The 248,670-nt window shown below is 29.7% G+C and overlaps 2 protein-coding genes and 2 long non-coding RNA genes across 4 annotated transcripts; 1 reads left to right on the plus strand and 3 right to left on the minus strand.

The window, feature by feature from the left end:
• The first annotated feature begins 8,605 nt into the window (after positions 1-8,605).
• LOC129915203 (vitelline membrane protein Vm26Aa-like) lies at positions 8,606-9,058 on the plus strand. The gene has a single exon (XM_055994682.1). The coding sequence runs from the start codon at positions 8,606-8,608 to the stop codon at positions 9,056-9,058; it is 453 nt and encodes a 150-aa protein (XP_055850657.1).
• A 9,246-nt stretch (positions 9,059-18,304) lies between these two features.
• Positions 18,305-23,267, minus strand: LOC129915596 (uncharacterized). Its single transcript, XR_008772330.1, has 2 exons — positions 19,587-23,267; positions 18,305-19,513 (listed from the first exon to the last, which is right to left on the minus strand). It is a non-coding gene; the product is annotated as an uncharacterized LOC129915596 (long non-coding RNA).
• On the minus strand, positions 23,267-155,885 carry LOC129915597 (uncharacterized). Its single transcript, XR_008772331.1, has 3 exons — positions 155,621-155,885; positions 124,994-125,062; positions 23,267-23,380 (listed from the first exon to the last, which is right to left on the minus strand). It is a non-coding gene; the product is annotated as an uncharacterized LOC129915597 (long non-coding RNA).
• Positions 155,886-175,317: 19,432 nt separating this feature from the next.
• Positions 175,318-213,983, minus strand: LOC129915595 (guanine nucleotide-binding protein subunit gamma-e). The gene is made up of 2 exons (XM_055995213.1): positions 213,328-213,983; positions 175,318-175,463 (listed from the first exon to the last, which is right to left on the minus strand). Exon 2 carries the CDS (start codon positions 175,432-175,434, stop codon positions 175,318-175,320), a length of 117 nt encoding a protein of 38 aa, XP_055851188.1. The 5' UTR covers positions 175,435-175,463; positions 213,328-213,983.
• Positions 213,984-248,670: the final 34,687 nt, after the last annotated feature.

A 248,670-nucleotide genomic window follows, 5' to 3' on the forward strand; every position in this document is an offset into this window, starting at 1 on the left:
ATTAGGTAATTGACAAGTACATAATTAATTAATTTATGTTACTTTAACCCATTTTTTCAAATAAAAATAACAAAAAGCCCAAAAAAAATGAAAGAAAAAACACTTCGAAATTATATTGAAGTCATGCTAAAATAATAAATTTTTTTTTTAAATTTATATGTCTCACTGTTTGCTTTTTAAAAAATCTATGTCTCACTGTTTGCTTTTACAAAATGTCTCACTGTTTACTTTTTGTCATTTTTCGGAAAAATATAAAATTAGAAAAAACGAGAAAGAATTCTAATTACATGATATTTTTTTATGAAAGAACATATAAATATAATACATATGTAAAAAAAGTTCTGTCCACTAACCAGATTTTTTTGTGTTATACACTCCTTTTATAACACTCCAAAAACTACTTTCACCTGATTTTGGTTGATATTTTACGGTGTAGGAAAATGGACAGCTTTAATTTAGTCGGGACAAAATTAAAAGACGCAGACGGGGAAATAAACGTTTTGACCCAAACTAGCGTTACTGTGCTTATTTTCAGAAAAGAGAAAAATGGATTGTCTCACTGTTTGCACTGTCTCACTGTTCGCACCTTTCCCCTACATAAATTTATTGCAAGTCTGACAATGATATCGAAAAAATTCTAAAAAAAATTCAAAACTGTGCGCATACATGTGCCAAAAATTGGTATTTCAAAATGGTTTTGGCCGAATAACGGGAAAAACAAGTTTTTTTGTCCCAAGTTTTTTGACCTTTTTTAACCGTTTTTTATTATTATTTTTTTTTCTTCAACAGATAGAACTATATCTGTGCAAAATTTCAATCAATTTTGTATTCACGATTTTGAGATAACGGTAAAATAAAGTTTTATTATTCAACAGGTTCTATCTTTTGATCGAAAGGAAATACAAATTTGATTTAACTTTATTAAGCATCTCGATGATGTTACCTTTCATTTGGTATATCACATATAACTGTACATTCACTACAAGCTACGCAATGTTAAATTAAAAACCTGGCGAAATACCTCAAAACACCTGTGGAGATATGTTGATCAAGAACAGCCACCAGTGTGGAAAGTACCATAATCTCAGTTTGGAATTTCGACATGGTTGGCTTTAAAAAATTCTTACTTTTTTTCTAGGCATCGCAGAAATAAGATTGAAACGTCATATGAAAGGTGAAATTATAAGCTTTTACATAATATAAAAAAGGTTGTCAAAAAAAAAAAATTGATTTAATAGCGTGAGAACATAAAATTATATGTGTTTTAGGCTTTTTTTTTATGAAAATTGATCGAGTTCAAAAAATTCTAGCTCTTTTTGTAGATGCCTAATAGACATGATCGATATATATATTTTGAGCTGAAGCAATAAGCTTTCCCGATCCGCTGGAGTCTGTGTTATAGATTGCAATTTTATCTAAACTGATTCTTTCATAAATTAACGTACAGCTGGAGCTACTAATGATACAACATTTTTCTAAATATAACACATTTGAATTTATATATTATTATTAAATAGGGTAAATGCGGGTAAAATGACATGGTAAAAATAAATTATTTTCTAAATATAAGTTTTAGAGAGTTGAATTTATTTTGTATTGATAGATAATTCGTAAGAAGGATATCAAAAGTGTTGAAAAAAAAAAAACATTTAATACTGAGTTTTGAAAGGTTTAAAAAAAAACAATGCAAGGAATAGACATTCGAAAAAGTGGTTATTATAGTAAGGGAAATTATTTTTATATAAATTTGAGTTATATGGAGAGATAATGAAAAAAAATAAAATAGAGTTCTGATACGGATTTTTCTCTAAGTTAATTCCAAAATATGTATAAATTTTGGAACACCTATTTTCTAAGGGTGGGGAGATCGATTGTTGAAAACTAACCAGTAGTGGTCATGGTTGGCTTTAAAAAAAAGCTTTTTAATGATATAAAATGCATAGTAAAAAAAATTAAAACATTTTAATTTAAGAAAAAAATTTTAGTTATGTTGTTTTTATTTTTTTTTTATGAACATTGATTACATTAAAAAAAAAACTCTACTTTATTTTGTAATTGGTATACAAACATGATTGTAGTGAATATTTTAAGCTGATATTATAAGCTATCAGACGGTATGTGTTAATATTTACAAAATTTGGTGCGAAGAAAAAACACTAAAATTTGTGTTCCCTTAATTTTGTTTGCAAAATATGATAGGCTTAAAAAATTATTCTTTTTTTTCTACAAAACGTACTGATATAAGTAACTCCTTAATCTTTAGTTTAAACATCGTACCATGACATTTTATAATCATTTTATACATTTTTCAAAAAAAATCAGTTATCAAAGAAAATTGTAATTTTCAATTAAATACTTTGCATTATACAAAATAATGATAATTCATTGATAATAATTCAATCAAATTAAATTCAATTAATTTATTAAAGTATGCAAATTTTTATCAATGTTTTCTAATGACGTTTATCACCCAAAATTATCGTCCGTAAACCTACTTTACAGACAACCATATTTTTCGATAGTGAAAGTGTTACACATACGCCACAGTGACCATCTAGTTTGCACAATAGATAAAATTCCAATTAAAAAATTATGTGATTTTTGAGCTTTAGTTCCTCCACCGTATATGGGTTTTAATTGGCCCACCTGAAGACAGTGTAAAACACTTTTTACTGTGCGGAAACAAAACGAATTATTATTTGCTTTGAGTTATTTATATACGAAAAGTTCTTAAAGGTTCAACGTAATTTCTAAAGATATTTATTATCTAGGACTTCTAAAAAGAATATCCCACTTAATTTGTAATTCTAAGAACCAAAAAAAAAAAAAAAAACTATTTCCGCTTGAGGTTTATATTCTTAGAAACAATTAACAAAAATAAATTCTAAAATCGAACACCACATCCTGTAAACCACAGCGCAGTAGTGGTCATACTTATTCCCATAAAAAAAAGGATACAATGTTATGAATTCTTAGAAGTAATTAGCGAACAAAATTTTCCTTGTGTGATTTGCACATAAACAGATCCCTTAAACTACTATTAAGATATTTGTGTTAATAGTAAAATAATAATTTAAAAAAATTATGAAAAATTTGTTAATGAAAAAAGTTAATATAATATCCAAACATGAGAATTCGAATGCCTTCCCTTGCGTCATTGTTCAAAATTAAAAAAAGAAAAAATGATGACGGACCTGAGAAAAAATTAAAATTATAGGAAATAGAACAATATAATCAGATTCAAGACCACCATAGACCACCATTATTTTTGTTTTTTTTTTTTTATTTTCCCATCGATCAGCTTTTTTATTAAACCTAAAAAAAAACTTCAATCTCAATTCTAAAATGTTAATTGGTTAACTTAACACAAAAAACATGTTCAACGGGTTCAACAAAAAAGTTTAAAAAATAAAATCATTGTTTGATTTACGGGTGTCATTATGGTGACAGGGGTAAAATAAACCCGGACACAGTTAGTCGTCCGGTTGTCGTAATTGATTTGGCCAAAGTGTATTTCAATACAACAAATTGCATCAGTTGACTGTACCAGTTTTGCGTCTCTAAGGACATATTGTATTTATATAACAAGCGAAAAAGCTTTATTCTGCTTGGTGGAGAAAATCCAGTTAGTTAATCAAAAAGGTTCCTATTTTAGACGGGGTTTAAAGCGAGTCAAGAGATTCGTAACAAAAGTGAGGTAGGTATTATCCCGCATCTACCAGCTCAAATATAGAAGCCATGCAGTAGAAACAGAGAAGCTAAAATGCCAACCACCCTCATTCGAAAACAACAAACATCAACTCTTCAGTGCCGTGTGCCATGAATAATCAAACGGAAAGGGATCAGAAATTACGCGAGATAGCAAAGGACGAAACGCTGTTAATTGCCTTTTGTCCTCTGGCTAATGGGTTTGGCCGTCAGCTTGTATAAAGTCCGTAAATGAATGCTTGAGGATAATCCGCTATATCCTCCCAAACTCTCTCCTCTGTATGAATCCTCAGCTTGTTGGTTTGGTTTGTTTCGCTGGTCTTTCCTCGGTTGCTCAGAGTTTGGTGTAGTTGTGATTTTTTTTTTTAATTTTTCGAATCAAATTTGAACTTCTGTGTGTGGAAAAGTGGTATACGGATCGAGGATGAGAGAGGCTTGGGAGCATTTGTTTGGTTTTCATGTGTGTGAAGAGTTTTGGAAATTATTAAATGCAATTTACCACCAGTCCACTATGCTACCACGGGCAGATACTTATCGTGTGACACCATTAAGAGAGACACAATGCAGTCATTTTCTCTCACACTTTACCCCACCCTTAACACTAACCATCCCCAATATAGGTATCCAGAGTCCAGACAATATCACCAGTTCGTTTATCGAAAATTGCAGAACAGTGTTGTGGTGGGTTTGGGGTAGTTCTTTAGTCTCCATTCTTAAATAAATAAAAAAAAAAAAAAACATATGTTACAGAAATGAGCTACCGGATGCTCTTCTATAGGTCCATTACTTGGACCTCTTCCTTTATACAGAGCTCTCTCTGTATTTCTCTCATATCTACAGCAATAACTGCTACTATTACGACGACGACGATGACGACGAAAATTGTTGACATTTTTGTAATTTTTCTGACATTTCATGTTATTTGAGGGAAAAAGGTGAAATCCTAGAGAGAAAAGGCATCGGAACATGAAGAAGAAAAAAAAACTCATACAAAATCATATAACATACATTTACTGTTGCCGGAAATATATATGTGCATTTGACACTTTGATTAAGCGGAAATGGGATTTTCGATATATAAAGGAGTTGAATATTGTGTGCATTGGCAAAGCAACAAAAAAAAAAATGAAGAAAACTATAAATACCATTTTTTTTTCTACGGACATGTTTTTTTTTTTTGAAAAAAAAAAAGATGAAGAGTTCGAAAATAATAGGTATGTACTGGCGACCTAGGAATGGACAAGTTTTGTAAGAATATGAACACAAATTGAGTGACTTTAATGTTAATGGTGATGTAGTGACAGATTTTTGTTGTCTTGAAGCATAAAGTCATAGCAGGTGGTTACTTACATTTTGATGGCTCTTTAAGATTATATATTTTAAGTTTTTGTTCAGTTATTCTCTTTATTCAACAACAATTAAAAACAAACTAAAAAATACTAAGCTAAAAAAAGAAAAATATGTTTGGCTAAATCAAAAAAATTTTGGGCGATAGAAATTGATAGGTACAAATTAACCCTCTGTCGGCACACCACGGGTGCGAATTTGGCAAGACAAAAATAAAAAATAAGGATTTTTCAAAAAAGTGGTCACAAAAAAGTCTCTTTATAACGGTGAAAATATATTTTTTTGGAATTGTAAATACAATATTCAAATTCCTCGGAAAATTCTACATCAATTTCATGTATGATTCTTTATAAAATATTGAGACTGAAAAAAGTTCTAGTGACGTGAAAAAGTACAAACCAAATTCGCACCCGTGTGCCTATCACCTAACAAAAAAGAGGTGTGCCTACAGAGGGTTAAAGCTGAACAAAATTAAAATTTAAGCTGACCAAATTAAAATTTGAATTCAGTTCAAAAATAACATCGAGTTCGAAGTAAAACATTACCTAGGTTCAGTCTAAAAATTTAAAATCATACAAAGTTTTACCCAATCTATCGAATGAGGCATCAAAAGTAAGGTCTCTTTAAGATCTATTCATAACTGAAAATCAAAAGTTTCTTGAAAGTCTGTTTGCAGAGTTATTTCCATCCAAACATATTTTTTCTTCTCGAAACAAGTTTTAGTTTACAGATATGTATGTATGAGTTCACAGTGAACAGGTCTATGCATTGAGGTCAAAAAATTACAAAGGACAATGGTATTTTGGCCCTATAAGACTCTTAAGATTAGGGGTTCAAATTTGTGTCAAATGAAAGATAAGTTGATAGAGAAAAGGAAAATTTTGAGTTATCACTTTTTAAAGGGGGAATTTTATGTGGCAACCCTATTTTGACACAAAAAATGGCATATAACATATCATTGTAGTATGATGTATGATCAAATAAGAAAATTTTTGAAATGCTAAACGAAAACCTAAATAGTGAAAAAATTAATAAAACAAAACTCATGTGTGTAATTCACACGTGGTAGAAGTGAAACCTAAAAAAAATCATTTTTCTTGAAAAAAAAAAATCGACAAAATCTACCTTTTTTTTATTCTATCACCTTTAAATTCATGTTTTTTATATGACAACCTTTAATAAATTTTATATCATCTAAGACTATTTCACCTTTTACATGACGTATCAATCATATTTCTACCATTCCTACAAAAAAATAAGAATTTTTTAAAGCCGACTATGTCGACATTTCAAACTAAGATTACGGTACTTCCTACATTGGTGGCTGGTCATCGGCAACAGATCTCCACAGGTGTTTTGAGGTATTTTTCAATTTTTTCAATTTAAGATTGTGTAACTTGTGGAGCATGTACCGTTATGTGTGATATATCAAATAAAAGGTTATGTTATCAGCATGCGTATTAAAGTTAAATCAAATTTGTATGTGCACTAGATCAAAAGATATAACGTGTATAGAAGAACACCTTTTTACCGTTATCTCAGAATTTTGAATATGAAATTAATTGAAATTTTGTACAATTATAGTTTATTTAATTACCAATCTACAATACAAATTTCATTCATCTATCTATTAAAACAAAAAAGTTATAACAAGTTGAATGTTCGTGTCGCGTTTTCGTTTCATCTTGTTTCAAATCACCACGATACTAAAGAAGTTTTCACTTCAATAATATATTATTTCTAGGCCTACAAATAAGGCAACCCTATTCAGATTAACAAAATAACGAAAAAAAAAAACCTATCAAAAATCTTACTTGAACAACAGAGTACAATTTTGTACGCACCAATCTTAAGCTGACAAAAATACGGGCAAGTAGGTACTCAGCAACCCTACACAAATGCTAAGAAACACTAAAAATATTATTTTTACAGCCAAAATGTATTATATAAGTTATCTTTTGGCATTCAACTCTATCAAATACCATACATTTTTGTTAAGAAAAAATTGTTTTTCTGTGTTTTTTTTTGCATTGGGCTGTCGCGTATTTACCCGTATTTATTCTTTTATATAAGGAACATTTTTTGAACACATTTGGTAACGGTTTCTATAAGAACTATTTTCCTACTTTCAAGACCTGTTTAAATCTTTCCGATATCTTTTTGATTGCCCAAGATATCTTAGGATGATGAATCGGATTCATATATATATCATAATAAAGGAGATAATGACGTTATAATTTCTGTGGTAGATATAATATGCCAAAAAAACTGAAAACATCTCAGGCAGTATAAAAGTTATCGGAAAGGTTTAAACCTTGAAAGAAGGAAACAGTTCTTATGGTTAGTAATTTTGTTCAAAATTTTCCTTATATAAAATAATAAGGTCCGAAGTAGTCAAGAAAACGTTTATTTGCATTTTCTAACGGTAATATTTCCAAAACATAAGTTGATTCATTTTTTCTGACCTTGGATTCGAATTCAACATACCGAAAACCTTCAAAAAAGTGTAGTTTAGTCTCAGCAACGAAAAAAGTTTAATTAAAAAAATACATCAAAAAATTTTCTTTGCACAAAAGAGTACAATTTTGTATGCACTTAAAGGTTATTTATCAATTTTTTTCCTTTGAAATAGGGTTGCCACGTAGAAGTTCCCATTTTAAAAGTGGCAACTCTATTTTTTTTTCATATTCACAATCAACTAATCTCTCATTTGACACCAATTTCAACCTCTTAACTTATGGACTTAGTAACTCGACGGTCGTCTCTCCGACTATTACCTATTTCTACCCTGTTCTACATATTTTTTACCAGAGCGAATTGAGTCTTGGCGCCATACAAACAAATGATCTACTCGAAAATACCTTTCCAATGACATTATGACTCATCGTTATTGGTTTCGGGGCCAAAATTACAATTGTTCTTTGTTGCTTTTAAACAAATCTTGAAAAAGGTCAACAAAACCAATTTCAGAGTTACTTTGCGTTGATTTCAAAGACCTTAAACTATAACACATAATAATATTAAGGTATGTGTACGGTTTTATTAACCATCAAATATTGCACAATTACTTGCACTTATTGTTTTGAAGAATAAAGTCAATACAAAAAACTGAAAACTGATATAAATGTCTCTACGCAAAGTGCGTTCAACTTTGAGAACAATTTTTTATAAACTTCGCCAATATAATTGACGTCAATGGGAAGGTAAAAAAAAAAAGACATGAGAGCATTTTTGAAGTAAATGTAAAATAAATAATTTGTCGTTTTACTGACAAGGTGTAAATTACTCATAACACATGTTCCAAATTAAATTGCAATTAAAATGTCGAGTCGTGTGCCTTTTTTTAATGGAAGTAGGCAAAATTAATTTAATTCGTTCAAAAGTATTAGTAGTCAGCATATTTTTGTTTCTTTTTTTTTTTTTATTAATTTACCTTTCTCAATAATTGATTTATAATGAAATTAAAAATTATGCGTACCTTCCTATAAATTGGCGTGTAAAAATTCAAATTATCATCAGTTATCATTTATCAGTTAACCATCTAACAAACATGCAGTTTTTGATTTGTTTAATTTCCATTGCTGGCTTAGTAGCAGTCAGTTCTTCGGCATCGGTTCCAGAAAACATTTTGGATTCATTGAGTGAAGCTAGTGAACTTAACTCTCCATCCGAATTGACTAGATTCAAGAAATCCGCCTATGGAGGTGGTTCGATTCCAGCACCACCCTGCCCAAAAAGTTACCTATTTAGCTGTCAATCCAATGTAGCACCAGTTCCGTGTGCTCCAGCACCATCTTATGCTCCAGCACCAGCGCCAGCGTATGCTCCAAAGCCAGCACCAGCTCCAGCATATGCACCAGCACCAGCACCAGCAAAACCTAGCTATGCCGGAGCTTACTCAGTACCAGTTCCAAGATATTCACTCCCTCAAGCAGCTTATCCAGGTATTCCACAAGAATTGCTGAGACCAGTGTATGGATACAACAACCAATATTTGTATTAAAAAAGGTGTTCCGTTTAGTTGTCATTTTTTACTTTTTAATAAAAATTAAAAAAAATCTGAAGTCAATTAAAATTGTGTTGATTTTTTTTAATGCGGTTTTGTTGAAAGAAATTCGTCATCAAAGGGTTCAAATTGCATTGCATTTTCTTCTCTCATTTATTTATATATTTTTTAGTTGGAGTCAGCTTTTTTCTTATTTTTGTTTTATAAACAACTTCAGTTTTTTTTTCTATGTTTTTTGGAGGCTTGATGTTTTTTTGTAGGTATTGTGATGAAATATATGAGAAAACAAGGTGAGTAAGTCAACATAGGTTCTTGAGAATTATCTTTGAATAGTTAAGGAAGTAAGGTTCTAAGAGTATGATATCAATTTTGTTTATAATCTTATACAATAAGGGAAAAAATAAATTGAAGTTGAAACGTCGTTGTTTCAAAGATGAATTACTTTGATTTATGTGACTTTAAGATGCGAAACCATAAAAAATTAACGTTTTTTTTTCCCCATTGATTTTAAAATGTTTATCTTCAACGCAAAATCATTCCGAATAATAGTTAGGATGTGGTTTTCATTGATTTCACGTTGTTTTATGGTGGCTTTTCCATCAGTGTAATTCAAAATTTGGAATCTGTAATCAAAATAGTTTTTTTTTTATATATTTGCTATAAAGTAATGTTTTGTTTATACACAAACTGAAGATGCAAAATTTCAATTTTCTCCGAACTACTTATTCGATTTCTACGAAACTTTTTGTAAAAAGCATTTAAATAATTTTAATATAAGCCAAAAATAGAACTTTGGATTTTTAAAAAAATTTGAAAATTTTTTTTTGAAAAATCAAATTTTCGGAAACGGGACATTGAATTTTTTTTTGAAATTTTGGTTTAAAATGGTGATTAGTGATTTCTACAAAATTGAGTACCTAGGTACCAATTTTATTTAAAAACTTTTTTTCCAAAAAATCATTTATAAAAATTAGTTTTTTTTTAAAAAACGTCTGAATTTTTTTTCTAAAAATGCATCTTAATAAAACAAATGAAATTATATACTTGTTTTGAAGGGAAATTTGATTTCAGATGTTGTTTTATTATTTTGAAAAACGATTTTTGTTTTTTGTTTTATAATTTTATTTGTTTTTATATACCTACAATAATTCCATTTACTTAATTTCTATATAAAAAGTCCTAAAAAGTCAAGGAACTTGAACCCTAAGAGCAAGTTCGTGTGACTTCATTAAAAAAAAATAGATAGTAATAGTGGTCTTTTTTTTAATTTTCGTCCGTTGGTACAGCGAACAGGAAGTGCACTTTTTAAACTTCAAATTGAAATAGAAAATGACTGAGAGGAGCTACAAAACTAATTTTTGAGCAACAAATTTTGTTACGCAAAGCTACAATTTCTAGAAAAGAAAAAAATTTGAAAATTCAACTATTTTGAAAATTTTGACCGTTACATATGAAATTGAGTCTTATTTTAGCGGAATATTGAATAACAAAAAAACTAAACGAGCTACAAAATCGAGGTTTCTGGATTTCGTCTTAGTCTCGGTAACTTCAAATTTGTGCAAAAAAAAATTTTGGAATTTCGCATTTTTTTTGGATTTTGGAAGGTCACTTTTGAGCTATCTTTTTAAAACAAAATCCTGAATATTTCAAAAACGGTTTGAGCTATTTGGGGTTTATACCAAAAATATTGTATTCAAAAGCAACAATTAATGGAAAAAGGAAAAACTTAAAAAAGTGAATTTTTAAAAAAGTCTCCACTGGCCTCATCAAACCGGAAGTGCACTTCTGAAACTTTAAGTTGAAATAAAAAATGACTGGGTGGAGCTACGGAGCGGAATTTTGAATAACAAAAAAACTGTTGAAGCTACAAAAACCAAGTTTATGTATTTGAAAAGCATTTAAAAAGCTACAAATTTGGAGGTCAACTAAACTCATTAATTTCAAATATTTCAGATTTTGTCCGCTAACTTCAGACTTATTTTATCGGAAAATTAAATAATTCAAAAACTATGCGAGCTACAAATTTTTGGTTTGCGCAACAAATTAGCATTTAATTAGCTACAATTAATGAGATAAATTTTGTTTGATTCCGCCACAAAGTGTCCGCCAAAGTAAGGGACGTCCACCACGTAAGGGACGTGGTGGTTTGAGTTTGTGAATTGTAAGAATAATAAGAAGAAGAAAATATCTTTCTAAATAATTGATCATTAACTCTTTCAAAACCACTTTCAAAAAATTAATACTCATGTTATTTTTCCTTTTCCTCGATATTTTTCAAAATTCTCTAAAATTAACCAACATTTTAATCCAATTTGCCCTATTTGCTGTATGAAATTTGATATCAAAATGCTTTAAATGCTTTTCAAAAACAGACGCGCGTCAGTTTTCAAAAAAAAAAAAGTTACGAGCGTCAGTTTGAAAACTGACTGATTATAATATGTTTATTGTTTATGTTAATGTTCATGAGACTAGCTACTAGTGGAATATTCTTCCTGGATAGTAAGATACTATCCAGGAAGAATATTCCAACCGTGATGGTAAATAAAACCCCGTGTAAATTTTTGTTAAAATCTTTTGTTATCAAGTTTATATTCACATTAAATCGAATAAAGATATAGGTATCGTCATTTGGACCAAAACTCTGAAACAAGATCACTATATGACGACGAATAAAAAGAAGAATTCAGCTGATCGATAAAATTTTACAGTCTTTATCGTTATGTCATTTTTTCTGAAATTTGAATCTATCCATTCAACATGATCGAGAAGAATTCTGAAATCAAGGGAAACCTAATCTAATTTAGAAGACCTGAAAAAGCTTTAGGATTTAAATTAGACATTTTTACTTGCGATATAGGTAGCTACTATACAGGGTGTCCCAAAAGTAATGGATCAAACGAAATATGCTGATTGGGGAACTTAAGGGCTCTCAGAATTTGGTAACTTGTTCATCCCAAATCCTTACGGTTTTCGATTTAATGCAATATTTGTGAAATTTCGAAAAATTCCTACTTGGCAACAGTATTTTGCTTCCTGCGCCCATTATTGATTTTTGTTTTTTTAAATTCTTTTACGAAAACACTGCCAAATAATTAGGAACAATAAATTAATCAATATATTTTTTATTCCATACGCCATTTCGCTGCAAATTAACTAACAGTTTCAAGTTTTATAAAAAATCTATTTCTAACTTTTATTTGAGAGCAACACCGCAAAAAAATTTCGTACGGTGTGACACTGGTTTATTATTTTAAAAACTTGTCCCAGTATTGCAGTTTTCAAAAAAGTATAAAAGTTTCCAAAGTTTAAGCTAGATCGCAAATTATTACAATTTTAATTCAACAAAACAGGGTTTTTCAGAGCAAAAAACAAACAAAAATAAACAAATTTTCTTGAACAGTTGTTTGTTTATTTCTCTTTGAACAAAAGCCTCTCTTTTTGTTTGAATTTTTTCTTTGAGAAACCTTGTTTTGTTGAATTCAAATTGCAATATTTTGCGATCTAACTTCAACTTTGGAAATATTTATACTTTTTTGAAAACTGCAATACTGGGACAAGTTTTTAAAATAATAAACCAGTGTCACACCGTACGAAATTTGTTTGCGGTGTTGCTCTCAAATAAAAGTTAGAAATAGATTTTTTATAAAACTTGAAACTGTTAGTTAATTTGCAGCGAAATGGCGTATGGAATAAAAAATATATTGATTAATTTATTGTTCCTAATTATTTTGCAATGTTTTCGTGAAAGAATTTAAAAAAACAAAAATCAATAATGGGCGCAGGAAGCAAAATACTGTTGCCAAGTAGGAATTTTTCGAAATTTCACAAATATTGCATTAAATCGAAAACCGTAAGGATTTGGGATGAACAAGTTACCAAATTCTGAGAGCCCTTAAGTTACCCAATCAGCATATTTCGTTTGATCCATTACTTTTGGGACACCCTGTATATCAAGTTATGCATTCGTACAAAAAAAAAGTTCAGATAACATTTTTCCATGACATTACGATGGTAGAGAATGCTAAAAAAAGTTTGTCCCGGAAGTCCGTCTGTCAGTCTGTCTGTCTGTATAAGGAGCTACAGCCTAAACGGATGAACCGATTAATGTCAAACTTGGTATGTAGCGTTATTTGGCGACTCTCCAGAGGGGTTTTTGGAATTAATATTTTTGGGCCAAAAATAACGGTAGGTACTTGTCATATACCGATTTTAGTAAAATTGAAATTGCTCAAAAATGGCTCCAACGATTTTGTTTAAAAAATTCAAATGTTAGTTTTAAGACAAGGTCTATCTTCTAATGAAAATTTTTTTTTGGAAAATCATTATTAACGGTACCTGCCATAGAACCGTTTTTTTTTTTTTTTTCAAATCCGATTATCTCCGAAACTGCTTATTCGATTTCAAGGAAACTTTTTCTGAGGAAGCATTTATACAATTTAAATATAAACCAAAAAAATAATTTTTGGATTTTTACAAAAAAATTTGAAAATTTTTTTTTGAAAAATCAAATTTTTGAAAAATGGACATTGAATTTTTTTGAAATTTTGTTTTTAGATGTTGATTAGTGATTTCTACAAAATGGCATACCAATTTTATTTTAAAACATTGTTTCCAAAAAAATATTTATAACAAATTATTTTTTAAAAAAACGGCTCTAACGATTTTGAAACATTTTTTTTTGTTAAATGCATCTTAATATATCAATCAAAACTGCATACTTGTTTTGGAGGGCAATTTGATTTCAATTTTTATTTTATTTTTTTAAAAAACTAATTTTATTTTTTTTTTTCCAAATTTCTATATAAAAAGTCTTAAAAATTTAAGCAACTTTAACTCTAAGAGCAAGTTCTTGCGACCCAGTCGTGCATTTTATTTCTAACAAGCTACGTATCAATATTCACTTTCTAACAGTACAGTGAAAGAAAATAATGAAATTTAACCAATTTATTTTATTGAAGTAACTTAACATATGACAGAAATCTCAAAATTCCATGTTATTCAACTTTAATGACATCCTAACCCGACACACGACTGGGGTATGACTTTAAAATTTGCAAAATTTCACATTTCTAACATAATTCGGTAATTTCTCCCAAAAGTATGCCTCCAAACTGTTCGTATATTATAAATAAAAAGACTGTTATCTCTCTTTCAAGTTAAAAGTCAACCATATTACGAGCATTATAACAACCGAAAAACGACACAAAGTTCAATTCCCTTAGATTTAGTTTAGTCAATTATGGGTTGGTTCGGTGGCAGGTTAGCTATGTTTGGATTATGCCGCTTGGTCAAATTTCTAGGATGACGCCCTTCCTGTTGGTTTTTTTGTTCCCTCAGGAGGTTCACACAGGATATATAAGTTGAAAAGAGGACACACATAGCGAGAGGATGGAAAAATATTTTTGTTATTATTTTTGTTTGTTGAAATAATGTGTGTGTGTGTTTGTGTGTGTGTGTGTGTAGATATTTTTGGATGTGGTTCGTTAGAGTTAAAACATGACTGGAATTTTATAACGTGCAATTATGTGTTTGGTTAGATCTGTTTTTGGTTGGTAAAACATTTTGTGTAGCTCATTGCTGCCGCACAGCAGCACCATCAGTGACTTTTCATTGAGAGTGTTTCTCTAATGGGTCCTATGAAAAAAAAAAAAATATATAGAAATTCGAAGGGTATTTGACTCTCTAAAAGAGCTGGTAGAGGAACTAAATAGGTCCCTACAAAATTCTCATATGAAAGGGAGTCGGAGTATATTGGTCAAGTCACCCACAGGATATAGGAGTCCTGATAGATAATGCAGCTAACGAAATTCTTTTTGGCAGACGAAAACATTTTTGAAATAACTACCATCTTCCTGTTTATATCCTTTTTCATACCCGCGATCCGTCTCGAAGGACTATAACGATGCAATATAGACAATTTTTTTGTTATATTGTTTTGGTTTAAAAATATAAAATTCTACTTGTCCTTTGAGTGGAACTAGGAACAGACATGTGTACCTACATAATGGGCAGTAAAATTGATTTTTGTGTTTAATTTTTTTGACTGAAAATGCTTTCGGGTGAATTTAAAAGAAGTGTTAAAAGGGAACACCGGAAATTCTTAGATGCAGTTAATAATTGGACATTAAGAAGTGAAAAACCAAATTTGGGTCGATTTTTGTCAAAATAATATCTGCATCCAACACTTAAGTTTATTAGTATTGACCAATTGAATTTGGGTGCGATTTTATAAAGGTACCGGAAGAACTTAGATGACTGAAATTTACATAAAAATTAAATTATTTGTTAATACACTGCCATCTGCTGGAAAATATAACAATGTCAACTCTCCAAAATTACATTACAAAACTTCCCTTCAAATTTAAAACAAGAACCACTCCGAATTTCCTTTTTCAAATAATTTTCTTTATAGCAAACAGGAATATTAGTAAAATATTTGAGCAATTCCTGTCGGATTCACTCTTGAATTCATAACATTCTTCACTAAATATAAACAAATTCTACATAGATGGCGATTGTATATTTCAAGTCAATCGGTAATGATAAGGCAGTGCGGAAATATTTGTACTTTGCATTCACTAAGTTCATACACAAACCAGATTAAAATCATTCTACATGGTTGTAGGATATCTTGTGGAGACTTTTTATTGAACGTGGTAGAGGATTTGCCAGATTGACTGACTCTTGATATAAAAATCACAAAAATGTTTAATAAAGAACAAGTATGAAATTTTTGTACGCGTTTTGGACGCGATTCGGACGAGTTTTGGAAGCGTTCTGGACTCGTTTTCGACGCGTTTTGGACGCGTTTCGGGCACGTGTTAGACGCGTTTTGGACGCGTTTCGGACACGTGTAAGACGCGTTTCGGACACGTTTTAGACGCGTTTCGGACGCGTTTTAGACGCGTTTCGGACGCGTTTTCGACGCGTTTTGGACGCGTTCTGGACGCGTTTCGGACGCGTTTTGGAAGCGTTTTTGACGCGTTTTGGACGCGTTTCGGACGCGTTTCGGACGCGTTTTGATGAAAATATTGCAAACTTACAAGAACCTCTTGGAACAGGTCTTATAAAAGCCTTCTGTCACTTGAAAATACAAGGCTTCTTTAGAACGGTTCAAACAGATCTTATAAAGGTCTCCTTTAACTTATATTTACAAGGCTTCTTCTAAACACTTATAGATAGCCTTAAGGAGACCTAATTTATTCCAAAATGGTTGACTTCCGTAAGTAAGCCTTAAACAAAACATATAAAAACTATAGCTTGTCGAATCGAACAAAATGTACCATATGCAAGCAAAATAGTTACTTGGGTTCTCATGATACATTTCCCATGAGACATTTCTCATAAGACATTTTCCATGAGACATTTCTCATGAGACATTTCTCATGAGACATTTGCCATGAGACATTTCTCATGAGACATTTCCCATGAGACATTTCTCATGAGACATTTCCCATGAGACATTTCTCCATGAGAAATGTCTCATGACAAATGTCTCATGAGAAATGTCTCATGGGAAATGTCTAATGGGAAATGTCATGAGGCAACTGTCTCATGAGAAATGTATAGAGTACCTATATCGCAAGTAAAAAATATTTCGATTGCTATATTCAGCAACCAGACTCCAAGAAACTTTTTGTTTTCAGTTATTAATAGAGCTCAAAGAGGCCTCTCATTTGATGCATCACTCGATGTATTAGAAAATTTTTTTGAAAATGCATTATTTTTAGACAAGGGGTTATGATTTTTTCCCGAAAATCTTAAAAAAAAAAAAAAATCTGTAATTTTTTTACTAGATGAATAGGCCTACTCATTGTGAGCTCATATCTGTGAACCAAATCTCATTTCGAGACCTTGATCCGAAGATATCTGCTTCCGAATGTAAACAAATATTATGTCGATTGCAAATAATTCAGCAACCAGACGTCCTAATTCTCCAATTCATCTACTCTGTTAGTTTCTGGAGCTATTTTTTTCCAAGTTCGCATATCAGCTCTTTCGTTTTAGATTACAAATATTTTGTTATTATTTTAAGCCTTAATCTTTCAGGCTGTTCATGAAAAAATTATTTAAGAAATAAGTGAACCGGATGAGTACCTCATAGTTAATAAAGGTATAGATTTTTAATATTCTGGGTAAATATACAAATTATAACGTAAAAACTAACAGAATGTTTTTTTTTTCTAATGAATTAGTTTTTGCTTTTTTTTTGATCGGTTGCGGTTTGTAGCCTAAAATTAAAAGCATGTTTAATACAAATCATATGAAAGAGTTTTAGAATTCTATATATCAACTGCTCCAAACTTACCTCTTTTCGAAACTTTCATTACAAAACACTAAAACACATTTTCTTTTCTCTCCGCTAGTTAGAGATTTAAGTAATGTTCTTTATTTTTATTTTGATAATTTCATCATTTTTTTGTATTTTTTTTTTGTTGTTTTATAATTTAAATACGAAATCATAGCATTTTTCTTTTGTTTAAAATACTATGCATCAAACTTGTTTTTTGTTGATTTTTGTCTGTTTTTAATAATTATGATGTTAATAATTATTACAATTTTCTTATTATAATATATTCTTAAGATTTTTTTTTTGTTTTTTGTTTGTTTCATTCATTTTGCCACTTCACTTAAAAATCATTTTTGCCAGGCTACTTTTAAAAATGTGTATTTATGTTTATGTATAGGTTTTTTTTTTTTTAATTATAAATGAATAATTATGTAATTCTTTTTAATAAGATTTATTTTAATTAAAACTTATTAATTTCAAAAAATTCCAACTTTTTTTGCTGGATAAATTTTTTTAATAATAATATATTTTGTTAATTTAAAGATTTCACGTGTTTTCGTCAGATAATACTTTCTTTTTTCTTCTAAAATTTTTGTTGGCTACAATATTTTTGATTTTTTACTTAAAATTTAATGTTGATTAAATATTTTTTTATATATATTTATATATGAAGAAGATTTAAAATCGTTGATAACACACAAGGGTTATATTGATTTTTTTGTTTTCTTATTTCTTAACATGATTTTTTGACTAATTCAATTTTTGTTTATATATCATTTATATAATTTTTTGTCACTTAATTTTATTAATTATAATTTGAATGAATTTATAATTAAAACTTCATTTTCTTCTTTTCTTCTTGTTCGGGCGATACTTTACTTTTGCTTAACTGATAACACTAATAAATTTATAATTAGCGGTCTTAAATCGCCGATGCAACTTTTTGTTGAATGCATTAGACCAAGATTATGTGGCAGCTTGTTGTTGAGATGTTGTTTAGCTACGCATTTAGACTCTTCCGGCCTTTTTTGATTGAGGGAAAGTTTTTTGTTTTTTTTTATTTTTTTTAATTGAATAGGCTTGATGTTGGTTTAGAAGACGCATCCAAATGCTCGAATGTCGATTTGACGCAATCAAAACAAATGACGACGTTGTTGACCGGTGAGACAAGACCGTTTTTTTTTTTTTTCATATATAATTAATTGTTTTATATATTTTTTATATATAATAAATATTTGATATATTTAACAAGAAAAAACATTTAATTTTAGCTAAACTACGATTCCTTCTTTAGTAATTACTCTTTTTTCTGAATTTCTGGTGTTTGTTTAGTTTAAATATTTAATAATTTTTTTTTGTAATGTTTATAACTTTGTTTAATTTGAATAAGATAAATATTGGTTAAATATATTTTTTTGAATATAATGAATTGATTTTTTGTTTTATAATTTTATAATCTTATCTCCTGATACCTTGAAGTATCTTAACCTAGATTTTTTTTTGTTTTGGATAGAAGGTAAGATTTTTTTTTGTTTATATTTTGTTTTGAAAAATTAACGAAACAACATCGATGCGGAAAGTGCATTGATGTTTTGTTATATTGAATATTTTTGTTTTTTTTTTTTTTTCTTTTGTTATATAGTTTTGAGAGACTTAAACAACTACAATTTGTTATTATTATTTTTTTTTTCTAATTTCTTTAATTTTCTACTTGGCATATAATTTGTATTGTTTTTTTTTTTTTTTTGTTTTCTTATAATTTTCTTTACTAAATTTTTATACCACTCAATAAAATCAAGTTAAATATATAATTATTTCAAGAGAGTATAATAATGAATTTGTTTATTTTTAATTTTCTGTTTTATTTTTTTTTTTTTTTTTTTGAGAATTATCGAGAATTTATATTTTTTTTTAATATTTCATAACTTATATCCAACCCATTTAAGATTTGTTTTTTTTTTTTTTGTTTATATTTGAGTAATGGACTGAAGACGCATCCGTAAAAGTAAGAGAGAGTAATAATTTTCATATTTGTTCGTCCATTGTTTTTCGTCTAGTTTGTTTTGTTTTTGTCGTGTACCAAATTTCCATGATGCATATCAATTTTTTTCCAGCGTTTTAAATCCACCGAGAAGATTTCCAGATCACTGCTACGATGATACCTAAATTGATAGTAACACAAATCAAAATTTAGTAAAATTGTTAGTACAAGAGAATAAAAGAATATTAACTTACCATTTCTGATCAAAAAGCACAAGTTAAATAGAAATTTTGACGCCTTCATCACTCATTAGACCCGAATGTTCTATGAGGTAATTAGAATCTGCCGCCGATAATCTCTTTTTGGGCTAATTAACAGTTTTTTTTTTTTTATTTGGATCATACATAAATTCGACAAAATTTTTTAACTATTTCCAACATAAAATAAAATACTTTGGTTTTAGGTATTGTAATAAATTTGACAGAATACAATTTATGGTTGACCTATTTTTGGATGGTACCAAATTTCTTAAGGGAGACATTTCCAACGATGCGTTATTAAGCAAATTTGATGAAGTTTAACCCACAGGTAAACTTCATATTAAATTATCATTTGTTTCCAATGATGATCTTAGATCTCTGGAATCCTTTTGACTTCTGGCAACATTCCATATTTTTAGAGATTTTTGACAAATTTGATTTAGTACCAAATCACCAACAAGTAGGTGTACTAAAATTCTTGAAAATCTTTAAATTCCATTGTATTTCTTGTGGTAAGTTTGTACAATGTAAAATGATTATCAGCACTTAAGTCCGAATTATTTTCGTTTTGTTCAAAATTTATTGAATATCTTCAAAAGAATTGTTTTCGTACTTAAATTTCTTTGAAGTACGCAGCACATTGATTGAAGATTTTGGTACGCATGTCCAAACTTGGATATATTTTTTTAAATAACATTAGAACATTGGACGTTGTATGACTTTTTGGTACCGCTTTCCAAATTTTGATTGTTTTTTTTTTTTTTTTTTTGTGATAGAAGCTTATTGAGGCAAATTCTACCAATAGCTAAATTCGAACTATTTGTTACTTTACTAGATCATTTTGGAACATTATTTTATGTTGGTTTTGGAACCAAATGCCAAATTTTAGTACAGCATCGGCTTGGAACAAATTTATAATTTTGTTTGTGTCGATGTGGTGCCATTAGGTCTTGACATTTTTTGTACCAAATTTCATTTATAAATCCTTTGTCATTTTTTTTAAGTAAATGATGTGACATCGGCTTCAGAAACTTTGTACAAAATTTGGTTTTGGTACTCCGCTTCTAAAATTTAGTACACATCTTATTTTAAGTACTTTGCTAGCTTGAACCATTGGAAGAAGCTGATATGCGGTCAACTTCTACATTTTGGTACAAATTTCACAAAAGTTGCATTTTAATTTGTGTAGTTCTTCTTAGTTTTAAAGTTCTGCCAGCAATCTCATTATCATCTACAAGGACATTTTTCGTTGTTCCATCTGATGTTTAGGCCTTGATTTCATCATCATTTTGTATTTGGTACTTAATTCGTCTTCAGGTAAATTTTCTTTATTTTGTTTTTATTTACTTTGAAAGTTGTAATTTTTCTTATATGGTTTGTATATTTTTTTCTTTTTCCGTTTTTTTTTTTTTTTTGTTATTTAATATTTAAAAATTGAAAGTAATATTGTAACTGTACTTAATATAATTATGTTCCTTTTTCATAATTAATTAATTGTTTTTTTTTTTTTTGTATTTTTCTTTTCAAACTGCTACTCTTACATAAGTTTATGTTTTCCATTTAAATTATATCTGAGTTTTAACCTCTACATTTCGACTCTTCTAATTTTGTTTTTGTATATATTTTAGTTGTTGTTATTTTTTTTTAAACTTAAATTTAAATTTTTTTCTTAACAAAAAAAATATTTTTTTGTTTTTTTCAATGATTTCATTTATATTGATTTTTTCAACGATGAATGACTGATGACTTAACCTCATTTTTGGGCATGTTGTCTTTTTTTTCTTAAATAAAATTCAATAATAATAAAAAAAAATACAAAATTTCAAAATAAAAAATATTTAAACTTAAGGTTATATTTGTTATATAATTTTTTTTTTTTTGCTTTGCTATATAGTTTTTTTTGTATAATATATTTCCCACTACCTGGAAAAAAAGTTGTATAAATACCATTTTTTTTAACTTTGCTGGTAGTAATATTTTGTTTTTTTTTTGCTTTAAATGATTTTTATTTTATGTTTTTAATGCTCAAAATCTACGCAAGTTGTTTTTATTTTTCTTTAAAATAATTTAATTATTTTTTTTTTCATTCTACTTTTGGTTTTTATTTCATCTAATTTTATATTTCAAGCAAAAACTAAAGGGTTTTCTTCTAATTAGCAAAGTTACTTTGGGGATTTAATGTTTTTTTTTTTTTTGTTTTTCTTTTGTTAAGGGTGAAATTGTTGTTGCGCATCTAAGCTTTGAACGCTTTTTATTTTAAGTGGGAAGTTTTTAAAGAAAAAGTTAAAATTACAAATAAAAAATTTAAATAAAAAATTAATTAATAAAAAATCATCTATAAGAAGGACACACTTTTTTCATTTTTATAAAAAGGCGGTGTTGGTGAAATAGCGTTTATTTTTGTATAAATATTTTGTTATATTTTTTTTTGTTTTTTTTCTTTTTATTTAAATATTTATCTAAGTAGTTGTTTTTTTTTTTATTTTCTTATCAAAAATTTGCTAAAAAATCATTGTATCTTGTTAGGAGAGCGTTTTTGTTTGTCTTTCTTCATTTTTTCTTCTCTTCAGGAAAATAATGGTTGCCAACTGAGATTTTCAATAATTTTTTTTTTTCGGTTTTTTTTTTGTGTGCTCTTTTTATTCATTGTTTAGTTTTTTTTTTTTTTGGAAAAAAGTTGTCTTTCTTGTAAAAATTCTTATATAGAGGTTAACAGGGTGGTATAAAGAGTGCGTTTTGGTTGAGTTGTTTTGTTTGTTTGTATTTTTTTTTTTATTATATTTTTTTTTTTTTGTCTAAAAGTAGCAGTCTACTTTAAAACTAAATACAAATTAAATAAGAAAAGGAAACCATGAAAGTGTTTTGTAGAGTTTTCTTGATTTCATATAAAACATCTACTTCATTTTTTTTTAGCTTTTGGGTTGGTTAAAACAAAAAATTAAATTAAAACAAAAAATAAATCAAAAATTCAAAATTATACAAAGAAGTTGTAGGAAAAGAACAACAACAAATGTTGTTGAAGAACAACAATAAAATTGCTGTTTAATTCAAAATAGAAATAAGAAAACATGTTTTTTGTGTAAAATGTTTTTTTTTGGATAGTATTTTTTTTTTATTTTTTGTTTTTATTTCTAATTCAATAGGATGTTCCAAATTTTATAGAATTTCATATCCAATTTTACAATAATATAGTATAGGGACATTATTTTTAAAGATATTTTGCTGTCCAATATTTTGTATTTTATTATTTTAAATTATATTTTTTTGAAGATGTTATTTATTTTGTAATATTTTTTTTTTTTTTTAAACTTTATTGCAACCGCCTTGGTATGGTATTATAGAGCATTGCACGAATTTTTGTGAATATCCATAAAATTAATGTGATGAATTGAATTAAAATTGGTCGATGATGGAGCTCATGAAATGTTCTACGTTTCACATTATGGAAAAATATGCTTTTACTTTTGTTGTAGTTGTAATAGCTGTTGTTATTGTTGTTGTTTGTATAGTAGTAGTATTGTGTTTTAGTATTTAAATTGTTGTTGTTTGTAGTACTGATCGAATTGTTGTTGTTGTTTAAGTTGAAATTTTGTATGTTATTGTTGTTATTGTTGTTAGTAGTACTATTGTTAATGTGTTGTTGTTGTTGATGTTGGCTGTTGCATTTTTTATTGGTGTAATATTACATGATTACACATTTTCCTTTTTCAGCCCATGGATTGTTTTTCTTATCCGGGGCATTAATAAGAGGATCATTTTTTTCGTTCTCCTCCATGAACGAGCGCATTCTGAAATGAGAAAAAAATTAAAATAATAATTAGTTAAATATTTTTTTTTTAATTTTAGTAAATAATTTCAACAAATCAAAATTCATTTCTTTTGCAGTTTTGTTTTCTTTTTTTTTTTCTTTTTTGTTTAACGACACTATTTTTAGGAACTGGGAATATCTACAAAACTAAGATTTTGAGTAACATGAACTACAAATAAAGTAAGATAGACTGCTTTTTGCAGATATCGCAGATAAACTACTGTGGTTCCAACAATGGCGCCCAACGTGAAACCATAGCTCACTTATCTAAGATTTGGAGTCTCATACTCCTTGTGCCATAATTTGTAATTAATAGTTTCCGTCTTCCGATGAGTGCCTTTGCTGATAGTTAAACTACGTGTTTAGACCCTAATTTAATGGATTTCTTTGGTCCCAAGAACTGATTATAATATTAACCTTTCCCAACTAATTCGAACCACTCTAACTAATTAAAGACTTCATTCTATTTTGCATGACATTTACATGAACTTAACCATAATTTCTGTTTTGGTATCAGAGTATTTTTTCCCATCATGATTTTGAATTGCTTTATCCTTCACCACATCTCTTTGAAAATTCAAAAACCTTTACGAAAAAATTAATATCCAGATCCAACATAACGAAGAAAAAAAAATCATTATTTTTTAGCATAAATAATGAAGAACGTACAAAAACATACAAAAAAATTATACCCAAATAGGTTCTTATTATATTTTTCATTGCAAAAAAAAACATATTTTTTGCACTGGAGACGTTGATGTTGTTGTTGTTGTTGTTGTACAAGGATATTACATTTTTCATCCAATTAGTATGCAACATTTCACTTTATGTTCCAATTATTTTTGGTGGTAATTGCCCGAAGGCTCATTCAGCAAATCCCTTGAATTATATATATAATTTTTTTTTATTTTGTACTTTTCGTCGCCAACATAAAAAAAATTGTAAATTTTTTTTTCTAAGTCTAAGCCATGTAAAAAAGGATATGATGAAGAAAAAGCATAAAATAAATTTGTGTATTCCCTGAGCTCATTTTGTCAGTCAGAATAGGTATATATTTTTTCTTTCAACAGCGGCAGCAGCCAAATCGTTTTTTTTTTTTTTTTTATTTTGGTTTTCAACCTGGCAATTTCACACTTGGATGATCACTATGAGAAAAAGCTAAATATAAACCAAAAAATGTCCAGAAAAATGACTCTCTGAAATATTCAGAAAAGGTGAAGAAAAAAACTACAGAAAAAAAAAATCAAAACCCTAACGACACAGGTGTCAAAATAAACGAATCCTTAAAGGATATCCTTCTTTAGCCCCAAAACTAACTTGCGTTAAAAACGAAGAAAGAAAAAATATACCAACAAATAGCCAATCACCTAAATCACAAGAGATTTTTTATCCTTATATCATCATTTTACCACTATAATATGGATTCTTAAAGGGTGATTGATGGAGTAGCAAAAAAAAAAAAAAACTAAAATATCGAAAATTAAGTAAAACTTGATACTTTAAGGGGTAATAACACCTTGTAAACCATGAAATCGAGCGTCATATTCATCACCGTATAAAACAAAGAAGAAATATTATTTTCTTTTGGTGTTTGTCTAGTTTGATTAAGTATATTAATAGGTAACAGAATGGGCTAATGTTAAATTTTTTAATGATGTGAAATTTTTTAAATGGCGGTGTAGTTCAGGATGATAGTAAAATCCTATGCTCCCATCGGGCGACCAACTAACTCCTACAGTTTTTAACCGATTGGGCTGAAATTTTGTGTGGAGCTTAAAAATACTATTCTCTAGTGAAGTACGTATGGTTTTTTTGAAATATTAAAATTTAACGATTTTATGGTCTTTTTTTCAACGAATTTTGTTTTTGGAATGAAATAATTTTTTCAAACTAATGCCATTTCTTTAAAAATTAATATTTCAAAAAAATCCTACGTACCTACTTCACTAGAGAATAGTATTTTTAAGCTCCACACAAAATTTCAGCCCAATCGGTTAAAAACTGTAGGAGTTAGTTGGTCGCCCGATGGGAGCATAGGATTTTACTATCATCCTGAACTACACCGCCATTTAAAAAATTTCACATCATTAAAAAATTTAACATTAGCCCATTCTGTTACCTATTAATATACTTAATCAAACTAGACAAACACCAAAAGAAAATAATATTTCTTCTTTGTTTTATAGGCTAATGAAAATGACGCTCGATTTCGTGGTTTACAAGGTGTTATTACCCCTTAATATAAAGAAGATACATTTTCAAACAATCCAATTCCAATTAAAAAAATAAATAAAAACACTTATAATGATAAAATATTTTTTTAACATTAAAAGAATAGAAGAAAATTGTAGTTCAAAATTCATTATAAAAGAATTTCGAAATTTTGACAACCTCATTTTTTTTTTCTGGTAAAACACAATATTGATTAATAATTTGGAACAATTTTGAAGATTCAGACACTTAAATTTATTAAATTTTTAATTTAGGATTTGTGAACTTATGAAAATCAGAATGCTGGAAAAAAACAATTTTTTTGAGCCAAAATATTTTTTTTTTTTTTGAAAATTCAATTTTTCGCAAACAGTTTTTGATTTTATTTTTAAGATTTTGTTTTTAGTAATGATAGGTATATAAAATTACTTGATTATAGCATAGATAGGTACTTACTTTGTTTTTATTATTATTATTTTTTTTTTCAAATAGATATTATAATGATTAAAAAATAATTTTAAGAAATAATAAAAAATCTATCTAATTTTTTAATGTTTTTCTTTTAAGGTTTAAAAAAATAATAATGAAATTTAATAAAGCATTTTTGCAAACATAATGTAGAAATCTATAACTGTATAAATAAGCTAAATATAATGCTTGATTTTTTTAATTGTTTAGTAGTTTTAAAAAAAAAAAACAGCAAAGTTCGTTTTAAAATAGATATTTTAAACACAATTTTATGAAAATAACCTAAAATTTCAAAAATACTTAATTTTGTTTACATAGCTAGTTATAAAATATAGAATGAAAAAAAAATACAGGCGAATTGAATGCCTCCTCCTTTTTGGAAGTCGGTAAAAAGTAACAAAAGTTGCTAAATTTGGAAAAAAAAAATTTATTGAAAGTCTGTTTTTTTTTTCAAGATTAATGTACTAAAATTCAGAACTAAAAGTTTTGTTCTCCATTTTTATACTTCAACTTGTGTAATGTATTTTCTGCATAAAAACAAGTTCAGAATTATTAATTCCAAAATTTTAAATATATAGAATTGAATCTTAAAAATTTTGGTCAGAAGTTATTCTTAGCAATGGGGAATGCAAACAAATTTGAATCGTTTATTTCAGAAACAGCATAAGTCCACTTTTTCCAAAAATTTTTTTTTTTGGAAATTTCTCATTTATGTATAGTTATTCATCTTCTGAAAAAAAATTAAGTATGTCAGACCCCCCAAAATACGAAAACTGAAAGAAAAGGGTTCAAAATATATGGAAAATTTTCACCCGGTGACAACATTTTTGACTGTTAAATACATGACTTTTTACCAGTTTTAAATTATTTTGGCAGCAATCTTGACACGCACCCCCTTTTGTTATATATCTATAAAAAGGTAAAGAATTACTCTATCTATATCTATTAAATTCATTAAAATTGTACTCAGGATTCAAAAGTTATAGCCAGATTTCTGGTGTTGGCAGCGTGTTTAACTCTTGAATAATATGACATTTTACCAGTTTTAAATTTTTTTGGCAAACATCATGACACGCAAGCCTTTAAGTGATACATCTATAAAAAGGTAAAGATTTACTCTATCTACTGCTATTTAATTTATTAAAATCGAAATTAGGGTTCAAAAACTATAGCTAAATAAAAACAAAAGTTTTACCACAAAAATTTCGTTTATTTCAGAAACGACATACCTAAAAAAAAGTTTATATTTTAAAGGTTTCTAAATGCATCTTAGGCTAGATTATAACTCGGCATACTCTAAATTAAGTGTTGTGGAATTTTAAGTAAAAAACAGTTTTTTGTTGCTGCTGAAAAGTTTATGCTCATGGACTTATGTCGTTTCTGAAATAAACGATTCATTTTTCACAAAATTTAAAAGAATCAACTTTTTTAAACAAAAAAATCAAACTAAAGATTTTCCAAGTTACAACAAGAAATTCAGATTTTGCCGACTTAATTCAGATTTTATTTAAAAATTTCCTACTCTGACTTATATACATCTGGAAGACTTTTGATTAATTTGAAAAACTTCAGATCTAAATTTTGATAAACAAAAAAGTTGGTAAGCAAAAATATTTTATATTTTTGATTTTTGAAGCAAATAAGTTAAATTACTTTCATGAAAAATGGAAAATATAAAGTTTCTAGAGTGAGATTATCAGGATGCCTTCCATAACACATTAAAAAAATATTAACATAGGTATACAAAAATTTGCAATGAAAATACAATTTTTATTGCAGATTTTTTATTCATTTGTTTGCCTTTGCATAGCAAAAATTTTATTAAAAAAAAAAAAATACAACACTGGATAACAAAATTAAACTTTTTTTATGTTGCCGAAACAAAAATATACTTTTTTGAATGTTTTCGGTGTGTTGAACTCGAATCCGAAGTCAAAAAAAATTAATCAGCTCCCGTACTTCGGGCCTTATTCTTTTATATAAGAAAAATTGTTTGAGCATATTTAGTAATGGTTTTTATAAGAACTATTTTCCACCTTTTTAAGTCTGTTTAAATATTTCCTATATCTTTTTTACTGCCTGAGATATCCTCAGTTGTTTGGCTAATTTTATAAATTTTATAACGTCAATTCGTGAATTCAAACCTACTTACTTCATTTTAAGATATCTCGGGCAATACAAACGATATTGAAAAGATTTAAACAGGTATCGAAAGATGGAAAATAGTTCTTATAGAAACCGTCACTAAAAATGCTCTAACAATTTGTCCTTACAAAAGAATAAGGTCCGAATAACTAAAAAAAAAACGTTTTTTTGCATTTTCTAACATTAATATCTCAAAAACGAGAGTTGATTAGTTGTTTCTGACTTCCGATTCGGTTAAGCACACCGAAAACCTTCAGAAAAGTATATTTTTGTTTCGGCAACAAAACCCTTGTAAACCAGTGCAATTAATTATTACTAGTATGCTCCCATTTTGGAATGAATTTTTTTTAAAGAAAAAAAAATTGTATTCGGAAAAACATTATAATAATTTATTTTTATGGGAACATTTTTCATTTGCAAAAAAAAATATTTTTATTTGCAATAAATATTTTTTTCTTATTCCAAATAATGCACTTTTCTAATTGATATTATCTATTAAGATCCTGAAAATTATTGATTTCTAAAAACACAGAATTTTGGGAATTTAAGTTTTTAAATCAAGTTTAAATTTGTCAAAATTTTGCTTTAATAAACAAATTAAAAACTCGAATTAATTTTCTTTTAGGTGTAGGCAATATTTCTTCCTTAAAGCTAAATGGCAAGCAAGTACTTGCGACATGATCTTGCTCTTAAGCTTTTGAAGTTTAATCTAGAGACATAAAATCTGAAAATGAGGAATATTGCTAGATAAGCCTCTTCCCGAAATTCGTTTATATCCTCAAACCAGACAGACAGACAGACAGAAAGAAAGACAGGCAAACCATACAGACAAACAGCAAGTAAAGAATAGAAGCATGTGGGTTGTGGGTGCATTATATAAGGGTACCAAAGGATGCCATATTCCCTTGTGGTTTTATCTATCTACCTGGTGTATGCAATATAGGGGGTAGACTAGAACACAAAATCGATTTTATTGTCTGGGGAAAACCAAAAAATAATCTTCAATTATCCTGATGGCAGGGTTATATGTTATAATACCGTACATTTTATACACCCAATACATACACAGATACTATCATTTAACGAGCTTTTGTATGAGTTTGTGAATAGAATAGCAATTTCATCGTTAGACGAGATGACCTGGCCATCAAGCGGTGTGTTGGGACGTTTTATACTAATTGGCTCCTTTTCTTTTATTTGTTGGTTTTGTTGCAAGTTTGAAACTTTTTGTTTGTTGTTTGCCCTCAAATTGTGCAAAAGTGCAAAAACTAAAAAATATAAAAAAAAAAAAATATTAAAATATTTCGCTGACCATATCAAATTGTTAAATTATCCGCTCAACCGTACATTTTGCTGGCCATCAACTAAACCAGTTTTAAATTTCGTTTTATTTATTTATTATTTTTTTTGTTAATTTTATATTCTCAAACCTAGGAAATAAAAAAAATTGTTTTCCAATATCCCGCAGGTAAAAAATATTGTTGCAAAAATGAAAAAAAAAAATTGAATAGTTATTCCAAAGCGATTTTAGGTATAAGCGGGTAAAGGAGCATACTTTTTTTTTTTTAATTGAATTGAAAAGCGTTTGCCAAAATCTGTTCAGACTTTGATTGGAATTCATCTCGTTTCTCAAATTCCCCTGAGAGTTTTTGGAAACAAATTTTTGTGATAGAAATTTAATTGATGCTACGTGAGATTTTTATTTTTTGCAGATGTAGAACGGAAGAATGGAGGAGAAAAGTTGTTAAATAAATGGGCGGGGAGGAGTTTAATTACGAAGAAGTTTGTTTGAAAATAATTGTTTTTTTTTTTTTTTTTTTTTGTCAAACTGCAGGACACAAATAAATTTTAAGGATAATGTCAAATCAATTTATTTATTTAATTTCGTTGGAAACGGTTTTTAATTAAGGAAGATAGTTGGTCACTTGAGTTTCAGCGACTTGGATTTTTTATTAAAAATTGTAATTCAATGAATATAATAAATTTGTAAATAGCAGCTGAAACTAGTGATTTCAGCTGATTAAGTATGTAAATCTCAGCTGAAACTGGTAAATATCGGTCGAAACTGGTAAAAAAGTGCTGCTAATGGTAAATTCAGCGGAATCTAATAAATTTCAACTGAAATCCTTAATTCTCGATCGAAACTGATAAGTCGCAGCTGAAACTGGTAAATTCAGCTGAATATAGTTAATCTCAACTGAAATTATTAACTGTCGTTTAAAACTGGTAAATCGTAGCTGAAACTGGTAAATTTAGCTGAATTTACTAATTCTTGGTCAAAACTGGTAAATCGTAGCTGAAGCTGGTGAATTCAGCTGAATCTATTAATTCTTAGTAAAAACGGGTAAATCGCAGCTGAATCTGGCAAATTCAGTTGAATCTTCTGATTCTCGATCGAAACTAAACTGGTTAATCTCAGCTGAAACTGGTAAATGTCGGTCGAAACTGGTAAAACACAGCTGAAACTGATAAATTCAGCTAAATCTAATAAATTTCAACTGAAATCCTTAATTCTCTATCGAAACTGATAAGTCGCAGTTGAAACTGGTGAATTCAGCTGAATATAGTTTATCTCAACTGAAATTGGAAACTGTCGTTTAAAACTGGTAAATCGTAGCTGAAACTGGTAAATTCAGCTGAATCTAAAAAATCTCAACTGAAATTCTAAATTCGCGATCGAAACTGATAAGTTGCAGCTGAAACTGGTGAACTAAGCTGAATATAGTTAATCTCAGCTGAAATTGGTAACCGACGGTTAAAACTGGTAAATCATAGCTAAAACTGGTAAATTCAGCGGAATTTACTAATTCTTGGTCGAAACTGGTAAATCGTAGCTGAAGCTGGTGAATTTAGCTGAATCTATTAATTCTTAGTGAAAACGGGTAAATCGCAGCTGAATCTGGCAAATTCAGTTGAATCTTCTAATTCTCGATCGAAACTAAACTGGTAAATCTCAGCTGAAACTGGTAAATTTAGCTGAATCTAATAAATCTCAACTGAAATTCTAAATTCTCGATCGAAACTGATAAGTCGCAGCTGAAACTGGTGAATTCAGCTGAATATAGTTAATCTCAGCTGAAATTGGTAACTGACGGTTAAAACTGGTAAATCGTAGCTAAAACTGGTAAATTCAGCGGAATTTACTAATTCTCCGTCGAAACTGTTAAATCTCAGCTGAAACTGGTGAAATCAGCTGAATATAGTAAATCTCAACTAAAATTGGCAAATCTCGGTTGAAATTGGTAAATCGCAGCTGAAACTGATAAATTCAGCTGAATCTAATAATTCTCGGTTGAAACTGGTAAAACGCAGATGAAACTGATAAATTCAGCTCAATCTATCAACTCTCGGTCAAAACTTGTTGATCGTAGCTGAAATTCTAGAATTCAGCTGAATCTAATAAATCTTAGCTGAATTGGTGAATTCAACTGAAATTACTAAATATCAGTTGAAACTTGTAAAATCTCTGAAACTGTTTATCTCCGTATTTTTTTTGATTTATCGATCTATATCTCTTTTAATAAATATTATCTTTACCTCGATAATTTGATTTTATTTCAATTAAAATTTTGCTGCTTATCTTTATAATTTCCTTTTCAAAAGAATTATTACTCCCCTACAATATATCTCACTCTGTCATTAGTCATTCTCATAACATTATAAGTTTTGTGTGTGTTTGTTTTTTTGCTGCAAATTGAAATAATATTCTAATGATCCAGTCATTATACAAAAGCACAAGGTTTAAATTATCATCAAATCAGACAGCAATTAGCAAAGAAACAAATTGAAATAAGCCGTAGAGCAAACTTCCTTCACTCGAATTGGTTGGTTGTTTGTGTGTGGTATATTCCCAAAGGACTATCATCGTAATATAATGATTATCCTAATTTTCCTGTATACCATCTACTATCTATCCCTCTGGTTGTGTTCGCCTATATCTTTGCTCCATTATCAGCTTCAGAGGAGAAAAAAAAAAAACTCAATCAAAAATAATCCACCTAGTAATCAACCAAATAAGCTCGACAACGAAAGCCTCTAATTTGGTATCGTTCTCTCTGTATTGAGTTGATTTGCATCTGAAGTAGCAAATAAAGATAAAAATAAAAATAATGTAATGCGTAGGAGCACAGGATGTAGCTATACCTGCCTAAATATTTCTTCCATTACGGTTGTGTACTTATCATTTGAAACAATTACCTTACAGTTGTGATGGTGGTGGTGTATACGCACCAAAAAAAAATAATCCTTAAAATAGGATGACGACTTGAAAAGGACCTCCGACTGTTGCCCTACGAGAAATGTGTGATTTAAAACTTCCCAAGTCAAACAAAAAAAAAAGACGAACAAAACTTGCAACTTGCAAAAAGTTGTCACATCACGAATCGTGAGCGGGTTAAAAGTTTCTCAACCACCACTATGAGTGTTTAGTTGTCAAAACGAATACGAATCTGAAACTAGAGGAATAGGTATAAATTTTCCAGGCAATTTACATGGAGTTGCCTTGTGGTCGTGATTGTGATCCTTGTTCCTGATGCAGTTTCGAAAAGTTTTCCTTTCGTTTTTTTTTTTTTTGTAGTTTTTGTTTCAATTTCCGCTACGTCCTCAGATTGGATGGAAATTCTGGAGCAGCAGTTTTAAAAGTTTCCAATGTTGGTGGTGAAGATATGCAGCAGTTTTGTGGAATAAAGACTTAAAAAGTCCTTCGGATTAACGTTAAATTAAGACGATGAAGGTTCTTAGTAGTTTTTTTTTTTTTTTTGCTAGTAAAATAACAATTTGAGATTTTGAATAAAGTTTAAAATTTAATGAACAAATTTATAGAAGGTTGTTGAAAGTGTGGCAACCGAAAAAGACAATCTGAGTTGTAATTTTACTTGCTATAGTCTTTTCCAGTCAAATTTACTTTGGCTTTGACTGCTAATATTGTTTTTGAAAGAATATTTTGACCAATAAAATCTCAACTATAGCAGAAGGCTATAGCCTCTAAAGTTGCTTGTCCATGTTGAATTTGAAGTAAACAAGTATCCTATTAAAAATTGTTGATTACGATACCCCATTTCCTATTGTTAGTTTAAATGTTCGTATAATATGGACAAAATGAACTAAATTTTGTAATTGCATTGTGTATGAAGAGCAAAGGTGTTTTCAAAACAGATCTAGAAATTTAATCAATCAAAAAGCATTGGAGTATTAAGGTATGTACATTGTACAAGCCTTTAATAATAATTAAATATGACTTCATTTCCTAGTTTAAAGCCTTGTTTTTTGGCCTTCTGAAATAACTATAAGCTTTATGTGTGTTTTTTAAGTTTTACCTCTTTTCCAAGTCTTGTAATGTGAAAATTTTCTTAAAAATCGGGGCTGAAGTTATACGAAGTAGCGTGACGGTAAAGTACTTGGTATTGAGACTCGACACTGCTAACAAATAAAGGCAGGAACGAAAAGAGCCAAAAAAACAATTGCATCACTGAGCGCTTAAAGAAGAGAAGTACCTGAAACAGATGGCGGTTTAGTGCAAAGATATGGAGCTCTACGTGAAACCAGTTCTTATTGAATTGTGTCGGAACCAGCAATTTCGCCTAGTGGAAGGGCCAGCACCCCTGTTACTCACCAGACACGGATACATCAACGCTTTTCCCCATAGTATCGGCAAAATGAGAAGTTCAGCCTGCCAGCATGGAGATTCTCAATAAGACGACGAGCAACAAACATTCTTCGTTTGCAGCAAATGGGAAACCGAAACCGATGCAGAAGAACTGGAGAGTAACATTAGCATAATCACTCCAGGCAACATTTTAACGATCACACGGTCATATCAAGTCATTATAAGGTTGAAATCACTTGGAGAGTCCGCCACACGGGGAGGTATGGATACTAGGGTGGGTCAAAAAAATTCTTTGTTCTTTGTTTTGATTTGGTACTCCGAAAAATCGATTGCTAGACCCTTCTAGAATATACATACCAAATATGAGCTCTTTATCTTAATATGAAGGTCCTCCGCTTTTCAATTTTCGATTTTTACATCAAGCTTCTACTAAAAAAAAATAATTTTTTTATAAATTGACTTTTTAGTAAATTTCTTTTCATATTCTTGTAGGAAATTGAACGTTCTACAAAAAAGGTCTTATACACTTTTTTCGTTTATAGATATTTGAATAGATATTTGAGGTCCAAAAATCGAGAAAATCTTTAAAAATTCGTTTTTTGTTCTTAATTTTGTAACAAATTGAAAAATTATAATAATCAAACGCGCAAGACATATTCTTGTAGGAAATAGATTGTTAAACAAAAAAGGTCTTAATAACTTTTTTTCATTAATCTAACCATTCTAAAGATATTCGAAGTCAAAGTTAAAAAAAATTATAAAAACATTTTTTACTTTTAAAAAATTTCCAATTTACTGAAACTTCATTATTTTCAAATAAGCAAGATATATTCTTGTAGGGGCTTAAACGTTCTACAAAAAATTCCTTGGAATCAAATTGATTGCTTTAACCGTTCAGAAGATATTCGTATCTTTTTTTGTAGGCATGGTAGAAATATGATTGAAGCGTCATATAAAAGGTTAAACAATTAGCTTTATAATGATATAAATTTTTTTATAGGTTGTGATATAAAAAAATGGATTTAAAGGTGATGGAATAAAAAAAGGTAAATTTTTTCGATTTTTTTTTTTTGGCAAGAAAAATTATATTTTAAGGTTTCACTTCTACCACGTGGGAATTACAGACAGGATCTTAACTTAGGTACAGCTCTTCTACGCTTCTGCTTCTACAAGCATATAAAAGTTTTCATGACTATGACAAGTACATACCTTCAAAATGGTTAAAAAAATATTTTATTTATTTAAAATTTAAGACCTCATTTGCCATATATCACAAATATTTTTAATCAAAATCGTTAGAGCCGTTTTTTGAGAAAAAAAAAAAACAACCTTTTCAATACTGGTTATTATGAAAGGTACCGTAAGTTTTGGTCCTAAAATTAAAATTTTAATTTCCGCTTTGGAGAATATTTTAAAACTCATTACTAGGTACAAATTTTAAAGCATTTCACTACAGTAGTGGTTTGAGCTATAGCTCTAAATAGAGATAGACAGACGAAAACGGAGCGGGTCAAAATTCTGAATATTGGCCCCGACCCTTGCAAGAGCTAAATTTCACCCACTCGTAAATAGTTTTCTTAAAGTTTTGCTAAAAGATTAAGAGTAAGAACCTCTACAGAAGATATATCTTTTTTTATTAACTAAGTTCTGATTCAACTTTATATTTTTTATATTTCTGAAAGTATAAATTTCTCTATTGACACATTCTGTACATTCTTTCTTTATTTCAATTCACAGCTCATCATAACACTTTTGACACCCGTCACTGAAATGTTCTTCTATTTATTTCATGTCACTATACTCGCAGTGTTTATTTATTTATTTTTTTATCAAGGTAAACAATAACACAGAACACAGCAAAAAAAAACAAAACAACAACAACACCATGTCAATTATTTCTAATAGGTATATAGTGCAATAATATTCGAAACATAAACATGCCAAAGCAGCAAAACAAAAATAAAAAAAAGTCCTCCGTGTACCATCATATCGCACCCACTCACACATACTATCTCACAATCATCATATAAAAATACACACATAGACACAAAGCAACACATAACCTATAAAATTCCATTAAAACGAAAGCATTTTGATAGTTTTTTTTGTTCTATTTTTTACTTTGCACTTAAATTTTTCAGAAAAGCTAGATTCTTGGTATTAAACGTTTGTTTTTAGTCTGTATAGACTTCTTTTTGCGGAAAGGGTAGGTATTTGATATTATTTCGAAATGTATAGAAGGTATAAAGGTGGTGTATGAATGTTTTAGTGTGTGTTATAATTGTATATTGGCAGTATGAGATGAGCAAGGACAACATAGCACAGAGCAACAGTATAGAAGGTAGCAGCCAGGACTTTAAACACAATAAAACTGAATGCAGACAAACACACATAAACCTATTGAGTTCTCATAGTCAAAGCACTGTTTTATCTAAAGTTGAAATAAATAGAACTTTTGACATAAATATATTATAGTTTAGGAAGTAATGTTACAATTTAAGAGTTCTTTAAAATTAAATTAATATAACAAAACTGTTTTTTTTTTTTTTGTAAAGCTCGCAGTTGCACCTTCGCGTCTCCATTGTCGTGCAATATAGCCTATAACTTACGGACAGGTAAGAAGCTTCTAAAGATACCTCATTTATCAAGATATGATAAGTAGTTCAGAAGTTATGAGGAAACATAGGTATAAAATCAAATAAAAACAAATTGGTTAGATACCTACTTCCTTGTACTACGCCACAGTCAAGAAAGAAACGAATAAGATACTGAATTATATTCTCTCTTTTCTCAATTTACTGTAGCGTAACAAAACAAATATTGAGTTTAAACCATGTTTATATGTATTTGAGTATGTTTGTTCCCCAATAACTTCTAAACTAATTATCATAATTTGATAAGTGACATATTGTTAGAAGCGTTATACTTGTGCGCTGGTTATAGGCTAAGAAGCATTTTCTAATATGACGCCCTCTGTCCGTAAAATTGTGAATTAAGAAAAATTTCGGATTTCATTAATGATTTTATTGTTGTTTAGTATTAAAGAGGTTTTTAATTTAAAATGATTCCAAAATTCTACCATTCAAGTTAAAAAATATTCGAAATAAGTTTCCAATTACAGTTTCAAACTAGTTTCAAATTGATTTAAATGGTGAATTTTCATATTGGCAAGAAAATCGCAACTCATAACTGACAGACTATAAGGGCAAATCAACCTGAATGAAAAGCAACAGCGCAGTGTGAATTTGTAAATTGAAGCAAAAGTAGATAGAGAGTCGTGGTGGCAAAATAATAATAATATGGCAACAGAAGCAGAGCATCAGTGCGGTATCGGTATGACTGGTGAACTGAACTAAGAGAGAAGTCTGATGAGCGCCATTCCGGTTATCAAAGATTCATTAAGCAATTGTTTTTGGATTCAATTTTTCGACAGAACAGTTGTTGCTGATGTGCTGAACAATGAAACAAGTATTGTCGGTACACAGACAATACAAACACACACAGACAAGTATTGTGTGTGTTCAAATATAACTGAAATAAATAATAAATATAATTTATCTTTTATTCTGAGCACGAGGATATGATTTGAATTCCTGATTACTCCCCTGAGGGTAATTGGCAGTATTTTTTTTTTTTGTTTTCTTGTTCATTTTTTGTTCTTTGTTTTTTTTTTTTTTTTTTGTGATGGAATGACGATGACGTATACATACATATATGAAGATTTTTATAGAGGATATAAGGACAAAAAATAAATTTTTGATGTATCCTTAAAATGGATGTTCGTTATCATCGTTATATGCTTTTAGCATATAATCAAATTATGACAATGAACAAAAAAAAAGAAGAAAAAAAATTAAAAGGAGAGACATTTTAATTTTTGATTGCCACAAGGTTGTGAAATTCGAAAATTTGATTATATTGAACGTGATTTGAGTTTTTTTTTATTTAATTAAAAAAAAAAAAAAAAACATAAGCGAAATGAAAATAATTTATTCCTGTGGTTTGAATTGGGTTTATTTAGAAGTTCAAAATTATCAAAATTAAAATAAACAATGACTTTATGCAAAACTTAGGCTTTAGCTTAAACATAGATAATACAATTTTAACAAAAAACAAGTGTTTTTTTTTTCAATTAAAGCAGGTTTGCGGAGTACTACCCAAATCTTTAAATTTTATAAATTTTTTTTTCAAGAACAGATTTGCATCTTTAATGAGAAAAAATGCATTTAAAAAAATTTCCTCTAAATCTATCGAATGAGACATCAAAGGAAAGGTCTTCTTATTCTCAATTCATTACTGAAAACCAAAAGTTTTTTGAAGGTCTGGCCGCTAAGTTATTTACATCCAAATATTTTAATTTTCTTAGTTTTGGGGGCAGATAACACATAAGACTAAGTAAAAATTTACTTTATCCAACATTTAATTCAAATTTTTAAACATAGTGGGGCTATGTTCAGAAGCAATACATTCTGTTTTTTTTTATTTTCAATGCGGCAGTTTTTAGGCAGCTATCATACAGAAAGATAGTAAAAACAATTAAATTGAAAAAAAACTTAATCTTACCCAAATTCCAACACTATCTTAATAGCATCACAAAAAAAATTGTAAAAACAGCAAACTAACACTAAAATATGAAATATATCTTTCGAATTTTTTTCTTCTATTTCCTATTGTTCTCATATAAAATGATTTGAAAAGTTTTTCCTTAGAAGTAAAAATAAAGTGAACAAAAAAAAAATAATAAAACTCTTTTATCCTTATATTCATATAGGGATGAAGATAGCAGATGAGAAAATCCAATTTAAGCCATAATTTTGCCGCCAAAATCCCATTTCACTAGACTATACGGTTTAAGAGGATATATGCGAGTTTAGTGATAAAAAAGAAAAATATATTTTAGTATGTAAGAGAGAGAGTAAAATAGAGTGTGGATAAAATGTAATAGAGAATGTGATAAAAAAAAAAGTTGAAATATAACCAAAGAGGAAACTATCTGTCTGAACATTAATAATAAAGTTATCTTTTTTTTTTTGCACACTCACACATTTCTAAATATGCAGTCATATGGTGTTATTTGAAATATTCTGACCAGAGTTGCCACTTTGAACTGTCAAGGAAAAATGGTTTTCTTTAAAATATAAATATTTACCGTGTTCTGTTGTATCAGTGTAGATTCCATTCAATTTCAATATAACTTAAAAGTCTCCATTTTGGAGAGAAATTTTTTTTTTTTTTTTGCAAATTTATTTCATACACAAACTTGTTAGTTGTTCAAAATCCCCCATGCCTTAAGCATAGTGAGAAACCAAAACGAGATAAACGTTTCCTATTGCATATTATTTTGAAAAAGTCTCCACAAATTTTTTACATTGAATTTATTACTTCTAATATTAACTTAAAGTTAAAACATGCCATTAAAGTTATATTCTTGTTCATTTTCGTAAAAACCATTATTGAAAACAGCATTTCATTCGTATTATGTAACTCTTTTTCTTTTTTACTAAATCTCTCCACAAACACTTGTTTGATGAGTTTTAAAAGGTATTTCGAAGTTAACTTTGAAACGAGCTATGGAATCGATACTCAATGCTCCAACAAATATAAGTAAGTACACATAAATCTAATGTTGGAGACTTTCGTCAAATTTTTTTGGAGATAATTTAAATGATAAAAATTTATAATAACTCCTAATATGTACACCGTTATAATATAAAATTCACAATTTTACTTAGAAAACGTAAAGTGGAGACTTTTGATCCCATATTCGGCAAAAGTATTTGTTTGTTTGTTTAAGTTTTTTTCCTGGTTAAATATCGTAATTAAAAATCAAATTGAGGACAAAGTTTTCTAGATTCATTAAATTTGTAACTTTTAAATGGTTTTTCTTCTTACTTCAAATCTGAAATCCTTGACAATTAAAAATACATGATTTTTATCATAATTCCTATGAATGTTTTTGTGAGTGTCTTTTTCGTTAAGTTTATAGCGATTGAACAAAGAGGGCAACCCAACTTTACCACTTCCTTACACGTTTTCAATTGTTCAAATTAAATCTTGCTAAGCTTGCAGGATAAGTTATATTTTAAAGTAAACCACAAGATTATTAAGAAATACTCTCTGAGTTCTTGACGAATTATATTTCGTTCAGGTGTTCCCATAACAAATTGGAATAATCTTTTTGGTTACGCGCCATTAAAATGACATTTAATCCCCCCAAACCCAAAATGTCATACTTTCTCCACCGAATTAACAGCCAGCTATTATGTCCTCAACTTCTCGTGAAAATAATAGAGGAGCTTAGTCAAAAATGTTATCATCAGTGTCAGCTGTTTTGTGTCATTCTCTTGTTTTTTGAGACATAATGAGGCATCTCATCATCATAATGCACTTGTTTCCTCGTTCTTTGAAAATTGTGTTTTATTTTTTTTTCTTAGGTATTTGTTATTGTATTGATGTGAACTTGTGTGTGTTGTAGAGAATATAGTGGGTTGGGTATATATGCACCAGATGGTAAAAAATGTTATGGGATATTGTTTTTATGAAGTCCCATGGGGGTCCTATGTTTCAGCTTTGAATTTAAGTATTTGTTTTTTATTTTTATGGAGAATGAGTTTTTCTGTTTTTATGTTTGAAACATGAGAAAGTTACAGAATCACTTCTTAAAGGCAACCCCAATTCATCATGTCTAAGCAATTTTATACTTTATTTATTGTCGAATTGATGAGGAGTTGTAAAAAGGATTTTTGCAACTCATTTTGAAAGGGTTACTGTGCAATGTATTTTTTTTTGTGCTAGAGGTTTTTGTCTAAAACACCAAAAACAAAGGGAAAATAGAGAAGTAGGGAAACAAATGATGGAAAAAGTTTGGCTTTCATTATTTAGGCTTTTACGCACATTTATCTGTACTGCAGGGAGAATTATTTAACACTTTATGTTCAAAAAGTTAAAAATCTTAAAACCTTAAAGTGCGTTTACTGGAATGAAAATTTTAAATTTAATCATATAGTACTGACCAATAGGCGAGTACGAAATGAAACTATGTGTACCGTTAAATGCCCATTGTCGAAATTGCAAGATAACGTAAGAAAAAGAGACCCTAGAGACGCACTTCCTCTGGAACGCCCCAGCATTATTCTAATCAAGACATTAAGGATTAAGGATAATGAATAAACTATGCACGCCTTTGAAAACCCCTTTTGGAGCTTGTGTGATTTAAAGTTTTAAAGTGACTTGTTGGAGAGATGATAGAGAATGCAAAAAAAAAGTGAGTCTCGAAAGTCCGTCTGTCTGTCATTATGTCAGGATTTAATGTCGGTCTTTATAAGGAGCTACAGAGTAAACGGTTGGACCGATCCACTTCAAACTTGGTAGCTGTTTTTAGGGACTCTCCAGAGGGTTTTTGAACCAAAAATAACGGTATCTGTCAAATACCGATTTTAGTAAAGTTCAATTTGCTCGAAAATGGCTCCAACGATTTTGTTGAAAAAATTCAAATGTTAGGTAGTTTGAATTGAAAATATTTCTTTTTTCGAAAAAACATTATTACCGGTAACTGCCATAGGACCTTTTTTTTAAATACAATTTTTCCCGAAACAATTAATAATTCGATTTCAACGAAATTTTTGAACAAAAGTATTTAAATAATTTTAACTAAGCCAAAAATAAAATTTTGAAAAAATTGATTTTTAGATTTAAAAAAAAAAATATTTTTTTTTTTTAATTTTGGTTTTAGGTGTTGATTAATAAAATAGCTACGAAATAGCATACCGATTTTATTTTAATTTTTGTTTCAATAAAATATTAAAATACATATTTAATATTTATACAAAATCATTTTTTTAAACGGCTCCAAGGATTTTGAAAATAATTTTTCTAAAAATTTATATTAATTATAGAAATTAAACTGCATAGGTACTTATTTTTGAGCTCAATTTGAATTATCATGTTGTAATTTCAATTTGAAAAACGAATTCTGAAATTTTTGTTATTTTTTGTTTTCTTTTTTTTCATACGGATTCACCAAACATCTTTGTAAAACGTCTTAAACATTTTAGTACCTTGAACTCTAAGAGAAAGTTCGTGCGACCATTATATTTTATTTATTTTCTGATTATCTCCCAAATATCCGGTTCCATATTAACGATCTTTCTTACGCAACAGCATTTGTATTGCCTGAATATAAATCAAAATAAAAATTTTAAAATATTAAATTGTTGGATTTAAAAAAAACTTTTTTTTTTTTAATCTAATTTTCGAAAATGGGACATTGATTTTTTTTTTAAATTTTGGTCTTAGGCGTTGATATGGCCTACCAACTTTATATGAAATTCTTTTTTTATTTATAAAAAATTTGATTTTTTTTGTTCTAAAATTGCATTAATTATATTTAAACGTGATAAGGATACAAGTAAATTAATTCTCACCCACTGAAATCCCTATATAAATAAGATTTTCTTATTTTTTGTCGATCCAATAATTTCAATGTGATAATTCGGCAACATATAAACGTGAGTATATTTGTTATCAACAACGGCGGAACAAAAATCAAGAAAAATATGAGTACATTAATAAAAAAAATGTCTCTAATAGGTGCCCAAGGAATACAAAAGTTAAATATTGTTGGCACTTTGAGCTCCTCTTTGCCTCAATAGAACATTGAACAAAATTTCTTAAAGAATCTTCTTCTTGATTAAAGAGATACTTGAAAAGATAATTCAAAAAATATTACAAGCTATCTGGCTTCTTTTATTACCAAAAGAAATTCGCTTGTCTATTACCATAACAAAAGGTTCCTATAAATCAAATTATTTTTTTAAGTATCTTACAGGAATAAGTAAGTACATAAAAAGTAACTTCTTCATCTATTACATGCAGATACATAAAACTCAAGAAGATTCAACGCCAATATTGAATTTTTTTTTGTTCTCATTTCATGTAAAATAGATTCATGAGAATTTATATTTTTTATTACAATTTATAGACATTGCAACAATATTTAAAGCAAATGTTTAATCTCCCTTTTACAACCTACCCCACCCACCCTCGATATCATTGCTTATTCCCAGCAGCAATTGAAGCTATCCATCCAAATCAACTCTCCTCGTGCCATATCATCAACAAAAAAAAATAAAGTAATTTCCCGACAAAATACACAAAACGTGTTGGGATATATTTATTTTGTTATATGTGCTCGCGTTCAAATCCTCCTTCTCTCTGTTCTACTTTTTTTTTATATATATGAAACCTCAAGGCTACAAAGAAATCGAAAAACAGCGCCATCTACTAAAGCCTCCCACATATAAGCTCCACTCGTGAGTTCTAGAAAGCGAATTGGCAATTTTATTTAGATTCGACTGTGTGATGAGTGAAAAATAGTGTAATGAAAAATTTTCAGTAAATACTAACACAATAGTGAAGAATTTCAGTTGTCCTCGTCCCTTTCGTCGTTACTAAAAAAAAACAGCAATATAGCTGACAGGTAAAAAGAAGGACATATGGAGATCCACCGATGGGTGTCCTTCTGCATGAACACCTGGCTTGGAATTCACTGGAGCTGAAAAAAAACACCATCATGACAATATAAACATTTTGGAACGTTTTTGTTTTTTTTCTATATGTTGTGAAAATAGATACATGGAATTTACGCCCCTCTCAACAAACTACACGAATACATTACAAAAAGTGAATATTGTTCGAAGCCCTAGGGTAAGCTTCCAGGATGCTTGAAACTTTATTTTTTCCACTAATTTTATTGATTCTGTTTTCCATACAAGTAGCCACAGCTCTTCAAAGGATACTAGACTTTTTTCTTTCAATTTTGGTTCTCTCAACTTTCAAGCAAGGACTAATTCTTTTTCATCGTCAGTGTTATGGTTTACGAGTGATGCAGAGGGCAATGAGTTTATTATTTTGGTATTTATTAAATAAAATTCTTTCTTTTGTTGGTTGTTGCTGTTGTATTTTCTCCTTATGCTGATTTATCTCCCACTTGTCTGATTATAATATCCTTCGAAAGGACACTCTTATGAAATTTCATTAAAACTTGCTGAGTAGGTATAGAGAACGAGAGAAGGATACAAAAAAAGTTGGCAAAAATTCCTAATGGGAGTTTTGTGAACAAGGAAAAAAATAAAAAACTTTGTATTCTTTCTGTGCATTGTGGATTATTTGAAAAAATCGTCCTGAGAAGAATGAATAACGAGACGAGAGATGAATACAAACAAACTTGAGTTAAACTTAAGTTTTTTTTTTTTTGAAGATACAATTTTCTGCGAAATCAACAAAAATTGCAAAACACAAATAAGAAAATAACTTAAAATAAAATTTTAGAGGCGAAATGTATAAAAGGTAAGGAGGAGTTATAGGTACCTAATACTTTTTGTATCTCGTGCATCTAAAGTGAGTTGTTGTGTTTCGGATTTTTTTTAACTTTTTTTTTCGTTTTTTTTTTGTGAAATCTCAGCAATCTTTTCGTGAATAAATGAATAAAGAAGAAACAAGTGATGCACTCAGGATGAAAAGAGATTTTTTTTATTTTATTTTGTTGGAAGAAGAGGTATAAACGTAGGTATATTGAGTCTATGTCTGCAGTTTTTTTATTTTCAAGTGAATTTTGTATTAAGAGAGTTTTTTTTTTTTGAAAAATCTGCACAGATTGTGCAGGAAAGTGGTGGTGTGGCTATATGATGTGTATAAGAATTCAATTACCAAAAACTATGAGGTATTTTGTGGATTTTTAGGATTTAGTTTGTTGAGTGGTATAAAAAAACTTGAAAGAATTTCTTCAAAATATTCAAAAAGGATCACTGAAATGTATAGGATATGCTTTTTAGATAGAACAGGGATTTATATTTTTCTTGAGCTTATGTTAATATTTTTGTTTCGAAACTTTCAAGGGGATTTTTTTACTATTATTTTTTTTAATTTTAGATTTCGGAGCAAAAATATTGAAAAGAATGGAGGAGATTGGTACCATTGAGTGAAAATATGGCATTTAATATACTTTCAGCAGTTCTTTTTCTTATAATTGAAACTTTAAAATAGAAAAATAAGTGCTTTTAAGCAAACATCATAATATGCTTCGTTGAAACAAAAGAGCTGAGCAGCGAACTTTATTTTCTTAATGCGCTTTATTCTTTACTTAAAAATGTTAATTGACTTAATAAAAAAATAGATTAGATTTTCTACATAAAAAAAGAGTGACATAAGGAAATATTGATCTTCGGCACAAAAAGATGCTTAATTGTATCAATTTTCAGGATTTTCTTTCTAAATAGCTGCTGACTTGTATCTTACCTCCTCAAATTGACTTCCATTTAATTTTTTTGATTAATTCCAATATCTTTTCACTAAGTTCGGCGTTTTTACTTTATCACTTCATATCTACGTTTTAGTCAATTCCCTCCAGAAAATTTAAATTAGAAATTCTTTTCAAATATTTCAAAACCATTAAACATAATACTTTTAAACCTAATACTGTACAATTACTGTACAATATGACTTTTAAATACAAAAAAAAAAAAAACAACAATAAGCTATACTTTCAAGAAATGAACATCAAAGATTCTTAACTTCTTCTTAACTTAAAAAAAAAAAAAGATTTAAAAAAAAAATAAAATAAAAATTTCTTAGAAAAACCCTATTCCCCATTTATAAATTTTCTATAGACTCTATTCTTAAAATATAATCCAATAACATTCCCATTCAGATAATGATATCAAATAAATAAATATAAACATCCCAAAAAAGGGACTTTTTTAAAAATGAAGAGAGACCTCTTTCGCACATGTGTATGTATGCCTTCATAAGAAGACCAACAAAAAAATCACATTATGAAGTAGCAAAAAAAAAAAAGGTTTTTGTTGTCCTTATTTAAGGTTTTATTTGGTTAAAATCTTATCCAATAACACGTAAGGTTTTTTCATTTTCAACATTTTCATTAAAATTTCGTTATCATCGTCATCAGAGGTTAAGACCTTTGACTTGGAGAATTAGAAATGGTTATGCGGGAAAAAGATATTGACATTTGTCTGATATCAGAAACCCATGTTAAAAAAGAATCAAATTTCAATATAAATGGTTTTCTAGATTACCACGCAATTCATCCGTCGAACAAAGCAAGAGGCGGAGCATCATTATACATAAAAGATTGTGTTAAACACTCGACAGGCCTTAAGCTTGAGCTTGAATCGATGCAACTTATAAGTGTGCAAGTTGAAACTAAGCATGATGTACTTAATATCTCATCTATATACTGCCCTCCGCGGTACAAAATTGATAAAAATGAATTTTCAAACTTGCTAAAATTACTTAGACCAACTTTAATTATCGGCGGCGACTTTAATGCAAAGCACACGTTTTGGGGTTCTAGATGTATATCTCAAAAAGGCCGAGCGTTATACGAAGCCGGTATGGAGAACAATTGTGACTTTCATTCTACTGGGAAACCAACTTATTGGCCGGCAGATACCTCCAAAATACCTGACCTGATTGATTACTTTATAGTCAGGGGAATACCGTCAAATCGAATTAAAATAACGGAATGCTTTGATCTTTTTTCAGACCACTCTCCCGTTATACTCACAATTAGCGAAAGTCTTGTTAAAGTTGAAATGCCACCTAGACTAACAAACGGTAAAACTAACTGGGAAGGCTTTAAGAAAGATATTGAGGATAATGTTGAATTAAGGGTATCACTACAGACACCTCTTGAGCTTGAGAAAGCGGTAGATAATTTTGTGCATGTTGTTCAAAAAGCCGCATGGAACAATACCCCTTGCCAAAGAGAAATTTCAGGGTACAAAGATGCTAAATATCCCCAAGAGATAAAAGACGTACTTAAAGAAAAGCGAAAAGCGCGTAAAAAATGGCAACAAACTCGTGCTCCTCAACACAAATCTAATTCAAATCGCTTAAGTAATTTGCTTAAAAAAATGATATCAGATTTCAAGAACCGCGAAGCTAAAAATTACCTTGAAAATTTGACGGCAGGTAAAGAATCTAACTACTCTCTATGGAAAGCTATAAAAGCCACGAAAAAACCTAAGCTTCCAGCACCTCCGATTATGAAAGACCAAAATGCATGGGCAAGAAGCGACAAAGAGAAAGCAAACGTTTTCGCTGATTACCTAGAGGACACATTCAAACCATTCAATGGGCAAGCATTGAATGATAGTATAAATATGAATTTAACGTCAAGTGAAAGCTTTATCACAAGAAATGTTACACTCGCCGAATTAAAAAAAGAAATTAAGAAGCTAAAGCCAAAAAAAGCACCCGGATACGACTTAATTACAGCGGAAATTCTTAAAATGCTCCCACGGAAAGGTTTAATAAATCTCCTCTATATAATGAATGCCACTTTAAGGTTAGAATACATTCCAAATCAATGGAAAGTCGCAGAAGTAATAATGGTCTTGAAACCTGGCAAACCATCACACGAAAAGAAATCATACAGACCCATTTCACTGCTTCCTGTAGTATCGAAGGTTTTCGAGAGAATATTTTTGCAGCGACTTCAGCCAATAATAGAAGAAAAAGGTCTTATACCTGAACACCAGTTCGGTTTTAGAAACAAGCACTCGACGATAGATCAAGTGCATAGAATCACCGATGTCATTGAGAGAGCTCTCGAAGAAAAGAAAATTTGTTCAGCGGTCTTTTTAGATGTATCTCAAGCTTTTGACAAAGTATGGCACGAGGGCCTCAAATTCAAGTTAAGACAAGTCCTACCTGAAGGACTCTTTACCATTCTTAGAGAATATCTAGAGAACAGAATTTTCCGCGTCAGACACGGAAATGATTACTCAGACTTTAGGGAAATAGTGGCTGGGGTACCACAAGGTAGTGTTTTAGGTCCTATTTTGTACCTTCTATTCACACGCGATATACCTCAAACAGAAAACACAATTGTAGCTACTTTTGCTGATGATACCGCAATACTTGCAGTAGGCAAAACAATCAACGAGTCGACAAGTAAATTGCAAAATGCCCTTAACAATGTCAATGAATGGACAAAAACGTGGCGAATAGCGCTTAACGAATTTAAGTCAGTCCACGTGGACTTTACATATAAGAAAATAAATAGACTACCTGTTTTTATTAATACTACTCAAGTCCCATTTGCAAATGAGGCAAAATATCTCGGGATGACTCTCGACGCGAAATTAAAATGGAAAGCGCATGTTAAAAATAAATGTGATCAATTAAATATGCAATTGAGAGAAATGTACTGGTTGCTAGGACAACATTCTAGACTAAGTATCGAAAACAAATTATTAGTTTACAAGCAGGTACTAAAGCCTGTCTGGACATACGGTATTCAACTCTGGGGTTGTACACGCGATACAAATTTAAATAGATTACAAACTTTTGAAAATAAATTATTAAGATCATTTGTAAATGCGCCGTGGTATATAAGAAACGAAGATCTTCACAGGGATCTTGGAATCCCCACGGTTCGCGAAGAAATAAAAACGTTTGCCCAAAAACATCGAAAACGGTTAGTCGAACATACTAATAGAACAATACTAGAAATTCTCGACGAGACAAACTTAGTACGACGTTTGCGAAGGACTAAACCTTCCGATTTGGTACAGTGAAATTTTTCAATTTAATTCCTTTATTTCGAAATATCGGCATTGATTAATATAAATTTAAATGTTTTAGAGATTTTATTTATTTAACTTCCTTTAAAATATTTTTTTGATAACAAAAATTTAAACCATTACTTAATGATTTCATTTAAAACAAAAGTTATTTATTTATTTTTAAATATCATCAGTAGGAACTTTCATCGGAAAGTTACCTACAACACGTAACTTAACTTCGAGAAAGATAAATTGCTAGATAAGTTCCATCTGAACTTAGTTGCAATCGGGAGGAGGAGGTGGTTTTAGTGGTTAAGAGTCCCACATATCTATGAGCACGCGTTTTCGGTCCTCATAGAATCTTTTGAAGATTTCAACACCTACCCACGGACAAAAAAAAAAAAAAAAAAAAAAAAAAAGAGGTTAAGACCTTTTTTCCTTTAAATATTGTCCTTATTTTTATTTTTTATTTAATTTCTTTCATGATAAGAAAAAACCACTCAGTGCACAAAATTTGAATCCCATTTAGTAACCTATTTAAATTTCTATCTAATACATTACTCATACACTCATGCACATTTGAATTTTATTGTGAAAAATTCGTTTTCTTCTTTTTTTTTCTCAGAAAATCAGAATTCATTTCTTTAAAACGATGACAAATATAATAAATAAAATGTTGAATGTCCTTTTTTTTTCATTGTTGTTGCTGATGGTCGAGAAGCAAGAGAGAGAAAGTTTCAACGAGTACCAACCAACAACGACAACAATAGACACAATCAGAATTGAAAATCCACCTCACATGATGTCTCGAGTTTTTTTTTTTTTTTAGATTTTCTTTTGCAGAGATTAGTTTCCTTATAGACAAAAATGTTAGTATGTGTGCGTCAGCAGCCTTAAATGTCCTGTGAAATACTCGCTTGAATGTTATGTCGGCCATTTTGGCGCCTTCCAGCTATGTTTTGACTTCTTTTTTTGTTTTTAATATCTACCACATGTTACCGCGCGCCAATTCAAGTGAGAATGATTCTGCACAGCTTTCTGCTGTTCGAAATATCTCTGAATTCATTGGGTTTTCTATCTTTCTTTTTTCAAACACCCCCCTCAGATGCTATTTTCTATTTGATAGAAAAAAATAGAAAAACACGATTGGAATACCAACACCAAACTATAATCCATTTGGTATGCATTTGCAGACGACGACGCACAGTGTGGGATTTCGCGAATTTAGCGGAATTTAATTCGAAAAATGACTTGTCTTGTTTGATGCCAAAACCGGTTTTTCCTAAAGCTAATAGATTGTAGAAAGTGATAACAAAAGCATTGATAGGTGGGAATCATGTAAACAAAAATAAATAGCTTCGAAGTTGCAGTTGGCGATTTTTTTTCTGTTTATTTGGTGAAAGAGATTACTTTGCTCTTAATTTTTTCTCGTGCGTTTGGTGTGCGTTTTAATAAAAGTTTTATTTTTTTTATATTTTCTAAATATCAAAGTATAATTATTTAAGTAATTTTTTATTTCACTGGGTGTTTTACATTTTTGTTTTGGTGATTGAAGTTAAAAAAATGTGTTTTTTTCGATTTTTGTACCTTTGTTAGAGCAGAACTTTAGTTATTCCGCGTTATTCCGCCTAGAGACAATATTCAATGCAAAGCTTGATTTATTATCTATCAAGAATCACTAAAATTTGACACCCCAATTTTGTTATGATATATTTTTTTTTTTTTTTTCTAAATGACCATCAAAAAAAAAAAATGATGGCATACCGTAAAAATTGCATAACTTTTTGGTATTTTGTTAGAAGAAGAATGTTATAGAATTAGAAACTTTTTTTATTTCACAGGGTGTTCAAAAAATTTGTAATTTGATTTTAAAATAGTTCCAATAAAAATACAGGGTGTTCAAATTCAAAGTTAACAGTAAGAAAAAAAAAAGAATTAAGTTATTATAAAAATTAAAAACGAAAACTATCAATAATAAAAAAAAAAGTATTACATCTGATAAAGGGTGTTCCAATTATAATAATAAAAATAAATTAATTAAAAAAAAAAACAATTAACGCGTATTTTTCACAAAATTTGATATTTGATACTTTGAAAATCGGTATTAAAATTAATTTTACTTGTTATAAGTGCTGTGTTTTGTTATTGTGTGTATATGTACTGTGGAGTATTAATTTTCGTCTTTTTATAATGTGGTATGTTATTTGAATAATAAGCAAACTATCCTTTTAATTTAACAAAATATTTCGGTATTATATAATTTAAAGAATGTCTTTCCAAATAACAAAGAAGGACATATTTGATGTTTGGGTCTCAAAAATAAAAATTAAGCGCTTTGAGGCAGTTATGTCATTTGTTTTAAATGTTTTTGGTAACATAACGTTTTCTGAAGAAGCAGTTAAATCATTAAAGGCGTCTGTGAGGACAACTTGTTTTAAGTTAGATCAGTTATGGTCAAAAAACAGGAACCGTGAAAGCTTTGAATGCAAAAATGCTTCCTGGCTCAGTGGCTAATTAGTAATACCACAGCAAATATTTTACGAAATTCCTTCCCCTTCGAATTCTGCAAGTGTGGGTAGATCTAGAAAATCATTTAATGAGTGCTGTGAAAAAATGAAGGAGAAGAAAGTACAAGACTCATTTAGCTTTGAAGAAATTTCAACTGCATATGAAATTAGTTTGCGGAAAAAGTGGAAAAAGGAATTAGTAAGGGTGAAATTGTTTACATTAAAAACAAAACATATAGTAAAAACAATTAAATAAATTCAAATTGGCTTTTTATTTTACAAGAATAACACGATTGGTAAAAACAAATTGTCTATTCCAGTTAAACTGATTTTTTTTCGACAGGAAGTTTACGGTTCTTTTAATTATTGATATCCTTGATGATGTATGGCAGAAAAATTTCGTGACAGAACACTTACCAATTTAAAAAAAAACATTGATTGTGCATAAATAAAGCTACATAATTTAAAACATCCTTTCAAATAGTATCTTGTACGTTTTAGTAGCCTTTTAGAGAATAGTTTCTTTAGTTCATAAACAACGTCATTGACATATCGGTTTGCAAAAAACCTAGTCAATTCTGACAATAATTAACTTTTTTCTTTATTTTATTCATATTTGTCATAAAATTCAACAATAAATCATTCCTCAAAAGTTTTTTTTGTAAATTATGATTTTCAAAAAAAAAGTACTTTTTGGTGAAAATAACCTGTCACTTCAAAGCTCATTTTACAAAAACTTAAATAAAATATCAGCAAAATGTGAATTACATTTGATTGTATACACATATTCAATGAACTAATCACAAAAAAAACTACAACAAAATTTAAAATGCAAGCGTTATTAATTTTATTCCGCTAAATTCGCGAATTCCCACACTGTGCGACGACGACGTCGACTACGATGGCAAAGCTAGGAACAATGCCTGGTACAACAAGGACGAAAAGGACGACATTGGACGTTGCACAGGAGGATACAATTTTTTTTTTTTTGCTGTTATGATTTTTTTTATTTTCAGGCTTAACAGAAGGTATAGTTTTTTTTATTCTTTGTTTTTATGTATGTGAAAGTTGTTGTTTTGGTTGAGACAGGTGACAGCAGCAGCAGCAGTAGAATCCTCGTCCTGTGAGGATAAAGAATTTCGGTGGAGAACATTAAGCAAATGTTGTTCGCTATTGTTTGTGACATTTATCCCTCGTGTGTGCTGCGCTTGGGACATTTATTTTCTTCTCCTTTCAATTTTTTTGTTTTGTTTTGTATATTTTCAAGGATTCAAAGGATGTGCATTGAATATAAATATTGTATTTGACATTCATTTGAAATTTTTTCATATAATTTCTCTTGACCTCCTGCTGATATGACCTAAAGGCTTTCATTGGCTTATGTCTGTCTGAAGTTGTTTTTTTTGTTTCTTTCTTTCTTTGTGTGTGTGTGTATGAGTACCTAAATGTGTGATTTTATTAAATTTTAGTTACGACCTTTGACCAGACTATAAGCAATCATCATTTTGTTTTATACACATGAACAGAAAACAAGGATTATGAAAGTTGCTTTTTTTAGATGTGTAAATGATGTTTCTTTAAAATTTATTCACAGTTATTTTATGTTTTTTTTTTTCATTTTCTACAGGATATATGCCAGCCCATTTTCTACCACCTATACTATGTGAACGTCAGTTTTGCATATTTGATGAAAAATTCCAATTAACTAATGGTTGACTAGAGAGCATCAAAAGGTCGTTACTGTTTCAAACTTGGCATCTAGTTGGGAAAAAGTCAGTGATGCAGAGTATATATGGAATTGCAGTTGGAAGCGGATGAATGGTTATGAAATTGTAAGAAATTACTTTTTCTTTTTTTTTTTGTGGGAATGCAAAAATAGAAAATAAAAAAAAAAAAAGAAACTTGATTTATGGAGATTATGGCAGGTACAATTTTAAATCATTCATGAAAATAGTGTTGATGATTACCCAAGACGGAAATTTAAAATAATTTTTCATTTTGTAATGATTTTATTTATGATTTACATTTCTAGAGAATTTTCATTGGATTCTCGGAATTGAGTTAAAGCAGAAAATTGTGTTGGTTGATGGATTAAATTGTTAATTAAATTATTGGGTATCTTTACCTATATGATTTTTTTTTTTTCTTTTTTTGAGCCAGAGTTGTTTATGATTTTAAAACTTTTACATACTTTTGTAAGTCAAATTCACAAACACTTGGCACTCCAAAGTATTAAAAATTGATTTTAAATTACGAAAACACCTTTTTAGATGGTTTAAATCTCTTATTTTTCAAAAAAAAAAAAAAAAAAACAAATCCCTAGGATATTTTTAATGGAGTTTTAAATTTAAATTTTCAATCAAAAGTAACGAAAAAAGCAGAGTGAATTAAATGAATTTTTAATGATGTATACTTAAAGGCATCAATAAATTGGCCCTTAATGAAGTATGAGTTCCATTTGATTTTTTAGGTATAAATATAACAACACATTTTTGTTTTATTGAAAATTGTTTTGTAAAAAAATATTTTTTTTGTTTATAAAATTTAAAAATTAAAAAAAAAAAAAAACTGATATGCCAAGAAGAAATTATTATTTTTACATATTCAAAAAAAATTCAAATAAATTCAGTGATCTATTTTGAAAAAAATAATTGCATTAAGAAAAATATATTGGTTACAACTAAAAATATTTTGAATTAAATACAAATTTATTGCAACTGAAAAATATTTATATTGAAAGTAATTTTTTGTTTACAATATCATTTTTTTAATGCAAAATATTGTTATTATTTGCAATAAAAATTTTATTTTCAATGAAAATATTTTTTAGTTTTAATAAATATTTTTTCTAATGCAATTTTTTTTTTTTTTTTTTTTATTTGCAATAAAAATTTTTTTTTAACATAAAGTGATTGAAATCTTGGATTAGTCTTTGATTTTGATTTGGATGTATACAATGTAAAATAAACTTTCGAATACCAAAAAAATCGAAGTATTCAAGTAAATCCCTAGAAAACGATAACTTGTCTATTTAGTTAAGAGAATAGAAAAGAAAAACATAGTCTCAAAGCAGGTTTAATACAACTCTGTTTTGTATTGATCCTTCTTCTTAATCACTTTTCAAAGTTTTGTACCAGATATATCCGAAACATAAAGAAACTCCATTCAATTCCATAATTAGTGTACCATAGAAAATAGAACTGACGAAGTATTAAAGTCATTTCTTTAGAAGAAACAACTTCCTACACAAAAATCAAACTCAACAGTTATCTCATTATGTACTTTAATATCTCCCTCTTGACTAAAAAAGGTAACTTTTGCAAAGTAAAACCGACATAGCCTGAAGCGCACAAAATATAACAACAACAATAACAAAATAAAAGGATAAAACATCCAAAAGTAAATACACGACAACAAAATGGAAAATCCTTCGACCTTATCAACTTTGAAATAGATTTAACAAGAGGACACTTCTACTACTTCTATTAGCCACCACCTATACAACTTGGAATGAGCTAATAAACATTGAAAGACAAAGACAACCATACCATCGCCATCATTGTCCGCATCCCCCCAAGTCATCAGGAAGGATTTTATATGTTATATGATACGGTCTAGAGGATAGAACTTTGAATTCTTGATGGTAAGGACAAAAGGTGGTGACTTTTTCAGCAGGCAGATGGAGAATAAAGTAAACAAAAAACTTAACATTAAAGTAAGAAAGAAAAATACGAACGAAAAAAAAATGACAAAGATAATGTTGTTGAGATGTTCCATTTTCTTCGTCTACGTTGTCGTTTCTTATCGAGGATTAATTTAAAGACGAAAAACAACAACAACAAAGAAAACAAAGTTCTTAATAGCTTTGAACAGGATAACCATTTAGTTTGGATTACATTTGTGATTGAAATTATCATCATTTCCTGGTTTTATGTTGTGTCACAATTTATTTTACGAAAATACGAAACTTTTTCTAATACTGGTAAATTGTTTAAGGACGAAGTTTTTTTTTCTCTCTCTTTCTCTGAAACGGGTGATGGTATCCATGTATTCATTATTGATGGGTATTAACATCAATTGGGACTTTTGTTTTCAGTTTAAGTCATGTAACTGTTAGTAAAGATATTTGCAACGACACAAGCATATCAAAATCATGGCTTTTAGCCCAGTAAGCAGAAGATGTCGGAACCATGGCTAGTAGATAGGTAAGTTGTTGGTAGAATAAGTAATAAAATAACCGGAAAACCAATTTAATCCCAAAAAATAGGATACAATATTACGAGAAATGAAATTTGGGCTGATTCTAGGGTGAACTTTTACCGAAAAATTACCCGGAGTTAAAAAATAACCAATTAATAGCCACTTTATGACTTTTATTCGATGAAAATTAATAACCAACATTATTAAGTGAAAGCTAGAATTAGTAATAAAATAACCAGAAAACCAGTTTAAATTCCAGAATAAAGGATACAAAATACCAGAAAATGACCTAGGGTTTGTTTTCACCGAAACAAATTCCCGAGTTATAAAATAACTAATTTGTATTAATTTTATGACCGAGCTGATTCCAAGTATAGTATTTTTACAATGGTAGTTTGGCTACTGAGGTTATTTGATAACCGAGACTGAAGCGACAAATTGCCAATTGCGTAAAAGTTTTGGCCTTTAAGTTTCGCTCTTAGTTTGTTTATCTTTTTTTCGGTGAAAATTAACAAACAAAATTTGCAATTGCAAGCTATAAATAGTAATAAAATAACCAGAAAACCAGTTTTTAAAAGGAAAAATGGATACAAAATTACCAAAAATGAACTTTTGTTTGATTCTAGGGTTTGGGTTTATCGAAAAATTTCACATAGTTATAAAATAACCAATTTGTATCAAGAATCACATTTTTAGTAAATTATGCAAACAAAACAAAGGAATTGTAAGCCTTAAATGACTAATAGATAATCCTTTTGTTGTTTACTCTTCATTGATTTCTTATATTGTCAGTTTAATCAAATCATCTAAATGCACATTTCGACAAATGATTCTTAGATAATCACAACTAAAGAATAAGGTAAACCCTCACAATAAATTTAAAGATATGCTTTTATCAGAAATCTCAATTCACCGCATTCATTTAAATCAACAATTTCGATTAATTTTGAGTGTCCTTTATTTTGGATCTTTTATCAAGAAACAGACTTCCCATCACCGGAAGCTTTACTGCCCACATACAAACAAACCAAAAACCAAACAAAAACACATACACACTTTCACACAATCAAGTTTATCCAGTCAATTAAATTATAACAATTGGTGACAACTCCTACTTCCAATCTATCAGCTACTCTTAGATAAATAGAATCTATATTCTCGGTATAACGGCAAAATAGAGAAAAGAAGAAAATCAAAATAATATAAAAATGAATTTGCACTTTATTCAGGCATGCGAGATGTTCTTCTTCTGTTCTGTGTGTTGTTGATGTCCCAGAGTCCAAAAACTCACACCCATCATATACCTCCTCTCTCTACTAACTCACACTCCAGGATAATTGTCGCCATCATCGTCATCATCATCGGAAGGATATTGGAATAACAATAGTCGCACAATGAAGCTAGGGTCCTTATAGAGATAGTATAGGTATAGAATATTGGAGCAGACGAGGACGCACGGGGAGAACCAATCCCCGTAGATTACACAGATTTATCTTTACGTTTGCATTGGTGACAATCTATTTCCTGGACAGATATAGCATGGCATAGAAAATGTGTTTTCCCTTTTGTCCCTGGGGCTATTGAAGTGCGGAACGCTCTCATTATTCCCATAATCGTACAAATACACATATATTTTTAGTGTATAAATGTATTCCCCTAGGCTTCCTCATGAATTGTTTTTTCTCTATTTTTTTAAGTGAAATCAATAGAAATGTCTGTCAATTTAATACCCGATATGGTTCTTTTGGTTCTTTCTAATAGTTGGGGATGGGAAGTAGTTTTCGATGACATTTTATTGATAAAAACCGAATCAGAGGTGGACAGGACATTGAGAAGACAAACGATTGACGATGGCTATGTGTTCTCATGTGTTTTGGGATAGGTACAATAGTTCTTCTTTAAAAACTGAATCTTTTTTCGTTTTTAAATTGGTAATTTATTTTTGTATGAAAAATCAAATTGATACTTAAATAAAAACTATACATTTAAATATGCCTGTGTTGTAAATATTAGAGTTTTAAAAAATTAATGAGTAATCTTTTAAAGATTTTATTAATAAATTTAAGAGTTGAAAGTCCAAAATTCCAAGAAAAGTAGAACAACATTTGGAAATAATTGGTTTAAAGGTCAAATTGAAATTTAATGGGTTGGAGTAGTTGACCAGATTTAAAAAATCCAATATAAATAAAATCCTTAGAATTGAAAATCGTAAAAAAAAAAACATAAGAACAGGGGAAGATTAACCTTCTTCTATTCAATTTTTTACTTGTACAATCTATAAGCACCAACGCATTTTTTTTTTTTGCAAAAAATAGAAATTAAAAAAAGGTAGTACGAAATTAACTCTTGCAGCTTGAGTACATCAAGGGCTTTCAAATTAAATGATACTTAAAAACTATCAGTATTTTTCAATAAAACGAGTCGAAAAAAAATTATGATCCTTAAACCTTTGTTTTTTTTTTTTTTAATTGTAGAAAAATCAATTTTCTCAAATTTTAAGTACAATAAAATTAGAAGAATATATTGGGGGTTATCCGAAAATATCACAATTTTTATTTTTAAATTAATTTCTTTGAATTTAATTGTTCCTTTTTGGAATATTTGTTTTTTTATAAATTTTTTTTTTTTAATTTTTCAAAGTCTCCAATTAATATAGTTAAATGGTATGATATTTGGATTTTTTTGTTGATGTTTTTCAAACGAGGACAAAAGAGGATACAAGTTTTTGGCATAAATCTTTAGTTCTTTGTTGTTTTAAGTGATTTTTTGGTTTGGTTCTAAGATTTTCAATCTTCCACTTGGAATATATTTTTTCGGCATATGGGAATTTTTGAAAGTAAATTTTCGAGTTGACACTCTTAATGTAAAACACATAATCTCACTCAAGATATGTGTATTATTTTATATCGTTAAAAACTTGAATTCAAAACATATTTTTAGAAAATGAAAAAAAAAAAAATCGAAAAGTTTTTTTCAGTTTATTTTATGAAATGTTTCGAAATCGATATTTTGAAAGATGCAAATTTTAGAACTTGCATTTTTTGGATTAAGGACAAGCAGAAACTTTAATAAAAATAAAAAAATATAAAAACATAAAAACATAAAGAAAAAGAAAAGAGAGGTTGTTTTTTTTTTCTATTATTTTGGCCCCTTACTTTTGAAATATTGAATTTCGTGGTCCAAAAATGTTGAATCTTAAACATATTTTAAAAATTTAATTTTTGAAAAATTTTTCACTTTTGTAATTTTGTTAGCAAACAAAAAATTGGGACAACCTGGAACAACTTTCCAAGCTCGACATTTTTTTTTTTTTCGAAACGAATGCTTCTCCTATAAAACCAATACAAATTGAGAGAATGAATAATTTTCAATTAATTTTTCAATTTAAATACCTATACTTTTTTTTAATTTCGATTGAATTTCGTTTCAAAAGACTGGATTTTTTAAATTGTGAGGATACAGAAATTATTTTCAAATTTTATAGAAATCAAAGCATTAAAAATAAACCACATAAACATTACTTCTGCGTAGGTTAAAAAAAAAGATATTAAAATTCTATTAATTTTTTAATACTAGGTATACAAATGAACAATTCATTATAATTCTCCTTCACATTTCCAATAATTGTATTTTTTTTTTATTTCCAACACAAAAAATATAACAAAAATAAACAGTTGAGTTGCTTGCTGTCAAAATCAGCAACAAAACTTATGTAAATGTCAACATTTTAATTTTACCCAAAACACAATTATACAAACAAAAATCAGTAAATTGTATGCAATACATGTTAAAAAAAAAATAATAATCCTTCCCTCTGACTGAATAATTATAAATTCACACTTTCAAGTTTTTTGTTTGCGAGAGTCTCTTAATCAAATGAAAAGCCTCACATTAATTATAAAATACATACACAAATGTTGTGTTGTTGTATATTATTCATGTGAGAGTCCTTATTGAATGTATGTTGTATATATATTTTAACTATAAATATTCACCATGACAAGCTGTAGGGAGGGTTTCCATATAAAATGTATCTCTAATTAATTGAAGTTCCACTTCAAAACCACAAAAACACCAATATAAAGAATATAAACAAATTAATGTTCAATGCGCAGCTATGATTTATATGTGTGTGTATAAAAAATATGTATGTCGATGATGGGTTTTCATCTAATTATCCTTAAAAAAGGACATTCTGTCATGTCAGGATGAATTTTATTATTTTTTTTTTTTTTATATTTTTTGTTAAACCGAAGTTTAAATGTAATTTATCATTCATGTGGATAGAGCGCACTAATTAACACAAATTAATGTCCTTTTTTTTGTTAAACCTTCGAAAAATTAATAAAAATGCACAAAAAATAAATCACTGTCATTTTTTGCAATTATTTTCCAACTCAGCTGATGTTGAAAGTTAAAAAAAAAAAAAAAAAACTTCTTGAACTTGTCCTTGTTGTGGGTGATGTCCTTATAGTCGGTTTAGTTAGAAGAAACAAAAAGGACTCTCATTCTGCCATGTATTTTGTTTTAAATTTCCCCCTTGTGTGAAACTTTGGAATAAAAACCGGAAATTATCATGCGAGTTCTCCTTCCACATGAAGACATGTCTTTGTGAAAAAACGTTTTTGACATCAAGTAGCACTACCATGTGTTACTAAACGCGCACCCAAAAGGGTTAAGCAAAAAAATATAAATAAAAAAAGACAGCTTCTTAGGGTGTATAATAAAAGGAACCTGAGATGGGAATTGAGAAAAGCAGGTGGTTGTGGAATACAAGAAGAGCAATTTTCTGTGATATTCCTATAGTCCCGCCAACCCGTCCCCATGCATGCGGAACCGGGGTAAAAAAAACCGCATGACACGTCAAACCTGCCACCATCACTGTGAGAAGAGCTGGTTAACTAGCGCTATAGCAACCATGTCAGTGTTAAAGTTCAAGTATTCCAAGCTCTGTTCCGTTTAGCACTCTTACACTTACGCAAAACTGTGTTGTTAAACATTCCAACTCTTGGGTCTTGGCAAGGGTTAAGTGAGTAGTGTACATGGCAGGAATGTTGTTGTAGTTTGCTTGTTCTCGTTGTTGGCGCCCACCGCATATAAAATGCTGTGCGGTTGTATTAAATAAGGACACCGCAAGGACCTTATAATTAACTTTTTCTCTCTGTTATGTGTGTGGGCTTGTTTTTTGTTTGGTATTCTTGTTTAGGACGCGTGTGTTAACGTGGGCGGCAGTGATATTATTTTCCCTGTTTTTTTTTTTTTTTTACAACACTATACCTATGCATAACTTTGAAAACAAGGATTTTCCAAGGATTACTTATTATTTATTTTGTTTTCTACTCTTTCTTCTATGTTAGTAAAAAAAAACTTGCAACACCGAGTGTTATGGCAGGTGTGTTAAATTCTTTCAAGAACCATGGTAGGAAGTTATGGTAAAGCAAGTTGCTAGAGCGTTAGCCTCTTTTTTGTTGTTGCTATTTTCCTTTTTTTCTTGTTAATAAATACGTTAACTGGAGCTGACATATTTGTGTTCGAGGTAAAGAGAATGTCATTAAATATATTTGAGAAGTTAAGAGTTTTATAGACTTACGATGACTGCAAAAAGAAATGTTTTTTTTTTTTCTATGTTTAACTTTTTGTTAAAGGAAGTAGGTACTCACCTGGAAAGAGAAAGAAACAAAATAGAAAGTTTATGATTACAGAAGTTTTTCTAAAATAGGTATTAGGAATTTATTTTTATTACATTATTTTTTTTTTATTTAATACAATTTTAGGATATTTTTGTTTGGCAAAAATAAGAAAAACAACCTTTAACAAATTAAAAGTTTGTACAGGTTTAAGTTCCTTATTATGCTTTATGTTTCTGTTTTAACTTTGTGACATTGTTGAAAAAAAAATCAAATTAAAATTTTATATATGTAGGTAAATATCTGAAATACCTACAATTTTCAAGAAAAAAAATCAAAACATTTTTTGAAAACCATTTAGGAATGTGTTTTCGTAATTTAATATCATTTTTTAATAATTTTTCTAAATTAAATTATTTCTTTATGAAATTTATAAAAAGTTTTAACATTCTACGCAAATTTTTACTTGCAATAATACATATATGTAGCCTAACATAATGTAGGTACTATAGGGCAAGCTTAGGATTGGGAAAAAAAACGAACTCGAGATAACAATTTTACATAACATTACGATGATGGAGAATGCCAAAAAAGTGGGTCCGGCAATTCTGTCTGTCTGTCCGTCTGTAAGTAATTGGATCTGCTAAACAAATAGAGCGATTTTCTTCAAGCTTGGTAGTTAACAGTTTTGGGTGATTCCCTAGAGGACAAGTTGAAATTTTTTTTAGGACCAAAACTAACGATAGGTCGTCGCCTGAGAATTGTTTTGTCGTATACGCCAATTTTGGAATTTTGGGAAATCGCATTTTAAGGTTTGAGCTTTTATAAAAAAAAAACTGGCCGATAGATTTTTTTCAATTTTTAATAGAATATTTTGTGCGATATTTTCTTCATATTTATGTTGTCAAAATTGTCACATCTATTTTAGTTTTCAAATTATCAAGGTTTTTATCCAAAATCAGTTTGTCGTAAACGCCACCAAAATCAACTTTTTTTCCATCCCATACACGTACGACAAAGTAGACGCACGTACGACATTCCAATATTAAAAAATAAATAAAAACATTTTCACAGTTCGTTTTTATTTATTAATTAAACAAATAGTTTCTTATTACATAGAAGTAGTATTGGTTTGACTTAGATGCTCAATTATTAAAATAAATAGATAAATAAAGAAAAACCAAAAAATATGACCATAAACATAAAAAAAAAATTGAAAAAATGTCAACAAAAAATAAAAGTCATCCTATGGCTATGAAATATGAAAGAAATAAAATAAAAATAAACCAAGTTTGGTTAAATTAATAAATTAATATATGGTCATAAATAAAAGTAAACTAAATAAATATCAAACTAAAGAATTTATTCCAATTTTTTGATTTGAATAACGCTTCATAATATTCTTGGTCTGATTTAGGCATTAATATGAAAAGGCTTTTAATATCAATAATCTTATCCTTAGTTATCGAGTTAGATTTTTTAGTAATTTGAAGACATTGGCTGAACAAATTTACAGGAGTTGCTATGGTAGACTTTTTATATGTTTTAAATATTGATGAGCTTTTATATTCCACTTTTCTACCGCTCGCTTTATAAAATAGTGTAAAAGTATCATCAGTATCATCAATTTGCAAAACAATAACGCAAATTTAGCGAAGAACAATGGCGCCTTAAAAAAATAATTTTCGACCAGCAGGTGTTTTTTGCGAGCGGGTGCAATAAAAAAACTCACAGCAACCCTTTTTCGCTTCGTTCACGATAACGCGCGTGAACGAAGAGGCGCCACGGGCTCAGCGCCCACGACTACAGTCGACTTGTTGATCTTGTGTGTTCGATACAAGATCAATAAGTATACAGCAATAAAACAGCAACCTTTTTTTCACTTTACTTCGTTGAAGACAGCGCGCGCGAACGAAGTGACAAGATCAATAAGTGTACAACAATAAAACAATAAAACTGCGACCTTTTTTCACTTCGCTCAAGACAACGAGCTTGAACGAAGCGGCGCCCGCGACCGACGGTCGACTTCTTGATCTTGTGTTCGATAGAAGATCAACAAGTGTACATATTTATAAGCGGTACTTGCGACCGAGGATGAGGTCAAGTATCTAGCGGCAGGAACAAACGACAAGAACCATGACAAAATATACAACATTTGAGATGTCTCTCAGATGCACTTATTTCTTCCTTGCACCACTAGGAATAGTGCAAAACCTTAAGTAGCGCAAAGCTTAATGCAGCCCTTAGTTTTTAAATTCGTTGTCCTTAAGCACATGAAGTCCTTATTTTCAATAAATATTATATTTATTATATTTGTTTATATTCTATTTGGGTCATATACCTACATACATGTAAGACAAAACAAGTTCGAAATTTTCTACCGTATCTGTTTTGTACGACGTACGACAAACCAATACTGAAGAAAAAAAAGCTGAAAAATACATAGAATTTTTGTCGTAAACGCCAAAAGTTGGCGCTTACGACAAACCAACGCTAATCCGATGCTTATTTTGTGGATATACGACAAAATGAACACTAATTATCTCAGTAACGGTAAACGATAGGACAAATCTGATAACAGAAATGAAAAGAGAACGTTCTAAAACCTATTACTACATATCCAGTTTAAAAAAGTGCATTTTGGCGTTTACGACAAAACAACTCTCGGGCGACGAGGTACCTACCTATCATATGACGGAAAAAGGAAAGTTAATTTTTTTTTTTCAAAAACCGCTCTAACGATTTTGATTAAAATATTTGTGTGTAATGTAACACATAAAAGCTTCCTTTGGAAATATTTTTTGTACCGTTATTAACGTTACCTGCCATAGAACGGTTTTTTTTTTGTTTATTAGATATGAATTTCTTGTTAACGACAAAGCAAATTCCGACCAAAATTTTAATACAGAAACGTTAAGACAATCATTATATAAAAAATTTTAAAAAAATTTGTATTTCAAAAAACACATTTTTGGATTTTTTAAAAATATTTCAATTTTTTTTTTTTTTTTTTTGAAAAATAAATTTTTTTTGAAAACGGGTTGATGAATTTTAACGAAATTTCTTTTTTATGTGTTGAATAATTTTTTCCTAAAAATTGCATAGGTAGGTACCAACATTTTTTAGGTAGCTATATGTACCTATATAAAAAATTAATCTTTTAAAAAACGGCTCTAACGATTTTCGAATTTTTTTTTTTAATTTCTTTTTAATGCAAGAAATCAAATGGCATTCTTTTTTTTGTGTAAAAGATCAATTAAAACGATAATGTTTACTTAATTATAAAAACAGATTTTATTTTTTTTTACACTACCTACTTATGAAAATATGCAATATAATAAAACTTAATTTAAATGACTAAGGCCCAATTTAATCATTCTCCTTTATATTTGAAGTCACCAATAAAAATTAAAAATCTGTCAAATCGCATACAAATCTCATAAAATTATGATTATAAATTTTTCTCTGTTTTAAATTTTTCTTATAATACTTTCCATGTTTTTGATTTTTAGGTTAAACATTTTTTTTTTTATTTTTTGTCATTAGGATTAACAGATTTTTTTTTTTTGGTTTTGTTTATTGTTTTTAATAGACAACTCCATTTCGCTATTTTCTCAACAATTGCATTAAAGTCATTGCGTAAAATTACCCAAGATGGGTTATTGTTTTATTTTTCATCCTGATTTTATGGTGGTAAATTCAACCATCTTTTTGATGAACAATGTATACATACACACATACAGAGTATAATGGATATTACTTTACTTTGTTGGTAGGCAGTAGCCAATGTTTCCCAATAAAATCGATATTGGGTGGCATAAACTAATTAAAAAAATGCTTCAATAAATATATTTTTTTTTCCATTTTGTTTGTTTAATATTCACAATTAATTGGGTTAATTGATTAAAGTATAAACAAAAAAAAAATGATGAAAATTAAAATCTACAAAGAAATTTTCATCGATATTGAACTTTTTTTTTTTACTTAAAAAAAAAAATAATGAGATTATTATTACAAACGATGTATGGGAGAAATGGAAAAGTTTTTTGGTTTTGTTTGTGGGTATTTTTTTTATGTAAAGGATTTTAATGAATAATTATAAAAATAGGAAATTAAATGAACGCTTTAGTAAATAATAAAATAAAAGTTATAACGTTGGTTTTATCTCTCTTTATCTCATTTTGTGTAAACAGTAAATTTTGTTGGATAGTGTTAAATTTGAAAAGTTTATGTATAAGTTCATAGTCCTTCTCTTTATTGCATGTGGTTAAAGTTAAAGTGTAATTAAATTTTGTGAAAGGAGGTTTTTAATGCGGGTTATGAATTGAATGGAAATTTTGTTTATCTTATGAAAATTTGATTTTTATATTTGATAGTCTTTCATTTTATTTCTTTATTTTTTTTTTATAAAAATGATGGTCGGTCACAAGAAAAAATATATCAAAAATATTTCAGAGTTTTAAAGATTTATTTTCTTTTAAATGCATTTGCTTTCCATTAAAAATTAAAAAAAAAATTATTGCAAATAGCAATATTTTGAATTTTTAAAAAATGTCATGGCAAATACAAAAATTTCTTCATTATAAAAAAATTCAATGCAAAATGTATGCATTTAATATTTTTTTTTTTCAAATTTCCCAATGTTAACCAACACTATTTCGATATCGGGTTAATACAAAAAAGTACTCATACACCCTGGGGACCCATTTTATTATTATTATATTATTTTTTTAGTAGTGAAAATATAGGTACCTGAATTTAAATTTCGATAATTCCAAAATTAAAATAAACACATATGATTTCTTTTAATGCATATAATAAATCTCATTAACAAACTTTACTTTCATTTTATTTCTCAATGAAAACAATTTTTTTTTTGTGTGTTTTTTTTTTTTTTTTAATTTAAAATCCTACCTTGAATTATTTACCATCTCTACTCCATTGAAGTTTCTGTCACCCCAAAAAACCAAATGTGTATCTTTATTTTCTGCATTCCATTCAAAACAAATGACTTTGCCTTCACCATTTTTAGAATATTTTCTCCTTGATTTATGAAAGCTTTTGCGGTACCTTTAAGATTTATATTGAAACAAATTATTCATGTGTTTGTAAAACTTCCCATAAATTTACCACCTCCCCCAACCATTTCAAAAAAAAAAAAAAAACCTAAAGAAAATCCATTTGTTTGTGGTCTTGTCTCTTCTTAAAGGTAGATGGGGTGTGTATATGTAAATCAAGAAATATAAAAAAAAAGAAGAGTAAGAGTAGTGAAAAAGAATCCAACACAAAAAAAAAGAGGTTGTTTGAAAAAGAAATATAAAGTGCACAGAGATACAAATTGCTACTTTGTGGCTATGATGTGAATTGAATGTCTGGATGGGAGAATGATGTGTTGTTGCGCGCTGTAAGCTGAGCTGAGCTAAACTGAACATCGTTCAAGTTATTCAATTTTATGCATGAATGATTGATTAGCGTGTTATAGTGAATATATGGAAATAAACAGAAAGACACCATACCACCACTCGTGCTGTTATGCATCTTTCCATAGTAAGTAACTTATATACAAGACAGATTTATCCGAGAGAAACTTCGAAAGTGTATTTTTCAAAGTGACTTGAGTTATTTTTGTACATTCATTTCGAACTCTTTCAACTGGTTTGTAAATTTTAAGGAGAAATGTTTCAAAAAAGTTTTGACTTACGATGATTTATTTTACATTGAAAGAGTTAAGTTTTTTTTTAACTTTTTTGCGTAAACTTTTTCAAAAGGATTCAACTTGTGTATTACCTCCAACTTTGTCTCAATTTGTTGTCTTGTTGATGACGACGATGAAAATAATTAATTAAGAAAACTTTTTTTTTTGAGTGGGCATACAAGATAACTCGTTGTCGCAACACCCTTGCGCTAATTTTAGGAATTCTTTGCGTGAAAGTTTATAGATAGATAGATAGATAATATTCTTTATTTTTTCATCATAAAATTTTACAATTTTTATAGTTAAGAATAAGGACATGGCAATACTGCCGTCTGCCTGATATGACATTTCATAATATGATTTAAAAAATAAAAGAAATAAAATGCAAAAATAAAATTAGAAAATTTGAATAAAAGATTTTTTTTACTTTTATATATAAAACTGCAAACAAATATTTTTAGTTTGGCAATGTTATCAATTTTGCCGTGATTTGAAACACAAAAAATATATTACACAATTTGCTTTAAATAAATAGGTATTTGTACAAATTTTTAACAATGTTATCAATTTTGCCGTGATTTGAAACACAAAATTTTACACATTTTCGTTTGTTTGATTAGGCATTATTAAAAAATTACTAACAATTTTATCGTGATTTGAAACACAAAAGAAAAAGTATTAAGTTTAATATCAGTTTAATATCAGCAACATATCAATCAAAAGTTAAAAGTAATTTGACAGAGTTTATTTACTTTAGAAACTGCAAGAAGTGGGTATAGGACTTCGTTTTAATATAAGAAACTATTACGGTACGAAAGAGCATGTTGGCAATAATTATAGAGGCTGACCCAGCCCCTTGCTCCATTTAAGATTTCGTAAAGTTTTTGTAAGGATAGAAAACTCTCCTGAAAATGTAGCCGACGGATTTCTTGCAAAATTGGGCAAGCCGCAACGAAATGGTAAATATCTTCGTTTACTCTTCCGTTACATAGATCGCAAAGTTGAGGCAGATCCGGACGGTGAGGTATGAAGTTTAAATTTAAAATTTCAACTCTAGTTCTAAAGATGATACCTATAACAGAGGCTGAATAACCGTTACGAAAGTATGTTACGTCCGACAGTAGTTGATGATTTAAATTACTGTAAATTGCTCTAGATCTTGTAGAAGATGCTTTGGAAAGATTATCCAGAAACATTTTGTGATCAACCTTAGCAATCACATGAAAGTTTATAATGAAAGTTTATAATTTATAATTTTCGTGAAAGTTTATAATTTCCCAAGACAAAACAAAAAAAAAAAAAAATACAACACAATTCCTAGAGACACACTTTTAGATCCCTTGTTGGTGAAAAAATGCGTGTTCACATTTTTTTTTTCTACTACAAATGCTGGCCTACAAACACCATCCCCACTTTTTTTTTGTCTTTTTTTTTTTTGTTTTGTTCTTACTTCTGGCACACACCATTTGTTGTATTGTATAAATCCTTCCTTTACTGACTATGACAAGAGAATATTATGATAAAACAAAAAAAAGAAGAAGTACTATGAAACTTCGTCAAAAATGGTAATTTATTCTTTGTTAAAGTTTTAGGCTTGTTTATTGTTTGGTGAAGTTGTCCCCTTGACAATTATTTTTGGTTGTTCTTTTGTTTTTATTAGTTTGTACATTTCTTTTGTTTTTATTAATATATAAAAGAGAAAAAAAAAATACTTATGAGTGTGCATAAGAAAATATAAAAACACTATACAAACGATACAACTGAGTTCACATTTGGGAATATTGAAACGGTAAGTAGAAAAAAAATAAGAGAAAACACAAATATTATCAAAATATAGACAAATATTTATTGGATGAAAGAAAAACAATAACAAATAAACATAAACATTTTCATTCTAATACTAACATCAGCAAGAAAAAAATAAATAAATAAAGATTTGTTTTTACGAGGATAGTGTTTACATGTTGAATAAGAATATTTCAATGTTTTGTTAAGTGGTACTTCAAGGGTTTTTCTTTTCTTTGGAAGGGCATCAGAGGGGGTTATATGGCAATATGTTGAACACAGCAAATATTTGATTAAAATATATTAATTAAATAGGTGGGGCAGATGGAGGGTCATAAGAGAAAACAAAAACCATAATTGGTCACTGGGGCGTATACGTACTTTTTATTTATACCTTTTTTGCATATTATAGTAAATATTTGTTGAATGGGTGGATTGAATGAGACAGTTTACAACATAACAAAAGAATATATTTAATTGAATTGAGTACTAAGATAGTTAAGCACCAAAAAAAATATAAATAAACGGAAATAAATTTCAAAAGACAGAGAACCAAAGAGAAATTTTGCTTAGAAAAAATTAAATGGTTTTAGTATTTTTATAATTTATTCACATTTCGTTGTTTCAAAGACGCATAATGTATTTTTATTCAACATTTTTTCTCAGTTTATTTTCAATAAAAATAACAACTATTTTACCCCTCTTTTGGAACGACTAGGAAGTGAGCGACCTGACCTAAAAAAAATTAAAAAAATAAATGAAAATTTATTGGAGTGACCTAGAACGCAGTAGTTAAAAATGAATGAGAAAACAAATGAAGACTCATATTTGCAAATATAAATGCTGGTCAAAAAAAATATTATTTATTTTTGGCTCGTTGTGGTCACAAAACAAATCACGAATGAGTACTAAAACAGTCAAATTAGGTTTTAACATTTCAAACTTTTTTTTGAATTTCATTGTTCCTTGTAGTTTTAGGTAAGAAAATATTATTAGAAACAAAATCAACGGTAATATTATTATAACTCAATGCAAAAAAGCTTACTTTTCTCAAAAACGGCTTTAACGATTTTGATTAAATTTTGTATGTGTTTTATGGCAGGTAAGTTCGAATTTTTTAAATAAAATAATATTTTTTGAACCGTTGCGTTGCTGTCATAGAAGTGTTTTTTTTTTTTTTTCATTTCTGACTAACTCGTTAGACATTGAATCCAATTAAACCATTTTTTTTAATCTAATTTAAAAACAGTGCACGTACGTGCGAACTGGTCGTGCTTTTTATTTTAGATTGATTGGGGAATACGGAAAAAGTGTGAGAGCAAAAATATTAACTTAAAAATTTAAAAAAAAAAATTATGTTTTAGGTTACAAGTTCTTTAGTTACTGATTAAAAAAAATCTACTGAAATACGGTTTTTCAGTTCTAAACATCAAAAATTTGATCACATCATTAAATTTTTAATGCAATCTTGTAAAAAAAAAAAAATTAATTATTTTTATTGGATTTTATTTAGAAATAAAGAAAATTGGCTAAAACATGACATCAAAAATAAAAGATATATATAAACTTAAATCTTTTGAACTTTTCCTATCAACCTTCACGTCACCATCACAAGTCTATATAGCTGCTTACGTAATTTAAAAAATCAAAACTTAAAAAAAAAAAAAAAATATTTCAATTTTGTATTTAAATTAAAAAGACAAACTTATTTCTTTTGCAGAAAAATCTTATTTCAGAGTTTTTTTATTTCAAGTTTATAAAAATAAATTACTTCTGTTTTTGTTTCTTTTTTTTTTTAATTTGTTTTTTTTTATTATTTTTTTGTGTGACAAATGTTAATGTAAAATGTCTAGATCTCTTCCCCATAACAAAACTCATTACCATCATCAATCCCCCGGCTAAACAAGCGATACACAAATAGTCTCCCTCTTAAGAAGCAACAAAAAAAAAAAAAAAAAAAAATACATTAAATCGTCTTTGACTTTATCACCCTGGGATGGAAATGAAAGTAATTTACTCTGAAATATTAACATTAAATCTACTTCAGCCGAAGCAAGCAGACTAATTTAATATGAGAACCCACTTAAAGAACTTCATCTTCTGGTTTTCATTAGATTTTGTTTTTTTTTTTTTATTTTTGAAGATTTACTGTTGCCCACCCAAAAATCGCAACCGCACAAAAACCAGCATGTTATGACTTTTTAAGTTTATTTTTATACTCTACCTCCTACCTACCATCACCATTACAAACCTATGGCTATGTCATTATATTTAAATAGCTGTAATAAGGTTTTTTTTTATAGCAGGACGAAGAAGAAGAAGAAGAAGAAGAAGAAGAAAAAAAAATAAACCACCTGCAGGTTTAACAACTTTTAAATTGCAAACATGATTATAAAAGATTCTATGTGTTAATAACGACAACGACGTTTAGTAAATTTAATAGAATCGCAGAGAAGAAGAAAAAAAACTCCTTATGAAAAGCCATAATCAAAGGATAAACTTGTTCCCTCTGGCAAAAGCGATAAAATTACATCAAAAATGCATTAAAAAAAATATAACCAAAAATCCTTTGAAATTAAAAGCGCAGAAAAAGTGAAAAAGAGAGAGAGAGAGAGAAAACATAAAACGAAACGGAGAAATTGCTCCACTTGAGGGCGATAAAAACGAATAATAATAAACCACACACAACGTCCTTTCAACAAAAATGAAGCCAAATTCAACCAACTTTTTGGTTTTTCACAAAAAAAAAAACATTTCTCTTTAATTTTTATGTAAGGCTAAGGATAAACAAAAGAACTCTGAATGACTTTTTTTTTTGTTCAATTCAAACAGAGAAAAAAAATATAGGTACATGCTACGCCGCACTCGTGAGTACTGAAATCCACAAAAGTCACAACAATGTAGCAAAAGTTAATGTTTGTGTTTTATTTTTTTTTTTTTTGTTTATTGGAATTGTATCCTGCGTAGCAGGATATGTATAAAAGTGTATCCTAGGATGTCATGTTAATTTTATTTTTGTACGCTTTTTTCTCGGTTTTGCCTGTGTGAATTATAATGAAATAAATTCACGTAAGCTTGGTTGAACTTTTATGTGATTCATGGAATGAGAAAAGGCAATGAAGGGGAGTGGAAAACCTCCATAGTTTTTTTTTTTTTTGTTAATTTTATATTGAATTATTGATATTCTTCTAAGAAATTAATTAAATACTCTACAATAATTATTATGATTTTCAAAAAAAAAGTACGTATACGCCATAGTGCACAATGCACATACGAAAAAACTCCATTAACAAAGATTCTGACTTTATCAAAACAACAGAAATCCCAAAATTCTTCAAACAATATCTCAGGCGATCTTAAAAAACAAAATGCACAACTGGGTCGCACGAACTTGCTCCTAGAACTAACAACTTTTTTAACACAAATTTGGTAAATGTCTAAAAAACACTTAAAATTCGTTCTTAAAATATAAAAAAAAAAACTCTTTAAATGAAAAAAAAAGTATGCAGTTTAATTTCTTTTATAAATATACATTTTTGAAAAAAAAATTTCAAAATCGTTAGAGCCCTTTTTTTAAAAAAGTAGTATTTTATAAATAATTTTTTGAAAAAAATTTAAAAACGAATTTGGTATGCCATTTTGTAGAATCTTTTAATCAACACGTAAAACCAAAATTTCCAAAAAAAATCAATGTCACGTTTGCGAAAATTTGATGTTTCATAAAAAAATTCATTTTTTTTTTTAAAATCCAAAAATTATTTTTTTTTTTCAAAATTTTGGTTTTGATTTATATTTGAGCAATATAAATGTTTAAGCATAAAAAAAATCGTTAAAATTGAACTAGTAATTTGAAAGATAATTTGAAATTTAAAAAACGGTTCTATGGGAGGTACCGTTAGTAAGGATTTTTGAAAAAAAAAACTTTCTTCATTAAAAGATAGATCTTATTTAAAAACTTAAAGCTACTGAATTTTTTTTTTTAATAAAAATCGTAGGAGCCGTTTTTTGAGAAAAATTTTTCCAAAATTGGTATATGACAATTTTTCAAAAAAAGGACGTAGTGTCCATACGAAAAATCTATACATTTGTTCCAATTTAGAAAAAATCAAAAGCAAATGGTAAAAAAAAGAGTTATAATAGAGTTAAAAAGCTTATTAAGATTTGGAACTAACTGGAAATAAATTTTCAAACTAAAAACATATTGGATAGCAGACTGGTCACATTAATCATTCAATATTTTTATTTAATATTAAAATTTTTTTTGTACTTAATATTTAATTATATAAAATTTTAAAGATACCAACTATAATCTATAATTTTCCATCCCTCAGTTTGCTTATCAATGTTAATTTAAAGATTCTTCCTTGCTCCTTTTTGTGCCATTTATCTCCCCCAGACACAAAATCAACCATGATTTGCTTTATCAAACAAAATTCAAGGTTTCAATTTCCAATAATCACCATGTTTCTGCAAATCAGTAGCACAATTTTCTGTTGTTTGGTTGTTGTTTTTTGTATTATTTTTATTGTGTTGTCCTTAATAAAGTTTATCCTTGGGCACACACACACACACAAACCGATTTAAAGTTTTTGCCTCGTCTTGTTGTCTGGCCATTAACAACACCAGATTTCTTCATACTCTCTTTACACATCAATTCACACATACACACAACATGAAAATAGAAATAAAACTACAAACTAAAAACCTTACACATTGTACTTTTTTGAAGAAAATGAAAACACAAAGATTTAAGTACTATATAATGGGCTGGTCCTGCAGCTGGACGATTAGACAGACAGACTAACAGGCAGACAAATGGTCGTCGACAGACGATGCGGGAAGTCCTGAATTTGTGTTGGTTGTTGCTGTTGTTGGTGGAAATTTAAGTTTTCGATTCTATACAAGAAGACCACAAAATAAGACGATTACTTTCAAAATGGATACTTCATCCTCTTTTGTGCGGTTGTTTTGTTTTTAGTGTAAGTCGTTATTTTTCGTCTGAAGGTTTTACTTAACAATCCTTTTTAGGTACTACAACTGTCTCTCTCAATATTGGTAGAATGTATAAAAGTCAGATAAAGCTTTGGTCTTATTGCCATGAGTGAATATACAAATTGCTCGAAAGAAATGTTCTAATCTTCTTCTGAATTAAAGATACGTTGATATTTTGAGGAAATCGAAATATCTATTTTTGCAAATTCTCGTATAAACATATTCTGCTGGTTGTCCAATTAGAGTGCTTTGCAATAAAATTCTCTTAATTATTTTGGATAATGAATTTCTAAGTAAGAATTCGTAACGAGGCGTAAGATTAGAAGGACTCATCTTTGCACAAAAGGATTTTATGGCAAAGGATTAGAATTTGGTTTTGGATTGGTAGCAATCAAAAGTAAGCAATATTAGAAACACACATAATGGCATATAATTTCGTTTATAGTTCAACTGGTTGAAAGGTTTAAATACATTAAAAGTAACGTTCTGTATTTTAGAACCTTAGTTCGCTTATCGATAAATCCTATTATTTTTGAAAAATAAACAACAAGTTTTTTAACAACAAAACAAAAATTTAAAAAAATGAAGGATACACAGCAGAACCCTGAGGCACATCAGATTTTAAATGTGATATAAGTATAGATACTTTTGTGCAAGTTGAAAAATGTACTCTTCTTCGCAAACATGAAGAACACTTTATCTTTAATTAATGATTTTGTTTTCAAAAACGAATAAAAAATAGTAAAAATTATTTTTGACGTGATAACGTCTTATAAATAGCATCCACAAAAAAGTGAAACCATTTTTTTCGGTTTCACCTGAAATTTTCAGCAGTGCGTGAAAAATTAAAAAAAAGCTATTAATATACAAAAATTTTCTATAGTTTATTTGAAAGATAATAACCTAAAATTAAATATTAACGAAGGATTTTTAAAAATTCCATCATTTAATAGGGTAAACAGGGGTAAAACTAAATTGCAAAAAAACTGACTATTTTCTAAACGCATGGAATCATTTTTTTTTTTTTTTGACAACCTATAAAAAATATATACCATGCGAAAGCTTATTATTTCAAAATTTCCCCGTTATCTCAAAATTTTATTTACGAAAATTATTGAAACTTCGCACACATATAGTCGTAGTCATTGTCTATCATTACTCCACATATTATATTCCTGTATCTATTAAAGAAAAAAAGATAAAAATAAAAAACGATGAAAATCGGTTAAAAACGGTCAAAAAACGTGTTTTTTAAAAACTTGTTTTTTCCGTTATTCAGTCAAAACTCACTAAACAATTTAAAGTTTTTGCACATGTATGCATAATACCATTGAATGCTCCAAAAAAAAGCTAAAAATCAAAAATTACCCAAAAATACCCCTAAAAAAGAAGGTGTTTTTCAAAAACTCATATTTCGAAAAAAATCCGTATGAGACGCTTAATTTTGTTTCCCTCATCTGTCACCTGGTATCTTTAGAATTGTCAAAAAAAATGTCCTTTACCCAAAATCATCATTTTGTCATAGCCCCAACACGTGTACAACGCTCAAACAAAACGTTATAGCTTTGTTTCAAATTTTTTTAGAATTTTTTCTTAAATGCAGTTATTCTTAAATTAATCTCATCTATCTATAGCAAGAAAAATCAATTCTCTACAACTTCGCGTTTAGATTTTAGCCCAAATTTCATCTTTCTGTTTTACCCCTGGTTACCCTATTAAATAACGGAATTTTTAAAAATCCTTCTTTAGTATTTAATTTTAGGTTATTATCTTTTAAATAAGCTATAGAAGATTTTTGTATCTCTAATAGTTTATTTTTAATTTTGAATTGAAATTTTTTGCCGCACTGCGAAAGTGCGAGAGTAACGTTAAAAAATGGCGTCACTTTTTTGTGGTGGCTGCCATGGTTCATCAATTTATAAGACGTTATCACGTCAAAAATGGATTCATTGGTGTTAGAGGAAAAAAAATTAATTTTGTTACTTTTTTTCATTAAAAATGATTGTTTTCAATAAATTATTTTTTTTTTTTAACTTTTTACACATTGTAAAAATTTAAATATGACTTTATTCTTTAAAAAAAATATTAAACTTTTTAATGGTGTAATTTTTTTGTAAGCTTTTCATATAAAAAATTGATATTATGAGAAAAAAAAGGTATTTTTTTCAGCTTTTTCTTGTAAATTATGATAGGATTCAAAAAGCTATTCCGTTTTTCTACAAAAACATATAGATATAAATATGTAAGGTCTTAATCTTTAGCTTAAGTACTTTACTATAAGATTATACATTTTTTTTACAAAAAAGCTTACAAAAATAATTTTTAGAAATTTTTTTTTAACAAAAGCACACGACCTGTTTTCTTATGATTTTATCACGTAAAATCATTGTCATTAAACCGTCTTTACAGACAACCATTTCTTATTTTAAGTGGAGCGATTTTGTTTTCTTCGTAGTTACGTTTTAAATATAACTGAACCTATGGCAACGGCTTAAAATTGCCATCCTATATAAAATTATCTATAATCTGACTTTTGCAGTGTTTTAAGAATTCATTATTCAGATATCAACTTCTCAAGAAATATAGACATAATCTTCATAGTGCGTTGGTTGCAATAAGTTAATTAGATTGTGTATTGTGTTAATAAACGAACATAATATTCTAAAGAAAGAACCTTGTGCCACATCATCCACTTTACATAGATAAACCTTTAACTTTTATCACAATCTAATTAGTGGCCCTCTCTCTACACTTACCGCATATAATATTGCTACTCTTCTGTTGTGTGTGTGTGCTATTGTTTTCCTGACATAAATCCACTTAACATAAATTAATACAAATTGTTCTCTCTTAACGTATACCTACGCCACCGTCGTTTATCTACATCACGTATATCTAAACAATAATGAGTTGATTTTGAGCTTGAAATCCATTAAGAAATTTTAATTAAGATACAAGAGTTTAATTTTTTTCGTTCATTCTTGCAACAATTAATTATTACCATTCTGAGTCGAATTCTGAGTCTTGAATTCCAAGAGAAACACTTTTATTTCCTTTACCTATTTTCAAGGGCACGAATACACGAATGCGTTATCCTTTCGCGTGAAAACAATTAAATTCTATATTTTTATTTGAATTTACATAATATTATTATTCATCTTAATTAAAATTCATGGTTAATAAATTTTAATAATAATAATTCTGGATGTACGTTGTAGTGCTTAAAAATGTCCTGAAATAAGCCATATAACATAACAACTACAGAATTTTATCCTTTTTTGTTAGTTTGAATTTTGTTGGCCCACAAAAATTATTTGTGTGTCCCTGAATTTTTCATACGTAAAATCAAATGTTTATATTTATTTTTTCGGCATTTTTGAGATATACAAATTTTTAAGGATATCATAAATTCATCCTTGAATTTTTGTTTTTTGTTTTTATTACCTAGACAATTTAAAATTCAAATGAATTAAATTTTTTAAGCGGAAAACATAACGTTATCGAATTTTAAAAATCATATATAATTATAATAAATGAACCAACGTTATCGGAAATATAGAATGAAGGAAGTTCAAACGGATGTAAGAGTTCACCCAGTTTTCTTCAGTCTCCTTCGTTAGTTTGTGCGGGAAATTTGTTTTTTATTTAAAATGCAAGCCTTGACCTAGACGGATTTTGTTTTGTTTTGCTTAGCATTCATTTATTCATTATAAAATTGTGAACATTCAACTTGGAAAGACTGTAATGAGAGATGGAAAATTTTTTCAACTTTGACATTGGTAGTAGAAGGTTATTAAAAATAATAGGGAAGAATTTTTTCCTCTACTTTTAAAAATAGAAGAATTGTGAGAAAAGTTGTATGAACACTATTTGTTGTTATTAAAAATTAATTTATACGTATAATGATTTAAAGCATGAAAAAGCAAGAATATTTCCGTTAAATATCATTGGTCATGCTGGACTTTATTTCAAATTGTTCTATTAAAACCCCAAAATTTAAGGTAGGTCACAGGTTATGCTGGTATTTATTATAGCAGAAAATTTTGGTATCACAGATTTCTTCAGTAAATTTCAAGGATTTTTTTAGTATACCTATAGATATCACAGATTGATTTATTAAAAATACACGTTAGCCAGTCAATTATCACAGATTTTTGGCATTACAACTATCTCCGGAAAGTGTTACTGGTCCCTTTGATAAATATCATAAATGGGCAAGTGTATTATTCCAGTTTCTGTGGCCAATATCACAGAATTAGGCAGTAGATATTAAATATTATCACGGTTTACTCTAATTAGTGTAAATGATTTATACTTTAAATTGCTGTAATGAATGTCAAGGATTACTTCAGTAGGTATCACGGATTGATCCATTGAAAAAAAAAAAAAACAGGTTACCCACACAAATATCACAAATTGTTGGAATTTCAGATTTATCTCGAAATTATCACTGGTAACCCCGCAAGTTATCACAAAATATTAAAGTTACTACCCTGTATCTTTGGCTAATATCACAGGTTTCTTCAGTAAAAAAAAATAATGCAACTTAAGTAAGTACATATTAACACTTGCACTTAGTAAGTATTCTTCTCGGGTAAGTGTTAAGGATTACTTCACTACACGGAGAAAATAATTTCATCTTAAAATAAGATGATGAGAACATTAAATTTTAAGGTGATATCCACTCAAAATAAGGTGATTCCACTTAAACTCAGTTAAATTCTATGTGGTCTGTTTTCTCCGTGTACGTATCACGGATTAATTTATTAGAAAACAGGTTTCCCAGGCAGTTATCACAGATTGTTGGCATTGTACATTTCTCCGGTAAGTATAACTAGTGACCAGGCAAGTTATTTCAAATTTTTATAGCTAGTATCCTCCTTTTCTTCGACCAATATCACAGGTTTTGAAAATATATTTATTCATAAAAATCTTTGGTAGGTATTATTTCGCAGTGCTACAATTGCAATAAATTAGTTCACAGTGAAAGTATAAATAATACAGAATGCTTCACTAAGTGTCAACAAAATTATGAATTTATTCATTAAAATTGCAATATCACAGATTGTTTGCTTAACAGTTTTTAGCGTTTTTATCACAAATTCACCTGCTTCACCTGAATATATGTATAACATAACTCTTGTGTAAGTAAAATCATGAAAAATTATATTCGTTCACTGTTGAATTTAAAGTTATTAAGCATCACGAATTGCACGAATTGACTCACTAAAAATAGGTATCACACTGTTGTCTGTATTGTGCTGAGATGATAAGTAAATAAACATACATTATATCACGAATTGCTTTGGGCTTTCGGTTTACTCCGATTTTATTATCGAAAATTACTTCGAAAAGCATAAGCCAAAAAGCATCACATCTGCATCACAGATCTTTTCCAATAAATATAGGTTTCAAGCTTCAACTGCAGAAATTATCATGAAATGATAAAGTGACAGATCACATTAAAGAAAGCTTTCAATAGTTCTACAAACTGCTAAGATTAGTATCACGGTTTCACTTTGAGTACACTACACGTTGCTCCGGTTAGTATCAATGAATGCTTCAGTAGGTAACACAGATTACTGAGATCATCAAAAATGTGACCACGGAGTTATCACGAATTTGCTAGCACTGATTTTATCAACAAATTTATCATTTACTTCTCAGTTAGAATTATCGCAGTTACTCATGAATATTGAATGTATTACGGATTGCTTTGATAACTGTTACTGATTTCTCCGACAACTTTAATTGTTTGAAAAAATATCACAAGATTTTTACAGGTTAACTGTTGTAAGGGTGATCTAATATTTCGATTCTATCACAAACTGCTCAAGTTAATATCATCATATTATCACGAATCGTTATAATAATTATTACGTTTATCTTGATTATATATCAGTGGTTTTTCCAATTTATCAGGATTTACTTAGGGTTTCTCAAAAAGGTATCACAGGTTTCATGGGGAAATATCACAGGTTACCTAGGCATATATCACGGATTATTTTGTTTCTTTTCAAAGATTGCTCAGGTTAGTACTAAATAATTATCATGAATAACTACTTAAAGACGATTTTATATAAACCAGTAAATATCACAAGTAACCCAGCCATATTAGACTAAATTATTACTAAAAAAAAAATCCTCCAAAAATAACTGATTCAACCCTTAATGTATTTGATTCCCCATAATTGATTGAACCCTCATTAAACTTTAAATCCTAAATCCTTTCCCCAGACCTTAAAACATTAATTACAACATTTCCCAGAAATATTTTAATTGCCATTTCAAATTGAGTTATTATAATAATCGAATTCCGCATAGAAGCCTAACAAAACGAAATATCTCATTTGCCAAAACATACCAGCACAGTATAGCTTCCATAAACTCCTTTAACAATAATCGAATTGTAGCACTTGAATTGTTCAAGAATTTAATCATGGAAAATTGAAAATTAAATTAAAATTCAAATTGAAAATCAAATCTGATTTATTTATGAATGTAAATGATTGCCCAGACAGGTTATAATATAGCTTCTGTTATATCATCACTATTAGAAAATCAATTTTCCCAACAATCACCATTTCACTCCTTTGCTTCACAGTTTAAATTGGTTACAATTATTGAGACTTTGATTTTAAGTGAAAAAAAAAAATAGATGTCTTACGTAACGTAACGTACAATGTGTCACTTTAGATCTGTTTGCTTAAAACGTATGTGCCAATGCTTCTATAAAATGTGTGACTTACTGTTAATATTAATATCCTTTAAAATACTCTCACGTGACTTTATAGAATCAATTCATTATTTAAAATAAAAATATCTGACATTTGAATACGTTACGTATATTCAAAATTAAGTGTATCTCTCTCTATGTTATATGTCACTCTTGCGTCAAATTAACTGTCACTGCGTGTAAGCCCCCAAAATAGCATCCTCATACGTATGAACATTCCCATTTTTTTTTTTTTTTTGTTCTCTTCGCCTTGTCACCTTCAATTAATGTTGTCGTCCTTTAATACAATTTTGTACATATTAAATAAACATCTCTTTGGTGTGTCAAAGTCTGTATATGCAGCATGTGTGTTAGTTGTTGATATACGGTGTATGTGGTGTTTGCATGCGATTACGTGCCTTGTGACAAATAAACCAGAGGATGCTATTAATAACACATTCTCTGGGCAAAGTGTATATATCTAAAAACCAGCTCTTGCCTATCTCATAGCTTGAGAGGATTAAGTGCAGACCAATACTATAACAATGTGCATGTTTGTATGTATAATACATAGAAAAGGTTGTATAAAATGCGAGAATAATGATGACCAGATGCGGATGTGAAAAGGAATCTAGTTAACCATATAGCCACCTATAAGCTGTAATCTAACCTATAAGGACACTAGAAGCAATTTTGTTACTTTAACCACAAATTCATAATAAGTACATGGCTGAGAAAAAAAAATATATTTTGTATTGTGTTTTATAGTCTAGTCAAAATAGACATTCAACCCAGAAATAATTTGCATAGAGCTGAAAATTGGTACAGAGCATTTAAATGTCGATCAAAGTAAAATGTCAAAAGTCCCATTCACGTTTTAATGTCGAAAATTTAGGTTTATCATATATAAATTTAAAACGGTAGAAGCTATAAAAAAAAGTATAGGTATGGATGACTTGTAGGTTTTGTAATTCCCTAAAAAAAATGTTATGACACGTTTTTCTCTACGAGATATCGTTTGGAAAATATCGTGGTTTTAAAACGTGTCAAATGTTGAAAATATCGGTTTTTTGCCTATTACTCTTAAACGGTGAGTCCTATCGCAAAGTTGTCTTTGGAAAACTGGTAGATAATCTGCTCTTCTATATATGTAACTAAGTTTTTTGTTTCTTGTTAAGTAGTCTTTCAAAAAGAAAAAAAAAATTGTTTTAGTCAAAATTCAAAAATTGCGAATTTTTGTACCTAGCTTCTAAAAAATGAGTATTTAGTGTGGGATTTAAAAAATACATTTCAAAGAGTCATTGTACCGCGTAAAATGCTGTGTTCAAAAACTCGGTTCAACATCGATATTGCTGAGAAAACCATTGGATTTAATTTAACTTGTTAATTTAACCAGAGCACGTCTTTAATTTCAAGGTTAACTTTATGTTATTGTCATTTCTACATTAAAAATTGTTTTCTATTAGAATTGCAGCACTTCATCCGTAAGACCCTATACCAATATTTTTCAACCTTTTTATTTGATACATCGTTGACACAACGCCAAAACCGCGAATCTGCATTTTTGGACATTTTCACTTTAATGTGTCATTTTACTTGTTATCGGTCCGTCTATTCACTGCGTCGATCCCAATCCTCCATCTGTTTCCTAGAAGCCTAAAATATTAATTTTTGTTGCACGAGCTTCCATGTGTTTCCAAAACTTTGAGGCGGTTTTTCTCAAAACTACAATAAATCATAACGGTTTCTATAAGAACTATTTTCCTTCTTAAATCTGTTCCTACAAGAATATATCTTGCTAATTTGAAAATAATAAATTTTCAGTGAATTGGAAAATTTTTAAAAGTAAAAAATGTTTTTATAATTTTTTTTAACTTTGACCTCGAATATCTTTAGAATGGTTAGATTAATAAAAAAAGTTATTAAGACCTTTTTTATTTAACAATCTATTTCCTACAAGAATATGTCTTGCGCGTTTGATTATTATAATTTTTCAATTTGTTCCAAAATTAAGAACAAAAAACGAATTTTTAAAGATTTTCTCGATTTTTGACCTCAAATATCTATTAAACGGTTAGATAAAGGAAAAAAGTGCACAAGGCCTTTTTTGTAGAGCGTTCAATTTCCTACAAGAATATGTAAAGAAATTTGCTAAAAAGTCGATTTTAAAAAAAAATTATTTGTTTTTAGTAAAAGCTTGATGTAAAAATGGAAAATTGCAAAGCGGAGGACCTTCCCATTAATATTAAGAGCTCATATTTGGTGTGTATATTCTAGAGGTGTCTAGCAATCGATTTTTCGGAGTACCAAATAAAAAAAAAAAAAGAATTTCGATTTTTTTTGACCCACCCTAATTTACAAACATCAATTTTTTTAGTAGGCAACAACAGAAATGTAAAAAAAGGTAGACGACCTTAGTATACACTACACATGTATGAATATTCATCTGTTCCTTCGTAACGTCTAAACAAGCGAGCACAGAATTTTCAGTCTCTTCGAAAAAAAAAAACCACCCTTTTACACAAAATTATTTTATGAGAACTATTATATTCTTGCTTTCTATCCCAAATGCAACAAATTTCATTGGGGTGGCCAGTCAATTTTATTTTTTTTTTTTTTAATAAAAAAAGACCCTATTAACCAAGATATTCTTAAAGAGACTTTCAATTATTGCTCCAAATCTCAAAGGTAATATAATTTCTAGATTTTAATAGGGATCCAGTATTATTACTTAAATATTCCAATAAACCCACATTTGATCTTAACCTAAAAAATACATGAAAAAATATTATAAACCTATTTTATTCGTTATTCCCATGACAACAACAGCATTTTTAATAAATTTCCTAAAGGTTACTTTTATACCATTGATTTTATCAGACTTATCGAGGATTTTCCTTGTTTCCCAACAAAAAAAAAACCCTTTTCACCTAAAATATTTGTATAGACTCTTTAGATTCCTGGCTTCTGTTTTCAAAAAAATATTTTTACAATTTTTCATTCTGGTAAAATTTGTATATTGTATTTTGTAGTACTAATCCTGTATCTCATCATTTCTTTAAAAAAAAACACCCTTTTACTCAAGATAATTTTGTCGACTTTTTAGATTCTTAGTAAAACAAAAGAAACGTTTTCACCAAGTTTAAAAAATTAGCAACATTTGTGTCAGCTTTTATAAAACCTTTATCGCACACAAGTCAACCCTTAAAAAAAAACACCCTTTCGCTATTTTTCTTTTTTTTTTACGAACTTTATGGATTCATACATCATCAGTGTATCATATTTTTCACATGGTTTTCGGTTAAATTTTACATGTTGAAGTAAAAAAAAAGCACACTTGCGCCAGTTAACATTTTTGCTTCTAAAAAGCCTTACAGATGATAAAGTAGCTTGTGTAACACAATTCAATTACCATCAAAACTATTTCTACATCAATTTCGTATGCACAGTACTGTTATATCTACTGAATCGAATCTAATTAACTTCTCCCTGTATTCCTACGTGTGAATATGTCTAATATAAGTCATTAGGCCTTTCGTCACGAAAGTGTTATTATTGAGATTTCATTTCACAGATACAATAGCTATAGAGAAAGACTACCGTAAGCTAGCACGTTATGTTATCAGCTTTTATATAATGTGTATTTATGTGTGTTCTCGTGTGTAAGGTTGTATAACTTATGAGAGCAGCTCATTATGATTTTGAAAAGGATTATAGCGTATATCGAGATACAATCCGCTTACTATCATTATAAAATATAATGTTAAAAAAAAAATAATGTAGAACAAAAAAGATTGAATAAGTAGATGAGACAGAGAGAGTGTAGCAATCCTGGTAGATTTTAATTGATTATACAACCATGATCTCTTTCGTTTCGAGACAATAGAAAAAAGGGTTGTGTTGAAGCTTTATGGTAAACTTAAGGATGGTATTGAAGAATGAAGATATACTCGCGAGCTCTTAAATTTTTATATAATGTGGTGATGGTATCTTTCAGTTTGAAAATATTCTATGAAGCCAAACAACAAAATCGATGGCATAAGCAGTTATTATTTGTATACTTGAGGATTTTCTTGTGTTTTTTTGATTTTTTTTTTCTATGATGGAATCCTTGTATCTCAGATATTTAGATAATCCCATGAGAATATCTTTCTCTATCTCTCTCTATTTTTTTTTTTTTTTTTTTTTGAAATCGAAGGATATTGATTGTTTATCGAAAAAAAGCGATTATATTATTTTGTTAAGAAAAATCATGTTGAGGATTTTTTTTTTTTTGTTTCTTGTTGGAAGATAAAGAAATTGGTGTCAATCTTAAGATGTCCATCAAGGCTGATCTTCTTAGAAATTCATATCATTTATCATTTTCGAATGCATTGTGTTGATGTTTTTAGGTTTGTTTCATGTCAAGGCTGACGAATTTTATCTGAATTAATGACTTGTCTTTGGGGAAATTGTAAGTAAGAAAAAAAGATACAATTTTCCTAGTAGGCGAAGTTTGTTCTCAGTAAAAGTACCCCAGAGGTTAAATTACGAAACTATTTTGAGGTTAATTTTGCTGATGTTGTTGTAGAAGTTGACGATTTGTTAAACTTTACAAATATGTCAACACATTTCGCTTAGTATAGTTCTCATTTTGACCTTTTGAACTTTTTAGATACTTTGACTTGTTCAAATCACGAAACCAAGTTGAATTAAATTCTTCCAAATTTTATATTCAAGGACTATTCGAACACAAAAAAGGAGTCTATTCCTTTGCTAAAGAAATAGACAAGTTTAACGAAAATCATTTTTTTTCTTGAATTTCAAGTTGAATCTCTATAAAGATAACTTTCTCATTAATTTTAATTAAAAAAAAAACATAAAAAAGATACATTTCCCAGAGTGTCTTACTGCCATCAGTAAGAGCGTTAACATCTCATTCACTTAAGCTTAGAGCGAGAGATATGACAATGAGATATGCATACTATTAATGTAATATGCAAAAGGTACTAACACACACACTCACACACTCAATTCGAGGATATATCAAACTGAAAAATTGATGTGTTTTTTTTTTTCTACCCTCAATTTGCATATAAACTCGTATTTTTCCTCAGGTGTAAAATACATTTATGTGTTAAAATTTTAATTTAAGTTCGAAATCATTCTGTTGTCAGGTGTTAAAGCGGATTTTAAATTTGTTTTTTTTTTTTTTATTTGTGTGTGTTTTTTTTATGTTTTTAATTTTAGTTTAGAAAAGGATATATATTTTTTATTGAAGTAGGATTAAGATGAATAACCATAGGCAATCATTTATTTTGTATGAGATCGTTAGAATTCGTATGAACAATTTGGCAAAATGAATTCGATGTTTTTCGAAAGTCCCCCAAGGGAAATAAAAGCGAAAATTTGTTTTTAAGTAAAATGTACAGCTGGGTTTCGCACGTATCTACTTGCTCTTATGATAGGCATAGGCTTAAGGATTTTATCTGTTTTTTTTTTTTTTTTTTTTGGAAAAATAAATAACATCTTAATTTTAAGGAATTTCATTAAAAAATGAAACAAAATATAAAATTTGTATTCAAAATGACTTAAAAATCTTCTTAAATGATTCTAACCTATAAGCGAAAAATTCTATTTGAGCCGTTTAAAAAAAAAGTAATTTTTTTACTATAAATTTTTTTAAATTCATTGACTGTTTTTCGAAAACTTGATTTTTCAAAAAAAAAAAAAAAATGAAGTTTAAAAACAATAAATATACCTAGTGTTTTTTGAAAATTTTGCCAAATTTTTATATTAAGATTATTTAAAAGTTTCTGTACTAAAATCTTCATTGAATTCTACGGATTCATTAACAAGAACTTACACTGTTCAAATAATAAACAATTAAGGTACCGATATTTGCAGCTGAATGAATAGAAAAATCATTCCAAAGTTCACAGTGAGCAGGCTTACGTAGTTACAAATTTATTTTTTTTTTTCAAATTTTCGAAAAAAAATTCAAGAGGAAGTATCATCTACCGCAAACAAAATACATTTAAAAAATTTTCCTTCAATTTCACCTTGTGAGATATACAAAAAAAGATGTCTTCATTAATGAAACCCAAGAGCATCTTCGAAATCCCCCCTGTAACCAGAGTTAAATAGAACGTTCTTTTACTTTTCTTTCAAATCACTGCATGCAACTCATGATTTATCTATTATAGTCTTCTGAAATTATTCGGATAGTAAAAATCAGGGAGCCACTGAAGAGTGCACGTTTTACACGAAAATCGTGCAATCGCTTGAATTGACTAATTCATTTCACGGAATCGAAAAGCCTTACGACAAATAAAAAATAATTCCAATTCGGACAGTTTAGATGGACGAAAAATCAAATAGAAGTGACTACAAAAGAAATAAAATTAAGCAAAAGAGCTGCTCGAAATTTAGCCAGCGTGATACAAAAAAAGATATTTCTGTGCAAATGAAAGCATTTCAAATGAGCTCTTAAAGCTTCTTACCTAAAGAAAAATGAAGATAATAGCAAAAATTTCATCCACATCTACTTCTAAACAAGCTAAAAATGGTAACCCTAATTTTGTTAAAAGATTCAAACTGATTGGTACCTGTCACAGTGAGCTGGGACTGATCCGTGATTTGCCTTAGTAAGCTTTCATTTCTTAGTTGAAATTTTTCTAACTATACACTCCCACTCCACTCATGCTCAAAAAAAAAAAAAAAAACCTTTGTACTTTGACCTAATATTTCAGAAATAAGTTTTTGTATCAAAATGAGACAAAAATTTTCTTAAATTCAAGGACGGAATGAAATGTACGAAACATAGTTATACGAATCCATGAGAATCAACTAGAACGAACATTTGTATTAAAGAAGTGGCTTTATTTTCGTTGATCGAGGGTTTTGTAGGGGGTTTTCAAAAACACTTAAGTACTTGCTTCGATTTATCAAAAAAACCGTTTAAGTGTTTTTGCAGCCCCCAATAATTTTAACTTTTTTTTATTGAAGTTATACTTCTTATGGGAGGGTGAGTATGAAAATTTACTTTTTGACAAGAATGTCAAAGGGATTATGACGCGATCACCCTGGGTAGCAGGGCTGTCGTTTCACCTTTATAGTAGGCAGTACTTTAGTATTTAAAAATGCAGTACGCCGCAGTACGGCAAACATAAAACACACAACACGTTGCAAGTTACATGGGTAATGTGGCAAGTTGCATGTGGCAAGTTGCATGTTGTAATTTCCATGTGGCAAGTTGCCAGGGTTGCAAAAAGCTCACATTTTAGCTCAGCTCCCTAGGTACCATAGCTTAGCTCATTTGAGCTGAGCTGAAAGTGAGCGCCCCAACTTCCAACGCCTATATCTCGGAATTTTGAAGAAAATAGAAAAAAAATTTTTTGATGCCAAAAGGTAGCGGGGACTCTAACCTACATTTAAGTACAACTCTCATGCCTGTAGGCCCACGCGTTCTCAAACCGGGAGAACTTAAAAGTAAAAAAAAAAAATAGGCACGATTCTGAAAAAATAGGCATGATGTGGCGGTTTAACATGGAAGGCGATTTTTTAAAAATCTGACAATGTGCAAAGCGTAGGCCCATGACACAAGCTATCATTTGGCATCACTCCCAAAAATTGCTCTCAAGCGGTTTAGCTTCCAGGAGCGTTCAAAGATTCGGGGATTTTTCGAAAAAAAATTTTACCCCAACTTTCAAACACGATTTTCTCGGAATTTTGAAAAAAATCGAAAAACCGGATTATACCACTATCGGGTAGCTGAGAATATAAGCTTTCATATGGCACCACTCCCCTGTCTCTAGATCAAAGCGTTTCAACTCCTATATCTCGGAATTTTGAAGAAAATGAAAAAAAATTTTTTGATGCCAAAAGGTAGCGGGGACTCTAACCTACATTTGAGTACAACTCTCATGCCTGTAGATCCACGCGTTCTCAAACCGGGAGAACTTAAAAGTAAAAAAAAAATAGGCACGATTCTGAAAAAATAGGCATGATGTGGCGGTTTAACATGGAAGGCGATTGTTTTAAAATCTGACAATGTGCAAAGCGTAGGCCCATGACACAAGCTATCATTTGGCATCACTCCCAAAAATTGCTCTCAAGCGGCTTAGCTTCCAGGAGCGTTCAAAGATTGGGGGATTTTTCGAAAAAAAAAATTTGCCCCAACTTTCAAACGCGATTTTCTCGGAATTTTGAAAAAAGTCAAAAACCGGATTTTTTTTGTATGATAAAAAATTAAACATTTTACTAAAAAAATAGAAATATATTAACTACACTGAGCCAAAAAACAACGTAAAATCAATCTAAACCACTTTGAATCAATGGAAAATCACTACATTTTTAGCCTAAAGTGGAAAATGATTGAATCAAAGTAGCACACTTTAAATCAAAGTTGTTCACACATTAAATCAAAGTTGTTCACACATTAAATCAAAGTTGTTCACACATTAAAAAAATAAAAAAAGTAAAACTGGCATCCGCTGGGGATCGAACCTTCTATACCTGGGTTGACAAGCTTGTGCTTTACCACTGTGCCATCTCGCTTATAAAAATTGATGTGACAAACTGTAAGTTAAGCATAGGACGACTTTTTAGAAAATTAATGAATATATTTTTCACCATTGATTCAATGTAGAACGGATTAAAAATTACTATGCGTTTTTTCTCTGGGTGTATTAAAAAAACCAAGAGAAAAGATCATGAAAAATTATCTGTTTTATTTATAAAAATATCCATGTGTTAAAATAATTCCATTAATAACTAGAACCAAACATCTTAAGCTATGGTGTTTTATAAAAGTTTAAAATATCTTCATATTTCATTATACTTTCCAAATAAAAATCAATGTATCCTCTCACCCATCACAGCTCAGCTCAGCTCACTTTACCTTAGCTCACCCAACAGCTCAGCTCACCCAACAGCTCAGCTCAACCTTCAGCTCAGCTCACTTTCAGCTCAGCTCAAATGAGCTGAGCTATGGTACATAGCTCAAAATTTGAGCTGAGCTGTGAGCTGAGCTCAGCTAACTTTTGAGCTTTGTAGCAACCCTGCAAGTTCCATTTTGCTACTACTAGTGCTGAAGCACACACAATTCTCATAAAATGACCATATCGCACATTTTATGCGCAATTCATTTACTTTCGTTAACCATATACCGTACGTTTTGAACCCAGTGGCGTATTGAGGGGGGGGGCTCAGGGGGCTCAAGCCCCCCCCAAGCCTTCAAGATCATGTTATTATTTAGCTGATTTCATCATAATGTACATGATTAACTGAAACTTATTAGAAAATCTAAGAGATTTAGAGACAGCTCAGATGCTCGAGCCCCCTCCATATTCTGAATAGGCTACTTGTGTTTGTTTGAGTAAGAGTCTTAGCTGACGTTGACAGTTGGAGTATTTTTTTTTTTTCTGATTTTAGCCCAATTCAGAATTCTTCAGATCAATTTTTTAGTATTTTGTTGGCGAATTACATCAAACTTAAACTTTGCAAAACTTCTTATGCAATCGTCTTAAGAAGTTATATTTCCTTTTTTTTTTAAACAATATTTTTCTCAAAGATATTGGAATAAAAAATTTGTATATCTCAAAATCTTAGTGGTTAACATAACTAATGGTTTCTTTAAGTAAATTCCAGATTGCGCTTCTGATTTGGATTTAAAAAACCAACATATTACGAAAAAATATATATTTCGGATTAAACATCAAGAAGAATTTTATTGAAAATTAGTTTTTGAGACTTTCACGTTCTGCATTTGGGTAATTCCATGAAAAAGTGGACACGAATTTTGAACAAATTATGCAGTTTTTTTTACTTTTTGTAATAGCAAATTACTATTTACAAACGGTAACACTTTATGCAAGTTGCAAGAAAAGATTCTTTGTTGTATTCCCTTATGGATAGAAATTAAATTCAAGGAGAATAAATAATCTTAAAGCATTTTTAAAGCATAAGCTGCCAACTACAGAAAAATTTTACATGAAAATGACGGAAAAACAAGCCCACAGAAAATTGGATGAATCTAATAGTGACCATGACAATATGCCCTCGTGATTGCTAAAATAAATTAACATTTAAGCAAGCTTCGTTACACAATATTCGATTTAAAAAAAACTTGAGTGAAAATGCATCTTTTCTTTACTTTTGGAACCACAAATCGCAGGTAACATGAGTTACCAAAATAATGTAGCGTGAGTTACCTAAACATTTTAAAATTTTTCCTCGAAATATCGAATAAATGTTTGGTTTTGTCACTAATATTAAAAGTTTATAATTTTTTATGTATAGAATCTTCATTTAAAACAAATTAAGATTCTTAATTTCGCAGAAAAACTTCATACTGTGGGACTCTTAAATCTCGTGTCCGATTTTTGTAACGTGAGTTACCATCATACTTTTATTTATCCCAAGCAAATACTAAAATTAAAGAAAAATTTTTTTGTTAATAATGAAAGTAATGGTTATGCTCCGTTCATGGATAGTAAATTCGTATCAATTTATGTTAAAATTAACAAAAAAAAAAAATTATTTATGTATCGCAAATTTTTGTGAATGTAACGTGAGTTACCATGGAATTGCCCATTTGACTTTTTGCTCATTTAATTTCACCATTCAGATTTTCTGATCGAATTCAAATCACTTTGTTTCTGTTCGTGAATTTCCTTTTTCAATGAATATGCAATTTTTGGACAAAATATTATCAAAACTTATATTTTTGTTGGTTTGTAATGTTTATTTGTTGTTAATTTAATACAAAAAAACATAAAACACATGAGGCATGAGTCATGAAATATAATAATTCATCACTGCCTATGTTTTTGCAACCTCATTCGCTTTACCTGAAACATTTTTCTTTAAAAATTTGCAAAATGTATCTTCTTATTTTTTCTTTTAAATACTGCTTTTTTCCATTAAAACTGCCTATAAAATTGATAAGAATAAATCTTTAAACAGTTTTGAATTCAGCACAAAGACATTCAGACAAAGTTCGAACGAAAAAAATTTTTTTTTAAGGATGGCTCAACATCTTGCTGTGTGTGTAAAATGTTTGGGATACAAGAACTTTGAAAAAACACTACTTAGAACGTGAAAAGAGGAGACAGTAGTACGAAGCTGTATATAATACATACCACTTTCAGTACCGCATCACAGCGCTTCACTCTCGATCAAAGATGAATAAAAAGGAGAGAAAATTTTTTCGTACATTTACCCTCTAAAAAATTTTTGAAAAATTTTCCAGCCCCCTCCAAATTATTTCCTGGATACGCCACTGTTTGAACCGCACAACATGAGTAAATTTCACAGAATAAATTGAAAACTACATGGACGCAAGGAGGATGAAAGAATTAATTTATTGTTCACTTGATAAAAATGTAAAAAAACGAAGTGTGGATTAATTAATTTAATAATAGAAATTAAAAATGTCAAATGAAATTCATTTACATTTACTGAATGAGAAGTATAACTTCAGTCGCGTGTACAATGTACACACACTATTTTTTGTGTGAGAGGTAGCAATGTTAAAACAAAATTGTTTAGTTAAGCTGAAAACAAAATTGCACCATTTTAAAATCTTTACCTCTTTAAAAATGACTAAAACGTGAATCACTGCATTTTCACAGAGACAAGAATTTGTGTGTCCTCTTCAGGCATAGAATGACACACATTTCCGAGAAGATTTTTTCATTTTATTTTTTTTTTGAGGTCAAAATAATTTTTCAAAACAATTATTATCGAAGAATCGCTCATTTGAAAGAAATAAAAAAAAAAACTTCCAGTCTACCAACTGCATACTCATACATGTATGACGATGACGACGTCCTTCAAAATTATCACCCTCCATATCAAAAATCACCTTACCTCTAGCCACAACGACATCATTATTAGTTGTACAATATCGAATCAACTCGTTGACCTCATTTTCATATAGCAAATAATAATAATAATCTGTGTATGTATGTTCTTTTCATACAATCGACCGTTTTTTTTTATGATTCTATATGCATTGCATATATTATAGAGTATAGCGGTTTTAGTCGACGACTACTTTATAATAATTATAACATCCTGCTACTTGTATAATAACATCCCGACTCGCTATACAAGGACTCGTCTCGCATTCAAAGCTTATAGTACACAAATGATGAAATGAAAAGAAGAAGAAGAGTGTAGTAAGAGGCTTTATAAACGCCCACTTTTCGTAAAGCGTTTTGTCCTTATTATTATGTGTTATGTGATGTGTGTGCCTTAGCGTTAACATCGAAGGAGCACCTCTAAAACCAAAGAACAATACATTTATGCTGTTATGGTGGCAAAAGCCCTAAACACACACACATAGACACATGTCCTATTCTTCACTTCATAAAGGATCAATTATAATACATTATTTATTTTTTTTTTTTTGTTCCCCTTTAGTCACCCAACACAGCACAACATATTAACCTAATGTGTACTCTCCTTATTTTCAATTTTCCAAATCCTCTCTCTATACCCGCATATAAAACAGCTCTCATCGTTCAGCAAAAAAAAATTATTCAATAAAGAATATGAGAGTGTAAATCACTCTCTTAGAGGTACCCCTCATTTCCATAACCTGAAATATCCTTGATGTTCCGATTTTTCTTCTTTTTTTTGTAACAACTTGAACCTTTAGCATTAAAAACCTGAGCTAGCAAAGACGAGAAGATGAGAGTATTTATGTCTTGAAAATTAGGTAAATATTTTACTTTAATTATGTACTCAGGAATAAAGTTAAGAAAAGCTGTTGTAACCCAGAGAAGGGTGACAATTATTTGTCGCAACCAATTATGGTAACTTTTTCGGTTAGGAAAAAAAATGTGAATATTGGCCAGTTTGTATTTTTTAGAATCTTACAACTGGTGTATTAATGTTTGATAGTTACGAGCAAATTTTTAAAGTGGTACACGGAGAAAAATGGGGACAATTTCACCTCTGGTATATTTAATCATAATAATAGTTAAATTTACCAGAAATTTGTTGAATATACCAGATATGTTGTTAAACTAACCAGACGTTCATTTTAATTTGTGTTATTCTCACTCAATGTAAGCTAATATTTTTTCAAATCTTATATTAAAACTGGAAGATGCATTTGCAATTTTAGATTTTTTTTTTAACTGAACGCGAAATTTTTTCTATTAAAAGTCACTGTCTATTTCAGACCTTTTAAATTGAGATGCAAAATATAACGATGCAATTCTATTAATACGTTCCAGATCCAGTAGTTGAAGACACTTAAAATCTTCATAATTTTATTAATTGTTTCCATATCGGTTTAAAGTTTCTTCTGCATATAGGAAAAATGATGTTTATTCTGCTTTTATAATTTATTTGCACCTTCGACATCGATACTCATTTAAATAATTATATTCTGTCACTCATGAAAAAAAAATTATATTTTCTGTCTGCAAAGTGCGTTTTCATTAATTTTCCTCCTTCAATTGGGTCTTCTTGATTCACATGAGATTGAAAAAAAAAAATGTTTTTTAATTTTTAATGAAATTCCATCAATAAATTGGTTTATCGGAAGCGCGACAAAATTTTTTTTAAAGTGACAATTCATGTAAACGAATATGCAGTGTGTATGATGATGACCCAAAGGAAGTTCATTGAGATTCATTTCGTTGATGAATGTTTAATTAAGGCAAATTTATTTATGTATAACATTTGCCTGAAGGGAATATTATATGTTTTATTAAATATATCCAGGATGTAAAGGAAACCAGAGCAAAAAGGACAATATAATAATTGTTTAACATTCATTTTAAAATATTAAACATTTAATATGAAGATAAGGTATATGAATTTAAAATTTAAGTTCAATAAAACAACATTATTGCAATATAACCGATGGGAAACTGATTCTTTCGAGTGTAAGAATTTTTAAACCATTAAGTGGATTATTATAATAAATATTAAGATTGTTTTTCTTACTTGCCAGTTTATAAATATGAATACAATGTTATGATGGCTTCATTACTTACCTAAAAAGAGAAGAAAAAAAAAACAATTAGATTTGTTATAATTTAATAAATATATACAGGGTGTCCCACAGTCACCGCCCCAAATGAAAACCATGGATTACTGAGGTCATTTTAAGTCGAAAAACTTAAGAGGTAATTTTCTCGTTTTCATCCCGTTTTCGAGTTACCACGGTTTTTATGATTTTTTCTCTTTTGTCCTTTAACTGGCCTTATCTTTGTCAAACTACGTTTTAATCGAAAGATTTTTGTTGCAACCAATCAAGAATTTATTGCAGTTTAAGTTTGTCTCAAAACTTTTATTTCTGTGGACTACCGTTTCTCCACAATTCTGCATCAAACACAATTTTCTTCGTTTTTTAAGTTGTTTTTTACACTTTCATATCATTTAAGTCAAAAAACACGTTAATGAGTATAAATTTTTTGTGCTTTTTATTAAAGCCCAGTTTATTTTCATAAAAAAATAAGTTTTATTTCATAAAAAAGGCTACTGAAAGTAATTAAAAAAAAAATAAACAAACTGAGTGAATGAAAAAAAAAATAATTTTTAAAATAAAAAATTAATTTAAATGAATTAAAAACTTTTTCTGAGCAATTGTGGTTAAGAAAAGAACAAATAGATAAAGCTCAGAAAAAGTTTTAATTCATTTAAATTAATTTTGTATTGAAAAATTATTTTTTTTTTTTTAATTCACTCAGTTTGTTTATTTTTTTTAATTACTTTCAGTAGCCTTTTTTATGAAATAAAACCTATTTTTTTTATGAAAATAACCTGGGGTTTAATAAAAAGCACAAAAAATTAACACACATTAACGTGCTTTTTTGACTTAAATGATATGAAAGTGTAAAAAACAACTTAAAAACCGAAGAAAATTGTGTTTGATGCAAAATTGTGGAGAAACGGTTGTCCGCAGAAATAAAAGTTTTGAGACAAACTTAAATTGCAATAAATTCTTGATTGGTTGCAAAAAAAATCTTTCAAATCAAACGTAGTTTGGCAAAGATAAGGCCAGTTAAAGGACAAGAGAGCAAAAATCATAAAAACCGTGGTAACTCGAAAACGGGACGAAAACGAGAAAATTACCTCTTAAGTTTTTCGACTTAAAATGACCTCAGTAATCCATGGTTTTCATTTGGGGCGGTGACTGTGGGACACCCTGTATATTTTTTTATATTTATATTTTCAAACATTAAAAAAAAAATTTGGGATATCATTTTTGAAAATTGTAAATTCAAATTTTGTAACTGTAATAAAAACAAATTGAACATTGTCAAAAAATTGATTTTTCAAAAATAAAATTTTAATAGTTTTTTTGAATATAACATTTTTAATACTAAAACCTTATTTTCCAAAGTCTACATTTTTTTTAATCAAATCCGTTGGAGCGATTTTTGGGAAAAACAAGCCTTTTCTATTTTGATTGAATTCAAGCTCCGTGAAGCCAGAACTGCGACCTTAAAGTTTTTGAACCAAACTAGTCTAATTCGTTTGTACAATTTTTGCCCATGATCCACCTTTCAAAAAAAATTTATAGCATATTCTTTTTTTTTTTCATAGAAAGTCCGAAAAATGAAAAAAATAAAACGCTCAAATTTCGAGGTAGACGTATAAAACTAATTGCAATTGTTTGTCCACTTAAGTTTTTGGATACGATCCAAAAATCATCGTTTGTCTACCTTACGTTTAGGAGATATTCAAAAAACTAATTTTGTACTAAAAAATTCAAAGTCCCCTAATATGCCCAAAATTTACTTGTTTTCAATAATTCAAATTTAAGTCGTTTCTTTCAAAATTAATTCTTTACATATACCAAAAACTTGCGTCTTTTCAACTTACGTTTAAGAGATATTCAAAAAACAAAATTTGCACTGAAAAATTCAAAAATTCTCAAAATTCCCCAAATTTTTTTTTATGTTTTATCAAAAGAATAAAAACTCTAGATTTCATAGGCAGAATTACATCATTCACTCTAATTTATTGTGTTTTAAATTTTTGTGATTTAAGATTTTTTTTTTGCAAGCTCAAAAAGAAAACAAATTTATGCAGCCCGGTAACCTTAAAGCAAATATTTTTAGTTTTTAGGCTACATACAAAAAAATTACGCATACACCACCGTGACTTTATTAATTTTCTCGAATTTAATCACTGATTGAATAGTAAAACCATCTGACTTTAATATTTTTTTTTTTTGGGCTTTTCAATGATGTAATCTGTTTAAAAAAAAAACATAATTTCACAGAAATTACTTTTACAGATTGCAAAAAGCAAATTTTTTGTCAAGTTTCATGAGGATAAAAACTTTTAGATACAAATTTTACCTGTTCTAAATAAGCTTTCGAGTTTATTTTTTTTGAGCTGATAGATATTTTCAAATTTTTTAATAATCATTTTTATCAAAAAACAAAACCGACTTCCACACGGAGAAAAAAGTGTCACCAATTTCATAGGAACGCTCACGTGTGCCCAAAAAAAAAATGTATGGATTCACTTCACGACTTGCTTCACCAAGTATGTACTAGGCTTTATGTTGAGATTTTAGGAATTTCAAGTTGAATGTGACATATCAAATCAAGCCCAATTATGTACTCCAGTTAACAGAAAGTTTAGAGACATTTTTCGAAAATAGTTTTTTTTTAATTTTTTTATTCAAATTTTTTAAATTTTTTAAATTGAAAGAAATAACTTTCTTTCAATTTAAACAATTTTGATAAGAATAACACTCGCCGTACTTTGGGCAAAGTATATTAGAATGAACAAAAAGAAATACCACAGAGACATCAACAAAAAAAAATAGAAACGACAATACTCCAATCAACACTAACTTGCTATAATCTCTTAAGGACGATAAAAAAAAAAACCAACTAACAAACAAATAGAAAAATCCAATAAATGCTATATACTTTGCTGCAAAATTCAGGTCAAATAGAAACACTTTTATGTATGTCTCAAAGCACTGAACGAAAGCAAATTGAGAATACCCTTGTCCAATTTACATACCTCCACTTAAGAGTTTCTCTTGAGAGAAATTTCGTGCCAGAACCATATACATTTTCAAAGTGGTCATAAAGTTTTTCAATAATTTTTGTATGAAATATACATTTCCCAGACATCCAAAAGATATCCTTTTTATAACAATCAACTGGCAAACATCCACCCCGTCTACTTTTGTGAAACTTGAAAGAATAATTTTTATTAAAAGATTACAATCAAACTTATAAGTTGGCAAAAGGCAAATAATAAGAACCCCAAAGTTGTGCACTTTATACCTTAAAACTCAAACCCAAAAGATTCACTTGGTTATTTGGTTTTTCCAAAAAACTTATTCTCCTCCATGATAATAATATGCGAGTCCTTTTCTTTGTGAAATATACACACTTTTCTTTGGAGAAAGGACGAAATATACAAATCTAAAGAGACTTGGCGGAGTAACTATGAATCCGAAAACCGAAAATTGAAAATTATTCAAAACTTTTCAAATAATAACCTTCTTGTCTTTTGAGTTTTTTTCGTCAAACAAAGTCAAGGAGAGTACAGAGCAAAAGGAGACAAAGAAATACAAAAAAAAAAAAAACTCTTATCCTTAGCAAAATTGCACGAAATGGACTTTAATCTGGAACTGGTCTGACTCTGATATCATAGATATGGAGGTATGAAGATAGGGGTAGAGCCAGATGAAGTTATAGATACCCCAATGTAAATGGAAACTTTTTGGTCAAAAGTTCATGTGGACTTATCCTTCCTCCACTCTTTCACTTCTCATTCTTCCAAAAACCCAAAACCAAAAGCCATAAGGAAATTGAATAGAATAAATGTTAAAATTTTTGTGTGAACGAGAGTGCATGAAAAGTGAGAGGGGACACTTTGGGGGTGTCCTGAGAATAACATCAAGGTGGCTTATTGTCATAGAAGGCCAAGACAAACTCACCTGAGGGTAGTTTATAACCTTTGCAAGGAAGGACCAATAGAAGAAAAAAAAAAAAAAACTATATTTTCCCAACACACAATGCCAATTGAAAAACACATTCAAACGTAGGTACGAGTATATATATTTTTGTTGTTATGATGAAGAATCCTTTGACTTGAATTTTGAAAAGTATACATATTTTTTTTTTAGAAACAAATGGAGACTGCATTGCACACACATTGAATGTGAACCATATGTTGTGTTATAAGGACTAGAGAGAGGGAGCCATTGCCCTTTGTGTAACTATTTTTGTGTGTTTTGTTAGCCATAAAGGAGAGTGGTAAAAAAAAAAAACAGGACGAAAAATGTTGAAAAAAAATGTGGTCCGGACCACAATGAATTTTTAAAGTTATATAAATGTATTTTTTTTTTATTATTCTTTGCATTTATCATAGAAAGATAATAATGAAAAACTATTCCAAGCAGGAAGAGATGAATGAAATGTGGTTTTAATTCGGTCTTTGTGTGTGGCGGATATATGATATGAGAGTATAGTCTGCTTTTAGGAGGAAAGTATTTTTTTTTTAGGTCGTTAAAAGGGATTTTTGTTTTGTCTTATATACCTACTGTTGTTTCAATTTTAACTTAAAATTTATAAGCTTGCAAAAAAATTTATACGAAATAGAAAATTTATTCAAGGATTAAATTTTTTAGTTTATAAATATTTTTAAATAAAGGGTAAAGGATTTTTAGTTATAATCATTATTCTGTTTCTTTGTGAAATCGGTCGGTAGAATTATGTATTTTTCTTTGAAATGAAATTTCAGTGGAATATTGAATTAATTTAATAAATAAAAAATTCTATTTAAAAACATAATATATTACTATTTCGGGGCTTTTCTTTAACTTTTAATCTTGTTTAAGGTAAATGTTGTGATACAAGCCACAATATTTTGAAAATAAAAATCCAATTTTCAAGAATTTTTGGAATGGCTGTTCAAAAATGGTCGTTTTGGATTGCTTGAAAAAAATACAATTTAAGGTTACATACATAAATGTCCATTATTAAAAGGCTTCAAGACGCAACATTTTCCAAGTCGATGTACATCATCCAATATTATAAATAGCTTTACAAATTTGTTTCGTTTTTTCGAAAAAACTTTTTTTTTAATTTCAGAAAAGTAGCGAATGTCGAAAACTAAGAAGGGTTTAAAAAATAATCAAAATCGGTTCATATCTTCTTGTCGCACATCGACTTTTTTGACGTTTGAAAAAAGTTTTAAAAAATACTATTTTTACAACAAAAATTTGACCACCCTAACGTCTCATTTTTTTTTTTTAATTAAAAGTTTTAGAAAAATCTTCTATGAGTTAAATATTAAGTAGAAATAAAAATTGGTTCAAATTGGTTAGGGTTTAGGGACTTCCGGTTGCGCACGCGTTTCGAAATTTGTTGAAATATAGCAAAACCATATTTTAAAGATATTTTTTCTTTGGTAAATTATTATTCTTACCAAATAAGAAGAAAAAATTAATAAAGTTGACACAATCAGTGAAAGTCATGAACTCGCTAAAGATTTAAAAATCTTTCGGTCAAGAACGCTTTGACTATTAATCATTCTTCTCGCAGCACAGTGGTGCCTTTTGTGTTTTTGGCGTCAAAAATCGTTTGCATATTAGTATGATAAATATGAAAAAACTACCAGTTTTTTTTTTATTCAAAATGGTGATTCGAAAATGGCGGACAGAATAAGCGTTTACAGAAACTTCTTTCTCGAAACTGTATATAGGTATGAGTAAGCTAGAAATTTAGCTAAATTGATGTTAAAAGGTGTTCGATCTTCGATTAAGGATAAACTGTTCATAGGTATTCAATGAAAAAAATTGAAAAATAAGTCCAAAAGTGACAAAGTATAGTAAACCGCACTTTTAGACCTATAATTATGCTAGTTTTGAATTTTTTTTTTTTTTGGTTTTTGACATCTTTTCAATTTATTTTCATAAAAAATTTACTATTTTGGCGTTATATAGTTCCCAACTATGCTTTAAAGTAGAGATTAAGAAAGATAAAGAGATGAAAAAAATTGTGTGAAAAGAATAGGACTAAGAACGTAACCTTGTGGAACCCCACAAAAAAAATTAACATCCAGCTCTCTTTCTATAATTCTGTAGTTACTCATATTTCCAAAGGCATTGAGATCCAGCTCAATAGCTTCCAATTATTTCTATAACCTTATATTTCAAAGGATTTTGGAGCAGTCACATTTTTTGTTGTTTAAGTGATAAAAGTTCGAAATTACCTAAAAGATCAACCAAAAACCGTAGGTATTACCACATATTTATACCAACATAAAAGTAAACAAACCAAAGCAAAAACCTCAAGTGATTTATATCGATTAATGAACCCTTAACTTTTACTCTTGTAAATTTATAAATCCTCTCTAAATCCCATTAAATACTTATAAAATAAGTAAATTAGTTTAACTCTCAAAAATTATCCTCCTCTACTAGCATTTGAAATAGCTACTTAGAAAATAATATCCTTCCACGCTTAATTTTAATAAACTACAAGCACCTTCCTCTCATAAAGTAATTCCAAACCAACCAAAAAAGCCTTCACTATATTTTGATAGGCTCTAATTAATTAATAGCAAATCCGTTCTCAACATTAAACCGCATACTCAACTGATACCAAAGTACCCACCTCTAATACTTTATGTAACTTTCAGACCAAATATGACGCCTTCAAGATGGCACAGAGCATGGCCTCTATTCTCTGTCCTAAAATTATAACCAAGGACCTTTTTATCTGTGACTGCGAAATAGAAAATCTTCCACACTACATTTCACACGAAAAGACTAGGACTATATTTTTGTCCTTTGACTATGACTGAACTTAATTTTTTATTGTAGCATAACTAACGAAAGAGCCATTATAGCATACTTATAGGAGTGAATCTGTGTATAAAATATGTATTTGTAGGTTTTTCTTTTGTATTTGTTTGTACGGTGCGATGGGGATGCTCTTAATATTTAGAACACTAAGGAATAGTGTTCTGTGATGGTGGAAGGCCAAACTTAGAAACGAAGTCATTAATCATCACTATAACATTGTGGAGAAGGTGCGGTAGAGTTTCTTCTTTTGGTTAAATAAGAACCATCTTGACTTGGTTGGTTGGATGGTCATTGTATTGTATGTAGACCATCATATAGCCTTTAAATGGATGGTCTTTTGTCAGAGGTAAGTCTTGTGTAAATAATACAAAAAGACACATTCACATTAAAATGGAAGATAGAATAGGTATAGTTTCCAGGAGGAGAGAACTATATCTACTTGTTCTAATGTCACATTTTATTCCCAGGAATGAATAGAAAATTCACATCATATAGAAAAGCCTAATGGGGGTTCTTTGGTATTATATTTGTTAGTTTTGTAGACTTTTCAAAATTCATTAGAATTTTGTAGCTTTTTTTTTTTTGTTCTTAAAACCTTGAGAAAATAAATAATGAAGATTCATGCAAATGATACTTTTACTTAAATATTGAATTAATTTTGGTTAACAACTAAACCACATTAATCAAGCTGGGAAGTTGTGGTTTTGACAGAGTAGAAATACTTTTGGGAGACATTTTGTTTTAACTTAATAGTTTATTATGTGATTGGTATAATTTATCTATTCTGTTTCGAGACTTTGGTTCGCAGATATCTGTTTCCGAATTTTATACAAAAAATGTTTGTTTTGATACAAATAACTCAGCAACCAGACCTCCAAGAAAATTTTGGTTTTCAGTTTTGAATAGAGCTTGTAAAGACCTTGCTTTTGATATCTCACTCGATGAATTTAGAGGAAATTTAAAAAAATGCATTTTTTGATTTTTTGTCGAAAATCCAAAAAAAATAAATGTGTAATTTTTTGAAAGACACCTTTTTTTTAATGTTTCACTGGATGGATTTGGAGGAATTTTGTTAAATTGCCTTTTTTCAGGATTTTTTTTACGAAAATCTGAAAAATTTTTTTTTAATTGAATGCAAATAACTAAACAACCAGGCCTCTTAGAAACTTTTGGTTTTCAGTTGTGAATAGAACTTTAATAAACCTTTCCTTTGATATCTCACTCGATGAATTTGGAAGAAATTTTTTAAAATGCCCTTTTTTAGGCAAGGGTTGACTTTTTCTCGATAATCGAAAAAATATGTAAATGTGAAATTTTTCACACACATAGACAGGCCTGTTCTTTGTGAACTCTTATCTGTTAACCAAAACTTGTTTCGAGACTTTGATCCGAAAAAAGTATGTTTGGATGCAAATAACTCAGCAGCCAGAACTCCAAAAAAAATTTTGGTTTTCAGTTTTAATAAGAGCTTTTAAAGACCTTTCTTTTGATATCTCACTTAATGAATTTTAAAGAAGTTTTTTAAAATGCACTTTTCAGATTTTTTTTTCGAAAATCCAAAACAAAATGAATATGTATTATTTTTGAACAAAATGCATAAGACTGTTCTCTATGATTTCATATCTGTAAACCGAAAATTGTTTCGAGATTTTCGTCCACAGATATTTGCTTCCGAATGTAATAAAAAAAACATGTTTAGATGCAAATAACTCAGCAACCAGACCTCCGAGAAACTTTTGCTTTCCAGTTATAAATAAAGCTTACAGAGAACTTTCTTTTGATATCTCACTCAACGTGTTTGATGGAAATTTTTAAAAGATTTTTTTTTTTTTTCGAAAATCTTAAAAAACAAAATTTTAGTTTTTTTACCCAAATTGATAAGCTTGCTCAGTGTTAACTTATATCTGTAAACTAAAACTTGTTTTGAGAATTCGATCAAAAGATATCGGTTTTGGAATGTAAATTAAAAGGAAGAAAAAAATACGTTTGGTTGGAAATATCTCAGAAACCAGGTTATCAAGAAATTTTTGGTTTTCAGTTAGGAATACAGATTAAAGAGACCATTCTTTTGATGTTTTAGTCGATGGTGAGAAAAAATTGGTTTTGCTCCAGGGCCCTGGCAGCTCAACGTACGTCTTTGTTTTTTTCTGTTTTACCAAAATTAATCCTCCACATAAATATTTCCAAAACATAAAATGTCAACAATTCTTCCACAACTTCCAACTCTTTTCCTATACATTATAGCAGCTCTTTTAAATTATTCAACCATTTTGAAACCAAAAATTCTCCCCAAAAAAAAACCTGTTCAACTAGCTATACTTAATTAAATCACATAAACTAAATTGAAACTTAAATTTAAACTTAAACGTTACATAACTATATACATTCTCGCTAATTAATTACATGTAACGAACCCTGAAAGTTTCAACTTTTCAACCTTAATTAGTAATATAATGAAAAAAAAAACTAAAAAAAAAAAACAAAAATTGAAAGAGAAGTTTTCATTTTATGTTCTTTTGTCTCTGTTTTCGTGCGACTGTTTTTTTGTTTCTTTCTTCTTCAAAAACTTTCAATTGCATGCTTAGAATAAGAAACTATAAATATACAAAAACTTGAATAATAAAACGTTGTACCTAGACCCAACCTACCTTTTATATGTATTTATACAAAGTCTAAGTACACTTTCTATACAACAACTTACCATAGTAACGAGAAAACGAACGTTTACAAAAAAAAAAAAGAAAATAAGCAAGAAAACAGGAAGAAATTTTCAAGAAAAATTACTTTTAATTACCAAGTTTTTGCTATACTACCTCTTTGACTCATTCATCTCATCTTGGATTTGGAGTTTTTTTTTTAGTTTGGGTTGTGTTGATTGGTTGTGAATATTTTACAAAAAAAAAACAAAAAACAAAAACTGATATCCTTTACCTGAAGGATAAACAATTTTATAGAGCAGCGTGGAAGAGAAGATATTTTGATTACAAGCTGCGTTAAATTAATTTTCCTCATATAGCTACCAAACGCAACGCAACCAACCATTCAACTCATCCATCCTTTCTGTAAGGATATGGGATCAGTTTTGGAGGAGGGTTTAGGTTTGGGTATCAGCACCATCCTTTTTAAAGCAAACCAAAGACAAAAACATGACATCAATCTCAAAGGGATACCTATACCTACTCTACTCTGTGAATAATGAGCTTTCACCTCTTTTTCGTGGTGCGAAAAAGGATTTAACTGGGAAAACTTCATCATTTTCTTGTGTTTAGTTTTTAGTCTTTAAAATTTTAATTGGATAGTTGGACTTTGGAGAGTTTCAGCTTAAAATAGGGTAAATGTCCACATTGTTGGCGTGTTCAAATTGAAAAATTAGTTTTTTTTGTTATTAAGTTTGTTGTCAAGGTAAGCAGGTGTGTCGATCTTATTGTTGTGACTGGATGTGAACTATGAAACCTCAAAGAGTAAATACTTGGGTTACCTTTTTCTACATGTTGCTAATGCTGTTCAAGTTAATTGGATGGGATCGGGTCAAAATTCTGGCTTCAAAATTCTGCTTTTCAAAATTCTGCTTTTTTAACGAAAATTCTGTTTTTCAAAATTCTGCTTTTTTTGTATTCTGCTTTTCAAAATTCTGCTTTTTAAAATTCTGCTTTTCAAAATTCTGCCAGCATTATAATTAAACAAAAAAATTCTGCCAATTCTGTTTTTTTTTTTTTATAGCATATGCGCTGACTAAAGAAAAATACACCTCATGTAATTCAACATTGGTACTTTCCTAAATTTTTTTGTTTAAGTGTCGCAAATATTTTTTAAAATGCATAGACTGACTTTCTTTCAAATAAAATCTATGTTTAACTTATTGGAACCGATGTTGTTTGATACAAAATATTCCTTTTTTTATTCAAATTTTTGAATATTCATCTTTATTTGATAAATTAAAAAAATTTTAATTATTTTCGGAAATGTATTAAAAACCTTTTCTTAATATTTTCAAATTTATTTATTTATAAAACAAAAATGAATTTGCTTTCAAAGAATGACAAATTATAAAGGTAAGTAATCAAATAAGCAGAAAATTTTTCAAGAAGATGATTTTACAAATTTTTGCAAAAAATTAAAAAAGGGTTTGGAAAATGTTAAAAAGCGCGCGCTTTTTAACATTTTCCAAACCCTTTTTTAATTTTTTTGCAGAATTTTGAAAAACAGAATTTTGAAAAGCAGAATTTTGAAAAACAGAATTTTGAAAAACAGAATTTTGAAAAGCAGAATTTTGAAAGCAGAATTTTGTAAAGCAGAATTTTGAAAGCAGAATTTTGACAACAGAATTTTGACCCCGGCAGAATTTTGACCCCAACCCTAATTTAATGCTAGTCCGATTGGATGAAGTACATTAACTTTCCGACAAACTGGATGTGAACTATTAAAATCCAAAGAAAAACGTTTTTATGGGTATTTCTGAGGTTTTTTTTTATAACCAAAATTCCTTTTGACGGAAATTGGCTCAGTATTACACCGAGCAATGGCAGAATTCCAAAGTTACACACTCCAGACGACAGATTTTAGGGCCATTTCTGGCTCTTTTGGCCGAAAATCTGGTATAACATTCAACAAGAAAAAAAAAAAATAAGAAATGGTGAACTGAGACTTTGTTACGAAAAAGCCTAATCCATAATGTTTTTGGAAAAAAAGTACCATAAGACGACAGTTTTCTAAAGACATTTTTGACTCTTTTGGCCGAATAAAAACAGTTGGTTAGTTTACCCTATTTCCATAAGGTGTTAACAGACAGGAAGTTGATGGCTTAATTTTAAAGTTAGTTTCCCAAAGGTTGGTTTTGGTTGGCGAGGTGATAGGTTTATAAATTTTACCTTCGTATAGGTGTGTATATTTTATTATATCCTTTCTAAATCCTTTTTCGAATAAAATAAAGTTTTTCCCCCTTTCCACTTTCTTTTACGAGAGTAGTTTATGGCATATGGTTCAGTATCGTTGAGGTACATAAAGATAAATCCTCTGTGAAAGTATCATAAAATTGAACGAATGAACTATGCGAACATTGCAACGATGTAAGACTTTTCAAAATTTTTGATAATCGAAAAAGTCTCGACAGGAAATGATGCACTGTGGACGTAATGGTTCTCTTTATAGGTTAGGTAGATATGTGCAATATACAAAAAGTTAAAAGTAATCGATACTTAAGACATGAGATAGAAAGTGTATATCATTTTGATTTAAAAACGAAATAGTATTTAAGAATGGGAAACAAAAGTCACAACGGAGTCGTTTGGTAATCCTTATTTTAAAGAGGTATGTTATAAAGTCTTTTTCTGTTTTAACTCAAGTTAAAGATAAATGTCGTTTGAACAAAAAAAATGGGCCTTTTGGGAAATTATGGATCGATTTTTTTTTTTTTTTTTTTTTTTAAGTGAAAACTTCTTTAGTATCGTAGTGATTTGAAACAAGATGAAACGAAAAAGCGACAGGAAAAAAACAATTGATTATAACTTTTTTGTTTTAACAGATAGATAAATGAAATTTATACTGTAGGTAGGTAATAAAATAAACAATTATTGTACATAATTTCATTTAGTTTCATATTCAAAATCCTGAGATAACGATGAAAAGATGTTCTTTTTCAAAACACGTTATATCTTTTGATCTAGAAATTATACAAATTTGCAAATAATATGAAGGGTTGGGTTCCACGAAATTGTTTAATTTGCTTAATTTTGTATATTAAAATTTGGTCAGTGTATATTAAAAAAAAAAACACATATTTTGGGCTCCAAAAATGTACGCAGCTTGATTCCTTTTATCGATTCCAAAATCGATATCTTTTGACCACAGTCTCGAAATTGGTTTTGATATAAGGATATGAGTTCACATTAAGGTAGAAAAAATACAAATCTATTTTTTTTTTAATTTTCGAAAAAAAAATACAAAGGGCCTAAAAAATTTTTTTTTTAATTTCCTCCAAATCCATCGACAGAAAACTTAAAGTTTCTTATCGTTCTGGTTCCTGAGTTATTTCCTATCAAACATATTTTTTTCTCTTTTTCTTTCATTCTGAAACCGATATCTTTTGACCAAAGTCTCGAAAATAGTTTTTGAATTAAAGATATGAGTTCATATTGGGCGGGCCTATGTGATCAGGTAAAACATTACAAATCTATTTTTTTTTTTTTATCTTATAAAAAAACAAGTAAGGAGTAGGTACCCCTGGCCAAAAAAAAAAAACATTTTTAAAAATTTCCACTAAATCCATCGAGTGAAACATCAAAAGAACTGATGTTAGTTACTTGAATTCCCTTTTTATCAATGTTGGAATTCCTTTAGGTTCAGTTCTAGGTCCATTACTGTTATTATTTTTTATTAATGACCTTGCAGATTTTGTCTACAACCAGTGGCGTATTGAGGGGGGGCTCAGGGGGCTCAAGCCCCCCCAAGCCTTCCAGATCATGTTATTTTTTACCTAATTTCATTGTAATATATAATGCTTGACTGAAACTTGTTCGTAAATCTTATAGATTTAGAGGCAGCTCAGATGCTCGAGCCCCCTCCAAATTCTGAAACGGCTATTTGTGTTTGTTTGAGTAAGAGCCTTAGCTGTAGCTGGGGGTTGGGTGGTTTTTTTCGGGTTTAAGTCCTATTCGAAATTCTTCAGATCACTTTTTAGTATAATACGTACGTCGAATAACATCACCGTTTAATTTTGCAAAAGTTCTTATACAATCTCAATAAACACTTTTTTCAAAAATTATAGACTTATCTAAGCTATTGGAAATAGAAATATTTGATATCTCAAAATCTTAGTGGTCATCATATGTAACTAATGGTTTCTTTCAGCAAATGCCAGTTTGGACTTCGAATTCGGATTAAAAAAGCAACATATTACGAAAAAATATATATTTCGAATTAAACATCAAAAATAACACTGGTCAACAAAATTTGACTTTTTTTTTGCCACAAGAACGAAAATATACTTTTCTAGTATTTTTCGGGGTGCTGAATCCGAATCTGAAGTCAGAAAAATTTGATTGGCCTCCGTTTTTGAAATATTACCGTTATAAAATGCTAAAAAACGTCATTTTGGCTGTTTTCGAGGTTCTGTTTTTATGTGGGGTCATTCATTAGAAACAAATTATTAACGGTTATTATAAGAACTGATATTCTACTTTCAAAAACTGTTTAAATTTTCCCGATATCTCTTTTATTGCTCGAGATATCTTAAATTTCAGTTAATAAGCCAAAGAGAAACTAAACTTAATTAAAAGATTAAGTCTCTGATCACAGAATTTTTGCCACAAGAACCAAAATATACTTTTCTGAAGGTTTTTGGGTTGCTGAGCACGAATCCGCAATCAGAAAAATTCTATTAGCCTCCGTTCTTGAAATATAACCGTTATAAAAAAAAACCTTTTTTTTGCACTTTATAACGGTAATATTTCAAGAACTAAGGCTAATAAAATTTTTCTAATTGCGGATTCGAGCTCAGCTACCCAAAAACCTGCAGAAAAGTATATTTTGGTTCTTGTGGCAAAAAAAGTTTAATTTGGTTGGCCAGTGTTGTTTCTGATTCAAAGACCGCTGCTTAAATTTTAAATATCTCGGGCAGTAAAACAGATATCGGAAAGATTTAAACATTTTTTGAAAGAATAAAATCAGTTCTTATAGCCACCGTTACAAATTTACTCACAATGTATTAACCCACAAAAAAACATAACCTCGAAAGCAGCCAAAATTACGTTTTTTTACATTTTCTAACGGTAATATTTAAAAAACCGAGGCCAATAACAATTTTCTGACTTCAGATTCGAGTTCAGCACATCAAAAACTACTGGAAAAGTATATTTTGGTTGTTGTGGCAAAAACCTTGTTGACCAGTGTAATTTAATGGAAAATTAGTTTCTAGACTTTCACTTTCTGCATTTTTCACTCATATAAATTTTCTGATCGAATTAAATTCACATTATTTCGGTTGGTAAATTTGGTGCCTTTTTCAATGAATCTATAATTTTTGGACAAAATATTATCATAACTTATTTGTGTCTCCTTATTTTTTCTTTTGAATTCTTCTTTTTTTCCATTAAAATTGCCGATAAAATGGCAGCAGTAATAATTTAACTTCAGAAACAAAATTAAAAAGGATGATCCTTCAGCTATGACAGTTCGAAGCAATTTCGAAGTTTTTGAAATTGATCCAAATGAAGAATATGATATTTTATTTCACGTGAAATTTAAAAGTGATTTCAATTCACTTTCGGTCGAATTGCGGAACATGAACGTTTATATCGAAAATGGTGTTTGTCACACAAGAACTTTGAAAACAGGAGACAGTAGTACGAAGCTGTCGACGTCGAGAGCAGTTAAATGCTACTATACCACTTTCAATACCGCAGCACAGAGCTTCACTCTCGATCAAAGGTGAATATATTAGAGAGAAAAATTTTTCGTACCCCTCTAAAAAATGTTTGAAAAATTTTCTAGCCCCCTTCAAATTTTTTTCTGGATACGCCACTGTCTGCAACGATATTTTGATTTAACTAGTAAAATTTGTATCTTATCAACAGAAGATAAAAATATAAAGGTACCCTGCTATTATACCTATGTACATTTCTGAACAACGAGGTTAGAATTAAGGATGCTGCCAAATAAAACTTTTAACCATCAAAACTTTAAATGTTGAACTACAAAAGCTTTTAACTTTTTTTTTAATCCCATCATAGGATACTGAAATAGATTAAAATATCTGCAACACACTACATTAAACAAAGCTAAAAGAAAATTCTGTTAAAACAAATAAAAATGAAAAACTTCTTGAGAAACATTAAAATTTCAAAACCAATAAAAAATGAAATCGAAAATGAAAAACTCTAGAGAATTTTATTCGAATGTTGTATCTTTCTTCTACATCTTTTTTTTTTTTTGGTTGAAGAGAATCTATCTTATGGTTCTTTGGACTTTTTTAATCCTTGGGCAAAGAAAATTGTTAATATTTGATAGAATTGGTCTTTGGACAGTTGTTGGGAAATGAGATTGCAAGTTTTTTTTTTTTTTTGTGATGAGTCAATTTTGAAAAGTGCTTGTGTCCTTTAGTATACCATTCATTCATTCGAATGTTGTGATGTGAGATTAACTACCACTTGGGGATAGATTAACCCAAGACAAAATGCCATTTGGGAATTTTATTTAAAAAAAAAAATTTGTCTTTGAAAATATTTATGTAGGTTTTATCTCTAAGGCAAAAGTTCAAGTTTTTGCGTATGTTGATAAAGTAGGTATAGGTACCTATATAAAGATGAAAGGATATAAAATTGAGATAAGAAGAAAATCTAAATTTATTGAAAAGTCAAATGGGATTGTGGAGCGATTTTGTGGTTAGAGATGAAATATTTGTATAGATATGAATTTAGAATTTTAAAATGGAAACTGAAAAAAGAAATATATTCTATAAAAAGCACTCAAATGCTGGTATCTTTTTCTTAGTAAAACAAGGTTGTTATTTATGTTCAAAACCTATTTTCCTTTTTAATAACATAAATTTTTATGTTTCAATTTGACAAATAGATCAAAAAGACAACACCAAGATTTAATTCTAGAAGAAAAAAAAAGAGTGTGTGTACACATGTACACGCGACTGAAGTTATACTTCTCATTCAGTATATGTAAATGAATTTCATTTGATATTTTTAATTTCTATTATTTAATTAATTAATCCCAACTTCGTTTTTTTTACATTTTTATCAAGTGAACAATAAATTAATAATTATTTCATCCTCCTTGCGTCCATGTAGTTTTCAATTTATTCTGTGAAATTTACTCATGTTGTGCGGTTCAGAACGTACGGTATATGCTTAACGAAAGTAAATGAATTGCGCATAAAATGTGCGATATGGTAATTTTATGAGAATTGTGTGTGCTTCAGCACTAGTAGTAGCAATATGGAACTTGCAGGGTTGCTACAAAGCTCAAAAGTTAGCTGAGCTCAGTTCACAGCCCAGCTCAAATTTTGAGCTAGCTCACTTTTGAGCTATGTACCATAGGTCAGCTCATTTGAGCTGAGCTGAAAGTGAGCTGAGCTGATGGTTGAGCTGAGCTGTTGGGTGAGCTAAGCTGTCGGTGAGCTGAGCTGTTGGGTGAGCTAAGGTAAAGTGAGCTGAGCTGTGATGGGTGAGAGGATACATTGATTTTTATTTGCAAAGTATAATGAAATTTGAAGATATTTTAAACTTTTATAAAACACCATAGCTTAAGATGTTTGGTTCTAGTTATTAATGGAATTATTTTAACACATGGATATTTTTATAAATAAAAAAGATAATTTTTCGTGATCTTTTTTCTTGGTTTTTTTAATAGTAAATATATTTCTATTTTTTTAGTAAAATATTTCTTTTTTTATCATAAAAAAAAAATTCCGGTACAATCCGGTTTTTCGACTTTTTTCAAAATTCCGAGAAAATCGCGTTTGAAAGTTAGGGTAAAATTTTTTTTCGAAAAATCCCCGAATCTTTGAACGCTCCTAGAAGCTAAACCACTTGAGAGCAATTTTTGGGAGTGATGCCAAATGATAGCTTGTGTCATGGGCCTATGCTTTGCAAATTATCAGATTTTTAAAAAATCGCCTTCCATCTTAAACCGCCACATCATGCCTATTTTATCAGAATCGTGCCTAATTTTTTTTTGCTTTTAAGTTCTCCTGGTTTGAGAACGCGTGGACCTACAGGGATGGGAGTTGTACCCAAATGTAGGTTAGAGTCCCCGCTACCTTTTGGCATAAAAACATTTTTTTTTTTCATTTTCTTCAAAATTCCGCGATATAGGCGTTCGAACGCTTTGATCTAGAGACAGGGGAGTGGTGCCATATGAAAGCTTATATTCTCAGCTACCCTACCCGATAGTGGTATAATCCGGTTTTTCGATTTTTTTCAAAAATCCGAGAAAATCGCGTTTGAAAGTTGGGGTAAAATTTTTTTTCGAAAAATCCCCGAATCTTTGAACGCTCCTAGAAGCTAAACCGCTTGAGAGCAATTTTTGGGAGTGATGCCAAATGATAGCTTGTATCATGGGCCTACGCTTTGCACATTGTCAGATTTTTAAAAAATCGCCTTCCATGTTAAACCGCCACATCATGCCTATTTTTTCAGAATCGTGCCTATTTTTTTTTTTTACTTTAAAGTTCTCCCGGTTTGAGAACCCGTGGACCTACAGGGATGAGAGTTGTACCCAAATGTAGGTTAGAGTCCCCGCTACCTTTTGGCATCAAACATTTTTTTTTCATTTTCATCAAAATTCCGAGATATATTCGTTGGAAGTTGGGGGCGCTCACTTTCAGCTCAGATAAAATGAGCTGAGCTATGGTACCTAGCTCAAAAGTGAGCTAGCTCAAAATTTGAGTTAGCTCAAATTAGAGCTGAGCTGTGAGCTGAGCTGAAATTACCACATGCAACTTGCCACATGTAGGTAACTTGCCACATGCAACTTGCCACACGCAACTTGCCACATGCAACTTGCCACACGCAACTTGCCACATACAACTTGCCACATGGAACTTGCCACATGCAACTTGCCACATACAACTTGCCACATGCAACTTGCCACATGAAACATGTAACTTGCAACGTGTTGTGTGTTTTATGTTTGCCGTACTGCGGCGTACTGCATTTTTAAATACTAAAGTACTGCCTACTCTAAAGGTGAAACGACAGCCCTGCTACCCAGGGTGATCGCGTCATAATCCCTTTGACATTCTTGTCAAAAAGTAAATTTTCATACCCACCCTCCCATAAGAAGTATAACTTCAAAAATTTGAAGAAAATTTAAAAAACACTGCTTTCTATAAAGTCTAAGCTTCTTCTAAACAGACGATTTTATGATTATGAGTATGTTTGTTTCGTCATAACTTTTCAACTACTTATCATAATTTGACAAATGAGATATTGTTAAATGCGTCTTATTTGTCTGCTAGTTATAGGATAAGTTACACTATCTAATATGAAGTCCTCTAGATTCAAAAATCATGAACAAGACTGTTGTTCGTTTTTGAAGTTATTTTTTTGTTTAATCTAATTATTTTTAGTTTATATTTTGGTATAGTTTCAAGAAAGTCATTGTACACTGAAAAAAATATTTTCTTTAGTTCACGAATGTTGCCTTTAGGAATAGATAGAAGACTTTTTGACCTGCGGGCAAGAAAAACGGTTTCAACGTTACCTTTTTTGTCGAACTATAACACGTAGTTTAGAAAATATAGGGGAACATACATGCTCACATACTCACATTACCTCAAATTGCAGAAAATAAAAAAAAGCTAGAGATGGTTGTGATAAAATGAAAAACTGTTTAAATTTACTAGGTACCTATTAAAATTAATTACATAATTCATAATTTTTTACCAGAACTTATTTAAACCCCTCCCCTACCCCCCAAAGCCATTCATAAAAATGCCACTAAATAGATTTTTAATTGCTCCACCAAATGTCAACATTTATCTTCATTAGCCACATTCATATTTATACCACTCACCATTATTCACCATAATTGTGGTCGGGCCTATTTGTTTGAATGGTTTAATAGTTTATTCCATCCAATACCTACCTGCCTTTCTCTACCCAAAGTGCAAATGTACCTACTTTTAAGTTTAATGTAAACAATTTAAGTATAATTGAAAAAATCCCTATAAAAAATGAACTTTTTGTTGAAAGAAAAAGAGAAAAAAGGTGGAGAGAAAATGAAAACATTCACCGTAAATACTTTATCTTTTATAATTTCTTAACATTAACCCAAAACAGCAAAAAAAAAAAAACAAACAAACAAACGCACTCAAACAAACACACAGAGAATTCAAGTCTCGCACATTTTAGGTATATTTTTCTTCCTCTTTTTAACCGAAAAAGAAGTAATAAATATACATTTACCTTAATCCTTAGAGAAATCCCCTTCAAGGAATAAACACAATCAGAATAAAACAAAAAAATAAAAAAAAAAACAGGCAACAAAATACCTGGCTTACTTTTCAAATCCCAAGCACCAACACACGCTTCCTCTCTTTTTCACCCCCTCTCAATTCTGAACTTGGCTGTAGGAGTTTATGATGGGGTCCTTTTGTGGTAATTTTCACAATCCCACACACAAATAGAAAAAAAGGACGACAAACAAAACAAAAAAAAAAAAAGAAAACTCGACAAATAAACGAAAGACAAAAAAAAACAGAAAAGTTACTGAATAAATAATTTAAAGGTAAAACAAGAAGTGAAAATCCTTAACCATGTCCTTCGAGTTGTCGTCCACTAAACCGCACAAAAGTCGGTGAATGTTTAGTGTGTGTGTTGGTCTTGGTTGGTATTGGGGCTTTTGGCTTTGGCTTTAGAACAGCGAGAGCTAAGAGACGACAGAGAGAAATTCATTTCAATTTCAATGCTTGTTTCCGTCTAACCAACCACCCATTCAACAGCATTAAAACAGGACACACACAAACCAACCATCAGACCAAAAACTCAGCCAGCCAGGATGCAGAGAGTGAATAATTATGAATTTTGCATGATATTATTATTTTCTGCGTGAGTATAAGAATGAATCCTTGTGTTATGCTGGGCGAGAGCCAAAGTAAACAGGGCATCATCAACGACACCAGCCATAAAGAGATTATACGAAAACCAACTACTGACAGACGAACTGACGACCGACATCACTGACGCCAACCAAAGTTCGTACCACCAAAAAGGATACTTGAGTCCTGCATTTCAAATTAGTAGATATATGGTAAATGAACTATACATGGCAATGTAAATTGCGTTACGTGATGATATAAGAGAGAACATAAAATGCAAATGTCGTTACATTAGGAAAAAGGATATATCACAAAATATGGAATTTATATGTATAAATGTGTGTGTGTGTAAGGACTTTTGTCGAATGGTTGACATTTAATTATGCCCAACATTTTGGCAGGAAGTGACACCGTACTTTTGTATTTCATGTGTTACCATTTATACACCAACTCGGATGCTTTATCTTCTCCACCACCAGTCTACCATGTGTGTCCTGATTAATTCAAGATCGCAGTTGACATGAATTATTTCTAACGGACTTTTAGTGATTGACTTTGAATTTGCTTCCTCTTCTGCGAAAAAGTTTTTGGTGATTTATACAACGATTTTCATTTTCATACAATGGCGGAGTATAGGGTTCATTTGAAATTACGAAAACGTGACTCTTCATTTATTATGACTTTGATGGTGTCCACACTTACACATACATAAATACATACATTATTATCAAAACTGTTATGATATGACTTTAAAAGGGTAAAAGGTAGAGAAAGGAGTTTTTAGAAATTCATGAAAAGGATTGAATGCTGAGTTATTTCACACGAAGTACTAACTCATCGCAAAAAGTAGAAAGTTGTGATTTTGTCATTAGTTTGAAAATTACCTCTTGGAAATTTCATTAAAATTCACTTTAAAGTAATCCTGCTGCATATTTGAAATCCACCAAATGTACATTATTAGTTTTTGAAAGAAATGGCGCCCAATGTGAAATTTGTCATGTTTGTCTGTTAAAAAATATTTTCATGTAAAATTATTAATTTTTTTGATAAAATAGGTAATATGACGAACATACATAACATAAAACTGCAGCAATTAGTAAACCAACAATCTGATAAAATAGTTTTGTTGTGTTGAATGTGGCGCCCAACAAATCAAATGAGCTCGGAACTCAAAAAAATACTTCATTAAAATACATAATTTAATAAAAACTTTCTTGAAAGTCTGTTTTCTTACTTTCCGAAGCCGATATCTTTTCACCCAAAGTCTCCAAACAAGTTTTGGTTTACAGCTATGTTAATTCAAATCTCAAGAATCAGTTCACAGTATACAGGCCTATCTAATTGGTTGAAGAAATTACAAATTTGTTTTTTAAGATTTTCGAAAAAAACCAAATTGTTACCCGTTGCCTTAAAAAAATATTTTTTTTTAAATTTACTCCAAATTCACAGAGTGAGATATCAAAAGAAAGGTCTCTTTAAGGTCTCTGCATAACTGCAAACCAAAAGCTTCTTGTAATTCTGGTTCTTGAGATATTTCCAACCAAACATATTTTTTTTTACGTTTTAATTACATTCCAAGGCCGATATCTTTTGATCCAAAGTCTCAAAACAACAACAACAAATATGAGTTAACAGTCAGAAAACTTATCCATTTGGGTGAAAACTACAATTTTTTCTAGAAATTTAAAAAAAAAAATCCCCCTTGTCTAAAAAAATTATTTTTTTTTTTTAATTTTCTCCAAATTAATCGAGTGAGGTATCAAAAGAAAGGTTTCTTAAAGCTCTATTCATAACTGAAAACCTTAATTTTCTTGAAGGTCTGGTTCCTGAGATATTTCCAACCAAACATACTTTTTCTTACTTTTACTTGCATTTCAAGGCCGATATCTTTTGACCAAAGTCTGAAAACAAGTTTTGGTTTACAGATTTGAGTTTAAAGTGAACAGGCCTATGTATTTACGTAAAAAAATCAAGGTTAGCCCCTTGCCTTGAAAAAAAAAATGCCAAAACGGCTAAAATGAGGATTTTTATGTCTGATCAGGAGCCGTGTATGTTTATTTGTTACGTCATTACTTCTAAAATTTTTACCATAATTTGACAAATGAGATAACGTTCGAATCCTCTCGTTTGTCCCCTGGTTATAAGCTATAGTTAAATTGAATAGAGGAAACATCAATATATTTTTATAAATACAAAAATAAGTTCGGTCAAAAATGTATAGGTAAGGAAATAATAGAAAAATGTTTAAAAATTCAATTCGTCACAAAATGTTCTTTATTAAATTGCCTTAAATGTAAATAAGTACCTACATTCAAAAAAAAAAATCCTTTTTCCTCCCTAAATAATGTAAAAAAAAATCCATGCCTTTGATTTTATTTTATTGATTGATTTGAACAAATCAAGTTCGTTTCTAATACTCTTATCAAATAAAGAAATGTGTCGCTATATGTGTTTTAGATATTGGTATAGGTATAGTTTATTGAGAGGAATAAATTTTTTTGTCAAACATTGACAATTGAAAATCCTTTAAGGTTTTTTTTTATGACAGAAGTTTGTTCTTTTTTTTTCTCTTATTCCACTTTCTATCTACTCAAACAATCAATTTTGACATAAAACAAACTGTCATTGGCAATTTGATCTCCTGGCCCGCTAAAATATATATATCCTTTTTTTTTTTCTTTCTCTTTACCCGTAAAGGACAGCCGTTACATCTAGATATAAATTTTTTTTTTAAACTCCTCTTTTTTTTAGTGTTTTTTTTGTGATTCCTAAATAATCCTACATCCTTCCAATCCGAACCAACCATAATTCACATTGATCTATGTGCTACGTTAGCTTTATTCCAATTCCTGATTCCTATCCATGGTAGGTATGCCTTTTTTTGTACGGGAACAAAAAAAAAAAAAAAAAAAACGAAAAAAAGTGAAGAAATAAGAAGACAAAGTTTCTTTCCCGTCTATCGATGATGCAGTCATTTCTTGTGTTCGAAGGAGGTTTGATGAAGATGTTCTGGGGTCGGTGGAAAGGAAGAATTTTCCGCCTATTCCTTCGAAACAACAGAAGCAATTTCTGGAATAATTCACTGAATGGCATGGTTCACGTTCAAATAATATCCTTGTGTCAAAAAGTCATTTTCTATTCTGATTCACTCTCTCGTACACACACACACACTGACACAACCAAACACACACAAAAAAAAGCCACCACAATTGCTTTAAACTACACCAACCGAGATATACCATGAACTTTATAAAAAAAAAAATCAAAAAAAAAAAAAGAAAAGAAAAACAAGGACGAACAGGACCACCACGATAGAGGAGAATTGAAGGAAATAACAATAAATGAAGACAAACGGAATGAAATTTACGCTTCAATCGGAATCGTTCATACAAACACGTGAAGTTTACAAAAATAAAAAAAAATTAGAAAAAAAAATAGAGAGTCCTTTGGAAATCCCTGCGTTTTATTCCTCTTTTCGTGTCCTGAATATGGATTTCTAGTTTCTGCAGTGACTTTTTAAATAAATGCAACGAAGCAAGGATTGAAGAAGGAATTTTGTTCTATTTTTTTTTTTTTTTTTGTATTTCCTTTAGATCCTCCTTCAAATGCTGTTTCTCTTAACAACATGTCCTGTGCATAGTTTTAGTGCAAGAATCAATATTTTATACACGACCAAACTTCTTCCTCCTTCCCCATCGTTTAACATCGTAAAAAAAATAAAACAGAAAAAAAGGCAACAAGTTCAGTTGAATTCCATTCGTGTCCTTACACACAAAACAAAAAGTCAGTCCTTTCTAGTTATATAGTCCCATATCCTACGTGCCTGGTTAAATGTTTCATCGAATTCCAATCTACATAGACTCACATATCTACACACATATGTGAGCTGTGCGCTGAATTATTATGGATGCCATTCAGCAAGGTCTTTAGAAAAGAGCACACAAAACACACACACAGTTTGGGGGGTGGGGATATATAGGAAGATAGATATCCTGCAAATGACAGGCATAAAGATTGAAAAAGAAACAAAATGGGCACATTTCGCATTCCTCGTGGAAAATTCAAGTGGCGCGTTTTGCTATTAAGTTGTTATTTAGGCATCATTAACTTTGAATGACTCCAGGCGGCGCTGGCTTTCATTCCAACAATCAACACACACACTAACACACACACGGAGTGAAGTTAGGATACCTTAGATCCTTTTTTAGGTTTTTTTTTTTTTTGAAAAGAGGTGATCCCTACTTAGAATTCAGGTCAGGACGAAGCAGAAGAGTTCTGTTTTCTTTCTCCATTTTTGCTTTTTTGTCACTTCAGTGGAGTGAGAGGGAGGGAAAAAGAGTGAGAGAGAGAGAGAGGAATATTTTATAAATACAACGGAAATTCACACCGTTAATCACATGATAACGGCGGCGTAGGAGGTCCTTACAAAAGTAGCTCTACATCTTACCAGTACCACAGTGTGTAGGGTTTATGAAGAGTTGACTTCATCAAAGATTATATAAAAGGCACTCTCGCAATTTATCATGAACCCTCTAAAAGCCTTTCTTAAGGAAGACAAGACAGGTACCCATATCATTATCGTTCAGAGCTTCAAAGAAAGCCGAGAAGATGACTTTACGGATGGAGGGAAAATACCTATATAATGAAAATTTGATCTAAAACAACTTTTTTTGTCTTTGAAAATGCTTCATCATGTCAAAGGAATAAATTAAATTTCAAGAAAAAAACAAAAAAAAAAAATAAAGGATTTAATATTTCGCGCTCTTCTCATAACTTTGAAATTTAATTTTTCTTTATCCTTTTTAACCTACACACACACATTTTGAAATAATAATTTAATTTTTTCCCAAAATGAATTTAAAGTTAAATATAGTCCGCACATTAACCGTCTACTATTTTTGGGGGGAGAGAAGAGTGAGCGAAAAGGTGTGGTTTCGTCCTTGATATTTTTGTTGAATATAAATAAATCTCACTTTGGGGCTTTTTAAATGGAGATTTTTGAGCGAAGGACCAGCAACACAGAAATAGAAATTGAGTCGATTTGAATAGACGAGTTTGATGTATTTAAGGATTCGTGGCAATTTAATTCGATAAAGTTTTCAAGTTTGAAAGAGATGTCTTTTGTAATTGGTTTGTTTAATTAAATATGCATTAAGGAAAGGATGTCGAAGGAGAGGTTGAATTTTACTTTAGATACCTAAAAATAAAATTTTATGACATGGAATTGAAGATATTGAAATCATAATTTCATTTTAAGTAGAAGTAAATGAAAGAGGAGATTTCACTTAATTACATTCTGAGAGATCAAACTATCTTAGTTCTATTCTTAGATTGGCAATGTCACTAAAATTGTTGTATATGTCCGCCCCAGATTTAAGGAAAGCAAACGCCAGTGAATATCATTTTTAGAAAGGAATTGCAACTAAATTATATTTTAGGGAAGTAGACCTTACTTGATGGCATTTTAATACCAAACTTTACTTGAGATTTGTATAACTTCAATGTCAACTTTGCAAGAGCAACGTAAGTTTGCTAAGAGATGAAGATTTTGCAACTACTGTTTTTGACGTGATAACGTCTTATAAATCAATGAACCATGGCAGCCACCACAAAAAAGTGACGCCATTTTCTCCCGTTCCACTCTCGCACTTTCGCAGTGCGGCAAAAATTTCAATTAAAAATTAAAAATAAACTATTAGAAATACAAAAATCTTCATAGCTCATTTGAAAGATAATAACCTAAAGTTGAATACATTTGAAGGATTTTAAAAAATTCCATCTTTTAATAGGGTAAATAGGGGTAAAACGAAATTTCAAAAAATTGGCTATTTGCTAAACGTGACAATGTAAAGAGTTCATTTTTTTTTCAATCTATAGATAAATTTAATACAAGACTGACAATGGTATTGAAAAAAATTCTAAAAAAATCAAAAATAAGCTATTAATAGTTTTCTAAAACTAAAACATGAGGTAGACCTTTGACAAAGTAGTGATTATAGGTAGGGGAATTTTTTTTTGACAATTTGAAAAACGTCATTCGAAAGATAATAAAAAAAAAGTTAGGGGTCTGATACGGATTTTTTTTTAAGTCTGTGCGTTTTGAAAGATGAATTTTTGAAAAACACCTACTTATTTTGGGGTATTTTTTGGTGAGTTTTTATTTTTTTAAATTTTTCGCAGCGTTAAAAAAATCTCAAGCTTATAGAAGTCTATGAGTCTATGACTGTGCGCATACAAGTGCAAAAAATTGGTATTTTAAAATCATTTTTTACCGAATAACGGGAAAAACAAGTTTTTTTGTCCCAAGTTTTTTGGCCGTTTTTAACCGTTTTTTATTTATTTCTTTTTTTCTTCAACAGATAAATAAATGAAATTTATATTGTAAATAGATAATAGGCAGGACTATATCTGTGCAAAATTTCAATTAATTCTGTAGTCACAATTTTGAGATAACGGTAACACGTTCTACCTTTTGATCTAAAGCAAATACAAATTTGATTTAACTTTATTGAGCATCCTGATGATTTTACCTTTTATTTGGTATATCACACATAACTTTACATTCACTACAAGCTACACAATGTTAAATTAAAAAACTTGCGAAATACCTCAAAACACCTGTGGAGATCTGTTGATCCTGAACAGCCACCAGTGTGGGAAGTACAGTAATCTCAGTTTGGAATTTCGACATGGTTGGCTTTAAAAAAATTCTAACTTTTTTTCTATGCATCGCAGAAATAAGATTGAAAAGTCATATGAAAGGTGAAATTATAAGCTTTTACATGATATGAAATTTTTATAGGTTGTCAAACAAAAAAATTGATTCAATAGCGTGAGAACATAAAATTATATGTTTTTTTTTTTTGGTTTTTTTTATGAAAATTGATCGAGCTCAAAAAATTCTAGCTCTTTTTGTATATGCCTAATAGACATGATCGATATATATATATATTGAGCTGAAGCAATGAGCTTTCAGGTCGTATAAAATTTATTATAGTTTGTTATATCAAAAAAAATGAATTTTTGGGTAATGGAAATGGGTTTTTCACTTTTTTCATAAGAAATGATTGTTTTTAATCATTTATTTTAATACTTTTTGCTCATTGTAAAGATTTAAAAATGGTTTTATTATTTAGAAGAAATATTTGGCTTTTTAATAGTATAATTATTTTTGGTCAGCTTTTAAAATAAAAAAAAATTAATATAATGAGAAAAGAAAAAAGGTAATTATTTTTAGCTTTTTCTTGTAAATTATGATTGTTTGACATAAATAAACGCTTCAATTGACTCATTTTAAAATCACACAACCTGTTTTCTTACAACGTTATCACGTAAAACCATCGCCCGTAAACCGACTTTACAGACAACCTCTTTTTTTTTTACCTTCACATCGCCAGGGGGGAAAGAATTTATTTTGTAAACCCTTCAAAGATTTGTTGTTGGCCAATTTTGGCATCTTAATGTGAATAGAAAAATTACAGAACTTCGTAAACCAGAATAATGAATTTACAGAATTTCGAAATCAGAATTTTGGATTTTCAGAATTTTAAAATACAGAATAATAAAAAAGCATTATAATGAAATACAGAGTTAATGTTAATGTAGAATTATTTATTCAGATAAAGAATTTAGTTCCTAAAAAAATTTTGGAATATATAGATTTTATTTGAACTGTTTGAAATGTAGCTTTTTTCAGGGGTAATCAATATGAAATGCATGCATTTTCGATAAAACAGTTTGATGCTAAACTTTATCAAATGGCTTCGAGATAGCAAGTGCAATAGTTTCATATTTTTGAAGTTATACTTCTTATGGGAGGGTGAGTATGAAAATTTACTTTTTGACAAGAATGTCAAAGGGATTATGACGCGATCACCCTGGATAGCAGGGCTGTCGTTTCACCTTTAGAGTAGGCAGTACTTTAGTATTTAAAAATGCAGTACGCAGCAGTACGGCAAACATAAAACACACAACACGTTGCAAGTTACATGTTTCATGTGGCAAGTTGCATGTGGCAAGTTGTATGTGGCAAGTTGTATGTGGCAAGTTGCATGTGGCAAGTTGCGTGTGGTAAGTTGCATGTGGCAAGCTGCATGTGGCAAGTTGCATGTGGGAAGTTGCATGTGACAAGTTGCATGTGGTAATTTCCATGTGGCAAGTTGCCAGGGTTGCAAAAAGCTCACATTTCAGCTCAGCTCACAGCTCAGCTCAAATTTGAACTAGCTCACTTTTGAGCTAGGTACCATAGCTCAGCTCATTTGAGCTGAGCTGAAAGTGAGCTGAGCTGAAAGTGAGCGCCCCCGACTTCCAACGCCTATATCTCGGAATTTTGAAGGAAATGAAAAAAAAATTTGATGCCAAAAGGTAGCGGGGACTCTAACCTACATTTGGGTACAACTCTCATCCCTGTAGGTCCACGCGTTCTCAAACCGGGAGAACTTAAAAGTAAAAAAAAAATTGGCACGATTCTGAAAAAATAGGCATGATGTGGCGGTTTAACATGGAAGGCGATTTTTTAAAAATCTGATAATGTGCAAAGCGTAGGCCCATGACACAAGCTATCATTTGGCATCACTCCCGAAAATTGCTCTCAAGCGGTTTAGCTTCTAGGAGCCTAAAAAGATTCGGGGATTTTTCGAAAAAAAAATTTACCCCAACTTTCAAAGGCGATTTTCTCGGAATTTTGAAAAATATCGAAAAGCCGGATTATACCACTATCGGGTAGCTGAGAATATAAGCTTTCATATGGCACCACTCCCCTGTCTCTAGATCAAAGCGTTCGAACGTCTATATCGCGGAAATTTGAAGAAAATGAAAACAATTTTTTTGATGCCAAAGGTAGCGGGGACTCTAACCTACATTTATAGCGAAAACTATAACCTACATTTGGGTACAACTCCCATCCCTGAAGGTCCACGCGTTCTCCAACCGGGAGAACTTAAAAGTAAAAAAAAATTAGGCACGATTCTGATAAAATAGGCATGATGTGGCGGTTTAACATGGAAGGCGATTTTTTAAAAATCTGATAATGTGCAAAGCGTAGGCCCATGACACAAGCTATCATTGGCATCACTCCCAAAAATTGCTCTCAAGCGGTTTAGCTTCTAGGAGCCTTCAAAGATTCGGGGATTTTTCGAAAAAAAATTTTACCCCAACTTTCAAAGGCGATTTTCTCGGAATTTTGAAAAAAATCGAAAAGCCGGATTATACCACTATCGGTTAGCTGAGAATATAAGCTTTCATATGGCACCACTTCCCTGTCTCTAGTTCAAAGCGTTCCAACGCCTATATCGCGGAATTTTGAAGAAAATGAAGAAAATGTTTTTGATGCCAAAAGGTAGAGGGGACTCTAACCTACATTTGGGTACAACTCCCATCCCTGTAGGTCCACGCGTTCTCCAACCGGGAGAACTTAAAAGTAAAAAAAAATTAGGCACGATTCTGATAAAATAGGAATGATGTGGCGGTTTAACATGGAAGGCGATTTTTTAAAAATCTGACAATGTGCAAAGCGTAGGCCCATGACACAAGCTATCATTTGGCATCACTCCCAAAAATTGCTCTCAAGCGGTTTAGCTTCCAGGAGCGTTCAAAGATTCGGGGATTTTTCGAAAAAAAAATTTACCCCAACTTTCAAACGCGATTTTCTCGGAATTTTGAAAAAAGTCGAAAAACCGGATTGTACCGGAATTTTTTTATATGATAAAAAAAGAAATATTTTACTAAAAAAATAGAAATATATTTACTATTAAAAAAAACTAAGAAAAAAGATCACGAAAAATTATTATCTGTTATATTCGCACATATCGCACATTTTATGCGCAATTCATTTACTTTCGTTAACCATATATCGTACGTTCTGAACCGCACAACATGAGTAAATTTCACAGAATAAATTGAAAACTACATGGACGCAAGGAGGATGAAAGAATTAATTTATTGTTCACTTGATAAAAATGTAAAAAAACTAAGTGTGGATTAATTACTTCATAATAGAAATTAAAAATATCAAATTAAATTAATTTACATATAATGAGAAGTATAACTTCAGTCGCGTGTACATGTGTACACACACTCTTTTTTTTTCAAACGATGTAAAAATTTCCATTGTTTGGTGGTATACAATCTAATCACCAATGCACTACGAAAGCCATACTGCCAGTCAGTAAAAAGCTTACGGTCTTCAAAGATGATGTTTATTTGAGTGATAATTATTTATCAACGTTTTTATGACAGTGGAATAAAAAGTCGTATGTGCAATCTGTGGATATTTAAAAAGTGAAGAAGATTCGTCTTTTTTAGGAACATGTTGGATAAATGCTGTTATTCATCCACGGGAAGAAACCTTAGATAAGGACAGATGATATATTTTGTAACATTATGTGTTATCAAATCTATGTCACCTTTGGAGAACCCCATGGCAGTCACCTAAGGTCCCCTATTATTTTAACTTCTTATAAAAGATTATTCCTTATTGCTAAGAAGTTACACATATCTTATATATGCTGATCATCTTAAGCTATTTCAGAACTATCGTGTGTCACTGACATTTAAGCTTATAAGTCTGAACTTGACAGTAAGGTATCTTAATTCTAATAGAGTATAAGGTATAGGTACGGCATCTCAAAACTACTCTCAGCACCTAGCTCATTGTATATTCATTAAAACGTACCTCCACGCCCAAAAATGAAAAAAAAAATCACTTAAATACTCACGTTAAATCGTATCCTTAAAATTCCAAATGAAAAAAAAAAAATAAAATCCTTTTAAGATAGGATACTCACCTAAAAAGAGATAAAAAGAAAGAAACACAGATTAGCAATAAACCTTTTAAGAAAGTGTAACAAAAAATTCAATTTTTGATAAGAATCAAGGAAATCAACGACAACTGAAAGAAAAAGTTGTCGAAAAACTTCCAATTCCATCCCATCTAACAACCCCCTATCTATTGTAGTATATTTTTTATTGACAATTTAAAGAATATTACAAAAAAAAAAAAAACGAAATAAGGAAGAGGAAAACCATAAGATAGCAAAAGCCATCAGCTACCAAATTTTTGTTGATAACCAAAGTAAATATAAAATCCAATCGAATAAAAAATCAATTTCGATGTGAATAGAAGAATGTTTCGTGTGTTTTTTACCCCAACAAGAATAGAAAAAGAGCACCGAAATAAGGTATATAAAGGTGAATTCGAGACGATAAGAGAGAGTAAAAAAAAGGACACAAATAAAATCTACACACATGAGTCTGTTTACACTGCCGATTTGTTTGATTTGCCTTGACAAACTTTTGGGTCTTTTTTTTTTTTTTTTGTTCAAGTCAAGAGACCCCCTATTGCTTCTGAGGTTTATTCAATAGCAGGCGTCAAAATCACATAAAATTTTCATATCATCGACAAAAAAAAAATATAATAATAGGAGAGCTATAAAAATATGCAAATTAAATGTAATATCACGCTGTCAGAAGATTAAAATAAAATGACAGATTTAAATATGTAAATGTACCTATATTTTTTTTCCTTATTTTGTTTGACAAGGTTACACGCAAATGCTTTCATGATGAATGGAATGCGATAAGAATGTTGTTTTGTGTCAAATGAGTTAAAATATTGATGATTAGCTTTGTTGTTTATTAAGTTAACTAAGAAATGCTATTCAATCGATGTATGTTCCTTCATAACTTCCAAGCAACTTATCATAATTTATTAAATGAGGCATTGTTAGAAGCGTCTTATTTGTCGGTTGATTTTAGGATATGAAGCGATCTCTAATATGACGATCTTTCATAATCAACAAACTATGAACTAAGAATTAAACAACCTTCAGCTGGAATACAATTTTGGTAGGTCAGGGCCCTATTTCACCAACTACAAGTTACAAGCACAAATTTGTAACTTGTAGATTACAAGTACAAGTTTGTACAATGGAATTCTGTTTCACAAAGTACAAATAAGTAATTCACAAATTTGTGATTATCAAAAAAAAATTACAACTAACTTTTGAAAACCACAAGTTTGTAGAATTACCGTTTCACCAAATATATTTTTTTCTTGTAAGCAACAAGTTTATCTCACAAACTTGTAAAGCTCGTTTTATTCTTAGCGGTGACCGTTGAGTTACTTTACTCATAACGACTGAGGTTAAAATTGGTTTCAAATGAAAATTAAGTTCATATTGAATATGAAAAAAATAGGATTGCCATTTTTAAAACTTGAGCTCTTATTTGGCAACCCTATTTAAAAAGGAAAATTGTTAAATAACTAATACTTTCATATCTTAGTAGTTTGATCAAATAAGAAAAATTTTTAAATGCCAAACAAAATTGTAAATATATATTAAGATTTTTGTATTGCTGGATTATTTTTATATTTATTATTTTATAATGACATCCATGGATTTATAGAAGTAAAACAAAAGGTAAAATAATAATATTGTAAATAGTGAATAAAATTAATATAATTTTAATTTAATTTTATAATAATTTAAGGAATGATCAAAGCAGAATGAATTTTTACATACTTAAGAGGCAGGTTATAGCGATCAGGGAATTTTTTAAACAGATATTTAGTGATGTTTTCATTCGATTTGAAACACAAATGCTATTTAAAGCATTTGTTTTCCATTACAAATTCAAAAAAAATATTTATTACAAATAAAAAAAATATTGCATTAAAAAAAAACATTGATTGCAACTGAAAAAAATTGCATTAAAAAAAAATATTGCAACTGAAAAATATTTGCCTTAAAAAAATATTTATTGCAAAAAAAAAAAATTTGCATTAAAAAAAATGTAATTGCAACTGAAAAATATTTGCATTTAAAATACAAATTGTATAGCAAATTAAAATATACTATAAACAAATTTTATCGCAAATAAAAATTTTTCTAATTAGAAAAAAAATCAAGGCAAAATGTGTGTGCATTAAATATTTTTTCTTAATATTCGTCGAATTTCTTACAATTGTGGGTATCTGACCATACCTACATTAGTTATTTCAACTACCTTACTATTGAACCTTATCTAAGGCCAAAAAGTCAAAACTGTAAGGGATTCGCAAATTTTTAAAAAATATTTAATACACACATTTTGCATTAATTTTTTTTTTAATGCAGAAAATGTTTTATTTGTAATATAATTTTTTTGTAATGCAAAATATATTTGTTTGCAATAAAAATATTATTTTCAATGCAAATATTTTTCCGTTGCAATAACATTTTTTTAAAGCAAATTTTTTATTTGCAATAAATATTTTTTTTAATGCAAATATTTTTCAGTTGCAACAAAAATGTAATGCAATTTTTTTCATCATGAATTTTTTTTACTTGCAAAATGATTTTTTTTTTAATTTAAATGCATTTTTACAACCCTGAATAATAATAACATTGCTTTTCTAAAAATAATAATAATTGCCTTCGGCGTAAGGCCATTTTAAACACTTTAATCACTCTGAATACCGTTTTTACAAACTTGTATCAAAAATGACATACGTCTTGACTCTTGTAGAAAATTTTCACAAATAAATAGAAACTTGTAACTTTTTTTTTTTTGGTGAAACAGAAACCCACAAGAAACTTGAAAGCTCACAAATTTGTTACTTGTAAAATACAAGTTTTGGTGAAACAGAAAATGGATTTTTTCACAAATTTAAAATTGTAGATTACAAGTACAATTTTGTGATCACAAGAAACTGGTGAAACAAAATTAATCGATTTTTTCACAAATATTGTGAAAATTACTTGTAATTACAAATTTGTAAGTTGGTGAAATAGGGCCCAGAAATTCGCATTCAGTTATACCACATTTGTTTGAAGTATTCTGACTTCAAATGGTGTTAGGGCGAATAAAATTGAACTGAAAATCGTCTCTTTTTTGAAAATTTTAAAATATGAGAAGTTTTCAAAAAAGTGGTTGACTTTTATTAAAATAAAGTTTTATTCTTATTTGGAGAGTCAAAATTGTAGAATTATATTTAGAAATAAGTACTTCGCTAATTAATTAAAAATAAAATATAAAAATGGATTTTTAACTTATTTTTTTTTGGAAAGAGATGATTTTAATGCACTTTTATTTGATTTTGAACTAAAAACACTATTAAGTATCAAAATAAAATATATTTCCAATTCGACGAGCCATAAAACGTTAAACTCTATTGAAAAATGAGTACGTCGCTAGTGAATTAAAAAAAGCTCGAAAAGCTGGTTTTTAACAAATTTTTTTGGAAAAAGATAATTTTAATAAGTTTTAATTAGATTTCGAACTAAAACATTATTTAGCATAAAAATACAGTCAATAGCTAATTCAATGAGTTATAAATTGTAAAAATTCATTGAGAAATGAGTACGTCGCTAATGAATAAAAAAGAAAAACACTGTTTTTTTCCAATTTGTTTCATTTGAACTTCTAAGATGCCTCAAATATTATTGTCTAATATCCCCTCAAAAATTTCAGCTAGAAAAAAGTTCCCAACTAACATAACATCTTCGTTTACAGTAAAAAAAAATATAAAAAACTACAAGAACGAATTTTGGTGTCGAACGAAGAACTACATACTTGGTAATGTTCTTCTCAGATATATATTCTCATACAAAAAGCTTAAAAATTCTAAGTAGTTTGAACTATTAGTACAAGTTCCTGCAACCTATTCATCACATTTAAAAAGTTCCCTATTGCGTTCATTCCAAACCAACCTTTTCTTCTTATTTTAAAGAAAAAAAAAAAACCCACATCTATCATATTTTTATCTCAAAATTCTTCTTCATATACCTTCTTCTGAGTTGAGAAAATTTATTCTGCAAGTGAAGTGCAAGATTTACAAGGTTTTCATCTTCATGGCAGACGCATTCAGGAATCTTTTTTTTTCAAACCAAAAAAAAAAAAAAATAGAAAAAAATCCCCTGACAAAACCCTTCAAAAACTACATATTCCTCTACGTCAAAACCATCCTAGAACCACACACACCGAAACTCATTTGAAAAACTAAATTTATTCAAAACTTTATCATTTCGTTTTAATTCCCGCATTTCCATATATCAGTTTCAGGGTGAAATAGAAAATAAAATTACAAAAAAAAAAAAAAAAAACAGAAAACTACCTACCCTACATACACTGCACATTTCCATTTCAAAAACTCTAAATATCTGTCGGCAAAAGGGGATCAAAATCCATCTTCCTTTCACCCGCAACCGTAACCACACCGAGTGCAAAAAAAAAATATGGAAAAAGAAACCACTGATATGATAGTTCAAGTGCCTTAGAGCGAAGCATAATATGCAAATTGAAGAGTGAAACCAACGATGACGGCAACGCTGCAAAAAAAAATACAAATTTTTCATCGTTCAAAAGGAATACACTCACACACTCATATTCCACCTAAAAGTATAACAAAAAAGTAAAAAAAAAAAAAAACACCCACGTGGCCACATTAAAGTTTTTTTTTTTGGAGGAACTTTTGGGAGGTTTTTGAATATTTTTTTTGTTGTTGTTGCAAAATTTATTTGAATTTCTTAAACTCCACGCCATAGATAGGATTTTATATTTTTTTTTTGTCAGTCATTGCCTTTTATGCTTCTCTGGAACGGAACCAATTTGTAGGATGGTTATCATCATTTTTTATTTTTATGTTCCATTCGTGGTGGTAGAGTGGTAACTAGGTAGCCTGCAACCAACCTGTCTGTATGTTACATTGTCGCGAAAATGGAAGGAACAAAAATGTCCTTTCCTTTAAGATTCTCTTTTATTTTTTTTTTTATATGCAATGATGATGATGATGATGACTGTCATGGTGGCAATACTATCTGTGGCAGGTTGTTTAAAAATGGGGTTCACTGATCCTTTCCACCCTTTCAATTAGTCGTCCTTGTGAAAAAGTGAAAAATTGTCCCATTCTTTTCCTTGGCGTGTTGGTTCATAGGCATATTTTTTTTTTTTTTTTAAACATGTGTGGGTATTTAAAATCCCACAGGAATTTCTATGCTTGCAATGGCTTATTCGAATTAAGTCGTGTGTATATTCGCGTTGTTGGCTTTTAAGCTGAATAGAGTATGAAAAATTCATGCAATTTATACCAGCAAACATAGAAAACCAAGCGAATTAATCCCTGAAAAAGTGAGGTTAGATGTTATTTGCTCCCTTAACGAGGGTTAAAATTAGTTGGTATGGTCTAAAGGGGAAGACTGTAAAAAACAAAAAAAAAAAAAACAGAAACAAAAAAAAAATCCATTTAAGCCAAAGTCAAATAAACAACCACACATTTAGAGAGCCCTCTCTTCTTTTCGGTCTCTCAATCTCTCTCTATGGAATGGTTAACTTATTTTACTGCAATAAAAGCGTCTAATTCACGCTTTCACGGGAATAAGATAGGGAACCAGGCGGTGGCGGTGTAGAGAGAAGTGGAGAGTTTTGTTTTTCTTTGTGCGGTTTGTTGTATAGTTTTAAGAGCTTTAGGTTGAATGCACAAAAATATCATTGGGGTTAAGGACTCTCTGTTATCAAATAACCAGTGTTGTGGTTTAGTTTAGGTTTTTTTTTATTTCGTTTTTTTTTTTAGTTTGACCTAAGTTTTTAGTCCTAGATAAAAATTTGTACATCAATGGACTTTTGGGTTTTAATACAAAAAAAAAAAAAAATCAAAGAAATAAATAGAATTATATCATCCTGTTTTCACTCAGTTTTGTTAAGCTTTAAAGAGGTTCGCAAAAGAGGATTGGCGATGAATTCAGCCAATTATATTTTAAACCTTAGTGGTTTAAAAAGTCTCCATGTAAACTGTTGACCCAAATTTATTATGTAAGAGCTGATTTTTAGTTTTATTAATTAATTTGTAATACTTTGTGAAAATTGTTTCCCAGTAATAGTTTACCTTCAAGTAAATAAAATAAATTTGTTGAATTTGTTCGAGTAAATTTTGACTCCAATTTGCCTCGGAAACAGTTTCAAAGCATTTTTATGAAATTTTGCACTTAAAACACTATTAAGCATCAAAATTTAGTTTGTTTCTGATTCGCGGAATCATAAATTGTAATTTTCTGTTGAGAAATAAATACGTCGCTAAAGAATTAAAAATACTTTTTAAATTGATTTTTAACTAAAGTTTTTTTTAAATAGATGATTTTATTGCATTTTAATAAGATTTGGAACCAAAAAATACTATTAAGGATAAAAGCGTCAATAATTTTCATTTTCTATGCAGAAATAGGTACGACGACGCTAACGATAAAAAAAAATAAAATATTACATAAAATATTGTGAAAAAAGTTTATTTTTATGCATTTTAATGACATTTTGAACTAAAAACACTATTAAACATTTAAATATAGTTTGTTGTCACTTTGGGGAGACATAAATTGTCAAATTCTATTGACAAATAAGTATGACACTAATGATTTAAAATAATCATTTTTATCAAAAAAAAAAAAAAACAAAACAAAACCGACTTCTATGGATCGAAACTTGGAATTATGGTTTTCTTCTGGATTCTATAGTCAAAACTGATCAAAAATGGCACCACATTGTAGACACTAGCTTTCGAATACAAAAAGAATTATCAAAATTAGTTCACCCAGTCCAAAGTTTAGAGGTAACTAACAATCATAAAAAAAAAATACAGACGGATTATAAAAATTGATAACCCTCTCCTTTTTGAAAGTCGGTTGAAAAAATTTACTTAAGTCCAATAATTTGGAAAGATACAATTTTAATAAATTTCAATGAGATTTGGAAGTTGAAACTAAACATTATGACCCTTTAACAACCACATAATGTTGCTGTGTACTTTTTGAACAATAAAAATAATTTTTTGAACTTTCATCATTATTTGTTCACTTGTTTTTCAGTAAAAAAAAATTCCATTACAAAGCTCGCAACTAAGAACACTTAATCCAAGGTATGTTTGTTCTTTTTTGGAATCAGTTCTTGGCTCAAAAGACAGTTCCTAAAATTGTTGAGCTTTTCGAATTTGTTTAGTAGGAATTAAATTTAAAAAAAATAGAGTCCATTTTAACAAGAACAAGTAAACAGAAGTCCATTAGACCCTGAGCTCACACGTGTAAGCGATATTGAAATTCTTCTAAGCTCCCAATTTTTCAATTTTGTTTTTCCAATCCAATACATGACCTAAAAAAGAAATAACCGATTAAAAACAAAACATAAAAACAAAAACCCCATCCACAAGTGATGTGTGGCGACACAAATAAAAACTTCCCTTAAATAAGACTTTTATTTTTTTATTGCTATCAATTTCATTTATTTTTTTGTTTGTAATTTTTTTTTTTCTTACAATCATTTGGCTTAATTTTCCCATTCACATTATATGTTGGTGGTTGTGCTACTGGCTGCTCCCCTTTGTTGTAGTAGGGAACAATAAATAAAATCATTTCAACAGCAAAATAAAAAAAAAAATACGAATAGAAAATATTTTCAACTCATAAATTGTCTTTTATATTCAATAATTCAATCGATTTTTTTTATAATTTTTGCTTTTTTCTGCTAGAAGGTGGCAGTTTTTTTCATATAATCAACAAAGGGAGAGTGTAAATGTGTTTTACTACTTTTGTGATAAAAGAGATAAAAAAGACATGGTAGGTTCACATACATAAGCTTCTGTTGGAAATGAAAATCAGAAAGGATATAAATACGAAAAAAAAAAAAAAAATTGAAAGGAAAATTAAGTTGAAATTGTAAATTGTTTTCTGTTCGAATAATTGTAAAAAGTTCAAATTTTGTTTAAAACTTAAATTTTCCACCTACAACCTTCTTCATGCAACATTCTATGTTTTACATTTTCAAGTAGATATTTCCTTTCTTAGTACTTCTATAATGTTTAATCTTTTCAACTCTCTACCATCTAAATTCTACTTAGACATTCTTTATTAATTCTATGTTTTACCATTATTCTTTCTATGTTTTATATTCTTTGATTTACTTTCTACCTTTTCCTTTCTACTTCCACCTTATATATCTTGCATTTAACATTCTATGTTCTACATTTTACATTCAGCAGTAGTTTTTAAACCTTCTGTACCAATGCTTCTACTTTTTTCCTTCCACTTTCTATGTTCTACGTTATACCTGTTTGTCTAACAGGCTCTTAAGCTAATAGAAATCCATTTCACCTTAATATTTATGTTATTCAACACAGCCCATTAATCAATTATCGTTAATTCGACATGAAATTCTTGGTTCTTCGAACTCATTAGTAAAATAACATCGATTTCTCGTGAAACCATCAATAAAAATAAATCTGACATAATGGTAATCCCCATATGAATCCCATGAAAAGCCTTCGTCCATTTTCATTAAACTCTTGAGAGATAAACATTGACCCGAAATAATAATAAAAGAAAAAAAACAAAATCTGTTTTATGACGAAAAAAATAAAGCTTGAAATCCTGCCAAAGATTGCATATTTTTTTTTTTTTTTGATTTTGGGAGAACTTCTTCATCAGACATTTTGGGGGTGGTGTGGATTTAATACCTTTAATAATATTAGCCAAAAGCATATTACAATCAGCTGCCATATCTTATATGAATCGTGTCAACAAACAAGAAAAGCAAACACAACGTTTTTTTTTTCATACCCCAGTCAATGTGTCTAATTCTAGGGTCTCCTTCCCGAAGGCATAAGACCCATCATTGCATATCTTTGACTTTTACACAAAAAATAATACTCTTGAATCGATTGCCAAAAATGATTATCGAGGAGGTGTTGTTTTAGAAAATATAGGTTTGCCGCAATGCGGCTTAAAATATGTGTCTGAAGGGGATATCCAGATATAGATAACCGTTGTCGTACATCATATGTGCGAATAAAGTTTTTTTTATCTTAAAGGATATATGGATAGAAGAAATCGTCATTTTTTGGCAAAGAGTATAAAGTCAAGTTAAGGTACCCAGCCAGATGATACCAAAGTTCAATGAATCGTTGACTATAAAACTGATAAAAAGGCAAGTTCAATGGTGTCACATGATATATTCGTGTTCGAGTATGTTGTCATTATTGTTATTTCTTTTGGCGGAGTTTTTTTTCTTTTTTCTTGGAAGAAATATTCCTTAATCCTTGAATTAGCCAATATGATACTTTATATGAGTTATTTATCGGATTGACATTTTTCATACGTTTTATTTTTGTGTATTGACATAATTCTGTCAAATAAGAAAAATAAATAAAATCAAATTGCACTAATGAAACTTGTGCCAAAAATAAATAATCATAACCAGAACATCGGTGTTACGAAAAACTAAGAGAAAAAATCATTTATCTTCTTAAAAATGGCACAACCGAAAAAAAAATTAAAACACATTAAGTTCACATTTTTAAGTTTTTTAATTCAGTGCATTCGTACCCATTTCTACATAAATAAAATTTGACAATTTATGACTCACCGAATTGGATAATAAAAACTATATTTTGATGCCGAATAGTATTTTTATTTCCAAATTTAATTAAAATGCATTGAAATCATATCTTTCAGAAAAATTAGTAAAAAAAAAATAGATTTTTAATGTTGTTTATTTCATCAGCGACGTACTTATTTGTGAATACTATTTGACAGTTTATGACTCTCTAAATTGAAAAAAATCTATATTTTGATGTCTAATAGTGTTTTCAATTCCAAAACTTATGAGAAAGCATAAAATTCTTCTCTTTCCAAAACATTCGTTAAAAATCAAATTTAAAGCATTTTTTAATTCGTTAGCGACGTTCTTATTTTCCAATGAAGTTTTACAATTCATACCCCACCGAATTGGAAATAAAATATATTTGGATGTTTAATAGTGTTTTTAGTTTTAAATCTGAGTTTTAAATCATCGTATATAATTGTCATATGTCTAAAACTTTTTTTAAAGCGCATTTTCTATAGATCCGGGAAGTTTTTTTTGGAAGGTTTCAAAAAAGTTTCATCCATCTGCCGAAAATACCTTTTCGTTCTGATCTAAAAATCCGCTAATGTCACTTTTTTTTTAATTTCTATTGCCAAGATGGTATCAGAACCATTCTTTATAATAGATATGAATGAGAAATCTGATTTGGGCATATATTTATGCATGGAACAATAACATTCAAAAATTTAAAATTTTCATACGTTTTTAAACTTTATCTCTCGTAATTCACATTCATTTTATTTTTCATATTATAACTTGAATTGGAGGTAAAAGTATTTTGAGAAATCAGGGTTTCTCCACCTTGGATTCTTAACAACTTTTTTTCAAAGTTCTACTTGTAACTTTGGGCAGAATCTGTTCCAGGATATATGAAATAAATAAAATTCAATTTGATTATCCCACTTCTGAAATTCCGTAATTTTCCTTAAAACTTGAAGGATTTTCGTTATAATCATTTTCTTATCAGAATCACAACATTCATTTGTATACTAAACATAACAAATAAGAGTATTTCCTCCTCTAGCCGTTCCTACTAAATTAATAGTCCTTCATCAGAAATTTCTTTGAAAATAGAGCAATCACACTTAAACCTTACAACACTCAGTTTTTATCACATTTAAGATAATATCTACGAAAAACTAAAACAAAAGAATGAGTAAGAACAACTTGAATTATTGAAAATAAAAAAAAATGTCTCCTTTGTTTCATTAGAATTCCTGATTAAACACAATTCAAATTTCTATAAAACTTAACGAACACATATTGTGAAATTCTAAGTTCTTTTTTTTTATATAGCACTTGAATATAAATTGAAAACTCCTGGAGCCATATTGTAAACTAAAAAGCCAAATTGGTGCATCCTATGTTATACTCTTTCTCTCTACTTGAATACTACATATGGAGTCGTGTCTAGTCGTTATCCTTTTTTTTCTTTTTCACTCCCCGAACGAGGTGAATAAAAAAAAAAAAAAAATATTCTGTAAGGATATTTGAATTGAATCATCGTGTTTTTTCATTCCAGAAATATAAAACGGAGTTTTTCAACACCGTTTTTTATTTCTTCTTCCTCATAGAAAAAAATTTTTTTCTTCCTTTTAACGATTTGACGAACACAAAAGAAACCAAAATGTACAAGATGAGGAATAAAAGATGCAATCTTTTCAAAAACAGAAAAATGTCCTAGATAACCTTCATTCAAAAAAAAAAAAAAACCATAACTAAAACCCAACCCGTGCAAAGTGCACCAAACAAAAAGCCCAGAAGACTAAATTTTGCAAGTAAGTTAAAGAAAAAAAAAAAAAAAGTTATTTAGATTTCCGAAATGGATGGAAGGAGCAAAATTACATATATACATACATCAGGAGGAACACAGAACTGTTCACTTTATAAATCCAGTTAAAAGTCCTTGTAGCCCAGGAGAATTAAACATTTCAAATTAAAAAAATTAGATCGTTCAATTTTTTTTCATAGGACGGTAGAGGGGGTCACTGAGAGCTTAAAACCAGTTTTTCGGGAAAATCGACCTTGTGCTTAAACTGCCATCTTGGATTAAAGGTAAAACACGTTTTAGTGAATAACTCGGCCATTTTTGATTTTTGACAAAAATTATATATATAAAACTTGTAGAAAATTTTATTTTCTATAACTTTTGTCTTACTAAATTTTTCTATATGACCCATATTTTTCGAGTTAATTTGAAAAAACTATACCCCTACTCAGCTTAAACTTTATTCCCGCTTTGATTATAGATTTTAAGATCAACGCAATATGGGAGTGTTTTTATATGTTTTTGGGGATGATAAATCTAGCTGCAATATTAGTTTTTGCAAATTCATGAAATTTTATAAACAAAAGGAACTATCTCAAAATCGGTAAGTGTCGTTTTAAACAAAATTAGTAAATATTATAATTGATGTCTAGCAAGACAAGCAAGTCTTTGAATTTTTCAAATCGGTTCATTAATGCCTGAGATATGACCAATTGTTTATAACTCACTCTCTCTTTTAAGCTTTTATTATAAACAATTGGTCATATCTCAGGCATTAATGAACCGATTTGAAAAATTCAAAGACTTGCTTGTCTTGCTAGACATCAATTATAATATTTACTAATTTTGTTTAAAACGACACTTACCGATTTTGAGATAGTTCCTTTTGTTTATAAAATTTCATGAATTTGCAAAAACTAATATTGCAGCTAGATTTATCATCCCCAAAAACATATAAAAACACTCCCATATTGCGTTGATCTTAAAATCTATAATCAAAGCGGGAATAAAGTTTAAGCTGAGTAGGGGTATAGTTTTTTCAAATTAACTCGAAAAATATGGGTCATATAGAAAAATTTAGTAAGACAAAAGTTATAGAAAATAAAATTTTCTAAAAGTTTTATATATATAATTTTTGTCAAAAATCAAAAATGGCCGAGTTATTCACTGAAACGTGTTTTACCTTTAATCCAAGATGGCGGCTTAAGCACAAGTTCGATTTTCCCGAAAAACTGGTTTTAAGCTCTCAGTGACCCCCTCTACCGTCCTATGAAAAAAAATTGCACGATCTAATTATTTCCATTTCAGCTTAATTTTTTGTACATCCCGACTGGGCTATTGTTGTGCATCAGTACCTTCCACACACACATATAAATATAGACACAACAACTTGCTTTTGCTGAGATAAACAGAAGAAAACAGAAGAAAGGCGGAGGATATCCTAGTTCTTGTTTTATGACCTCTACGGGCCAGAAATCTGCTTCTTCCTACTTTTTCTTTTTCTTCTTGAGCATCTTTTGTTGCTCCTGCTCTGCTGCAACTGCAACTGCAGATTATGTTGTAACTTAAGTGCATTTTAATGTTTTTTGTGTGTTAGTGCTTATATCCTTTATATATATTATATTGGCTCTGTATCATTGTGTGACTGTGAATTGTTTCTTTTCAAAAAAAAAAAAAATACGATACCGCATTTAAGAAAAAGAATAAAGGACAAGATAGTCCACTTCAGATTAAAAGTGCTTGTATCCTGCTAAACTGTTGGCGGGTGACTGGTGGTGATGGCGTGGTAAGGCAGTGCGGTGCGGTGGTATAGTGGCATTAGTGGGTGTATCCTTTTTCTTTGGCTTTTTCACCGTGTCTTGAATTTTTTTTTTTATTTTTATTATTCTTTCTTTTTTTTTGAGGAAGTGGAAGTGTGCACACTTAAGCGATTGTTTTTTAGCTTTCATGCATCTTGTATTTTTTTTTTTTTCATTCTCGCCTTCTCCATCAAGCCTTTTTTTTAAATGTGGCAGTGGCAGTGTCAGTTTCAAGCCTAAGAAAAAAGGTGCCACAAAAGGGGTGGTGAAATGAGAAAGAGAGAGGGAAAGTTGTTTTTATTATTTTTATTTGGCGCCTTCATGAAACTAGAGATGACATTGTATTAAGAGCTTAGAGCATGTACAACTTACCCCCTTCCCTCTCAACGCCCGACCGCTTTCCACAAATCCCTCCGAACGTTCCTCATTCTATCAATTTGAAAAAAACAAAATATATACAAAAAAGCAGATAGCTATACCTTTAGACTTCATATACTTATCTGAGCGCTTCTGTTGCAAGTTGTCATGGCTATGTTGCAATTGAAAGGAGGGTGTAAATTATGTGGGGGACCTCTCCAATGAGTGAGAGAGAAAGAACGATAGCTTTCTGCTTATAGCCCAGAAGCGTTTTCAATTCGAAATGAAACAAGTCGACATAGATAATTATTTCCATAGAAGTTGGAAGGTGGGGGTTTTACACTATGGTGATGGGTTAAGCTGGATTTGGGTTAATGTATTCAAGTGCGAAGGGAATGTTGTTTTTTTGTTCTCTCTTCTTCTATATTTTTTTGTCATTTTTTTTAGATTTTTTTTTTTTTTTTGCTAAGCAGAAACGAACGAAGTGAGATCTAACAGTTTTGTTTGGACAGTGAAAAGTAATGAAGTAAATAAAGAGATAGATGATGAGGGTGATATATAAAGAGGATAACCCAGAGGCAGAGTGTTAAGAACTGGAAAGCTTTAAGGGATTTTTTTTTTCATATTAAAGCAATGAAAAATGTCAGGAAAAATTGTATGACTTTTGGTTTAAGCTTAAGTTAAGGTTAAACTTGCATTTTTTTTTTTATGAAGGACTAAAGAGGACATTAATAAGAGCCTGCACTTAAGGCGAATTTTGATTTTAAAACATAACCAAGGAGTCTTTTATAAAATTGCTTTAGTTTTTTACCTTTATTGCAATGCAGTTTGTTGCTAACTTTTTAGCAGTCCAGGTCATCTTAAATACTTAAGGGCTTAACAGGATTCCAATTGCTTCGTAAGCAATTGGAAAAAGTGAAACTCCACAGGTTATTACATCTATAAGGCTTCTTTAATACTTATATCACTTCGCTAAGGATTCGTTTAGTGAGCATAAACAAGTAGTGAGTTGGGAAACACTTTCGCAAGAGCTTAATAGAAGATGTTTTTATTGTTTCCAGAAGTCCTATCGAACTTCGGTAAGAATTCAGTAAGTCAGCTTAAAGAAGTTCAGTGTAGAAAAGACTTTGGAAGCATTTAGACCTTGCGAGTAGCTTAATAGAATAAGCAGCTTAAAAGCAGTTCAAGAAGTTTTATCGAAATTCACTAAGAACTCGGTAAGTGAGTTCAAAGAGGCAGCAGCTTTCTAGCAGCTAATAGAAGAAATTGAGTAGAGATTGTTGTTTATTTGCTTATAATTGATTCAAGTAGTTTTATTGAACTTCGTTAAGAATTCGGTATGCAAGCTTTAGGAAGTACAATAAAGCAAGAAGTTTGAAAATACTTCTTTAACAGATTTCTAGCAGCTTAATTGAACAAGTAGCAAAAAAGTAGTTAAGAAGTGATTCAAGAAGTCTTACAAAAGCTTGGCAAGCGTTCGATTTGTAGGCTTAAGGAAGTTCAATGAAGAAAACTGTTTGGAAATCCTTTTTTAAAAGGTTTCTAGCAGCGGAATAGAAGAAATTGTTTAGAAATTATTTAGAAGTGATTCAAGAAGTCTTATCGAAGATCGGTATGAATTCGATGAGTGAGATTTGATGAAAAAAGGACTTTTAAAACACTTCATAAATAGCTCTCTAACAGCTTAATTGCTTAATTAAAGGAGCTGTTTAGAAGTTGTTTAAAAGTGATTCAAGAAGTCCTATCGAACTTCGATAAGAATTCGGTAAGTAAGTTTATAGAAGTTCAATGAAAGGAGAACTTATAAAACAATTCCTGAACAGCTTTGAAGCAGCTTGTTAAAAGAAGATTTTAGAATGAATTTTAAACAAGCCTTACAAGATTGCAATCTTGATAAGACGTACTTTAAAAAAATGTTAATGACTCCTTAAAAATTTTTTCCTGAATATTCGGTCCGAAGAAAAATATTCATGAAACATAGCTTTTTTGTAGGTTTAAAGACCTTGAATGACGGAAAATTTCTTCTATTAATTTTCTCCTCAAAGTCTTTTTTAATTGAACAATCTTCAACTGGACTTTAAACATTATAAGTAGCCAAGTTGTATGATAGATAACTATTTAAACGAATTCTCTTTTAGCTTAAATGGCATTCGCGGTTAATTACCCGGTTTAAATATTATGTACAAAATGTGCGTGTCAAAATGTTTAACTTATATTTATTAGCTCTCTTTCCCTGGCTATAAGCAGTTTTGCAAGGATAATTTTATACCCTTTAAATTATCCCATCCCATAAATCTTCCAACGATGTTAAAACTCTTCTTCATTTTAAACAATTTGTAATAAAGGGGAAACATCACATCTTTGCAAAGAGTTAAATTATTATTATTCTTATTTCGGACCCATTTTCGTGTCGCACAATTTTACTCCAAATTCTGTGAATAAAATTTATATTCAAGTTGTAACATGCAATTATCTTTGAGATAAATAACTCTCATTTTAATTTTTTGTACGAAAAAAAATTATTATATCCGCATGGAAATATGGACATCATTTATGGGTTATTTTTTCTTTCTTTCTTTGAATTATGTTTGTTTTTCTTCTATATGGGGAAAAAAGATGGAAATTTTCTTTTTCAGATGGTTATCGTTTGGAAGAAATAAGCGTTCAAAGTTACAAAAAAAAAAACATTTTTTATTGCTTAGAGAGTTTGAAAAAAAGAAGGAGTTCTTTGAGATAAGAATGCTAATAAACCTGAAAACTTGTAGTATCCTTTTTGTAAGACAAGATGTAATTTTTTTGGGAGGGTTGTATTTTTTTTTAGATAAATGTGAAAGGAACCTTTTGTAAATTTATGACTTGGAAATAAAATTCCTACGAGTATATCACCCATATTAAAAACAAAAAAAAAAAACTTTCTCAATTTTAAAGTTTAAAGAAAATGACCATTTATCTAAAAAAAAAAAAAAATGCTGAATTTTATCAAAACCATTTTTAAACACAAGACTTTAATCCTTTATACAAAACATTAGTGCAGTTTTTCAGTATAATTCAATATAAGTTCAAGTGACCTCAACTCACTTGAACTTATATTGAATTATATTCAATCACTCCGCACTTAAAATAAAAATAATTTTAATAATTTTTTATTATTTTTGTTATATTTTTTTCTTCGTTTTTCAGTATATGCAACTAATGCTTACCGGAGTGTATAATAGATGCAGAAATGCACAGAATAGGGTTCTGGAGACGGTCTTATGGAGAAGTAAACAAAAAACCTTTTAAAGCCTTCAGAAAATATGGTTGTATTCATGATAACATCTTCTACAGTTTTAAGAGATGTTGTTCGAACGAAGATCTTCTGAGTTCATTTATGGTGAAATTCGAAGAAATATATCAGAGCTAAACGTTGAACTGCCGCTGCCGGGACCCCTGGGCAAAACAGTTTTCCAAAAAAAATTAAGGCTAACCCCTTGCCTAAAAAATACATTTTAAAAAATTTCTTCCAAATTTATCAAATGAGACATCAAAAGAAATTTCTCTTTGAGACTTATTCATAACTGAAAACCAAAAGTTTTTTGGAGGTCTGGTTCATGAGATATTTTCAACCAAACATTTTTTTCTATCATTTCGAATCCAATATTTTTTTACCAAAGTCTCGAAATCAATTTTGAATTCAAGAAATGAATTCATATAAAATCACAAAAAAAATCGACTTTAAGCAGGTATTTTTCGACTTTCGAAAACCTCAAAGTATTTGGAATCACAACAAAAAATTTGCTGAATAGCTGAGTTTTTCTCGAATAAAATGTAAGCAAACATTCCGATTATGGTTTCTATAGAGTCAACTATGTAAAATCGCTAGTTAAACCAGTTAAATAATGGATTTTCCAAGAAAAATGAAGGATCATTTAGAAAAAATAACGGTTTGTAACAATAAAATCATAGACCGTTCCGGTAAATCGCGGGTTTCTCCTCAACTTGAACTAAACCCATGAAACGATGATTTTCCCGTCGGTATTGAGTTAACTACTTTTCTCTTTAGAAACGTGAATGTGGGAGAGTAACAAAGTTAAAAAATGGTTTGTTACTGGAAATTATTTGATGGAATTTGAAAAAATTTAAATTTTTATGTATTTTTGAAAATCTGATGAAAAATAGAAATGAGCTCGTTCGTAAATTCTCAATCACAGGTATAACTTAGACTGTGATTTTTAGCCGTGATCAAAAAAAATGTTTCCGAGACTCCAAACATTATACAGAAACGAAATTATATTTTTGGAACTTCAGCAAATTTTTCAAATCACGGCTCAAAATCATAGTCTAAGTTATACCTGTGATTAAAAAATCATTTATTTTCAACGAAAAAAATACACAGTTTCTAATAAAAATTAATTTTTTTTAAAGCTCCGTTTCCTAAAACCCAAAAAAAATTCTGAGAATGTTTTCAATGTACATGGAAAATTTTTGGAATCTTTCCATGCAAATTGGTAAACATTTGAAACCACAAAAATACAAATCTTACTCTAGGAAATTAGTGATAATTACAAGGATATCTCTGCTTAGAAGTTGAAAAACTTTTATAAGCTTTTATCCATCGACAAACTTTCTATTCCACTAATAAAGCCACTTATAACCAAAAAATATTCACTTTAAATTCTCAAGAGATCACGTAAAAGTGTACACAGTGTTAAACCTCAAAAAGGTTAGCTTCATTTGCACAACTCTTATAAAATTTTCTAAAAAGCTGTTAAAATGCTAGTGATTTTTCATCTAACCTTTTATATAGCTTTCAATTAAAATCTCTTTCCTTTTAAGATATCCCTTTTTTGTGAGAGATGTTTGGTTTTAAATCCAAATATATGAACATTTACACAAAACTAAAAACCATGAATATATGTAAACAATATTATATCTCAACTTATACATTTCAATAATAAAATCCAAACAACTTTCATCAAAGTAAATATTGAAACTTTTGAAAACTAGTAGTAAAATCATCCTTAAATCAATATATCCGAAGAGAGATAGAAACAGAAGAAAGAGCATTAAATTTAAATTGAATTAAATTACCAAAAACCTCTCCGCAGCCACATGCAAAAAGAGGTAGGATATAATTTAGGATTAAATCCTTATAAAACAGTTGAATCTATATCAAAAACTTTAAGAATTTCTCACTTTAAGGATCAATAAGCCTTTAAACACTTTAACTCTGCCATTTATACACTCGTACTCGTTTGCAGATTAAATACGCACCACAATTTTCATGCCTTTACACAATCAGAAGTGGGATATCTTCCATAACTCAAGAACATTGTAAACATTTGTATCATTTTGGAATATACGTTTTCGTTTCAGTGGTGAGGATTTTGTATGTAGATATGTGACGGTATAAAACTGGCAAAAATATCCTTATCGACGCTTGTTTGATAAGATATTCAAATATTATGCACGTATCTTATTCTGTTTTGTACTTCCCCCCACCTTAAATTTTTCTCTCACGTATCTACTTTATCTTGACACCTCATTGTCATCATCTTTCATCTCGAAAATATTGTGAACAGCATGAGGCTTGTTTTGGTGAAAATAATATATAATAAATTCCCTTCACGCTATAGTAATAAATAAATCATTATCATATATATCTTGCTGTCTCTTTCACACACACTTTTCTGTTATAACGTAATTTATAGCCCTTAAAATAGAAACCACCATTTGTGACAAATAGCGCAAAATATTACTTCAGGCGCGTAGATGACGAAATAAAAACAAAACCATTACAAAACAAAAACAAAACAGAAAAAAAAAATCACCACTCTAAGTACAGAGAAAAACAATCTCAGATTGACTTTTAGGGCGACAAGTTTGTTCGTTCATTCGTTGATTACATATAGCCAGCAGGCACTTTGCCGTTTCTCTTCTGTGTTTTATTTATTTTTTTTTTTTTTTTCAACTTTTATAACAAGGAAAACATTTCTGCTCCAAATTACATATTTATTCCGCCATCAATAATGATTAGACGCTCCAAATAATAAACGCTATACTACTACCTAACAAAATTTATGAATGGCGCCCAACAAAATAATCGACAAAGAAAAAAGAATGGCGCCCAACGCGTAACTTCATAATGAGCTTATTTAACGAACACAACGAAAGCAAAAGGGAAAATAAGAAAATAACAACGGAAGCCATACAGAAATTTTGTGCCATGCTTTGTTGGTTGTGTTTTTTGTGTAATTAACCTTTATAAAGAATAATAAGCAGATGAAGATTCTATTCAACGTTATAATATAAATGCCTTAAAGGAGCTTGTGTTTTTTTTTTTTTTTGTAATTTTTGCAGTTAATCAAATTAATTTTTCATTTATTTTAAACACACCCACACAGAGTTTTTCTATATACAAATACCAGAGGCAGCCATTTTACTACCATTATCAGCACCTAGATAAGGTATAAGGGCTTCTATATAACCTAACCAAGAGTGAAGAATGCACCTTTCATTCTAATTATCACCTATACGAACAGAGAGGGGTTAAGGTAGGTAGATTGATGGAGGTAAAATGAGCAAGCAATGTATTAGGAGATAGAGTCTTTAAATAATGAGGTAGGTTGGGTAGGGTTCTTCTCAAGGGATGGGATTTTTCATTGCATACTTATCGTAATTATGGGAAGATTATAATTGACTGATTTATAGATTTGTTTTTTTCTCTCCTTTTTCATTTTGTTCGTTGATAAAGTGGGGGCATTAATTTTAAGAGGAAATCTCTTTTTTAAACAGAAGTAAAGTAGACCAATTATCTCTGGAGAATTTAGATTTGAAAATTTGAATGAAAATTGAAATAAATAAATCGTTGGAAACAATTGATTGCCTGAGGGGAAAAATATTGAAATAAAAGATGGATGGTTTTTAAATTTTAGGAATTTGTCATTGTAATCAAATATATTTATATGAATGAGTCATGAATTGAAATAAAATAGATTGAAAATGGAAGTCTTGAAACAATCTTTAGTTTACAGATACACCACAGTGAATATATGCATTTAGGAAAAAAAATTTTTTTTTGGATTTTCGAAAAAAAAAATGGATTTTAAAAAATTTCCTCCAAATTCATCGAGTGAGATATTAAAAGAAAGGTCTTTTCAAGTTCTTTTCAGTACTTAAAACCAAAAGTTTCTTGAAGGTCTGGTTGCAAAGTTATTTGCTTTCAAACATAGATTTTCCTACACTCAGATATGCAAATGCAGTTGTCTGCGGACCAAAGTCTCGAAACAAATTCTGGTTTACAGATTTGAGTTCACATTTAAACAGGCCAATGCATTTAGGTAAAAAAATTACCGCAATTTTATTTTTTAGATTTTCGAAAAAAATTCAAAGGGTAACCCTTGGCAAAAAAATGCATTTTTAAAAATTTTCTCATTGAGATCTTAGTTATTTTTTAATTATATAAACAGGTTTCTTAATTAAACATAATTTTTTGAAGGTTCCTGGCATCTGTTGGTAGCCCCGGGGTAGTGTCACTGGTCATAGCAATAACTTGCTTGGCTTATGCAAAATTCGCGGATTTCAGTTACGAGCCCAAATTAGTTCCCAGCTTTCTATCGAAAACTTTCTTTGCATTCCGTAAATATAATGCTCCATCACCTCAGTTAAATGTATTGTGTATTGTCTGTATTGGCATTAGAAGTAGAAGTGGATCTAAAAAAAACGAAAGCAGCAGAAGACGTGATTAAATAGCGGAAGGCTCGGAACCTCCCTTGCTAGTATTAGTTTCAAGGCTGTTGGTCATTTCAGACCTCCCAAGAACAAAAAATCGTACTTCTAGAAAAATCTACTTAAAGAAAAATACATAGATTGAGACTATTTCAAAAGGTATCAAAGAACCTAAACAAAAATTTATCGTTTTTATATATGTATGTAAGTTGAGTAAGAATATGTATGTTCACTAATAGCTTTTTAACCACAGACCACAAATTGACAAATGAGGCATTGTTAGAAGCGTCTTCCTTGGCCACTGATTATAGGCTTTGTTAAGTTCTCCATTAAACACAAAAAAATTAAAACATACAAAATAAAACATTAAAACTCCGATGGTCTCTAAAAAACACAATATATGAGAATTTTTCACAATCTATAATCAGTGGCCAAGCAAGATGCTTCTAACGAAACATCATTTTTCGAGCTGTGACAAGTAGTTTAGAAGTTATGCTGGAACATACAAAGGAAAATATTTAAAAAATTATATTTGTCATTCAGAAGGCATGATAATTTCCGCTGAATTAATACCAAAAATTATGATATATTTTGGATTATCGTAGTCTGGAAACCGTTTTCTAGATGACGATGACGTCATTTATGATAAAAATCCTTATACAAAGTCAAAATTAATTCTCAGTTAAAAAAGAAAATTCTTTTAACCTTTATCAAACCTTGCTTTAGTATTCACATCAAAATGCCCTTCACAATCTAGTAAATTATTTACTATAAGGCCATAAGTTTTTCTTGTAATTGCAATAACATCGATCCTTTGCGTAAAATAATTGATGTATTTTTCAATTATAGGTAATTGATGTTATATATACTAATTCGCAATATAAATTGCAACAAACTTTTTCTTATAAAAAATACAAAACAAACTTTTTTTGCTAAATTAACCCACAATTTCTCATAGTTCTTTTATAAATAATTATCTTACTCGAACGTAAAACAAAAAACACAAAAGAAAAAAAAACACACAAAACAAAGATACAAACCGACCATAATTAACCTTTCGATAGAATGATAAATAGGAACGTTATTCAACAGTAATGGCGGCGTAACTAACGAGAAGGCCAGGCCACATTGTTAGCATGTGGTTTGGAGTCTTGGGGTTGTGTAAAGTTCACTGTCGGCGGGCGGTAACGGTCGATGGTCATGATGATGGAGTGGTATACCAACAGAGCAAGGATAATAGAAGAACCAATTCTTTCAACACGCGATATTTTGCTCTCCCATCAATCCAACCAAGTTCCTCCTTCATTATAACAACACAGAAAACAGGAAATAGGAAATAAACAAACAACAGAAAAAAAAACACAAAAATCATATAAGCGCTATCCTTCATCCTTTTTGAAAAGTCGGAGAAGGCGAAGCTGCTTTTGTTTTAATGCGTTCGCGTTCTCGAAACGTTTTGTATGTACAAAATACAAATACTCTTTACTCGGACAACAATTTGCGTGGCATTGGACTATGAGCTTGTTAAATTGAAGCACGAAGGTCAGTATTCCAGGAGTCAGAGGATATGTACCTACACCAACCATCATCTATTTGTATGTGTATATGGGGGCTTCTAGTATTTCTATTTTGAATTTTTGATGAAGCTTTGATTACATGGCTTTGGTTGGTAGTGCAAAAAGGGGGGAAGCATGTTTCGAATATAGAAATAGCCGAGGCAACTAGTTATCATCATTATCAGTATTTTCGTTGGTAAGCGAAAATAATTATATTTTTTGTGGGAGGATTATTTTTATTTTTGTTAGTTTTTTTTTTTTTTTTTTTGACGAAAACAAAAAGGATTCGGTTTCATTTGTAATTGATTCAAGTTGTTAGGGTTTTTTTTTTTTGTCTTAATTAAATCCGATATTTTGGAAACAGCTTGATGGGTTAGTATTTTTTTTTCGGCATTTCCTTTTTACTTGTCAGGAGAAGAAATGGATTATATCATTACCGAGGTATTGGTTAGTTTTGGCATTTTTGTGTAAGCTCCGTTGATTTTTGCAATGGTTTAATAACCTTGCCATTTGAAAAGAAAAGGAGGGAAACTTTGAACAGAGTCAGTAACTCTAATTTTTTCGCAAACTTTTCAAGCTATAGTTTGTATAAATTTATTTGAAGGCGTACTTATGTATATCAACCATTTTGGAAGAAAGAACGTCTCCTTAAGTTTTAAGAGGAAGAAGTTAAAGAAGGCTTTTTTAAGATTTGTTTGAACCGTTTTAAGGAAGCCTGGTATTTTTTATATACAAGTATAATATAACATAAGTATACAATGTTTTTCATTATGCAATTAACTTCAGCTTTCTGTAAATTGAAAATACAAATCTCTTTAGGTATGCAATGTTTTTTTTTTCTAATGCATTAAAAATAAATATTGCATACTTAGAAGAAACCTCTTGGAACAGGCTTTAACGATGACTTGTGTTATTTGAAAGTACAAGGCAAATGCATTAGAAAAAACATTGCATACTTACAAGTAGGATTGTAAAAATATCATTTAAAAAAAAATGCATTTTAAATCAAGAAAAAAAATATTTATTGCAAATAAAAAAAAAATTGCCTTAAAAATAAAAAATATTTATTGCAATTAAAAATATTTTGCATTAAAAAAAATGTTATATCAAATGAAAAAAATGGCATTGAAAATAACATTTTTAATGTAAAGAAAAATATTTTGCATCAAAAAAAAAATAATTTATTGCAAATACAAAATTTTCTGCATTGAAAAAAAAAAAATTCAATGCAAAAGTTTTTATTAAATATTTTTTTTTTTAATACTCGTTGAATTTCTTACAAATTTGATTTTTTAACCTTATATTATCTTCAATATTATAGTTCAACAAGTTTATGTAGGTAATGGCCAAATAGCCAAAATTGTAAGAAATTTGACTAGTATTTAAAAAAATTATTTAGTGCACACATTATGCATTGATTTTTTTTTTTTTTTCAATGTAATAAATATTATTTTTTCAATACAAGTATTTTTCAGTTGCAATAATTTTTTTTAATGCAAATATTATTCAGTTGCAATATATTTTTTTTTTTTTTCAATGCCAATTTTTTTATTTTCAATAAGTATTTTTTTTTCATTTGTAATGGAGAGCAAATGCTTACAAGGTAGACTTTTCTATGTGTGGTACCAAGAAGCTCACTATTTTCTACTTTTATGTTGGATAATTTTTTTTTTTATCTTAATGGAGGTTTTAAGAAATTTAATTTTGAAATTCGAAAACCAAAACTCCAAAAAATAAGAAAAAAAAAACTGACTCTTCTTCAATTCAAAGTATGGCAAAGTTAACTTTTAAAAAAAGTACCACAAAATCTAAAAAAGCGGATATTCTCAATATTTAGATAATTATAATTTCCCAGCTTACTTCCATTTTCAATTAATTACATTCGTAATTAAAATATTTTAAGTTTACATTTATTTTACTTGCCAATTTTTGTAGAAATTAAAAACCAGTATAAGTAGACTTCGTTACTTACCTAAAAAGAAAAGAAAGGAAAATATCATTAGTTTTGAAATTATTGAAAAAATATTAATAAAATGCAAATTGATAACACTGTGGAAGCTTTTCTTGTATTAGATGAAAAAGACTTTGAACTTATATTCTGTTTCATATTTTGAATATCTCATTAATAAACATTAACTGAGATTTCTTCTTAAACCGAACAACACGAATGTGATCTTTTTTCCTTTTCCATGATTTTTCTCTCTCATTTTGACACTTATTTTTGTCTGATTCCCTTAGAAAACAAAAAAATTCAACAAAAGTTCATATCTCATCTGTTAACCTTTTACAAAAAATGACCAACAAACTTAATCATCTCAAGCCCCATATACAACCATTTATGACGAGTACAATTTCAATTCAATTTAATCTATTGCTCTTTAATAACTCACCCATTCAACTAAAAATGACATTTCTGCTCCATTTCCTTTTCTCTCTCTCTCTCTCTCTTTTTCTCTATCCGAGTTTCTGTATCAAAACTAATCTTCCATCCATCTTTCATTTTTTTTTTTTTTCTCTTTTTCTGACTCCAAACATCATATTAATGTGTTCCCTTTTATTTCGCGGTGAAAATGCTGGACATAGTAAATATATCGATTTTTTTCTTGATTAAATAACTCTCAAGTCCTTTTTTTTTTTGGGGTGAAGTGTACTCAAATATGTCCTTAACCCCCAACAGAATTGTATATATGTGGAAAAAAATACAACAAAATTGCTTCCAGTTCCGATCGATTATAAATTTAGCTTATTTTTGTTTTTATTTTTAACCCCAGCTATTTGTGGATGAACAAAAAAAATGTGAAGAGGGAGTAAAAGGACGTAAAAAGTTATAGCCATTGGTCAATATTTTGAAAGGACACGAAATATTGACAGATTTTATTTTTTACTCTTTTTTGTACCTGGTTTATGGACTAGGTATTGGTTTTCTCAAATTAAATGAAATATGAGAAAGTTTTCGTTTGAGAGAGAGAGAGAGTAGCATCACGGGGCGGTGAATGTTCGAACATGCTTTCTCGCTAGTTTGAAGATGTAACGGTTCCACAATGTAGTAACGAGTGAGTGTGAATTATAAAAGGTAAACAAAAACCACTCTGACATTCAATGCAACAATAGCTAGAAACTTAGTGACAAGTTTTATCTTAACGAACTAGTAGCTAAGGGACCCATTAAATAAAAAGACTAGGGACCTTAGACCTAGATCTAGTGATTAGGACCTAGCGGATAGACCTAGGGACATAGGAAACTAGTGGCTTAACGACCTTGTGACCTAAGAACTTAGTGATCTCTAGACCTAGTGACCAAGAAACCTTATAACTTAGGACCCTAGAAATCTAGGGACTCGTGAATCTAGGAATCTAGTCACTTGGGAGACCTGAACACATAGTGACCAAGAAAGCTTGCGACCTTGGACCATAGAGACGAAAAGATCCGGGGGCCTTGGGATATATTGGCCTAGTGACCTAAGGAAGTAGGAATCTAGTGACCTGGTAACTTTGTGATCTGTGGACCTAGAGGCCTAAGGTCCTAGTGACCTAGGGAGCTATGAACAAGGAGTATATAAAAAATTCAAAGATTTGTTACACATTAAAAATTAATACTCAATGTTGTCAATACCTCTCAATTGAATCAAATTTCTGAAGGCTACCTATAAATATCTAGAATTCTAGGAAAATGACACAAAAAATGATGTCTTCAAAAAATTATATAAAAAAAAAAAATAAAAAAAAAATTTATTCTAAAAATCAAGATGCATATCCAATGTGCACTCATTCGTGTCAGTGCATTTCATATTGACAACGAGCACGAAGTAAAATGTTCATTTTCCGAAATCAATTCTATTAAAAAAAAAAAATAAAACATTCAAACCTGATAGTCCTTACCCACCCAACAAGAACTTCCCCATTGACAACCTCAATATCAAATGAACTAGAAAATCATTTCAATTTTCCAAAAATTCTGAATTAAATTGATTGACATTTTGATAGATATTTTTTAGTTAGCAGAGAGTAAAAGAGTGAAATGAAGGCATCTCTTGTGTCCTGTCAAATACAAAATGCACATTTATATTAAATCGAAATTAATTTAACACTTTCGACAAATTTATTTCTCTGATATTTGGGAGAACATGATATTTTAAGCAGAAAATTTAATTTAGGAATTTTTGATTAAATATGTATGTGTAGAGGGCGCTCTAGGTTGCATTCCCTTTCGGATCATTTGAGAAGCATTATATTCATATCTAAAAGGGTATAATATTCATGACACCTCAGTGGGTTATTATTTCTATATCCTATCTACGCAAAACTGATGGTCGTCTACATAGCTTGGAGAACAATTAAGAAAATGCAAGACGCAGACTATCCATATCCACATCCACATATGATTTATAAATCTTAATTCTCCCTAAAGGATATTTTCTCTTCTATATAGATTATGCTAGAGGAACATATGAACATGGCAGACTATGTTAAAGCTGTCAGGATTCTTCTGTTTTTCTTTTTTTTGGCAAGATATTTATGTAGATGGAATGCATGCGATTAGGAGATGCAGGAGATGTGTGGTGTATCAAAATGTATATAAGGGACCATTATGGAGCCAATGGTATATTATAATTCCATTATTTTCCAAAGTTCTTGAGTAATCGTGCTACAAGCATGTATACAACACACGATGAACCAAAAATGGAAGGGATACTCGTAGCATGCACAGCATACCTACAGAACAAAATTGACGGACGAGAAAAGACTATAGAAGTTTCACCAGCTTTTTATCCAGGCCGCTGACCGACTAACAAGCTTTAAGGATTCACAAGTCGTGCCAACGATTACTGTACGATGAAAGTGACCTCGGCTTACAGTGGTACAGATTGCTTCAAGTATCGAAGCTAATTTCAAAAATTTAAGCAAATATTGTTTATTCGTAACTTAATTCGTATTTTTGTATGTTGTAAATTGATTTTTTTTATTGCTGAATAGCCAAATACTTGCTGAATATTGTAAGCAATTTGTTTTAAATGTTTATTTTGGCCAATATATTTAAAAGGTACAATATTTTTGTTTAATCTTCAGAATTAAGTTAAAATTAGTATACCGCTGAATGTTTCTTTTGTTTTGATACTTGTTGTTTAATTTTGTAAGCCAATTTGATTTCGAAACCTAATGATCTTAACGGAAATTCGAGCATTCGTTATTATGCTGAATAGATTTTATTGGTTCATTAATACTCCCAAACCCTGTCAAAAAGTTTATAAGCAATCATTTTTTACAAAATATATTATTATTTCAAACTTCTAAATAAAATATTATAAATATGATTGAGTGATTTTTTTTAATTTTTGGTGCAGCTGAATATAAAAATGTGGCTTTAAGACTTGAAAGCACTTCAAATTTTGGAACAATTGTTGTTTTTCAGCAATTTACATAATATTTTGTAAATTTTTGCACTTACTTTAAAGTATTTTTATCAATATAAAGCTTGTAAGCACTTCTATTTTTGAACATTTGTTCATCAAATACTCTCAATTTTGAAAAGCAATCAAATTTTTATTAAATTTGTCATTATTAGCTCAAAGTTTTTTTTTTTTTAATCAAAATTTCCATCTTCTTAAAGGAACTAAAAAAGAATAACAATGTTTAAAAATTCGACTGAGTTTTTTCTTAGTACATTTAAACTTGCAAGCACTTCAACTTTAAAATAAAATGTTCTCCTGATAAAAAACTTGTTAGCACACATATGTATCTATCACATTGGTGTTAGGAATCTAATGAGCATATCCATGAATTTGAAGTATAAAATCTTTTTTAATAAGAAATTTGATTTGATAAAACTTGTAATAAACAAGATTCAACGTAATTTTTTTTTGCAGCTGAATACATTATGTACGATTTAAAAGTTGTAAGCACTTTGGTTATAAAACAGTTAATGTACAGTTCTTACAGAATTTACCAAGAATAATATAAAAACAACACAAAAAGCATTTTTTACAACAGCTGAATTAAAAATTGCAAATTGAAACTTGTAAGCACTTAAATTTCTGAAGAGAAATTTAAATTGGTTTCAATGTATAGAATTTATGCATCAATTTACTACACTTTCATAGTCAAGTCAAAAGCTAACATTTATGATCGAAATTTCATATTCAGTACACTAAATATGTGCTGAATAACACCTTAACTCCTTAAACTCCCTTCATTCATTTTTTAAACTTTTTTTTAAATTGTGCTCAACTTTTTTAACAATCTACCCCACTATTCAATGAAAGTCGCGTCCTTTCTCCATTAGTCTTGTCACTTTAAATTTATGTCAATGGAGTTCGATTCTAATATTTTTCCGTGTCGAATCTCTTTGAGAGTGAAAAAGAGAATCGACAAAGTGTTAACTGCATACTGTTATACCAATATCCATTTGATTTATTTTTGTGTTTGGGTCCGGGTGGGGGAGGAAGGGGGAAGCTGTGTAGTGTGATGAAAAAAAAAAGAAGAACATCAGACAGATGGCGCGCATTGGCACCATCAATAAATTTGTCTTTCATTTGTGCACAAAACACGCTCTGTCTCTTCACACTTTGTGTGAATTATTTTCAGTTCAATGAATATTTTCCGAACGTGTCAACTTTTCTGCAGCCAGAGTTTCACTTCATCCAACGCCCCCTCGTATATTTTGTGTTCGACATCGACATCATGACTAGATTCTGGGTTCGTTTGGTGTTGCCTCCTCTTTTTTTTTTTTTTTTGAAAAGTCCTTCCAAAGGACATCAACCAAACAAGAAGGATTTATCGCAGTTTGAACAAAAACAAATAATTTATCTTAGAGAAAATGAGTTTAAATTCAAAACAAAAACCTTCTTTTGGCATTTTTGTGCCTTGTAAGCTGTCATTGTCAGTATAAGGAGGACATCGCACCATCCGTGAAAAAGGATATTTTATCAAAAAAAAAAAAAAAAGGTGCTAGTTTATTTGCATAAAACAACAAGGAATTTAATCATCTTCATCATTCTCGGTCTTTAAACAAAAACAAGTTTGCAAATTTATTGTTCTTCTTTTTTTTTGTTTAAAGAAGAAACCATTTTCATAGATGTAACTTTAAGGTAGGGACCGACCAGCCTCATCATCAATCAAACGAGTGAGAGCTAGTTGACTCAAAAAGGGCACAAACTACGCCTGGAAGTGATTGAGGATGTGAATAAGGAACGTGTTCAATACAACGAACCCAAAATATAAAGAGGCAGTAGATTTAGAGTAATACAACAACCAAAACCGCACAAAAAGCCTCCTGGGCTATTGTTCTTTTTTAACAAAAATGAAGAAGAAAAAAAAACAAAACCAAAACGTTTTTAAAAGTCCTTGAGGGCGATTTTCTTATTTTTATTTAAGCAAATCACGTCATCAGCAGAATTTGCCAGGCCAAAGCGTTTCCTTCCAGGCAAAATGAGGACGAGGAGACGAGAGCTATTTGATTGCTTTTTTTTTTTGTGTTGTCTTCAGAAAAAAAAACATGATTCAATGGACATTTGAAGAGGGTGAGAAAGATATGAGGCTCTGTGAGTGAAGTATGATTTTACAAATGGGTGTTGTATAGGTAGAAGGAGGCTGTGGGGCTTTTTGTGAATATTTTAAATTTTATTTAAATTTCTTTCAGCTAAATAAAGTATACCAATTTAATGATGTGAACTAGTGAAGATGTTTCTTAAGAACTTCTAAGTACAAGAAGTGTCTTCGTGTGTAGATATGATTAAGTTTCAGCAGGTATTTGGGTAAAATGCATATAAAAACTTACAAAGTGATTTTTTTTTGTCGCAGCTGAATGCAATGTTTTCGACTTAAAAGTTGTAAGCACTTTAAATTTGTATTTACAAATGTAGAATGTGATAAGTCTAGAAAAAAAAAACATGCCAAATATTTTATTTTACCGCTGATGAATACAAGTTGGATTAAAACTTATAAGCACTTGTGAATTTTAAATTTTCCTTGAAAAAAACTTGAAAATTATAAGTAAACAACTCAACTGAATGGCTTTCAACGTAGCTGAATACAATATTTTCGATTTAAAAGTTGTAAGCACTTTCAATATGTGAACAATTTTTATCTAAATCAATATGATAAGCATAGCAAAAAAACAAATGTAAATATTTTGTTTTACCGCTGTTAAATATAAATTTCAAAACTTGTTAGCATGGTTTAAGAACTCTTAAGTCTTCAATATTCACTCAAATAACTTGAAAATTATGAATAAACAATTGACTGAATGGTTTTTACTGCAGCTGAATACAATATTTTTGTCTCAAAAGTTGTAAGCACTATTATTTTAAAACAATTGTTGCTCATTTGAGTATTTTCCGTTTCAAATTTCATCAAAATTTTAAGGATTCCTCTTTTTCAAATATTTTATAGCCCAAAGTTATGCAAAAAAAATATTAATTTTTTGATTCTTTGAATTAAAAATTTCTGGTCAGAAAAATAATATTAAATTTTATTCAATTATGGTTTTCTGTTTAAAACTAATTGTTTTTTAAGAAATTTACCACAATACGATTAAAAGCTTTTCATAAAAAGAAGTGCTTACAAGTTTCAATTCGAAATAAAGCTATTCAGCTAGAATTTTTGTTCATAATTGTCAAATTTCATTCATTAAAAGTATGAAGAAAACTAACAAATGCAAATAAATTTCTTAGAAATAATAACTAGAATGTGCTTATAAGTTTTTAGAAATTTTATTTTGTATTCAGTCTAGCTATAAACCTCTTCTTTTTGTATAGTAGAGTATAGAGGTATCCCGTGCCAATGGTTTTAAAAGACAATGTAAGAGTTAATAAAAAATTACCCTTTTTATTTTTCCAAACTGATTCTTGCTAATAAAAAATCTAAATTCCTAAATTATTTCTTCTATTTTAACCTGAAATTTGATCCTAAAATACCAAAACCTTTTTTGTTCCAGTTTATAGTTATTCACAAAAATAAAGACACAAAAGAGAATCGCTATTTAAATTTCCCTAAAGATTCCGAAAATTCCCAAAATAAATTCCTTAGTTATTTTTTTTTTCTATTTCTAGACATTCCCACTCGCACCCTTTAACAAAAACAAACAACCTAAAAGAAAAAAAAAAAAGCTTATCCTTTATACACATACATATAAATGTATGTAAAATATTGTTTTCATTTCTTTTTAGTCATCACCTTTGGGAAGCAGCTACAAAAATTTACCATCCAATTTGAAAAAAAAAAAAAATTGGGTTCGTATATAAATGATGAAAGGGTTGACAAAGGATAAATAAATACATTCATAATCAATGGTGTATGACAACCGCGTTGATATCCTTAATAAACAACCTAAAATATTGACACAATCATTTTTCAATCCGGATTTTTGTTGTTGTTGTAACTTCCGATTTGTATGCGAGACAATATTATTGATTTGGAGGACAGGGAAAATCGAGTTTTGAAAATTATATTTCAACTTTTTTACCTTTTTTGTCTATATTTGAGCATTTTTCAAGACCATCGAAGGGTTAGGTAAAGGATATTTGTCTTTTCATTTTTAATCCGTCCCATATGTGACTTGATATCCAATTACAAATTTTTTTTCTTTGTGACGTTCAGGATTGTATCAGATTAGCTGGGAGAATATTTATGATGATGGTTTAGGTCCTTTTGATCAGAAAGTATGTTCAACATGCTTTTCATATTGCAAGGACGACCACAGTTTGGAATACTGATGAGCTGAAGTACTTTTAATATTTTGATTTATTTATTTTTTTTTTTTTTTTTTTGTACATACATAAATCAAGTTTTGATAAATCAAAATCCTTAGTTTTTTTTGGTTGCGAAGTTCAATTTTAGCCGCCTTCTTGGATTTTAATTTTTTCCACATATCTGGGTTTCTTTTTATCCCAAAAAATGTTTTATTTTATAAAATGGTTAAACTTTTTTTGCAGCCATTAAGCAAACAAAATCAACTTTTTTAAATCCAAAAATTTGTTTATGTAGGTACTAAGAATTTAATTTTAAGTTTTATTTTTATTTTGAAGTAAATCGCCTGACATTGAAAAAATTATTGATTGGGGGAAAAAAAAAATAGTACGTATACGCCCTAGTGAATGTATATTATAAATGTTCTATGACCATTTCTATTATTTTAGAGGGCACCAGTAATTTTTTACTTGCTCTATAGAGCAAGTATTGGTTTCGTGTCAAAAAAAAGTTCGAGGTTTTAATCAAAACTAACATTACGATGATGGAGAAGTCCAAAAAAGTGGGTTTCGTCATGACGTCCGTCAGTCTGTGCGTCCGTGCGTCCATCTGTACAAGTAGCTACAGCCTAAACGGGTGGACGGATTTTGTTGAAAGTTGGTATGGATGTTTTTTTCGTAATTTCCAAGGTTGGTTTTTTTTTTGTTTTTTAATATCTCGCTTAGAACTTATACCTACCTCCCATACAAAATTTTCGAGTTATTGAAATTTTCTTGAAAACGGCTCTAACGATTTTGATTAAATTTAACACACGTAATGCTGTACATAGTTCTAACATAACTGCTTTTTTAGTTTTTTTTTTTTTTAAATACGGATAGTGGAAATACGGTCTTTACATATTTTTTAAATCTTCCCGTACATCATTATGGAGTTATTGCAATTTTCTCAAAAATGGCTCTAATGATTTTGATAAAATTTTGCATACGTAATATTCAAAGTAATTGCAGTATAACTGCATTTTTAGTTTTTCTCAAAAAAATCAAATAAAATAAAATAAAATTGTATTTAACGAACATTTGGCCTCCATGCCGGCTCTTCCCCTACATCAACCAAATTTCTTAAAAATGTATATAGAGGCAGCTCTTATAATCTACAAGTAAGCTAACATAAAAGTGCTTTGAACTGCAAGAGCACGTACGTGCGGCCCCAGTCGTGCATTTTATTTTAATTTCCTGCTGGACTAAGACGTCAAACTCATTGTAAAAGTCACAAGGTCAGGTGGGTAGAACTGTAATTTTCCTCCTTCACAGGAATAAAAAAAATAATTAATTTTGAAACATTTGGTCTATTATAAATAAGAAATTGCTTACTGATATAATAAAACAAACTTATAAATTAAGTATCTGGGCCATTTTCAAAAAAAAAAAAAAAATATTTTTCAAAAATTAATCTAAACTTTTTTTAAAAAATCCAAAAAATTTCTTTTTTCTGTTGGTTTTTGAAATTTGTTTTTAATATTTTCTTTTATTTTTTTGCAAGATATTTATAAATACTAGTTTTACACATTAATTCGCTTTTTAATATAAAAACTGCGAGTAATTGTAATAGATTTGTGAACATTCTGTAAGAAAATAACATAGGTATTTCCATATCAATCAGTTCTTCTTTTGTCCCACCCGTGACAGTAGAAAAAACCTCCGGTGTATTTTCAAAAATAATCTTTGCCCAGTTTAATACTTAAATCTATTTATAAATAGAAAAAACATGATACACTGATGATATTCACGATGGAGAATAAAACAGGAAGAAATATTCCATTCATTTCATTAAAATACTTTTGGTTAAAGGGTGTTTTTTTTTTTAGTTGACTTATGTCTGAAAAAGATTTTGCAACAGTTGACATTAATTTTGTTTAATTTTTAAAGCTGGTGAACAAGTTAAGATTGTTATAAACGCCAAGAATCTTAAGAGTCTGTAAAATTATCTTAAGTCAAAGGGTGTTTCTTTTAACGGAAAGATAAATTTCGGAATTACTAACACAAAAATTATGACAAAATGATACCCTCACGAATTTTATCAATAATAGTGCCTTATATATGTATAGGAATTACAAAGAAAATTAGTCTACAAATAATGTAGGTATACATATTTCAGGAGAAAGGATGTTTTTTTAGGCGAAGAGAAAATGCTACTCTATTGAAATCTTGTAAGTTTGAGATTGAAAACAATAACTTTGAAGTTGCTATTAAAATATGATGGATAAAAGGGTGTTTTTTTTTATTGAAAAAAAAAAAAAAAAACTATCAAAGCTCTTCACCTTCATGCTATTTTTCGCTATGGCCATAAGTTAACTGAAATAGTTAACAACTGAAGAAATAAAACATCAATTTCAACAATTTGATTAAATTCTATTCCAAGAATTGAAGTACCTACTCTTTTGAATAACTTTAAAAAAAGGATTTTCCCTGCATTTTCACAGGTGATGACTATTATTATTGAGAAAATTAACACTTCTCCTCTGGTATCCGGATGGTGTTCAATTTAATTTAACAAAAAATCACAAACAAAATGACAGCGGAAAATCCAATTTACATTGGATCAGACCATCCTCTTTTGACCGAAAACGAAAATTCTGCCAAATAATTTAAAAATACAGATATAATCTAGAATAGTTCTATTGGGAATGACAGAGAAAGAAATACTCAAAAAGAGAAAAAGAGACACAATGCAAACAGGGGTGCCTGCAGGAAAGGGAATAAAGAAATTTGCATATAAATTGAATGACGAATAATTATTTAATCTCGAATGCGTTCCTCGTTCTACTCTTTACTCATCGGTCGGTTTCGTTGCTATGGTTGGTTGATTTTATATCCTGATTCGATACCATAATGTCCTTCTGTTTGACAAGGAGTCGTCTTTCTTTTATTTTCTCAAAAAAAAAAAAAAAACAACAAAAAAACTTATCAAATTGGCTTCCACAACATGTAAATTGTAATAAGTCTGTGATTACCAAGTTCCAGTTGACTTTTCTTCTTCGTTCTCTCTCTTCATTCTCAGAATAAATACCAGGGAAAAGATTTTTCTCTATTTTTTTTTTTTTGACAGAATTCCATCCCACAGTGATGGCATGGAGGTATTTACATTCGTGAAAAAAAAGTGAATACGCAGTGTGGAGACAAATGGGTTGATAAAAGCTCCATGATGTTAAATGTTTCCAAAACCTCGTCTATCTCTGTCATTGCCAATAACTCTCAACTTTACTTTATGTTCACTTGACTCCATGCTTTCTTCCTTTCGTGTTGTAGAAGGGATTTTTATGTCATCGACCAACCTTTTTACCTTTCGAACCAACATCACCACCATCAACCAAACAACCTGGGCCAGAATGGTTAATCGAAATAGATACCACACCGCTTGAGACTGAAACGAAGGGATGCTGATTGAAAAAGGGAAAAAATCCTTAAAAAAACATAGACAAGAAAAAGAGAGTGAGGAAGAGGGAGACAAATAAATCGGAAGAAAAATGAATGGTAGTAGCAGTGTAGTAAGTTACGAAAAAAAAATCCCAACAACAACGTAAGTACTACGACTTCTTGTTTGATTACCATAACGTGTAAAATCGGTTCCACCTTGTATCTCTTTTTTTTCCAATGCATACAAAGAATGAAAAAGCACAAACAGACAACATGACAGCAATGCAAAAAAAAAACAGAACGGTACAAAAAAAAATTGAAGAAAAACGATTGGAAAAAGCAGAAACAAGGACTTGAAGAGGGTTGAGTTATCGTCTGTTTGTCATCAGTAGTCTATACTTTCCACAAACTATTTCAACACAGACACAAGGATGCAATTTAATGCTCTATATCATTGGAGAGAAGAGAGTTTTATAAATATAATGATGATTTGTTGCCATTATAGCACCACAAGCTGGGAAAAAATGAATTATTGAAACTTATGTGGTTTTATTCTATTTTTTTTTCCTTCATTTTAAATTCTCTTCCGAATGACGAATGTTCTTCTTTTCACGTCATTTCAGTTTGTCTGATGACCTGTCAAACCACATAAATAATAATCTCAACTTCAGAATTCAACATTATACACTCCAAACTAACATATTCGATAAATAGTTTTTCTTAAATGGCGCCCAACGTAGAAAGATTTTCATATTATTCAAAAACTAACGAACATTTTCAGATCCCACGAAAACTAACTATACATCATCTATTTATGTAGAGATGAACACGCTGATGACAAGGACGATAAGGACGTAGACGAGGACGAATAACATGTACATGATAAAATTGTGTTGTTAAAAGTGAGTGACGTTTTAAGTGGTTACGCTAAACTTTGATGAAGTTTGATCGTGCATTGCATACCCAACATAATTAAGTTTTACCCGAAAAAGCAGCAGCAGTGCACTCTCTTTTATGTGTATGGGTTTTTTGCGTTTTATTGAATGGCAAAATGTGGGTGAAGTTTTTTTTTTTTATAGGGTGAAGTGAAAATGCAATCACTTTATGTATATGTGTAAATTCTATGTCCCTATATTTAGGCAAAAGTATCTTTCAAGATGCCATCACAACATAAGAACCTCTCAATTTAGCCTTTGGAGGAGTATGACTTTAGGGAAAATTGTTGAAATTTAGTTTGCATAACTAACTAAATGAAGTTGTTTTTTTTCTGTTTTTTTTTTTTTTTTTTTTTTTTTTGTAAGGAAAGAAAAGTGGTAAACTTATTTAAGGAAGGTTAGAAAAAAATTTTGTAAAAAAAAAGAATTTCTACTTCATTTAATGAAATTAGAAAGGTTTTTAGTGTTAACTTTTCGTAACTTAAACGGTGCTTGTTTTATCGTTCCAGTGTCCAGTAACTTTTGATTTTAAAACTTTTCGTTTTTTTCATCATCACCCTTAAATAGTTCGATGTCTTTCTGATTTTTTAAGAGGTTATATCCTTAAATAGTTTTTGAAGATGTTTATATTTAATGGTTGAATAGTCCTGATTCCACATGGAACACCGTCAAATAGGAAATATGATACAACCTTCAAATACTACCGCTAATAAACTATGTATCTGATTACGTTATTAGGGTTTTTGTAACTTTATTTTTAGGCGCCATTTTGCAGTTTTCTAAAAGTCTACAACAAACAAGACAAATTATAGAAATAGAAAGAATATTTAGCTTTCAAAAGGTATCCTTATATTTTGTTTGTGACTACCATATCTCACACTATAAAGCGAGTATCGTTTTGACTGAAAACGAGTCTCGTTTGTGTGCAAAGTTTGTGTTTTATTGTTTTTGGAATTAAAAAAAATTCAAGGGGTACCCCTTGCCAAAAATTAAGTAAGACTTTGAGGTTTTTTTTAAGCTATTTTCATAACAGAAAACTACAAGTTTCTTGAAGGTCTTGTTGCTGAGTTATTTGCATCCAAATTTGTTTTTTCGTAGTTTTCGAGGCAGATAGTTGGAACCAAAGTCTCGAAACAAGTTTTGGTTTACTGGTATGAGTTCACAGTGAATAGGCCAATGCATTTAGGTAAAAAAAATTACAAATTCATTTTTTTCAGATTTTCGAAAAAAAATTGCCCATCGAGTGTGACATCAAATGAAAGGTCTCTTTAAGCTTTATTCACTACTAAAAACCAAAAGATTCTTCGAGGCCTGGTTGCTGAATTATTTGCAATCCAAACATTTCGAAATTTTTCGCGAAATTTTTCGAAGTATTTTTTTTTTCACATTCGGAAGCAGATATTTTCGAATCAAAGTCTCGAAACAAGTTTTGGTTTACAGATTCGAGTTCACAATGAACAGGCTTATCTATTAATGCAAAAAAATTAAAAAATTATTACGGATTTTTGAGAAAAAATCAGGTTCCCTTGCCTAAAAATAAATGGATTTTCAAAAAAGTCTTCCAAAACCATCGAGTGAGACATCAAAATAAAGGTATCCTTAAGCTCTATTCACAACTGAAAATCAAAAGTTTCTTGGAGGTCTCGTTGACGAGTTATTTGCATCCAAACTTGTTTTTTCTTAGTTTCGAAGCCAGATAACTTGGAACCAAAGTTCCAATATGAGTTCACATTAAATGCATAGGCATTTCGATAGAAAAAATTAAATTTTATTTTTTTTTTTTTCGAACTTTCGAGAAAAAATCAATGTTAACCCCTTGCCAAAAAAAAATACATTTCCAAATCCATTGAGTGAGACATCAAAAGAAAGGTATTTTTAAGCTCTATTCTCTACTAAAAACCAAAAGTTTCTTGTAGGTCTGGTTGCTGAGTTATTTGCATCCAAATATGTATGTTATTTTTCAAAAATCAGGTAGTTTTTAGAAAACAAAACTAAAACAAATCAAACATTTCCTAAAGCAAATTCCCCAAAATTATCAAAAATAAACACTTCTATTGAACATTTCTCCTGAGATTTTTCATTGTAAGAAATGTTAACTTTGTCCAAAAAATACCAATCTGTCATCTACCAACAACTACAATAGAATTTACGTCCGACTACTGACAGTTTTTCGACTTTATTAGCCCTCCCTTTTTGTCACCCTTAAAAAAAAGAGATACATAATAAGAACACGCAACACGGACAACACTCGTATAAAAGTCCAATAATTTCATTTTTGTTATCATTCAGATACAACACACTCTCCACTTAAGTACCAACCGCATGATACTTCCTGATTCTATCCACCTTCTCTCAACAAAAACAAAATACATTTTCATTTATGTCATGTAGGTATCCCCCATCAATTGTCATTTTGACACTAATGGCTATTGTTTACTGACATTTAGTTGAATGTTGATAGAGTTGATGTCTAAAACAACCAAACCAACTACTAGAGAGAGATTAATTTCTGACACATAAATACGAGTAGAGCTTGAGTTAAGCAAGGCTAATAAATCTATTTTCGCTACAGAAAATTTAAGCAAATTGTCAAATCTTTTTGACAGTTCTCTCTCAATCTATCTCTCTCTTGAGAGGTGTCATTATTTGTCATAAGAAGAAGAACAAAACACTGCACTTAATTACTTCAATTATTTTGCCACAAACTATGCAGACCAAAGAAATGGGCTTTTCTAATATAATGTGTGCTTAAGTCCCCAGGTGAATTGGATATAAAAATAAATTATTTGTCATAATTTAAGGGTAGATGGGCTCTGTATTCCTTTCAGTCATAACATGGGTCAGAGAAGATTTAGATAATAACTTTTCATATAAGCCGAGTGTTAGACCAGGCCATAGGGGCTGAAATTACGCATTATTTCAGAGGGAAAAAGAGAGAAGGATATAAATTGTCAATGTGAACCTGGCAAAAGGAAGATAAACTATTGTCAAAGAGTCAGAAGCAGATTGAGCCAATTTAATGACAATATAAGAGTTTATTGTTATTTTATTTGAAAAGCTCACTAATTGAAGGTCAAACTATTTTCTATGTGTTTTTTTTTTCAGTTGCAGTTTTTTTTTTAGGGTGAAAACACATAACTGACAGCAACATCTGAGGGGTTTCACATGGTCACGTCAATATGTTTTAAGTTTTTTTTTTTAGTTCTTTTTTTGTATTTTATATTTCTTTTGTGTTTCAAAAACTCTATCCAAGTATTGATCGATAAGTGCGATTCTTTGTTGTTTTATATTGAACAACATGTATGAACGCTGCCCAGGGAGGTGTAGGTACAGTACCAGGAAACGTTCGTTCGTTCACACAGGCTATTGCGTCTCTAAACTCTGTCCATCGGTTTTGTAGAAGAAAAAAGTAGAAAAAAAAAAGTTTTGTTCTTTGTTCTGCATCAGCTGGTGTACCTCTATATTCCTTTTGTTTGCAATTGTTTTTTCAACAATATCACAGTCAGGATAGAAAATAAAAACTAAACTAGAGAAAAAGAAAACGAGCAAAGTGTTTAAAAGAGTAGCCAATAGTTGAAAAAATAATAGAAAGAAAAAAGAATAAAGTTGTCTTTTAAAAGTTAGCTGCACACAGTACTGCACATATTGGAAAAGAATTTAAAGAAGTTTTATTAAGTTATAAACTTTGAATAGGGATTAGGGTTGTTCAACTGGAACCGACTGTTTTACTGTTTTTGTTATGGGTTTTTTATATTTAAAAGGTCTCTCAATCAGCATTGATTTTAAAACATATTATTAGTTAGCAAACCAATTTAACAGTTTAGAATTATTTTACCATATTTACTGATGATTCAATATTCAATTTCGTCGAAGGTGAAAATACTGAAATTTCATTTTCGTAACATTAATACAAAACATTAAAAATTCCTACGACTATGTGATAAAAATTTCGATTTTAGAAGAAAAGAGTAATTGATGTTCACTGCGGTGTATACGTAACTTTTTTTCTCGGTTGCTTAAATGTTGAAATTAAAATCATATTTAACAATTTTTTAATTTAATGTCAAGTCAAGTCAAGATAGTAAATATTTTCAACGATTTAACATAAATATCCCAAGTCGAAGCAAATAAGTTCAATAATATTGTACATATGTAATTGCTTGTTATGAATTGGGTCAAAATCAAGTACAGCTTAACAAAGCTAGATACAAATGGCAAATTCAAAAGTTTCGATTGAAATTAACTAGTTTCGTCCAATTTTAATTTATAAATTTCTGTTGAAATGTGTCAATTTCTTCGAAAAAAAAGATTAACCGATTGCGGTAAATGTTGAAGATTTAACAAATTCGGCTGAAAATCAACAATTTTGGCTGAGGTTTACCTGTTTCGGTTAAGATTTATTAATTTCTTCGAAAATTTATTAATTGCGTTGATTAATTAATAGTTTCAGCTGAGATTTATTTGTTTTGACAGGAATGTACTAACTTCTTTAGAAAAATATCAAATTCATCAAGAAAAAATATCCAGTTAGGTACAGTTGAAATTTTCCCTATCCGGCTGATTTTTATCATTTTTGAAGATACTGGTATAAATTTACTAGTTTCAGCGGAAATTTATGAGTTTCAGAAGAATTTTACCAGTTTCTTTTGGCCTCCACAATTTTGGTGGAAAACGAATTTTTTTTAAAGATTTACCAGGGTTCGGAATTTCCAATTTAAGCTGAGATTGAAAGAAATGTTACAATTTTGTTAAAGATTTACGAGTTTCGGTTGAAAAATTTCAGGCTAAATAATAATCTAATAATAATCTTAACTATATGCCTGTAAGACCTAAGGTCTTACAGGGGATAAAGAAAAGAATGCTGACTGAGGTGGGGCTCGAACGTCGAACCCACACCTCCAAGTTAGCAGTCAAGCACTACATTCACTGCACCAATTGCCACCCGCAAAATGTACCGAAATGTACCATTTTCGTAGAAATTTATTAGCTTCGCTTGAGTATTAACATTTTTAAGTCCGATTTATATGTTTTGGCAGAAATGAACTCATTTCTTCAGAATCTTATTGATTTTGTCAAAAAATGAGAATTTAATCGGAAAATCATCCATTTAAGTAAATATTTATAAATTTAAGCAAAAATTTTACAGTCAAAACAACTATTGGTTTCGGTTGAGAGTTACCAATTTTGGTTGAGACAAATATTTTTAAGAAGAGATTTACTAACTTTTTCGGAGACTTATCAATTTTGGTGAAGAATAATCAATTTAACAATAACATGAGATTGACCTGATTTGGCTGATATTTACCAATTTTGGTGGAAGTTTTTTTAGTCTTACGAATAGTTATTATTATTAATGATTTACGAATGTCAGTGGAAATCTACAAATTTCGTTGAAGGTTCCAAAACTAATAAATCTCATTTTACTAGCAAGCATTTTTTGTTGTTTTTTTTTTTTTTTTTCGTGAATTGTGAGGCCATGTATGAGTTTCTGATGGCTAGATTCTTAAAATATGCTGTGATGTAAGAGTTGAGTTGAACCATTCATACCTATTATATATAGAAGTGACACCGGGAAAAAGTCCGCTATGAATGAGTCGCCTTATGAGATTGTCCTGAAAAGGACTTTTTGGTTACTAGGTAGTATTTATATAATTTAAAAATAAGTTGAATTTACGAGGCAGAAAAACTATTTAAAAATTTTCTATTCTTATTTGAATAAATTTTGTTTTTCTCTTTATTTATTAAGACTGACATGACGACGAGAAGATGAATAATTTGATGAATTATTGAGGGCAAGTGTTTTTTTCACTCGATAAGAGTGTGTTAGCAGTTAGGACAAAGTTGTAATTCACATTACTTGTACTTGTACCTTGTGCACAGATTTTTTAATGGTTTTTTGAACCGCATATGCGTGAGTACATGGAGAACAAAGGGTACCTTAAAATGAGAAGATGCCCACCTTAAAACAATACGATGTCTGCAAAATAAATGGAATCTACTTAAATTCTGTTAAATTTAAGTTGTACTTTCGTTTTAATGTGAAATTTCAAGCTAAAAAACCGCACAAGTATAGGTTCGATCCTCAGTGGCGGCTATTTTTTTTTTTTTTTAATTAAAATGTTTCCACATAAAAATAAGATGATTTAACGCTTAAATTCAGTAGATATCTTTTGAATTTGCGCATACAAAAAATTAAGAAGATTTTTTCGCTAAATTTAAAACGAAATTCGTCTTAGCAAAAAACCATATAGAAATCCGCTTAATTTAATGTGGAATCCGCTTGTTTTTAGGTGGCCTTTTTTTTGTTGTGTATAAATTCTATGAGAAAATGATTTATTATTTTTCTTATCAAGATTTTTCTATCTATGTAGCAAGAAGTTCTCGAGGTATTGATAGCTTAACGGTTTTCAAAAAAACGATTTTAAATATATTTATTTTTTAAGACCAAAGTTATTTACATATAACATTTTTTGCTTGAAAATATATTCTATTTGTTGGAGTTTTTTTTTACAAAGGCATTAACAAAAATACTTCAAGATGGTAAGTAATAAAATTTTAAATTGTTTTCCAAACTCAAGTTTAAAAAATTTTATCTAACAATTAATTCCTGCATACAACTTTTATCTCAATCAAAAAAAATCCTTAAGGGCTTTTTCTCTGAAACAAAAATTTATTCGAAAATAATTAAATCTTAAACATCAAAGGATGAGTTGAAGTCGATGTAAAAATTGTTTTTTTTTTCCCCCTTTCCGAATAGGTTAAGGAAAAAATCTTAACTCAAAATGTTCAACATCAAAGCCAAATTAAAAAGCCTTTTAAGAGTTAGTAGATACTGCCTTCCTACTTCATTAAATGGTATATGTTCGATCAGAAATACATATATTTTTCATCTGGTATTCCAAACAAAAAAAAAAGAAAATACTCGCATTCATGTTATTTATTTTGATCTTCTAAGACATAATTGATTTGGTATAAGGATATTAATAGCTTTGAACTTATTGAATTGTGTGTTCTAAAGACGGAAGAGTGTGAGTAACATACATAAAACATTTTTAATTCATTAAACGGAATACAAAATTACATATGTCGCAAATAGGGTGGACTTACTCATACCTAAAAGAAATGAACTTACAAAAAAATCAATCAGTAAAAGAAGCTTTAAGTAACTTTTCATGATGTTATTTTCTATTTAATTTCACAACATTTACAACTTACATATGTGATAAAACTGACTTTTAGTTACCGGTTTCTACTTCAAATTGAATGAAAATTTAAGAAGCTTATTTAAAGGTTTTACGACCTCATTAATTTGTCAAGTTTGTTGTTGATGAGTTTGATTTTTTTCTTTTGTAGAACGATAAATTTAAACACGAAAACACGTATTTTCGAAAGAAAGGGAAGATATAATACCTTCCATTAAAAATATAAAATGTAAAGCCTTACATTAAATATTGATAAGAACAAAAAGTAGGTTCAAAAAAGCACATACATTTTTCTAATCCGGAAGAGTTTCCGATATTTTTAAACCACAAACACACTTAAAGTGATTTATTGGCGTCAAGTGGAGCTTAGCAATAGATTTTGTTAAAAGCCAAATACAACAACAACAACAAAAAAAAATACACACAGAAATGAGAAAAGACACTTAAATTTTACAACACCCATAACTGATAGCCATTAATCTTATCTCTTTTATCGGAAACATGTTGTGTGTTGCGGTATCTTCACAAATCGTTGAAATGCCGCGTTTTAAATAATTATTATGGCAGAGCGATACAATTCTGTGTCAAATCAATTGATAGATGGGCAATATGCTCTCTGGGATTAGTGTTAAGCCTACGAGACGAGAGGGTGTGAAGTTTATGGCAGAAGTAATAGATAATAATTGATCTATGAGCTATGACATAGTAATTTATTGCAAGTTAAGTGTTGCCTATTAGAGTTTGTTTTTTATTTTTTTTGAAAAGTTGTGTAATTCCACTTTTTTAACTTTCCTTACAGTATGAAAAGATTTTATTTTCCTTATAATATTCCTACTGCAAAATTTTGAAAAGTTGAAGGTAAAAAAATAAAATATTAAATTTTTATTTTCTCATCAATTGAGTTTTTTTCTAAATTTAAATGTAATTTTAGTTGCCGAAAGCATCAAAGCTTATCAAGTTTACTGAACCTTCACCTACAAAGGGGTAGGTACACTTAACCTTTTTTTATTTGTATAAATTTAAAAGGTCCTTATAGCCCAGGGTCGATAATTTTTGAAACCAAAAAAAATCATAGTAGAATGAAACCCATTGGAAAAGGAGGTGAACATGAAGGAACAATAAATTACGGGCGAGCCGAGTTCGGGAAGTGGGTGGGTTGAGTTTGAAATGGTAAAAAATGGTATATGTCGATTTTCGGTATATGAAAAAAAGTTGTATGGAAAAGTTGTATGTTATAAAAAGATCTACAACTTATGTATGAACAATTTTTTCACATAAACTCAAAATTAAGGTGAAAATTTCAAAAAACTAAGTTTTTAGTTTTTTATTTTTATTTGAAAATTCACGTGTCAAAATGTCAGCTTTCTTCAAAAAATCGGTGGGTACTTTGTTCGTTAAAATCTCTACTTTCTGATGGTGTAAACAAAAATTTACATTAGTATACCATAGTTACGAAATGTCCCGTATTTCTACAGCTTGTCCCGGGTTTTTATTTAAGAAACCCATGACGTATAAGTGTCCCGTATTTTGTAATTTGTCCCGTGATTGTCCCGTATTTGGACATTCTCTGATTTTTGTATTCAATATTTAAACTTTCGGATAAATCATTAAGCCTAGTACGCTGCTGAAGCAAAACGAAATTTTTTCTAAGTCTCCAAAGTCTAAAAACTTTTGCTGAAAGAAAAATTGCCTGGACAAATAAATGGGAGTGACAAACGATTGAAAAATCTCCATATATTCTATCACAGGTAAGAATTTCGTTACATAAGTTGCGTATTGTGCAACGAAAAGAAAAATTTTGTGCTGGTTTTGTATGAAAATTTTCGTTTCGCATCTAGACTAGGCTATAGTTTTTTTTTGTAATGTTCGTCAATTATTTAGTTCCAGCTTTTGTTTGTCAGGTTGCTACACCAGGTAAAATGTTTTCGACAACATATGGAAGAGTAAAGAACCCAGATAATTTTCAAAACTTTTAAGGAAATGTTGAAAATTGTGTTAAAGATCATACAATTTCAAAATCATTTAAAATAAAATTAAAATGTTAATAAACAGCTCTCCCAATTTTGATTAAAAAATATTTTTTTAGAAGTTATTAACAGACATTATTATAAAACCATTTTCTTGATTTCTGATTTCGTAAACGACTTAAATGATTTCAACAAAAACGCTCCCATAAAATCGTTTAGGAAATCTTGATATCAAAATAAGGAAAAATTATGAAAACTCATTTAAAAAAATGTAACTTTTTTTTTGGAAAAATCTATATTTTCAAAACGAACCAACGAATTTTTGATCTGTCCCTGGTTTCGCTTTCAGAAATATGGTCACCGTAACCATAGTACATGTTCTCGGAAAATGTAAAAAATTAAAAAAGCTTAAATTCGAATTTTGTTTTATCATTATTCACAATTTTGGCCTATTTAATTTACACTTTAATTACTCAAAAACCATAAGATTTTATGTTACATTGATAAATGCTACAGTTTTTGAGTAATTTAAGTGTTAATTTTAAAATTGTGAATAAGGATAAAAAAAATTCGAGTTTAAGCTTTTTTCATTTTGAAAAAGGGCAGCACAAAAGTCACAAATTCAAACAAAAAAAAATAGAAATGGGTGAGTGCCAATGTCAAAGAAGATTGAAATTTGGGTTGTCCCAGTATATGAGTAGAGTAAAATTTCTTTGATTTTAGAAAACAGTAGTATTCTGTGATATCTATCGTTACAATAACCTTAAAAGAAAAAGAAAATACTTAATTGATGGATTTTGATCATTTGATTGAAAGCAATTAATTTGTGCGAAAACTTAGAAGACAGATCAAAAATCTTCAAAAGAGATGCCGCAAAGTGATGCCTTTAGTGCTTTTTGGCGTCAAAAATCATTTTTATGGCCATTTCTTGACAAAAAGTCATGAAAGTTTGTACATTGAAGTATATTAGAATGGAGCATACGAAGAAGTTGCCACAAAACTGAATGTTTCGTTTTTTTGTTGAACCAAAATATACTTTTTTAAAATAGATTTCAGTATTCTATATTCTTATCCGAAGAAATAAAAAAAAACATGGTAACACGTATAAACGAAAAAAAGCATTTCAAAGACAATAGTAGCATAATAAAACCATTTCACATCGCGATACACATAATTCAAAAGGAAGCAAATTTTCCGAAAACTTTTGATTGGGAGCAAACTCACATTAAAAAAAAAAAATACATGAAAATGTCCAGCCGTGAGCTAGATTCTGGGTTTCATGAAATAAGCTTAAAAAGACTTTTCTTTTCATATCTCACTCAAGAATTTCGTAGAAATTTTTTAAAATTCATTTTTTTTTCGGGAAAGGGTAGGTAAGCCTTGGATTTTTTTTTTTTTTTCAAAAATATGAAAAAAAAAGAAATTTGTAATTTTTTGACCTTTTCATAGGCCTGTTCACTTTGAACTTACAATATCTGTACCTAAACCAAAATTTGTTTCGAGATATTGGCTCGAAGTTATCTGCCTTCAAAACAAAAACTTTCTTTTGAAGTCTCACTCGGTGAATTTGGAGGATGTTTTTAACATGTATTTTTTTTGGCATTTTTTTTTGAAAATTATAAAAAAAATTTAATTTTTTTTTATTTGAATGCATAGGCCTGCTGATTATAAACGCATATTTTACATTCAAATTCGAAACTTAGGTGAAAAGAATTCGGCTTCGGAATGTAAGAAAAAAAAATGTTTGATCGGAAATACTTCCGCTACCAGACCCCCAAAATTTTTCAGTTATGAATAGAGCTTAAGAAAATCTGTCTTTTGATGTCGCACTTGATTAAGAGAAAAAGAATATTTTTTCCTGGGGCTGATTGAAACATAATTCCGAAAGAATTATTTATTCGAATGGAGTAGATTCGGAGAGCGTTGCGTAAACGCAAGTTTTCTGGCAAAACTTCAAAACTTTCCAATTTTTTTTCTTTTTTAGATTTCTTCTAACTGGGCTAATTGTTAGATAGCGTGTGGAGTTTTATATCAACTGGATCTGGTAGTTGCTGGAAATAAGTTTTAAAAGTACCTACATTTCAAGGTGCATTTTGGTCTAGAGAGCATCTAAAAAAACAGTTTGCACATGGATTGACTGGCGATATCGATTTTTGTTTTATTTTGCTATCCGGTCCAGCTTATGTGACAAGGGCTCACCATTAAAATCCTCTAAAAATTTCAATTAAAAATAATCAACAAGATATGAGGTTGAATTTTTTTATCCCATTTCTATACTGCCAGCAATTTAAAAAATCGTTATTAATTTGGTGGCAAATTTAAGTTTACTGTAAGATAAAAAAAAGCAAAAATGCTGCCTTATTTGGACATTTATCTTAAAATAAAATGCTTGATATGTTTGACGATTCATTTTATGCAGTGTTTTCACAAAAATCATAGATAGTTAAGAGGGTGTTATTTATTTTGAAAATTTTCAAAATTTGCAAATTTTCTAAGTACTAAAAGGAGTGGACGAAAAAATTATTATTAATTTTATTTTTTAAACAATGTTTAGCCATTAAAAAATAACCGTCAATATCATGAAAACATGACAAGTTTTCCTTAAGTTTTGGTTCTAAAACCAATTTTTTTTTTTTTGCATTGTTAATTTGTATATCACAAGCTAAGACGACGGGAGTCGACTAAAAAAAAAACAAGTAGGTATGTACAACCGACGGAATTTCGGTGTGCTCTAATAAAACTTATTTTTTAATTTTTATCCTACATTTTCAGCAAAAAAAATTCTTCAATTGTTTTTTTTTTTCAAACATCGAGTAAAGTTTAAAAAAAATATTTATAAAAGCAAACAATACATTTCTGTTATGTGTGTATTTATATTAATCCAAAAACTATTCCACTGTCACTCTTTTTTTTCGCATAAAATCGCTAATAAACAAGACAAAAAAAAATCAACACCAACCATCTTATGAAAAATAAAAAATAAATATCAAAATCACAGAAATCAAATCGCCCAATGTGTATACAATGTCAATCAATCTCACTTCTGATTATAAAAAATACATTGTTGGCGCCGTAAACCGTAAATATATTAGGTACCTATTTTGAATGAATCAAATTTCACAAACAGACAAACACCCAAACATAAACGAAAACAAAATTTTAATTATAAAATAATTAAACCAAAGAAAAAAAAAATTAAAATCGACTTGATGTGTGAAAAAAGTAAAAAAAAAAAAAAAACATAATTGGCAATTTGTGCCAAAATTTGGCCTCAAAAATAATAATTTTTCCCACCGTGTCGTCGTTCGTCGTCGCTCATCGTTTTTGCCGTCGCCACACCGTTGCATTGCGCGCACCCACAAGAAAATTTTTTTTTTTTTATATGTCACTGCTGGATGCAATTAAAACAGAAATGTCTTCCCAATCAACAACAACAAAAAAATTATTTTCATATTTTCCTCTAATTTTTCTCGACACAAAACAAATCAGAAAAAAAATACAAATTTGGGTGGAAAATGTTTGCGTCGGTCGTCGACAGGGGGGAAATATAGGTATGTCGGGTTCAACACCCCATGTTTTGGAAAAAAAAACAGAAAAATCATTAGAAATTTTTTGACATTTTCCCGGGCACCGGAAGTGCAGACCACCCCTCACCATCACACAACCACGGTATATCATTATCCCCGGGGCAAGAAGGGGTAGGTTTTTGGTAGCAAGGCAAACACTTTCTCTGCGTGTATACATCGATTTTTACACAAAGGGAGTAACTAGAGCCGTGTACCAGCCGTAGACAGTTTTTTTTTTTTTTTGTATATAAAAAGAAGAGATGGATAGTTTTTTTTTGTACATTTTTTTGGTTTAACAATAAATTTTCCCGGGTTCATAGAACAAAAAGGACTAAAAAATTCCTTTTTTTATCAATAAAACAAGGACACTGACACTTTGATGATGAAAAAACTTCAAGTTTACACATAAAAACTATATAAATTGTGAAGCAGACTGAAAAAAAAAAAAGCTTAAAATAAATAAACAAAAGAATTTTGGTATCTTTTTTTTTGACAAGTCTTTTCGTAGTTTTGCATATAATCAATGACAGGGAGGGGTTTCCTTTTTTTTTTTGTAATTCACAGGATTTGGGTAAACAGATGAGTTATTCACTTTTTTTAAAGGCTTTTCCTACACATTTTTAACACTTTTTCACTTAAATTTATTTAATTTTTTGTTTTTTTATTTATAAATTTAAAAATATTAAAGTTTTTGTTTTTTTTACTTACTCTGCAATACTCTTAGATAGTGGCCATCTCTCCATAGATGCCTGATACTTCATATTCTCGATTTGCTTCTTTAATGCGTCCCGGTCCATATTTGCTAGAGCACTGGGATCCATGGCGGTTAAACTTTATCCACATACCACCCCTAGTTGAAATATGGAGAGAAAATATTTATGTTAGTATTGGTTTGTCTATTTGGTATATTTGAGATTTGAGAGAGAGAAATCTCTCTCGCCTATATTATTTTTGGAGGTTTTTCATAATGGTGGATTGGGATATTGGGATCCGGATCTGGGGGAGGTTAAGGCTTTATGTTAAAATTTGTTTGTGTGTGTGTGCTTAAAACGCGGTGAATTTTATGGACATGGATTGTTAGGCATAGAGGCACGTGGATAATAGTGTTATGCGGGGGTGGTTGGTATTTATGTTGTTATGGTTTCCATAGATTGTAGATGTGAGGTGAGTTGGTATTATAGTATTGGTTTTGGTTTTTTGGAACAATTTTTTTTTTTGTTGGTGGTAGATTTTGAGAGAAAGAAAATTTGGTTGGAATTTTTTTTTTTTTTTATTTCGAAGTAAATTTTTTTGTATGTTTTATAGGATGTGTCAGGGTGATGGAGATGTTGTGAGGATATTTTATTTATCAAACAGGGTGATTTAAAATTAGAAAGAGAAATCAAACAAGGTTTTGTTTTAAGTTTAGGAATTTTTGGAAAATAACACCTTAAAAAGATAATTAAAAACTTTTGGAGTGAAATTTGGTAAAAAAAAAACATTCCGAATCGATAATTCAAAACAGCTTAAAAATTGACTTTTGAATGATCTTCTTAAAGCAATGATAACCGTTCAAGTAGGTAACGGTGATCCCTCGAACTGATGGAACTTTACGTATATTTTTTTGTAGGTGTTTAAATTACTGACAAATTAATCACTGCATAACACACAAAAATTTTCCAGACCGTTGTTTATCAATTCTTACTAAATTTTACGAAAAAAGCATTAGTTTTTTTTTCTAGCAGCTCTAGTTTCTAAATTATTCATACATGAAAAGGCATAGAAATTCATACAATTTTTTTTTTTGTTAAATTTTTTTATTAAAAAAAAAATATTTTGTATTTTTATTTTTAGGTGAGTATAATTAAGCATAAAATTGGTAAAATCTCGGAATCCAGGGAAAGTCAATGAATCTGTAAAACGATTAGGCGTGCATTATTAAAAGATCAAATAAGAAAGTTAAAAAAAAATTCACCGCTCTCGATTACAACAATTTTTAAGGACCGTTTACTGTCATTCCGTATGAAAGCGTTCAATCGGAATTGCTGTCTCATTTTAGATTTTGCTAAAACTTTGTAGGGATGTTCTCTAGGACTGTGAGGAAGCAGATCCATGATGATTTAATATTAAGTTGAGTGGTTTCCCACGCTATAGTTCCAAAGTAGGTATAAATCGAATTTTACTCCACTATTTACTTACTGAACCGAAATACATTACATTCGAAATAAATATTTCCAGCTAAACTTTAAAAACGCTTGTAATAATAACATCTAAAAAAATAGTATGAAATTACCCCCAAAATGTGAAAAATAAAAATATCTAAAAAAAAAAAAATAGAGCTCCTAAAAACCAGTGTGATTTTTAGGCTTAGTGAACCCAAATGCATTAGGTTTGATAAAAAAAAATTTCTGGAATATGTTAACAAACAGTTAAATTAAGCATTACTTTAAAATTAGTACGAAATTACCCCTAAAATGTGGAAAGCTAAAATATTTAAAAAAATAGAGCTCCTAGAAATAAATGAATATGATTTTTAAGTTAACTGACCCCAAATACATTACTTTTAGGTAATATAATTTTTTTTTTTTTTTTTTAATTTTAATAAACGCTCAAAATAAGGAAAACTTAAAAATAAGTATGTATGAATATTCCACCGAATATGAAAAGTTAAATATTTCAAAAACTAGAGCTGGTAGAAAAAAACTTGGCTTACTTAACCGAAATCTATAAAATTTGATATAAATCTTTCTAGAAAATTTTAAAAGGTTGAAAATTGTTGGCCAGTGATATTTTTACTAATTTTCAACTCATTATTATATTATACATTTTTTTTTTTTGTATTACTTTCAACTACAACCTTCGTCCGTCCCTCTCAAACCCTTTAAGTGCTCTTAAACCTTTTTTCGCCATCATATGCTCATAGATTATGAATTCATGAATATTTTTCAGTCATATTCAGGGTATAAGGGTTTTCGTTTTTAACATATTTTGATCTTTTTTTTTTGTTTAAATTATTTCGAGGTAATAATTTGGTATTTGCAGACCACTGTTTTTTTAAATAAAATTTTTAGTTCATGAGTTTTGCCTCAAGATGGCGCCACATGAAAATATTTTCTCACGCATTATAAGACAGGCTCTTATCTAAAACTCTTTTCTTCCGAACAGAAAAATTTATTGCGATAATAATTTGAATAATTAATTCTAGGTTATGAAGCACATTGTCTGAAATGTGCTTCTTCCTATAAATTGAACTATTTAAAGATAAATTCATTCAAGATTCTTTCCTAGGCCTGTTAAATTTCCCTCTTAATAATAAAAAAAAAAAAGAAAATCATTTTTCTTACGAGCGGGTCAAAACTCATAGATACGACTCATTGAATAGCAAACTACTTAAAAAAAAAAATATATAAACTCATCACATAACTCTACAACACTCATCGTGTAGTAAATTAATTAGTATTCAATTAGTATGAGTATGATCGTAGTCTTAATATTTCAAATAATATTTTTTCCTATCTAAAGATGTCTAATGTTTGTCATATTCAGTTACATAGATAGAGTCAAGTGCATGCGGGCGGTATGGTAGGTTTATAAATATTCATTTAACGTCAAAGCGTTAATTATTTTCGTGTCTTTAATTAACACTTTTGATATAATTTTCCCATAGATGATTCTCATATTAGATTTTATGGACACAACAAGTGTATATACAAAGAAAGAAAGATTCAATCTATAATAGAAAAACACTACTTTGTGCGACAAGAAAAATAATTAGAGCATGACTTGAGGAGGTCGTTTATCTTTTTTTACGTAATCGATTGGCGGAACTAGGTGACAACTTTGTTAAAGTTTTCTAATGTTTTTTTTTTTTTTAAATGTTCAAAACACTACAAGTCACTTAATTAAGTATTGAAAATTTAAAAAGAACGAGTTGCAATTAATTTTAATAGAATGAAGCGATGTAATTATTGTCACCCTTTTTCAAAAGCTCGAAAACCAAAATTTTATTAAATAGGTACCAAAGTTCTTTAATATTCAAAAGTTCGATATACTCAAAATTTTAAAGCTTCCAAACAAAATCAAAAATACTAGATCCCAAAAAAATTTAAGAAACTGGAAAGAAAAAAAATCGAAGTTTTGAAACAAAAAATCAAAAGGGGTAAATCATAAATTTAAATAAAAGCAATTTTTTACTAAAAAAAATACCGAAAACTGAAAATCTCGAAAAAAAAAACAAAAAATAAATCTCGGTAGGTAACTCAAAACTTTGAAAGCTCAAAATCACAAGCCAATAACTTTAGAATCTGGAAACGGAAAATTCAAATGTCTGAAATAAAAAATCAATAAAAAAAAAAACTGAAGATGCATACATTTTTTTCAGAAACTCAAAATTACGAAAACTAAAAATCTCCAAAAATGAAAAATCGCAAAATAAAAACTTTATACCGAAAACTCGATATTTCCATATGAAACGTAAAATTTCATAATAAAAATTAAGATAATGTAAACCAAAAATTCTTAAAACTCAAAATCTCCAAGACCAAGTTGTTATTCCCATAACGACAAATCCAAAAAGAATAACCCAAAAACACAAAATTCCAAAAATTCAAGATCCTTGAAACAGAAAATTCAAAATCCTGAAACTTAAAATTCAAAAAACTTAAATCTCGAAAACCCGAAGTTTCGAAAATTCAAAAAAAAATTAAAATCAAAAAATCTCGCAAACAAAAAAATTAAAATGAGACAAAAACTAGGCATTTGTAGCCCCAAAAGAATTGAAACCCAAAAAAATAAAAAAAAAACATATAGGTAAGATCCTGGACTGAAAATTCCAAAAACTCCAAATTTCGTTACTCAAAACGCAAAAAATTAATGTAACCCAAAATTTTGAAAACCCAGCTTGTTTTCCAAAAATGGAAAATAGTTTAAACAAAACAAAAATCAGAACTCAAAATCTAAAAACAAAAATCCAAAACACAAATTTCTGAAAACCTAAAATTATAAAATCCCTTCTCGAAGCATTAGAAATTTGGCATCACTTTTCCCCATAAATACCCAAACATCCATTTCAAAATTTGTGTTCTATGTCCTTTACCCTGCATATTTACCATAAAATCAAAAAAAAACTCGCATGCGCTCTCTTAATCGATCAATATTTCCCTTCACACAAATAGAACATGTTTTTTCTCCTTCAACAAAATAGACTTGCTCTTCACCATCACAAAAAAACTATGCCGTAGTCTAGTTCGAATACAAGCACATACATACAACAATAACAAAAAATATCCTGGACATTTTTTGGGGGACAGCACACATCTGAGGTAGGTAAAACAAAAAACCACCACGCTTTAATCTGGAATAGGACACCAAGCGAGAGAAAGTGCGAATGCCGGGCCTTCTTTTATTATTTCCTATATAGATTGAATGGACATGATGGAAGAGCATAGAGAATAAACTAATACTCACGCACATAGGATTGAAAAAAGGACTTCTTTTAGTCATTGAGAAACAGAAAGAGGGTGAAATTTGGGTTGTGACTTGCAACGTATGTTTTCTCGCATGAAAGAAGAGAAAAGGTGCTTTGAATAGTATCTAATCTATTTTCAACGTTTTGAGAGTCATTTTTTCATCCTGAAGGTGATATATTAAAACTTTATAAAAAATCGCATGAGAGAAAAATAACATCTTGCATGCGATAATTTTGGCTTAAATATGTCTTTAAGACATATATAAGTACCTAGACACGAAAAAAAAAACAACCTATGACAGCAAATAAAAAATCTGGATGTCCTTTCAATCAAAGGGGTTAGAAATTGGCTTTCACCTCCTACTCTCATGCGATAATTTTTCAAACTACTTACTTTGGATATTAAATGTTTGTGTTTTCGCTTAAAAAATTTCCACCAACAAAGTGTGTCTCAAAAAAATTACCAACTAAATTGACTAATGATGTGGAAGTGGTGCTATTTTCTAATCATTATTGCCAACAAAAAAGGATACAAATGTCCTTTTTTTAAGCTTGAATAGATTTTTGGCATTCTTAACTAAAAACGAACGAATTTTGTTTTTTTTTTTTACACAAGAGCAAGACTAATCGAATTATGATTACTTGGAAAATTGTGATACATTTTATCATTCATTATTGTATTGGTGGAGAGAGGATAAAAATTAAAGCAGAAAAGTAGGGGTCATTGTCGGGACATTAATAAGATGTGATCTGATACTGACGTCAATAAAATGTGATTTTCTTGACTGAGCCGTTTCCTTTTCTTCTTCAATTTTTTTGCAAATTGATTTAACGAATGAGATTAATGGTTTGCCACTGTGTGTTGTGTTGTTCGTTTGTTGAGGTTTTCTATTTTTGGGTTTTGAATGAGGGGTTTCTATTTTTTTTTTTTTTTGCTAGCGGAAATGAGGTCTGATGTATTTAATACGTTTTTTGTGAGGGGTTTTGAGTGGGAGTTCTTTTTTTTATTTGATGGGGAATATTAAAATATGAATAAAGTCAAAACATGGGTCGCAGGAATTGGTATTAGTAAAATGTAAAGCATTTTTGTATTTGGGGAAATATTATTTTTATTTAAGTGTAGGTAAGTAGGTAAGAATTCTGAAAAATTATAAAAACGGAAAAAGATATATATAAATTTTGTTTTAAATTGTTTTAATCTCTTAACGAAGTAGGTATGTCATTAGATTCCTTAAATCTATGAATTTTTTTTATTTTTTTTTTTTAATTATGGTTTTTTATTTTTTTATAAAAATAATTCAAACATTAAAAAAAATTGGTATGTCGTTCTTAAAAAAGTATTATTCAACACATAAAAATGAAGTTTCAAAAAAATTCATAAACTCCTTTTGAAAATATTAATTTTTCAAAAAAAAAAAAACAAAAAATTAAAATTATTTTCAAAAATTAAAAAAATTATTTTTCTAATTAGGGATACTTTGTACAAATTTTTTTTTTGTTGAAATCGATTTAATATTTTTAATCAAAAGTGATAAATCAAGAAAACGGTAATGGTTCAAAAAATAATTTTAACAAAGACTCCAAATCTCTATTGCCCAAAAATGTGAAACCCAAAAAAAATTGTTAAAAATTTAAGAAAAAATAAAATTTTCAAATCTACAGTCAAGTTCATATCCAAAAACGAAAAATTAAAAATATTAAATCCCAAAACCTTTTGATTTTGGACACAGAAAATTCAAAATATATATTGTTACAAAAAAATTTTTAAAATCATAGAATTTTTGTACCCTCTCGGAAACTGAAAATAACGAAAAAATCTCCAGAATGAAAAATCGGAAACAAAAGTTTAGTATTCTCAGAAAATCGATATTTTCATTATTATAAATAAATAAATGGAAAGCAAGAATTCTAAAAACACAAAATCTCGAAAACCAAAACAAAAAATTCATGAAAAAAATCAAAAACACAAAATTTCAAAAATTCAAGATCCTAGAAACGGAAAATTCTTAATCCTGAAACTAAAAATCTTAAAAACTGAAATCCCGGTAACCTGAAGTTTCGAAAATCGAAAAATTAAAAAATCAGCTTTATAAAACAAAAACCAAAAATGGCGAAGGCAAAAAAAAAAATAAAACCCAAGAGACAAAAAGTAGACATTTTTATGTTAGCCCCAAAACCTAAATCTTAAAACCCAAGAAATTAACGAATGTAAATATTTAAGATCTCCTGGACAAAAAATTCCATAAACTCCAAATCTCGATATCTAAAATACAATTTATAAAAAATTAAATCCCGGTAAAACAAAATTTTGAAAACCCAAAATTCTTATATCCTGTTTTCCAAAAATAAGAAACCGTACAATAAAACTAAAACTAGAACTAAAATACCTATTTAAAATCCCAAAATCTAAATAATTTTGTAATTTAAAATTAAAAAATAACTTATCTAAGAAAAAAAAAAAAACATTTTTAACGATTCACGACTGAAATGTTTGAAAATCCTGTTCCATTTGATAAATTTTTTATTTTGAAAACTTGTAGTACCTACTTAAGCATAAATTGAAACCAACCATTGCATTGTGAGATTGAGCTCTTATTGGCCTTTTTTTTTTAATAAAAAATAAACCATCAATTCAATCTTGGAGAAGAAGAAAATCATTTTTCCAAAGTGACACTATGAACAGTGAAGGATTTCAATAAAAATTGCAGTTCAATAAAAAATTCATTAATCTAATAATGGATAGGATAGAAGATATATACTTTATTTCTTCGAATACCTTTTGTACCGCTACATCTCCTGACACCACAGAAAGTCTATTCAATAGCTATAAGTCTCCACATCACGAACACACTTTATGTGTTGTATATAGTTGGTATGTAGGTACTTTACCCCTTTGACATTATAGAAATTCTCATACTCGTATAACAAAATATACGTAAGATAACATTTTGTCCAGTGACCGCACGTACAGCTTGTATCTTTCTCTCAAGACTTCTCTGTATAAATTTACGTTTATAGTTTCAAAAAACCTCTATAAGCTTAAGCACAAATTGTTCCCCTTTAAGCATCACGTACACAAGATATCTATCGTCTTATATAGATTGGACTTTGTGGCAGGTCCAAATGCTCAATCACTCAAACAGAGAGATAGACAAAGACACACATCTATACAATCCAAATGACAATAATACAAAATTGACATACACAACAACATTTTTGTCTATATTCTTTCATAGAAACAACGTAGATACACCACGGGAAGACCACAAAATGTTTACCTTCGATTGGAATTTCCAAAATGATTGTAAGGGTAACCTCTTTTCGTTACACTTTTAAAAATGGAGAGTTCCGGGCTAAAAGAGTTAAAATAGATACAAAATCCTTTTAAAGTAAAAAATGTGTTAATATTCAACTCAACGCATCAAAGGGTTATACTTTGTCCTTTTTTTTTTAATCCGGATATTTAACTTCAACCCCAAAGTGACACAAAATACGCTAAGGGTATACCAGGTCGTTTAAATGACCACCAACTGGGGTTCCATATTTACACTAACGATATAAAAAAAACATTGTGTTAAGGACAACTTATCGTTTTGAAAAAAAAAAAAAATCAAGATGTACCTTAGAATTTTTTAAAATTAGCACAAAAAATAAATTCTTTATACATAATAGTTAAGACTTCAACAAGAGAAATTAATTAAATATAAAAAAATATTAGTACTGAATTTTTTGTTTTCAATATCCGTTCTGGGATATTTGGGAAATCTTGGATGGCAAATGCGATGAACCTAATGAAATGCGGTTACTCCAATATTTTTTATTTTTGAATGACCGATATTCTAGAACTAATAAAAAAAAAATTTAATCCTTGAAATCAAAATAAATCTTTCTTTCAGTATTTTTTGCTTTAGTTTATTCGATAAATAGATTCTCAATTTCTCATTAACATTCCACCGTGTTGATCATAAAGATGATAGGTAACATTTCAGATTGAAAAATTAAATGAAACTTCCGGATATGCTACAAATCTAACGGTTCGATTAAGTCATGATCGTAATTTACTAATTATAAGAAATTTTTTTTTATAGGAAATGATTTTTTGATTAAAAACAAGATGTTAGGATTACAAGGATATTTTCATTGCACTTATAGAAAATGAAATGAATGTCAATGTAATTATACTGATGATGACTAAAGCAAATTTCCGTGTTTAGAATAATTAATAGCTAATGATTAATTGAGAAATAAACATAGAACTGAGTCGCCTTGTCGCCATGTCGCACAGTGGTGCCATTCTTCGTTTTTGGCGTCAAAATTCATTTGCACGGCCATTTCTAGACGAAAAGTCATGAAATTTGGTACACATTTGGTAAAAGTGAGAATTTATTTTTTCCGTAAACCAAAATATACTTTTCTAATAGATTTTAACGTTCTTAATTCAAATCCGAAGTCGGAAAAAAATCTATGACATCACGTTTCGTAGATAAAAATTAATTTTGATCTGCTTATATCTCAAAAACGTGACGTCATAGATTTTTTTCGACTTCGGATTTGAATTAAGAACGTTAAAATCTATTAGAAAAGTATATTTTGGTTTACGGAAAAAATAAATTCTCAGTTTTATTGAACATTGTAACTTTTCATTATTTCATGTTTTCTTATATTTACTTAAAAACATAGTTGGCAACCATACAACCCCAATATTTTCAATTTTCTTATGAAACATAAATAGAAGAGATCTCAAAATCGTGTTAAGTGAAAAAAAAAATACATGAAATAGCGTATTTAGAGGTCTTAAAGTGTGTTTTACTAAATTGGCACTTTTTGGACTTTGTTTTCAAATTTTTTGTTTTTTTTTTTTGTAAAGAATATGAATCTATGAATCCTAAATCTTAAATTTAACACCTTTTTGACATGAATTTAGCCCAATTTCTAGCTTATATACTGTTTTGAAAATGAAAATTCTATTTTAAAGCTCATTCTTTTCGCCATTTTGGATCCGCCATTTTGAATAAAAGAAAGTTGGCAGCCTTTTTGTATTTTCCATACTATTATCATTCAGTGTACCAAATTTCATGACTTTTTGTTCAGAAATGGCCGTGCAAATGAATTTTGACGCCAGAAACGAAGAATGGCACCACTGTGTGTCGCCTTGTAGCCTTGTCGCGATGTCGCCTTGTCACCTTGTCGTCATGTCGCCTTGTCGCCATGTCGCCTTGTCGTCATGTCGCCTTGTCACCATGTCACCATGTCGCCATGTCACTATGTCGCCTTGTCGCCATGTCGCCATGTCACTTTGTCGCCATGTCATCTTGTCGCCATGTCGCCTTGTCAACTTGTCGCCATGTCGCTTTGTCGCCATGTCATCTTGTCGCCATGTCGCCTTGTCAACTTGTCGCCATGTCGCCTTGTCAACTTGTCGCCTTGTCGCCATGCCACTCTGTCGCTTTGTCGTTCATAAGAACAAGAATATGGTTAAATAGATGTTGTCAGTTCTAAATATTTGAAAGAACACTTTTCCAAACTAATAAACGTGAAGACAGAAAAAAGAATTTGTTTTCAAGTTTGACATTTCACAGATGAGTACACTCTTGTTCTTCACAGAATATATTTGACTAAAAATTCATCCTCATTGTTCCTTAATTAAACTCAAATCTATACCTACCCGACTTCAATTTAAATGCACAAAGCTATGTTAATGAGTTTATAAAATAATAATTAAATTCACTCGAATAAATCAAAACAAAAATATCAAATATTTGAATCACAAAAACATACACGTATCATTAAATTTCAGCATACACACAATACTACACAACAGGCTTGCAGGTCAGATAGGTTCAGAACATATTGCACACATGTTGAATATTTCCCAAAAATTAATTAATAAATTCAATTGAAAATGCATAAATTTATTATATTTCCTAGCACCAAAATTCCGAATTGGAAAATTTGAATTTATTTTTATTTATGTATTTCGAGTCTCTGTGTGTGTGTGTGTGTTTGTTTCTAAATAAAACCTGCCATGCCTGTATGTCAGGAAAGGCAACATACAAACATATAGACATTTTGATGGAAATAACCAAAGTAATATGTCAAATGTTATGCATGACCAAGTCCAAACGCACAACCATCCTCCAATATTTTTAGCATAAAATAAAATCAGCTGCCAGAGTTGTATACAGGTCACATCTCGTAGACAGATTTGAGTTCGAGCGGCAGATAGGATGATTCAATTTGGCCCATCAGGACATGTTGCATATATTGGGCCAATACTCGTAAATTTTGATGGCAATAACTGAATTATAATGAATTTATCGATTGAATTTGATTTGATCTTCTCATACTTTTCCTCCTACCTTCAACCAACTCATACATAAAAGAACACGAATGTATTTATACACTCTACTACTCGTATAAATATTAGCAATATTCTGCCAAAAGGTAACAAGTATAACAACATCCCTCGATCAAATTAAATTGTTGGCAATATTTTGATTAATCCTATTCAATTGGAAATCCAACATCCCTCTATTACTTTTGTGGGTGGCGGGCGGTCGGTGGCGGTGTTTACATCCACATCAAAAGTCTAAAGGCTGGAGCTCTGAACAAACGGTTTGAGAAGGTGGGTTTTAGTTAACGACATTCAATATGGCTTTTGAGTAAACATCATCATGTAACTTACCTTCTAGAGTAATATCATGCCTTCAGGAGTGGATTTAAAACTAAAAGAGGCTTTCAATAAACATTGTTTTGAATAAAACTTCGTGAAGATTTAAATTTTTATCTAAGGATCAACATAGGTTACTTTTTGACGTGATAATGTCTTATAAATCGATGAACCATGGCAGCATCCAAAAAAAAAAGTGACGCCATTTTCTTCCGTTCCGCCTTAAATTTTTATCAGTGTGGTATAAATTGCAATTACAATTTTAAAATAAACTATTAGCGACCCAAAAATCTACTATAACTCATTTTAAAGGTTATAAACCTAAATTTTTAAAAATTCAATCATAAAATAGGGTAAATCGGGGTAAAAGGAGATGGTAAAATAAAATTATTTTCTAAACGGTAAACTTTATTGAAAAAATTTCCGCAAAAATTTCAAAACCAAGTTATGAACGATTTTCAAAAACCAAAAAGACCTTCGATATAATTTATATAATTGGTAGAGATCATTTTGTTTAACAATTTCATAGATTTTTTTCCAATACCCTAAATTTCGAAGTATGATTTTTTTTTAGAACACCTACTTTTATAGGGGTATTTTTGGTAGGTTTTTTTATTTTTATGAATTTTTCCAAGCATTTGAAATTTATAATTATATTTTGACCGAATAATGGGAAAAACTACATTTTTACTACATTTTTGACCGTTTTCAACTGTTTTTTACTAATTACATTTTTATTTTGTGAGATAGATAGATTAAATTTATACAATAGATAGAATAGACAGGACTAGATTGTATTGTATTATTTCAAACATTTTCGTATACGTAATTCGGAGATAGACGTAAAAGGATAATAATTTTTTTGTAACGTGATAACTTTTTACCTACCTATAGCAAATAGAAGTTTAATTTACATTATTTAGCATGCTAATATTACCTTTTATTTGATATATCACGCATAACGGTACATGCACTACAAACTACACAATCTTAAATTGAAACACTTTAAAATTACCACAAAACACCAAACGAAGTACCTACCTTAATCTCATTTATAATTTAGACATGCTTGTCTTTAAAAACTTGTAACTTTTTTTGTAGGCGCCGTACAGATATGGCTGAAGCATATTTTAAAAGGTGAAATAATAAGCTTTCCAATAATTAATAGTTTTTCATATACAAAATTGGACCAAATCGAGATGAGAGAAACAAAAGTTTGTAATCTTTTTATTTTTTTGTATTTATTTATTTTTTTTTTATGAAAATTGATTGCCTTGATGGATGTCGTATAGCCATGATTGAGGTGAAAAAAATAAGCTTTCAGATGATATAAAGTTTTTTACTAAAACTAAAAATAAAAAAAGTTAATTTTGTTCGCTTTTTTTTATGAAAAATGTGTGATTTCAAGAAATCATTTTTATACTTTTTACAAAATATAAAGACTTAAGCTATGGTTTAATTCTTTAGAAAAAATATAAGGGTTTCGAAAATTATAAATTATTATTTATTTTAACATGTAACATACATTTTTTTGTACACTGAGGGAAAAAAACAACTTAAAATCAACGAAAACCACGTTGATTTAACTATTTTTCGGAATGATTTTGCGTTGAAGACGAAAATTTTAAAATCAAAGTAGAACATCGTTAGTTTAAAGTGGTTTACCGTTATAAAACATCTTTAAATCAAAGTTGTTTCAACTTTAAAAAAAAAAGCATCAATTTACTGAGACCACTGATCTGCAGGTACTTGTGAGGCCCTTGGTAACGATTCCAATCGGCAACTATAAGTAATGCCTATTAAAGAACTACTCAGTGAGAAACACTTCCAATTGGCAGATAAATTAAGACTCATAATGGAACTAATGATAAGCAGGAACTAGTAAGACTACTGCTGAGAGACCTCTGGTTACTCTTTCAATCGAAAGGTATTAATAATATCCCAAAATGAAACTACTAACAACTGATTGATAGGAACATGTTAGCCCTTAGTTAGTACTTATTTTATCAAGTATAAAACTACTCATTGCAAGGTACTAATGAGAAAATGAGCTATAAGTATACTAAAAACCCCTAGAGAATAATACCGAAAGACCTTTAACTAAAGTTAACGTGCTTCTTTTTGTAACACTTGGATAAATCGCAAAGCTGTAGCCTTATCCAATTTTTGTGTTTTATTTATTTTTTTTTTTTTTCTGAATCCGCTCCCGTATAATGTATTTTAACTTTGTTTACTCTTTGAAGGTGGGAATTGAGAGAATAGATTAAATGATGCGCGTTGCACCGGAAATTACACAGTAATCCACATTTTCAGTATAGTGCTTGTTTCTACACCAAAGACCACAACCCTTTATACTCAAAGAGGTTCCATCTATACATACACTAACATTCAATATTATGGTTTTCGCCAAAACATGCAAGCTCGAAATGAATAATGAAGTATTTCAGGCTTAATTATTCAAGTTAATAGCACAAAATAAGGTTTTAGCATGATGTTGGTGTTTTGTGGCTGCATGTTAGGCCAAAAGCTTTTAGAAATGAGGAAAACGAAATAAAAAATAACACATCTAAAATTAAAAATAACATCCCATTTTTTAATTGGTTTCTAAATTAAGAGAACACGACAAAAAGAGAGACCAAAGAGAGGTCAATTTGGTCAAAAATATAAAAAAAAAAAATAACAAGTCCGAAATAGGTTTACCTTTTTTGGTCATTTCAATTTCAAATAAGTTATACGATCTCTCTGCAGGGGTTTTTGAGTTTAATCTCTGAAAATTTGCATTTCAATTTTATTGAATTTAATTGGGACACACAGTGTCTAATGAGCTTCATAATATAGAAACGAATGTGCAATTTCGAGAAACAAAATTGGTTAAATACAAATGAAGGCAAATAGTTTGTTCGTTTTAATGTTAATTTGTTGTGAAATGTCCAAATGATTTGTACACAAATAGGTACAAAAGCTTTAATTTCAATAGTGTTTCTATATAGCTCTTTATTATATGTATAGAGGATGCAATGGCTTTGTTTCGTTCATTAAAACTGTTTACCTAAAACTTAATGATTTTAAGCCCAATTGACATTTGAATTAGTTGTTGATTAGCAGTTATTGGTTTGATGTTTCAATTCTCGTCGAAATAATATGAACAATTGACTGCTTTCGATGTTCAAGGAAGAGTATTTATATGAAAATAGAAGTTTTTAGGCGAATTTAAGCGATAGGAGGAACAAGATAAGGAAATCGATTGGAGCTTTCTTTATTATTAATCTAACTAACTCGTAAACGATTCAACCAATGTTAACATTTTAGTAACCTTTAAAATAAAAACAAATAAAATTTTCGAAAAACGCAGAAAATATCAATTTTTATTTTTTTTTTTTGAAAAATCTCTTCTTTGAAAACAAGTCAATGCATTTTTTTGAACCTTTGTTTTTAAGTATCAAGGATTATATTTTATAATACTAAATTTTTCTATTTGAAAAAAATTGCTTACATAAAAAAATATTTCTTTAAATAAAATCTCCCACAGTAAAAATTTTATTTTTCTATAATAATAATTTGTTTTTGCGTAATAAATATAATGGCAAGCTTTGTTTAAAGTTAAAACCATTTAAGTAGATGTTTTTTTATTTATTTAAATCAATTTTTTTTACATTTTAAAAACATAACATGAAAAGCTTGAACATACTAAGCAATTTACCATATTTCTAGAGGAAAAATTTAAATTTTATTTTTGTGACTAAAATTAACCATATGACCAAAATGAAAAAAGATTGTTTTTCTCAAAAAGGGCTCAAACGATTTTGATTTCAAAAAATACGTGGCATATAAGGCTCTATTTTTTTTTTTTTTTACCGTTAATTGACCGTTTTCATGATTTTTGACTTCCTTGTAAGCCACTTAACTGATTTCAACGACAATTTTTGTGAAAAAAAAAATTTTTGAGTATCCTCAATTTAAAAATTAAATAAAAAATTCGAAAAAGTCAATTTTGGATTTTTAAAAAATATTTCAAAAATATTTCTTGAAAAATCTATTTTTTCAAAATGGATAAATAAATTCACTTAAAATTTTGTTTGAATATGTGGAAAAAAAAATTCTTAAAAATGGCATAGGTACCAAATTATTATTTTGAAAAATTTTCGAAAATAATTTATATAAAAAAAGATATTTTTTTTAAATGCCTCCAACAATTATCAAAAACAATTCCAAAAATTCTTTGTTATATAAGAATATAAGAAATTAAATTACATGCTTCATTTTGAGATAAAAACCATTTCAAATGCTGTTACTATTTTTATAATAAAAACAGAATTAAAAGATTTATTTTATAATTTCGAAAAAAGAAGTAATAAAATTTAAGTAAAATGGTTCTTTTATGAAGTTTATAAAAGGCTTTAAAATTCTAAGCCACTTTAATCATAAGAACAAGTCGTGCATTTTTTTTTTTTTAACTTTGTTACTGCATAACTTTAGACCAAGTGAACCAATTTTGATAATTCTTTTTGTATTAGAAAGCTGGCGCCTGCCAGCAATTTCGTTCAGTTATTGTTATAGAATCTATGAGAAAGACCATAAAACCCAGTTTTGATCCATGGAAGTCGGATTTGTTTTTTTGATAAAAATGAAGTCGGTTTTGTTTTTTTTTTGACAAAAATGATTATTTAGTGTTATATAATATATAATTAATATAATAATTATATAATATAATAGATAATATATAATAATAACTTCCATGGATCAAAACTGGGTTTTATGGTTTTTCTAATAGTTCCTATGGCCAAAACTGAACGAAATTGTAGCCACCAGCTTTCCAATACAAACAGAATTATTAAAATTGGTTCACTTAGTCCAAAGTTATGAGGTAACAACCACACAAAAAAAAGAGGTTGTCTGTAAAGCCGGTTTACGGACGATGAAACAGGTTGTGTGCTTTTGTTTAAAATGAGTCAATTGAAGCGTTTACTTATTTCAAACAATCATAATTTACAAGAAAAAGCTAAAAAAAAAAATACCTTTTTTATTTTCTCATTACATTAATTTTTTTATTTTAAAAGCTTACAAAAAAAAATTATGCCAAGTATTTCTTCTTAAGAATAAAACTATTTTAAAATTTTTACAATGCGCAAAAAGTATAAAAATAATTTATTGAAAAAAATCATTTTCATCAAAAAAAAGCAAAAATAACATGAATTTTTATCTTTTATCTTAATTCTATTTTTTTCCCTAACAACCTATAAAAAATTTTATACCATCTGAAAGCTTAATGTCTTAGCTCAAAAGCTCGATCAGGTCTTTGAGACATCTACAAAAAGAGCTAGAATATTTTGAACTCGATCAAATTTCATTAAAAAAAGCAAAAAAAAAAACATTTATTTTTATGTTATCAGGCTATGGAATCAATTTTTTTGTTTGACAATCTATTAACAAATTTACCATGTGAAAGCTTATTATTTCACCTTTCAAATGACGTATCAATCTCATTTCAAAGATGACTACAAGAGAAGTTAGGATTTTTTCGTTCGGGGTGTTTTGAGATTTTTCGCAAGTTTCTTGATTTAACATTGTGTAGCTTGTAGTTAGTCTACCGTTGTGTGTAATATACCAAATGAAAGGTAATTGTATCAGGATGCTCAGAAAAGTTTAATAACTCTTTGTCAAAAGTTATAACCTGTTGAATTCTAAAATTTTATTTTACCGTTATCTCAAAATTGTGTTTACGAAAATGATTTAAACTTCGCACACATATAGTCGTAGTCATTGTCTATCATTACTCCATATACTTTATTTCTGTATGTATTAAAGAAAAAAAGATAAAAATAAAAACGATGAAAATCGGTTAAAAAACGGTCTTTTGTTATTCGATCAAAACTCACTAAACGTTTTCAAGTTTTTGCACATAAATGCATAAGGCCAAAACGTAGATGTCCTATAAGTTTGAGATTTTTTGAACGCTCCAAAAAAAAGCTAAAAATCAAAAATTACCCAAAAATACCCCTAAAAACAAGGTGTTTTTCAAAAATTTCGAAACGCCGAGTGTTGGAAAAAAATCCGTATCAGACCCCTAATTTTTTTTCCTCATCTTTCACCTGGCATCTTTAGAATTGTCGAAAAAAAATTCCTTTACCCAAAATCATCATTTTGTCATAGCCCCAACACGTGTACAACATTCAAATAAAACTTTATAGCTTAGTTTAAAAATGTTTTGGAATTTTTTCTTAAATGCTGTTAATTCTTAAATTAGTCTCATCTATCTATAGCAAAAAAAATCAATTCTCTACGACTTTGCATTTAGATTTTAGCCCAAATTTCATCTTTCCGTTTTACGCCTGTTTACCCTATTAAATGAAGGAATTTTTAAAAATTTCATTTTGATTAAGCTTTAAGTTATTGTCTTTCAAATAAGCTTTAGAAGAGTTTTGTATCTCTAATAGTTTATTTTTAATTTTGAATTGAAATTTTTTGCCGCACTGCGAAAGTGCGAGAGTGTAACGTTAGAAAATGGCTTCACGTTTTTTGTGGTGGCTGCCATGGTTTATCGATTTATAAGACGTTATCACGTCAAAAATAATAAAAAAAAAAAAAATACAGACGAATCGAATAAAAAATTAGAATGAAATAGGTCTGGTAGCCCCAAAGTTAAAAAAGGCAATAGAAGAACTAATTCACAAAATTGTATGATTAAAGATACTAATTTTCAGAATATTTTGTTTATTCTTTCTAATTTCTGATTTTCTGTAACTTATTTTACTCACCAAAAACACTTCAAATTTGTTATTTTTTGTCAAAATATGTTTTAATTTTTAATTTTGTATCTTAAAAGAATTATATAATAATTTCTTATTTCTTTTTTTAATTTTCAGGTTTATGACTTAAGCAACCCTATGAATTTACCTTCAATATGTAAATACCTAAGGCCTATTACTGTGCCAAATTTAAGCCTACTCTCTTATCAACTTCCATTTAGTCATACATTATGAATAAACCACAGGTCCTTAATGTTTCCTGTGGTCCTTTTAAATAGTTTCGTCCTCCCACTAAAGTTAAAATTTAAGCCACATCGTTAGTTGAATTTTCAATCTCAATAACTCAAATTAAAAAGAATAAATTTTTATCACATTTACACTTTAAACAAGAGATTAAGCTCTTGGATTCAAAAAACGTTAAATCCTAATTTGAAAGAGTTTTCAGTTCATGCTTAAATCCATCCTGCACTCAGAAAGTCCAGTTTATTCCTCTTTTTTGTGTTCCGTTTTATCAGGTGTAGATGTCCTGTATATCTGGGAAAACAAACAAACAAATAAAAAAAAAGAAATCACCTCCCATTTTCAATCGATTTGCCATGCAACATTTTTCAATTAAGTCCTGACAGGATATTAATGATATAGGCTTCGAGAGAGTTCTGGTCTTCTTTGTTTTCATATACTACACCTACGCAGAATACACATTGTGTTATATTGATGCATCCATAGTTGTACCTGGTAGAAAGATAACACATGATTATAGATACCCCCCAAAATAAATATAATAAAATGGCGCCCAACGCGCTACCGCATCCCATCACCATAGCACACATAATAATCATTAATTTATCTGGTTAATTAAATTCCTATAATGAAACCACGCAACCATGTACAACCGCACACCGCTTTATTTCACATCATTATAAATCCTATATCATCCATAAGGATATTTCTATATAAAGAGAATAATTTACAAAAAAAAAAGGATTTTAAACATTTTAACCAAAAATTAGTCAAAATAAAAAAACCCTTTAAGTCATCTGTCGTTCTCGTACTTATAAAGAACGAAAAAACTTGTAATCCTTCTTTAATTGCGATCCTCGAGCAATAAAGTATGAAGTTGCCGATACCTATACATTTCATCTTGAAATAAAGGACGAGGACATGCTATTAACAGTAACTATTACTCACTGTCCAATAAATAATGGCCATTGGTGTGAGTTTCAAAAAAAAAAAAAAAATGTTCATAAGTAGCTATCTATTCCACTTAAATTTTTTTCAAAGGTATTTTTTGCACCTTGTCTTCGTCGATACAGGATATACCAGGAAAGGATGTGCACCACATGAAGATGAAATAAATAAATAAACTTGAAAAGACTTCTTTTACAACACAGAATACAACAGAAAAGTCGTTCTTTTCTATATAAAGGACCTTTTCTTGTTTCCCATTTTTCTAGGAATATACATCTAAAAAAGGCGACAATATTTTCAACAGTTTTTCCTCGACAAGAATTTGCCAACAACATATTTTGTTCTCTTTCTTTTTGTGAACTGAGGTTGGATCCTTTTTTTTTCTGTGGGAGATTTAAAAAAAAAAAAATCCGACAAGTTTTATGTCCCACCAGTTGGAGGTGGCCCCCATCCGCCCCAAAACAACAACATGACTCCCGGATAACTACAAAAGAGGTGGCACAAAAATTTGCTTGTTCAGAAATTAATTGGGAAAAAGTTCGACGTCTAGTATTTTCAAAAAAAAAAAAAAAAAACAAACATAAAAAAAAGACGACGAGGACAAAGTCCTGGGTACTTACAGCTCCTGGACCTGGAACGACACGACTCTTTGATTTCTGTTTTCTTTTTTTTTTTCATTTTGTTGGTCTCATATAAATTTCAATGCTAATTGTGCCTGATGAACAAAAGGGATTTTCTAGAATGTATAAGGGTTTTTAATTCTTTTGAGCTTGAGTGTAAAAACTGGATTTTTTTTTGTGTGTTAGTTAAATTAAATTGAAATAAAAAAAATAAAAAAAATTTAAAAGAAAATGTCATAACGGTTAGTGGTTTCAAATAAATAGAAAATGGTTGAACTGGAAAATATTGTTGAAGTTAATTTTAATGCTTATCAAGTAAATAAATTTGTTTTAACTTTGTTAAAGGTTTTATTTTTCGAAACGATGGAGGAGGAGCTTTACTGTTGAATATAGTATTTTATTTGCAGTTTTTAATGGTTCTTCTTCGTGGACCATTTAAAGCTTGTGAGTTTATGATTATTGAGTAAAATCACTTTGAAAAATCCTTGAAACAGATGTGATAACATTTCTATTCTCTCATTTATATATGCAAAGTCCCATCTGTTCATTAGGGAAATGGCTTTAATATTTTCAAAGTTTTAAGGAAAGATTTGACCTCAGTGTAGCTTTTTTAAGAAACCATTTTGTTTGATGATAATTGCGCTCAGCTCCTTAAAGAATAAGGATGAAAAAATTTTATAGCTACCTACATATAATAATGTCTACAACTTTTGAGTCTGATTATAACCACATAATGACCACAGAATCGATTTTTTTGAAATAAGGACGCGTTGTGTCGTGTCACGTCGCACAGTGGGGAACCTTGTATGGGAGAGTGGAAAAAACTCCGTAAAATCTAAACTACTGGACCGTTTTTAATGAAATTTTCAGGAATAATAGCAAATAAGAAGATAAATCAACACCAGCAATTTCCGCCCACTGCCCTGCCTACTAAAATGAAAAATGGCTATTTAAGTTGAAAAAAGTCGAAAACTAGTACTTTTGTATGAAATTTAACGAAGACAACTTGACTTGCAGTAACCAAAATATGCTTTTCTGAAGGTTTTCGATGTTTTGAACTCGAATCCGAAGTCATAAAAAATTAATCATTTTGAAATATTACCGTTAGAAAATGCAAAAAAAGTTTTTTCTTGACTATTACTTACCTTGTTCTTTATATAAGTAAAATTATCTGAACATATTTAGTAACGGTTTATATAATAACTGATTTTCTTCTTTCAAGACCTGTTTAAACCTTTTCGATATCTTTTTTACTGCCTGAGATATCTTGAGTTGTTTGGCATGGTATATCTACCATATAAATTATACCGTCATTATCTCCTTTATAATATATGAAGACGAACCCACTTACTACATTTTAAGATATCTCGGGAAATAAAAAAGATAACGAAAAGATTTAAACAGGTCTTGAAAGAAGGAAAATAGTTCTAATAGTTCAAGTTGTATGGGGAACTGGAAAAAACTCAGTTAAACCTTGACCACTGAACGGATTTTAATGAAATTTTCAGACAAAATTATTAAAAGCAAGGCAACCAAAATAAGATTTTCTTGCAAGCTTAATTATTGTTTAAGACTTTTTGTTTTCAGAGAAGAAATTTAAGAAACAATTTGTATAGGTTTTAATTTTAGTCATATCTTTATTTTAGTTTTATTGTGCTCTGAGGGCCATTTGCTGAAACGAAACTTAAATAATTTAAGTTGAACATAAGCTCCTATTTATTTAGAATATAAATGCTTAAGTTTCGATTCAGCAAACGGCTGTGAATCTAATATTCGTAAACCCCAGAAAATTTTAAATAAATTGCACAAAACGTTAAAAACCGTCCATTTTGTATGTATTTTTCGATTTACCTATTTACTAACGTCAGATTTGAATTCATCGGATCAAAATACATATTAAAACATATGATTTAAAAAAAAAATATTTCAATTTTTTATTATAATCTGCTTTTTTAGAAAATACGTTTTTCACATTTGCTTAGCTTCAAATTGCTCTAAAAAGTTTATTAGGACGAACTAGGACGAGATTTTTGATGTTGCTGAGACTCAACACTATCATATGATATGAGTCCGCCCACAGAGGCAAACAGAGGAAGTAGTTAAAACAATTTTTGAACTCAAAATTCCGGAAAATTATAAGTATTCTTAAAATGAAAAATCGAAAATTTTTTTTCCGCAAAACTTGTAACTGATATTGTTAAACTGTTTATTTTAAATATATTTACAAAAAAAAATTTTTTGAAAAGTCAAAATTTAACTGACTTTATACCATTTGAAAAATACTCGTATTTACATCAGTTTTCATAATTTTTCAACTTTGAATACAAATTTCTTAATCTAGAAATTTTTTTTGAAAGAAATGCTTTCACATCCTGATTCTACAACATAATTACTGTAAGAAAAACTTCCAACACCTTAAAAAAATCCAGCTTTCACACGAATGAGTTTTTTCCACTTTTTTCCCACTGTGCGTTGTGTCACGTTGTGTCGCGTCGTTTCGCGTTGTGTCGCGTTGTGTCGCGATGTATCGCGTTGTATCGCTATGTGTAGCATTGTGTCGCGTTGTGTCGCGTCGTGTCGCCATGTGTCGCATTGTGTCGCGTTGTGTTGCGTCGTGTAGCGTCGTGTCGCGTTGTGTCATGTCGTGTCGCGTCATAACATATTTAGTTATCTTTGATACATATATCGAAAATTACTGCTATCTTACAAAAAGATCATGTTAGTCTAAGTTTATTTTTTTAATTACCTAAGAAATCTCACAAAATAATGATTTTCTGGATTCGGTTTTTCTTAATTTATCACAAAACCTTAATCCTTATCTTAACGAATCAAATCCAATCATCATAATGGTTACCAAGAGTGACATTATTATTATTCTGCAAGTCCTTAAAATTTCTCACATTGAAAATACAAATTTTTCAAAACATCACAACACAATTCCACATAACTTTTGAACTTCACTCTCTATATATATCAAAACAGCAGCGCGATAGTGTCTTATTAATCCAGTCAAATAAGGGTTTAACCTCGGAATGAATGTTAGTAGAAATTTTTTTTGCTCAATATCTTCCTTTTGCCATTCTATAACATATCTCAAAAGTCTAGAAAAATCTCATGTCCGCTTGTCGCGATTTCAAGGTCAAATCGCGAAATGGAGGTTTTCAAAATTAGCAAAAATAGGCTATGGTATTATATACACATATGATACATGATTTCAAGGTATTTTTTAATGCTGATTCCAAAAAATCTAAAATCAAGGCAATCTGACGTCTCTGAAAAAAGTTATACCTGTTTTTCATCTGTCAACCTATATTATTATAACAGTTGCTAACTTACTACCGAAAAACCCTTAAAAGTTATGGTAGCGGAACCAAATTTTACATGAAGGTTTTAAGATACATTATCATTCAGAATCAAAACAATGCAATGCAAAAAACATTCATATCTATGACAAAATGGTATTTTTTGAGAAAAGGGGAAATTTTGGGATGTGCACTAAAAAACATCCAGGTACAATCTTGGAATTAGTGCTCATAGGCTAATTTTTTGGTTTCTATGTTTGTTTGGATATTCTATAATTTATGTCAAAAATCTAAAAAAATCTCATGTTCGCAAGTTCTAATTTTCCAGGTTAAACACATTAGGTGCAGATTTAAAAAAAATAATAAGAAAACTTTAGATTCTTATATGTATACAAACATAACCCATATCATTTCAAGGCATTTTTTAACGCTGATTCCAACAAAACCCACAAACAAATCAAAATGACCATCCCTGAAAAGTAATGTACCTTATTCATGTTGATCTGACACAAATATCTGAAGAGTAGTTTTTCAATTTTTTCAAACCTGCACCTTATCTTCAAACCAAGAAAATTAGTACTCGCGGACATGAAATTTTTTTAGATTTTTGAGGGTAGTTAAAGAATATCCAAACAAAGATTAAAATGAAAAAATTAGCCTATTAGCACTAATTCCTAAGATGAACAAGAATCTTCTTTAGTGCATATCCTAAAATTTGCCCCTCCATAAAAAAATACCATTATTTCGTAGGTATATATATTTTTTGTAATGGATTGTTTTGATTTTTAATAATGATGGATTCTAAAATCTTCATGCAAAATTTGGTTCATCTACCATAACTTTTAAGGGTTTTTCGGCAGTAAGTTTGCAACTGTTATAATAATATGAGTTTACAGATGAAAAACAGGTATAACTTTTTCCAGAGACGTCAGATTGTCTTGATTTTAGATTTTGGAATCAGTATTAAAAAATACCTTGAAATCATGTATCATACGTGTATATAATACCAAAGCCTATTTTTGCTAATTTTGAAAATCTCCATTTCGCGATTTGACCTTGAAATCGCGACAAGCGGCCATGAGATTTTTCTAGACTTTTGAGATATGTTATAGAATGGCAAAAGGAAGATATTTAGCAAATAAAATTTCTACTAACATTCATTCCGAGATTTACCCCTTTTTTCTCCTTATTTGACTGTATTATATGTAATCTTCTAATCTCATGACAAGCATAAAAGTCCTATAGTTTGTAAGGATTAAGACCATCAAGAGAACTCTTTTCCAAAAAACCCAACTCTTCATCAGAAAAACAAAAATAATAATAATAAGTAAAAATCACTGCGGATTTTTGAGGAAAATGTTCTTTATTCCTTGAATATAGAAGATTGGAGAGAACAGCGCGGGTGATGTGTAAAATGCAGCTAAAATTATATAATTTTGTTGCATAAGTGATGGGGGAAATGTTTGTTGCGGATACTACATTTTGCATTTAGAAGATTACTTTTTGGACTGGCATTTTATCTAGAACGAAACAGTCTGAGATGGTATCATCGTTATATGATGCAACTGTGTCTGTCGTTCTTTGTGGAGTTAAATGGAAGTTGTGGAGAGATTAAATTTGTCAAAAGGTTGCTGTTAGACATTTTTGTTTAGGGCAGTCTGTGTTTTGATTCAGAAACTATATCTAACAATGGTGTCTTGGTTCTATTAACATAGTATGTTAAAAACATGTGCAGAAAATAAAGAAACAAATTTTATCATGATGTCACGATTGTTTATCACATTGGTCATTGATATTGCTGATTTACTTTTAATTAAACTTTTTTCTCCTTAAAGAAAGTCCAATTTTATTTACATGGAATTAGTTTGATACAACCTTTTTTCTTCCTTAATCATGTGTGTATTTGGGTAAACATAGGCGGATCCAGGGGGGGGGGGGGGCACGTGCCCCCCCTAGAACTTAAAGTTCATACTTAAAGGAAATCAAACTATGAGTTTTAAAAATATATGAATAATAACAGAAAGAACTTGAGTGAAATTCTTCTCTATTTCTGGCTGAAAATGCGAATTTTGTTGATTGTTTCATCCCTTTCCCATGAAAAGCTCCACCTCACAAATAAATAAAATATTTTTCGATTTAAAAAAAAGTGAATTTTCAAAGTGATTTTGGTGAAAAATTTTGATATGGACATCGAATGACATTGAATGATATAAAAAAAATAATTGTATATGCAACTCTGTTTTTTCATACAGAGGGGTTAAAAAATTTGCACTTTTTTCGTTGTTTTTTTCAACATTAGTGTTTTTAAAATAGCGGAACACGTCACAAAATTGCATAAACTATACATTATAGAACTGCTATATATGTAGAACAAACTTGCATTTCAGAAGTTTGCCCAAGTTTGCACCCCGAAAATAAAGACCCCTTGAAAAAAAACTCCTCAAAAGCGACCCTTACTTATAGATTTTTATAAATATTAGTGATGGGTACCTCATACATGAGGCAATACAAATGTCCCATACACCACTCTGAAATGTCCCATCACATCAAAGCAAAAAAATGTATTACCTCACACCTCACCACAAAAACAAAAAAATATCTCTTTACTCTTTCGTCTCCAGAAAAAAACTTATTCGTATTTCTCTCTGTCTCTTCTCATGATGATGAGCAGATGAGGAATGAAATTGAGTGTATGAGGAAAAGGAAAATCATGAATGTACCGCGCCACGAAATGTGTGTGCATAATGTATGTGTATGAAGAAATGCATGAAGAGTAAAGAGTACCAATGTTTTAAAATGAAAAATAAATAAATGTATGAGGTTTTGTGTTATGGGACATTTGAAGTAGGTACGTATTTTGAGGGGAGAAAATTAGAAGTAATGAGGAGGAGGACGTGACGTTTGTTTTATTTTTTAAAAGAAAACGAGGAGGACATACGACAATGTACTAAAATGAAACCAATAATAAAAATATGAAAAAGAGAAGAATGAAAAGAAAGTAAGGAAAGAAAAGAAAGAAAAAAAAAGATAAGAAAGAAAAGAAAGAAAAAAAAGAAGAATAAGAAAGAGTTGTAAAGTGAATGAGGTTTGTTATTGTTATTTTTAATTTTTTTTTTTTTTTGTAATCGAAATTGTCCACTAAAATTGGTTTGTCCCATGGGACATTTGAGGTGGGACAAAGTACCACCTCATTTCGAAAAATGAGTACCTCATACAAACTCATTTTAAATTCGTGTCCTACCCATCACTAATAAATATTATTTTATTGAGAAAATTTCTCCAGGGATACCTCTAAAAATATGTAAATATAATAGTGTTCCAAATTTCAAAAGAATCGGTGCAGTAGTTTTGAAGTTATGAGGAGCACCGGCGTTGAAAACATTAGTTGTGGGGATAACGATTTAAAGTTTTGAACTCTGGACTAAAAGACTAAAACGTTCCTAAGGGTAGTATTAAAATACTTATAACTTGGTCAATTTGGCTCCAAGAGACCTACGATTTGAACACAATATTCTTGAGGTATAAAACAATTTAACCGCTTGTAGCCCCATGTGACATTTCTGTAACAAACCGAAAAAGATTGCATAAAAGCTCTACAAACTATTTTTTTTTTTCTTTTGAAGCTTCTAATATTATAATCTTTAAGTATTGCTTTATCGAAATAGTACTTCAAATTTCTAATAAATAGCACCAATAATTTTTAATTGACAGTTAATGTTGAAAGTTGGGCTTTTTTTGAAAATAAGCAAATTTGTATAAAAACTACGAAATTCAGAAAAAAAATAGTTTTTGTTAGTAAACCCCACGGGGTTTTATTTTTGGATTTTAGGAAAGTGCCTAAAAATTAATACTTTTTTTTACTCCCAAAATATCGAAATAACTAAGTAAATAATGACTTTATTGAATTTTTAAAAAATACGTGTTTTATTAAAGATAAAGGCCAATCGATTGACTTATTAATTTTTAAATTTACGACCTTGGGTTACAAAAGGTTAATGCAAATAAAAAAAAAAAACTGGGTTTCCCGGCAAAAAAGTAGGATTCAGTTTTTTTGTTATTCTTAGGAACTTTAATATTTATTAGAATGAAGTCTTTAGTATTTGACTAAAAACTACTAGGTCATTAACTAATGGTATAATTATGTCCATAATATTGCAAAATTTTATACAAAATCAATTAAAAAACGTAAACATTTTTTTTTTCAAAATTTCATCTTTAAAACTTAATTTCTCAAAATCTATTTGGTGAAACAACTTAAGTCAAAAAATTAAACAAAGAATAGATTACTAACTTTAATATAGCACAGAATTGTACGTGCATTTTCTGATTTTTTATATTTTTTCTTCCGGCTAATCCAGGAGTAAGAGGGTTAGCACTTAAGTGGCTTTTACTGTAACAAGAAAATGAAAATTTTTCCTTCCGAATAACTTTTTGGTCATTTGGTACCTATTTGATGTGGGAAATGTACCTAAATATTTTTGGCCAGGTTTTAGACCACTGTGGGTCGTTAAAATTTTCTGCTTGTTAGTCAGTCGTATGGTACTTCACTTTATTTCTAACTGTTATTGCTGTTTTTTTTTTTGCCAATCCGTCCCTTGTGCCCCCCCCCCCCCCCAGAAAAAAATCCTGGATCCGCCCCTGTGGGTAAAACTGATAAGTTTTTTTCTTGGAAAAACTTGATGTGTTTGCTTTTAAACCATACGAAATCAAATGTGAAAGTTTTTTGATTCACTTTTAATTAATTTTCAAATCAACTTTAACTCTTATTTATGTATGTATGACTTTGCTGTAAAACAAAAAATCCTTGGAAAAATACTCTTTGCTTTTGGAAACTGGTTATCTATGGTTTGGGATCGATTGAAGAAAAAAATTTTAGGACTTAAGGTAGAATCCAATGTCGAATAATTGGTAAGAAATTAAAATATCAGATGTTTTACGATGGGACAGATTCAATAGGCTGCATTTTTAAACTTGCAAAAACAGTTTTTAATTTTTTTTATTTTAAACCTAATAAAGCTTCAAAATGAAGAACTGATTAGACATGTCTAGAAGCATTAAAATCCTTCTTAAGCGCTGCTGTCATTTATGATAAATATGATTAATCCTGAAAATTTGTGCTGGCAGGTATTACTAGTGACAATTTCAAACAATGTGCTAGTCACTGTGGTGTATGCGTAACTTTATTTCTTTAGAAAAATTTATTTGATTGCAAATAATTCAGCAACCAGACTTCCAAGAAATTTTTGGTTTTCAGCTATGCATAGAGCTTAAAGAAACTATCTTCTTGATGTCTAACTCAATGGATTTGAAGGAAATTTTTGAAAATGTATTTTTTCTCGGAAATCCGAAAAAAAAACTTTTTTTGCATAATAGCTGTTTCAATCGTTCATTTGAAAAGATTCAATCGTTCATATATGTCGTTCAGTTTAATGATTCCTTGTTTTCAATCTTTCATTTTTTCAATCCTTTCGGTTTCTTGTCTTTTGGTTTCAAATAAATTAATTTTTTTTTTTATTTTATTTATATATTTATTTATTTCAAAGTAGGACATGAGTCTTATGAAGTGTTGCAAGTCCTTAAATCGATTTAGAGGTTTGAATTTAAATTAACTAAAAAATCAATTCAATGATTCTTTAGATTTTTTTCTTTTTGGTTTCAAATAAAATAATTTTTTTAATTTCTATTTCAATATTTTTTGTTGATATTCTGATTTCTGAAACATTACGTTCCCTTTCTTTCACTCTGATCTTTTTCTGGAATTTGAACGAGATTCAAAAATGATTGTATCTCTAATAATCTGGTGATCAATCTTTTTTGTGAACTATTCAAAAAGAACGAATCAATCGCGATTGACACAGTAAACCAAAAATTTTCCTGAGACTTTGATTCGAAAACATCTACTTCCAATTATTGTAAGAAAAATGATTTCGAAATATTTCCACTGCAAATAATTCAGCAACCAAACTTCGAAGAAACTTTTGGTTTTCAGCTATGGATAGGGCTTAAAGAGACCTTTCTTATGATGTCTCACTCGACGGATCTGGACGACTTTTTCGAAAATTTCTTTTTTTTTTTCGAAAATCCGAAAAAAAAATAAAATTGTATTTTTTTTCCATGAATAGATAATCCTGTTCGTTATGAACTCGTATCCGTTTACCAAAACTTGTTCCGAGACTTTGATCCGAAAATATCCGTTTGCGAAAGTAAGAAAAAATATATTTGGATACAAATAATTCAGCAACCGGATCTACAAGAAACTTTTGGTTTTTAGTTCTGAATAGAGCTTAAAGAGACCTTTCATTTGATGTATCACTCGATGAATTTTGAAGACTTTTTTGAAAATGTCTTTTTTTTTAGGCAAGGAGTTAACCTTGATTTTTTTTCGAAAATCCAAAATAAATAAAATTGTAATGTTCTTCCATAAATAGAAAGGTCTATTCATAGTGACCTCGTGTCTGTGAACCAAAACTTGTTTCGAGACTTTTGATTCGAAAATATCTGCTTCCGAATGTAAAAAAATATATAGGGGAGAGTGGGGCTAAAAGTAACAGGGGTAAGAATTAACAGTTAAAAAAATCGATGTTCCTTTCAATATTAAGAAACGCGTAAAGGAGAAAAATGCTCAATTTTTCCATATCTATCGGCACATTTTCTTCAGTTGAAGATTAGACGACAGGATGAGAAGTTATACTAGTGATGCCCAAAAAAAGCATGTTTGTAACTTTTTTTTTAATTTTATTTTTGGTCTACCTATTTACCCGAAAAAGATAGAGTGCTAAGTGTTTTTTTGTTATATGCAATTGTGTTTTGGCTCAAATTGCGTGTATATGTTGTGTCTATATCAGTTTCGCTTTTTTTTTAATTGATTTTGTTTTAAAAATTACATGCTGGGGCTAGTTGTAACATTTTTCCGGAAACATTTTTGAAAAATTGTTTACCTAATATAATAAACAACCCTGGATATGAATGCTTGTAATTGAATTTGTATTTATTTTCAAATTGGAAACACTTTTTGAACCACCACTTGAATTCATAAAGCTTATAAAACAATTTATGAATTCAAATAACTTTAATTTAAGACTACTGTTAAATTTTCTCTGGAAATCTTGGATTTGCTCCACTTTTTTTTTGAAATTTGCACCAAAATTTCATGACTGAGGTTTGTTTTTATTGTTATTAACTAAAAATAAATAAATACAAACATAAATAAAGGTATTTTTCTCTTATTTTTAGTTCTTGGTACAACCTACCCAGGTATGTGTTACACTTTGCCCCGTATGTGGGGTAAATTGAAACAACACGATTTTTTTTGGAAGCTTTATTTTTCAACATTACCGTTATGTTTTGCTGAATTTTTGTGATGGATCTTGCAGATAAAACATGGGTCTTTAATTTAAAAAAGGTCTGGTTGACCCATTTTCAAATTTGTAGGAGAACCATCGGTTTTAGAAAAAAGTGTTACATTTGGCCCCACTCTCCCCTACATATTTCGAAATATTTTGAAAGGAACTTTTGGTTTTCAACTCTCACTTGATTGATTTTGAGTAATTTTTTCCGAAAATCACAAAAAAAAAAAAAATTCGTAACAAAAAAAATCGTTTTTTTCGAATTCTTTCCCTAGTTTATTTAGTTTTAACCTTCCCACAATGTCCATTAGATTCCTTGTTTCTTAATAAAAGTTCATTTCTTTTTACTTTTACTTTTCATTTCCACAACCACATACCTTCCAAGCATATCATAAACAACAAATTAAAGAAAAATTAAAATAAAATTAAAAAGTTCCCCTCTCAATTTTCCCTATATAAATTTCTCGATTTGCATATACCTAAAGAAGTTTCACCAACAGCACACACAAAATGCGCCTTGTCCATGTCCTTCGTGTTCCATTAATTAAACGTTCAACTTCACTCTCGTATATTTCCTGATGTTACACCACCACCCTCTCCCTCAACTCAAAACACTATATAAGTTATCCAATCCAACACACAACACCCCGCAATTCACCATTAGTAATTAAAATAACGATTCGCTCCTACCAAATGCTATCTCATCTCATCAAGTGAATGTGCATCCTGAATTAAGTATCCACAAACAGCAATATCTCTTCGCACTCGTTTGCCTCTAAAGTGGATAACAACTTTTCACCATAGATAAAGTTATCCGCACTTCTTGCTTCACCCGCATCCAGCTATCTATAAAAGCCCTATAACAGTCCTATAACATCCCCTTCATTCTGCCTTCCACCTACAACATCTCTCATGTCAGTCTCTCTAAACTGACTGTTTCAAAAGTATATGTGACATTGCAACTGGCAAATCCAACAGATACAGGAGGATACGCAGTAGAGAATATAAAAGCAAAAAACTGTCAATGAGAGGAGCTTGAAATTCAAAGAAAATAAATAAAATACAAAAAAAATATACTGTAAACTACAGATCCAATTAGGAGAGGCAGAGTTCTCGCTCTAAATGAGAATACTAGTTACATGACAGGCAGCTACCAACTGCGTGTGATCCTTCAACGTTATTCCCAATCCCAATCCCCATTGCATGCCTCGTTGGACCTTTAGAATTTTTGTTAAAAAATGAAAAAAAAAGAAGAGAATCTCATTTTATTGTGAAATGTGAGTCCTGATGAAAAAATGAAAAAAAAAAAAACGAAAAAAAAAAACAATCGTCATCCACAGACGGAATAGACTAATTCAATTGGATTAGTGGTTACGATATTTTCTAGGACATATACACACCAGCTGAGCATTATGTTCATATATACTATTACAGTCATATTAAAACTAGATGTACACATGCGGGTAAGGTACATAAAACCAAAACCAATAGATTTGTTTCGAGGGCAGAGAAAAATAGTTGGCTTCTAAATGCAAGCAGAATGTAATTTAATTAGTCTGCAGGTAAATACTCATGGCCGGTTCGAATGGAGAACGTTTAGTGTGGTCATCAAGGGCGATAAATTTATAAGGGCGCTAGTTTTTCTAATCTACTATTTTTATTGAAATATAGGAAATTCGAATGAGTTGGAAAATTTCGAAATTATTTTCGAAGTTTGAAAAATAAAGAGCGTTGTTTATTATTTCAATACACTGATTGATGGTCTTTCAATCAGTTATGGATTTATTACAGCTTCGCTACTTTGAATCTTAGTTCTCAAACAAAAATATTTCAAACTTCATAAAACCACCAAAGTTTCTTTTTCAAACTTTTTTTTAAGTATTATAAAATGGGCGCCTTTTTTTAGTTGATAGAACATAATTTGTACATAATGCGGCACTGTTTTATTTTTCTATTTAGTGAAAGAAAAAAAATATTTGAACGTTCAACCACCCAATTGATACCTATATTTTTTTTTTAAATTACACGGGTCGAGGTCGAATTTTTCAAATCTAAAAGCACACACACTTTAGAAAATCAATAGAACCACAAAGAGGCTTCTTTAATCAATGGATGACTTGTCAATAGAATTGGTGAAGGTGTATTATGATAAGTGGCAAAATCTTTTGTATAAACCAACAAAATCAAAGATGCATTTTGAAAATACGACCAAATTATATATCTACGGTTTTTTCATTCGAGTTTTTACAGAGATTTTCTTCAAGTCATATTTATTTGTACAAATTTGGTAAGTTTTGATAATTCGATAGTTCGATAAATTATCTTTAAGATACTTAAACAATCTTAACAGTTTACTTACTTTTCCGTTTTCCATTTTCCTCAGACGTGTTTTATTGGGAGTGTTACCAATATTACGATCTTTTCAGAAAATAGCAGATTCTTGATTAGAATTTTCATTTTCTATAAATATTCCAAAAAGTAGTGGCATAAGTATACATCCCAGTAGTACTCCATAGTTTAAAGGAAGCCCGTTTAACATTTTTCCAGTTTTTCATACTCCTTTTTTTGTAAGCGTTATACAAGTTTTTGATGAAATAACCTTAAGAAAACAGCTATTTAGTTCATAAATCAACAAACTGGGCATTGAATTTCATTGTCACGATACTGACAAATAGGACAAAAACTTTGCCCATAATATTTGCGCCTATTGAAGAAACCCTCGTGAAAACCGCTGTCACACCAATACAAATTTCTTTGGCAGAGTACTGATATTTCTACAGCATCGTGTCTAGTTAATAGTTTGATTAATTTATCGGTTGTTTCAATTTACTTTCTTTACGTTTATATTTTGTTCGACTTCTACGTCAAAACCAAATTTGTGATTTTTTGAAAACAGTTAATGGATTTTATTTAAATTTTTAGTTTTCTTTGGCCCAATTTATCCAAGCTCAGTTTTATTTTTGAAGTCGCCTTTAAAAATGAGAAAACTGCCAATTCGCATACAAATTTTAAAATCTCCCGTCCAAATGGAGACTTTTAATCTAATGGTTTGTGAATAAATTGGGAGTAAGTTGATAAAAAATATTGTTTCTATAAAATTACGATTACGAATTATTACGATTTAGAATTTGTTTTGCAGTCAATAAAACTCCTTTATAGACCAGGGTCGATAATTTTTGAAACCAAAAAAAATCATAGTAGAATGAAACCCATTGGAAAATTAGGTGAATATGATGAAAATTAAAGGAAACATAAATTAAAGGAAAAATTCAAAAAACCGAGTTTTTGGTTTTTATTTTTATCTTTTTCAAAAACAAAAATTTTTCTACGAAATTTGGTGAAAACTTACCTTATTATATCCCAAATACACTTTAATTTATTTGATTTAAAATATTTATTTTGTAACCTTTTTTTTTGACTTACTACCACAAAAACACCCTAATTTTCAATCGAAAATTCACGTGTCAAAATATCAGCTTTTTTCAAAAAATTGGTGGGCATTTTGTTCGTTAAAATCTCTACTTTCCAATAGTGTAAACAAAAATTTACATTAGTATACCATAGTACATGTTCTCGGTAAAAGCAAAAAGCTTGAATTCGAAAATTATTTAATCATTATTTAAAATTTTAGACTATTTATTAAAATTTACTCTTAAATTACTCAAAAACCGTAACATTAATCAATATTACATGAAATCCTACGTTTTTTGAGTAATTAAAGTGTAAATTTGAATAAATAGGCCAAAATTGTAAACAATGATAAAAAATTTTTTTCGAATTCCAGCTTTTTTCATTTTTTGCATTTTACTAAAACATGTTCTATAGTATACTAATGTAATTTTTTTTACACCATCAGAAAATAGACATTTTAACAAACGAAAAATTGTTGATACAAAAGTTGTAGATCTTTTTATTACCTACATACAACTTTTTTCTATAGGACTTGTAGTTTTGCCGGAAATCGAGATATACCATTTTTTACCATTAAAAACTCAACCCACCCACTTCCCGAACTCGGCTCGCCCGTAATTTATTTTTAATTTAATTTTCATCATATTCACCTCCTTTTCCAATGGGTTTCATCCTACTATGATTTTTTTGTACTACACAGAGAAAAATATGACCCGCTAAAAACTAACAGATTGCCATATTGTTTTACCGCCCATACATTTCATAAGGAAATCTTATTAAAATCAACGATTAATAAGGTTTTTTTAAGGAGATTTCTTATTATTTTTATAGAGAAAATCTTATTAAAATTTGACTGAAAAGTTGATTTTTTTTTGCAACTTAGCACTAGAACAAAAATCGCGATCAATATTTTCATGGCAGGTTGGTTCAGGTGGTAAGGTGGGTGATTAATGATTTGAATTCTCCAGTTCGATTCCCAGCCTGGTCATCGTTTTTTTTATTTTTTTGCAGATTTTAAAACAATAAGGAAAACCCGATTGTTTTAATAAGGTTTCCTTATTGGATGAAAACCATAGAGAAATCTTATTGTTTTTGTTCTAATTTATGTGGTCTATTTTTCTCTGTGTATTAGAAGTTTTATTGACTTCAAACTCCTAAAACACTTTTTAGAAGATACCAAGTGTAACAAGGTTAGAAATAAACTTTAAAAGTACTTTTTTCCCTTTAAAGAACAAATTTTATGTTCACATTCAAATATTCAAAACACAAAGTTTTAGAACTATTGAACTTGAACGATTCGAGTTCAACAAGTTTAATTAGCTTTCCATTAAATTTAAAATCGTCGTCGAAACAATTTTTTAAAATTAAAAACAAAATTTTACTATTCAGTCTATTTTAAGGATTTTTTTGAAGTTTGAATTCATTAACTGATTGAGCATTTAATTTAAAAGACCTTTTAGTTAAAACGCCAAATTCGACTTTACTTAAAAAGAAATATAGAAATTTTGTATAAAAAGAAATTTAAAGAAAAAATATGTTCGTTTATTAAAAAAATTTAAAAAAAATTTTTTTGCATATTTCCAAAAAAAAACTTCATATGCCATTTTTAAGAAAATATTTATCCACACTTGAGAAAGAGGTTTCGAAAAATTTATATAGAATTCAGAAAATTCAAATATTTTCTTAAATCAAAAAATGTGTTTTTCGATTTTTGTTTGTATTATTGTTACTCTAACGCATCTGTATAAATTTTTTTTTTGTTTAAATCGGCTACTTCGTTTACCAGAAATAACGATATTAAAAAAAAACTGTCCAAAAAATATTTATTTCATTTGGTAGCATTTCATACAAAAATTTTAATCAAAATCGTTAGATTCCTTTTTGAAAACAATTATTTTTTTTCTTATTGTTATTTAATGGCAGGTACCGTTAGTTTTGCTCCTTAAATTAAAAAAAAATTCTTGAAATACATTGATCAAAATAAATGTTGAAGGAAGGAAAAAGATTATGAAAACAAAAATGTTAAAAAATTATAACAAAAAACATTTTACAAAATAGTTTTCGGTCATGTCATGATGCTAACATGTTAAGGATAAAAAATTGTAAGATCATGTTTAGGTTTTTATCGAAAAATCATTCTTTTGAGTTGATAACGTTTTGAAGCCGATGAACGCCGACTATTGGCTAGGAAAATTATTTCTAGGTTAGGTTCACATAAAAGAAACAATATCAAATGATAATTTTTATACCAACAACAAAATGTTATTAATAAACCGTTACAAATTTGCAAATTTCACTATTTTTTTCCTAACTCTAAATAAATTAATATTAAATACCCAATGGTTTTCAAACATTTTAAATATACAATTATTTCATTTACTAAAGATGTGTTAATTTATCCCCCTCAAAAACCAAATAATATCAATCTATTAATAACAACGAATTAACAACAGTGTAAAATAAAACAACAAAATAATGATTTATAAACTTTGTTGTTTTTTTTTTTTTTTGTTAACAGGATAAAAATCTATCAAAAAATAACTCCAACACAAAACCTCATCAATTTAATTCCATTTATCTGAATTAAAACAACAACAAAAAAATTAAAAATTCAATTTCAAATTCAAAAACAATAAAACCCACAACTTTATCTCATCCAATCCATGCGAGTAGTGAAATAATACTAAACCTCAAACCATAACGAATACTATCACTAGTATCACAGCGCAATTTATTATAAGCCTCTCCCCAAACAACATCAACAACAAAAATAACCCATTTCAAATTTGTATATGACAAAAAAAATTAATAATTCTATACAAACTATATACAAGGATAAAAGGCTAGAAAAATTAAACAAAAATACCAACACACTAATAAAAACCATCATCTACCAGCAACCATTCCAACTATACTTTGCATATCCAAAAGTAGTCCTCCACCACGACCGCCTCTCTGTTGAATAAATTTTCCCATCACATTCACAAAAGCAAACAAAAAGAAAAAAAAATAATTTATTTATTTAATTTAAATATCAACTCGCTGCAAAAATCCCTATTTATCCCTTTTAACATCGCAATGAAGGCTACAGCAATAACAAAAAACAAAAAAAGGACCTTTTATACCAAAAAGTGTGTCCTTAACTTTATACCCATTTCACTCTACCATCAAAAATAAAGAGAAAATCAGAAAAAAAAGAATTAAATAAAACAGAAGTTACCCAAACCAACAACCGGCGAAAAACTTCCATCCATCCATTAAAATTCCATGCATTTCCGTCGTCATCGTAGAGTCCTTTCGTTTCTGCCGTACCCATCCCAGCACCATCACTTTTCGAACGGTAGATTTTTCCAAAAACGAAAACCAAAAGATCCATTTATCCATCGCATCAACATCACATCATCTCATCATCACACACCCAACATAACCTGCCTCAATTCCTTTGTGCTATAAAAACGAACATTCACCCAGCAAAAAAGGACATCTTTTTCGTCTCTTGTGAATCTGAATAACTGAATATATTCTGTGCTACCACGAGACGCCCGCCAAGAGATAAAGTCACCAGGGAAACACACCGAACTGAAACCGGAGACCAGTCGTCAGTAGCGGCGATATGATGACGACGAGATGAGGCAGAACAAAAAAGGACGAAAAGGGATGTTAATGAATACTTTACAGGATAAGCCGAAGCCCCCCGTTCGAAATGACATTTGCACAAGAAAAGGATGTTTTAAAATGAAAGATTAATTTGGTAAAATATCCAAATGATATCAACTCTATACCCCAAAGGATCATAATTCTCAAAAAAAAAGGATATGGCCAATGATGAAACGAAACTCAAAAACCCATCAAAGTGTAAAGGTAACCTTTTTTCTCAAAATGTGTGCAAACACTTTTCTCGGCTCCTTGAAATTAATTAAAAAACTAAAAAAGGATATCCCACCAAAAATCAAGAAATACAAAAAAAGGACACTCTCTCACTCACCTCAACAAGCAATTTTAATATTTTCCTCTCCTTCGAGTCTCAATTTCACGATGAGTTTCGTCCTTTTTTTTTTTTGTTTGATTTTTTTTTGTTAAATCCCGATTTCCAGGATCAAACAGGAAATTAAAATTTACTCACTGGAAAGTCACACTGGAAACTTTATTATTATGTTTCCGATCGGTTGTGTTGTTTTTTTTATAGAATTTTTACTCTCTGTAATTTTCCGGGAGAAAAAGTTTTTTTTTTTAATATCGACGCACCACGACGACGAAACCGTCTAACGACCTAGCGAAGACTGCGAACCGTTTGGTAACATGATGGGCAAAGGTTTTTTTTCCCGTTATATTTATTTTTGAACAGCAAAAAAATATATTCGTTAAAAAAAAATAATGTTGGGGAGCAAGTTGTTGCTGGGCCACAGCTTATAAACTTATTGAGCCGACTCAATCGTCAGATCCATTTGAATACCCAACAGAGACTCCAAACGGCACGTTGACGGAAGCACACACAGAGCACACACCAACCATCGAGTTCGGCTTCGGCAACGACGACGACGGCATCGCATCGCACCAACCATCAACAACCCCCAAATGCACACACTTTATATTGTACAGCGGCGGTGGCGGTGGCGGTAGGAGGATGACACAACTGTTTGAAGCAGGGAAAGGGAGGGCTGTCGTCTATACCTCTATACTGACTTCAGAAGTGGAATTCTCAACTATTGCCACATGCAGCAAGCACCTCTTGGTTTCGTTTTGGGTTTCGGAATTGGATTCATCGTGTCGTCTCGGTCCTCCTGTGTGTCGTCGCACTTACTAAACGTAACACGTCGTCATCCTATACACCTTGGTATAGGTTTTGCTTTTAGTTTTTGGTATATATACAGAAGAGAATCCCTCCAACGACGACGACGATGACTACGTAGAAAGGTAACCCGCAATAACTGGTGTACAGCAATAAACAGAGCAACACAAAATAAATACCTACAACGACGGCATGAACAACAACAACAACAACAAATGGAAATGGATGGATGCAAAAAAAAAAACTTTATAAAACGGAACCAAAACTGAAAACTACCCTCTCGATGTAGTTACAACATACACCCGGCTTTGGCTATGCTACCGGCAGCGCGCTGGCTCTCCCTTAATCAGAGAAACGGGTGGCATTGTCCAATACCATCTTTTTTATAGTCCCCCCCTTACTATCCACCCCCTCAAGGCTCGATGACGATAATGATGATGATGTTGTAAAACAAGAGTGGTGTTTCCGCCACCTACTGACACATGAGGTTTTTCGGACCAAATCTATCCCTCTTGGTATTCCCATTTTGGCCATCCGATTCCTGCTGTTCCAACAATACCTCTAACACACACTTTTACCACACACACACATACACATTCACTCCCTATCATCCTGTTCGGTGGTTCCTGGTGCCTAGGTTAACGGTAAAGTTAACATAAATGAACACACAATAGGGATGCAACTATAACACAGGAGAGATGGGGGTAGAGAGAGAGATATAGCTGAAAGGCATTAGCATTTTGTTATAGTTTGGTACAGTGGCTCCCTCTGACGATGGTTAAAGTGCTACTACTACTATTACGATTACCTGTATCATCATCATCATCATTCCCATCAGTATCACAACTCTGTAGAGAGAGGAGAATATTATAGCCACCCTCTGCTCTGTTGTAAGCAGGATGCGTGAAAAGTGGGGTTATTTGGGGGGTGTGTTTGTTCATTTTGGCCATTTGTTAGATGGATTTTCGGACAAAGTGGTTTTTGTTGCGTTTTAAATTTTTTTTTTGCAAATTTTATTAAAAGTGTGGACTAGATTCAGTTTTGAGTGTTTTTTTTTCTTTTTTTGTAAATCCTCACTAAAATGAAACATTTTATATTTAAACGAGAGGGATGAGAGGAGGGAAAAGGATAGCAATTTGTTTTTCGGTGTTGAACAATTTTTCAATAAAATATAGGTAGATACGAGTATATGCAGTTTTTTGCTGGCTGTCAACTTGATGAAATATACCAGACCTCAAGCCGAAAAGGTCTATATTATATTAGTGAACGGAGGAGGTAGGAAGTAAACTTACTGCTATCAAAGGTAATGGAAATGTGCAACAGACTGGACAGCATTTATAAGTTGTGAGAGAGAGATTTAAAGTGGAACAGTTTGAGTTGTATAAAAGTTTCAAAGCTGCTATGAACTGATGCGGCTAGAGGTAACCATCAGAGTAACAATTTTGATTCTTTAAAGTACCTGTAAAGCTTTATAGGAGTAAAATTGTTAGTTAGGACCTAGGTGACAAGTTAGGAAATGGATCCAACTCTTTTACTCACATACAATTACGAACTTACATCTATTGGTTAATATTATGGGGGTTAGTATTAAGTGTGGCTGATGATTCCGTAAGTACCACGAATTGTGCCACTAAAATGTATACCTTTCTTCAGAAAAAATTCTGCTATCTTTCGCAGACTAATTGATTGCTCCAGATTGTTCTTCTTATCAAAATAAATATCACTCCTTAATGTCTGATGGTGAATGTGTCAGTTGGGTGTTTTTTCTTATATGCAATTTCATTTAATCCAAGAGTATACTCAGCAGAGGACGCCGCACAGTGTGACAAATCGCTCATCTAGCTGAATTTAATTAAAAAAATCATTTGCAAGAATCTATCCAAAAACCGGTTTTATGTGAAGCTAATAACTTGTACTAAGTAAGTGTGATTAAATTTTTGTGTGGAGATAATGCAAAAGTTGGAATTTGTAATTTTTTTAGGTAAAATTTAGGTTTAAAGGTGCTTTGGTTAATATGGTTTTATAAGTGTTTTTTTTTTAATTTGTTATTGAAAATTTTTTATGATTTTTATTAAATATAATAAAGGAGCATATAAATTTAGGTAAAATCTCATTTCATATGATGTTCAATATTTTGTTATTGTGCTTAAAAGTTTAAAAATCGTTTTTTTTGTGTTTATATTTACATTAAGTGGAGAAAATTTTAAATTATTCCGCATTATTTCATTCAGAATCTATATGTATTTTAAAGCTTGATATATAAGCTTTCATTTTGCGTTTTAAGTTGCTGCGCATAACTGCGACACCCATACATCTTTTTTCCATTTTCGATCTAGCCTTCCAGAAAAATAACTACTATGGAAATAATCAAAAACAAAATTATATGGATTGTAATGTTAATTTGAAGCGTCTTTTGTGTGCATGTTTTTTGCCATTAACACGTGTATTAAATGGTCTTTATTCTTGTTTTTTTTTAAATAATTTTCGAAATTTTAAGAAACAAATTGATATTTGGGTGTCTATTAAGTGCTAACTTAATACTTACAGGGGCATCTAATTTTTGTTTTCAGACACCTTAAGCTTTCCAACTAAGTCTATGTGATAAATTTCAAAAACCGTTTATGTTAATGGCACTGTTAATGATAAAGTTATCGATAATACCCTAAAAATAAAAATGTGATACAAAAAAGTTGTTTCCTTATGTTTGGATTTTTTCAAAAACTAGAAGGCATAGGAACATATGATTTTTAGTGTTTGGTAAAGAATCAATTGAGACAGTTGGATTTATCAATCAATTTTGTATTGACATAAACAGTCTTTAAAAAAATAGTATTCTATATGTTTTTAACTTTTTTTTCCAAATTTTTACTTTGAAATCGATTATTTCAAAAACTATTCATTAAAATAACTTGATTTAAAAATAAGAATTCAGTATAAAATGTTAGCTTTTGAAAAAGGTATCATTCATAGCTGTGAGTGTTGCCGTCGTTTTTAAATATTTTTTTCTTTATTTTAAGTAATTTTTTGAAAATTGCCCCTCCCTCTTAAACGGGGGGAGATTGACCCCCTCTCACGTGACAAAAAATGCTGGTATTTAACTCCTCTACAAGAACAAGAACTCTACGAGCTTTTGCCCAAAAATGACCCCCATTAAACCTCTCCATTTTTGGTTAAAAATATGAAAAACTATTAACAAAATTGTTATTTAATTTCATTCTGTATATCGTCGGCCTCATAAGGAAACCTCGTAACTCCCAAAATCAAAATCTTACAGCAGAGATGAAAGAGTACAGAGACTGCAGAGTAGCTGCTAAGTAAAGTGCTGTGCAAAATTTGAGTTTAAGTCTATCAATACTACAGATGTTAAAAACATCAGCGAAAAAGGAACCAAGATCAATGAAGAGATCGACATCACAGATCAACAGAGTTCCATCGAAGAAAAAGAGAAAGACCAATCAAAAAACTACTATGATGAATGGCAAATTGAAATAGCGGCAAGAAAACAACTTGAAGTTCTAGTTCAAAGTCTTCAGCTGCAAGTGAAAAAACTCGAAGAGAAAGTTTCCTTGATTAGCAAGAAAGATGCAGAGTCCACGCTTCAGTTAAGTCCAAGATATATGGAACCTGAATATCAAACTGATGAAGAAGAACTCTTGTTCGAAACTGAGAAAAAGAAAAATAAGCGTATCACAAAGAAACGTAAAGCAACAGGTAGTCCCGAGATTTGTTTAAGAAATCAGAAAAGCTCTGAAGCTGTAAATAATAAAGAGTTGATTACAGAAACTAAAAAAGTGAATAATGCGGTAGCTGATGCTAAATCAAAATCTCACGCTAAAGGCAGCAAAAAAATTACACCACCACCAATTATGATCTCAGGATTTCCAATTTTTGGAGATCTCAAGAAAATAATAGAAAAATGTACTAAAAAAGCTTGCAAATACACATCGTACAACAAAGACAACTGGAAAGTCATAGTCGAAGAAGCCGACGAGTATAGATCTGTCACTGAAGAACTGAGCAAACACAAAATTCAATGGCACTCATACGAGAACAAAGCTACAAGGCCAACAAAAGTAGTAGCCAGAGGTCTTCATTCATCGTGCTCTCCCGAGGAAGTAGTGGATGATCTTGTAGAAAAAGGCTTTCAAGCCCTTGATGCAGTCAATCTATTTAAGAACGAGACAATTAAAAACTCCTCTGGAGAATCGACGACAAGTAAGAGGTTACTACCTTTATTCATGCTAACTTTTGACAGTAAACAAAGTATCGAGGAGATTTATAAAGTAAGATCAATCTTGGGCATAGCTGTTAAAATTGAACCGCTCCGAAAATCTAAAGTTGTTCCGCAGTGCAAACGTTGCCAAGCTTTTGGTCATACCCAAAAATACTGCAACCGCGAGTTTGCTTGTGTAAAGTGCGAAGGAAAACATGCAACTAAAAATTGTCCGATGAGCAAAGATCAGAAAGCAAAATGTGTGAACTGCCAGGGTAATCACCCGGCAAGCTATAGAGGCTGCCCAGTTGCCAAAAAATTCCAAGAGTTCAGAAGCAAAAATACATCTGCTAGAGACAAACCCAGAAACGTAGTAAATACCGATTTAACTGCTGAAAACAATACTAAGAATGAACCGCCTAAAAAAGCTGTTCAAAGTAAAAGCGATGAAAACAAAGCCTATTCTCAGATTCTAAAAAATGTGCGGAAGAATGAAGAGACTTCCATAAAAGAAATGCTACACCTCATTCTTCAAAGAATTGATAAACAGGATTTGAATATCAAACAGTTAAGCGAAAAAGTCGCTCTTAAAAAACAATGATGGACAGAACACTTAAAATCGCTACATGGAATGCAAACGGTCTTTTACAACACTTATCCGAATTAAAAATCTTTTTAGATCTAGAACATATAGATATTTGCCTGGTGTCCGAAACTCACTTCTCCAATGGGCAAAGTCTAGATAATGTAATAGAAAACTATTCATGTTACCACGCTCCACATCCAGCTGACAAGGCAAGAGGTGGATCGGCGATTCTTATAAAAGAAAGCTTAAAACATTATGAAGAAACCAAGCTTACTAATGAAAATATGCAAGTAACAACTATTAGTATTGGTATGAAAAAGAAAGAGTTTAAGATAGCAGCTATATACTGCCCACCAAGGCGCTCCCCGACAGAAGATGACTATACAGATCTATTAAATCTTCTTGGGCATAACTTTCTTGTTGGTGGAGACTTCAATGCGAAACACACCCATTGGGGTTCAAGACTTATATCAACTAAAGGCAAAAGACTTTTCCAAGCAGGCCGTAAATACAATTGCGAATTCTATTCCTCCAGGTCGCCTACTTACTGGCCTTCCGATACTAACAAAATACCAGACCTTATTGACTTTTTCGTAGCTAAAGGAATCAAACGAAATCACATTAGTGTCGAAGGTAATTATGACTTGTCATCAGATCATACTCCAGTGATTCTATCACTAAGTGAATCGGAAGTAATAGAAAAAAGTAATCCAAAGCTTGTAAATAAGAAAACAAACTGGAGTGATTTTAGAGAAAGGCTTTTAAGTTTTATAAATTTAAGATCTCCCATGGATACAATCGAGCAAATTGACCATGAAGTGGAACAATTTATTGCTGATGTGCAACAGGCCGCTGAAGAAAGTACTCCAACATTTTCTAATGGAAGACAAAGTGAAATAAAATATCCTTTAGAGATAAGAGAGTTGATAATAGAGAAAAGAAGAGCTCGAAGAAAATGGCAAAATACTAGATTTCCAGATGATAAAACAACGTTTAACCGTATAAGCAACAATCTTAAAAAACAAATTTATAAATTCAAAAATGATTCACTCAGTACATTCCTAAAGAATTTAACGACTGATGCTTCAACCGATTTTTCGCTATGGAAAGCAGCCAAGCGCCTGAAAAGACCGCAGTTACTAAACTCTCCCTTGAAATCTCAAGATGGGAAATGGATCGGTAACCCAAAAGAAAAAGCTAACCTTTTCGCGGAGCATCTTGCGAATGTTTTTAAGCCATACCCAACAAACGCGGCTGAAAATAGCTTACAGCTTGTTGATAAGATAGATGAAAGTGAAATACCAATTGTAAGATTAAAAGAAGTAAAAAGTATGTGTTTACATCAACTATCAAATAAAAAATCACCAGGTTACGATCTTATTACTGCTCAGGTTATGAAAGAAATGCCTTTGAAAGCCTTCATAAAACTCCAATATATAATAAATGCATGCCTTAAGCAACGGTATGTCCCACACCATTGGAAAATTGCTGAAGTTATTGTCATACCCAAGCAAGGTAAGCCACCTACAGAAGTGACGTCTTACAGACCAATATCGCTTATACCAATTATGGCAAAAGTTTTTGAAAAACTGCTTCTGAAGAGACTTAGCAAAATTATAGAAGAAAGAAGGTTAATCCCAAATCATCAGTTTGGCTTTAGAAATAAACATTCCACGATAGACCAAGTTCATAGAATAACGGATGTAATAGAAAAAGCATTAGAAGAAAAACAAGTCTGTTCAGCTATTTTCTTAGATGTTGCTCAAGCCTTTTACAAGGTTTGGCATGAGGGACTTGAGTACAAACTGCAAAGGGATCTTCCCAGACAGTACTATGAAATATTAAAATCGTACATCTCAGACCGATTGTTTAGAGTAAGGTACGATCAAGAATATTCGGAATTGAAGAAAATAAAAGCCGGTGTACCACAAGGAAGTGTCCTAGGTCCTACCCTGTATTTACTATACACAAGGGATATCCCAGTTGGGAATCACACCATAATGGCTACTTTTGCAGATGATACCGCAATTTTGGTACCCGACAAATGTGTCTCTAGGGGAGCAGTAAAGCTGCAATATGCCGTCGACACAGTCAGAGATTGGACCGAAAAATGGCGTATCAAACTCAATGAAACAAAATCTTCACATATAAACTTTACAAATAAAAAGATAAACAATATTCCAATATTCATTAATAATCAAGCTGTACCTTACGCCAATACGGCCAAATACCTTGGAATGACTTTGGATGCAAAGCTAAAGTGGAAAGAGCACATCAAAAAGAAAAGAGAAGAACTAAACTTGAAATATAGAAAAATGTACTGGTTACTTGGTAACAACTCTGATTTATCAACCCAAAACAAAATAATGCTGTATAATCAAGTACTAAAGCCTGTTTGGACCTATGGTATCCAATTATGGGGCTGTACAAAGAAAACAAATACCGAAATCATCCAAAAATTCCAAAACAAAGTCCTTCGTGGAATAGTTAATGCACCCTGGTACATAAGAAATAGCGATCTACATCGTGACTTACAAATAGAAACGGTTACAGAAGTTGTTAAAAAATACGCTGTATCCCATAATCAGAGACTGCAATGTCATACCAATTCTGAAATGGTGTCCGTCTTGAATACAAGAAACCATGTTCGGAGATTAAGAAGAACCAAGCCTCATGAGCTAATGGTCTAAAAAAACATGGGAAAGTATTAAAAGTTTAAACTTCCCCCAAAGTGATTTTACAAAGTTAAGAAAGAAAAATCTGATGTCGATCTCTCAAGATTGGTCCTGATAAAGAGGTGGTTTTAGTGGTTAAGAGTCCCACACTACTTGGTGTCGAATACTGCCAAGTGTCTTTTGAAGATTTCCTCCCGTCAAAAAAAAAAAAAAAAAAAAAAAAAAAGTCTATTTAGAGTTTTCGGAATGACTTCAAATTTTCTGGGTGGCTTGGCTGACATATTTTCTAAAAAATGGTTCAAAAGTCATTCTCGAAAAAAAGTGGAGTTACGAGGTTTCCTTATGAGACCGTCGATATTATTTGTTATAAAGTCAACAAAAAAAAATCCTCGAACAGTTATAATCTGTGAGCGCTATTAATTTAATTCCGCTAGATGAGCGAATTGTCACACTGTGTGCCGCGCCGGACCTGTAGGTAGGTTAAATTGTAGGTAAAATTGATTTCAGTCAATTTTGATGACTTTTTTTTATGTTTGTAGAGCAAGTTATAACCCAAGTTATAATATAACCCTTAAATAATAATTAAATCAAAAAACAAATAGGTTCAACAACTAAAACTCGAATTTTGTATGATTTTTTAAATAATATCATAAGAAAGAACGTTACATAACCTATAGCCAAAGGATATGCAAAACACTTCTAATGAAGTGTCAAATTATGATAAGCAATTTAAAAGTTATGCGGGATCATACATACTGACATGCATACAATACGCTTAAATAAATAAAAAAAAAAAAATAGAAAAAAAATTGCTCACAAACTTAACCTTAGAATTTTGAAAGGAAAAATCGAACATGTAGCCGAAATATTGAGAAAAGAAGTCTATTTCAACCGAAAAACTGCTTCCAAAACCGCAGTGTTAAACTGTTGCCTGATTTCGAACACTTCATAGTGACAAAAAAAAAAAACTTCGCTATTACCCAAAATAAAAAAAGTATCTGTCCTATCCTAAGATTAATAGAAAACAAAAATTGAAAGTCACTAAAAGAAAAATAGAAAGTTGAATGGCAAAATTACTTGATTGTATATGATAAATCTTGCTAAAAGCCCTTTTATTCTTTTATAATAATAATAACTCCAAAATATGTATGTAGGTAAGGAAAGGTACTAAAAGGATTTCTTTGAAAATCTTCTATTGAATTTATTGTAGAATATAATTTAATGTTTTCGTAGGTACATGTATACAAATACTACTACACCGGAAAGTAAAATCCCATCCCAAATGACTATTGGAACTTTTATAATATCTTAAACATTCCTTTATAAAATCTTCCTTTAAATGGACATTGTGGATTGTGATATACCTTTAATATACGCATCTAAGATTTGTATTTATATCTATGGTAATGGGCCTACGGCAAGGTAAGACCTTTTTCTTAAAGAGATACTGATAGACCTTTTTTTGGAGAGAGAGATAGGTATAGGTACAAAAATATATTTGCAATCAATATGAGTAGGTACATGAAGATTAGTTTAAGATAAGCTATTATATATCCGGTATCCCTTTAATTCATAACGTTACTAGGTATATGTTTGATCATCATTGAGATTGGTTCTTCAATAAGAAAACAACAGAATAGAAATTAATGTACCTACAATTGGTTCAAATATAAAAAAAAAAATTTTTTTATTTATTTTCAGTTTTATGCATTTTAAATGATAAAAATGTTTGAGTTTGTGGGAAATAAAATACAAAGTTTAAAAAACTAAAAATACGCTTTTATCACGCACTAAAAACATTAAAATAATTTAATTGGCTTATAGGAAATGGTTCGATTAAAAAGCGTAGAGCGCTTTGTTCAAAACTTTATGAAAGTACAAGCAACAAAAATGCGCTCTACGCTTTTTGATCTTACCATTTCCTATAAGTCTATTAAATTATTTTATAGTTTTTAGTGCGTGATAAAAGCGTATTTTTAGTTTTTTAAACTATATGTATTTTATTTTTTACTTTTTAGTCTTATTATGATTGAAAGTAGGTTCAATTCGACTTGGGTTGTATTAGCCTCCAAAGTCCCTCTCTTTCGCTCGTACCAGCAAGACTTAAATTGATTTGGGGTGTTTCGACCCATCTCCAGTTCCCATCCCCAGCGTCCGTCATCAGAGCTACATACATATGTATATAAGGGTGGTCCTTATTTTAATCTTTTGCGAAAATTGAGTGCGGACCCGTCCTGGCCCTATTTTGATATGGAGTTACTAGAGCAGGGGCGATATTCTATGTCCAGTGTTGGGTTAATTAAATGGCGGATGTTTGATTATTCATACGTATAAACTTCTTAATGAACTAGGGTCAGGAAGGGTTAGGAATAAAAATTTGAAAAAAATAGGGCATTCTTTTTTTTCCTGTTTTGGAACCAATCTAGGGGGCGTCCCCAAATTTTTTTTTCTTCTAATGACCACCCTAATGTATATGTACAAAGTTTTAGTTCGATACGATAATTGGAAGTAGGCTAAAATTTATTTGGGGCCTTTCGACCCCCCAATGCCCCTCCTCTAGGTCCGGACCACCAAAATATTGTGTTGTCACCCGAACTACATACATATATGTACAAAGTTTCAGTTGGATACGATAAATTGGAAGTGGGTCAAAATTTAGTTCCAAGATTTTAAAACATTATTCATAGTTAGTTAGTTAGTTACAAGTGAAGCTAATATAATGTTTTCAAAAATTTTACAAATTATTTTTTACTGTTTCTAAAAAAAAGTGGTACCCTTTGTGTAGTGCTTTTCGTTTAAAATTTTTTGGAGCCATTAAAAAAAATTACAACGTTTTTGAAAAGAATAAAAAAATAAAAATAATAATAAATTATGTTAAAGATTATGATAATTTAAAGATTAAATCAAAACTTTGTAGGATTTTTGTGGGCACAATAAACTGTAAAAGGCACACTTAAAATTAGTGGTTGACTCGATATTCCCACCCAAGAAGTGGTCGTATCGAACTTTAAAACAAAAATGCAAATTTAGGATGAATGAACAAGTTATTTGATACTTAAAATTTTAAGTTGGAAAAAGTTTTCGGTATTCATTAGGATTGAGTGGAACACGTTGCTTAAAAAAATTTGTTTGTTATAAGATCTCAAAATCAGAATGTCCGAGCTTTAAAATTTGTTTTGTTTTAATTCCAATACCTACGACTATTGTAAAGGGAATTACATTCACTTCAAAAATCTTTTTAAGATTTCTGGATTTCCTGTGAAAAAGTACAGTTTTCGATGTTTTGTAGATTATTTCCATTGACTGGATTAATGGTAAATTTTGTTCAGAAAAATTTATAATTTATAATAAATAATTTATAATTTATTTATTGATAAACTAGACTTAACATTTAAGGTAGACTATATTATATAAAAATGGTCAATAAAACCAGGAATTTTATTTTTTCGTAATCTTGTTCCCATATTTTTTTTTTAATACGAAAATTTTCCATATATCCTGTTAAAATAGTCTGGGTGATCTATCTGCTTTCTTAAAAGTTTGATGTTTTCACTTCTTTTCTAGAAGTTCATGTGGATAAATTTTACTCTCCTGTACCATTTTATCTCAACGATAAAATCAGGGACCCAACTACATATGTAATTCGATTCTACACAAAATGTGTTCGAATACGCAAAAAAATGTAATTCTGTAAAAAATGAAAATTATAAAGGCTCCAGTCATGTAAAATCTTTTATTGGGTTTTATTTGGAAGATTTAGATTGGTACTATTCATTTAAGATACGCAGTTTGGCAGTTTGACTAGGAAGTACAATTGAAATTAACTTTCGAACAGATGCGAAAGTAGTAAAAAGTTACATAGTAGGGTCCCTGTATTCTTCACAGTGAGCCTGAACAAGTTTAAGGTTGACCTAAAATGACGACAAAAACTAAAAATGAGGCTTTGTTCCTGAAGGCCTCAGCAATAATAATCCGTTTTTAATAAAATCGGATTAGCTTCCTTTTTCGAGATACCCCCCGTAAAAGATTTTTTTTCGAAAAAAATTCATATCAATGCAAGGCTCGAGTACGATAACTTAGGCTCCGAGAATTGAAAACGGTTTTTTGTAGAAGTATTCAATACATTCATTTTTTGTTATGGAAGGGAGGGTCTATGCCCCCCCCTTTTAGGAGGGAGGGGCAATTTTATAAAAAACTACTAAAAAAATTATTAAAAAACAACGGCAACACTTACAGTTATCAGTGATACCTTTTTCAAAAGCTAAAATTGTACACTTAATTTTAGTTTTTAAATCAAGATATTTTATCAGTAGTTTTCGAAATAATCGATTTCAAAGTCAACATTTGTGAAAAATAAGTATGAAAAAATACATTGAATACTATTTTTGTCAAGACTATGGATTTCAATACGGGATAAAACGATAAAATAAATTACCTCAATGAATTCCTTATCAAATACTGAAAACCACATCTTTCTATGCCTTCTAGTTTTTGAGAAAATTGAAAAATAGGAAAACCTACTTTCTTTATCAGATTTTTATTTTCTTGGCTATTTGGCTTAACCGTTATCAAAAATTAAAAAGTATTGTGCTTAATCTACTTCGACTCCATGATTGGGTTTTATTTCCATTAAAAATTGGATCTTCAAAATAAAATTTCTTGTACCAGTTTGGTACCAGAACGCTCATTAGTGAGCCCGATAAAGAAAGTAGTTTTCCTATTTTTCAATTTTCTCAAAAACTAGAAGGCATAGAAAGATGTGGTTTTCAGTATTTGATAAGGAATTCATTGAGGTAATTTATTTTATCGTTTTATCCCGTATTGAAATCCATAGTCTTGACAAAAATAGTATTCAATGTATTTTTTCATACTTATTTTTCACAAATGTTGACTTTGAAATCGATTATTTCGAAAACTACTGATTAAAATATCTTGATTTAAAAACTAAAATTAAGTGTACAATTTTAGCTTTTGAAAAAGGTATCACTGATAACTGTAAGTGTTGCCGTTGTTTTTTAATAATTTTTTTAGTAGTTTTTTATAAAATTGCCCCTCCCTCCTAAAAGAGGGGGGCATAGACCCTCCCTTCCATAACAAAAAATGAATGTATTGAATACCTCTACAAAAAACCGTTTCCAATTCTCGGAGCCTAAGTTATAGTACTCGAGCCTTGCGTTGATATGAATTTTTTTCGAAAAAAAATCGTTTACGGGGGGTATCTCGAAAAAGGAAGCTAATCCGATTTTGGTAAAAATGGATTATTATTGCTGAGGCCTTCAGGAACAAAGCCTCATTTTTAGTTGTTGTCGTAATTTTAGGTCAACCTTAAACTTGTTCAGGCTCACTGTGTCTTCACTTAAGGTTTTTCGTTAATCTTTTTTCCTTTAAATGATGCGATCAGAAATGTTGGTATTTCCCTTCATTAGGGTGGCCTTAGTACTTTGGCCTTCCGATCCGTTTTTGTTTGCATTCTCCATTTAGAAAATCACTTCATCAAGTTTATAATATGGTAAAACTTAGCAAAACTGTAATTTTGCTGGGAATACATGCATGCAGATATCAAAATCCTAGATGCTAAGACAAGACATTGCTGCATTGCTGCTTGATTCGAGCCCAAACATTTGGCGTCCATTTCTCCAATTTCTAAAATACGCACAGAGTGTAAGCCACTTGACATTGATTCCTCTTGTGTCACAAAAATGTCTTTATCTATTTTCTAATACTACCTTCCCCCACCCCCTTCTTAAATGACTATAAACGAATTTAAATTTAAATTTTTAGCTTTATGGTGTGTAAATAACCCAATAAACTTTAACTGAATTGGTTTTTTTTTTCCAAAATCAGTACACAGCGATATTTTAAGAACCTCATCGAAATAGATAATTTAAAAATCAATCTTTTTCCTTTCGTGCTCCCAAAAAGTTTCTACCCTTCTCTGACCTTTTCACCTTTTTCGTGCTATTTCACCAGAAAAAAAAAAGTTGTTATCTTACCCAATTTTGTTGAACGTGATTGAAAATATGAAAAAAAAAAATTGTTTCACACTTCTTCCACAACAACAACAACAACACAACAGAACGAAAAAGTTTCCCATTGCTCCTCTGGCTGTCATACCTCCAAACCGCAACCCACAAACTTGTCATAGGTTTGGGTAAGGTAGGCTTCATAGACGTACCAATACTTTACTTCCTCGTTTTGTCGTCGTCCATCGTAAACCCTCAAAAGTCCTCAAGTACCTATGCCAACCAACAACCTGCCTTAGCTAGCATACCCGCAGCCAGACCCACAATCACATGTGAGTTGTTGAATATTTTGGTAAATTGCAGATTTCAGAGGACGACTACGACTACACACGATATAGAGATGAAGGTCTTCTTTGCCACTTGTATGATAGTATTTTATGATTTCCATTTCAAGAGGGTTTTCTCTCCCAACAGTTGGAATATTTCTCGAAAATATAGTTGTTCGAGCTCTAGGGTATCCCCCCGAAACTGTCAGAGAGAGAGGAAGTGTTTCTTTTGTTCAGATATATACAAGCCAGGAACCCTGCGAGAACAACAATTTTGAAAATGGAAGGAATATTTGCGGTTTTGATTTGCAAAATGGTATGTTAATGGGGAGGTATAATAGTGAAGGTACCTTTTTGCAAGGATCGTTGGCATTTGTGTGAGTAGAGAAAAGAGAAAAGGACTTTTGCTGGTTAATAAATTCGAGGCTTTGGGAATTTATTGAAATGTTCTCGAACTGTCATTAGTCGAAAGAGCACACCAAACTCCTCTCTATAACACCCTACAACACGATGGCTGTGGTTTGTTAGATTTCCAAGTGTATACGAAGGTGAAGTTTATAGTTCACAACATAAAACTCCGGGAAATGAACATGAACTTAGGACTTACAAAAGTTCTGTGGGATGTTCTTCTGATTTGGTTGTTGTTATTGTGTGACTTTCATTGCATGTTCCTCTCAGAAGAAGTGAGATAGGGACATGATTTTGGTTGATCTACCTCCGTAATGATGGATTAAAATGAGTGTTAATCAGCTATTTGTTTTAAATTGACTTTGATAAGAATTGAGAATTTAAATTTCGTGTGTGAATTCGGTTTTCTTTTCTATTAGTAATCGGTTTGGTCTTGATCAATCATGAAAACTTTTAAGCATTCCGTCCGAATATGTTGCAATCGACCGATGAAACTTCTCAAGCATCGAATTGATTGACTTTGATTAACGTTAATTGTATGTAGATATGGCAGTCGCTACATATTAGGTCTATTTAATGAATCTGGTCCGCACAGAAAAGAACAGAAAAGATCCGAAAAGTACAAGTTTTTGTGTTTCATGAAAAAAAAATACACCCCAGCTTGTTCTAAAATCTGTCATTTTATGTTTCATGAATGTTTTCAGCACAGAAAAGTTCAAGTTTTTCTGCTCCTTTTGGGGTAGAGCAAGTGAGTGAAAAGAAATAAGAGAAAATAAGATTTTAAAAAGTGAATTTCTTAAGAGTTTTTGATTATAATATAACAACAACAAAAATACGGGATTATTAAAAGTGCTAGTAAATAATTTAGTTTAGTAAAAAATCATTTCATGAAATGATTTTGAATTAAAAATGTTGCAACTGATATAGACGACTGTCAATTTTGTTAAATACAAAGTTGAACTTTTCTTTTCTTTCTTGTTCTGACAGTAAACAGACCTATTTTGTTTCGCAATGAAAGAGTGTTTTCTTCAAGGTATTTCCAACAGAAGAGAGGATACTCATAGATTTCTCTGAATGGTCAATCTTGGGGGATAGGGGCACTAGTTTCTCATGGTTTGACTCAATCTAATAAGAAGCGAAAAACGGGACCAAATCCGATGGAACTGGCTAATCATCCGGTGCTATGAAATTGGGTATGGTTTTTTTTTTTTTAACTGCTCTAAATATTTCGAAAATCAAAAATTTTTAATTTTTAACCAGAACTGCGACTTTTAATATCCATTAAATTTAAAAACTACACTGAAATCATGTATCATATCAGTAATAATGTTTCAAAACTAGTAGGACTTTTTAAATGCAGCAAAATATGAAAACAAAATCACAGAAAAACTTTAATCAGCCTTAGTGCAAATTTTACGTGGAAATTTCTCCGTCCGAAATATTTTTGTTCGTCCGGAATTTTAAAAGCTACCCAAGCTGACCCAAGAAAGCGTACCCGGAGACCTTCCATAACTCAAAAACTCAAACTCCAATGGCTAAAAAATACATTAAAGTCAATAATTTTTGGGTACCTATTTCTGTTCTGGTGTTTTAGAACAGAAATAGGTACCCAAAAATTATTGTTCTTCATAAATTAGTACATGTTTTACAAAAAAAAAATTAAATAATATCAGAATTTCAATTTTGAATAAAATTTGTACCAAGAAATATGATGCATTGTACAGCAATCGTGGGCGCAACGCCAAAACCACGAATCTGCAAAATCGTAGTTTTGAGAAAAACGGCTTTAAGGTTTTGAAAACTCATGCAATCTTACGGAAACCCGTGTAACGGAAATTGATAGTTCGGGCTTCTAGACAACAGATTGAGAATTAGGGTCAATCAGTGAATTAGAGGGACCGATAACAAGTTAAATGACGCCTTAAAGTGAAAATGTCCAAAAACGCAGATTCGCAGTTTTGGCTTTGTGGCTACGAAATGTCTTAAAATTCAAAACTTTGATCATCTAACTGCAAACAGTTTTTATAATTAACATTATTACTTGCTCTATCTAGGTATAGGGCAAGTGTTGGTTTCGAGTACCTAGAAAAAAAATTCAAGGTTTTTATCAAAACTAACATTACGATGATAGAGAAGTTAAAAAAATTAGTTTTCGTCATGCCGTCCGTCGGTCTGTGTGTGTGTGCGTCCATCTGTACATCGAGCTAGGGCCTAAACGGATGGATTGATTTGCTTGAAACTTGGTACAGATGATTTTTGAGTAATTTCCTAAACCCGTTTTATTTTTTTTTTTAATATCCTCGTTTTTAGTTTTTCTCAAAAAATTGCGGTGAACGGAAATATGGCGTTGCTGTTTTTTGCAAAAATTTACATATTTTTAAGGTTCGTACTTTCCATCAAAGCATAAGCCAATTTTATTCAAAACTAACACACAAGTGTTTCTTATCATTTTGAAGTGTAAAATGAGGCATTTCACGTGAAACCAGCAGCGAAAAATGTCGTGGGTCGTCAAATTTGTTCATATTTGGTATATGTATTCCTCAATCGATTTAAAAAATACATCTGGAAGGATTTTGAATTTTAAAAAAACTGTGGGAAGAGTTTATTTGAAAAATTTATATAAAATAAACGAAGGGGTAACAAAGTTATTTTAATGATGGATTATATGCAAAATTAGACGTGCTTTTCAAATATGAAATCTAAACCGGAAATAGATTTATTTTTTCGATAGAAAACCGGATGTTGGCACTTCAAATCCAAATTTAAGAAACTTCGACCATTTTGATATTTTTTAAATAGTCTTAAAATAAAGCTTATAGAATTTAAAAACTACATGTCAAATTTCAGAGTGGGATCTCAAGTTGTTTAGAAGATACATAGGTTTTAGTGAGGGGTCTTCGTGCATGTAAAACCGGAAGTACCCAGTAGAGTGGAGCGTTTTTGGAGTTTTCTTTCAGATCACTGCGTGCAACTCATGGTTTATGCCTTGTGGTCTTTTGAACATATTCTGATATTTTTTTTTATTTGACAATGGAAAAATAAAAATCGGGAAGCCTCTGAAGATTGCTCATTTTTTACGAAAATCGATATTTTATGAGGCGTTAGAACCCATCTGAATTGACTTTTCATTTCACTACCTACTGCTCATAACTTATGCTAAGTGGTCTCTAGAACCTGATCTGATCCCCTATTTTGAGTCATCAATGAAAAAAACGAAATCGGGAAGGCTCCGAAAAATGCACATTTTCACAAAAATTCAGATTTTTTAAATTGTGTAAAATCCCGGCCAGAACAAATGTCTTTTACAAATTGTTTGTATTTGTTATATTTGTTAGAACTTTACTTGCAGATGGTTTTCTTAAATACCACAAACTTGAGTTTTTAATATTGTTAAATTCATAAAAATAAATCGTTAAACGGTATAATTATTACGCCATTTTGACTTCGAAATAAAAATTTAGCATGGGCAAGAATTATGGAAACACCTAAATGTCAAATATCTTAGGATTGAAATAAGATATCGACATAAATTAAATGCAGTTACAAAGTTTTTAAGTGTAGTATTAAAATTTGAATTTCTATTGAAATGGGTCAGGGGATGTCAAAGTAGCATTTTCTTAAATCCCCCATAAACGACGTCATTAGTACAGAAAAGTTCTCAGTTTGAGTGCTAAATGGCTTTTAAGGTTCAAATAGGTTCTAACAAATACAAACAAGTTGTAAAAGAAATTTGTTCTGGGCGGGATTTTACACAATTTAAAAAATCTGAATTTTTGTGAAAATGTGCATTTTTCGGAGCCTTCCCGATTTCGTTTTTTTAAATTTGGATTTGAAGTGCCAATTTCCGGTTTTCTATCGAAAAAGTAAATCTATTTCCGGTTTAGATTTCATATTTGAAAAGCACGTCTAATTTTGCATATAATCCATCATTAAAATAACTTTGTTACCCCTTCGTTTATTTTATATAAATTTTTCAAATAAACTCTTCCCACAGTTTTCCAAAACCTTAGAAGCCCATAACTCCGCTATCAGGGCTTAAAATTCAAAATCCTTCCAGATGTATTTTTTAAATCGATTAAGGAATACATATACCAAATATGAACAAATTTGACGACTCACGACATTTTTCGCTGCTGGTTTCACGTGAAATGCCCCAAATGTAAAATTTGTTAAGTTTTTGAAAAAAAAAAAAAATAATTTTTAATTTAAATTTTTGTTTTTTTTTTTTGATTTTTTTTTTCTCGAAACTTAACAAAATCATAAATTTACAATAAATATTTAAGATATCGACACTTTGAACTACAAGAGCAAGTACGTGCGACCCAGTTGTGCATTTTATTTTTTGGTGTTATTATGATCAAAATTTTAGGCCACTCCAATATAATTTCAAAAATTATTCGTTTAACATTGTGATATATGGTCAACGTCAATTCCGGAAACGTTTTAAGACTCTGAAGAAATAATGATTAAAAGGTGGAAAATCATAAAAAATTGTAAGTCATTTGATCCATACTACCTGCAACACAATTCTTTGAATAGAACTATATCAGAAGCAATTTTACATTGTTTTCAGATAGTCCAAAAAGTTCCAAAATTATTGTTTTTGAACTTTGATGTTAGTCATTCCATTTGGCAGTTGTATCATTGAATAATTATATATAGAAGTGACACCGGAAAAAACGTCCGCTATGTTTGAGGGGTGGAGCCACAATCGTTTGAGGAGTAGCGCCACAATCGTTTTAGGATTGTGTATTCGATGGCCGAAAAATCCCTGAAAAGGACTTTTGGTTACTAAGTAACCACATCTACAATATTATTTATATTTGGTGTATTTGTATTAGTTTTGTTTTGTGCTAGTAGTGTGTTTGTTTATTTTTGTTTCTGTAATATTGAAATTGAATTTATTTTAAATTTTTGTATTATTTTGAATTGAATATTTATTTTTGAATGTTTGGTCTTATGTATATTTGGAAGGATTTTGTTTTTTGTTTTTATTAACGACAAGAAGATTTTCTTCAGTTATAGAAGTGTTTATTTAATTTTAATTAGGGTGCTTTTTGTAATTATATCTAGGCCAAAGTTGTAGTTCACATTGTTTGAATGTTTTCCACATGCACTGTGGCATATACTTACTATTTTCTTAAACCGCATAATGCAAGAGTAGGTAGGGATTAAGTTCATACAATATGGCCATATTTGATATTTCACATTATTTTAAAGTATTTTAATACATATTTCAAATTATTTTTATACAATACGAAACAACCTCGTTTATTTGCTTAAACTGATTTATGTTTGCGAACAAGGATTTGTATATAAAAATTTAAAGTTTTTATAAAATGTTAAATTTTGAAAAAAAAAAAAATCTTTTCATACCATTTTTGGATACTTTTCTTTATTTTTAATTAAAACATTTTTGTTATCTAAAATTTAAACGATATTTATTAATAAAATGTTCAAATAAACTTAAAAGGTAAAAAGGCATATTTTGATCGCAAATGCAAGAAAATGTGGTTTTGGGATAGTTCCAATGATTTTTCTATTTCACCATTTGAAATAAAATACATATTTGGTTCTAAGATTCTAAAACTAGAAGAATGTAGCTTTTACATGCTTTTTATATAGTCAAGCTATGCATTCTTACAAAAAAAAAGTTGAGATAACAATCAGACATGGGATTACTATACTGCCGTACTAAGCAAAAAGGGCGCATGAGCCAAAAATGCAAAATTGAGTTAAAGGCATATTTGACATCCTGAAACAATGCCTCATTTATATGTAAACTAAAAACAGCGCATTTCCAATTCCAAGTGGCTCAAAATAGTCAATGAAGATGAGCTTAACAATATTACTCCGCTGTATTCCTAAATAGAAAAATGCATTTATTACTAACTCTAAAATTAAAAAAAAAATTTAGATACGCATTTGGGAAGCTTGAACAATATATAATTATTGTGCAAACTAAAAATTATAATTTTCACACTACAAGTTGCTTAAAATCATTTTTGAAATTGAGCCCACTTACAATTCTCAACCTTTTCCCTTGTCAGTAAAATGCATTTATCTCAAAACTACAAAAATGGATATGCGCCCTTTTTGCTTAGCACGGCAGTATAGCCCTGTTCGACTGGAGGTGGTAGTCTGCTAATAGTAGATTTTTTGTTTAATCTAGTACTATCATCTACCTACTCATGCTCTTCTTCCCGAGTGGATACGATTTGTATTGAATTTGTTGAAAGTGCGTTCCATTGAAAATCGCTAGTAAACTACTAGTAGTACTTTGCCACCTCCCAAAGGAACAGCTAAATGGATCTACCGATTAACATCAAACTTCGTATGAAGCATTTTTTGCAGAATCTCCATAGGGGTTTTTAGAACTAATTTTTTTTACCAAAAATAACGATACCTGTCATAAACCAATTTCGGAAATGTTTAATTTTCTCGAAAACGGTACCAGTGATTTTGTTAAAAAAAAAATATATAATAGTTTTTGGGCAATCATTTAAATTTTTTTAAATTAACCTACCGTAGAACCGTGCCAAACTACCAATTTAATTTCAACGATTTTTTTATACAAAAGCATTTATATAGTTTAGATATTTTTTTCCTTTGTTCCTTTAACTTTTTGGGCTAGTGTATAAAAACAACTCAGGTTAAAAGCTAATGCTCGGTTAAATTTTATGGTTATGAAACTCAACTATTAAATTTAGCCGAGCTTTAGCCTTTAACCTGAGTATTAAATTGTTTATATTGGAAATATGTATAATTCAGTTAAATATTTAAGTGAGCCTTTAATTTGATTATTGGTAAGGCTCGTAGAAAATCAAATTTACTAATGATAAGTTTTGGTGAATTATAGTAATAATAGCGTAATAGTAAGTGAATGTATAACCGTGGTCGAATGTTCGGGATTCGACCGAATCATTATTCGCAGCATCTCTAGTTGGTACCTTTAAAAAATTTCACTTTCCCCTCCTTGGAATCAAAAATAAACAAAAAGTTTGAGCCAAATCGACTTATTGGTTTGAGCTCTTACCTGATTTAAAATATTACGTTGAGTTTTTCTTAACGTTTTTCTTTTTTTCTTTAAGGGCCATTAGCTGAAACGAACCTTAAATAATTCATGTTGAACATAAAAGTATAGGCTCTATTTTTACTTCAGGGGAAACTGTCACATAAAGATTTATATTGTAATTAAATGCTTAAGTTTCGATTCCGCAAAAAAAGGCTCTTATTGTTACGCATTTCATAATATTCCAAAACAAAATATAATATAAAAAAATAGCAATCTCTGTGGGGATACGAACTCAGAAAGCAAAATTAAAGAGCAATCACCTTGCCACCTACGCTAATAGGACTATTGAAACAAGGGTAGCTTTCATGCCCTATAAACTATAAAGTGCCTAGGATATACAACAATAATATTTAATTTTGTTCAAATTCTTGTCGTTAATTAAAAATTTCTTGTTTTTAGTTTCGAGTTACTATGGATACATTTATAATGTCAACTAACTTTTCAATATTTTTGTTTGATATTTGTGTAATTTTGTATGTATGAGTAAAATTTCCTTATTTTATTTTTTCATTCATAGGATGTCGATGTGTCGATACGATTTATTTTTGTTTGATATTTGTTTTATGTTTTATGTGTGAGTAAAATTTCCTTATTTTTTTCTATTATAGGATGTCGACGTGTCGATACAATTTATTTTTATTTGATATTTGTTTTGTTACGTTTGTATTAGTGAAATTTCCTTTTTTAAAAACAAATTTTTGGAAAAATAATTTTCTAAGACAAGCCCCATTCTCTCTGGGGATTTTTTAGTACATCTAATTGCCGAAAAAAATAAAATTCTGTAGCGCTAGAAACTATCGGTGTCACTTCTATATATAATTATTCAATGGTTGTATCCTTCTCTTACCGATTCGTTCCAATGACTAGGTATGTTCAACGAAATATTGGTTGTAAAATTTTTTTTTGAAAACCTTATTTAGAATTGTGTTTAGTTTTTTGGAGAACTCATGACCAACTTTGGCCAACTCATTTGGAATTCTGTTTTAAAAAATCATACGAAGCAACACGTTCTGAGTATTAAATCTCGCCTAGTTGACCGTTTAAATTAATGAGCTAAGTCCCAACCATAAATTCTCTTAAAAACAAAGAAAACTAACCAATGTGACCATTCTCACACCAAATCGAAGGTTAAGTTCATTACACCACTTTGTGCGTAGTTTTAATTTAATTTTTCTGTTTTTTTTTTTTTTAATAAAATTAATAGGCCGCATAATTCAAATTTATTTCGACGCAGGCGTTCTTTAAATATCGTAATAACCATCCACTTTACGCTACCATAAGTTTGACAAAAAAATTTATAAATCCACATAAAAGTCATTATGAACTATCGATCTGGTTCACTAAAAACACTAAAAACTATTATTTCACCCTCAGACGCCTTCACAACATTTTGCTTCTAATTTCTTTTTTTCTTTTTCTGAAAAAAAAAAAAACTAAAAACTATTTATTTCTATGGCTTCATGCAAATAAATATTTACAACCCTCATCACATCGTCGTCGGTCGTCGGTCGTCTTCGTAAATTTCTGTCATCACCCACCGCCACCATCTTCTACATATATATTGGTTTAAATCGATTGAATATATAGTTAAGTTATAGTTGTTCACTTATTTCAACCCTCTACTGTCTATCTGTCTGTGTGTATGACTGTAACATGCAGAAGGCTCTTGTTTTAATTGAAATCGATGAAATGAAGTATAGGGCTCTTTTGCCATTTTCTCTAATTTCAATTTATTTGCTTTTCATTTATATTTCCACTTTAATTGCGTAGATATGTTATGTAGTATGTCTGTCTACCTGGCCTGATGGCAATCAGATGCAACAGCCAACCAGCCAACCAACAGAAGCTGGAATTATTTCACAATAAATAAAAGGATCTCATAGGTTTTAGGTCGGGTCTTTGTGAAGGCTCAAATGCGCATTAGTTGTATAGAGCTGGTATAGAACTCCTATAAGGCAAACACAAAAGCTATAACAACTGTATAGGTACAAAATGCCTTTCTCTCTCTTTTAAACAAGACAAGGACATCAAATCCTTGTTGATGGATGTGTGATTGTGAATTGGATAGATATAAGGTGCAGGCGGCTGCTGCAGGCAGGGTACCTCTGCTCTATCTGGCTGGATGCATTTTCGGTCGCCTTGTAATCAAGTCAACTGTACAAATAACGATGAGCACCGCACCACGACTAGGACGAGGACGAGTACGATGATGATGATGACATGGATGTGAAATTCTTGAATTAAGTCACCTGGTATTCACACGTATCAAACTGAGAGTGTGTGAAATAGCTATTCAACAATCTTCCCTTCTCCTCTCCGCAATAAAAAGGATTCAACTTGGAGAGATTTTATATCCAACCATATAGTTGGTTAAATTTTGCAAAATAGAAACTAGACATCTTTAGCAAGCCAGTAGTGGAACAATATCAACACACAAGGACCAAAAGCAGGACATGGAAAATCTTTCAGCATGCAGAACACACAGCAAACCTGGCTCTCCTAAATAACAATGACAATGAAATTGTATCTTTCTTGCAACAATGCAATGGCATACACAAGACGAGTGACGGGAAGGGATATCGTGTTTGCTTTTGTACGTTTTGCTTATAGAGAAGAAACCAAGCGAGTCGAGTATCAAGCGGAAGCCAAAATTGCGTATATATATCCTTGACAATGTTATTGTATTGGCAACAGGAAATATATTGCCAACATTCTATACCTTTACCTATGACAGAGTTAATACAATTTTGACTATCTTAGAGAAGAAGAAAATCAGGATACATAAGTGTTTTCCCAAAAAATGCACTTGAATGCACATGCACAAACATGTATTAAGAACCCACTTCGACTTTAACAGAAGCTATAACCAGGACTATAAACTATAAGAAGAGGTGCTACTGATTTGATATATTGTCTTGGAGGAGGTGGTCCTCACACATGCATCTCAACATCATCATCGAAGCTCAAAGTGTATTTCTGACTCTATATCCACTTCAAGCAATTGCTTTTAGGGATGGAAGAACATAGATTTGTTAATGTTACTCATACGCCCCAGTTAATAATAATCCACTTAAAACAGAGTGTATATGTTATTTGTGCTGTTTGTGCTTCTTCTTCTTCTTGATTTTCTGTTTGACTGTGGCTTGGCCATACAATGATAAAATAGAAAATAATGACAACATTTGTTGTGTAATGGTGGTTAAGCTTTAAGTTAAGGTATATTTTGTGTATTTAGGGGTAGTTTTGAAGTCATATTATATGGGTGTTATTTTTTTTTAGAGGACATATGGCGTAATTTTGGGAGAAAAACTACAAAATGTATATTTGCATTGAGCTATTTACATTAAACACAAGGTATATTAGACCATTAGGTGATATATGAGCTTTATTAAGTAAATGTCTCCATTATAATGACCGCTCTGACTTGAATGAGTCTTCGTACACTGCAAAATAATAAATTTTGTAAAAATACGAAAATGGTTTCATGCACTACATTTTCGTTGGCCCAACGAAACTTTCGTTGGCTCAACGAAAATATGTAATTTTTTGTAATATGAAATCCTTCATCATTTAATGAAAATGCTTCATACAGTTTTTCTACCTTTTTAGAGCCCAAAAATCCATTTTAATGAAAAGCTTCATCATTTAACGAAAAATTTCATACTCATTTTAACGAAAAAAAAAAATAAAATGCACGACTGGGGCCGCACGTACTTGCTCTTTTAGTTCAAAGTATCTTTATCTTAAATAACTGTTGGAAATTAAAGATTTTCTTTAAATTTTGGACAAAAAAAAAATTTGAGTAAAAAAAATTCTACCTAATTAAAATTTTTTTTTTTCAAAAACTTTTTTAATATTTTTTTTACATTTTACACTTTAAAATGACAAGAAATATCTGTCTCCAAATTTTGTATACAATTGGTTAAGTCTTTGATGAAATATGCGATATAAACTAAAAAATATATCAATTTGGCAGAAAACGGCAACGCCATATTTCCGTTCCCCGAATTTTTTTTATGAAAAATTAATTTGTTAGAATCACTAAGACTATAACAAACACCAAATTTAATCGAAATCGTTAAAGCCGTTTTCGAGAAAATTGCAATAACTCATTAACGAAACACGGGAAGAGCCGACATTAGCGATTAAAAAATAAGAAAATGTCATATTTCCATTATCCGTATTTTTTGAGAAAAACTAAAAACGCAGTTATATTAGATATATGTACAGCATTACTTGTGTCCAAAAACTATCTGTACCAAATTTCATGAAAATCTGCCGAGCCGTTTAGGCTGCAGGCTGCAGCTACTTGTACAGATGGACGCACGGACGCACAGACCGACGGACGTCATGATAAAAATCCACTTATTCGGACTTCTCCATCATCGTAATGTTAGTTTTGATTAAAACCTCGAAATTTTTTTTTGACACGAAACCAATACTTGCCCTATAGAGCAAGTAAAAAATGTAATTTACGTAAACTTTTCGTAACTTATAAATATTAACATCAACTAACGAATATCTTCATCAGTTTATGAAAATCCTTCATAGATTAATGAAATTTTACGTTGGTTTATGAAAAAATACATCAGTTAACGAAAATAAATCTTGTAATTAAATTAAATTGAAATTAAATTTAATATAGTTCAAAATAGTAGTTCAAATAATATTTAATTTAATAATAGGGTATTTCATAAAAATAACATAAAGGTTAATACAAAAAAATTATCTTGGCGGGAAATTTAAACTTTTCTCTTTAACTTTTCTTAGCTTAACTGATTAACTTTTCTCTACTAATGCTTAACAACGAATGCCATAAATCAATACCTATCATTCATCTTAAAAGAAATTATATAAACCAAAAATGGGAATGGAACATTCTTAGGGCAAATTAGTTATGTTTTGTATTTTATAATATAGTTTAAAAATGATATAGTTTTATAAAAGTAGTAATGATAGTGAATGATGTAATCCTACATACCTATTCTTACTTTTTTTTTTGTTTTTCTCTTTCTGTTTTCTTTCAGATTCCAAAGATGTCATCCTAATGACCAGCTGGAACACCTCAAAAGCCGATCATCCAGCATCCAAGATCCAACCATTTCTGATCGGCATAGGAGATGACATCAAATCCCTTATAGAATTTCTCATATACTTCGATGATATAAAATATTCATTTACTTCCTAAATTTTCAGTGTATTCAATTTAATTTTTTTTTATTCAATGTACCTATATTTAATTTAGGATGATTAAAAATTCAAATTCAAAATAACAAATGTTTTTTTTATGTTAAGAAATTTTCTCTCCACTCCACTTTTTTATGAAATTCAGGTTTTTATTCAAAAATTTAGGGAAGAAAAATGGACGAAAAATTTCGTCGGGTTACGAAAAATTTCGTAAATTAATTAAAATATTCATAAAATTAACGAAAAAATTCGTTAGCTAACGAAAGTTCCTTTCATAAATGAATCAAAAAATACATTGACTAACGAAAAATATCACCGTGTTCAATTAAATTTTACGTTAATCGATGAAAAATTTTCGTAAAGTGATGTACAAATTAATTTAATAAATCATTAAAATACGACAGTTTTCGTTGATTTCGTTCAGCCAATTAAATTTTTCATCGGCTGAAAATTAATTAGATTTTCGTTGGCTCAACGAAATTTTTCGTTGTATTTACGTAAGGATTTGGTTCAGTGTAGTCCGAATTGAGTGACAATTACATATATAAAATTCAAATTAAAATCAAATTACGTATTCAATTCAATACATATGAGTGAGGTGATGTACTTTGTGCGTTGTGCCAACACACGAAGGTTTGAAGCTAAGAATGATCGTATTTTAATGCATCTTTAGAAAAATCTGTCATATCTATTCGATTCACAAACTTTTTTCTTACAAAGGTCGCCTTAAGCTATAATATTTTGAAGCCAAATTTAGTTATGTATCTTCGGCCTGAGGCACACAGTGCGGTATTTTAGTCTAAAACCTGTGCCCAAAAACATTTGAGAAATATATTTCACATCAAATAGGTAGCAAGTGACTTAAAAGTTATTTGGAATTAAAAATTTGCATTTTCTTGGTATAGTAAAACCCACTTAAGTGATTACCCACTTACTTTCCGATTAGCAGGGCTAAACAAAATTATTAAATATCAAACAATGCACGTACAATCCTGTGCTAGTAATTTATTCTTTATTTTGTTTTTTTCTTACGTTAAGTTGTTTCATTAAATTGTTTTTGAGAAATTAAGTTTTAAAGATGAAATTTAGAAAAAATTTTTTTTTCGTTTTTTAATTCACTTTGTATAAAATTTTGAAATATTATGAAAATTTTGTATCATTGAACTGGTAGTTTTTAGTCAAATACTAACGACTTCATTCTAATAAATATCAAAGTTCCTAAGAAATAAAAATAAATTGCACGACTGGGGTCGCACGTACTTGCTCTTATGCTTAAAGTAACTATAATGTTAAAGCTTTTCATTCAAGAAATTTAAAATTTGATATTTTGAAGAAATTTCATAAGTAGTATAAAAAAATTAAATCTGTTTTTATAATTAATTAAACTCCGTTTTAAATTATCTTAAAAAAATAAAAAATATGCCATTTTATTTCTTGTATAAAAAGGTATTTTTAGAAAAAAATTTTCGAAAATTGTAGGAGCCGTTTTTTAAAAAAATAATTTTTTATATATAAAAATTTTTTAACATTTTTCAAAAAAAAAGTTGGTATGCCATTTTGAAGAAATAATTAATTTACACATAAAAACTAAATTTCAAAATTTTTCATTGATTCGTTTTCAAAAAATTGATTTTTCAAAAAAAAAATTTGAAATATTTTTAAAAAAACCAAAAATGCGTTTTTTGAAAATTTTCTAAAATTTTAATATTATCTGTACTTACACACTTTTGTATAAAAATTTTCATTTAAATCGGGTTAATGTTGTACGAGATATTCAGAAACGAAAAAATCCGTTCTATGACAGGTACCGTTAATAACGGTACAAAAAATATTTTTTTTATTTAAAAAGTTGGCTATTATGTGTAGTACTACACACAAAAATTTTAATCAAAATCGTTAGAGCCGTTTTTGAAAAAAATTAACTTTTCTATTTCCGTTATATGGCAGGTACCGTTAGTTTTGGTCATAAAAAAAAAATTTCAATTTCCCCTCTAGGGAATCACCAAAAACTGCTAACCACCAAGTTTGAAGAAAATCACTTCACTCGTTTAGGCTGCAGCTCCAGATAGAGACAGACACACAGACAGACAGACAGACAGACAGAATTGCCGGACCCACTTTTTTGGCATTCTCCATCATCGTAATGTCATGTAAAATTGTTATCTCGAGTTCGATTTTTTTTACGAATCCTAAACTAGCCCTATAGTACCTATATCGCAAGTAAAAAACTGAAACATAGATACTTTTTCCCCGGGAATCCCTGTTTTTTTTTTTTGTTTTTTTTTTAATTTGCATTAAAATTTTTTATTTACATTTTATAATTTTTAATTGAATGCATTCACGCCTATTGTGAGTTCCAACCGGAAAGCTATTCACCCGAAAAAATTTTGCTCACGTGGAACTCGCAATCGAGTTCACTTCGAATTTGGGATGACATTTCGAAATAAAAGAAGCGTTCATTGAAATGACAAGTAGAACTAAATGCATCATCTGGACAAGTCTTAGAGAACTCGTCGTTTTTAAGATTGACTTTAAATTAATTTTTAATGAGACTTTAAGTAGTTTTAATAGGCTATTGATTTTATGTCGTACAGAAAGGAACTAAGACGTTCATGGGTTTTTATTGCACTTAAAATGAACTATGAAAAAAAAAATGTCCAGTTGCTGTTTGGTTCGCCTTTTTCCTTGCATCTTTTATGGTTTTGTCTATTTGTATGTACTTTTCTCTTCTCTGTCACAAAAAAATGGTAAAGATTAAATACAATCCTCTTCTTTGTGTTTCTGAGAACCCATAGAGATAGTTTTTTCGTGTGCCCGACACAAAATAAAGGTGTATTTTATGATCATAGGTGAGTCGATCATACTTTAAGTGATAATAACTGCGTTTGTTTGGAAAGTAAAGTGAAATTAAAAATTTATTTTGATCGATTGTCCAATTGTTTATGCTATGAACCAATTTCACTGTGTTCGAAAATGGAACTTTTTTTTCCGACAGAGGGCTCTCATATCTACTAAAGATAATTCGAGTATGCTGAACACGATGGCGTTCTTAGTTTTTCTGGATTAGGTCAAATAAGAAAGATTTTTGCGTTTGAAATTTTGTTTGCACATGCCAAAATTGAGGGTATAAAACACCATATATTTTCCAATTTTTGATTTTTTATCGATGAAAAATGATGGAAAATCTATTTTTTCGCAAGTATTATTCGTAAAAGAAGTTATTTGAAAAAAAATCTGCTGAATGACATTTTAAATCATTATTTTATGGCAAAAAAACCTCGATTTTTCTTCAATTTTTCTAATATTTTTCGTATTACTTTAATTTAAATGCAGCACTCGGTGGCAACGATTTGATGTTGTATTTCAGGATAGAATATGGCTTTGTTTACAAATACGAATAGGCAGTTCCTACCTATCTACAATATTGGTTAAGCTTAAGAGTGAAAAAGTAGCAGTAAAACACTGTTTTTTTTTTTAATTTTTAAGTTTATAAAATAAAAAAATTACAAAAAGTTTAAATGCAATACATATGTAGGGGAAGTGGGGGCAAAACGCCCATGGGCTCAAGTAGCATAAAAACCCGCTTAAGAGAAACCCTCTTAAGAGAAAAACCCGCTTATCTGAAACACGTTTCTGATCTTTAAATATTTTCTTCAGTTAAACGGGGACTGTGACAAATATATTATGTGTTGTGTATGTAAGCTCATATAATGCAGATGGAAGTAATAGTAAATATGTTTTAATTTTAAAACAAATTGAAAGAAAAATGATTTTTTGAACTTAAACAAAAATTAAATAAAAATATTGATACCATGCCTGATTTTTTAATTAAATATCTACATCTACATATGTATAATATTCCAGAGTACTAACACATACAAGGTGTGTACAAAAAAATGTTGAGTTTTCGCATACATTTGTACCTTTATAGTTAAAAAATGTAAGAAAAATTGAAGAAAAATCGACGTTTTTTTGCCAAAAAATAATGATTTAAATAGTTATTCGACAGATTTTTTTCAAACGCAAAAATCTTTCTTATTTGACCTAATCCAGAAAAACTAAGAACGCCATCGTGTTCAGCATACTCGAATTATCTTTAGCAGACATAAGAGCAATCTGTCGGTTTTTTGAACTATCACAGTGTTTTTATTGAAAAAAATGATTGGCCTAGTCTTGGGAGCTCAAAAAGTACAGAAGCCATATTTGGCTTTGTATGCATTAAGGGGTTGTAAATCTACACAATTTGTTAAATTTTTTGCTGGAAAATTTTGTTTCTTTACATTGTTATTTTGCTTGGAAGCTATGTTTTACTTCAGAAATGGAGCTTTTAGAGATATTTTTCTCGTGTTAACCCCATTTCTAGCGGGGTAACCATAAAAATTTTAGGGGGAATGGGGCTCACCTATAATATTTTCAATCATTTTATTACTTTTTAGTTGCATTCTTTGCATAATCTGAATAAAATAAATTAGTAAAATTTCTTACCCCTTAATGCATACGAAGCCAAATTTGGCTTATAAACAAATTAAATCCATGTAATGGATTTTTTAATTTTTTTTGTCCGCTAATATTAATTCATGCAGTAGAGGGTTAAAGATTTAATGAAAATATTCTCCAAATTGACAAATTAGCTATTTAGTAGTGTATTGGAGAATACTGCGATTGACATTTAAAATAGTCATAAATATAATCATTTTTAACTATGTATTTAAAATAGTTATTCCAAATTTAACAATTTTTTCTCACGTACACGTTTGGCCTAGTAATGCATTTTATATTTTTAATTTTAGACGTGCACCATTTACCTTTATAGAGGTCAGATAATGATCAACAAAGCCGAATTTTTTTAATTAATTCCAAATCACAAGTTGCAATAACCGCTAAGATTATTAAATTTAAAAAAAAATGTTACACATACACCCCAGTGACCTTTTAAGTTAAGTCGCAAACAAATTAAATTTTTACCTAAATAATCATCATTCGCTGACTGTCAAAACTTTGTTAATGGGGTGATATAATGCTATAATTCGTAACACTTGGGAAAAAACGCCAGCATTTTCGAAGTTTTCAAAATCGATCGAAATGTAGAACAAGCAATTTCATTTCACGTGAAATTGTAGAACGATTTCAATTCACTTTCGATCGAACTGCGAAACATGGCCAAATAAATGATACAACTTTTTTTTCAATAAATTTTTTTTAAATGTTTTATTTTTCTGTTAATTCAAATGAATCTCTCGGGTTGTTGTTGTTGTTGGTTGTTAGTTTTCTTTTTTGTTTGCAATAAAATGTTTTGTTTTTGTTTTATTTTCATTTGATGAAATTCAATTTTTTTTTAATAATTGTAATCGATAATCATGATAATAATAATAATTATAATAATAATAAATATATTTTTTTTTTTTGTTTTTTTTTTTCTTTCTTTTAGTTTGGTTTGCTTAAACTTGATTTTTTTTTGTTTCATTGATGCATATGAGATTGATAGAGACATTAACTAATTAATTAAAAGTTTATATAAAGATTTGTTTTGTTTCATTGCTGAAGGAGAATAGTTTTTGTAATTATTTTTGTTTTACTTTGAATTAATATAAATTGTGATTTTTTTTTTTTGTTTTTTTTTTTTGTATTTTCCTAATAATCAATAGACATCCACAGACACAATATTTAATAAGTTTATTCATTTTATAATTATATATATATAAGTTTTTACTTTTTTGTTTTTTTTTTTAGTTAATAATTATAAAGATATTTTTTTTAATGTTACCAAATATACGTATTATAATTTATAGTTAAATTTAAATACATAAATTGTTCGTTTCATATACTTTTTTTTTTTTCTTTTTAAAAATTCACATTACATAGATAATTATATTGTTTTTCTTTTGTTTTTTTACTTGCATATAAATTTAAGTTGCAATAATAGTTTGTTTTTATTTTAAATTGTAATTAATGGATAATAAATCGCTTTAAATATGCTTTTTCGTCTTCTTTAAGTCTTTGGGGGAAAATGGTGCTTTTTTTGACAGTAATAAAAAAATATACCTCGTTCCCTAAAAAACCTGACGGCTTCTGGACAATATTTCCAGCTGAATCCTTGAAATTACCGAAATTCTGAAGTCCGAGGATATCACCCCAGAATTGAACATAAATTCCACCTTTGTGTTAGAGAAGAATAGAGCTTAGGCTGCTATTGCGATAGCTGCTTTCATTTACTCTGCTCTTCCACTGAGCAGGGAACAGTTGCGATTACTCTTCAATATATGTAGCTACTCACTGCTTCAATTTGCTTTGTTTCATACAACAATTAACATGAATCGATCAATAGAACAAGGAGAACAGTAAAAATGTTCTAAGCTCTTAAAAATTTCAACGTTAACTGATATTTAAAGAGTGATTTAATAGCAGCTATTAATAGCTGCTCTTTATATATGCTACTAACTGCTTTCAAAGAATTTTTTAAAGGCATATATCTAAATGACGCACGGTCGAACAGTTTATAAGAAAATTTGATATTTTCATTTCCGACAGCTTGTCATCTGGTCTCTCCAGTATTGGTCTAAATTGTTCTGAGGTGTGTCTTAAATGTTTGACATGTAACTTTTGTCGATTTTTTTCAGTACAGCTATTTTTGTTTTATTACTAGTCGTATGAAGCACCATTAAAACCCACCCAATTTTTCTATTTAAATTTGGTACTAATTCTTTGTATGAAAAAATTATTTTTTTTTTATAAAAAAAAAAACACTAAAAAGCAGGAGGACAATTAAAAAATGTTTTGTTGTTGTTAAAACAATAAAAGTTTATTATGAAAAAAAAAGCAAAAGATATTTCTTTTTTTTTTATTAACAACTCCATCGCACATAGGGGTATTTACCAATTTTAGGCGGACAAAATTATTTTTCCGGTTTATCTTCATCACTAAGGTATTTAGTACTGGAATAAAGTGTTTTAAGTGTTGATTTCAACGAAAACATTTTTCTTCCTAAACCACTTTTTGATAAACAAAAAAGTGTCAAGAATGGATCCCAATGGTTTGTTAAAACGCTTATAAATGGAGTTCTATTAATGGTATCGCCAAGATAAAGGTCTTAAAATTTAGGAAAAATCATAAGGATTCAGGTTCTGTAATTCAAAAAGTTGAATCTTTAAAAAAACTTAAAATATGGATACTGAATACAAGGTAACCATTTTTCAAAACCTAAAACCTTTAAGAAGGGCAAATGTGTCGAAGTTGCACTTAGTTGCACCTATTTTTTACAGATTCAATTAAATAAAAGTTTAACCTTTAGAAAACATAAAATTTTATCACACAATAATGTGAAATTGTATAACTTATCTCCTTACTAACACAGAAATTTACTTTTTTTACGATTAATTTATATTAAGATTCAACATATCACTTTTTTATTTATAAAGTAATACAACATTTAGATACAACATCTAGTAGACAGTTTCGTATCTCCTTATCAATATTCCATAAAAACTTTTTTCTAAATCCACTTAAAAAAAAAAGTACTTACTTAAGCACAGACGGTAAATTACAAAAAAAAATTAATTTAATCTTTGGGCTGAAAACTTTGAACTCTAGACCGCTGCTGTTAGTCACCTGAAGTGATAATCAATTTTAAAACTATAAGAAAATGCTAAGCAAGTTATCTACTTTTAGTAGGATGTTGATTTTTTACGTTTGGATCAGTTTAAAATTTCGTGTTTTGTCCGCCTAAATTGACTAAATACCCCTATGTGCATCGATGGAATTAGCACAACCGTTTAAATTTATCATTTTAAATTACGTCATTTTTGTATTATTTTTATTTTTTGTTAAGTCATTTTAATTTTTAAAAATATTTATTTTTTTTTTTTTTCGTTTTCATTAATTTTTCTATAGATAACATTTAGTTATTTTCTTTTTTTTCTTTAAATTTTATTTTCTTGTATTTTTTTTTCTTTGTTTTATATATCTTTTTCAGTGTAAAAGTACAAAAGAACATTCAATTTGATTTTTTTTTTGTTTTATTTTTATTTTGTTAATTCTTTTTTTCCTTAAATTGGGATATGCGCGTTCTATGTTAACATTTATAGCCTTACTGTGTGTGTGTGTGTGGTG

This window comes from Episyrphus balteatus, chromosome 3 (assembly GCF_945859705.1).
Source record: "Episyrphus balteatus chromosome 3, idEpiBalt1.1, whole genome shotgun sequence".
In the NCBI taxonomy this organism is placed as follows: Eukaryota; Metazoa; Arthropoda; class Insecta; order Diptera; family Syrphidae; genus Episyrphus; species Episyrphus balteatus.

Excerpts from the sequence above, each read along its gene's own strand:
- LOC129915203 (XM_055994682.1), top strand. The coding sequence starts at position 8,606 with ATGCAGTTTTTGATTTGTTTAATTTCCATTGCTGGCTTAGTAGCAGTC.
- LOC129915595 (XM_055995213.1), bottom strand. The coding sequence starts at position 175,434 with ATGGATCCCAGTGCTCTAGCAAATATGGACCGGGACGCATTAAAGAAG.